This window comes from Nerophis ophidion, linkage group LG13, assembly GCF_033978795.1.
Source record: "Nerophis ophidion isolate RoL-2023_Sa linkage group LG13, RoL_Noph_v1.0, whole genome shotgun sequence".
Taxonomy (NCBI): domain Eukaryota; kingdom Metazoa; phylum Chordata; class Actinopteri; order Syngnathiformes; family Syngnathidae; genus Nerophis; species Nerophis ophidion.
Window position 1 is genome coordinate 29,665,975 of NC_084623.1, and position 282,902 is coordinate 29,948,876.

The window sequence follows — 282,902 nt, forward strand, 5'->3', positions numbered from 1 at the left end:
CGCCTTCAAAAATAAAGGTCCCTTCTAAATACCAAGTAATGTTACTTCACAATAATTCCTAATCCAAACGTGCAAAATGTCTAAACATGCCGGTGATATTGAATCCATGTGAGTTTTACTAGATACAGTTGTTTTTCTATGGTTTGCAAATACAAAAATTAGGTTTTACTCATTAAGACTGTATACTGTAACACCCAATATGACAGTTATTTAAACATAACTCCTAAACCACTGATGAAAAATGGCTAATAATGCCTGAAAAAACGCCTCTTTGGGAGTTTTACTCGAAACATCTTGGTTTTTTAAATCTTGCAATTGCAAAACGTAGTTGTTTTACTCAATATGACAATACTGTTGTTAGAATCCTGAGATAATGCGAAAAAAGCATTAACATGTATACAAACATAACTTCTAAACAACACATGCAAAATGGCTAATAATGCCTAAAGATATTTATCTTTGTTGGTTTTACTAGAAAAGTTATCTTTTGTAAGGTTTGCAAAGACACAAGTTAGTTTTTTTTTATTCAATATAACAGTATAACTGTCATACTGAATATGAAAGGTATATAAACATAACTATAAAACCAAACTTAAAATCTGTCTAAAAAAGCCTGTAATATTGAATTTATGTTATTTTTACCAGAATCAGGTATTTTGGAAAGGTTCACAAATACAAAAATTAGGTTTTACTCACTATGACAGTATACAGACAAACTCAAATTGACAGTTTTTTAAACATAACTCCAAAAATACACATGCAAAATGTCAAATAATGCCTGAAGAAATTTATCTTTGTGAGTTTTACTGGAAAAAAAAACATTTGGTAAGGTTTGCAAAAACAAAAAGTATTTTTTTACTCAATTTGACAGTAATGTAGAATCCTGAGACAATGCGAAAAAAGCAATAAGAATGTATTCAAACAACTTCTAAGCAACACATGCAAAATGGCTAATAATGCCTGGAGATATTTATTTTTGTTAGTTTATTACTAGAACAATGATCTTTTGTAAGGTTTGCAAAGACACAAGTTATTTTTTTTATTCAATATAACAGTATAACTGTCATACTAAATACGGAAGGTATATAAACATAACTCTGAAACCAAACATAAAATCTGTCTAAAAAAAGTCTGTAATATTGAATTTATGTAAGTTTTACCAGAATCAGGTATTTTGGAAAAGTTCACAAATACAAAAATGCGGTTTTACTCACTCTAACAGTTTACGGTCACACTCAATATGACAGTTTTTGAAACATTACTCCAAAAATACACATCCAAAATGTCTAATAATGCCTGAAGAAATGTATCCTTGTGAGTTTTACTGGAAAAAAAAACATTTGGTAAGGTTTGCAAAAACAAAAAGTAATTTTTCCTGAGATAATGCAAAAATATAAGAATGTATTCCAACATAATTCCTAATCCAAACATGCAAAATGTCAAAAAAATGCCTGCTATATTGAATCCATGTGAGTTTTTCTAGAAAATGTTGTTTTTCTATGGTTTGCAAATACAAAAATTAGGTTTTACTCAATATGACTGTATACTGTAACACCCAATATGGCAGTATTTAAACATAACCCCTAAACCACACATGAAAAATGGGTGATAATGCCTGAAATAATGCATCTTTTGGAGTTTTACTCGAAACATATGCTTTTTTAAATCTTGCAAATGCAAAAAGTGTTTTTTTACTCAATATGACAATAATGTTCTTAGAATCCTCAGACAATGCGAAAAAAGCAAAAAAAAAATGCATTCAAACATAACTTCTAAACAACACATGCAAAATGGCTATTAATGTCTAGCGATATTTATATTTGTTAATTTTACTAGAAAAATGATCTTTTGTAAGATTTGCAAAGACAAAAATGTGTTTGTTTTTTTCAATATAACAGTATATTCGTCATACTAAATATGAAAGGTATATAAACATAACTCAATATGACAGTTTTTGAAACATAAGGTTGGCGTTTTTGGCAGGATGGTCTAGAACGCTGCAGGTTGACATCCGCTCCCGGTCTCCCTCTCAGGCAGACAGAGGTTTGCACACGCGCATCTAAAGGTAAGTAATTTTGCTTACAGTGTAAAAGCTGTCTGTCCCGAGCTGATCGGGATTGGTAAGACTCACAACCTACTCAGTGGACTAGCACATCCTACTAAATGGCCAAGTGGTTAGAGTGTCCGCCCTGATATCGGAAGGTTGTGAATTTAAATCCCGACGGAGTCATACCAAAGACTATAAAAATGGGACCCATTACCTCCCATTTTGGCACTCAGCATTAAGGGTTGGAATTGGGGGTTAAATCACCATAAATGATTCCCGGGCATGGCACCGCTGCTGCCCACTACTGCCCACTGCTCCCCTCACCTCCCAGGGGGTGATCAAGGGTGATGGGTCAAATGCAGAGAATAATTTTGCCACATCTAGTGTGTGTGTGACAATCATTGGTACTTTAACTTTAAATTTAATTGCTGAACTTGTTTTTGATAAAAAAGCTAGGTCTAGCAGGTTCTCCAAATACAACCTGGAACGGGGTATATTTTGGTTGGATTGGGTTGTTTTTATATGTGTGTCTGAAAACTTGTGATTTGTTGTTTTAGCAATAAGGGGAATTGTTAATAGAAATGCATTGATTTGAGACCAATACATTTTTTAACCTCTCCCCCCCTCTGGCAAACGGCAAAGGGGGGTCTTCTTCTGCAAGTACGCCAGTTTAGCACCGTCTGGGTACAGCTAAAGTAAAGGCATTTGTCACTAGCTAGCAGTACATTTGACTATAAAAAAAAATGTTACGTTTGTGAATGTGCGACACATACGTCTTTGTGAAGCTGCAGCGGTAGAAAAGCCTCATTTTTAGTGACCTTTTCAGTGACTCCGATTAAGGAGATTGACTGAGCTGATGTTTGTCACGACGTTCTGATTAGTGGGCTGCAGTTAGACAGATGGAAATCGGGCTCCATACGGTAGAGCTTTGGTGAAACTTGGTGAAACTGTTTGGAACTGACCATATATGTGACTGTAGAGTCGGCGGGTGATGACCAGTGATTCTATGGAGCTTTAAGCTTTGTGCCATGTTGGTCAGGGAGGAAACGTAGTTTACTCTTCTAGGTGGGATCATCCCCGCATTATGAGCAAAATGTCTGCATTCAGAAGAGACGGCAGTTCCACAAAAAGCACGCGTGCATAATTGTTTATATTTGTCCGGAAATGGGGTCGGTTGCATTTTGTTAATGTGTGTATATATTGGTGAATGTTGAGAAGTGTGTTGGATGTGGAGTGATTCAGTTTTTGTTGGTACATTTATATATATATGTGTATTTAATCACAACTGTGCATGCACCTGCGGGTTTGATCCGTCTAATTTCCCTCGCTTGAAAGATAATCATTACTCCCACACTCCCGCATCCCCCCTTTTGGCGCTGCGAGCAGATCACGCTTTTCCTCACATCCCTGCTAATCTGTAAAAGTTTGGAAATTGTCCAAAATGTGTGTGTTTATGAGAAGATGGACAAAGTTTATGTTCATGAATCACATGAGTGAATGATCCATCCATCTGTTTATCTTCCTCCGCTAATCGGATGTCGGGTCGCGGGGGCAGCAGCCTAAGTCGGGAAGCCAGACTTCTCTCCTCCGAGCCATTTTGTTCAGATCAGAGTGAATGATAAATGTTGTTTATTATTATTAAGGTTTGATATAGTACAGCTGTGCTTCTGAGTAAGAAAAGTAGTTGACTGTTGAGGTTGTTTTTAACTGTGTTGGTGATTCCGCCCGGTTAACTGTGTGGGTGTGATTGTGACTGTGTGATATTATAGTTTTGTAAGAAGGGTCTGAGATTTTGACTACAGAAAAAGGCTCTCTCTCTTTATTAAAATTTTTTTGTTGTGCGCGTGTGACGCAGTAATAAAAAGAGGTGTTGTGAGAGGTAAGACACAGCTGTTTAACTATTACCCTCCATTCCTTCCCGAATATATTTTTGTTGTATGCAAGTTCAAAGTTTGAAATAGCACACGGTGTAACTAAAAATACGAGAGGAGACATTTGAGATAAGAGATATGTCTCCGAAATGAGGGCGTGTGACGAGGCTGTGTGACGTGCTGCACGTTAGACGTGGGCCGGAGAGGTGTGTCACTGTTAGCATAGCATAGCATAGCATAGTTTAAGCATAAATTAGATTAGCATAGGATTAGTTTAGCATTGAGCTAGGTTAGCAAAAATTAGCTTACTGAGGCCTAGTAAGGCCAGTTTAGCATTTAGCTTGGCATTACTAAGTGTGTTTGAATGGCTGTTCTCAGTCTTTAGAGTGTACTGGTAGTTTGTGCTTGCTAATTCCAGTAAAATAAAAGATATATGAATAAATAAACATTTAAATATCAATGAATAAATGTGGGTAGTTTCGAATAAATATTTATATAGCAAATATATTAAATAAAGTTAAATAAGTACATTCAATAAACTTGAATTTAATTTTGATAAAGGTAAATTGATTATTTAAATATGTTGACATTTTAATTACTTTAAAAATAATCACAATGAAATCAAATTTACATTTTGTGGAGAGGGGCGTGTCCTCCGCATCCCCTGCGGGGGGGGGCATGTGCAGGAACGGTCACGAAGCATCAAACAGGTGAGCGGATACCTCAGCTGGAACGAGTTATCTAATCACCTGTTTCTTTATCAGCAGCGTTGGAGATCATGACAGGGCTGGCAACAGGAATGGGACTGCCGGACGGCAAGCCAGCGGAAAAGACGCATGACACATGAGCTGAAAATCTAAAAGGACTGTGAATATTTTGAGTATTGTGAAAAACATTAAAAGATGGTAACCACTGCGCCAGGGTGTGGTATTTCCTGCCAAGCAACGAAGGATCTGGGTCGGAGACCTTCCACAGTGGCACCCAACAGAAAAGAATCCAGAGAAGATGTCGGTACCAACCCCCCTGGAGGCGTTTGGACAACTGCTGGCTCGGGTGTCACAGCTACTAAAAACGTTGATGGACAAAGCAGAAGCAACGGGAGGGATGTCGGCCATGAAGCGCGTGGTAGAGGGGGAAGATCCCCAAACATTCTTGGACGTTTTTGAAGCACCAGCAACGTCAAACAGATGGCCGGAAGAAGAGTGGGGCGCGAAAGTGCTGCCGCTCCTGGTGGGGGAGGCACAGCGGGCGGTGTTGAGTCTCCCGGCAGCCGCCCGCATGCAATATGCCAACCTCCGGCAAGCCATCCTGGACCGGGTTGGCAGCAGCCCCGAAGACCGGAATAGGAGGTTCAGAGCAATGAAACTGAAGCCAGACGGTCGGCCGTTCGTCTTTGCACACCGACTGACGCAGCGACCCTGTGGCTCCAGCCCAACGGAGGGAATCATCCTGGAGCAGTTCCTGTACGCCATCCCGACCAGGACCTCAGCGTCGAAGCAGCAGTGAGGCTGGCGGAGGAACACCTGGCGGTTCAAAGAGAGGCAACCCCGAGGATGGCCGCGGGATCCACCCCAGCGCCCCGCCGTCGACTCATCCCGCGATGGGGCTGGGTAGAGAGGACCATGTCGCCCGGGCATAAAGACCAGGTTTCCCAGGAGGGCACACAAACAATTACACACACACGCACACACACACACACGCACTTCTAAAGGGGGGCACGGGGATGTAACAACCCTGATGTGGACATGTTGCAGGTTGCCGGCGTTGCGGAGAGGGGGCTTCCCTCGCAGAAGGTACCTCAAATGCCAGGGCCGGTGTGTTGGGGGTGCGGACAACCCGGTCACGTGTGCCGCGAGTGCTCCATGAGGGAGGTGGGGCAAGTGATAAGGGTTGTCGGGCCTCCAGCACCTGCCCCCCGATCTGGGAGGGACGTACTATGTCCCGGTAAAGGTAAAAGGGGGTAAATACCGGGCAATGGTGGACTCGGGCTGTAAGCAGTCCCTGATCCACCAAAACCTGGTTCGACCCGGGGTTTTGAGGCAGGCAACATGGGTGGAAATCTGGTGTATTCATGGGGATGTGTACGAATACCCTATTGCACCAGTGGAAATTGCATATGGCAAACAAAAGCATAGGACTGAGGTAGCTGTAAGTACGCACCTCTCGCACCCGTAATTTTGGCCACGAATTGGCCAGGGTTTAATACTTTATTGACACAATGTGTGAGGGTGCGTTCACGGACAGTAGGCGAGGGGAGTATCCGCGCCGTTCTTAGCGGCGACGCGGCTTCATCCGGGAGTGATGAGCGGGAACCGGTGGGGGCTTTGCGGGAGAATCACCCAGCTCCTCAGTGGCCACCTACAGAGGACTTTCCCCTCGAGCAGTCCCGTGGTGAAACTTTGCGCGAGGCCTGGGATCAAGTCGATTTTATTGACGGTCAGCTGGTGCGCCCGGGGAAAGCGCGGGTTTTCCCACATTTTTCAATTATTAGGGATAAACTTTACCGAGTGGGCCGTGACACGCAAACCGGGGAGGAACACACCCAGTTGGTGGTGCCAAAACGCCACCGGGAAATGATTTTCAAGGCGGAGCACGTTAACCCAATGGCTGGACATTTAGGGTATGACAAAACACTTAATCGGGTCATGGTCCGATTCTATTGGCCAGGCCTCCAGGCGGATGTGCGCCGGTGGTGCGCAGCTTGCCTGGACTGCTAGCTGGTGAATCCAGCGGCCACCCCACGTGCACTGTTACGCCCATTGCCGCTCATGGAGGTTCCATTTGAGAGAATTGGCATGGATCTCATCGGACCATTTCACCCGTGTACACGGGGATATCGCTTTGTTTTAGTCCTGGTGGATTACGCAACGCGGTTTCCCGAAGCAGTGCCTTTGCGCTCTATCTTTGCCAAAAGTGTTGTGCAAGCACTGTTTCAGGTCATCTCCTGAGTTGGAATCCCGCAAGAGATTCTGACTGACCAGGGCACGTCCTTTATGTCGCGCACCATAAAAGAACTGTACGTATTATTGGGGATAAAAGCGATCCGCACCAGCGTGTACCATCCCCAAACAGATGGGCCCAAACGGATGGGCTTGTGGAAAGGCTGAATAAAACACTGAAAACAATGATCTGTAACTTTATGCACAAGGACAAACAGAATTGGAATAAATGGTCGGATTCCCTCATGTTTGCGATGCGGGAGGTACCCCAGGCCTCGCTTGGTTTTGCACTGTTCGAGTTATTGTACGGCCGGAGGCCTCGCGGAGTCTTGGACGTTATTAAAGAAAGCTGGGAGGAGGGTCCAAGCTCCAGCAAGAATGAAATACAGTACGGCCTTGACAAGCGAGCAAAACTCCACCGGGTGGGGCGCTTGTCACGCTAGAATTTTCTCCGTGCCCAAGAGCGTCAGCGGCGCACGTATAACCGGGGAACCCAACTGCGTAAATTCACACCGAGAGAAAAAAGTGCTTGTATTGCTTCCAACTTCAAGCTCTAAATTACTTGCAAAGTGGCAAGGACCCTTTGAGGTCACGAGGCAAGTGAGTGATGTGGATTACGAGGTTCGGCGCTCGGACCGACGGGGGGACACGCAGTTATATCATATTAACTTACTGAAGGCAGGGAGGCAGGCGGAGCGCCGGTTTCCATGACGACAGTAGTAAAGGAGGAAGAGGAGTTGGGACCAGAGGTCCCGCGCTCTGGACCAACCCCTCTGCTTATCTGTGACGACCAGCTCACATTGGCCCAACGAGGTAGCTGAGTTACAGCAGCGCTATGCTGACGTGTTCTCACTGCGGCCCGGCCGCACGAATCTCATCCGACCCCATATTAAGACTAGTCCGGGGGTTACGGTGCGGTCTCTGCCATATAAGCTTCCCCAACACAATCGCAAAATTGTGAGGGAGGAATTAAAAATTATGCTTGAAATGGGGGTGATAGAAGAATCACACAACACATGGTGTAGTCCCATTGTTTTGGGGGGGAGAAGGATGGGACCGTGCGATTTTGTGTAGATTACTGCAGGGTGAATGAACAGTCACGTTTTGAAGCATACACAATGCCCCGGGTCGACAAGCTTCTGGATCGGCTGGGCACTGCTAAATTTTTCACAACACTGGATTAAACCAAGGGCTACTGGCAGATTCCCTTGTCACCACAGTCCCGAGAAAAAACAGCCTTCTCCACTCCGGACAAGTTGTACCAATTGATGACACTTCCGTTTGGCTTGTTCGGTGCGCCTGCCACGTTCCAGCGTCTCATGGACCGGGTACTGCGGCCCCACGCTGCATACGCGGCTGCTTACCTGGATGATGTCATCATCCAGAGCAGCAGCTAGAAACAATACATGCGGCGGGTGAGGACGTTGCTCGAGTCCCTGAGGTGGGCGGGGCTCACTGCCAACCCGGAGAAGTGAGCGGTTGGCCGGAGGGAGGTACAGTATCTGGGGTACCACTTGGGGGGGACAGGTGGACAAAACAGCGGCGATCGCAGCCTGTCCACCTACCAAGACAAGAAAAGAGGTGAAGCAGTTTTTGGGGCTGGCAGGGTACTCCTTGGTTTGCGGACTTGACTGGCCCATTGACTGACCTCACCCGAGAGGGTGCCCCAGAACTGGTCCAGCGGACGGAGCAGTGGCAGCGGGGATTTGAGAAGGTAAAGAAAGCACTCTGTGAGGAGCCGGTGCTGCACATGCCTAACTTTGAGATCCCTTTCTGTCTGCAGGCGGACGCATCGGGTCAGGGACTGGGGGCGGTACTGTCCCAACGGGTGGAGGGCGTCGACCGCCACATATTGTACCTCAGCCGGAAGCTCTCGGACAGGGAGGCAAGGTACAGCACGGTGGAGAGGGAGTGCCTTGCCATCCGGTGGGCGGTCGGGGCCCTCCGCTACTACCTTTTGGGGCGCGCCTTCAGTCCCTACCCGGACCACAAACCAGTCCAGTGGCTCCACAGCATGAGGAATACCAATGCGAGGATCACCCCCTGGTACCTGGCACTCCAGCCCTACAACTTCCGGGTGATTCACAGGCCGGGTGCTCTCTCGGCCCTCTACGGAGGGGGAGGGAGAGTGGGCACGGCCGGACGGCTGGACGGCCTGAATCGGGTGGTGGAGGCATGTGGAGAGGAGTGTGTCCTACGCGTCCCCTGCGGGCGGGGCATGTGCGGGAGCCGATCACGAAGCAGCAAACAGGTGAGCGGATACCTCAGCTGGAACGAGTTATCTAATCACCTCTTCCTTTATCAGCAGCGTTGGAGATCATGACAGGGCTGGCAACAGGAGTGGGACTGCCGGGCGGCAAGCCAGCGTAAAAGAGGCACGACATCTGAGCTGAAAAGCTAAAAGGACTGTGAATATTTTGAGTATTGTGAAAAACATTAAAAGATTGTAACCACCGCGCCAGGGTGTGGTATTTCCTGCCAAACAACAAAGGATCTGGGTTGGAGACCTTCCACACATTTCTATTCTAAAACATTTTTAACTTTTATCTGTGTAACTGGTAGTAATCATAAATTGTCAACGTTTATATTCACACCTGTGTGAATCATGGAGTCTGAGTCACAGGTTTGGTCATGAACATACTTACAAAATAATACATCAGGAAATTTCATATCATTTCACATTACATCATGTCCGAAAAGGAGTAGGAAGAAGCAAAGCTTATTTAATCCTACCCCTTTCCCACGTCAGAGCATTTACAAATATATACATTCATTTACTGACCTTTTTTATAGTCTTATAGTAGAATGACATCCGTGAATGAGTAATACAGCAGTTTTGTAATATGTAATTAATTAATTCAGTTATTAACATACTGAGATGAAGAATATCTTATTTTCAATAGGGTTGAAAGTGTTTCTCATAGTCCTTCTTCTTTGCATTTTGTAAGCACTATTAATTTGAACAGCCTCTTAAACTGGATCATATCAGTACAATGTTTAACTTCTTTACTTAATCTATTCCATAATTTAATTCCACATAGTGATATTGTGTGTTGTACGTGCATTAGAGATGCGCGGTTTGCGGTCTCATCCGCGGAGTCCGCGGATAAACCGCGGGTCGGGCGGTTGACATGGCGAAAAAATAGATTTTAATTAGATTCAGGCGGGTGGCGGTTGAACCATCCGGAAATATTTGATATGCATGGTTCTGTGATCTGCATCCTTTGCCATTCAAAGTGGCATTTAAGACCCGTGTCATAAAGCGAAGAAGACAGTAAGAGACGCTATTATTCTCCTGAATGACTGCCGGTAGTCACCCAGTCAATAAGTATTAGGGCGTGCTATGAAGTAATTGGCTTTGTCACCTTCTTCAACATTTATGATCTACTTGTCAGTCCAGCATCATGTTGCGTGTGGCTTCCGCAGCAACACGCACACGACTGCAAGGCATACTGGGTGACACAGAGTACACTAATGGTTGTGATATAAACAATTTTAACACTCTTAGTAATGTGCGCCACACTGTGAAGTCACACCAATTACGAACGACAACAACATTTCGGGAGAACATTCACAGTAACACAACATAAACGCAACACAACAAATACCCATAATCCTTTGTATTCATGACACACCTGACTATTTTATACACCCCTAGCAGCAACCCCCCCCATGCGTCGGTAAGGTGGGCAGGGCTGGGGGCGCGGTTGTATTCAGGAAGTGTCATGAATACAAAGGATTATGGGTATGTGTTGTGTTTGTCAATCTTGTTGGGTGTGGCTTCGCAGCGTGGCGCATATTAGTAAGTGTTAAAGTTGTTTATATCACAACCATCAGTGTACTCTGTATCACCCAGTATGCCTTTCAATTTTGAATGTGTAATCGGGGAATCTGCACACATGTTGCCGGACCAACAATTAGTTTGTACATGTTGTTGAAGGTGTCTAAGGCAATGGCTTCATAGCACGCCCTTATTCTTGTAATCAGTATGAATGCTATTGGATAGCCGCGGGAACGTTAACGGTTCCAATTGTCATCGTTACTCTGTGAAACAGGTTTAAATAGCTCTGTGAGTTTTAAAAGCGGACAACCTCTGATGTATTACAGCGGGCAGTTGGCGGGCGGGTACGGTCCTGATAAAATGTTGGTGCGGGTGAATGACGACTTTGGAGATGCGGATGCGGATGATATAATTGCCTATCTGCGCATCTCTAACGTGCATACAAATTTTTTAAATTTGATTTTCCTCTAAGGTTATATTTCTCCTCTTTAGTTGAGAAAATGTATTGTACATTCTTTGGGAGCAGGTTATAATTTGCTTTGGATATCATTTTAGCTGTTTGCAGTTTTACCAAATCACCGAACATTAATATGTTTGACTCAGTAAATAAAGGGTTTGTATGCTCTCTATATCCAACATGATGTATTATTCTAATTGATCTTTTTTGTAACACAGTTAACGAATGTAGCACACATTTGTAGTTGTTTCCCCATATTTCTGCACAATAACTCAGATATGGTAACACTAGCGAGCAGTAGAGAATATAAAGTGATTTTTGGCCCAGGACATAGTCTGCTTTATTCATTATTGAAATGTTTTTTGCCACCTTTTGTTGTATGTTTTGTATATGAGATTTCCAGTTCATTTTGTAATCTATTAATACGCCCAACAGTCTGGTTTCTTTTACCCTTTTAATATCTACTCCATCTATTTGTGTTTGTGTCTGGTGCTCTTTTCCACTGTTACCAAATAGCATTATTTTAGTTTTACTGAGATTCAAAGATAGTCTGTTTTTGTCAAACAATTTTTTGGTTTGTTCCTTTCTTCCGTTATTGTTTGTAGTCTCTTCTGTGTGTTCCCTCATGAACAGAGAGCGGTTGTGTTGCCTGCAAATAAAACTAACTTCAGGTGCTTTGTAATTTTACAAATGTCGTTTGTATAAAGATTAAACAGTCTTGGTCCCAGTATTGATCCCTGGGGTCAAGGGAGTAGGTTTGATTTTGAGATTGGTGGGGACACAAAAGTGCTCCAAGGCAGCACTCTGAAAGTTTACTTCTTTTTTTTTTTTACATTAGCAATCATAATTTCACATCATGCAGATGTTATAGGGTAAAGCAACTAAAATGAAAGTAAAGGAGACAACTTGGAAGAGTTCTCATCTTTACTCTTTAGTGTAGGGCTGTAGTGCAACTGTGCATCATACTGTCAATTAACATAGCCTACTGTCCATCAACAACATCAGAAATACATTCTGCAATACAACATTGTAAATAAACATAAATTAACTGTAATAATCTTTTCCCCAACTTGTGTTTAAATCACTCACAAGTTTTCCCTTCAACTACTTCTTTCTATTGATGCTTTTGTACTGTAAATATGTTTGTCACTAATACTCAAATACAAGCAGATTATTTTCCACTGGTTGTTCCTATTTGAAAGAGCCAAACATATGCCTCTGCCGGTCTGTCACAGAAGTTAACTGCTGGCCAAAAATATGTTGATGCATGACAGATACATTAAGGACAATGACCATAGAGATTGATGGTACAGTTACTGCCTGAGCAAAAAGGCTTTTACTAAATATGAATATTACTTCATATTAATGAATTATATTTTAGCATTGTAAAATCACATGATCATCTAGTGAGGTCTTATAGTATTTCCACCACTTTGGTATTTTCAAACCGTTGCTCACTTCTACACAAATACATGAAACTAAAAAATAATTTCAAAAATAAAACGGAAAGGTGAAATCTGGCAATCTGATTGGTTGTTAACCGTGGTTTAAATATTCTAAAGCCTTATCACAGAGCAGGCTATCACTCCGCCTCAGGCACGCATGACTGGTATGAATGGAAGGTGTATCCATGACAACGGACCCTTGCAGTCCGTGGTAAAAGACAGCTGATCTTTTTAGGACGTTAAAAAACGGACTAAAGTAGTTGAATTCACATGTTTATGGTTAACTTTCACCTCCGGGGAGGGTTAACAATGGTAAAGGGGACTAAGCATTGACTTTCACCTGAAAAAAAGCGGAGGAAAAGACGATGGGATGACATTAGAGGAAACGTGACCCCGGAAGTAAATGCGTCATCCCATAGCTTGTGTTTGTAAATTGTTTTTTAATGTTTTTTATAATACAGCGTTAACAAAACGTCTGTATTTTTATAATACAGCGTTATATTTTTACAATATAGCGTTAACAAAACGTCTGTATTAATCATGACCCCAGAAGTAAATGGTAAGGTTTTTGTAGGGGGGAAGAAATTTGGCGTGACACTCTCGTCCGCTCGCTAGCAACTAGCATGTAGGCTAGCTTTTACAAGCAGAAGGAGTGACAGCCAATCACACGTAAGTTAGCATGAATCTGGCAACCAATCAAGAAGCGATATTTACGTTAGAGGCGGGTCTTCTAGCAGAGACGGACATTTAACTCTTTCTGTGCCATAATCATTGACTAAACCTTACGGGCAGCGCTTGTATTGATAGTGACTACACAGTAGCGGCTGGATATTGGTAAGGACGTGTCCCTAGCGTCCCTACCCAATTCTACGCCCTTGCCTGGGGTACACCACAAGATATATCTAGCCGTGTTGACATGTTTTCACCCATCTTCACATATTGCTTCCTGTTAGTTAAATAGCTTCTTACCCAGTTCAGGACCAAACCTCTGATGCCATATCGTTCTAGTTTTTGTATTAAAATATCATGATTAATTGTGTCAAAGCTTTTGTTAAATCCATGAATCAATCAATCAATCAATGTTTACTTATATAGCCCTAAATCACTAGTGTCTCAAAGGGCTGCACAAACCACCACGACATCCTCGGTAGGCCCACATAAGGGCAAGGAAAACTCACACCCAGTGGGACATCGGTGACAATAATGATCCAGTGGGACGTCTGTGACGATAATGATTATGAGAACCTTAGAGAGGAGGAAAGCAATGGATGTCGAGCGGGTCTAACATGATACTGTGAAAGTTCAATCCACAATGGATCCAACATAGTCGCAGAGTCCAGTCCAAAGCGGGTCCAACTCAGCAGCGAGAGTCCCGTTCACAGCGGAGCCAGCAGGAAACCATCCCAAGCGGAGGCGGATCAGCAGCGCAGAGATGTCGAGGCGGATCAGCAGCGCAGAGATGTCCCCAGCCGATACACAGGCAAGCAGTACATGGCCACCGGATCGGACCGGACCCCCTCCACAGGGGAGAGTGGGACATAGAAGAAAAAGAAAAGAAACAGCAGATCAACTGGTCTAAAAAGGGAGTCTATTTAAAGGCTACAGTATACAAATGAGTTTTAAGGTGAGACTTAAATGCTTCTACTGAGGTGGCATCTCGAACTGTTACCGGGAGGGCATTCCAGAGTACTGGAGCCCGAACGGAAAACGCTCTATAGCCCGCAGACTTTTTTTGGGCTTTGGGAATCACTAACAAGCCGGAGTCCTTTGAACGCAGATTTCTTGCCGGGACATATGGTACAATACAATCGGCAAGATAGGATGGAGCTAGACCGTGTAGTATTTTATACGTAAGTAGTAAAACCTTAAAGTCACATCTTAAGTGCACAGGAAGCCAGTGCAGGTGAGCCAGTACAGGCGTAATGTGATCAAACTTTCTTGTTCTTGTCAAAAGTCTAGCAGCCGCATTTTGTACCAACTGTAATCTTTTAATGCTAGACATGGGGAGACCCGAAAATAATACGTTACAGTAGTCGAGGCGAGACGTAACAAACGCATGGATAATGATCTCAGCGTCTTTAGTGGACAGAATGGAGCGAATTTTAGCGATATTACGGAGATGAAAGAAGGCCGTTTTAGTAACGCTTTTAATGTGTGCCTCAAAGGAGAGAGTTGGGTCGAAGATAATACCCAGATTCTTTACCGTGTCGCCTTGTTTAATTGTTTGGTTGTCAAATGTTAGAGTTGTATTATTAAATAGAGTTCGGTGTCTAGCAGGACCGATAATCAGCATTTCCGTTTTTTTGGCGTTGAGTTGCAAAAAGTTAGCGGACATCCATTGTTTAATTTCATTAAGACACGCCTCCAGCTGACTACAATCCGGCGTGTTGGTCAGCTTTAGGGGCATGTAGAGTTGGGTGTCATCAGCATAACAGTGAAAGCTAACACCGTATTTGCGTATGATGTCACCTAGCGGCAGCATGTAGATGCTGAAGAGTGCAGGGCCAAGGACCGAACCCTGGGGAACTCCACACGTTACCTTAACGTAGTCCGAGGTCACATTGTTATGGGAGACACACTGCATCCTATCAGTAAGATAAGAGTTAAACCAAGACAGGGCTAAGTCTGACATACCAATTCGTGTTTTGATACGTTCTAATAAAATATTATGATCGACGGTATCGAAAGCAGCGCTAAGATCGAGGAGCAGCAACATAGATGACGCATCAGAATCCATCGTTAGCAATAGATCATTAGTCATTTTTGCGAGGGCTGTCTCCGTCGAGTGATTTGCCCTGAAACCGGATTGAAAGGTTTCACATAGATTGTTAGACGCTAAGTGTTCATTTAACTGCTCCGCAACAATTTTTTCGAGGATTTTTGAAATAAAGGGAAGATGAGAGACCGGTCGGTAGTTTACCATGAGGTCAGGATCGAGGTTAGGTCTTTTAAGAAGAGGATGAATAACCGCTTTTTTGAATGCTAGGGGAACAGTGCCCGAGGAAAGTGATAAGTTTATAATATTTAGCACTGATGGACCTAATAATACAAAGAGCTCCTTGATCAGTTTCCCTGGAAGAGGGTCAAGTAAACATGTTGTTTGTTTTATTCCATTTACACGTTGTAACAATTCCTCTAATGTTATTTCCTCAAAACGAGAGAAACTATTTTGGAGGGCAGTATCCGCCGTATATACAATCGTGTCAGTGTTAATAGAACCCCGTTGTAGCTGGGACGCATTGTCTTTAATCTCCTTTCTAATGACTTCAATTTTCTTACTAAAGAATTGCATAAAGTCATCAGCTGAGTGGGTGGAGCTACTGGAAGGAGTCCCTTGTTGGGTTAGCGATGCTACCGTACTAAACAAAAATTTAGGATCGTTTTTATTGCGGTGGATGAGATTTGAGTAATAATTAGCTTTAGCTAAGGTAAGCATGCGTTTATAAGTTATTAAACCATCACTAAATGCTTGATGGTGCACCTCAAGTTTAGTCGTGCGCCATTTGCGTTCCAGCTTTCTGCATAATAATTTCTGAGCTCTAGTTTCTTCTGTAAACCACGGGGTGCGCTTTTTTGGAGCCTTTTTTAACTTTAGCGGTGCTATGTTATCAATGGTTTCGCGCAGGGCGTCGTTAAAGTTGTTAGTGAGGTTATCAATAGAGCCCACATACTTTGGGAATGGTGCCATTACCGAGGGCAGTAGGTCAGCAAGAGCTGTCGTTGTGGCCGTATTAATGTTGCGGCTGCTATAGCAGTTATTATTATTATTAGTTTGACGAACATGCGTCTGAACCTCGAATTTTATAAGGTAATGATCGGACAATACTTTAGTATACGGGAGTATCGTAACTTTGGAAGCGGTGATACCCTTGACAAGCACTAGGTCTATCGTATTACCGTTGCGATGCGTGGGTTCATTTATTATTTGTGTGAGACCACAGCTATCAATTATAGTCTGGAGCGCTACGCACGGTGGGTCCGATGGGGTATTCATATGGATATTAAAGTCCCCCATTATGATTATATTATCGGCGTGTGTCACTAGATCAGCAACGAACTCTGAGAATTCATTGATAAAGTCCGAACAGGGCCCTGGGGGGCGGTAGATAACAGCCAGGTGTAGAGGTAGCGGTGTGACAGACCTCATAGTAAGCACCTCAAACGATTTATATTTATTATTTATGTTAGGACTAAGGTTAAAGTTTTCGTTGTATATTAGTGCGACCCCCCCACCCCTTTTAAGCGGACGGGCAATATGCGCATGTGTAAAGTTAGGAGGACATGCCTCATTTAGCGCAAAAAAGTCGTTTGGTTTAAGCCAGGTTTCACTGAGACCGATGACGTTAAGATTGTTGTCTCTGATGATATCATTAACTAACAACGTTTTGGGAGACAATGATCTTATGTTTAAAAAACCTATATTATAGGTAGTGGGCTGTTTTAGGGAATTTTTGATCAAATTATCCGTAGTAGCAATATTAATAATGTTGTGTTTATTATGCCCAGTGCATTCAGTATAATTACGACCATATCTAGGAATTGATACGACGGGAATGTTCCGATTGTTTGATTGTTGCTTTGATAAACTGCACGCATCATGGTTAGCCACCTCAGTAACGGGGATTTTCCGATTGTTTGTTTGTTGCTTTGATAAACTGCACGCATCATAGTTAGCCACCTCAGTAAAACACATGTCCAACTCTGAAACACTCAAAGCAGAAAAAACTTGTTCTAATTTAACTGACTCCTTACCCAGACCAGTAGTCTCGCATCCCTTATTTAAATCCGTCTTCAGGGTGGAGGGAAGTGGTGTTCTGTGGGGATTAGCCTTCTGCTTTGTTTTTAGCCCCGCTCGACATCCGCGTTTCCGATCACACCGCTGGCGTCTGCTCCGTAGACGGCCCCCGCTGCCACTAGACTCCGCTGCTTCACAGGCCGCTGGATGTAGCCGCCGACGTATCCCCATGCTAGTTAGCATGTTTAGCACGCCCGCGTCTATCAGTCCAAAACGGCCCGATGTGACCATATCCAGAAGTGTCTGGCGGTCGTACGTGATCACGGAGTGACCACGATGCGAGCCAGCCATGAAGTCTGCAGAACTGTCCGGCATTTCCGCCAAATGTTCCATCTTTAGCAAGAGCACCGCAGTGTCGCAGCCCGTCCGGGCGCCGCCATCTTGCCAAAAAAAAAAAAAAATGTGGCCGCACATTCTTTACCGTCTATTACATTGGTAGTGTCCTCTATTATTTGTATTAACGCTATTAATGTTGAGATATTTGCTCTGAATCCAAATTGGTTCTACACGAGCGTCCCACTTTTGTTGATAAATTGATCTAATCGGCTATTGAATAGTTTTTCCATGATTTTGGAGAATTGTGGAAGTAATGAAACTGACCCATCACCTGCATTTAGAATTCTTTGCTCCAGATTTTTTCTGATATTAACAAAGTATTCATTGAAACGTTCAACTATTTGGTTCATATTGTAATTTTTTGCATTTCCATCTATAAACTACTGGGAGTAATCTTTCTTAGCACCATTTTTAATGATGCTGTTTAGGATGCCCCATGTTGCTCTCATGTTGTTTCTGTTCTTGTTTAATAATTGACTGTAGTATTCCCTCTTCGATGTTCGTAGTATTCCAATTAGCTTGTTTTTATATTTCTTATACTTATTTTCTGCCTCTATAGATGTCTGTTATAAATATTCGATATAACAAGTAATAATTGAAATAAATAACAAAGAAAGCAAATTTCTATGTGACGCTGAAGCACGTAGAATTACTTGTAGAGAATAAAACCAAATGGAAATAAATGCAAGATAAGCAGTCTGTCCAGTGTTTACAAGGACGAGACATCATGAACTGTACTTGGATTAGCAATAGCATCAGATTATGAAGGAGGAATAACTGTTAATAGATAAAGAAAGACGCATGACATTATTTGGTTTTGGATTGTTGATGACCCTGTTGTATTTTATAAGACTGAGTTATTTTGGATTGATGTGTTTTTAAAGAGATAAATAGAAAAAAATGGATGTATTACATGTAAGTTTTTATTGTGAGAGAGAAAGAGAGAGCATGAGCGATTTGAAGGCAAGGTGAAGAGAATGGACGGTTATAACCTTACGTGAATGTTTTTTAGGAGAGGAGAATAGAAATAGAAACATTGTGTGAAGTATAAGGAAAGGATGTATACAGGATGTGGTTTGTAAAGGAAAAAGCAAGTTGAAGAAAAGATAAGAAAGTGACAAATGAAAGTATTCGTAAATGGTATTCACGTGTCAGCATATGCAGTTGGTGGTGGTTTGCTGCAAGTTTGTTTGTTTGTTTGTTTGGTTGGTTGTTAACTCCTAAAGCTGAAATACATTTGTATTTTATAATTGTTCTTACTTTACCTATTTCAGAAATCCCCCGTAAATTATAGTTTTCTCCTCTTAATGTAAATAAGCTAAGAATACAAGCTGGAAGGGCTGTTGTTCTTTACTCGAAACATAATTTCTATTGTTTTTAAAAATAAAAAAATATATATGACCATTTTAGCATATTAGAACTGATAAATAATGGATTGGTATGTTCATAGTAGCACGCTTTGTGTATTATTGTAGTTATTTGTTTTTAAGTTTAAGTATTGAATCTATATTTGTTCCATAATCATTTTCCCCAAAACATTATGTTAAATATTGAAAAAATAATAATTAAACATATGCAGACATTTCTTATTCAGCATGTCTCTTACTTTATACAGAATAGTAATGGATTTGGATATTTTTCCCTTTATATATTCAATATGCGGTTTCAAGTCTTCTCCTGAACAATATACATTGGTATCATCTGCAAACGTAATACATTTTAATTTATTAAATACTGAACAAATATCATTTAAATGAAGTATAAATAACTTAGGTCCCAATAACGAGGCTTATGGAACCCCACAAGTTACTCTTCTTGGCTTTGATTTAGTCTTATTAATTTCCACAGATTGAGAACTATTACTTAAATAACTATTTAAACACTGTTGTGAAACACCTCTTATGCCATAGTTTTACAATTTATGGGGTATTGAGATACACTGAAAAAAATAACTCATAAGATTTACTTAAAAAATTATAAGCATTTGCACGGAAATGATTTAAGTAAAATGTAATGCTGCAATATCAAGTAACACTCACTTGCCAGTATAAAGTTAATTCTATATATAACTTCATATAACATAACAGTTGTGAAGATATAAAGTAACAGTTACTTAATTACATCCAAGTTTTAGGTTATATTTATTTAAACAAATAAAGTAAAGTCTGCTTGTTTTTCATCGGCAGGAACGTCATTCTACTAAAAACTTTAAGTACATTTTATATACCATATTTCCTTGTATAGCCGTCGGAATGTAATTATTTTAAAACCTCTTCTCACTCCAATGCCTATCAATGGCCAGAATTAAAAAATGAATGTGATCAAAAAGACTTTAATAAAAAATTATTCTGTGGCCGCGACAACGGTGGTTGGGGACCACCGCTATTCAGCATACCATCAAGCCCACTTTTACACAACATCTTCTAATACGAGATTGCAATCCATACTTGGTCAACAGCCATACCTTTTACACTGACAGTTGTGATATAAACAACTTTAACATTCTAACTAATATGCGCCACACTCTGTGAACCCACACCAAATACATTTCTGACAAACTTCGACTCTGTAACACATTATAAACGCAAGATAAGAATTACCCATAATGCCACCTTGCAGTGCTCTGTGAAGCAGAGGTGGGACCAAGTCATTGTTTTGCAAGTCACAAGTAAGACTCAAGTCTTTGCCCTCAAGTCCGAGTCAAGTCTCGAGTCAAGACAGGCAAGTCTCGAGTCAAGTCCAAGTCAAAACTGAAAAGTCTCAAGTTAAGTCCCAAGTCCTGCATTTTGATTTTCGAGTCATTTCAAGTCCTTTTAACCACAGACTAATATATTTACACAGATTGTGTATGCTTTTAAAACGCTGTATGTATTTACTATAAAAGAAAATAGTGCTGACATTGCACTTCATAATAGCACTATTAACCAGTTATTTTAAACATGTAACTCATTCCTTTACAGAATAAACAAATTTGAAAAAACAAGTGCAACTGTAATTATTTGCACAAAAGTGTTAACATTGTATTTCCATGGCATATTGCATTGGAACTAGTTCCACAGCAGTTTCCATCCTGTTTTTACCTTATCTCATTGATCTCATCTCAAACTGTATGTGTTTTAAAGTGTGCGTACACATGAAAACCATAAATACATGAACATAACAATGAACAGAGTTGTACTTTTTAGATGTCAGGGCCCTATTGAATTTGTACACATATTCTTAATATAGTATACATTTTAACTGACCATTATTTGACTATGTTTGTCTTTTTGTAGGTGGCTAAAATACGTGGTGCTCCTGACCGCCGTCCAACGTTACGTTACTGTGTGTGATACATTCACTAACGTAACATTATGTGTGGGTACCTCATGCAGCTCTGCTTAAAAAAATCACTTGACAAAAAGTATGAATAAGGTAGCAAACTGCAGTGGACGCAAGAGATTGTCGTGTTTGCAATGACGTTATAACCATAGACATATTATACTGTAAGTAAACCCAGCATTGGCTGCTGTGACGCGAGCAATTTGGCCACCATCTTGAAGTGGTAATGAGGAGCTGGAGAGCAGCCTAAACCGACAGTTGAGAGGTAGAAAACAAAGATGCTGGGCTGGAGTTCAGCATTTTCCTGCTTAAATGAGTGGACTGTTGAAAATAGGAACCGGGGGATTACTTTTCACAAGTAAGATTTAACATTAACATAATATTGGTAGTATTTTGTGAAAATAATATTATCACAGAGTTGTGAAGGAGCAAAGATCTTCAATATTTGTATATGAAAATCACAAAAAAATCTTCTGGAGGAGGATGACCCCCCTACTGGTATTTGGTTTACAAACTTTCAGCCCCACCTAAAACAAAATTCATCAGCCACCACTGATTATGATGCATTCATCATTTTAGGCAAAACACAAGACAATACTTTAATAGTATAACTGTAACCAGGAATAAGTCTTCAAGTAACAATATTCAAATACTAACTTTGTTGGGTAAGACAGAATTTAGTTTTATTCTGAATCCAGTGAAACATATTGATGGCTTTAGCTGATATGACTTTCAAGTGTTTATACTGTATATGTTTAAGTATTTGGCAGACACTTTTATCCAAAGCAACATAGATTAAAAATACATATAAAACAATCACTGTAAACATGATCGTTTACGGGAAGAATGTAATAGAAAATATCAACACAAAGTGTCAAGACAAAAAAAACTCTCTGCTGTTGCAGCAACAGAGATAACGTCTATTGGTCCTTAAGATATATAGATATCTACTATATTCATACATTGTTGATGTAGGATATACCCATGTATATATAACCTAATCATATTGTTTCTTCAATTTAAAAATAGCTGACCGTTTTTTCCCCTTCTCTGGGATTATTATTCCCAGTTTTGATCTTGGACGTCTGGTCACTTATAGCATATAAGAATATTCTATTATTTCTAAGCAAACCATGAACACGCCAAAACATGTGTCCTTTATCATAGTTACACGTATGACAAAAAAGCGTGTGAAAATCAGTGGTATTCAGTGAGATAAAATGCGCTGACTGTTCATTGCTCCTGCCAAAAGAATTGCAGAGTGGAATGGATCACCACTCCAAGATGGCGACCCCGCGTCTCGTCTCGTCAGCGCCAGTGGTGGTCGATGCTGCGTCTACTTATAATATGTCTATGGTTCTAACGTTAGCAGTGAGTTTACAGTCTCACTGATTTAACTACACAGCAAATAAAAGTTACGTTACTCAACCAATAAACGTTAGCTTAAATTCAAAACTTACCCGTCTTTGTGCATCTTCAAATGTCGAACGAAGTTGGAAGTTGTTGCGTGTCCGTCTGTAATATTCCAACCTCATGTTTGCATACGGTAATTCGTTATTTGTTGACCAACTCATAGTTTTAATCCCCGAACAAAACTATTTTTGGCATAACTTTTCCTCACTGGCGCTTTGTTTAAGAGCTCTTCTGTGTTGGTTTTCCTGCAATTTGATTGGATGAATGCTGTGTGACGAAACTAACGTGGATGTAATTTGATTGGCTGTTGTACTGACAGGTAGCGCACACACTGTCCTCGCACACATGTTGACAAACACGCGTACACAATGGAAGATACGGAGCGCTCCTGAATAACTTTTTAATTGTTGGGTTTTGGGGAAAGTAGCAAGTCATGTCAAGTCAAAAGGCTCAAGTCCAAGTCAATCAATCAATCAATCAATCAATGTTTATTTTTATAGCCCCAAATCACAAATGTCTCAAAGGACTGCACAAATCATTACGACTACAACATCCTCGGAAGAACCCACAAAAGGGCAAGGAAAACTCACACCCAGTGGGCAGGGAGAATTCACATCCAGTGGGACGCCAGTGACAATGCTGACTATGAGAAACCTTGGAGAGGACCTCAGATGTGGGCAACCCCCCCCTCTAGGGGACCGAAAGCAATGGATGTCGAGCGGGTCTAACATGATACTGTGAAAGTTCAATCCATAGTGGCTCCAACACAGCCGCGAGAGTTCAGTTCAAGCGGATCCAAGACAGCAGCGAGAGTCCCGTCCACAGGAAACCATCTCAAGCGTAGGCGGATCAGCAGCGTAGAGATGTCCCCAACCGATACAGGCGAGCGGTCCATCCTGGGTCCCGACGAGCGGTCCATCCTGGGTCTCGACTCTGGACAGCCAGTACTTCATCCATGGTCATCGGACCGGACCCCCTCCACAAGGGAGGATGGGACATAGGAGAAAGAAAAGAAGCGGCAGATCAACTAGTCTAAAAAGGAGGTCTATTTAAAGGCTAGAGTATACAGATGAGTTTTAAGGTGAGACTTAAATGCTTCTACTGAGGTAGCATCTCGAACTGTTACCGGGAGGGCATTCCAGAGTACTGGAGCCCGAACGGAAAACGCTCTATAGCCCGCAGACTTTTTTTGGGCTCTAGGAATCACTAATAAGCCGGAGTCTTTTGAACGCAGATTTCTTGCCGGGACATACGGTACAATACAATCGGCAAGATAGGCTGGAGCTAGACCGTGTAGTATTTTATACGTAAGTAGTAAAACCTTAAAGTCACATCTTAAGTGCACAGGAAGCCAGTGCAGGTGAGCCAGTATGGGCGTAATATGATCAAACTTTCTTGTTCTTGTCAAAAGTCTAGCAGCCGCATTTTGTACCAACTGTAATCTTTTAATGCTAGACATGGGGAGACCCGAAAATAATACGTTACAGTAATCGAGACGAGACGTAACAAACGCATGGATAATGATCTCGGCGTCTTTAGTGGACAAAATGGAGCGAATTTTAGCGATATTGCGGAGATGAAAGAAGGCCGTTTTAGTAACAAGTCATTGATGTTAAAGTCTAAGTCGAGTTGCAAGTCTTTGTACATTTTGTCAAGTCGAGTCTAAAGTCATCAAATTCATGACTCGAGTCCAAGTCATGTGACTCGAGTCCACACCTCTGCTGTGAAGTGATCCTAACGGCCGGAGCAGAGCCAGTCGGCCAGAGCCTGTTGTGCTGTGCGCATGCGTCGTCGTGCATGCATTTCAAAACACTAGATTTTTAGAGTAAAGTCTATGTAATATTTTTAGGTTTATGTACGTACAACTATTAAACATTTAAATAGTATGAGGAAACATAAGTAAAACTTACTCTTCCCCCATAATTGAAGTATTACGTTAATAAAATGTTTAATTTTACTTAAGAAACTCTAGTTCTTACTGTATGTTGCAAATATTAGGTATAAGTTATGACAGTTACTCTAATAGAGTTTACAGCTCCAAAAAGTCTCTTTTTTCAGTGTAAGATTGTGAGGAAAATGTATGCTGTGGTGGAGGTGAGTTTGAAAATGAATACAATAAAAGCAAGTTTAACTTTAACGTGTAGACTAACATTTTTAGGTTGCAATATTTTATTTTTATTTAGACATTGCATTACATTATGCATCCAGGTGGTGAGCTAAGATAGGATAATGGCATAATAAGGAGACACGCCAAGTCTCAAACGGCTTTCGGTTGGCTGTAGACTTTTGATAGTATAATGCGAATAACTATAACTTTTACAACCTTTTGCTTTGAATAGTGTTGAATAATAATTACAAATAAAAGTCTAGATTAATAACTATAATAATAGTCAAAATGTAAAGTGTTACAAAGGACACAAGTGTTGCTTGGCTTGTCACTTAGCACACGACGATATGTGTGTGTATGTGTGTGTGGACCGCGCTATCAAAATAGTAGAATGGAATATGGAGGGACGAGAATAAAATGCATGCTTTTGTTTCGTAGAATATCACGCACGACAGGAAGTCAGAGTGCACAACGAACTAACTTATAGACACAAATGATAGTCTCATTAATTTATAGATAATCTTTAGTTGATTTAACATTTATTTAACATTTAATGGGACAATTAGTGCTGTGATTTTAAATGTGATATGCAGAATTGGACTAAGCAAGAGGACAACGACAAGGCTGTGATAGAGTAACAAGAGAACAACTCCTTAATTTACAAATCACTGAAGCAAAAATGTCAAAAGAACCGAAAGGTCAAAAATCAACTTAAGTATATTCAGCAGTGGGTAACCTTCCTTTTTAGCTCCAGCGGGTGGAGAAGAGAATCCTCAACAGATGTGAGACCAGACAGATGGGCTCGGGTGGTGGACAACGCAGTGCTTCAAGGCCAGTCCGGGGTGGAAACTGTTTCGCCTGTGACCAACCTGGTCACTGGGTTCAGGACTGTCTCAACATTTCCGAGCGGGAAAGGTCCCATCATGCCGCCAGACAAACACAAATGCGTGGTAAAGGACGCCCACAGCTGGACGCCCAGCACGAGATACAAACAGACCACTGCTGGACATGAGTGTCAACGGACAATGTTATCAGGTTGTGATTGACACCGGTGCCACCCACTCATCTCTGAATCCAGAGGTACCAAAGAAATTCTGTGCTTCCCTTTTGAAGATCAAAGGCTTCACTGAGGTCACAAGAATGTTACCTATCACCAAACCACTTCTGGTTCAAATTGCTGGACACACACTCAAGCACCCCTTCATGGTCGACCTGCACACACCGTGCCTGCTTGGTAATAACCTGCTTTACAAACTTTAACCTGACATTCAATATCGCACAGAAGGGACCTTCCTGGTGTTACCTCACGGTACAACCACCAAGCTGCGACACCACTACCAAGGCTCCTCCACGAGCATGAGCTCATACCACAGAAATGGCTAACACCTGCTGAGTACCCCAACTCCTGCTGCAACTGTTCTATCAGTGTAAACCCTGGCTGACTGAGCTGTTTCTGTGTGTACCGCCACCCGACCCGCCATATGTTATGATCAACAGTTAGACGACTCATACCAGGAGGCCTTTGACTCCTTTATATATATATATATATATATACACACACACACACACACACACATATATATATGTAATGGACCAGAGTGGTAAAATTATTAAAATCTAATAGTTATTGCTTAAAACCAATAAAAAATGTTAATATAAATATTAAGAACCAAATGATGTGAGAGCAGCTGTCCAAAATAAGGAAAGATGATTAACTGGTTCACAATTTATTAAAATACAATAAAAAACAGTCACGTTGTCGATACTAAAATTCCAGATGGTACAAATGTGATGGGCGAGGGGCCAACAGGCATGTGGGTATATTGGCTCCGCCCCCTTCCACGGCATTCTCCTGCACAAAAATTAAAAAGGGAGGCAGGCCACGGAGATAAAATCTACCACAACGGAGACGCTATCCGGGCTGACGTCACACTTACACACAAGGCAGGGTTTCCCCTGCCTTTGCTGTAGTTCCACGTCCAAGTGTTGGGGCACGCCCACTCTCCTCGCCAGTCTCCAGTCACTAGCGGGACCCACCCACGTGGCCGTACCCGTCCCGCTCCGCCTCCTGGTCGCTCCGGGGGTCTCTGCAGGTCTTTGGGTGTAATATCGCCCCCTGTCCACAGAACCACACAGCCAGCGTACGACGCACGAGCCCGCAAGCCCACAGCCAAAGGCAGTTGGGTGTCCCCACACATCCACAACGCACGGCACTTACTTGGGCGGCAGAGTTTCCTCTGCCCCTGCCTGTTGTGGACGTCTTGGGGTTCGTTCCGGTAGCCTGCGGGGTCTTCTACTGCGTGGTCCGGGGGTTCCTTCCCAGCTTGCGTGCTTCTACCCGGTCGCTCTCGGCCAAGCCGCAGATTGTTCCCCGTTCCGGCCAGAACCTGCTGAATGCTGCCTTCCTCTCTCTCCTGTCGTCAAAGCCTGTCGTTTCCCTCTGTCGACCCTTCCCTCCGTCGATCCTTCCTCCGCTCTCGCCCCTGCCTCTTGCTGCTCCTTTTAAATGTGCAGTCCTAATGCTCCACAGGTGTGTCCAATTTCCTGTGCCGTTGGATTGGGCACTTTGGTTGTTAGGGGCAACCAGCTAAAAGGGCCATGTCTTAAATGACCAGCAAAGTCCACAAGGAGTAAAAACATGCAATAAAAAAAGACATTCAAATTCTATCATGTAAAAACGTGCAATTAAAAATACAATCAACTTCTAAAATGTAAAAACGTGCAATTCAAAATACAATCAAATTCTAATATATAAAAACATGCAAATTAAACTATAATCGAATCCTACAATATAAAAACATGCAATTTAAAATCCACAGCAATAAAACACTCTAAAACTTGCATGGCAATGAAACAAAAACAAAAAATAAAATCCCCTACTTGTGTTCCATCACATATATATATATATGGCGACAGCGCCCCCCGCGACCCCAAAAGGGAATAGGCGGTAGTAAATGGATGGATGGATATATATATATATATATATATATATATATATATATATATATATATATATATATATATATATATATATATATATGTATATATATATATGTTTGAACTCAAGGTGTGGCTGCTCATGTTGACATATCTTTGTAACTACTAACATGGTATAAGATGGACACAAATGCTGTCCCACATTGTTCCCTTGCCCTCTGTCCCGCCTACGAAACCAAAGATTCAAGTCGAATGATAAAACATCGCATGGCTGCCGCTGATTGAACCGACACCCAAATACCACATTTTCAATTGTTTCGGTTGTCTGTTAAACACATAGAAGCTATGGGCTGCAATTTGGACACTCCTGCTGTAGGCTATGAGGAGCTAGCAGCTACACAACAGTTGAGCTAAAATGAGCTAAAATAACACATTTAAGCATTTTAAATAATTATAGTTGCTTATTACATACACAAAGTCGCTTAGAGACAGAAGTCTGATAGAAAGTATTTAGTAACAAACGTGTCCGCATCATTCAACTTTCTACAACAGGAACCATACAGAACAAATCCAGCAGTTACTGTCAGACTCTAATCTGGGGTACCTTTGTTTATCGGAGACATGGGTAAAACCTGCAACACCTTTTGTTCTATTTAATGTCCCGGGGTACAAGATTACAGAAAAAACAGATCAAGTGACAAAGGGGGGAGGAGTTATGATTTGTGTAAGGGAAAACATTGAAAGTGAACAAACAACCCTCCCAGTAGATCATCTTGAGAGTGTTGAAATTAAAATCACATTTTCCTCAGAAATGTATTTCAAGGTAATTGTAGCATACTGACCACCCACAGCTAAAGACATTTTACTCAATTCATTTTCAGACATCCTCAAACAGCACAGTATGAAAGAATTGAACGTTATGGGGGACGTTAATCTGGACTGGTTAAATAAATCACGTAGAAAGAAACTTGAGGATATTATAAACGGCTTCTACATGACACAAATGATAAGCAGCCCTACTAGAATTACATTGGATACAAAAATCAAAGACATCATCTGTAAATACACTAAAACAAAACCCAGAAAAAAAAGTGCTAAAATAAAAATACCTTTGATTAATGAAACAATTTGGATTCTAATGAAAAATTGGGACTCAGTTCTCAAAAGAGCAATTAAATATCTATATACGGATCGTATGATTTTTTAAAGTTTGAGGAACGAAGCTACAATGCTTATGCGGAAGTCTAGGGCTGATTTTCACTTAGAATTAATCAAAGCTGCAAAAGGGAACATTAGACAGTTATGGAAAACCATTGACAAACTCACTGGAAGAGAGCAAACAAGAAACAACACTATAACATTAAATATCAATGGCGGTACTATCACAGACAGTTTGGACAAAAGTAGTCATTGTAATGAACATTTCATTCAGTTTGTACAAAATCCTGAATAAAAAGTCCCTCAAAATCAGTGCAAAGATTTGCCATTTATTCAGGATGGACTAAGTTTAGAATTAACAAATGAAACAAAGGTAAACAGAATCCTCCCTGCAATATCAAACTCACGATCTCGAGATATGTACAGTCGGGACACTTTCTTCCTAAAAACGTATGAAGATAGTCTCACTGCTCCTATAACAATATTGATAAATAAGTCAAAAACAGAAAACACTTTCCCTACCACGTTGAAAGCTGTTACTATCATCCCAATCCATAAAGCAGGAAATAAACAAGACATCAACAAGTACAGACCAATTAGCCTTCTCCCTGTTATATCAAAAGGAATAGAAAAAGTTAAGTTAAAAAGGGGCTTTGGAGTAATCAAAACTGCTCACACGGTCACTAAGGTGGGCATTATGTTTGACATATCAACTTAATGTGTATTATATTTATCCATTAGAGCATTTTTGTTGTAAATTGTGAGGTGTGTCTGTTAAAATCATGGTAGTTTTTACAAATGATGACAGATGTGAACAAGAGCATGTATTGTGTTTGTGTGATGATGTAAATAAGGTGCGGTTGTATTGGATATTAGATTAGATTAGATTAGATTAGATTAGATTAGATTAGATAGTACTTTATTTAGTCGTTCAGGAGAGTTTCTTCAGGAAAATTAAAATTTTCAGCACAATCCCATTCAAGATCAGACAAACATTCCAGGGAGACAGAACAGGATCGCTGACGGGTCTGCCGGCTTCCAGCACCCCTTACAAAAAAGATGAGATACAGGTAAACAAGTGGGGGAGAATGGGAGAAAAAAATAGAAGATTCAAATAAAATCAAAAAATCGGTCTAAGCCTGGGCCCCTGGAGAGGGGGTCCAGACTGAGGCCAAGGAGGAAAAAAAACAACAACTCATAGCCATAGTACACATCCCGCTCACATGTGTGTAAGAGGGAAACATCAAACATCAAAGAACACAAAGGACATGATAGACATTAAAGCAGCGGATACAACCAGCCACTTCTACATACAGCTATGAATAACAAGTAAAATAAATTATATTAAGTATGTGTCAATGACAGGGCACTTTATGACTTTTCTTAATTTTATTACATGCTATATTATGATTACTTATTGATTAATTATTAATTGTTATTAATATATATACATTATTTAATTATGATTAATTAGTGTCATAATTTTATTGCATGATTTATGTATTCATTTTATTTAGGTCACCAGGGACTGCAGATGGAAAGCAGCTATAATAAATACAATCTGGTACAGAACATATCTTTTTTTGAACAATGTTTCTGTGCATTGTCCTATCATATAAAAACTAAATTAAATAAACTACTTTGTGAATTATTGAGGCCACAATAATTCACAATGTGTTGTAAAATATCCAATTACTATTGTAAAAGCAAACATTGACCTCAAACATGACCTGTCCTCCGCCTGTACTCTTGCTGCGCCTGACTATCAGCTGCCTTTTCTTTTTCTTGGATGTTTCTGAAAGTGCTACTACCACTACCACTACTACTACTATCACTACTACGACTAACACTGTCCCTTTTTCAGGGACAGGGGGGGGAGGAGGTGAGTTTGGACTGTGTCAAGTTTGAGCGCGTCGAGGTTTTTATTTGATTGATAATTACATTGGTTGGTGGAAGCAACCCCAACCTCAAAGGAGGATGCCAATTCAGTAATTAAATGTTTTGTAAATGATATAATACCCCGACATGGTTTCCCCAAAAAGATTAGGTTAAACAACGGCAACCATTTAAAAATAAATACTCACTTTGCCTTGGTCGAAAAGGCTCTCGGACTAGAAAATAGGTTCATCCTCAGTCCCAAGGTAATGTTGAAAAGGATGAACCAGAACATCAAAACAAATTGGCTAAAATCTGTGCACAGACCAAATTGAATTTGATTGACAAGTTGCCATTAGTGTTAATGATAATTTGAATATTACTGATTACAAATGTTTTTGTGCTTTTGAATTGTTCACCCTGTAAGCTACTTACAGATTGGCCCTTTCCAGGACTAGCAGTCCCATCGGAAGGAGGAATCAGCGCGAGACCAAAAAGGTAATTATAAAATAAAAAAGATGTAGAATTTGTGTGTCAGTTCCCCTGTGCAGATTCGAGGATGACAGCCCGCCACTCCAGATTCCCTTTCACCCACCGAGAGGGTCAGGGTCAAAGTCGGATCCCAGACGTGTTCCTGAGACCTGACTGGGAGGAACCTCGGCGAAGAGAAAACACCTTGCAAGCGATGACGAGACCGACTAAGGTTGTCAGCCACGATGTGTCCGTCGGACCTCCAGCAGCTGTGGAAGGAGGTGTCGGGAGTACCAAACGACGAGGAGGCCTTGAAGCAAGCAGAGGACCTGGATTTGAGCACCAACAGCTCCAACTGCCACTCAGCCTTCCCCATAGCGGCCAGCGCGTACATGCCACTGCACAGTCTGCCTAATGGACAGAGCCACGCCCCAAAGAGAGACGGAGCCGGACTGTTTGAGTGGATCTCCTTCTCCACCGGGGCAGCCAAAAGCCCAACGAGGTGTTGGCAGGCCAACAGCCAGCGGCACCACCAAGGGATTTACATGAGCACTAATCGAACATGGACTCATACGAAATTAAGTTTTGTGTTCAAAATCAATTGGTAATCAATTTTACTGGTAACTACATTCATTGCAAATGCCGGAGAAAGAATTCTGCAACAGCTTACAGTCATAAGTCTATATTAATTTTCAAACAGATTTTGTTTGATTGATCATTAATGTGAAATACATCTGAATAAGCATATACATATATTCTGTTATTCCATTTTACTAAATCAAAGGGGAGGCCACTAATTGTGTTCTGTGAGATGGTTTTACTGCTCAGTGAGGGTCATAGAGGAATGTTCGCCCCGCATAACAACATTGGGGTGTTCGCCTCTATCTGTTGTAGAGATTTTAAGTAAGTGGGCTAGGTGAGAAATCAGTATTGTCTAGGGTTCTGGAAGGGGGGTTTGTAGTGGAATTTCTGACCTTTTGTACCATATTTTGTATCTGTCGAAGTCCGGAAAGAGAGCGAGGTCAAAAAGCATTGAGAAGGACACGAAAATAAAAGAATGTCCGCTCGTTTCTTTTTTTCCTATTCGGAACAATTGAAGGATCATATGTAGGTGAAAGTTGAATTTGTGGTCGGTCCGACCCTACAAAATGTTTTGATTGTTTATTATGACTAAGGGATTCAAGGATGTTGCAGAACAAACAGGTCCAAAACAACGGGACCTTGACACAAGAGGAAAACATATAAATGGGCAAGTAGACCAGGCCTATGTGTGATTTTGCTTGATTCACAATCATCCACACCTCTGTAGGACGTTGTCTGTTTGCATGGGCAATCCAATCCAACTTTGTACTTTTTGATTATGGGTAAATAAAACTTTTGTACTAAATCCACTTTGTTTGCTGTTTAAGCTTCGGACCCTCCACCACAAATTATATTTTGTATGGTTTGCAAAGACACAAGTTATTTTTATTTTTATTTTTTTCAAATATATTTAATAGTATAACGGTCATACAAAACATGAACGTTTTATAAACATAACTCCCAAACCAAACATGCATTATGTTTAAAATGCCTGTAATATTGTATTTATTTGAGTTCTACTCGAATCAGTTGTTTTTGTAAGGTTTGCGAATACAAAAACTAGGTGTTACTCACTATGACAGTATACTGTCACACTCAATAAGGCAGTTACTTAAACATAACTCTTAAAGAACACACGCAAAATAGCGTTGTGTCGTTCGTGAACGATTCGTTCTAACAAACAAATCTTTTGAGTGAACGTACAGAACTGAATCACTTCATGAACTGATTCGTTCCTTTCTCACGTGATTCAAGAGGCAGTGGAGTCTGCTTCTTCATCAACAACAAGTGGTGTACAGACGTGACAGTGATATCCCAACACTGTTCTCCTGCTCTGGAATATATTTTCATTCACTGTAAGCCCTTTTACTCACCGCGTGAGATTGTTTCATCCATTCTGGTGGCTGCCTACATACCGCCCAGCGCGGACGTGTGTGACGCTCAGCGCACGCTTGCAGGCCAGATCGTACATGTGGAACAGCCTTTTCCGGACTCTCTTGTTATCGTGCTTGGTGACTTTAACAAGGGAAATTTGAGCCAGGAATTACCCAAGTATATGCAGTTTATTAAATGCCCGACCAGAGAGGAGAACACTTTAGATCACTGTTACACTACAATAAATAAGGCATACCATGCAGTCCCGCGTGCTGCTCTTGGACTATCAGATCACATGATGGTGCACTTAATCCCTTCATACAGACAAAGACTGACACTGGCTAAACCTGTTATGAGGACCATTAAGTGTTTCACCGCTGAAGCTGTAGAGGAGCTGCGCGCATGTTTGGAGACGACAGACTGGGAGGCAATTGGAGCGGCCACGGACAATCTGGACGAATATACGGACACTGTGACCTCATACATTCAATTCAATGAGGAGCGCATCATTCCAACGCGCACCAGGGCTTGTTATAACAACGACAAGCCCTGGTTCACACCCAAGCTCCAATAGCTGCGCAAGAATCAATCAATCAATCAATCGATGTTTATTTATATAGCCCTTGTAGTGGAAAGGTTCGAAACTTAACTGCAAACAAAGTGGTTTTAGTACAAAAGTTTTATTTACCCTATGGGGATAGGTTGATTGGCAACACTAAATTGGCCCTAGTGTGTGAATGTGAGTGTGAATGTTGTCTGTCTATCTGTGTTGGCCCTGCAATGAGGTGGCGACTTGTCCAGGGTGTACTCTGCCTTCCGCCCGATTGTAGCTGAGATAGGCGCCAGCGCCCCCGCGACCCCGAAAGGGAATAAGCGGTAGAAAATGGATGGATGGATATCTCAAAAAGTACAGATTGGATTGAGTTGCAGATAGCATCTTTCGAAGGATCCAGAGTCAAACGAAAAAACATGCAAATCATTTTCCTTCTCGGTGCACCAACATAATTGAGCGTCTCCTAGTCATAACAAATAGTCATAACAATTCTTAGAATGGTCACAGTGCCTACAAACTGAACTTTGCCTTACATTCTGTTTCCCAGTGATTCAGAAATAGGCTTTTGGATAGACTTCTTATTCGGACTTTAACAAACACAAAATATAGTATAATTTAATCACAATAAAGTCAGAAACTCCACTACATACCCACCTTCCAGGGTTCTATAACCCTGGACCATACCGATATCTGACCTTAGCCCACTTACTTAAAATTTCTACCAAAGGTAGAGGCGAAAACCCCAATGTTGTTATGCGGGGCGAAAATGCCTCTATGACCCTCGCTGAGCTGTTATCAGCTTGCAGTAAAACCATCTCACAGAACACAATTAGTGGCCTCCCCTTTGATTTAGTAAAATGGAATAACAGGATACTCTGATCATGAACATCATTGAACATAATTAGATGAATATGTATATATGTGTATGCTTATTAAGATGTATTTCACATTAATATATCAATCAAACTAAATCTGTTTAAATGATTATAGATTTATGACTGTAAGCTGTTGCAGAATTCTTTCTCCGGCATTTGCAATGAATGTATTTACCAATCTCCTCTCTGAGCTGCCACCTTATCGTGGTAGAGGAGTTTGCGTGTCCCAATGATCCTAGGAGCTATGTTGTCCAGGGGCTTTATTCCCCCTGGTAGGGTGTCCCAAGGCAAAGAGGTTCTAGGTGAGGGATCAGTCAAAAAGAGCAGCTCGAAGACCTCTATGAAGAAGACAAAACATGGACCCAGATTTCCCTAGCCCGGACGCGGGTCACCGGGGCCCCCCTCTGGAGCCAGGCCCGGAGGTGGGGCACGATGGCGAGCGCCTGGTGTCCGGGCCTGTTCCCATGGGGCCCGGCCGGGCACAGCCCGAAGAGGCAACGTGGGTCACCCCTCCAATGGGCTCACCACCCATAGCAGGGGCCATAGAGGTCGGGTGCAATGTGAGCTGGGCGGAAGACGAAGGCAGGGCACTTGGCGGTCCGATCCTCGGCTACAGAAGCTAGCCCTTGGGACGTGGAACGTCACCTCACTGGGGGGGAAAGAGCCTGAGCTAGTGCGCGAAGTGGAGAAGTTCCGGCTGGATATAGTCGGACTCACTTCGACGCACAGCAAGGGCTCTGGAACCACTTCTCTCGAGAGGGGCTGGACCCTCTTCCACTCTGGCGTTGCTGACAGTGAGAGGCGACGGGCTGGGGTGGCAATTCTGGTTGCCCCCCGGCTTAAAGCCTGCACGTTGGAGTTGAACCCAGTGGACGAAAGGGTAGCCTCCCTCTGCCTTCGGGTGGGGGGACGGGTCCTGACTGTTGTTTGTGCTTACGCACCAAACAGCAGTTCGGAGTACCCACCCTTTTTGGGTACACTCGAGGGAGTACTGGAAAGTGCTCCCCCGGGTGATTCCCTTGTCCTACTGGGGGACTTCAACGCTCATGTTGGCAACGACAGTGAAACCTGGAGAGGCGTGATTGGGAAGAATGGCCGCCCGGACCTGAACCCAAGTGGTGTTTTGTTATTGGACTTTTGTGCTCGTCACAATTTGCCCATTAAAAACACCATGTTCAAACATAAGGGTGTCCATATGTGCACTTGGCACCAGGACACCCTAGGCCGCAGTTCCATGATCGACTTTGTAGTTGTGTCATCGGATTTGCGGCCTTATGTTTTGGACACCCGGGTGAAGATAGGGGCGGAGCTTTCTACCGATCACCACCTGGTGGTGAGTTGGCTGCGATGGTGGGGGAGGATGCCGGACCGACCTGGCAGGCCCAAACGCATTGTGAGGGTCTGCTGGGAACGTCTGGCAAAGTCTCCTGTCAGACAAAGTTTCAATTCCCACCTCCGGAAGAACTTCGAACATGTCACGAGGGAGGTGCTGGACATTGAGTCCGAGTGGACCATGTTCCGCACCTCTATTGTCGAGGCGGCTGATCGGAGCTGTGGCCGCAAGGTAGTTGGTGCCTGTCGGGGCGGCAATCCTAAAACCCCTTGGTGGAAACCATCGGTGAGGGATGCCGTCAAGCTGAAGAAGGAGTCCTATCGGGTCCTTTTGGCTCATAGGACTCCGGGGGCAGTGGACAGGTACCGACAGGCCAAGCGGTGTGCGGCTTCAGCGGTCGCTGAGGCAAAAACTCGGACATGGGAGGCGTTCGGGGAAGTAATGGAAAACGACTTCCGGACGGCTTCGAAGCGATTCTGGAGTACCGTCCGCCGCCTCAGGAAGGGGAAGCAGTGCACTATCAACACCATGTATGGTGCGGATGGTGTTCTGCTGACCTCAACTGCGGATGTTGTGGATAGGTGGAAGGAATACTTCGAAGACCTCCTCAATCCCACCAACACGTCTTCCTATGAGGAAGCAGTGCCTGGGGAATCTGTGGTGGACTCTCCTATTTCTGGGGCTGAGGTCGCTGAGGTAGTTAAAAAGCTCCTCGGTGGCAAGTCCCCGGGGTGGATGAGACCCGCCCGGAGTTCCTTAAGGCTCTGGATGCTGTGGGGCTGTGTTGGTTGACAAGACTCTGCAGCATCGCGTGGACATCGGGGGCGGTACCTCTGGATTGGCAGACCGGGGTGGTGGTTCCTCTCTTTAAGAAGGGGGACCGGAGGGTGTGTTCCAACTATCGTGGGATCACACTCCTCAGCCTTCCCGGTAAGGTTTATTCAGGTGTACTGGAGAGGAGGCTACGCCGGATAGTCGAACCTCGGATTCAGGAGGAACAGTGTGGTTTTTGTCCTGGTCGTGCAACTGTGGACCAGCTCTATACTCTCGCCAGGGTTCTTGAGGGTGCATGGGAGTTTGCCCAACCAGTCTACATGTGCTTTGTGGACTTGGAGAAGGCATTCGACCGTGTCCCTCGGGAAGTCCTGTGGGGAGTGCTCAGAGAGTATGGGGTATCGGACTGTCTTATTGTGGCGGTCCGCTCCCTGCACGATCAGTGCCAGAGCTTGGTCCGCATTGCCGGCAGTAAGTCGAACACATTTGCAGTGTGGGTTGGACTCCGCCAAGGCTGTCTTTTGTCACCGATTCTGTTCATAACTTTTATGGACAGAATTTCTAGGCGCAGTCAAGGCGTTGAGGGGTTCCGGTTTGGTGACCGCAGGATTGGGTCTCTGCTTTTTGCAGATGATGTGGTCCTGATGGCTTCATCTGACCGGGATCTTCAGCTCTCACTGGATCGGTTTGCAGCCGAGTGTGAAGCGACCGGAATGAAAATCAGCACCTCCAAGTCCGAGTCCTTGGTTCTCGCCCGGAAAAGGGTGGAGTGCCATCTCCGGGTTGGGGAGGAGACCCTACCCCAAGTGGAGGAGTTCAAGTACCTAGGAGTCTTGTTCATGAGTGAGGGAAGAGTGGACCGTGAGATCGACAGGCGGATCGGTGCGGCGTCTTCAGTAATGCGGACGTTGTACCGATCCGTTGTGGTGAAGAAGGAGCTGAGCCGGAAGGCAAAGCTCTCAATTTACTGGTCGATCTACGTTCCCATCCTCACCTATGGTCATGAGCTTTGGGTCATGACCGAAAGGATAAGATCACGGGTACAAGCGGCCGAAATGAGTTTCCTCCGCCGGGTGGCGGTGCTCTCTCTTAGAGATAGGGTGAGAAGCTCTGCCATCCGAGAGGAGCTCAAAGTAAAGCCGCTGCTCCTCCACATCGAGAGGAGCCAGATGAGGTGGTTCGGGCATCTGGTCAGGATGCCACCCGAACCCCTCCCTAGGGAGGTGTTTAGGGCACGTCCAACCAGTAGGAGGCCACGGGGAAGCTCCAGGACACGTTGGGAAGACTATGTCTTCCGGCTGGCCTGGGAACGCTTCGGGATCCCCCGGGAAGCTGTTGGTGCTCAATCCAGGTCCTCGGCTTGCTTCAAGCCCTCCTCTCCATTTGGTAATTCCGACACCTCCTTCTACAGCTGCTGGAGGTTCGACGGACACATCATGACTGGCAACCTTTGTCGTTCTCGTCATCATTGGCAAAGTGTTTTCTTTCCTCTGAGGTTCCTCCCAGTCAGGTCTCGGGAACAGGTCTAGCATTCGACTTTGACTCTGACCCTCTCGGTGGGTGGAAGGGAATCTGGAGTGGCCTGTCACAAATTCTGCATCTTTTTTATGTCATAATTACCTTTTTGGTCTCACGCTGATTCTTCCTTCCTTTGGCAGTTGTCCTGGGAAGGGCCGATCTTTATGTAGCTCACAGGGTGAAAAATTCAAAAGCGCAAAAACAATTGTACCTAGGGACATTCAAATGATCAATAACGCTAATGGCAACTTATCAATCAAATTCAATTTGATCTGTGCACAGATTTTAGCCAATTTGTTCTGATGTTCTTATTCATCCTTTTCAACATTACATTGGGACTGAGGATGAACCTATTTTCTAGTCCACAAGCCTTTTCGACCGAGGCTTACTAAGTTTTTATTTTTAAAATGGTTGCCGTTGTTTAACCTAATCTTTTTGGGGAAATTAATTTCTGAATTGGCATCCATCTTTGAGGTTGGGGTTGTTTCCGCCAACCACTGTAATTAATTAATTAAATAAACCTTGACGCGCTAAAACTTGACACAGTCCAATTTCACCTCCTCCCCCCTTTTGTCCCTGAAACAGGGGACAGTGTTAGTTGCAGTAGCAGTAGTAATAGTAGTAGTGGTAGTAGTAGTAGACGTAGTAGTAGTAGTACTTTCAGGAACATCCAAGAAAAAGAAAAGGCAGCTGATAGTCAAATGCAGCAAAAGCAGAGGCAGCGGACAGGTCATGTTTGAGGTCAATATTTGCTTTTGCAATAGTAATTTGATATTTTACAACACATAGTGAATTATTGTGGCCTCAATAATTCACAAAGTAATTTCTTTAATTTAGTCTGTATATGATAGGACAATGCACAGAAACATTGTTCAAAAACAGAAATGTTCTGTACCAGATTATATCTAACTAGCTACTTTCCATCTGCAGTCCATGGCTACCTAAATTAAAGGAATACAAAAATCATGCAATAAAATTATGACACTAATTAATCATTATAATGTATATATATATATATATATATATATATATATATATATATATATATATATATATATATATATATATATATATATATATATATATAAATAATAATTCATAACTAATCAATAAATAATCATATTATAGCATGTAAACAAATTAAGAAAAGTCATAAACTGCCCTTTCACTAGCACATACTAAATATTCAATACAACCACAACTTATTTACATCATCACACAAAGACAATACATGCTCTTGTTCACTTCTGTCATCACCTGTAGTTTTTACATGATTTTAATAGACACACCTCACAATTTACACAAAAATGCTCCAATGGATTAATATAATACACATTAAGTTGATATGTCAAACATAATGCCCACCTTCGTGACCGTGTGAGCAGTTTTGAATGCTCCAAAACCCCTTTTTATAACTTTAATTTTTCTATTCCTTCTGATCTAACAGTGAGAAGGCTAATTGGTCTGTACTTGTTGATGTCTTCTTTATTTCCTACTTTATGGATTGGGATAATAGTAACAGTGTTTCCTTATACCGATTACTTTATCAATGTTGTTATAGGAGCAGTAAGACTATCTTTATACGTTTTTAGGAAGAAAGTGTCCAGATTATATCTCGAGATCGTGAGTTTGATAATGCAGGGAGGATTTTGTTTACTTTTGTTTCATTTGTTAATTCTAAACTTAGTCCATCCTGAATAAATGGCAATTCTTTGCACTGATTTTGAGGGACTTTTTATTCAGGGTTTGTACAGGGTTTGTACTTATGTCCAGACTGTCTGTGATAGTAGTGTTGTTTCTTGTTTACTTTCTTCCAGTGAGTTTGTCAATGGTTTTCCATAAATGTCTAATGTTCCTTTTTGCAGCTTTGATTGATTCTAAGTGAAAGTTAGCCCTAGACTTTTGTATAAGCATTCTAACTTTGTTCCTCAACTATTAAATTCATACGACCCGTATTTAGACCTCTTTTTATTTCTATTTTGACAGCTGAGTCCTGATTTTTCATTAAAGTCCTAATTGTTTCATTAATGTGAAGTGAATTATAATCCAAGGTATTTTTATTTTAGCACTTTTCTTTCTGGGTTTTGTTTTGGTGTATTTACACATATGTTCTCTTTGATTTTTGTATCCCACGTGATTCTAGTAGGGCTGCTTATCATCTTTTATGTCATGTAGAAGCCGTTTATAATGTCCTTAAATTTTTTTCTACGCGACTTATTTATTCAGTCCAGATTAACGTGCCCCATTGCGTTCAATTCATTTATATTGTGCTGTTTGAGGATGTCTGAAATGAGTTGAGAAAAATGTCTTTAGCTGTGGGTGGTCGGTATGCTATAATTACCTTGAAATACATTTCTGAGGAAAATGTGATTTTAATTTCAACACCCTCAAGATGATCTACTGGTAGTGTTATTTGTTCACGTTTAATGTTTTCCCTTACACAAATCATAACTCCTCCCCCCGTTGTCACTTGATCCGTCATTTCTGTAATATTGTATCCCGGGACATTTAATTAGAACAAAAGGTGTTGCAGGTTTTAACCATGTCTCCGATTGACAAAGGTACCCCAAATTAGGGCCTGACACTAACAGCCGGATTTTTTTTGTATGGTTCCTGTTGTAGAAAGTTGAATAATGCGGACATGTTTGTTAATGAATACTTTCTATCAGACTTCTGTCCCTAGGCGACTTTTTGTATGTAATAGGTAACTAGAATTATCTGATATGCTTAAATGTGTTGTTTGAGCTAATTTTAGCTCAACTGTTGTGTAGCTGCTAACTCCTCGTAGCCTACAGCCCAAGTGTCCAAATTCCAGCCCATAGCTATGTGTTTAACAGACAACCATAACAATTGAAAATGTGGTATTTGGGTGTATGTTCAATCAGCGGCAGCTACGACTTGTTTTATCACCTAGGTCTTTGGTTTCGTAGGCGGGACAGAGAGCAAGGGAACAATGTGGGACAGCATTTGTGTCCATCTATACCATGTTAGTTATTGCAAAGATATGTCGACATTAGCAGCCACACCCTGAGTTCCAACATATACATATATATATATATATATATATATATATATATATATATATATATATATATATATGTATATATATATATATATATATATATATATGTATATATATATATATATATATATATATATATATATATATATATATATATTTATACATAAAAGGAGTCAAAGGCCTCCTGGTATGAGTCGTCTACTTGTGATCATATCATATGGCGGGTCAGGTGGTGGTGCACACGGAAACAGCTCAGCCATCCAGAATTTTCACTGATAGAACAGTTGCAGCAGGAGTTGGGGTGCTCAGCAGGTGTCAGCCATTTCAGTGGTAGTATGAGCTGATGCTCATGGAGGAGCTTTGGTGGCGGTGTCGCAGCTTGGTGGTTGTACCGTCAGGTTACACCAGGAAGGTCCGTTCTGTGTGATATTGAATGTCAGGGTACAGTTTGTAAAGTAGGGCATTACCAGGCAGGCAAGGTGTGCGCAGGTAGATGAGTGGGAGGCACCAGTGTCAATCACAAACAGATAACATTGTCCGTTGACATTTGTGTCCTGCAGGGGTCTGTTTGTATCCCCTTATGGGCGTCCAGTTGTGGGCGTCCTTTGCCATACCTTAGTGTTTGTCTGGTGGCATGACCGGATCTTTCCTGTTCGGAAATGTTGAGATAGTCCTGAACCCAGTGACCAAGTTGTTCACAGGCGAAACAGTTTCCACCCCGGAATGACCTTGAATCACCTCGTTGTGCACCACCCGAGTCCATCTGTCTGTTCTCACATCTGTTGCGGATTCTTTTCTTCACCTGCTGGAGCTCAAAAGGAAGGTCACCCACTGCTGAATATACTTTAGTTGATCTTTGACCTTTTGGTTCTTTTGACATTTTTGCTTCAGAATTTGTAAATTAATAGTTGTTTCCTTGTTACTCTATCTCAGCCTTTGTCGTTGTCTTACTTGCTTAGTCCAATTCTGCATGTCGCATTTAAATCACAGCATTCTATGTCCCATTAAATGTTACATCAACTAAAGATTATCCATGAGTTAATGAGACTGTCGTTTGTGTCTATCAGTTTATTAGTTGTGCACTCTGACCCTCCGTCGTGCGTGACACTCCACAAAACAAAAGCATGATTTCATTCCATCATTATTTTGATAGCGCAGCCCACACACATCTACAAGGTCGTCTTGCTAAGATAAGCTCACCAACACTTCTGTCCTTTGTAACACTTTTATATTTCAATTCTATATTATAGTTATCAATCCAGCTTTTATTTGTAATTATCATTCAAAACTATTCAAAGCAAACGGTTTTAAAGGTTATAATTATTCAATTTATACTATCAAAAGTCTAACAGAAAACTTTTGAGATTTTAGTGTGCCACCTTATTCGTCCTGTCTTAGCTCTCCACCCAGATGTTTGGTGTAATGCAATGTCTAAATAAAAATAAACTACTCCAATCTAAAAAATGTTAGTCTACACTATAAAGTTAAACGACTTAAAATTTACTTTTATTATATTCATTTTCAATACCACCTCCACCCCAGCAGACATTTTCCTCACAATCCTATCTCATTACCCCATAAATTGTAAAACTATGGCAAAAGAGGTGTTTCACAACAGTGGTTAAATAGTTATTTAAGTAATAGATCTCAATATGTGGAAATTAATAAGACTAAATCACAGCCTTAAAGAATAACTTGTGGGGTTCCATAAGCCTTTATTATTTGAACCTAAGTTATTTATACTTCATTTAAATGATATTTGTTTCGTATCTAATAAATCTAAATGTATTACGTTTGCAGATGATACAAATGTATATTTTTCAGGAGGAGACTTGAAACCGCATATTGAATATATAAAGGGAAAAATATCCAAACTCATTGCTATTCTGTATACAGTGAGACACATACTGAATAAGAAATGTCTGCATATGTTATTTTATTCTTTTATTTTTTCCTTATTTAACATATTGTTTTTTGGGGGAAATGTTTATGGAACAAATATAGACCCAATGCTTTACTTTAAAGCAATTTATTAGAATAATACACAAAGCGTGCTACTATGAACATACCAATCCATTATTTATAATTTCTAAAATGCTAAAATGGTCAGATATATATATATTTTTTTAAAACAATGGACATTACATTATATTGTAAAGACATTACATTATATTGTAAAGAACAACAGCCCTTCACGCTTGTATTCATAGCTTATTTACATTAAGTGAAGATATTGATTTCTGAAATAGGTAAAGTAAGAACAACCCCAAAATACAAATGCATTTCAGCTCCAGGAGCCAACAACCAACCAAACAAACAAACAAACAAACATCAGTCTTATAAAACACACCAGAGTCAATAACCATTCAAACACAGAAATCTATAGAGGCAGTAATAAGTATAAGAAATATAAAAACAAGCTAATTGGTATACCCCTCTAGGGGACCAAAAGCAATGGATGTCGAGCAGGTCTAACATGATACTGTGAAAGTTCATTCCATAGTGGATCCAACACAGCCACGAGAGTCCAGTCCAAAGCGGATCCAACACAACAGCGAGAGTGCCGTCCACAGTGGAGCCAGCAGGAAACCATCCCAAGCGGAGGCGGATCAGCAGCGCAGAGATGTCCCTAGCCGACACACAGGCGAGCGGTCCATCCTGGGTCCCGACTCTGGACCTGAGGTCCATCCTGGGTCCCGACTCTGGACAGTACTTCATCCATAGCCATGTGACCGGACCCCCTCCACAAGGGAGAGTGGGACAGAGGAGAAAAAGAAAAGAAACGGCAGATCAACTGGTCCAAAAAGAGGGTATATTAAAAGGCTAGACTATACAAATGAATCTTAAGGTGAGACTTAAATGCTTCTACTGAGGTAGCATCTTGAACTGTTACCGGTGGGGCATTCCAGAGTACTGGAGCCCGAATGGAAAATGCTCTATAGCCCGCAGACTTTTTGGGGGCTTTAGGAATCACTAATAGGCCGGAGTCCTTTGAACACAGATTTCTTGCCGGGACATATGGTACAATACAATCGGCAAGATAGGCTGGAGCTAGACCGTGTAGTATTTTATACGTAAGTAGTAAAACCTGAAAGTCACATCATAAGTGCACAGGAAGCCAGTGCAGGTGAGCCAGTATAGATTGTTAGACGCTAAGTGTTCATTTAGCTGCTCTGCAACAATGTTTTGGAGGATTTTTGAAATAAAAGGAAGGTGAGACACCGGTCGGTAGTTTACTATCAGGTCAGGATCGAGGTTAGGTCTTTTAAGGAGAGGATGAATGCTTTTTTGAATGCTAGGGGAACAGTGCTAGAGGAAAGTGATAAGTTCATAATATTTAGCATGATATACCTAATAATACAAAGAGCTCCCTGATAAGTTTCCCAGGAAGTGGGTCAAAGTTCTTTGTTTTATTCCATTTACACGTTGTAACAATTCTTCTAATGTTATTTCCTCAAAACGAGAGAAATTATTTTGGATGGCAGTACCCGCCGTTTATACAGTCGTATCTGTCTTAATAGAACCCAGTTGTAGCTGGGACGCATTGTCTTTAATCTCCTTTCTAATGACTTCAATTTTCTTATTAAATAATTTCATAAATTCATCTGCTGAGTGGCTGGAGCTACTGGAAAGAGTCCCTTGTTGGGTTAACGATGCTACCGTACTAAAGAAAACTTTAGGATCGTTTTTATTAAGGTGGATGACATTTGAGTAATATTTAGCTTTAGCTAAGGTAAGCATGCGTTTATAAGTTATTAAACACATGCTTGATGGTGCACCTCAAGTTTAGTTGTGCGCCATTTGCGTTCCAGCTTTCTACATAATAATTTCTGAGCTCTAGTTTCTTCTGTAAACCATGGGGTCTGCCTTTTTGGAGACTTTTTTAACTTTAGCTGAACCTCAAATTGTATAAGGTAATGATCGAACATTACTTTAGTATACGGGAGTATCATAACTTTGGAAACAGTGATACCCCTGACAAGCACTAGGTCTATCGTATTACCGTTGCGATGCGTGGGTTCATTTATTATTTGTGTAAGACCACAGCTATCAATTATAGTCTGGGGCGCCACGCACGGTGGGTCCGATGGGGTATTCATATGGATAATAAAGTCCCACATTATAATTATATTATCGGCGTGTGTCACTAGATCAGCAACAAACTCTGAGAACTCGTTGATAAAGTCTGAATATGGCCCTGGGGGGCGGTAGAAAAAAGCCAGGTATAGAGGCAGCGGTGTGATGGACCTCAGAGTAAGCACCTCAAACAATTTATATTTATTATCTATGTTTGGACTAAGGTTAAAGTTTTCGTTGTATATTAGTGCGACCCCCCCAACCCCTTTTAAGGGGACGGGCAATATGCGCATACGTATGGTTAGGAGGAGATGCCTCATTTAGCGCAAAAAAGTCGTCTGGTTTAAGCCAGGTTTCGCTGAGACCGATGACGTTAAGATTGTTGTCTCTGATGACCTCATTAACTAATAACGTTTTGGGAGACAATGATATGATGTTTAAAAAGCCTATATTATAGGTAGTGGGCTTTTTTAAGGAATTATCTGTAGTAGCAATATTACTAATGTTGCGTTTATTATGCGTAGTGCACTTAAGATAAATACGACCATATCTAGGAATTGATATGACGGGAAATTTCCGATTGTTTCCTTGGTGCTTTGATAAACTGAACTTATCATAGTTTGCCACCTCAGTAGAACGCATGTCCAACTCCGACACAATCATAGCAGAAAAAACTTGGTCTAACTTAACTGACTCCTTATCTAGACCAGTAAGCACGTGTCTTCCATTTAAATCTGGCTTCAGGATGGAGGGAAGCGGTGTTCTGTGGGGATTAGCCTTTTGCTTTGTTTTTAGCCCCGCTCGGCATCCGCGTTTCTGCTTCCGATCACACCGCTTGCGTCTGTTCCGTAGACGGCCTCCGCTGGTACTATACTCCGCTGCTTCACAGGCCGCTGGATGTAGCCAGCAAAGTATTCCCATGCTTGCTAATAGGTCCAACAAACATTCGTCTTTCAGTCCAAAACGGCCCGATCTATCCACATCCAGAATTGTCTGGCGGTCGTAAGTGATAAAGTAGTGTCCATGCTGTAAGCTAGCCATTGAAAATTGCATAATTGTCCAGTATTTTTGCCAAATGTTCCATCTTAACCAGGAGTTCCAGGATGTCGCAGCCCGTCCAGGCGCCACCATCTTGGATCTTAGGCTGTGTGGAAAAGCAAAGTACCACTTCAACAGGGAAGTGGAGAAAGCTAAATCTGTGTACTCTAACCGTCTACAGGAACAGTTCCGCTCCAGTGATTCTGCGGCTGTTTGGAGAGGCTGAGGGCCTTTACGAACTATAAGCCCAAAGCCTCCCAGACCCTGAATGACCGGACTCTCGCTCAGGGCCTTAACATTTTCTCTTTTCTCTCTGGCACTCATCGAGGGTGGACGCTCCGCGTTCCTCTCTCTTATTTCTCCTGCTTGCTTCTTTGTCTTAACGTTCTTGTTGCCTCTTTTTGCACTGCTTTCCAAATCTAATCATTGGAACTATTTAACTGGCCTCAACAAAATTGACAAGATCTTGGGTTTGGGGGAACCTGCTGTCGTGATGAAGCGGTTGTTGCTGGACACACAATGGACTCTTGGGAGAAGAAGGAGGGCCGCGTGCCTTGCAACCTTTTTCGGTCGAGAACCTGAAGGTATCCACCTATTTGGAATTATGACAACAGGACATCTGCTGATTGGAGTAAGCGTTGCTCTGGTTTGTCGACAAATTGGAACTTGCTGTCAGTCTTCAAAGTACCCCAGAGCTGCCACAAAAAGATGGAGGATGCGGGAAGAACTGTGGATTACATCGGACTGTCTACCCCGCAGTTTTGAGGACCAGTCATAGACAATTTAGAGTGAAAAGCACATTTTATTTTCACCCGTATACAAAACATTCTAACTTGGATTGTTTCCCGGGCTTCGAGACTCTCCTGAAGGACGGTACGGCGAAGACACAACAAACTCTCTTCTTGTCTCTCATGGACACACACTTGTTGTTATTGAATTTGGACTAGCAACTGTACAATACATCAAGGCCGCGGAATAGAGACACACTACGAGCTTACACACACACACATCCACAAAAATATACGCCAAACATACACACCCCATTCCCCCCAACCCAACGCACTCGACGCAAATCCCATAGGGGTGATGAATGGATGGTCAGCGCCTGAGAGCTGCGGCCTACCATTATGAGCCCGAACTCCCTTCCCTCTGTTGCTAAATATCTCGAGATGTATGTTGTAATATGTATATGTGCTTTGTTATGGAGGTTTTTTTCCCCCTCCAGACTGGGCCCCCTTAGGAGCCCAGTCTAGATTATATTTTTTTACTCATCCTTCCCCAGCGTTTACCTTTTTCCCATCTTTAACGGGGCGCCTTATGGCGACCCATCAGCTTTCTTGTTCTGTAACCCTGTACACTGTCTGCTTCATCTATATTGCTGCTCCTCGATCTTAGCGCTGCTTTTGATACCGTCGATCATAATATTTTATTACAGCGTATCAAAACATGAATATGTACGTCAGACTTAGCCCTGTCTTGGTTTAACTCTTATCTTACTGACAGGATGCAGTGCGTCTCCCATAACAATGTGACCTTGGACTACGTTACGGTAACGTGTGGAGTTCCCCAGGGTTCGGTCCTTGGCCCTGCACTCTTCAGCATATACATGCTGCCGCTAGGTGACATCATATGCAAATACGGTGTTAGATTTAACTGTTATGCTGATGACACCCAACTCTACATGCCCCTAAAGCTGACCAACACGCCGGATTGTAGTCAGCTGGAGGCGTGTTTTAATGAAATTAAACAATGGATGTCCGCTAACTTTTTGCAACTCAACGCCAAAAAAACGGAAATGCCAATTATCAGTCCTGCTGGACACCGACCTCTATTTAATAATACAACTTTAACATTTGACAACCAAACAATTAATCAAGACGACTCGGTAAAGAATCTGGGTATTATCTTCGACCCAACTTTCTCCTTTGAGCCACACATTAAAAGCGTTACTAAAACGGCCTTCTTTCATCTCCGTATTATCGCTAAAATTCGCTCCATTTTGTCCACTAAAGACGCTGAGATCATTATCCATGCGTCTGTTACGTCTCACCTCGATTACTGTAACGTATTATTTTCGGGTCTCCCCATGTCTAGCATTAAAAGATTACAGTTGGTACAAAATGCGGCTGCTAGACTTTTGACAAGAACAAGAAAGTTTGATCATATTACGCCTATACTGGCTCACCTGCACTGGCTTCCTGTGCACTTAAGATGTGACTTTAAGGTTTTACTACTTATGTATAAAATACTACACGATCAAGCTCCATCCCATCTTGCCGAATGTATTGTACCATATGTCCCGGCAAGAAATCTGCATTCAAAGGACTCCGGCTTATTAGTGATTCCCAAAGCCCCAAAAAAGTCTGCGGGCTCCAGTACTCTGGAATGCCCCCCCGGTAACAGTTCAAGATGCCACCTCAGTAGAAGCATTTAAGTCCCACCTTAAAACTCATTTGTATACTCTAGCCTTTAAATAAACTCCCTTTTTAGACCAGTTGATCTGCCGTTTCTTTTCTTTTTCTCCTATGTCCCACTCTCCCTTGTGGAGGGGGTCTGATCCAATGGCCATGGATGAAGTACTGGCTGTCCAGAGTCGGGACCCAGGATGGACCTGTGTATCGGCTGGGGACATCTCTGCGCTGCTGATCCGCCTTCCTTTGGGATGGTTTCCTACTGGCTCCTCTGTGGACGGGACTCTCGCTGCTGTTTTGGATCCGCTTTGGACTGGACTCCCATGGCTGTGTTGGATCCACTATGGATTGAACTTTCACAGTATAATGTTAGACCCGCTCGACATCCATTGCTTTTGGTCCCCTACAGGTGGGGGGTGTGGGGGGGGTTGCCCACATATGTGGTTCTCTCCAAGGTTCTCATAGTCATCATTGTCACCGACGTCCCACTGGGTCATCATTGTCACCGAAGTCCCACCGGGTGTGAGTTTTCCTTTGCCCTTATGCCGAGGATGTCGTAGTGGTTTGTGTTGTGGTTTGTGCAGCCCTTTGAGACACTAGTGATGTAGGGCTATATAAATAAACATTGATTGATAATCTTGAACAGGTTTGTGCTGAAAACAAAGTTTTGTTGTACTTGTGCAATGACAATAAAGACCTATCCTATCCTATCCTAACATACATTACTGTCGTCATGAACTGCCCTCAGGTCATCAAAGTGTAGTGGAATTTCTGACTTTATTGTGATTAATTTATACCATATTTTGTGTCTGTTTTAAGTCCGAAAAAGAAAGTCTATATAAAAGCCTATTTCTGAATCACTGGGATGCAAAATGTAAGGGAAAGTTGAATTTGGGGTCGTGCCAACTAGTATAAGAGATGTGATGAATGCTTGTTATGACTAGGAGATCCACGATCAACTCGACCTTGACACATAAGGAGTCATATAAAAAAGCAGTAGACCAACAGATGACAGAGGATTTGCATGTTTTTCGTTTGATTCTGCTTCCTCTGAAGGACGGTATCTGTCTGCATAGGCAATTTAATCCAACTTGTACTATTTTGATTAATGGGTAAATAAAACGTTTGTACTAAAACCACTTTGTCTGCAGTTGAGTTTCGGACCATTCCACTACAAAATGGCGCTGCGAGCAGGGTGGTCCAAGAACGCTGCAGGTCGAAGCCGCTCCTGGTCCTCTCTTAGGCAGACGGAGGGTTACACGCGCGCAATTAAAGGTAAGCAATTTTGCTTAAAGTGTAAAAGCTGTCTGTCTGGAGATGATCGGGATTGGTAAGACTAATTACTGAACCTGTTTTTTGATAAAAAAAAAAAAAAGATAGGTCTAGCAGGTTCTCCAAAAACAACCTGTGATTGGGTATATTATGGTTGGATTGGGTTGTTTTATATGTGATTATATTGTCTCTGTGTTCGTCTGAAAACTTGTGATGTCTGTTTTAATAATAAGGGGAATTGTTAATAGAATTGTGGTGGTTCAGGAGTGTGTTGCAAAAACGATTTGAGACAAATACATTTTTAACCTCTTCCCCTCTTCTGGCAAAGGGGGATCTTCTCCTGCAAGTACGCCAGTTAATTAGTTTGGGTGCAGCTAAAGTAAAGGCATTTTTAACTAGCTGGCGGTACATTTGACTATATAAAAATTGTTACATTTGTGAAAGTGCGAGAACATCTGTCTTTGTGGATCTGTAGCGGTATAAAAGCCTCATTTGTAGTGACCTTCTCAGTGGATCCGGTAAAGAAGTATGACTGAGATGATGTTTGTCACAAGTTCTGATTAGTTGGCTGCAGTTAGACAGATAGAGATCGGGCTCCATACAATAGAGCTTTGGTGAAACTTGGTGAAGCTGTATGGAACTGACCAAACATGATGCCTGTAGAATTATTGGGTGATTCCCAGTGACTCTACGGGGCCTTAAATTTGAGGTGTGGTGTTGTCCATGATTGGTCAGTTTGTTGTCACAGGGTCTGCTCCGCTGGACGGGTTAATCGCCGTTTTATGAGTAAGAAGGGACCTGTGTTGGTGTTTGAGACGGCCGGTCCCCAAAAAGTACGCATGCATAATTGTTTATAGTTGTCCGGACATTGGGTGGGTAGTTATTTGTCAATTTGTGTTAAAATTGGTGAATGTTGACAAGTGTGTTGGATGTGGAGTGATTCCATGTTTGTTGGTACATTTGTATAAATGCGTATTTATAAACAATCATGCATGTACCTATGGGTCTGATTTGTTTTATTTTCCAATGCTCCCACTCTCCCTCATCCTCCCTCTTTGGCGCAGCGAGCTTCACGTTTCTTTTTTTTTTCCCCACATCACTGCTGAACTGTAAAAGATGGGAAATTGTCCAAAATGTGTGTGTTTATGAAACGATAGACAATGTTTATGTTCAAAAAGCATATGAGTGAATGATCTATCCATCCATTTATTAATTTCCGCTTATCGGAGGTCGGGTCGCGGGGGCAGCAGCCTAAGCAGACATGCCCAGACTTCTCCCTCCCAAGCCATTTCGTCCAGCTAAAAGTGAATGATAAATGTTGTTTATTATTATTAAAGGCCTACTGAAACCCACTACTACCCACCACGCAGTCTGATAGTTTGTATATCAATGATGAAATATCAACATTGCAACACATGCCAATACGGCCTTTTTAGTTTACTAAATTACAATTTTAAATTTCCCGGGAGTTTCGTCTTGGAAACGTCGTGTAATGATGACGTGTACGCAAGACGTCACGGGTTTTTAGGAAGTATGAGCGCTGCACACACACAACTAAAAGTCGTCTGCTTTAACGGCATAATTACACAGTATTTTGGAGATCTGTGTTGCTGAATCTTTAGCAATTTGTTCAATTAATATTGGAGAAGTCACAGTAGAAAAATGGAGATGGGAAGCTTTAGCCTTTAGCCACACAAACACACAGTTATTCCTTGTTTAAAATTCCTGGGGGTGAAACTTTCCTATGGATCAGAGCGCGGTCAAGAGAACATGGATCCCTACCAAATGTCAAGCAGCAGGTTTCGGTGAGAAAATTGTGGTTAAAAAGTCACTTCTTACCGGAGAAAAGCTAAGCTTGTGCCGTCCATAGCTGCCGTCGACTCCCCTGAGACACTGCACGTCAAGACACCCGTGGAGACACCCTTCCGACTATCAGGTACTATTTAACTCACTAAAACACTAGCAACACAATAGAAAGATAAGGGATTTCCCAGAATTATCCTAAGAAATGACTCTACAAAACATCGGAATCCGTCCCAGTGCAATCGCGTTTTTTTTTCGTTTTTTTTCTATTCCGTCGCTATCAATATCCTCAAACACGAATCTTTCATCCTCGCTCAAATTAATGGGGAAATTGTCGTTTTCTCGGTCTGAATACCACTTTTTGTTGGAGGCTCCCATTAAAAACAATGTGAATATGTGAGGAGCCATCAACATGTAACATCTTCGCCTGTGACTTCCGGTAGAGGCAGGGCATTTCTCTTAGCACCGAAAGTTGTGAACTTTATCGTGGATGTTCTCTACTAAATCCTTTCAGCAAAAATATGGCAATATCGCGAAATTATCAAGTATGACACATAGAATGGACCTGCTATCACCGTTTAAATAAGAAAATCTCATTTCAGTAGGCCTTTAAGGTCTGATATAGCACAGTTGTGCTAGCGAGTGAGAAAAATAGTTGACTGTTGAGGATGTTTTTGTTGTGTTGGCAATTCCGCCCGGTTGACTGTATGGGTGTGATTGGGGCTATACGATGTGGTTTTTTGTAAGAGGGGTCTGAGATTTTGACTACAGAAAGAGGCTTTCTGTCTTTGTTAAAAAAATGTGTTTGCGTGTGAAGCAATAATAAGAAGAGGTGTTGTGAGAGATAAGACATAGCTGGTTAACGATTACCCTCCATTCCTTTCCGAATATATTTTTGTTGAAAGTGTGAGAAAGTACAAGGTGTGAATGAAAATACGAGAGGAGCCTCTGTTTGTTAACATTGTGTGTAACATTGTGTGTCTTGGAGATAAGGGTGTGTGACGTGGATGTGTGGCATGCTGCACATTAAACGTGGGCCGGAGTCACTGTTAGCATAGTTTAGCATAGATTAGCATAGGATTGGTTTAGCACTGAGCTAGGTTAGCATTTAGCTTGACATTACTAGGTGTGTTTGGACAGCTGTTCTCAGTCTAAAAGAGGGTACTGGTATTAATGCTTACTAATTCCAGTAAAATAAAAGGTATATGAATAAATAAACATTTAAATATCAATAAATACATTTGGATTGTGGGACATTGAAACATAGTTTGATACATCATTCATTTATTTATGTGTAAGTATTAAGTTTTGCACAGCCTTGAGGCTGTACTGATCCAGTTAAGACACACACGCACACACATCATAGATTAGAAAACATTGTAGCTTTGAATTAATAGTTATATAACAAATAAATTAAGAACATATTAATTTAAATATGATGAAGGTAAACTGATTATTTAGATATATTGACATTTTAATTATTTTAGGAATAATCACAATAGAAGAAAATGTAAATGTATATTCTAAAATATTTTTAACTTTTATCTGTGTAACCGGGTTTCATCAAAATAATGTTGACTTTTATAGTCACACCTGTGTGAATCATGGAGTCTGAGTTACAGGTTTGGTCATGAACATACTTACAACATAATACATCAGATAATTTCATATAATTTGACATTACATTATGCCCGAAAAGGAGTAGGAAGAAGCAAAGCTTATTTAATCCTACCCCTTTCCCAGGTCAGAGCGTTTACAAATATATACATTAATTTACTGACCTTTTTATAGTATTATAGTAGAATGACATCCGTGAATGTGTCATACAACAGTTTTGTAATAGGTAATTAATTAATTCAGTCATTATTAACATACTGAGATGTGAGCATTTTGAATATCTAATAATAGAAAAGTGCAATATAAATATAATCCATTATTATTATTATTAAGAATAGCTTATTTTCAATAGGGTTGAAAGTGTTTCTAATAATATTTCTTCTTTGTACTTTGGAAGCACTATTAATTTGAACGGCCTCTTAACGTGGATCATATCAGTACAATGTTTTACTTCTTTACTTGATCCATTCTATAATTTAATTCCACATACAGATATGCTTAAGGTTTTTTGGTGTTGTACGAGTATACAAATGTTTTGGATTAGATTTTCTTTTAAGGTTATATTTCTCCTCTTTAGTTGAGAAGAATTGTTGTACATTCTTTGGTAGCAGGTTATGATTTGCTTTGTACACCATTTTAGCTGTTTGCAATTTTACCAAATCAGTGAACTTTAACATTTTTGACTCAATAAATAAAGGGTTTGTATTCCCTCTATACCAAACATTATGTATTAGTCTAATTGATCTTTTTGTGGCAAAGTTAACGAATGTAGTGCACATTTGTAGTTGTTTTCCCATAGTTCTGCAGAGTAACTCAGATATGCCCATAGCAAAAATTTGCTTGCTCATCTGTTGCTTAATCTCGTATCTTGAGAATATTTTGAGCTTCTCATATCTGTCTAATTCTGTGATCAATTGTTTCTCTTTTATTGCTCCTAAGTGACCCTTAGGAGCAATAAATAAGCTAAAAAGAGACAAGACATCACTGAGACAAAGGAGGTTAAGTTGAGACAACTCTTTGAGCAATATTTGAGAAGTGGGATACACTGACGAGAGTTCATATGTGTATGCCATTGATCTCAATTATGTGTCATTTACCTGTATTTTGAAGGATAATAAAAAGAGAAAGAAATGAGATGTATGAGCAATAAAAGAGATCTTATGTATGTCTTTTTCATGTCTTGATTATTTCTCTTATATTTACCATCATATCTCAAATTTGAGAATCATGAGAACAAATTGAGAGTGCAATTTAAATATTCATCTGACTTAATTAGAAATAACACTAAACAAATGCTAAAATATTGAAAGGTGTGTCACTTTATTTGGCTACACAAAAATACAAAATATAATATAAAAATAGATTAAATACAAAAATGTAAATGTAGTTAATTAGTACATACATAATGTACATATTGACATTCACAATACTTAAAACAACATAGAAAACAATATACAAAAAATAAAACAAATACAAAAATAAATGAATTTGACCTTAAGTACTCACTTTGTTATTGTGAAAAAGTCAGGTGTAGTTTTTTAACTCCTTGTTGAGCAAACCATGTACCTTAGTTAAAAAAACACTTGACTTCATCTCAGTAAAAAAACACTTCCATTTTTTAAATATTCCAAGCAAAAACTGAAATACATTTATAAAATTGTAACCGCGCTGTCTGGAACTGGTCTACATACAAAAAATAATCAAACATTGAAAACCAGGGATACTTAACATTTTTACCTTGGGACACGACCAACTTTTCCACTACACAGGGGTCTGGAACCAACTGAAATATAAACACTGAATTAGTAATCTTACACTAAAGTGTAAGACAACCGAGTACCATTGCTGCCCATATGGACGGACCACAGCTAAGAAACAGACATTTATCGGCGGCTTCCAAGGGGTACTCGCAGCCAAACAGTGGGCCCCGGCCCTATGATTAAGAAACACTGTTGTAAACAATAGAACAGCCTCCTGCGATAACAATATAACATTTGGTACACAAATGTTCATTGAAATAATTTGAAATTGGTTACAAAAGCTACTAATATACCTGATTATGTAAGCAGTAACATACTGCGTCATTTCCGGTTGCATTATTTTTTTTTATTTGGAAAAAACTTTGCACTGTGAAGGGATATTAGCCGCTAGCTTGTTAGTGAGGTAGCATCAATGCCAAATTTGCTTGACACAGCACACCTCAATATGCATTATCACAGAATAACGTGGCACTAAAAGCTACATCATAGGGCATTTTTTTACAATATATACTACGCAAACCTAGACCAAAATATTTAAAATGTTTACCAAGGAAACATCCTACCATAGAATGAACTTGACCTACTTAAAACTGGCTCTGGCCCGACATTTGTTTACCAAAGCTTTCTTGAGCTTGGCCTCCTCAATATTGTCCCAATCAGGAAGGGTACCGCATCTGAGGACATACGCTGCAAGGCAAGAACATAATAATCATCCATCCATCCATCCATTTTCTACCGCTTATTCCCTTTTGGGGTCGCGGGGGGCGCTGGCGCCTATCTCAACTACAATCGGGCGGAAGGCGGGGTACACCCTGGACAAGTCGCCACCTCATCGCAGGGCCAACACAGATAGACAGCCATTCGTAATTTTGTCCCACATCAGTTTCTACAGGTATCAAATTTATGCAAGGCAATAACAATAATAATGCAAATTCAAATGTAATGCTTTTTAATGCCATTTTTTTGGTACTTAAAAAAATGTAATGCCCATGTGCGACTGCATATAGTTTTTTTTTATATATAGTCAAAAGCTTACAATTATCTGTACACACACAATTGCAAGCATTAGACAAGTTAATTAGTTGAAAAGTTTACATTATCTGTTACTATCTAGTGTATTAGAATTGGCTTACAAAGCTGTTTAATTGGAGAATGTATTTTTATTTATTTATTTTTGTGGAGTAGCATCTGGTGTTTTGACTGTGTGCATGGCCGTAGACAATCGCTAATTAAAAGGTTCCGACCATCAAAAATATTAGAGGAGAACTGCACTTAAACCCTCTAAACAAACATCCAATTCTGCATCAGATGATCAATATAATATACCCATTAGCCATTTATTTAGTTGTGTCTGTTTGAAACATGCTGTAAGTATATATATATTCACTGAAAATATGACTTATAATAGCCACAAACTGGAGGATACCATTTTTAATCAGGATACAATTTGTTTTAAAATAGTTAAAAGGTTTTATGGAATAATAAATGAACATCATACCAGGATTGCAAATTATGAATGTGTTTGGAAATGGATGATCGATTTAAACATTTTAGAAAAATACAGAACAATATTGGTAAAAATGCCAATAAGATGCATTTGAAAAAAAGCTATGGGAATTAAACATATTGAATTTACTGTATTTTACACCTTTTCTGTTGTTTAAAATGTTTACAGTAAATAGCAAGTATGTATCAAGTGTCCGGCAGCTGAAGGAACTTGTATTCATTTATTGTGGGAATGTCAGAGAATAAAAGAGTTGTGGTCTGCTGTGAAAATTGCCTTGTTTGTCCATTACTAGGATAGCGTAGATCACTTGAGGCACTTGCGTCACAACAGTTGCTAATGTTAGGCAAGTTAGCTCATATGTGTTGAAGTGGAGATGATTGAAATAAACGACTCGGTGTATGAAAAAAGCTCAGCTTTTCCATTATCCTGACATGGTGTCACAGTTAAGGACTACATGCCTACAGTGACCAAAGAATGGAAAAGTTTATGCCCCCAAAGCAGTTTCATTTTGCTTTATTGAAGCAGTGTTTTGGTCGTGTTCCCACCTTACAATACCTGTTGTATGCAGTTTGACAGCCGCAGTTAAAAAAAGAAACACACAGACAGACTAACAATTTCGATGACCGTAACCCTCTTAAGTTAATTTTTATTTACCGTTTGACATATTGACTGTCCGCCATGTCTTACAATCGTATTACATTTTTTAAATGCCTCTGGGCAATGCATTTAATGTTTTTTATTGCCGTTTAAAGCCTTCATTTACGCAAAATCATTAATACACACAACCACACTTCAAGTTGATGGACATAACACTATATTGCTCATCATAACGCTAGTTTTTAGTCAATCACAAATTGTAATTATGTAACATTGAGTTATACTTCCAGTGTGCTGTAATCGATAAGGGATCAACATTTCTCATATTGAACTTCTATTTAATTATTGTTACCCAATTTTGGCCTGAAAACCCCCTCAGTTTGGGAAAACTTACTTAGGATTCCTTCAACTTTTTTCCGGTCAAGGATGCGCTTTCGTGTTCCTGCAGGTTTGTTTTCAGGGCGACCAAAAGGGACACTCCTCTACTGTAAAAAAAGAGGTCAAAAAGTGCGCGGAATAAACGCATACATTTGGGCTTTGAAGCATGTCTCATCACAGCAAGGCGGAACGATGATATGAATATGCCGCTCTCAGGAAAGAGCTCTTGCTGGTCCGATTGTTGAGGAGGGCCGTCGCTGTATTTGTCTCCAACGAGGTCGCGGAGAGTTTGAAGTACTCTGACTTGGCCCGGATCTGTAAGGGAAAAAATAGCACAAATACCGGAATGAGAAAATAATGTGTTCAAGGCCAAATCACAAGTTTAAGTAAACAAAACAATTACATCATGAATGAATTAGCATTAGGTACTTACCTATTTTCAAGAGGACTTCTTTGGTTCGTTGCTTTTCTCGCCTGATTTTTTCCAACTCCTCCCTACATCCAACACATGGCGTCCATGATTTTTCTGCCTGTGGTTGATAACAGATAGTGTCCTGCATCTCTCAGATAGTTGCCTGCATCTCTCCTGTCTGGTGCCAGGAGAGCTGCGTTTTTATTCTCAGGTGGCAAGCTATTGTGTACGCCAGGTGAAGGACCAGAGGTGTTGTGGACATTTGGTGATGGGCCAGCGGTGTTGAAGTCGTGTGGGGATGGGCGGGGTATACAGCCTCCATAGAGTGATCAACCTTCGGTGGTGAGGCCATTGGTTGATGGGCAGGATGCATGGTCTTCGTAGGGAAATGGACCTTTGATGTTGAGACCATATGGCAGGGGTGTCCAAACTTTTTCCACTGAGGGCCGCACACTGAAAAATCATAGCAAGCGGGGGCCATTTTCATATTTTAAAAACCAATACAATATATGTATAAAAAAAATATACATTTAGGCCTCCACTTAGTTATGATCCAAGGGACCCCAAAGGGTTTTGGTCCAAAAAAATATAAAAAATGTGCCATTATTCAGTATTATTATTATTTTCATTATTCATGTTTTAAATCTCTAGATCAACATTAGGAAAAAAAAAATGGAAAAAACACAAAATATGCAATATTTTCATCCAATAACTTTTTTAGGTGAAATATTTGAAATAATTGGAGCCTTAATTTTGGATTTTGATTCATTACTATTTTTTGAGGAATGACACTTAAAAACAATTCACACTAAAATAATTGGGGATCCCAAAGTTTCTCACTCATTAAAGTGGTAAAAAATAAATAATACATTTTTTCACTGTTTACTTTTAGCACTATAATCTAGAGATCAACTTCAGATATATCCGTCAATTTTAGAAGTTTTATTGTTGTTTATTTTTTTTGTTTGTTTCTTTTAGGCCCTTCTTTAAAAAAAAAAAAAAACAGCTCATTTTTTTATATGGCAAAACACAAAATATGCAACATTTTCCCCCAAAAATATCTTAAAGTGGAATATTTAATGTGACGTAATTGAAGCTTTGAATAGGTCAATAATTCAAAATGACATTGATTTTGATTCATTATTTTTTAAAGAAAGAAACAGCCTGGATGGCAGCTTTGTGTTATTAAAGCATTGCAACATTTTCTTGTTACATTTCACCTGTTTGCGCTTTTTATCACTTTTTATTTTTTTTCAATTGTATTTTTAAAATGTGCCGTTAAAGAATGACCTGGGGGCCCCCAAATGGCCCCCGGGCCGCACTTTGGACACCCCTGCCATATGGTGATAGATATATGGCCTCCGTAAAGAAATTGACAATTGATGTGGAGGCCATACAGTGATGGGATGGCTGTATTGTCGCTGTAGGGTGATGGACCAATGGTTCCCTCTCTGGTAAACCTATCCTGAAATTTCATTGAACCATAAATTACAATTCTATAAACCCAATTTTTCCATATATGTATACACAACATCAAAAGAGATGAGAAATACTGAACTACAAAAAAATTACTGAAATGACCTACAGTATATTTTAACCTGCGGCGGCCAAAGTGGACCTTAGTCTATGTGGAGTGAGGAGAACAAGTATTTAATAGACTGGCGGCTCTGTAAAATCTAAAACAAAACACAAATTACACATTGTATTATTTTCAAGTAACTTGCTTTTTTTTATCTCCACGGAATTGATCACCTAGTAACTTCTACTTCTCTGAAGTATCAAATATGGATTTCATGCAATAATTTGCAAATTAATTACTTTTAAAAAATTCATACAATGTGATTTTACTGATTTTTGTTTTGGATTCTATCACTTACAATTGAAGTGTGCCTATAATGATATTAATAAAAATAATAATATAAGTAACAGACCTCGAACTACAAAATCAGCAGTGTATAAATGATTTGTTCTCCTCATTCTAAGATGGACGGTACCAATATTGAAAATAAATGTACCATGACCAAAATTGACTATATCTATAATCGTTCTGTACAGTACTCCTTAACAAAAACATTTCACATAAAAGACAAAGGAACTGGACCAGTACTGAAGATTAAATCATCTTGACTGCAAGGAAATAGACGACTCACTTAGTCAACAATAACAAATAACAGATTATGACAGATTTTTTAATATTAAGTTATACATAACATTGACGACTATCACAAAAAAGTTATTACTTTATATATCTCAGGATTATTTATGAAATGTACAATTAAGTATAAACTGTCAAACCAATACTTATATTTGGTTTAAATATATATTTTTTTTAAACTATTGCTTATTGAGATTTCCGCCCTACCTCCTTTCTCCACAAAGGAAGCACAGGCATGTGAGCACCCTTTGACAAAAGAGGAGGAAAATTCACAAAAAAGAGGAACATTTCCATCCGCATGTAGGGCTCCGACAAAAGCCCAGAAAATATTTTTTAAGAATCAATACTACATAGCACTGGGCCAATAAAACAATAACTATACATCGCGATAGACACATAATATTATCAATATTAAATGCTTTCGATAAAATATTCGAGCCAGCATGATTCGCTGCATGAGGTCACTCGCGGTTTGGGAACCCAGTAAACAGAAAACAGGAAGTGTCACTAAGCAATGGAAGTGACATACTACAACAGACAATCAGTTAACAGTATTTACTGAGCAATGGAAGGGACACGCCAACAGCCAATCATGTAACAGTATCAACAACAAGTAAGCTAGCTCAATAATGATAATTATGCTAACCAGCAAGCCAAGCTTGTTTTGGTGTCCCTGTCCTGAAATTCAGTGTGGTGTTTAGGCAGAGCAACAGCAAGTACCTGCGGCCAAGGAGAGCGTTCCACCAATTTTGTTTGGATCCTATTTTTTTGATATTGTTTACTTAATTCATCCATGGAATTTTTGTTATTGTTGAAAGCTCCGGTCGGACAGGTTTTTACTGGACACATTTCCGATGAGTGTTGCTCTGAGAACCTACAAGTGTTTAGTTAATACTTGATTGCTGATAAGAAGTTAGCTCCGTTTTTTGACACTCATCCTTGAACTCCCATCCTTACACTACTTTTATTTATATTTTTATATATTTTACATATTCTTATTTATATTTAACTGAAAAAAAAAACGGAATTTTCATTTTGACGTGAAACTGAATGTTTAAAAACTGTTAAGAAAGTATATATTGTGTTAATTTTTCACAAATAAAATTTGTTTATAAGATTTCAGTGTGTGTTCAAGTACTTCTTGAGCACATTCATCAATACTGTGATAACAATTGTAACCATGGCATGAAATGTTCATTTTGTTACTCCCTAGTTTTGACACATGAGATTGTAGAGTGGATATTTACACTCTATGAATGTTTTGATCAAAACTAAAAAGTAATAACATGATGGCAAAAACATTTTTTCAGGGTCCACAAGTTTAGAACTTTTAATCCTGAAATCAGAGTGGATACAGATGTTGGGTTTTGGGCAATTTAATACATCAAATATTTGTATTTGTCATTAACATACTATTTACTGAAACAAGGATTTGATGGCAAATAAAATAATGTTTAAATTAATGCTGGTTTTTTTTGGTTTCGAAATTCAGTAAATTTGCTAAAGATTAAAGTTTTTGAACTTGTAGACCCATAGGCATGAGGTGATAAATGTCAAGCTTACCCATAGGCAGTGTTGCTGCCTGTTACAAGTCCCCCGTCACTTGATAGATTCAGCGCTGTAATATTATCATGTTCAGACAGTGGGTTCTGATCTACTGTAATGGTGTCAGACCGTGATATTGAGTGTGATGGCTCACTGGCTTCCAACATATTTAAAAATGACTCCTGTGGAGTTTGGCAGCCTTTTGGTGACTGAGTCTGATCTTTTCCTAAAATATATTCAACAGTTTCCCTATAAAATTTACCATCTGACCACTTTGCTAAAACAGAATCTCCTGTTTTAAGATCCGAGATCTGCACAGGAGCTTCATCTCTTGACAAAATGTCTGCTCCTGTAAGGATTTTGCCGGTATAACCGTCCTCCCATCTGACGAATGCCAAACAATTTGAAAGAGAAAGTGCAAAAGAGAAAGTGTTTAAAATTGTTTATTTGAGTATAAAAATTGGACTGGTATTTGTCATCTCATTTGGACAACAATGTTAGGATTATTCCCTCTCCCCATCCCTATTTGCATTTTAAAGCAGATGCAGTAGGAAGAGCTTGCCCATTGCTGTCTTAGAGGTGTGTGGCCTCATTACAATTAGGGTACTGTTACCTGACTTCCTTGGGGCGACTTTCCCAAGGTGGCATTCTCAGCTGTTCTTTAAATACTACACAAACTGATAAAGTCCTTTTTCCAGTTTGTTAGCTACATGTACTGCAATTTGGCTTAACCGTAGTCCGCTTTGCCACACATACATAGAAACTTACCAGATTGCTCCATTGGGGGAGGAGAATTATGCAGGTCCTTCATTTTCTTTGTGGGAACTCTTAACCTCTTTCTTGTAGTCGTTTCCTTTTGGTCCATGCTATAAATGAAAAAATAAATTTGGATCACAAACTGAGGATTGGCAACACTAAATTGACGCGTGTGTGAATGTTGTCTGTCGATCTAAGTTGACTTGTCCATGGTGTACCCCGCCTTTCGCCCGAGCGGAACTGGGATAGGACATAGCACCCCCACGACATGAAAGGGAAAAGCAGTAGAAAATATATGGATGGAACTATAATATAAATGGAAATTATTTACATATATGGGGTCACTCGATATGGATGTTAACTTTTATGGTGAATCATATTTAACTTCTGTTAAAAACAAGTAAACAAAATGATTATTTATGATCGTTCTGGCTATAGTAAAAAAAATCCTAACCCAGACAGTTTAATTCTTATTTTAATTTGTATATATTTTGAGGTGCAGTGGGCTTGATGGCACCTTTTTATAATGGGGTACATATTAGGAAAGTTAAAGTATTTTTAACAAAAAGGTCATAAATATAATCTCGAGCACAAATTACTTTGTATTGAAGAGGTTGACCATTATTAGTGCATTTTGACCAGGTTAAAACATTCATAAGTTTTTAAACATGTATCACAGGAAAACTATTCTTATATCATGTTGCTAGTCTTAACAAGACCTGTCTGATAATACCGGATTCATTTAATGAATGTTTAACATTTTAGACACATACCTACTTTATATTCCTAAATATATGCAGTTTATACAATCGATAGCATGATACAAAACATACTCGGCCACTGCCACCTAGTAAGCAAATATACTGCTGCTTTCAAAATGGCCGGGCAAATTGGTTAATCATTGAATACTTTTGGATGTAATCTCTTATTTATTGCAAATAGCCAGCCTTACCAATAAAATGCAACCCGGGCCTCCTTTGTCGATTGTCACTTTACGTACAACAGTATTGTAAAACATTTTTAAGTTAAGCCCCCCAAATTAATATGCACTGTGGAATCCAACTGTGAAGGTCATTACGTATGCTAACATTACTTGTTGGGCAGACGCCATTAGCATTACCGCAGCCTGCTAAAGGACCACTCCGTTGTCACAACAGTTAAATATTTTCATTTCACAACATTACATGGTTGACCAACTAAAAAATATTAGCATACTTACCTATCCAAGTCTCATGTCGCAAGCGTTGCGACCGTCGTTTCCAAAAACTTTCCCGCTTCTTCTTCTCTTTTTCTTCGCTTTCTTCTTCTTCCTCGTTTTAGTTTAAGGTAGGCGCACAGACAACGTTCAAATGTTACGCCACCTACTGTTTCCCCGCCTCTTTTTCTTCTGACGTTAACTGATGTCCGCCGCCGTCTGATAGAAAGCGTACATTTTCTAAATTGCCTTCCTTTGAAAGTTACTCATAGCCAAAAATGGCTATTTTCAGATGGTCATATAAGGAGAAAATCAATTTTATCTAAAGTCAGAGATGTGGATCTCAACAACACTCTCGCGAGATTTGGCACGGCGCCCCATGAATCTGTCCAATCATATTTGCTCTACCTGGAAAACACGCATGCGCATTTAGTGGGCGGATGTGACTTGAAGAAACAATTCGGCACTGAAGGAATAACAACTGCAAGTAAGTAATACCATTTATTGTTTTTGTTTTGGTATTTAAATTACTTTAACATACACGAGTTAGTATTTATTAAACTACTATAACGTCACTGATTTACGGAAATATAGCTATAAATGCCGCATTCAACGGCAAAACCACCTTGCTAGAGGCTACGTTAGTTACCTCCACCGAGGCATCTCAAGTGATAAGCTACACTTCATACATCCCATAGTGAAACAGCAATGATAGAAGTAAACGTTCAGAGAACATTTGAAGTTTAACAATATAAATTACTGAACATACACTGCTTCAACATAATATAGAGTTTTACATTTACTAGAAGCTCCACTGTATATTCCAGCAACCTTTGTCTGTATTTACATAGTATTGGAGTGTCGAAATGACAAAATGAAAACCTGGAAAACGATGGAGAAGAACTGGTAAAGAAGTCGACTGAAATAAATGATCAAGAAGGACTGTAAAGTTGGTGAGTAGACTGGCATAGTTGTGGTGCATTAAACTGGCAGCAGATATAATATATGATATTTTATTTTTCTTCCTGCAGTCATCCTGTCCTGCAACCACCTATGTGAATGTGGAGACTGATGAGCAATGGCTAAGTAAGTTACATGTATATGTGTGTTCTTTGTTTAAGTGAATTAGTTCTGATTGAGATTTACAGACCAGATAGAAGGATACAAAGCTGTCCACAGTTTGTCAGGAACAAGCATGGAAATATTGCTTTCTTTTACCCTGATTACAGTAGCACGTATGAAGAATGAAACTTGAAATATAAGTAATCTCAGCATGTGTAATTAATGTTTTTTGAACCTTTCACCTTCAAGTTAAGGTTGGTAGGTAACATCAGGTCATGATTAGGGATGTAACAATATCAAAATTTCACGGTATGATATCGTCACAGTGTTAAAGCCACAGTAAGATATTGTTACAAAAATGTCAAAGTCCAAAGACATGCACCTGGGGATAGGTTGATTGGCAACACTAAATGATCCCTGGTGTGTGAATGTGAGTGTGAATGTTGTCTGTCTATCTGTGTTGGCCCTGTGATGAGGTGGCGACTTGTCCTGGGTGTACCCCGCCTTCCGCCCGATTGTAGCTGAGATAGGCACCAGCGCCACCCGCGACTCCAAAGGGAATAAGCGGTAGAAAATGGATGGTGTTAAATGAAGTGGCAAGAATGTTTAGGCTAAACGCACTTACTATAATTGAACACAAACATGATGTTCATATGTTGTAATCATATTTATTATTATAAACAGGTATTTTAGGTGCAAATGAATGGTGCAGAATTCCAGAATTTCAAGTAACACACAAAGACAAACAAACAACAAAAGTTTCAAATATGTGTCTTTAAACTGACATTAACAGTAAACTTGCAGTGTAACTAATGTAGAACAATAATGTTTCTTTAGCCAAAAAACTATACTGTGTTTGTCCTTTTTTTTTTTTTTTTTTAATACAACTTGGTATTATTGTGGGTGTGATTACATTTTTAGTACATTCAACAATACTGCGATTATAATGCAAACAGTGATCATTTTGGTCACAGTAACGGTGATATGACATTTTGTTTTTTTACTTTTAACTTCCTAAGAAACTGTCATTTGCAATGGAAATGTTAGTATTAGTTTGTAGAATACTGATTCTTAAGAATTAACTAATAATTTGACTTTTAATCATTTAAATACCTCACAAATGGATATTGTCCCTTGCTGACGTCTTGGTTTCACATCAATGATATTTTCCAAATAATGGTTCTAACATATAACTCAATCTAATATATTACTCATATTCCATAACTTATTGTAGACATTGTGGTGTGAAGTGTCGGCAAATTTCTTATTTTGTGCATGTCCATATTTCCTCTGGTGAACTGCAACAGCTCTGGGTCGACATGGAAATGGTCTGGATGAACGTGGCATGCTTTACCTTGCAGTATGCAGACTTTATTTAAGGTCAAACTAGCACGACAGTTATAGGCACAGAAATATTTCACAGCAACAATTCCTCGGATCACCGAAGCACAAACGTTCCCGTCACTCCTGCACACTTCCACTTCTTCGCCCCTATATAATGTCCCCTGTTTGAACTTTGTTGTCCCACACTGCTCGGGTTATCATGGGAGATCGAGTTTACTTCTCAGATAAGCCTACTTAATATTGTCAGAAAAAAACACACCCACTGGAGTTCTCGTTTGATACCGTCAAACATCACGGCATTATTGTGAGAATTTTGAAACCAAAATAACGTAATATTTACAATAATGTTGCATCCCTCGTCAAGATCCTTTCTCATAGGTTTGGTTTGATGCTGTGTATTTACTAATGATTGGCATTAGCATCCACAACTTTGTTTTAATAGTGTGTGTTGTATTGTGATGAGTTACATTTAATACTGTGGATTATGTGTTACCACAAACACAGAAGATATGTAAACATTAACTACAATGCGATCAAGATGTGGGAAAAAAGTAAATGCATTCCATTAGGTGGATTTGTATAATGTGTTCAATCTATGTCAACTTGCTTCTTGTTTTGCATGTTTTTGTCTTTTAAAAAAATATATATTTTAGTCTTTTGAGTTTTTTTGTTCCTCTTCTTTGTGTCAGGGGATAGCAGCAGAATAACACTGCAGGAGGCGGTGCCTCCTGAAGGAGCCCAAAACACTGCTCTTCAAATGGAAGACATCCAACCTTCAGGTGTCCATGCAGGATGTACCACTCTGGAACATCAAGCCTCTCCCTACCTGCCAGGTACACCCACCGTCTTCTGTGTCTGACTATTGTCCATCCATCCATCCATTTTCTACCGCTTATTCCCTTTCGGGGTCGCGGGGGGCGCTGGCGCCTATCTCAGCTACAATCGGGCGGAAGGCAGGGTACACCCTGGACAAGTTGCCACCTCATCGCAGGGCGTCTGACTATTGTTTTGTTGTGAATTTTGTCACGAAGCAAATCCTGCTAAAATATGACAAACTTTTGAGTGTAAGAATGTGAGCGATATGCTGAGATGTTATACGTTTTGCCTTGTGACAAAATGTTATAAAAAAAAACCTTTAATGATTTGTATTCTATTTTAATTTCAGCACATGAAAATATTTCTACTTCTGACTATCAAAGACAATGGAAAACAATTTTCCAGATCAGCCCTCACAGATCCTCCTGATGGCCTAACAACTGAACTACATGTCGATGCTAAGTATGATTTATCTCAATCATTTGAGGAAGCTCTCCCTGATATAGGGGATTGGCTGTACAATGACAGACATACGTTTAATGAAGGATTTGAAGATAGTTTGAGTGAGGAGTGTGCAGAAGAGTCAAATTTCAAGGACACAACAGACAAACCAATACATGACAAAGCATCAGAAACCATGGCAGAGTGCCTTCTGATCATCATGGGTTATGTAAACTGTCAAAAAGTCACTGATAAGGCCTTAAGCGATATGCTCAAAATGTTCAAGTTGCTTTGTCCTGATAGTCTGAACACAGACTTCTTCAACAGTGTGCAGAAGTTCAAAAACTTTTTTTTATCCCGCTCTGCATCATCGCTTATTATATTACATAAATCCTCCAGTAATTGTTTTGGGCCAATAGAAAGTAAACAAATAAAATGCCTGTTTTGTGGGACCAGTGTGTCAGAAGAAAGATTCTCATCCTTTTTTTTAAAGTATGTACAGATTGATTTCTTCTTTACCATAGCACATTCATGTGCCAAATGGGCCAGTTTGTGTTATCTTTTGTGTGTTCTCTCCTGAATAGAGAGTCATTGTGTCATCTGCGAATAGAACTGATTTTGGGCCCTTTGTAATTTTACAAATGTCGTTTGTATAAAGATCAGCAGTCTTTGATTATTGCTATTGATGTTGAGATATTTGCTCTAAATCCAAATTGGTTCTCTCCACGACCGTCTTACTTTTGTTGATACATTTATCTAATCATCTATTTAATAGTTTTTTCCATGATTTTGGAGAATTGTGGAAGTAATGAAATTGACCCATCATCTTGCCCCAGATATTGTCTGATATTAAAAAAGTAATCATTAAAATGTTAACTATTTGGTTAATATTGTCATTTTTTGCATTTCAATCTAGAAAGTACTGGGAGTAATCCTTCTGAGTACCATTTTTAATGATGCTGTTTAGGATGCCCCATGTTGTTCTCATGTTGTTTCTGTTCTTGTTTAATAATTGTCTGGAGTATTCCCTCTTAGATGTTCGCAGTATACCATTAGCTTGTTTTTATATTTCTTATACTTATTACTGCCTCTATAGATTTCTGTGTTTGAATTGTTATTGACTCTGGTGTGTTTTATAAGATTGAATTATTTTGGATTGATATGTTTTTAAAGCGATAAATTGAAAAATGGATGTATTACATGCAAGTTTTTATTGTGAGAAAGAGAGAAAAAGAGAGATAGAGCAGGAGAGGTGTGAAGGGAAGGTGAAGAGAATGGTTTGGAAAAAGGAAGAGAAAAAGGATGGTTATAACCTTACATGGATGGTGTCTAGTAGAGGATAATAGAAATAGAAACATTGTGGGAAAGTATAAGGAAAAGATGGATACATGATGTGGTTTGTAAAGAAAAAGTAAGATGAAGAAAAGATAAGAAAAGTGACGAATGAAGGTAGAATGCAGTTAATGGTGGTTCACTGCAAGTTTGTTTTTTTATCTTTTTTTGGTTGGTTGTTGGCTCCTGGAGCTGAAATGCATTTGTATTTTGTGGTTGTTTTTACTTGACCTATTTCAGAAATCAATATCCCCTCTTAATGTAAATAAGCTAAGAATACAAGCTAGAAGGGCTATTGTTCTTTACTGAAAATATAATGTCCGTTATTTTTAAAAAACAAAATATCTGACCATTTTAGCATATTACAACTTATAAATAATGGATTGATATGTCCATAGTAGCACGCAAGTATTGGGTCTATATTTGTTCCATAAACATTTCCCCAAAAACAATATGTTAAATATAGAAGAAAAAAAAGAATAATATAACATATGCAGACATTTATTATTCAGCATGTGTCTTACTATATACAGAATAGCAATGAATTTGGATATTTTTCCCTTTATATATTCAATATGCGGTTTCAAGTCTTCTCCTGAACAATATACATTTGTATCATCTGCAAACGTGATACATTTTAATTTATTAGATACTGAACAAATATCATTTAAATTAAGTATAAATAACTTAGGTCCAAATAACAAGGCTTGTGGAACCCCACAAGTTATTCTTTAAGGCTGTGATTTAGTCTTATTAATTTCCACATATTGAGATCTATTACTTAAATAAATATTTAACCACTGTTGTGAAACACCTCTTTTGCCATGGTTTTACAATTGATGGGGTAATGAGATAAGATTGTGAGGAAAAAGTCTGCTGTGGTAGAGGTGGTTTTGAAAATGAATATAATAAAAGTAAGTTTTAAGTCGTTTAACTTTATAGTGTAGACTAACATTTTTTAGATTGGAGTAGTTTATTTTTATTTAGACATTGCATTACACCATACATCTGGGTGGAGAGCTAAGACAGGACAAATAAGGTGGCACACTAAAATCTCAAAAGTTTTCTGTTAGACTTTTGATATTATAAATTGAATAATTATAACCTTTAAAACCGTTTGCTTTGAATAGTGTTGAATGATGATTACAAATAAAAGCTAGATTAATAATCATAATATAGAATCAAAATATAAAAGTGTTACAAAGGACAGAAGTGTTGGTGAGCTTATCTTAGCAGACGACCTTGTAGATGTGTGTGGGCTGCGCTATCAAAATAATGATGGAATGAAATGCATGCTTTTGTTGTGTGGAGTGTCACAACTGATAGACACAAATGACAGTCTCATTAACTTATAAGATAATCTTTAGTTGATTAAAAAAATATTTAACATTTAATGGGACAATTAATGCTGTAATTTTAAACGAGATATGCAGAATTGGATTAAGCAAGAGGACAACAATAAGGCTGAGATAGAGTAACAGGGAAACAACTGCTTAATTTACAAATTCTGAAGCAAAAATGTCAAAAGAACCGAAAGGTCAAAAATCAGCTAAAGTATATTCAGCAGTGGGCGACCTTCCTTTTGAGTTCCAGCAGGTGAAGAAAAGAATCCGCAACAGATGTGAGACCAGACAGATGGACTTGGGTGGTGCACAACGCGGTGCTTCAAGGTCAAACCGGGGTGGAAACTGTTTCGCCTATGACCAGCCTGGTCACTGGGTTCAGGACTGTTTCAACGTTTCCAAATGGGAAAGGGACCATCATGCCACCGGACAAACAAAGGTATGGCAAAGGACGCTCACAGCTGGATGCCCAGAAGGGGATACAAACAGACCCCTGCTGGACCTAAATGTCAACGAACAATGTTAGCAGTTTGTGATTGACACTAGTGCCACTCACTCATCTACCTGCGCACACCTTGCCTGCCTGGTAATGTCGTGCTTTACAAACTGTACCCTGACATTCATTATCACACAGAAGGGACCTTCCTGGTGTTACCTGACGGTACGGCCACCAAGCTGCGACACCCCCACCAAGGCTGACACCTGCTGAGCCCCGAACTCCTGCTGGAAATGTTCTATCAGTGAAAACCTTGGCTGGCTGAGCTGTTTCCGTGTGTACATACACCCGACCCGCGATATGTTATCATAATCAGTCAGACGACTCATACCAGGAGGCCTTTGACTCCTTTTTATATATATATATATGTTAGAACTCAGGGTGTGGCTGCTCATGTTGACATATTTTTGCAAATAACTGACATGGTATAGGATGGACACAAATGCTGTCCCACATTGTTCCCTTGCTCTCTGTCCAGCCTACGAAACCAAAGATAACCAATGATAAAACAAGGCGTAGCTGCCGCTGATTGAACAAACACCCAAATACCACATGTTCAATTGTTTCGGTTGTCTGTTAAATACATAGCTATGGGCTGCAATTTGGACACTCCTGCTGTAGGCGGCAGGAGGAGTAGCAGCTACACAACAGTTGAGCTAAAATGAGCTAAAACAACACATTTAAGCATATCATATAACTATAATTGCTTATTACATACAAAAAGTCGATTAGAGATAAAAGTCTGATTGAAAGTATTCAATAACAAACGTGTCCGCATCATTCAACTTTTTGCAACAGGAACCATACTGAACAAATCCGGCAGTTTGTGTCAGACTCTTATTTGGGGTACCTTTGTCTATTGGAGACATGGTTAAAACCTGCAACATCTTTTGTTCTAATTAATGTCCGGGGGTATAATATTACAGAAATAACAATATCAAGTAACAAAGGGGGGAGGAGTTTTGATTTATGTAAGGGAAAATATTAAAAGTGAACAATTATCCCTACCAATAGATCATATTGAGGGTGTTGAAATTAAAATCACATTTTTCTCAGAAATGTATTTTGAGGTAATTGTAGCATACCCACCAACCACAGCTAAAGACATTTTACTCAACTCATTTCAGACATCCTCGAACAACACAATAGGAAAGAATTGAACGTTATGAGGGACGTTAATCTGGATTGATTAAATAAGTCACGTAGAAAGAAATTTAAGGATATTATAAACGGGCTTCTACATGACACAAATGATAAGCAGCCCTACTAGAATTACATTAGATACAAAAATCAAAGAGATCATCTGTAAATACACTAAAACAAAACCCAGAAAGAAAAGTGGTAAAATAAAAATACCTTGGACTAATGAAACAATTTGGATTCTAATGAAATATAGGGACTCAGCTGTCAAAATAGAAATAAAAACAGGTCTAAATACGGGTCGTATAATTTTAAAAGTTGAGGAACAAAGTTACAATGCTTATACTAAAGTCTGGGGCTGACTTTCATGTACAACAAGTACAGACCAATTAGCCTTTTCACTGTTAGAACAAAAGGAATAGAAAAAATTAAGTTATAAAAATGGGCTTTGGAGCATTCAAAATTGCTCACACGGTCACTAAAGGTGGGCATAGTGTTTGACATATCAACTTAATGTGTATTATATTGATCCATTAGAGCATTTTTGTTGTAAATTGTGAGCTGTGTCTGTTAAAATCATGGTAGTTTTTACAAATGATGACGGAAGTGAACAAGAGCATGCATTGTCTTTGTGTGATGATGTAAATAAGTTGTGGTTGTATTAAATATTTAGTATGTGTTAGTGAAAGGGCAGTTTATGACTTTACTTAATTTGATTACATGCTATATTATGATGTTTTATTGATTAGTTATGGATTATTATTTATATATATATACATTATTAATTATGATTAATGAGTGTCATAATTTTATTGCATGATTTTTGTATTCCTTTAATTTAGGTGGCCGTGGACTGCAGATGGAAAGTAGCTATTTAGATATAATCTGGTACTGTGGCAAATGCAAGAAACAGAACGTTTTCTCTTCAAGGTCTTTATTGTAGACTGCCAACATGAGAAAATCTGACAAACACAACACAACATGCAGTTTTAAAGTGTCTCCCAGGAGAACAAAACACACCCCTTCTGCTGGGTGTGAGAATGGTCCTAGCCCCCCCCCCCCAGCACCCTAAATGGGCCATCGTAAGGGGGTTGGAATGGCGAACGGTGGCGTCGTGACGAACAAAAACAAAACGGGCATTTTTAAGCTCCAATGGCACAAAAGATTTAGTGAAACAGTGGTGGACCGGGCCAGGAGCCAAGGACTCCCTCGGCCAAAAGGGAAACGATCGCGGGGCACCACCCTCAGGTAAAAATTCACCCGGAACACGGAGTGGTTGACCAAACACCAATTCAGCGGGGGCCGCAGCGAGATCCTCTTTAGGGGCCGAGCGCAACCCGAGCATAATCCAAGGTAAACGGTCAACCCAATTGCTATCCACGAGCGCCGGCCGCACACAAAGCCGCCTTAAGTGATCGGTGAAAACGTTCACATAAACCGTTAGCTTGGGGATGGTAGGCTGTAGTATGGTGCACCTGTACACCCAATGACTGCGCCAACGCTGACCAAAGCTCCGACACGAATTGGGATCCCCTGTCCAAGGTGATATCGGATGGCATGCCAAAACGCGCAACCCATGCCGACAGAAACGCACGGGCAACGTCTACAGAGGCAGTGGAGGAAAGAGGAACAGCTTCAGGCCATCTGGTGGTACGATCTACCATGAATGAATGAATGGTTTATTTTGAGCCATGCAAACAAAACAAGAGAATGACATAAAATACAAAAGAAATATATAGATACATTATTTTTACACCTACATTGAAAACACTACATGTGACTAATCTTTTGTAGATGTCAAGATTGGCTCAAAAGGGAGTGGGAAGAAGTAAACTTATTAGGTCCCACCCCCATACATATACAATATATATATATATACAATATATAATACGATAATATATATAATATAATTCAATTCAGTGGTTGCTGCAATATATTGTCTATATAAAATACATTTAAATTCACACACACTTACATATATACATATGTACACACACATATGTACACAACACACACATATATACACACACATATATACAATTTATATATATATACATATATATGTCTTGATTGGATTATCCAGAGAATAGTGCTCGATACCGTGGTAGAGCGCAATACATATATATATATATATATATATATATATATATATATATATATATATATATATATATATATACACATACATACACATAATCACATACATACACACATGCATATACCCAAAATACACACACACACACACACACCTAATATAAATACTATAAATATAATAGTATATATAATATACACTTTTGTCTAAACATTATTAACAGTTTATGGTGCCTATGGGAACAAGCTTTCATTTTGACTGTGATATTAGTGGTTAATAGTGGATCTGTGGCTGTGGAGCTACTGCCCCTGATCAACAGGACCTGAGGACCACTCTTGCTATGTGTCCTATGCTGTGCATTAAAAGAGACGGGGGGAGCCCCCTGCCAGAGGAGTCATCCACGAACATACGATCCCCCACTCGCCTGCCCTGTACTCCAGATAGTGTACCCAAATCCCTTTTCTTAGTTTCCATCGGCACCAATTCTTTAGTCAGAATTCATATTTGTTTTTACATTGGCAGAAAATTAGTATTACTCAAATTGCATATAGGATTGTTTGTACACACACACACACACAATTCAATGTATTCCTCTTGTTGATACTAATTCATATAGTTTTACTAGTTGGGTGATGTCATAGACGTAATAATAATAATGATAATATCAACAATGACTAAACAATAATAATATCGATAATGATAACAATAATAATAACAATATGAACAATATCAATAGCAATGACAATAAATGATGACAATAATAAATATAAAATAATGAAGATGATGATGATGATGATAATAACAACAACAACAATAATAATAATAATCATTATTAGCCAGTGCTGGAGTTTAACACTTAGGCATCCATGTTCACATTCATATACATTGCCCATACCATTTTTTTGTATCTTGTTTTGAACTGATGGACATTTGGACATTGCTTGAGCCCCACATCCAATCCGTTCCAAAGTTTCGCTCCACGCACAGACACACAAACTTTTCCTCGTAGTTCTTACTGTTGGAATATTAAAGATACTACACCCCCTTAGATTATGAACTCCTTCTCTGTGTTTGAAATGTTTTTGAATATTGGCAGGTAGAACCTTTTTGTTTGCTTTAAATAGTAATTGAGCTGTATTAAAATCAACTAGATCAGGCAGTTTTAATAATTTATATTGTAAAAATAAAATATTTGTGTGGTCAAAATATCCCACCTTGTGTAGAATTCTTATCGCACGTTTTTGGAGTGTAACCAGGGGATGTAGTGAAGTTTTGTAGTTGTTGCCCCAAATTTCTATGCAGTAATTTAGATATGGCAAGACCAATGAACAATACAATAAATGCAGAGCTGTGTAATTTAAGAAGAATTTGGATTTATTGATAATAGAGATGGTTTTGGAGATTTTGCTTTGTATATGTCTTGTGTGTGGTTTCCAGCTTAATTTATTATCAATGGTGACTCCTAAGAATTTAATTTCTGACACCGTTTCTAGAATCAATAACCATCGTTAGCAAGTGTGTGTAACCCTGCGACGGACGGAGGGGCCCAACTAAGTCCGCATGCACGTGGTCAAACCGCCTGACCGGAATCGTAAATGGTTCGAGGGGCGCCTTAGTGTGCCGGTGGACCTTGGCATGCTGACATGCCACGCATGCGGCAGCCCACTGCCTAACATCCTTCCTAAGGCCAGCCCAAACAAACTTGGCACCAACTAACTTGACGGAAGCCCGAACGCCAGGGTGTGACAGGGAGTGTATTGCGTCAAAAACCCGGCGGCGCCAGTGTACCGGGACGACAGGCCGAGGGCGGCCAGTGGACACATCACAAAGGAGGGCGGGACCGCCATCCTGCACCACCACCTCCTTGAGCACAAGTGCCGTACCTTCAGCTTTGAGTGCGCGGATGCCGGGGTCGTCGGGCTGGTCAGCGGCCATTCCCGAAAAATCTAAACCGAGCTGCATGGGGCACACAAGTTTGCGTGAGAGACAGTCAGCCACAGGGTTGGCCTGACAGGCCACATGCTGAATGTCCGTAGTGAACTCCGAGATGGATGACAAGTGACGCTGCTGACGGGCTGACCAAGGCTCCGTGACCTTTGACATGGCAAATGTCAGGGGTTTGTGATCAACAAAAGCCTTAAAAGATCGACCCTCCAACAGAAAACGAAAATGGCGTGTCGCGAGATACAGTGCTAACAATTTTCGATCAAATACGCTGTACTTACGCTTGTTATCTCGCAGTTTGCGATTGAAGAACGCAAGAGGCTGCCACACATTCGCCACCCGCTGCTCAACCACAGCACCCACGGCGACATCAGACGCATCCGTCGTCAATGCCACGGGCGCCGTTGAAACAGGATGGGCGAGAAGAGTAGCCCCTGCGAGTGCGGATTTAGCCCTCTGAAAAGCTTGGACCCGCTGAGGAGTCCATTCGAGGGAATCGCTAGCCTTTTTGTTACGTAGGGCGCCATAAAGAGGCTGCAGGAGGTGGGCAGCGCGCGGAAGGAACCGATTATAAAAATTAATCATGCCCAAAAACTCCTGTAGAGCTTTGACAGTGGAGGGACGAGGAAAATCCGCCACTGCCTGCACCTTCGAAGGCAAAGGAATGGCACCCTGCGACGAAATACGGTGACCTAAAAAATCAATCTCCCGACAGCCCAAACTGACATTTAGAAGGATTCACCATCAGGCCGTGCTCGTCAAGACGTTTGAACACCTGTGTTGGATGTGACTGGTGCTCTTCAGTTGAAGGACTCGCCACCAAAATGTCGTCAAGAAAAACAAATACAAAATTGAGCCCGCGCAACACTGAGTCCATTAATCTTTGAAATGTTTGTGCTGCCCCCTTCAGGCCAAAAGGCATAAGCAGGAACTCAAAAAGCCCAAACGGGGTTATTACTGCAGTCTTGGGCACGTCCTCGGCGTGCACCGGAAACTGGTGATAACCGCGAACTAGGTCTACCTTTGAAAAAATGGCGGCACCAGCCAGGCGCGCCGAAAAGTCCTAGATGTGCGGAATAGGGTAGCGGTCGTACGTTGTGATTTTGTTAAGGCGGCGAAAATCCCCACAAGGACGCCAGGAACCATCTGACTTAGGCACCATGTGCAAGGGCGAAGCCCACGGGCTGTTAGAACGCCTAACGATGCCTAAACGCTCCATAGTAGCAAACTCCTCTTTAGCAATGGTCGGTTTAGCCGCGTCAAGACGGCGCACGCGCGCAAAAACTGGCGGGCCTACCGTGGGAATAAAATGTTCGACGCCGTGTTTAGTGTCCGCGGTGGAAAAAGCGGGAGTGGTTAATGACGGAAAATCCGCCAGCAAACGCTGAAAAACGTCACCAGATACCGAATAATTAGCGTGTGTAAACGGTCCAAGTGCCCCTGCCTTACATGTAAAAGATGAAAAAGACACAGCATCAATCAATCGGCAGTTAGCAATATCAACAAGCAGTCCATTAGGACAAAGAAAATCCGCGCCAATAATGGGGACCGTGATGGAGGCGATGATAAAATTCCACTGGAAATTGCGTCCATTGAAGCACAGAGTCACCAACCTGGAGCCGAAAGTGTCGATTGATGAGCCGTTGGCGGCACTCAGCAGCGGCCCGCAGCCACCTGTCGCCTTGTCCGCGTCTGTAGCAGGTAGCAGGCTGACTTGCGAACCGGAGTCCACCAGGAAACGTCTCCTTGACGACGAGTCAGCGATGAAAAGCCGCTCACATGCTTTGCCAGCGCCCAGAGCCGCCACTGAACGCTGGCGATGGAGTTTTCCCGGGGCCCTGAAGGAACAAGGAGGGACACACCGTCGGGCTTTGGCGCCAAAACGTTGATGGAAGAAGCACTGGCTTGCTCCGCGCCTTTCCCGGGTAGCGACTCCCGCCACTACCGCTGAGTCCGCGTTCTCCGTCGTCTGCAGCGGGGGCGCTTCCACGCTCTGCACGGCAAACCGTCTGGAAGCCACTAGCACCCGGTCAGCTTCTTCAGCCAAGCCCCGGTAATCGCGGGAGGCCAGGGAAGTGGAGTTAGCAAGCACCGCACGGGCCGCAGGTGGAAGCTGCCGCAAGAAAAGATGAGGGAAAATGAACCCGTCCTCCTCGGAGCCCAACAGCGACGGCATACTGTCCATTAAATCCACGGCGGTGTCATCGCCCAGACCCGGCAGGGAAAGAAGTCTATCCACCCTCTCAGCGTCAGACAGTGTGAACCTCCGAAGCAGGAAGTTCTTGAGGGCGGGGTACTTGCCGCTCCGTGGAGGGTTTCGCAAAAACTGCATCGCGCGGCAAGTGGTTGCCTGGTCGAGTGATGTCACAACCAAGTGATACCGGGAGTCGTCGCCGGTTATCCCTCGCAGGTTGAAGAGAGACTCGACGTGCTGAAACCATGAGGCCGGGTCGCTGTGCCAGAACTCCGGAAGCACGCAGGTAGATGGAGTCACAGGTTGCTGGAGATGGGGCGACATGGCTGATGAAGACACCTCTTCTGCGCGAAACATTGTTGGGGTCACCAATGTGGCAAATGCAAGAAACAGAACGTTGTCTCTTCAAGGTCTTTATTGTAGACTGCCAACATGAGAAAATCTGACAAACACAACACAACGCAGTTTTAAAGTGTCTCCCAGGAGAACAAACCACACCCCTTCTGCTGGGTGTGAGAATAGTATTAGTGCCCGCCACAGTACAGAACATATTTGTTTTTAACCAATGTTTCTGTGCATTGTCCTATCATATATTGACTAAATTAAAGGAACTACTTAGTGAATTTTTGAGGCCACAATAATTCACTATGTGTTGTAAAATATCAAATTACTATTGCAAAAGCCAACATTGACCTCAAACATGACTTGTCCTCCGCCTCTGCTTTTGCTGCATTTGACAATCAGCTGCCTTTTCTTTTTCTTGGATGTTTCTGAAAGTGCTACTACTACTACGTCTATTACTACTACTACTACCACTACTACTATTACTATTGCTACTACAACTAACACTGTCCCTGTTTCAGAGACAGAGGGGGGAGGAGGTGAAATTGGACTGTGTCAAGTTTGAGCGCGTCAAAGTTTCATGTAATTGATAATTACAGTGGTTGGCGGGGACAACCCCAACCTCAAAGATGGATGCCAATTCAGAAATTAATAGCCCGGCATTGTTTCCCCAAAAAGATTAGGTTAAACAACGGCAACCATTTTAAAAATAAAAACTTATTAAGCCTTGGTCGAAAAGGCTCTTGGACTAGAAAATAGGTTCATCCTCAGTCCCAAGGTAATGTTGAAAAGGATGAATAAGAATATCAAAACAAATTGGATAAAATCTGTGCACAAACCAAATTAAATTTGATTGACAAGTTGCCATTAGCGTTAATGATCAATTGAATGTCCCTGAATACAATTGTTTTTGCGCTTTTACATTTTTCACCCTGTGTTCTACGTACAAATCGGCCCTTCCCAGGACATAACTGCCAAAGGAAGGAAGACTCAGCGCAAGACCAAAAAGGTAATTATAATATAAAAAAGATGCAGAATTAGTGTGTCAGTTCCTCTGTGCAGATTCGAGGATGACAGGCCGCCACTCCAGATTCCCTTCCACCCACCGAGAGAGTCTGGGTCAAAGTCGGATGCTAGACCTGTTCCCGAGACCTGACTGGGAGGAACCTCAGAGGAACGAAAACACCTTGCCAGCGATGACGAGAACAACTAAGGTTGCCAGCCACGATGTGTCCGTCGGACCTCCAGCAGCTGTTGAAGGAGGTGTCGGGAGTACCAAACTGCGAGGAGGCCTTGAAGCAAGCCGAGGACCTGGATCGAGCACCAACAGCTCCAACCCCCCATTTTGCCTTCTCCATCTTGGCCAGAACGCACATGCCCCTGCACAGTTTACCCAATGTACAGAGACACACACACCCCAAAAAGAGACAAAGCCGTACTGTTTGAGTGGATCTCCTTCTCCACCCGGACGGCCAAAATCCCAACGAGGTGTCGGCAAGCCACCAGCCTGTGGCACCACCTGGAATCTACACGAGCACTACTCGAGCATGAACTCATACGAAATTCAGTTTTGTTCGAAATCAATTGGTAATCAATCATATTGGTAACTACATTCATTGCAAATGCCGGAGAAAGAATTCTGCAACAGCTTACAGTCATAAGTCTATTATCATTTAAACAGATTTTGTTTGATTGATCATTAATGTGAAATACATCTGAATAAGCAAGTACATATATATATATATTCATCTAATTAAGTTCAATGATGTTAATGATAAACGTATTCTGTTTTTCCATTTTACTAAAACAAAGGGAGATTATGTTCTGTGAGATGGTTTTTACTGCAGGCTGAAAACAGCGATCGCTCAGCGAGGGTCATAGAGGAAGTTTCGCCCCACATAACAACATTGGGGTTTTTGACTCTATCTGTGGTAAAAATTTTAAGTAAGTGGCCTTGGTCAGAAATCGGTATGGTCCAGGGTTCCAGAACCCTGGAAGGAGGGTTTGTAGTGGAATTTCTGACTTTATTGTGATTAATTTATACAATATTTTCAAAGGACTCCAGTTTATTAGTGATTCCCAAAGCCTTAAAAAGTCTGCGGGCTACAGATTGTTTTCAATTCGGGCTCCAGTACTCTGGAATGCCCTCCCGGTAACAGTTCGAGATGCCACCTCAGTAGAAGCATTTAAGTCTCACCTTAAAACTCATTTGTATTCTCTAGCCTTTAAATAGACTCCCTTTTTAGACTAGTTGATCTGCCGTTTCTTTTCTTTTTCTCCTATGTCCCACTCTCCCTTGTGGAGGGGGTCCGGTCCGATGGCCATGGATGACGTACTGGCTGTCCAGAGTCGGGACCCAGGATGGACCGCTCGTTCAGAGTCGGGACCAAGAATGGACCGCTTGCCTGTGTATCGGCTTGGGACATATCTGCGCTGCTGATCCGCCTCCGCTTGGGATGGTTTCCTGCTGGCTTCGCTGTGGACGGGACTCTCGCTGCTGTGTTGGATCCGCTTTGGACTGGACTCTCGCGGCTGTGTTGGATCCACTATGTATTGAACTTTCACAGTATCATGTTAGACCCGCTCGACATCTATTGCTTTCGTCCTCTCCAAGGTTCTCAGTCATCATTGTCACCGACGTCCCGATGGGTCATCATTGTCACCGACGTCCGAATGGGTGTGAGTGTTCCTTGGCCTTAGGTGGGGCTACCGAGGATGTCATAGTGGTTTGTGTTGTGGTTTGTGCAGCCCTTTGAGATACTAGTGATTTAAGGTTGTATAAGTAAACGTTGATTGATTGATTGATATTTTGTGTATGTTTAAGTCCGAAAAAGAAAGTCCATCCAAAAGCCTATTTTTGAATCACTGGGAAGCAAAATGTAAGGGAAAGTTGAATTTGGGGTCGCGCCAACCAGTATAAGAGATGTGATGTGATGATTCCAAGATGGCGTCGCCCGGATGGGCTGCGACATCGCGGAGCTCCTGGTAAAGAAGGAACATTTGGCAGAAATAACGGACAATTCTGCAAATTCCATGGCTGGCTTACAGCGTGGTCACTCCGTGATCACTTACGACTGCCAGACAATTCTGGATGTCGATAGATCGGGCCGTTTTGGACTGATAGACGCATGCTTGCTAGACCTGCTAGCTAGCACGGGAATACTTCGCCGGCTACATCCAACGGCCTGCGAAGCAGCGGAGTATATTACCGGCGGAGGCCGTCTATGGAACAGACGCCAGCGGTGTGATCGGAAACGCGGATGCCGAGCGGGGCTAAAAACAAAGCAAAAGGCTAATCCCCACAGAACACCACTTCCCTCCATCCTGGATCCGGATTTAAATGGAAGATACGAGACGGCTGATCTGGGTAAGGAGTCAGTTAAGTTAGAACAAGTTTTTTCTCCTTTGATTGTTTCGGAGTTGGAGATGCGTTCTACTGAAGTGGCAAACTATGATGCTTTCAGTTTATCAAAGCACCAAACAAACAATCGGAAAATTGCCGTCATATCAATTCCTAGATATGGTAGTAATTATTTTAAGGGCACTATGCATAATAAACACAACATTATTAATATTGCTACCACGGATAAATTGATCAAAAATTCTCTAAAACAGTCCACTACCTATAATGTAGGTTTTTTTAAACATAAGATCATTGTCTCCCAAAACTTTATTAGTTAATGAGGTTATCAGAGACAACCATCTTAACGTCATCGGTCTCAGCTAAACCTGGCTTAAACCGACGACTTTTTTGCGCTAAATGAGGCATCTCCTCCTAACTATACATATGCGCATATTGCCTCCGTGCCCTTAAAAGGGTTGGGGGGGGGGGGGGGGGGGGGTCGCACTAATATACAACAAAAACTTTAACCTTAGTCCTAACATAAATAATAAATCTAAATCGTTTGAGGTGCTTAATATAAGGTCTGTCACACCGCTGCCTCTATACCCGGCTGTTATCTACCGCCCTCCAGGGCCCTATTCATACTTTATCAATGAATTATCAGAGTTTGTTGCTGATCTAGTGACGCACACCAATAACATAATTATAATGAGGGACTTTAATATCCATATGAATACCCCATCGGACCTACCGTGCATAGTGCTCCAGACTATAATTGATAGCTGTGGTCTTACACAAATAATAAATGAACCCACGCATTGCAATTGTAATACGATAGACCTAGTGCTTGTCAGGGGTATCACCGTTTCCAAAGTTATGATACTCCCGTATACTAAAGTATTGTCCGATCATTACCTTATAAAATTCGAAGTTCAGATGCATGTTCGTCAAACTAATAATAATAACTGCTGTAACAGCCGCAACATTAATACGGCCACAACGACAACTCTTGCTGACCTACTGCCCTCGGTAATGGCACCATTCCCAAAGTATGTGGGCTCTATTGATAACCTCACTAACAACTATAACGTCGCCCTGCGCGAAACCATTGATAACATAGCACCTCTAAAGTTAAAAAAGGCTCCAAAAAAGCGTACCCCATGGTTTACAGAAGAAACTAGAGCTCAGAAATTATTATGTAGAAAGCTGGAACGCAAATGGCGCACGACTAAACTTGAGGTGCACCATCAAGCATGGAATGATGCTTTAATAACTTATAAACACATGCTTACCTTAGCTAAAGCTAAATATTACTCAAATCTCATCCACCTTAATAAAAACGATCTTAAATTTTTGTTTAGTACGGTAGCATCGCTAACCCAACAAGGGACTCTTTCCAGTAGCTCCACCCACTCAGCAGATGACTTTATGCAATTCTTTAATAAGAAAATTGAAGTCATTAGAAAGGAGATTAAAGACAATGCGTCCCAGCTACAACTGGGTCCTATTAACACAGATACAATTGTATATACGGCGGCTACTGCCCTCCAAAATAGTTTCTTTGTTTTGAGGAAATAACATTAGAAGAATTGTTACAACGTGGAATAAAACAAACAACCTGTTTACTTGACCCACTTCCTGGGAAACTTATCAAGGAGCTCTTTGTATTATTAGGTCCATCAGTGCTAAATATTATAAATGTATCACTTTCCTCTGGCATTGTTTCCATAGCATTCAAAAAAGCGGTTATTCATCCTCTCCTTAAAAGACCTAACCTCGATCCTGACCTCATGGTAAACTACCGACCGGTGTCTCACCTTCCCTTTATTTCAAAAGTCCTCGAAAAAATTGTTGCAGGGCAGCTAAATGAACACTTAGCGTCTAACAATCTATGTGAAACCTTTCAATCCGGTTTCAGGGTAAATCACCCTATGGAGACAGCCCTCGCAAAAATGACTAATGATCTATTGCTAACGATGTATTCTGATGCGTCATCTATATTGCTGCTCCTCGATCTTAGCGCTGCTTTCGATACCCTTGATCATAATATTTTATTAGAGCGTATCAAATCATGAATTGGTATGTCAGACTTAGCCCTTCCTTGGTTTAACTCTTATCTTACTGACAAGATGCAGTGCGTCTCCCATAACAATATGACCTCGGACTTTGTTAAGGTACCGTGTGGAGTTCCCCCTTGGCCCTGCACTCTTCAGCATATACATGCTGCCGCTAGGTGACATCATACGCAAACACGGTGTTAGGTTTCACCGGTATGCTGATGACACCCAACTCTACATGCCCTAAAGCTGACCAACATGCCATGTTGTAGTCAGCTGGAGGAGTGTCTTAATGAAATCAAACAATGGATGTCCACTAACTTTTTGCCACTCAAAGCCCAAAAATCGGAAATGCTGATTATCGGTCCTGCTAGACACCGACCTCTATTTATAATACAACTTTAACATTTGACAACCAAACAATTAAACAAGATGACTCGGTAAAGAATCTGGGTATTATCTTCGACCCAACTCTCTCCTTTGAGCCACACATTAAAAACGTTACTAAAACGGCCTTCTTTCATCTCCGTATTATCGCTAAAATTCGCTCCATTTTGTCCACTAAAGACGCTGAGATCATTGTCCATGCGTTTGTTACGTCTCACCTTGATTACTGTAACGTATTATTTTCGGGTCCCACCCAATCTAGCATTAAAAGATTACAGTTAGTACAAAATGCGGCTGCTAGACTTTTGACAAGAACAAGACATTTTGATCATATTACGCCTATACTGGCTCACCTGCACTGGCTTCCTGTGCACTTAAGATGTGACTTTAAGGTTTTTTTTACTTGCGTATAAAATACTACACGGTCTAGCCCCAGCCTATCTTGCCGATTGTATTGTACCATATGTCCCGGCAAGAAATCTGCGTTCAAAGGACTCCGGCTTATTAATGATTCCCAGAGCCCAAAAAAAGTCTGCGGCCTATAGAGCGTTTCCCGTTTGGGTTCCAGTACTTTGGAATGCCCTCCCGGTAACAGTTCAAGATGCCACCTCAGTAGAAGCATTTAAATCTCATCTTAAAACTCATTTGTATACTCTAGCCTTTAAATAGACTCCCTTTTTTAGACCAGTTGATCTGCCGTTTCTTTTCTTTTTCTCCTCTGTCCCACTCTCCCCTGTGGAGGGGGTCCGGTCCGATAGCCATGGATGAAGCACTGGCTGTCCAGAGTCGGGACCCAGGATGGACCGCTTGGCCAGAGTCGGGACCCAGGATGGATCGCTCGCCCGTGTGTCGGCTAGGGACATCTCTGCGCTGCTGTTTCGCCTCCGCTTGTGATGGTTTCCTGCTGGCTCCGCTGTGGACGGGACTCTCGCTGCTGTGTTGGATCCGCTTTGGACTGGACTCTCGCGGCTGTGTTGGATCCACTATGGATTGAACTTTCACAGTATCATGTTAGACCCGCTTGACATCCATTGCTTTCAGTCCCCTCCAAGTTTCTCATAGTCATGATTGTCATCGACGTGCCACTTGGTCATCATTGTCACCGACGTCCCACTGGGTGTGAGTTTTCCTTGCCCTTACTGTATGTGGGCCTACCGAGGATGCCGTAGTGGTTTGTGTTGTGGTTTGTGCAGTCTTTTGAGACGCTAGTGATTTAGGGCTATATAAATAACCATTGATTGATTGATTGATGAATGCTTGTTATGACTAGGAGATCCACGATGTGTTGGCCCCAGCAGTGGCAAAAACAACTCGACCATGACACATTAGGAGACATATAAAAAAAGCAGTGGACCAACAGATGACAGATAATTTGCATGTTTTTTGTTTGATTCTGCTTCCTCTGGAGGACGGTTTCTGTCTGCATGGGCAATTTAATCCAACTTGTACTATTTCGATTAATGGGTAAATAAAACTTTTGTACTAAAACCACATTGTCTGCAGTTGAGTTTCAGACATTCCACTACAAAAGCTCTGCTCCTCCCACCATCACCCTCCCCACCAACGCAAGCACTCCATTAAAGGATTTATAGGACGACAAGGACATCACAGGACTCCAAGAACATCACAGGACTTTAAAGGCCCTCTCCATCCATGTGGAGGGTGTACGCCGGCAGTTCTTGAAGCTGAACACACGGAAGGCCCCCGGGCCAGATGATGTCTCCCCCTCCACCCTCAGACACTGCGCTGATCAGCTGGCTCTTGTCTTCACTAACATTTTTAACACCTCTCAGGAGCTACGCCACGTGCCGTCCTGCTTTAAGACCTCCACCATTGTCCCTGTACGCAAGAAAGCACCGATCACAGGACTCAATGACTACAGGCCGGTTGCGCTGATGTCTGTGGTCATGAAGTCCTTTGAGCCCTTGTTCCTGCCCCACCTCAAGGACATCACCGCCCCCCTCCTGGACCCACTGCAGTTTGCCGAAAAGCCAACAGGTCTGTGGATGATGCAGTGAACCTGGCCCTTCACTTCATCCTGGAGCATATGGACTCCCCAGGAACCTACGCAAGGATCCTGTTTGTGGACTTCAGCTGTGCCTTCAACACCTTCCTCCCTGGACTGCTACGAGACAAGCTCTACCAGCTCAGCGTGCCCGACTCCCTCTGCAGTTGGATCTATGACTTCCTGACGGACCGAAGACAGCACATGCGGCTGGGGAAGATTGTCTCGGACAGTCGAACCACTAACACTGGTACTCACTAACACTGGTACTCCTCGGGGCTGTGTACTTTCCCCCTGGCTCTTCTCCCTTTATACAAAGTGCTGCACGTCCAGTCACCAGTCGGTAAAGCTGCTGAAGTTTGCGGATGACACTACCCTCATCAGGCTCATATCAGATGGCGATGAGTCCGCCTACAGAAGAGAGGTGAACCGGCTGGCGTCCTGGTTCAGCCTCAACAACCTGGAGCTGAACGCCCAGAAAACAGTGGAGATGATCCATCCGCTCCCTCATCAAGAAGGCCCAGCAGAGGATGTACTTCCTGTGGCAGCTGAAGAAACTTAAGGTGCCAACCAAGATACTGGTGCAGTTTTATTCAGCCATCATCGAGTCCATCCTCACCTCCTCCATCACCGTGTGGTTCCCCGGCGCCACAGTCCAGGATAAGCATCGACTGCAGCGCATCGTACGTGCTGCTGAGAAGGTAATTGGCTGCAAGCTTCCATCCCACCAGGACCTGTTTTCCTCCAGGACCAGTAGGCATGTGGGTCGGATCACAGCTGACTCTTCTCACCCTGGACACAAACTATTCTCCCCTCTCCCCTCAGGCAGGAGACTACGGTACATCCAGACCCACACCTCCCGCCACCTGAAAAAGTTTTTTCCCCTCGGCCATCAGAGACATGAACAACAACAAAATCTGATGACTTACAGCTCATCTTATTACCTATTCTGTCTTATATGTCTTCTATGTTGCACGATTGCACCAAGAAAAATTCCTAGTTTGTGAACCCGTTCTCAAACAATGGCAATAAAAACTATTCTGATTCTGATTCTGATTCTGACATATTCAAAATGGTTAGTAATGCCTGAAGAAATGTATCTATGTTAGGTTTACAATAAAAATTATATTTTGTATGGTTTGCAAAGACACAAGTTAGTTTTTTTTTTTTTTTACATAACTCCAAAACCAAATTATGTCTAAAAATGCCTGTAATATTGTTTTTATTTGAGTTTTACTAGATTCAGTTGTTTTTGTAAGGTTTGCGAATACAAAAAAATATGTTGTAGTCACTATGACAGTATATTGCAACACTCAATATTACAATTAGACTCACTTTTTATTGTCATTGTGATTTGAACTTTACAGTACAGACAACAACAACATTTTGTTGCTGTAGCTCATTCTAGTGCAGGATAAAAAAAGCAATAAGGTGCAGATATAAATAAATAGATTACTGTACAGATTAATATATATTGCACTTTTGCATATGCATCCAGGTTTATGGATGTATGTTGCATTGTCTTTATATTCCAGCGAGCTAATCCATCTTGGGGGGGAATTGAGGGGATTTTTATGATGCGTTCAAGAGTCTTACAGCCTGAGGGAAGAAGCTGTAACACAACCTGGAGGTTCTGCTACTGAGGCTGCGGACCTCTTTCTGAGGCACTGCAGGCTCCAGTCCAGACAGAGATGCAGGTGGTTTCTATAGTGCCTCTGTAGAATGTGGTGAGAAAGGGGGGAAGGAGCTGTGCTCTTTTCATCCCACGCAAAAAGTGCATGCGCTGCTGAGCTCTTTTTACAAGAGCTCTGGCGTGTAGGGACCAGGTCATATTGTCAGTTATCTGCACCCCCAGGAACTTGGTGCCGCTTACCATCTCCACCGCTGTGCCGTTGATGAAGTGTGCAGCGTGGCTGGACTGGTGCTTCCGGAAGTCGACAATGATAAATAAATAAATAAATGGGTTGTACTTGTATAGCGCTTTTCTACCTTCAAGGTACTCAAAGCGCTTTGACATTACTTCCACATTTACCCATTCACACACACATTCACACACTGATGGAGGGAGCTGCCATGCAAGGCGCCAACCAGCACCCATCAGGAGCAAGGGTGAAGTGTCTTGCTCAGGACACAACGGACGTGACGAGTTTGGTACTAGGTGGGGTTTGAACCAGCGACCCTCGGGTTGCGCACGGCCACTCTTCCACTGCGCCACGCCGTCCCTATATGATCTCCTCTGTCTTGTGGACGTTCAGGACAAGGTTGTTGGTTCTACACCAGACAACCAGATGTTTCACCTCCTCCCTGTAGTCCATGTCGTTGTTGTCATGGATGAGGCCCACTACTGTTGTATACTTCACAATGGGGTTAGTAATGGACCTGGCACAGTTGGGTCCTCAATGTGAACAGCAGCGGACTCAGGACGCAGCCCTGGGGGGAGCCGGTGCTCAGGGAGGTGGCACTGTAGGTGTTGTTGCCCAGTCAAGCAGCCAGTTGCATAGGGGGGTACTGAGTCCCAAGGGGGGCAGTTTGCTCACCAAGTGCTGCGGGATGATGGTGTTCAACGCCAAGCTTTAGTCCAGAAATAACATCCGCATGTGTGTGTCCTTTCCTTCTAGATGTTCTAAGCTCAGGTGTTTGCAGAGGAGATGGCGTCCTCTGTGGAGCGGTTATGGCGATAAGCAAACTGGTATAGGTCGAATGGGGGGGAGTCTGGAGACAATGTATTCCTTTACCAGGCTCTTGAAGCACTTCCTTACGTATGTTTTTTGGGATAAGGTAAACATCTGTTCAGTATTTTAACATAAAAGTGTTTGATTGTGAGGCATTAAAAGCCACAAAATTCAACGGGTCCATCAGACTCACAAACACTGGCTGAGTATCAATAATATGAACACCACACAAGGGTTAAGTTCTTTTTTAAGTTCTCTTCTTGCTTTTTCCAGAGCTACTTTATGTTCTAATCTTACTCTTTCCAGGTCTGCCTTTTGTTTTGTTCTTGCTCTTTCTATATCATGGACAATTTTTTAAGCATTATGTCTTGATTCCCATCATGTCCTAACCTGACGCTCGCCAGATCCTTGTAGTTTGCTGAGCTCCACACAAGGATCTGGGACTTCTCAATAGGGGATGTATTTCAGAAAGCGGGGCTTTGTAAAAAAATCTTTGTATGTGATTGGATAATCCACTTGTCCGTTACCTTGAATGACGTGCTACTTCAACCACTCACATCGAAATCAACCTGTGAAGCTGATGAGAGCGACGCTGGGAAATCCAAAACAGAACAGCCGGCATATTGGATAATGACAGAGCGAAAAGTTACAGAACTTTTATTGAAACAATGCAGCAATGTCAGCAGACGATCAATGTCACAAAACAGTTGCAACAGTAGAATCAATGTCAGCACATGACTCCTCGCTGCGTGCCACCATTGTTGTTTTAATCAAACAGTCGCTTCCGCACTACGTCACATCTATAAAATCCCGGCGGCTATCCTGATTGGTTCATTATTTTTTGCTATTTTGAAGGAGTTTGCAATGCCCTCAAGCCCAGATCCTTGTGTGGAGCTCAGCAAACTACAAGGATCTGGCAAAAGTCAGGTTAATCATGTCCTGTGTCCAACATCAAATCTTGCTCCCCCTTGTTACCTGCGTCCAGAGAATCATTTGATTCAGATGACACCGAAAGTTTTGGGATGTGAGTTTTTCTTTTAGGTCTTGACATCGCAGCAGGTTGCTGACGTCATTGCCTCTTGAGTCAGCTATCTGACGGTAGTTGCTTCTTCAGTGACTTGAGGCACTTTTAACTTGTTTATTTCAACAATTTTGTACCTTGCACCGTTCAGAGATCAATTTGAGGTGTCAGCCTGTCAACTTATATCACTCTGCGTCGTCAGAGGCACTTTAAAATAGCTACAAACCTGCCGAAGCTTATGGTTGCCAGGCAACCGCTTTAAATTAGGTAAGGAGCCGTTGGCTTGAGGCTAACGGCTCTTCCAACTCGCTTTATTTCAGCGTATCAGTGCCTCTCAATGGACAAAAAATAGTTTGAAGATGACAGGTAACTCTCCTGTGGCTGTGATCACAAATCAGTGGTCAAAAATCGTCAAACTCATCAAAATCCCTGGTAGCAAAAGCGTAGCCTTTTTCTTTGCTTTCACTCCCATTGACAGGAAGAAAAATAAAAGTTCCATATGACTTTGCACCATAGCTGTAAATTAGGTCTCCCACTCTCCAGAGCTTTCTGATTACAGTTCCATTCAGTTGTCCGAGGAGTTTGCTGATATCTGTGTCGATTGTCTCCCACTCTCTTTTCTCACAGAATTTTTGCCACCTAATTTGTGGCTTTCGTCCTTGCATCTTACTCTAAGTTGCAGGCTGTGACAGGTTGGGCACCACTTTGCTTGGTTACTCATCCCCAGCCTGAGCAGGGAGACTGATGTCCTGCAGACTTTGGTTTTGGTCCCGCTGCTGGACTTCATTTGATATACTCGACTTGCTTCATAAGAAGTAGCGGTCAATGCAAAGTTCCTGTTGCTCTCATCAAGCACTTGTTCAAGCCTTGGTGTCTTCTCAGGCCTTGGTGTCTTCTTAGGCACCATTGATAACACCAACATATAAGCGGTACCACCGGCTTTTACGTGGTGTTGGTGACAAACCCCAAGATGCAGAGACGGCAGGCTTGGTATAGGAATACATGGTTTAGTGTTCAAAATAAGAAAAAAACACAAACCAGGAACCAGGAACAGCCAAACTGGTAACAGGAACCAGCTAACAGGAAAACTGGAGACAGCTAACAGGACACAGCATACAGCTACAACGACAATGTCAATGTCAATGTCAATGACAATACTCCAGCACACACTGGAGGGCAAGGCAGGTTTAAATAGCAGTTGACTGATTGACACCAGATGTGGCCTGGTGCCAATCAGCCGCAACTGAGGGGAAACAGCGCTCAGGGATAAAAGCAGGAAACAACCAAAATAAGAGTGCTGACAGGAAATAAAGACAAACAGAGGAAAAACCAAAACATAACTAAACTGTCAGAGACAAACCTGAGGGTACAGTAGTCCCCCCTCCGATAACGGATACCAGACGTTCAATTATGCCGCCGTAAGAGGCGAGGCGGTCGGCCATGGAACAACCACATCCATGGCTGACGAGTGGTCCGCATGCTGGTGCCTACTGGCCGCCACCGCGTCAGGCCAGCTCCAGGTCGCATGGGCAACGATGCTGGAGACGACGTCGTCGGCGTGGGCGGAACCAGAGACGAGGAAGATGTCGTCGTCGGCAGCGTGGGCGAAACCAGAGACGGGGAAGACGACGTCATCGGCAGAGTCACAGGAGAAGGCGGCTCGTCGGGCGGAGTCACAGGAGCAGGCGGCTCGTCGGGCGGAGTCACAGGAGCAGGCAGCTCGTCGGGCGGAGTCACAGGAGCAGGTGGCTCATCTGCTGGAGAGGATGGTGGCGTCTGCAGGCCCACCAAAGAGGATGGTGGAATCTGCTGGCCCACCGGAGAGGATGGTGGCGTCTGCTGGCCCACCGGAGACGATGGTGCCATCTGCAGGCCCAGCGGAGAGGATGGTGGCGTCTGCTGGCCCACCAGGGAGGATGGCGCTGTCTGCTGACCCACCGGAGAGGATGGCGCCATCTGTTGCAGGGCAGACCCACTGGGGTGAGACGTAGCTGTGCCTCCCCACCTGCACAGCTACTCATAGCCCCCCTCCAAGGTACGAATCCCAGATGTCCCCAGATAGGCCCACAGACAAAAGGGATGGGTGGGAGAGGGCTTGAATTGAGGCCAAACTTTTCCTCCATTTAGCCATCATTGCTAGAATCTCGTCAAGTCTCTCGGCCATTGAAATCTCCGCTGGGTTCGTATTAGGCTGGAGTATTCTGTCAAGCTGTGTTGGTGACGAACCCCAAGATGCAGTCTTGGTGCAGGAAAACATGATTTAATGTTCAAAATTTAAAAACAAAAAACAAACCAGGAACAAGTAACAGTCAAACTGTTAACAGGAACCAGCAAGCAGGAAAACTGGAGACCGCTAACAGGACACAGCATACAGCTACAACGACAATGCCAATGACAATACTCCAGCACACATTGGAGGGCAAGGCAGGTTTAAATAGCATCTGGCTGATTTACACTAGGTGTGGCCAGGTGCCAATCAGCCCCAGCTGAGAGGAAAAAGCGCTCAGGGAGAAAAGCAGGAAACGCTGACAGGAAATAAAGACAAACAGAAGAAAAACGAAAATATAACTAAACTGTCACTGACAAACCTGACATGCATAGGATGTTACCTTGGACCAGTCACAGCTGTAATCCTGGAGTAAGCTCAGGTATCTTGTGGATCATCGTTCTCATTGTCTGTGTCGATCCAGGGTCGGTTGCCGTTGCAGTCTGTCAGTGAGTCGTCATCCTCCCCCGCTCTCGCTGACTCTAGGAGTGTTTTCTTCATTGAGCGTTTCGTGGCCAGAAAAGGGCAGGACTTGTACACTACTAGTGCCAAGTTGGGTTCTGTCACTCCTGTCACCTGTCTTTTCAGGCAGTCGCCAGGTCGGTTCCCAGCTGCAGTCACTGGGAAGATCCAGATGAAGAGTTCAGTTTTAGGACTAGATGGAACCACCCCATGAGACAAAACCTGAGTAGAGTGGTAACAACAGGCTACATCCAACGGCTACTCATAGCCCCCCTTCTTCTGGACTTGGTTGGGTTGGATTGCCTGAGGGTTCCTGCTTCGATCCCCACCTTTTACCAACCTAGTAACCGCCGTTGTGTCCTTGAGCAAGATACTTCACCCTTGCTCCTGATAAGTCGTGGTTAGGGCCTTGCATGGCAGCTCCCGCCATCAGTGTGTGAATGTGTGTGTGAATGGGTGAATGTGGAAATAGTGTCAGAGCGCTTTGAGTATCTTGAATACAGAAAAGTGCTATACAAGTATAACCCATTTACCATTTACAGTATCAGATGGGCACCCTCCTTCACAGGTGTTTCAATGATAGGCCCACAACACTGCCAGATGTCGGCGTACACCGTAAGCTATCCCGGCGTTGAAATGGTTTGCCCGCGACTTTCATACGAATCAACCGACTACGACCAACTACCAACTGCGAGCGGTAACACCGGCTTATATAGTGTCGAACAGGTGCTACAAATTGTGACTTTTAATATCTTGTTTCTTAATTTTTTAATCTTCATTTGTACCATTATTTTTATTCTGACGGTACCACGTAAGATATGTTATAATTGATGAAGCATGTTTACTGAATGTTAAATGACAAACATTCTCAATGTATTTCATCCATCCATTCATTCATTCTCAAAATAATCTTACTTATCTCATCATATGAAATATGACTTACTCCACCAATTATTATTATTAAATTATTATTATTATATATTTATTTTTATTGTGATTACTTATGGAGTATATTGTGAATACATTGAGAACAGGAAGTGAACAAAAGTTTTAGCAACTGTTACGTAAAAGAAAAGGGGTATAATTAAATAAGCTCTGCTTCTTCCTACTCCTTTTCGAACATGTTGAAAAGAAGAACTGGAAATTGTGATGTATCATGTTGTATGCTTGCATGTTCGAAGTAAACCCAAACTCAACTAAATGCGCCGTAAAATAGACCGTTTTGTACACTGTTGGGGGGGGGGGGGGGTCAATGCACAGTAGTGTGCCCGTGAGTTTCCGAATAGTATCTCCAGCCGTGTCCTGCGGAATTGAAGCAAGCTACACTACAAGCTACACAGCAATGCCATTTATATCTATGGACCGTATTGCAGTGGTTAACTAGAGGTGGGCACGAGCCCTTTTTTCTATTAGATCAGGCAACTTTTATAATGAATGTAGCCTTCGACCCCCCGTGCAATGAAATAATGCCTGGTCAGAAAATGGGTTTCCCTCCTGTAAGTGCATGCACAAATAATGCTACATACCCTGTTGCACATTTAAAGACGTACAATGAATTTGAAGACATACTGGCGTTGGCAATCAGAATGGGTAAAGATTTCAGTCGGTTTTAGAGGACATGTTTACCAACTATGGGATACCTAGTTCGGTGCTCCCAAGTTACTGTAATACAGTTTCAGGACATATTTCAATTTTCTCCTTTGTATCACATTCTGTTAAAGCAAATTCAACCCATAGTTTAAAACACAGTGTGATTGAAACATTCTGCTAGTATTACAGAGATCAGTATGCAAATATCCATCCATTTGCAATGTAATCCTATCCAAATGTTCTATTAAAAAGGCTTTGCATGTTATCCTGCAATGCTCAAGAATGGGATTTTCCATAGTCCAGTGCCAATTTATAAATGTCTCTGCCATTGTCCTGGGATGATGCCAAACAGATTAATAGCTGTCATCAGTCCCAACTTAGCCCCTGGACCAAAAGGTGGTAGAACTATTCCAGCACTGTTTTTTGCCCAACTGCCCTGGTGCCCATCTAAGAGATTTTGCAGACAGAATATTTGTCTTATATTTACTGCACTTTACAGAAAATTTGAAATTGAAACAAGATTTGTGATTAGTTTTATGATTGAAATTATACACAGAATTTAATGACAGTCCTTTCCGACATTTTTGCAATATGTATAAATGTCTTTCAATCATACCTTAAAAATCACTTAAATTTAATGTCTTTTTGCTTTACCTCAAAATTATTTGGGGCAGCTACAGTAGTTTAAAGAAGCCCCATGATCCAAAGTTGATTGGGAGTCAGGTTTTGTTCGGTTCGAAGAGGATGGTTGTATCAAGGTCCTTTTTGAGACGTGGTAAAAATATGTACTGAGCACAGAATATAATACTGTTGGAGGGATTTAGCAAGACTATGGAGCAACTCATAGTACATGCTTGAAAAGCAATAGTGATTTAGGTCAAACAACTTTTAATATTTACCTTTGATTATGCATACTTTTTTCCAGATATGTAGCTTGTTCTTCCACAGCCATGAACAGTGAACATGCAGTGATGCCAACAGCGTTGACCCCTTGGTCACCTCAAACTAAATAAAATAAGCAAAGTAAAATGTTTTTCCTCAATAAAATATAGTGAATGAAAGACTAAAATAAGGGGCCATCTTTTTTCTTACCTCAGTGGGAAGCTAAACTGTTCAACTGAGTTCATAAAGAAGCCAAGATTGGTTTCTGCTTTGTTATTAATAGTTGCATTCAGGCACATTATCGACATGGTCGTGACAAAATGATTTAGTGATGGTATCACACATTATGGAACATAGTAATACCTCAGGCACCATTTGTTTGTTTTCGACAATGACAACAAGTGTAAAAGTGTGTACCTTTCTTAAATAGCCATCAATCCCAGCAAAGATAACGATACCATATCTAACAAGAAAAAATAGATGAGTAACAGCCATTCAGATTCCCATCGGACAATTTTTAACACGAACATTTTTTTTTTACTGAATCCAATTTTATATGTCAAAATTACAATGACAGTGTACCTGATCAGTTTGTGATTTGTGTCAACATGCATTACTAAGTAGAGACCCTTGACAGAATATACCATTTTAGCAACGCACATGCCATTCTCTCCAAGATTCCTGCATAATTCACCCGATGAATGAATGCTCCAACTTGTGCCCATCTGACCGAGTGTCCGATCAGTTTACCTTTCATCATTCTAATGCTGATGTGTGGCATCCTTAGTTTAACTGAGCGCACAAGATTGTCTAGCTCCTCATCTGTGAGAGTGGAGTAAGTTATCTTTACTGATAAACCACATTCATGATTTCGTCCAAAAACTATCCTTTGAGAGACACAAAGGAGCTTAGCTATTCAAGGAATTGACCTGGGCACGTCAAATACATTTTGAAAATATTCTTTAGCTACAAGAAGTTTGGGCTGACCCTGACCACCATTCTGAAACTCTACATAAGTAGTCACTGGTGATAACTCAATGACGACAACCTTCTTCTTTGTATAAGTATATTTGACTCAGTGTAAATTCAGTGAACACAATAACAGTCAAAATCAGATTTACAACTATACAGTATGCGCTCTGCGCAGATTATTTGCCATTTGATTGGCAATAGTTTACGGGTTATGTTTATGTGGAGAGGGGCGTGGTCTGCGCGTTCCTTGCGAGCGGGGCGTCTGCAGGGGCTGGCCATGAAGCAGCAGACAGGTGAGTAGATACCTCAGCTGGAACGAGTTATCTAATCACCTGTTCCCTTTTTCAGCAGCGTTGGAAACCATGAGTGGGGCTGGCAAACGAGAGTGATGGCCAGACGAAGGAACACGCTGAAGAGAACCACTTGCATGAGCTGAAAAGCTAAAAAGACTTTGATCATTCTGAATATTGTGAACTTCATTAAAATATTGTAACCACTGCGCTAGGGTGTGGTGTTTCCTGCAACGCAACCGAGGATCTGGGTCAGAGACCCCCACAGTTTAATATCTGCATTCTTCACACGTATAAACTGTCGCCCACAAAATGTGCATTTCATTAAAAACAAAACAAAAATAATTGTATCGCCGTCTTACCTTTACTTATAAATGAAGTACATGCGCCGGTCCTTCTGGATAAAAATTGCCGTCACTTTCTGGTAAAATTCCTCCTTTATTTCCTTCAGTTTTAAAAGTCTTTTAAGAGTTCAACATAGTTGCCGCGATTAGCAGCGCTCATACTCTCATCATTTCCACAAAATGCTAGCTGCCGTTTGGCGAGGAAGCAGGTCACATTGATGACATCCCTTAAAATCTCTCGGTTTTCTTTTACCTTAGCATTTTGGACACTGATGTTGAGTCGCCGCTAATCATCCAAAGCCAAGTCTATCCTCGTCATCCCAAACGTTTTTAGCGCAATCTAGCTTTGAATATGAGCGGCCGACCACTCATGTTTGGTGAGGCTTCTTTGCAAATTCTTTAAGTCACAAAAGCCCATTTGAGTCCAAACAGTTCCAGAGGTTGAAAAAAGAAGGCAAGGAAAGCAGAAAAGGCGGTTTCTTGCAGAACATCCAGAAAGCCAGTCTTTTTACGTATTCCACTCCGTTTGGAAAGAGCGAGTAACTTTCCGTCCTGCTGATTGAAACAAATCATTCAGCTCCGGTGTTGGTCTTCCTTCAGTAATTATATCCTGCTTCGCTTGAAAGTCCACTTTAGAAAACTGTTTCAGTGCGGAAATGTAGTCATCCATGTTGAAAGTTGGGGTGTATGAGACGGAAAAAATAAGTCACTGCGGCACTTAGAATCAAAATCAGAATCAGAAAAGTTATTTTTGCCATTGTGTGAGATCGGGTTCACAAACTAGGAATTTTACCTGGCGCAATCGTGCAACATAAAATACATATAACAGAGATTAGAATAACATGAGCTGTAACTGAACTATCAGATCCTGTTATTGTTCAATTGTCTGATGGCTGAGGGGAAAACACTGTTTAGATGGCGGGAGGTGTGGGTCTGGATGGACCGTTGTCTCCTGCCTGAGGGAAGAGGGGAAAATATTTTGTGGCTGTGATCCGAGCCACACGCCTCCTGAACCTAGAGGACAACAGGTCCTGGAGGGGTGGGACTTTGCAGCCAATCACCCTCTCAGCAGCACGTACCATGCACTGCAGTCGATGCTTGTGGCGCCGGGGAACCACACGATGAAGGAGGAGGTAAGGATGGACTCGATGATGGCTGAGTAGAACTGCACCAGCATCTCAGTCGGCACTTTCAGTTTTTTCAGCTGCCGCAGGAAGTACATCCTCTGCTGGGCCTTCTTGATGAGGGAGCTGATGGTTGGCTCCCACTTGAGGTCCTGGGTGATGGTGGTGCTCAGGAAACGGATGGAGTCCACAATGGAGACGGGGGTGGGAGAGTCAATCAGGGTGAGGGGGGATGGTGGGGCTGTTACTTTCCTGAAGTCCATGATCATCTCCACTGTTTTCTGGGCGTTCAGCTCCAGGTTGTTGAGGCTGCACCAGGACGCCAGTCGGTCCACCTCTCTCGTCGCCATCCGAGATGAGCCTGATGAGAGTAGAGTCGTCCGCAAACTCAAGCAGCTTCACCGACTGGTGACTGGAGGTGCAGCAGTTTGTGTACAGGGAGAAGAGCCAGGGGGAAAGTACACAGCCCTGAGGAGTACCAGTGTTCGTGGTTTGACTGTCCGAGACAATCTTCCCCAGCCGCACGTGCTGTCTTCTATCCGTCAGGAAGTCATTGATCCACCTGCAGAGGGAGTGGGCACGCTGAGCTGGTAGAGCTTGTCTCGTAGCAGTCCAGGGAGGATGGTATTGATGGTATTGATACCCGCTGAGGCCACCGTATGTCTGGGATCATGAGCACCCCGCCCCTATCGTGAGGTACAAGAACTGTTTGCCTCACCCCAGACTTTTTTCTCCGCCTTTTTGATGGCTCAACCAACACACAAAACATGTTACTCGCTGCGGCACTTGACTCGCTTACGCCACCGTATGTCTCTGATCATGAGCGCCCCTATTGGGAGACACGAGAACTGTTTGCCTCACCTCAGACTTTTTTCTCTGCCGTTTTGAATGCTTAGCAACACACCAGAAAAGAACGCGCTCAGGTCATCAATTTCACTTTCAGTCAAAAGAGCATCCCGTCTCATGGCTCTGGAGATGTGAATTGGTTGGAAAATATGTATATAATTGTCTTGATGCATACACTCCATTTGCAGTGACATACTCCATGCCAACATAACAAAAGCTGTCATGTTCTTCTCTGCCCACTTGAAAGGCAGATTGCAGGTGAGGGATTACGGTTATTGTGAAAATCTGTGAACCACCCCAGATGAAATCACCAACATGACAAGCAAGGACCCCAGACACATTACAATCTTTAGCCAACCAATAAAATATAGCAGGGTCAACTTCTGACATCATTCCTCCAGTTTGTAACATTGTTTCTTTAAAGGCCTACTGAAATGAGATGTTCTTATTCAAACAGGGATAGCAGGTCCATTCTATGTGTCATACTTGATCATTTTGCGATATCGCCATATTTTTGCTGAAAGGATTTAGTAGAGAACATCGACAATAAAGTTCACAACTTTTGGTCACTAATAAAAAAGCCTTGCCTTTACCGTAAGTAGCAGACGATGTGCGCATGATGTCACAGGTTGTAGGGCTCCTCACATCCTCACATTGTTTACAATCATAGCCACCAGCAGCTAAAGCGATTCAGACCGAGAAAGCGACAATTTCCCCATTAATTAATTAATTTGAGCGAGGATGAAAGATTTGTGGATGAGGATAATGAGAGTGAAGGACTAAAAAAACAAAAAACAAAAAACAAAAAACAAAAAAGGCGAGGGCGGTGAAAGCGATTCAGATGTTATTAAACACATTTACTTGTAAAATTCTGGAAAATCCCTTATCTGCCTATTGTGTTACTAGTGTTTTAGTGAGATTATATAGTACCTGAAATTCGGAGGGGTGTGGCCACGGGTGTGGTGACCACCAGTGTGTCTGAGGGAAGTCACACAGCTGCAGCAGGACGCAAGCTCCACTGATGTCTCCGGTAAGAGCCAACTTATTTCCACAATTTTCTCACCGAAAACTGCCGGGTGACATGTGGTCGGGATCCATGTTCGATTGACCGCTCTTTTCCATAGTAAAGCTTCACCTTTGGGAATTTTAAACAAGGAAACACCAGCTGTGTTTGTGATGCTAAAGGCAGCTGCAGTGCACCGCTTCCCACCTCCATCTTCCTACTTTGAGTTCTTCATTATTAATTGAACAAATTACAAAAGATTCAGCAACACAGATGTCCAGAATACTGTGCAATTATGCGATTAAAGCAGACTACTTATAGTTTGGATCGGGCTGGAAAGAAATGTCCGCTACAACCCGAGACGTCACGCGCACACGTTATCATACGCGTCATCATTCCGCGACGTTTTCAACAGGATACTTCGCGGGAAATTTAAAATTGCAATTTAGTAAACTAAACCGGTCCTACTGGCATGTGTGTCAATGTTAACATTTCATCATTGATATATAAACTATCAGAATGTGTGGTCGGTAGTAGTGGGTTTCAGTAGGCCTTTAACCCTATTGTATGAGTACAGTGATACATCCTTTAGTCCATAAACATGTGTTTAGCTTCCATAGAGTTCCCTCAGTCTTAGCTTCAGGTGGCGGACGAACATAAATGTCTCGGGATAACTCATTTCCTTGGAGGAATGCTGACTTAACGTCCATAGAATGATGTGTCCATCGGTTTTGACATATCACAGACATGAGTAGTCTAAGGCAGTGGTCCCCAAGATTTTTTTATAAATTTTTATTTTAAAAAAAATATATATATATATATTATTTTTTTTTTATTAAATCAACATAAAAAACACAATATGCACTTACAATTAGTGCACCAACAACAAAAACCTCCCTTTTTCATGACAAAAACGTCCCTTTTTCATGACAAAGAAAAAAAAAAAGGTGTGAGCACCTTTTCATCCAAAACTTGAATCAAGTAAGCGAAGATTTCCTCGTTTTTCTCTATGTTGTCTTACTCATCTTTGTCTTGCGGCTCACTTAGCATAGTGGCTTTTACGCCGAGCAAATGTATGTTCTTCAGAAACTGTGTTTCCCACAACCGGTTTTCTTTTCATCTCATAATGTGTTCCATTGACTTCAGATTCCCCTCCTGAGTTCATAACCTGTTGGTTGTGTCATCTTAAAAAGATAGAATAACCATTTAACTTTTTTCTTCAGGACAATAACCGTTGCTTAACCCAAACTCAACTGTTTTTATTTCCACATGTGCGCAATAAAACAATCAATCAATCAATCAATGTTTACTTATATAGCCCTAAATCACTAGTGTCTCAAAGGGCTGCACAGACCACCACGACATCCTCGGTAGGCCCATATAAGGGCAAGGAAAACTCACACCCAGTGGGACGTCGGTGACAATGATGACTATGAGAACCTTAGAGAGGAGGAAAGCAATGGATGTCGAGCGGGTCTAACATGATACTGTGAAAGTTCAATCCACAATGGATCCAACACAGCAGCGAGAGTCCCGTTCACAGCGGAGCCAGCAGGAAACCATCCCAAGCGGAGGCGGATCAGCAGCGCAGAGATGTCCCCAGCCGATACACAGGCGAGCAGTACATGGCCACCGGATCGGACCGGACCCCCTCCACAAGGGAGAGTGGGACATAGAAGAAAAAGAAAAGAAAAGGCAGATCAACTGGTCTAAAAAGGGAGTCTATTTAAAGGCTAGAGTATACAAATGAGTTTTAAGGTGAGACTTAAATGCTTCTACTGAGGTGGCATCTCGAACTGTTACCGGGAGGGCATTCCAGAGTACTGGAGCCCGAACGGAAAACGCTCTATAGCCCGCAGACTTTTTTTGGGCTTTGGGAATCATTAATAAGCCGGAGTCCTTTGAACGCAGATTTCTTGCTGGGACATATGGTACAATACAATCGGCAAGATAGGATGGAGCTAGACCGTGTAGTATTTTATACGTAAGTAGTAAAACCTTAAAGTCACATCTTAAGTGCACAGGAAGCCAGTGCAGGTGAGCCAGTACAGGCGTAATGTGATCAAACTTTCTTGTTCTTGTCAAAAGTCTAGCAGCCGCATTTTGTACCAACTGTAATCTTTTAATGCTAGACATGGGGAGACCCGAAAATAATACGTTACAGTAGTCGAGGCGAGACGTAACAAACACATGGATAATGATCTCAGCGTCTTTAGTGGACAGAATGGAGCGAATTTTAGCGATATTACGGATATGAAAGAAGGCCGTTTTAGTAACGCTTTTAATGTGTGCCTCAAAGGAGAGAGTTGGGTCGAAGATAATACCCAGATTCTTTACCGAGTCGCCTTGTTTAATTGTTTGGTTGTCAAATGTTAGAGTTGTATTATTAAATAGAGTTCGGTGTCTAGCAGGACCGATAATCAGCATTTCGGTTTTTTTGGCGTTGAGTTGCAAAAAGTTAGCGGGCATCCATTGTTTAATTTCATGAAGACACGCCTCCAGCTGACTACAATCCGGCGTGTTGGTCAGCTTTAGGGGCATGTAGAGTTGGGTGTCATCAGCATAACAGTGAAAGCTAATACCGTATTTGCGTATGATGTCACCTAGCGGCAGCATGTAGATGCTGAAGAGTGCAGGGCCAAGGACCGAACCCTGGGGAACTCCACACGTTACCTTAACGTAGTCCGAGGTCACATTGTTATGGGAGACACACTGCATCCTATCAGTAAGATAAGAGTTAAACCAAGACAGGGCTAAGTCTGACATACAAATTTGTGTTTTGATACGTTCTAATAAAATATTATGATCGACGGTATCGAAAGCAGCGCTAAGATCGAGGAGCAGCAACATAGATGACGCATCAGAATCCATCGTTAGCAATAGATCATTAGTCATTTTTGCGAGGGCTGTCTCCGTGGAGTGATTTGCCCTGAAACCGGATTGAAAGGTTTCACATAGATTGTTAGACGGTAAGTGTTCATTTAACTGCTCCGCAACAATTTTTTCAAGGATTTTTGAAATAAAGGGAAGGTGAGACACCGGTCGGTAGTTTACCATGAGGTCAGGATCGAGGTTAGGTCTTTTAAGAAGAGGATGAATAACCGCTTTTTTGAATGCTAGGGGAACAGTGCCCGAGGAGAGTGATACGTTTATAATATTTAGCACTGATGGACCTAATAATACAAAGAGCTCTTTGATCACTTTCCCAGGAAGAGGGTCAAGTAAACATGTTGTCTGTTTTATTCCATTTACACGTTGTAACAATTCCTCTAATGTTATTTCCTCAAAACGAGAGAAACTATTTTGGAGGGCAGTATCCGCCGTATATACCATCGTATCAGTGTTAATAGAACCCCGTTGTAGCTGGGACGCATTGTCTTTAATCCCCTTTCTAATGACTTCAATTTTCTTACTAAAGAATTGCATAAAGTCATCAGCTGAGTGGGTTGAGCTACTGGAAGGGGTCCCTTGTTGGGTTAGCGATGCTACCGTACTAAACAAAAATTTAGGATCATTTTTATTACGGTGGATGAGATTTGAGTAATATTTAGCTTTAGCTAAGGTAAGCATGCGTTTATAAGTTATTAAACCATCACTCCATGCTTGATGGTGCACCTCAAGTTTAGTCGTGTGCCATTTGCGTTCCAGCTTTCTACATAATAATTTCTGAGCTCTAGTTTCTTCTGTAAACCACGGGGTGCGCTTTTTTGGAGCCTTTTTTAACTTTAGCGGTGCTATGTTATCAATGGTTTCGCGCATGGCGTCGTTAAAGTTGTTAGTGAGGTTATCAATAGAGCCCACATACTTTGGGAATGGTGCCATTACCGAGGGCAGTAGGTCAGCAAGAGTTGTCGTTGTGGCCGTATTAATGTTGCAGCTGCTATAGCAGTTATTATTATTATTAGTTTGACGAACATGCGTCTGAACCTCGAATTTTATAAGGTAATGATCGGACAATACTTTAGTATACGGGAGTATCGTAACTTTGGAAACGGTGATACCCCTGACAAGCACTAGGTCTATCGTATTACCGTTGCGATGCGTGGGTTCATTTATTATTTGTGTGAGACCACAGCTATCAATTACAGTCTGGAGCGCTACGCACGGTGGGTCCGATGGGGTATTCATATGGATATTAAAGTCCCCCATTATGATTATATTATCGGCGTGTGTCACTAGATCAGCAAAGAACTCTGAGAATTCATTGATAAAGTCCGAATAGGGCCCTGGGGGGCGGTAGATAACAGCCAGGTGTAGAGGCAGTGGTGTGACAGACCTCATAGTAAGCACCTCAAACAATTTATATTTATTATTTATGTTAGGACTAAGGTTAAAGTTTTCGTTGTATATCAGTGCGACCCCCCCACCCCTTTTAAGCGGACGGGCAATATGCGCATGTGTAAAGTTAGGAGGACATGCCTCATTTAGCGCAAAAAAGTCGTTTGGTTTAAGCCAGGTTTCGCTGAGACAGATGACGTTAAGATTGTTGTCTCTGATGATATCATTAACTAACAACGTTTTGGGAGACAATGATCTTATGTTTAAAAAACCTATATTATAGGTAGTGGGCTGTTTTAGGGAGTTTTTGATCAAATTATCCGTAGTAGCAATATTAATAATGTTGTGTTAATTATGCCCAGTGCATTTAGTATAGTTACGACCATATCTAGGAATTGATATGACAGGAATTTTCCGATTGTTTGTTTGTTGCTTTGATAAACTGCACGCATCATGGTTAGCCACCTCAGTAACGGGAATTTTCCGAGTGTTTGTTTGTTGCTTTGATAAACTGCACGCATCATAGTTAGCCACCTCGGTAAAACACATGTCCAACTCTGAAACACTCAAAGCAGAAAAAACTTGTTCTAATTTAACTGACTCCTCACCCAGACCAGTAGTCTCGCATTTTCCATTTATATCCGGCTCCAGGATGGAGGGAAGTGGTGTTCTGTGGGGATTAGCCTTCTGCTTTGTTTTTAGCCCCGCTCGGCATCCGCGTTTCCGATCACACCGCTGGCGTCTGCTCCGTAGACGGCCCCCGCTGCTACTATACTCCCCTGCTTCACAGGCCGCTGGATGTAGCCGCCGACGTATTCCCATGCTAGTTAGCAAGTTTAGCACGCACGCGTCTATCAGTCCAAAACGGCCCGATATGTCCACATCCAGAAGTGTCTGGCGGTCGTACGTGATCACGGAGTGACCACGATGTGAGCCAGCCATAAAGTTTGTGGAATTGTCCGGTGTTTCTGCCAAATGTTCCATCTTTAGCAAGAGCTCCTCGAGGACGCAGCCCGTCCGGGCGCCGCCATCTTGGACTTTTTCAATATACAGGTACTTGGGTTGTACGGTATACCAGTATTAGTAAAGTATCGCGGTACTAATGAATCAAAAACGGTACTATACTCTGTTTTAAAAGTACCGGTTCTGTCTGTCTGTGTGGCCCTGCGAAGAGTAGGCGACTTATCCAGGGTGTGCGCCTACCGCCCGAATCCAGCTGAGATAGGCTCCAGCACCCTCCACGACCCCAAAAGGGACAAGCAGTAGAAATGGATGGATGGATGGATGGATGGATGGGTTCCTAATTAGTTTTTTGGGGGCTTTTTAACAGGCATGACGGCGCACCGTCACGTCGTGACATTGCTGGTTTTACGAGCAGAGGAGCATGTTCCGCTGCGCACAATCACAGAGTACTTACAAGCAGACAAGGTGTGTAGACACAACAGAGAGAATGGATGCATTTTGGCCTGAAAACTGACGATAAAGGTGAAGCTATAACACTGAAACGCCCTCAGGAAGAGGTGCTTTAAGACATGGGTAGCTAGCTAGCAACAAACATCCATCCAGAGTCTGCAATGTTTTAGCTACTTCTAAATCACTAATTCCCGCCTCCATGGCGACGAATAAAATACGTTTCTTACAAGTGTCATTGCTGCAAGACGAGGAATAGCTAAACATACTTCACAACACACCGTAGAAGGATACTATAGCTCTCCGGCGTCACCGCTAACAGCAAGTTAGCACCCCTGAATGTAAACAAATGCCATGTCTACACCTGACATCCACTGTAATGATAGCAAGTACAATAGCGTATCTAGTTGATACTAGATTACATCTATATTTAAAATCTTTTTTTCTTTTTCTTAAATTCATATTATGTTTATGGACTCAGGAAATATGTCCCTGGACACATGATCACTTTGAATATGAAAGATGTCTGATCCTTTAACTCCTTGGTATTGGATCGATACCTAAATTTGTGGTATCATCCAAAACTAATGTAAAGTATCAAACAACAGAAGAATAAGTGATTTTTACATTTTAACAGAAGTGTACATAGAACATGTTAAAACACAAAATAACCAGATATTAACAGTAAATGAACAAGTGGAATAATAATGCATTTTTACAGTTTGTCCCTCATAATGTTGACAAAATAATAGAATGATAAATTACGCAATATGTTACTGCATACGTCAGCTGACTAATTAGGAGTCGTTTGTTTACTTACTACTAAAAGACAAGTTGTCAAGTATGTTCACTATTTTATTGAAGGACAAAGTTGTTCTTGGATTGCAATAAGAAACATATGTTTAATGTACCGTAAGATTTTTGGTTAAAATAAAGCCAATTATGCCATTTGTTGTGGGCCCCTTTTTTTTTTTAAATTATCAAAAAGTATCAAAATACATTTTGGTACTGGTACAAAAACATTGGTATCAGGGCAACCCTAACAGGTACATTCCTTTCAGAATTAGAGCATAATAATTATAACAAAGGGGCTTGAAAATTGTTCTGTAAAGTAAAATGTATGCTAGATTTTATCAAAGCACCACCTTTACAGGTTATGTAGACCATAAGGGACTATGTCAAATGTAAACTCAAATCATAATAAGACCCTTTTAAAGTTTAGTCTAAGAGTGCCTAAATGCACATTTTGTAGTTCAGTCACTGTTAGCAGTGCCATTTTTAGTGCCTTTTTTTTTTTAGAGTTGAGAGCCCTATATCTGTTGCAACACATGGGCCAATTTATTTGACTGCTGCCTCATTGTGATGCATATTCCATTTTGTTGCTCCTAGCAGAGCAGAGGAAGTACTGGATGAACGACCAATCCTCCAGTCAGACTGAATAGTTTACATTTTTTCGGTAAAGTTTGATGGGCCAAATGAAAAGGCAAATGCAGACTTAGCAGAAAAAAAATTGTGTATGCTGCCCTGGCTCAAAAGGCTCATGAACATTACAAAGTCCTAAAGCATGCATACACATATGGGAAATCTAAAAAGAGTAAGCAGCTCCTCACGCGATTTAAAATTCTTTATCGAGACTTTGCTCTTAAGTGGAATACAAGGATATCTAAAATCTAGAGGCAGACTGTACCAATGGGTCACTTTTCAGGTTCGACAACAGTGTGTTTTAAGGCAGAGAAAAGCAGGCAGGCAGGCCAAGCTGAGTTCAGGAATGTCACTGTGTTACAGGGTGGCGTAGAGGGACGGAACCAAACAGAGGAGGGACAAAGAGCAGGAGAGGGAGAGAGAGTCATAAATGCAATAATTAGAGCTTAGGTAGAAATAAGCAAAGCACTCTGGTCTCACTGACTGCCGGTGTATCTTAACAACAGGAAATAATTGAGAAGACTGAAGCACTGAGTATTTGTTACGCTCCAACTCTACTCTTTGCCGGGATTTGTTGAAATGTTGTATTTATTTAGAGGAAGCAACAATTTCTCACAATGGATCTGCTCCAAGATTTTGGCTGATTAGGCTGGATTATTTTTTCTTAATGAATTTTTCAACAATTGAAAAAAAAGATTGTGATACATTTACCATGTCTGTAGCTGCCCTGTTTAGGGGCAAGTGGGGGACAAAATCCCAGGAAAGCCCTGTCAAGCATCAAAACACTGTGGTTCTACCCATCCATGATGAGGACTATGATGATGATGAAGATGACTCCAAGGTAGGCCTGAGCAGAGAGCCTATTCGCAGGAACTCACGCTTTTACCGTTCAATGAGGAAGAAGAGGATGGCCTCATCTGAACACTCTGAAAGTAAGAAAACTACAGTATACATAATTATTCAAACACTATTAAATTAAAGTAAAGGTAAACAGACAATACCTGAGTTGCCAGTAGCCACAATCATATTAGCTCCTTTGCTTTACTTCTACTTAAGTTGTCGCATTGTGTTGCTCCATATTACTTTATGAGAAGTTACAGTAGATGCAAGCCCTACGAAAAGAGAAACAAAGGCTTGGCAGGTGTTTTTAGTGCAATTCTGCAAAACTGCAACCTGAGAAACCTGTTGTGTTGAAATAACACAATTGTCTGAGTAATGACTAAGTGATTTTCATCAAACTCTGATCTCATCATATGGAGCAAAATAATTAAGAGTGAGTTAGTAACCTGATTTGTATTAATAGACACATTGGACGTAAATGAATGACGTACTGTAAATGCTTATTTTATTGTTAAAAGAAACCATTGTTCACCATAGGAATTATCCATTTTTATTGGACCACACCAAAGTGTGGGGCTTGGACTTTGCACAGCATCTACAACAGGCCTTCAATGGGTTAGACAAGTATGATTACCTAATACATAACTAGACAGGCGTAAAATTAAAAAGGCAGTGCATGTCATAAAGCACTGAAGGCTGTCAGAAAGAGATCTATCCATATAAGGATAATTCTGCATCATATTCATAAAAATTAAAGGATTTCCAGTCCTTTCATTTGTATGTATATTGTCACAGGCCTTGTGACAGTAGACTAGATTTAAAATAATAAAATAAGTAACCTTTTTAATATTATTGTCAGTTATATGCATATTTTCTATGGTAATTTTTGGGGGGACCGTGGTGTCTTAACACTATTGTGTTTTGTTACTGTAATGTTGCTAAGTACATCACGAAGGAATATTTAGGCCAAATGTAAATACTGGAAGACATTCCATACAGAAAGAAAGCGGCTTCTGGTCTAAGGCTGTTGGGTTTATGTTTCTCTGTTTGTGAGAATTGTGATTTACAATGTATCAAGATGTTAGACTTCATTTATAACGTTGCAACTTTGTTGTCATACTTTTTTCACTCATCTATTCTCTCATAGTATGACTTAATTTTTTTAACTAACTTTGTTCTCAAGTTTTTCTGTGCCAACCCCCATTGTGACCAAGCAAAAATACTCAAAGGTGATTTAGGGCTCAACATGTTTAATGCCTTCAATTTCAACTTCAGATACACAGCAATTGAGGTAAATTTTAATGATGTTGCTTATACAAATAACAGTTCAAGTAACCGTAGCATGGTATTGTGATAGTCTACATGGTATTGTTCTTTATCATAGATAACAATAAAACATTTGAGATGTATTGTGCTCTATTAGTCATGATGATCAAATAATATACACCTTACACTGTTGTTGGTACTGATGGCCACATCTCAGGCATTTGAGTAGTATAGTGGAACCTTGCTTTATGAACCTGTTGTGTTCACAACTCCATTGAGTAAACCATACAGTTATTTCAGTTGAATTGTACAGCCTCTTGGTGGCCTAGAGAGTAAGACGGAAGAGATGGGGCGAGGTGAGGAGAGAAGAATAATGTAATGTAGGTAAATACAGATACGGGAACAAAGATGCTGACTTGAAAGTAACACGTTCGTATCGGTTATTGCTACACACCCAGCATAACAAGTGGCGACAAGGATAAAGAAATAAAAGAATGGCTTTACTCGGTTTACAACCGCGTTCCTGGAGGGCCCAGGACAGCAGAAGATTAAATTTGAGGATTGGAGGAAGCTATTCAACACCTACTTGCTAGCAATCAGAGGTCACAAATTTTCCGCAGGGAGGAAAAGAGCCCTGCTGATTCACTGTCTGGGAACAGAAGGACGAAGGTTGTACAATACCTTGCCGCTTACAGAGGATACCTACAGTGGTAGTAGCTTACTGTCTTTGCAAACATTCTTCACCCCGAAAGTCAACGTGGTCACGGAGAGATACTGTTTTCCGGCAGCGCGCTCAAATAATGGGTGAGTCAACGAATCACAATGTGGCAGCACTGCGTGAGCTAGTGAAAACGTGTGATTTCAGTGCAATGGAAAATTAAATGATACGTGATCAGATAGTGAAGAAAAAGTGTGTGCCTCGTATACGCGAAAGACTGTTAGAACCCGAGCTAACTCTTGACAAGGATCTTACACTAGCCAGACGAATTGAAATCGCCTTTGCTGATGCAAAAACGTTCACTGAGAGTGGAACAAAGCTAGTCTCTGCAGTCTACAGACAGGGAAATAAGGAAGCGGGAAACCCCAAAGACAAGTATAAGCACAAAGGAGGAGAACGGAATGATGTCATTCAACAATGTTACGGATGTGGGTCTGCTAATCACTTTGCTAATGACCAGTCATGCCCAGCTAAAGAAGGTAAATGCAAAACATGTGGGAAGATAGGCCACTAATCCAGAATGTGCAAATCCTCTGTTAAATCAGCCAATGAAGTGACCGTCCTCAATATTAGCAAGAAGACTGATGTGCAAGGAAAACTAATTGGAACTTTTACTCTGGCTACATCACCTAGGAGTACACATACATGCAAGTGAAATGTTAGTTGACACAGGATCTGCTGTTTCAATACTACCCAAAAAACTGTACAGAGACAACTTCAGCACAAGTAAACTAAGCCCACCTACAGTAAAACTGTTGACATACTCAAGACAGAACCTAAAAGTTTTTGGACATCTTAAAGCAACAGTAACATACCAACAGACGACTGCAAATGGATTTTTCCACATTGTAAAGTCCGGTACACCCCTCATTGGGCTGGATCTATGTGAAGACCTCAAAATAAAACATAAAGGAGGACAGTTGGTGAACCAACAGTGGACTGTGCCATGCTTTCACAGATACCTAAGCTCCCTGAAACTACAACCATTTTGGACATAGGACATGCCAAATGCTTTGTGCATAAGGTACAGATACGCAGGGATGTTAAACCAGTGCAACAAAATCTCAGACGCCTGCCGCTTTCAGTACATGATATCGGCACGGCAGAGGTGAATGAACTGGAAAAGCAGGGAATCAAAGAGGGAGTTGATTCATCCAAATTGGTTTCCCCTATTGTAGTCACTAGGAGGAAGAACGGGAATATCCGCATGTCTGTGGATATGAGAGAACCTAACAAGGCAGTGGTCCCTGACAGCCATCCATTACTACTGATCGAAGAAGTACTAGCTGAGCTGCGTGGGTCAAAGATGTACTCTATCTTGGATCTGAGAAGCGCCTACCATCAACTGGAACTGCATGGGTAGAGCAGAGTTCTCATTGCTTTCATTGCACATGAAGGATTGTACAAATACCACAGAGTTCCTTATGGACTAAGTTCAGCCCCTGCAGCATTCCAGAAAATAATGACAGAAATACTCAGTGGATTAAAGGGGGTGAAGTGTTACCAGTTTGATGTCTATGGGCCCTCACAGGAAGAACATGACACTAACCTGAAAGCTGTAATGAAGCGTATTCAGGAAGTGGGTCTGCAGCTCAACAAAGAAAAATGCCTCTTCAGTCAGACCACACTGACATTCCTGGGCCACAGACTCTCACCTGAAGGCTTACAGCCAAGTGATGGCCATATGACTACAATCCTCAATGCGCCCGCTCCTACCGATGCAGCCACCCTGCGCTCATTCCTGAGCTTAAGTGCATGGTATAGCAAATTTATACCTAACTGAGCCAGCCTGGTCGAGCCAATGAGAGCTTTGTTGCAGAAGAATACTATATTCAAGTGGAATGATGCAGCACAAAAGAGCTTTGATCAAGTCAAAAACATGGTTGTCAACATCCCAGCACTGACACTGTTTGACCCAAACAAACCAACAGTGGTCTCAACTGATGCTTCTGATTACAGACTTGGAGATGTTTTGACACAGGTGAATTAATAAGCAGGAGAGGAAGACACAATCGCTTTCGCCTCTCGCAGTTTATCAAATGCTGAAAGAAAGTACTTGACAGTTGAAAAAGAGGCTCTCGCATGCGTCTGGGCTGCTGAAAAGTGGCATGTGTGGCTCTGGGGAAGGAAGTTCCTGTTACGCACCAACCATGAAGCTCTAACTACACTCCTGACTACCAAGGGAAATAATCCAGCTGGACTTCGGGTTGCCCGGCGGTCTGCTCGCTTAATGGAGTTTGATTAAGTACAGAGCTGGAACACTGAACAGCATCGCTGTCTGCTTATTCAGACAACCACTTCCTGTGACAAACAAAGATTATACTGTGTCGAAGTCGCTATCTTGCGGTTCCACAATTGCACGTCAAAGTGACCAAGCATGTGGAGTTTACAACAGGTTTTAATGTTCTTCACCACAGTATCAGAAAATAAAGTTTGTTGTTTAGACTTTTCAGTTTCTCTCCCGACTTCCTTCTCCTCCAGCACCCGGCCGCTCACTGTTAAAGACACCAGATGATTAGTCCAACATGTACCACCTGTGCAATCTAATCATCTGTCAGCTGTGTCTCGCAGTCAGTACATGCCCCGCCCCTGTCTGATGGCGCTCTGTCTCAGCACCATGGACAGCGGTGTTGACTTTCACTCATGCAGTGCGCTAATCACAATCCCCTTCTACACACCTCCACCGCCAGACTTAGCCAGATAGTCGGAAATATATGCCGCGTGGGGCCGCAGTACCCGGTCCATGAGTCTCTGAAATGTAACAGGCGCACCGAACAAGTCGAACGGAAGGGCCACAAATTGGTACAAACCTTCCGGAGTGGAGAATGCCATTTTTTCCTTGGACTCTGGAGACAAGGGAATCTGCTAGTAGCCCTTAGTCAAATCCAATGTCGTAAAAAAACGAGCAGTGCCCAACCGGTCCAGGAGCTCTTCCACATGGGGCATCGGGTAGGCGTCAAAACGTGACACATCATTCACCTTGCGGTAGTCCACACAGAATTGCACAGACCCATCTTTCTTCCTTACCAGAACTATGGGGCTGCACCATGCACTGTGTGACTCTTCTATTACCCCCAATTCAAGGATGGCTTTTAAATCCTCCCGAACTACTTTGCTCTTGTGTTCGGGTAGCCTATAGGGCCGAGACGACACTGTTACACCTCGACTGGTCTCTATGTGATGCTGGGTGAGGGTCGTGCGGCCTGGCAAGGGGGAGAACACGTCAGCAAAATGTTGCTAAAGTTGGCCACATCTGCTTTCTGTGACGACCCCAGCTCCTCGTTCTCCGCTACCGCCGTCACCATAGAGACAGGCTCCGTTTCCCTCCAACCTTTTAGTAGGTTGAGGTGGTACTTTCTCTCCCGGTGAAAATTGTCTGAGTTGTGTCCCCCTTGTTATACAGGCGCTGTTGACGTTTTTGGGCTTGGAGCAAATTCTTAAGTGACCAATGCCCCAATGTGTGGAGTTTTGCTCTCAAGTCCAAGACGTACTGAATTTCATTTTTACTGGGCTTGGACCTTCCTCCCAGCTGTTTTTAACTAGGTCCAGTACCCCGCGCGGCTTCCTGCTGAACAACAGCTCAAATGGAGAAAATCCAGTTGAGGCCTGGGGCACCTCCCGCACTGCAAATAACAGGGGATTCAACCATTTATGCCAATTTGGTTTGTGCTCGTGTACAAACTTCCGGATCATGGATTTCAAGGTTCTATTCAACCGCTTTACCAACCCATCAGTCGGTGGGTGGTAAACGCTGGTCCGAATGGATTTGATCCCCAATAATCCGTACAGCTCCTTTGACGTGCGTGACGTAAAGGACATGCCTTGATCAGTCAGAATCTCTTTCGGGATTCCAACTCGGGAGATAACTTGAAACAGTGCCTGCGCGACACTCTTGAAGAGATGGAGCTCAGCGGCACTGCTTCGGGATAGCGCGTTGCATAATCCACAAGGACTAGCGCATAGTGATATCCCACGGGTGCTCGGGTGAAATGGCCCGACGAGGTTCACACCAATTCGCTCGGACTTCTATGAGGGGTAATGGCCACAAAGGGGCTCTAGGTGTAGCCACAGAGTTGAATAGTTGACAGTCCGCCGCACGCCTGCCCGAATGCCCGGCCAAATAGAACCTGGCCATTATCTGATTAAGTGTTTTATCATACCCAATGTGACCGGCCATCGGGTTAAAATGTGCCGCCTGGAAAATAATTTCCCGACGGCTTTTTGGCACCAACAATTGGGTGATTTCCTCCCCTGTCTGAGTGTCACGGCTCACTCTGTATAATCTGTCCCTAATCAATGCAAAGTGAGGGAAATCTCGCGTTATCCCCGGGGCAACCCGCTGCCCATCAATCGAAATCACTTGGTCCCTGGTCGTGCGCAGAGTGTCATCTCGAGACTGCTCAAGTGGAAAATCCTCCATGGGGCGCCATTGGGGAACCAGGGAAACCTCCTGGGAAGTCCCCGTCTGCCCCCCTTCCACCTCCCCCTCGGCAGCGTCGGATAAGCTCGCGTCGCCGATGAGAACAGCTCGGGTATCCCCTTTCCCAACCGTCCGTGAACGCACCCCTGCACACTGCTCTATTAACCCCTTAAATCCCGGCCAATTTGTGTAACATGTAACCTTTCTCAATGCCCCGGGTCGAACCAGATTCTTGTGGATCGTGGACTGCTTGCAGCCCGGATCCACCATCGCCCGGTGTATACTCCCTTGTATCCTTACCGGTACATAGTACGTCTCTCCTGGTCCTGGGGAGGGCAGCAAAGTGTTGGCAACCCGGAATACCTTCCCCACTTTCATCGATGGACATTCTCGCTGCAGGTGTCCGAGCCGCCCACACCTCCAGCACGCCTGCCCAGGCATTCGAGGCGCAATTTGCGGGGGGAATCAGCGTCGGCAGAGGCCGGGGCCTGAGGGAGAAAAAGCACAGGAGGGTTGTTTTGAAGCCTCGGCTGGTGGCGCACGCCACCTGCGCGGCGCCAGGATTGGACGCTGCACTGCTTCCGCGGCCTTTTCATCCTTCTTCCTCTCACGGTGAACTGCCAGGTGATCCTCCGCCAAAGCCACCGCTGCTGCCAAGTCCTGAGGACGGAGGTAGCGGACCTCGGCAGCAGCGGACCCGTCTGCGCCGGGATCGCCTCCAAGAATTGTTCCAAAATTATCGTCTTTATTACGTCACCAACCTGCCCGGGTTGCAGCCATCGTGTTGCCGCGTCCCTCAGCTGCTGTCCCAGGGCGTACGGCCGCTCCTCCTGTCCCAGCCGTAGTGCCCGGAAACGGCGCCTGTGATCCTCCTTCAAGCCGCCCGTTCTGTCCTGCACCGCTTGTCTCACGTATCGGCAAACTGAGCGCCGCCCGCTGCGCTTCTCCAGTCAGCAGCGGCAACAGCCTCACAGCCCACTCCTACTCCGGCCACGGCCACGCACATGCTCCCGCCGTGGCCTCAAACATGTCCATAAATGATTGTGGGTCCTCCGCTCCCGCCATCCGGTGCATCCCCACGGGCGCCAATGCTGGATTCGCTGCCACGGGTGCCACCGCTCCAGTCCTCTCGGTCATCGCTCGCAGTATTTGGCTCTGCTGCGCAATCTGCTCCTGCATCGCCTCCATTTGGCGATGGTTTGCTGTAAACACCTCTGCCAGAAGCTGCCCCAGCGCCGCTATTGGGCTCGGCGTTGACATTTTCTCTTTTTGCATTGGGCGCCAGATGTAGAAGTCGCTATCTTGCGGTTCCACAATTGCACGTCAAAGTGACCTAGCATGTCGAGTTTACAACAGGTTTTAATGTTCTTCACCCCAGTATCAGTAAATACAGTTTGTTGTTTAGACTTTTCAGTCTCTCTCACAACTTCCTTCTCCTCCAGCACCCGGACCCTCACTGTTAAAGACACCAGATGATTAGTCCAAAACGTACCAGATGTGCAATCTAATCATCTGTCAGCCGTGTCTCGCATCTGCCTGATGGTGCTCTGTCTCACCACCATGGACAGCGGTGTTGACTTTCACTCCTGCAGTGCGCTAATCACAATCCCCTCCTACATACTGAGACATCGTTCGTCCTTTTGAATCTGCACCAAGGGACTGCAGATATGATGTAACTCTTGTGGACAACATCAGCAAATGGAACTAGCTTTTGTGACACAGATTGATACTGCAACAATCATCCAGTTCCTTATAGCAACCTTTTCTTGGGAAGGCAATCCAAAAGAGTTAGTGAGTGACAATAGTACTCAGTTCACATAAGCTGAATTCGCAAATTTCCTAAAACAAATGGAGAAGTTGAGAGGTTCAACAGTACTCAAAGACTGCCTCCAGACTGCTTCAATCCAAAAGACACCCTGGAAGCCATTCACAAGGTCCTTTTTTATGGATTACAGAGCTACTCCACACTCAACCACTGAAGTGAGCCCCTCACAGCTGCTTCATGGCAGACAAATGAGAACAAAACTCCAAATAATGGATATGACTCCTGTCCACGTAATGAGGATGTGGTGTGTGAACGAGTTAAAAAAATACAGGAATACATAGAACAGTACACAGACAGGAAGAGGAGTGGAAAGAAGAGATCCTTCAACCCTGGTGATCAGGTCAGGATTCGGAAGCCATGGAAGGTAAAGAAAGGAGAACAAAAGTTCACAAAGCCAAGAACTGTCGTGCGATAGAAAAGCCCATACACCTACCTGTTGAATGATGGTGGAGTCTGGAATGCATCACAACTTTCTATACTACCACAAGTGACCACTATGGACAATGACACTGTACAGACCAAACCCAACTGGGAAACAAATGTGGACAGTAGACCTGAGAGGTGTAGGCAACCGCCTAACTGGACTAAGGACTATGTCATGTACTAAAGAAGTTTACACACAGTAAAAGCATTAAAAAACTCCTCCGCCATTTTGAAAATGACGGCAGTGGAAGCGTCACTCATGACGTCACGAATTTGACCCGGCGGTAAAAGTAAGCATGCGCTAATAAATTTGGGCAGTGAGTATTACCTGGCAGTAATTCAAGGCAGGCGCATATTACATGCCCGGCGGCTATTCGAGGATATACGGTAAATGTGCATTTCGTTAGTTATTAAGGAAAATAAATAATGCATGCATGAAAATGTTTTGTAGGCAATTTACATACAGATAAATGCTGCTGTAACAGTTGATTTGTTGTCATTTTATCCATCCATCCATCCATTTCTACCGCTTATTCCCTTTTGGGGTCGCAGGGGGCGCTAGTGCCTATCTCAGCTACAATCGTGAGGAAGGCCGAGTACACCCTGGACAGGTTGCAACCTCATCGCAGGGCTGTCATTTTATTACGTTTGTACTTTCAAAATATTATAGGCATGGTGTTATTTGAATTTAATTACAAAATCGATTGTAAGTTGTGTTACGAAGGAATTCACCTTTATTGAAAGGGGGCGATGTTGTGTTCACTACTGCATTGAGTTAACCATACAATTATTTGAGTTACATTGTACAGCCTCTAGGTGGCTTAGTGAGTGAGACGGAAGAGATGCGGCAAGGTGAGGAGAGAAGAAGAATGTAATGTAGGTAAATACAGATATGCAAATAAAGATGCTGACTGGAAAGTAACGTGTTCGTGTTGGTTATTACTATACAACCAGCATAACAGAACCCCTCTATTTGTGAACTTTTCGGTTTACAAAAGTTTAGATCAAGCTATACATGCCTCCGTGTGCAAACCATTTCTATGTGTACGAACGCTTCATTCGTTCTTTTATTTTGTATTCCAACTGCCGGCAAAAAGCAAGGCGCAGCATTTTTGGGGAAGCGGAGCGCTCCACGTCCCTTGCTGCGCAGTACACTACTAGTCATTTGTCAGTGCTTCAGCGTGTCTGCCTATTCTGTATTTTTTTCACCTGTTGACAATTTTTTTCCATTTTGAAAACTCAAAATGAGTCCTAAAAATAAAACATCAGTGTGAAAAGGAGAGAATCCTATACAATAATGGCGCGCACAAGTATGGAATGAAATTTAAAAAAGATGCCAAGGGAGACTTTTTTCACAGTGAAGGAAAATAGCTACCTCATGTTCAGCGGAGCCTTTTCCACACACATACACATACACACACATGCACACATTCGCAAACAACCGTACACACAAGCATGGCCCCTCCCCCAGATCACTCCGTTTCTTTCTCTGTATGGCTGATCCTTTCTCGTCAGCTCCTCCTTTGATGTAAGTGGATTTTACTTTTTTTATGTTTATTATTGTAACAAAATGGTTATTAAAGTTCAATATTATTCTGATTTGTGAGGGCAACAAAGGGATTGATGAGTTTTTGCACGTGTTGGCAGAGGAGCGCTGACAAGGTGCATCAGCTTCATGTTTTTGTAGTTTTGGCATTTAAGTTTCTGAATCAAGGTTCCATGTACAGTACTGTTAAAAATTACATCATGTGTTTTAAATTAGGCCTTGTGCTCACAAACAAGGAGAGTTTCAAAAACACGTATCTAGGGTTAAAACGATCTCTATCCACACAAATGTATTTTTAAAACTGTCAATGCACATTTTCTCAATAAAAAGCCAGTAAAAACAGCCACAGCTGACTAGGAGCCCTTAACCCTCTGTTATTATAATGTTTATTTTAATATACTAGGTGTACAAGATATGTACAATGTTTTTTTTAAACCAGCCTGCAACTACACAGAACCCCAGGAACATTGTTGCACGCCAAGAAAACTCTTTGAATAATAACATGTTCAATCAGCATAATAGTTAAATATCACATGTACAGTGAAATGTTCATTATTTCTAAAATCAGCACGCACTAACAAGCCATGGAAATCTTGTTGCATGTTGAAGTGCCTAAAGCACACGGACGTACGTGTACCATCCATTGCAAAACTCTCATGGAATTAGAACACATTTAATGATCATTATAGAGATACATGTGCAATGAAGTGTACAGTGTCTTTAATATCAACAAGGAGGAAGGATTCATCATGTTTTGTTTTAGTCACTTGGGCCTGTTATGTGCGTGCGCATGATCACGCCGGGCTCCATCTACACGAATGGAAGCAACACACGTAATTTAACTTCATGATATGTTGTTAAACAAGGATTATAAATATGAGATAATGTTGCATCTTTCTTATGACACAAAGCAAAAAGTATTGCTTGTCAGAATTGATTTATTAGCAATCGTATCCAAAACAGCTGACTGTTATAGTCGCCCATTTTGTGCGTCTTTTTTGTCAATGTTGAGTGAAAATAGTAGCATGTTTACGTACTATACAGTAAATCCTCTTTATAGAGTGTAAAGGCAGTAAGGCAGTGTTGTTCAGCTTGGAAATGACAGTGCACGTCGTCAGTGGAGTACGTCTCCGTTTGTGCTGTGCACACATATGCTGAGTGGAGAGTTTTGGAACATTACACTTTGGCCAGCGTTTGCAAAAGTCTGTGTTTCTAAGGACAAAAGTGCGTCTGCGTGTGGACAAGATCGAGGCCTTAACGGAGAGATAAGTATGTGATAATTAAGTTCAGTGTTTGTGTGGACATGGCCTTAGTTTTTTCTGCATTTTCTAGTACACACAACATTTTTTTACATGATATTACCCCTTTTGATTTCGCTCCCATCTCCCATGCGATTCCCAGTGGGCACAGAGACGTTTAATCAACGTTACTTTCCCGTGTTGAAATAACTTTGGATTTGGGTTCAAAATGAAAGTTGGATCAACGTTTAAATACCGACGTTGAATCAACATCAGTGGTTCAACGTTGATTCAACTTTCAGTTTCAACCTAACAGAGACGTTTAATCAACGTTTAATCAATGTTGAAACAACGTTACTTTCCCGTGTTGATATAACGTTGGATTTGGGTTGAAAATGAAAGTTGGATCAACGTTTAAATACCGACGTAGAATCAACGTCAATATTTCAACGTTGATTCAACTTTCAGTTTCAACCTAAGATCAACTCAATATCAACCAACCAATTATCAACGTAATATCAACCAATATATCAATATAATTGAAGACAACAAAACAGAGTGCACACTATATAGCTCCAGGCTGAATCCTGTTAATGCAAATTTAAAATTAAGTACAAAGAAAATCGAGAATGTCAATCAATATTATTATTTATTTAGCCTGTGATGCACATCCTATTCCTCCCTTCCGTCCTGGGGCATATTTGAGTTTATTTTTTATGGCATCATGGTCCATCCTGTCGGTCCCTTTCTGGGTATCCAAGACACTACCTGTAAACAGGCAAAAAGAATACAAATTAATCAAGGGTGCATGTGATTTACCCAAGTAATATTATCTTGTGCAATATTCAGAGTATACTTAATTGTTTACAAGTAACTGCAATACAGAGTGATCCCTATCTCTTTCAAGTTAATGTAATTATTAAACACACACACAAACTCACCTGTGACTACATCAAGCAGCTTCATCTCGGCAAAGGCAGTTTTTCCCCCTCTCCCCTTCATGTTCAGATTGGACATTAATTCATTTGTCATGAGCCTGATATTTGAACACGCAAGTCATACATGCAGGCCAAAAAGTACGGAATTGTGCATTATTATAATTCCCGATCTAGCACTCATAGATTAGAAATTGGGTCTTACATCGCCTATTCTTAATATATATGTAGAGAAAGAGGAAAGTACCTGTCCATGATGGTGCTTAATCAGCTCTTTAAGTCATATCCACCAATCTTTGAGAGGCTGGCTGTTTGCAAATATACAAGAGAATGTGTTTAGCATAAACTGGGGGAAGGGGCTGGCAAACACATACATACATTCAAGTATAGGGCCTGTTTTATTTACACGTGTTTTATCTACACGATTTCATAACCTGAAATTTCTACCTAAATACAGTAATATTTCCGATGTAAAAACAGCAACACAATTATAATGTTATAATTACTTACCAGCAAATCTTTCTTCCTTGGTTGAGTTTTTATCAACTCGTCAAGGTCGAGTAGTTCCTCCACTGTCTCCAATTTCTGCACATGGAAGGAAAAGTCCTCCGGCTCGTACCTTTGGCCCAGCTGCTTAATGTTGTTGCGGATGTCGGTCAGCAGGTAAAGGACTTTACGCTGAAATTCTGGAAGTGACCACAGTCAGTTAGTTTCAGTTAAAGTTGTACATACTGATAAATAAATAAATAAAATAAAGATGAAACAAAATCTGTCTGGATATTTTATTGTCATATATTTTAGTATACATGTTGGCCAACAGGTCAACATTTGGAAGTTTCAATACTTGACAAAAGCTCTTGTAATAGCAGTACTGGCGTTATCAGTGAAATAAAAAAATAAGTAAAGATAAAAGCATTTAATATTACATGGATCCTTTTATGGGCGACTCGTGGACTTGCCTTTTGTGACAACAAAAGCCTTGCAGTCAAACTAATTAAAAAGTACCTGTACATAAAATAAACTGGCAACATTTTAAATAAACATTAAACTGAGCCAGAAAAACCTAACTGCCATCCAGACGGGTGTTTTGAAGATCGAAATCAAAAGGAAGTAAATTACGCAGTGACTGGCGCGGCTGTAAAAGACAATGGGTACAGCAACCAAAAAAAAATTGTAGTTTTGTGTTAGCCTGGAAAACCAATTGTTTGCTTTTGGGAAGGTGGGGAAAAAAAATTGTTAGTTTTCTGCTTGGGGAGAAGAAAAAAGTTTGCTCAGGAAGAAAAACCATTTACCCTCCCTCCACGTTTCATCTCGTCCACCCCTTATACAGTCGAAAACACCGTTGAGAATAGGCGTGAGATAAATTTTCGTTTTCCTGCGTCCCTCTTGTGAAAGGGCCAAAATTATATCACTATAAATAACCAGTATTATCTCAAAGTACAAACCTGAATCTTTATGGACCTCGATGGTTTGCTTTTGCAGTGAAATAGTTCGATTTCAAATTCAAATCTTCGCTCTTCGTCTTGGTTGCTGGATTCAAAGGAAGTACTTCAGCACGCATGCGCACAAGCTTGGCTGTGATACGCTACGTGGTGTATGTGCTTCAGCACGCTGCCATCAAGCGGCGGTTTCGTTGAAAACTGTCGCAAATGGCCGATGCGCGGGCAGAATGTTTGGCAAGTTGAATTGTACACTTTGAAACGACGTTGAATCGACGATGTACCCCAATGATGAAAACAAACCAGATTTGCCACATATGGTGTGGTGGGGTCAGTTGGTTGTGATTTGGTCGGGATACGGTTGAGTGACGTCGCAACGTAATTTCAACGTCACCTCGACGTTGAACTAAGGACGGGTGCCCACTGGGTTAACTTAAAGATCTAAAACATTTTCTATGTACACAAAAGTTTTATGTCTCTCAAATATTGGTCACAAATCTGTCAATCGTTGTTAGTGTCATTTGTAAATCCCAGTTTTCACAGTTCAGGCAAGAGGGCAGGCAGCTGGCATGGCTTCGTGTTTGTGTGAGCGGTTTGCTTACAATGTGGATTGAGTGTCCCTTGGTAGCAGAAGGGTTATGGCAGTGCTGTGAATGAATCAAGTATTTTGTGACTTTTGTATATTTGTTTAAAGGCCTTCTGAAATGAGATTTTCTTATTCAAACAGGGATAGCAGGTCCATTCTATCTGTCATACTTGATCATTTCAAGATATTGCCATATTTTTGCTGAAAGGATTTAGTAGAGAACATCGACGATAAAGTTTGCAACTTTTGGTCGCTAATAAAAAAGCGTTGCCTGTACCGGGAGTAGGAGACGATATGCGCGTGACGTCACGGGTTGTAGGGCTCCTCACATCCTCAGGCCAACTTAGATGAGATTTTCTTATTCAAACGGGGATAGCAGGTCCATTCTATCTGTCATACTTGATCATTTTGCGATATTGCCATATTTTTGGTGAAAGGATTTAGTAGAGAACATCGACGATAAAGTTCACAACTTTTGGTCGCTAATAAAAAAGCCTTGCCTGTACTGGAAGTAGCAGATGATATGCGCGTGACGTCACGGGTTGTAGGGCTCCTCACATCTTCACATTGTTTATAATCATAGCCACCAGCAGCAAGTGCAATTCGGACCGAGAAAGCGACGAGTTCCCCATTAATTTGAGCGAGGATGAAAGATTCGTGAATGAGGAAAGTTAGAGTGAAGCACTAAAAAAAAAAAAAAGAAAAAAAAGAAAAGAAAAGGCGACGGCTCAGGCGACGGCAGTGTGAGCGATTCAGATGTTATTAGACACTTTTACTAAGATAATTCTGGAAAATCCCTTATCTGATTATTGTGTTAATAGTGTTTTAGTGAGATTATAAAGTCATACCTGAAAGTCGGAGGGCTGCGGTGAACACCAGTGTCTCTCAGAGAAGCCAATGGAGGAGCCAAGATCACAGCTGCCTTTTTTTTTTACAGCTACAGGAGGAGGTCGCATAATCCACTCAAGTCTCCAGTAAGAGCCGACTTAATATCACAATTTTCCCATCCAAAAACTTGCTGGTTGACGTAGAGAAACATTTTCGCTTGACCGCTCTGTGTTAAAGCTTCACAACAAACAAAGAAACACCGGCTGTGTTTCGGTGCTGAAGGCAGATGCAATCCATCGCTTTCCACCAACAGCATTTTTCTTTATAGTCTACATTATTAATTGAACAAATTGCAAAAGATTCAGTAACACAGATGTCCAAATTACTGTGTAATTGCGCGATGAAAAGAGACGACTTTTAGCCGTAAGTGGTGCTGGGCTAATATGTCCGCTACCACCCATCGTCACGCGAAGTCATCACTCCGCGACGTTTTCAACAAGAAACTCCGCGGGAAATTCCATCCATCCATCCATCATCTTCCGCTTATCCAAGGTCGGGTCGTGGGGGCAGGGAAACCCAGACTTCCCTCTCCCCAGCCACTTCGTCTAGCTCTTCCCGGGGGATCCCGAGGCGTTCCCAGGCCAGCCGGGAGACATAGTCTTCCCAACGTGTCCTGGGTCTTCCCCGTGGCCTCCTACCAGTTGGATGTGCCCTAAACACCTCCCTAGGGAGGCGTTCAGGTGGCATCCTGACCAGATGCCCGAACCACCTCATCTGGCTCCTCTCGATGTGAAGGAGCAGCGGCTTTACTTTGTGTTCCTCCCGGATGGCAGAGCTTCTCACCCTATCTCTAAGGGAGAGCCCCGCCACACGGCGGAGGAAACTCATTTCGGCCGCATGTACCCGTGATCTTATCCTTTCGGTCATGACCCAAAGCTCATGACCATAGGTGAGGATGGGAACGTAGATCGACCGGTAAATTGAGAGCTTTAACTTCCGGCTCAGCTCCTTCTTCACCACAACGGATCGGTACAACGTCCGCATTACTGAAGACGCCGCACCGATCCGCCTGTCGAGCTCACGATTCACTCTTCCCTCACTCGTGAACAAGACTCCTAGGTACTTGAACTCCTCCACTTGGGGCAGGGTCTCCTCCTCAGCCCGGAGATGGCATTCCACCCTATTCCGGGCGAGAACCATGGACTCGGACTTGGAGGTGCTGATTCTCATTCCGGTCGCTTCACACTCGGCTGCGAACCGATCCAGCGAGAGCTGAAGATCCCGGTCAGATGAAGCCATCAGGACCACATCATCTGCAAAAAGCAGAGACCTAATCCTGCGGTTACCAAACCGGAACCCCTCAACGCCCTGACTGCGCCTAGAAATTCTGTCCATAAAAGTTATGAACAGAATCGGTGACAAGGGACAGCCTTGGCGGAGTCCAACCCTCACCGGAAATGTGTTCGACTTACTGCCGGCAATGCGGACCAAGCTCTGGCACTGATCGTACAGGGAGCGGACCGCCACAATAAGACAGTCCGATACCCCATACTCTCTGAGCACCCCCCACAGGACTTCCCGAGGGACACGGTCGAATGCCTTCTCCAAGTCCACAAAGCACATGTAGACTGGCTGGGCAAACTCCCATGCACCTTCAAGAACCCTGCCGAGAGTATAGAGCTGGTCCACAGTTCCACGACCAGGACGAAAACCACAATGTTCCTCCTGAATCCGAGGTTCGACTATCCGGCGTAGCCTCCTCTCCAGTACACCTGAATAAACCTTACCGGGAAGGCTGAGGAGTGTGATCCCATGATAGTCGGAACACACCCTCCGGTCCCCCTTCTTAAAGAGAGGAACCACCACTTCGGTCTGCCAATCCAGAGGTACCGCCCCCGATGTCCACGCGATGCTGCAAAGTCTTGTCAACCATGACAGCCCCACAGCATCCAGAGCCTTAAGGAACTCCGGGTGGATCTCGTCCACCCCTGGGCCTTGCCACCAAGGAGCTTTTTAACTACCTCAGCGACCTCAGCCCCAGAAATAGGAGAGTCCACCACAGATTCCCCAGGCACTACTTCCTCATAGGAGACGCGGGAAATTTATAATTGTAATTTAGTTAACTAAAACGGCCGTATTGGCATGTGTTGCAATGTTAAGATTTCATCATTGATATATAAACTATCAGACTGCGTGGTCGGTAGTAGTGGGTTTCAGTAGGCTTTTAAGTATCTGTACTTTTCTTCATGTTTTATTTTTCCGACAGCTTTTACTGTTACTCCATTAAATGTCCTACATGAAATGGATACTTTTACTCTGATACATTTTCCTGAACCATCTTCGTTACTCATTGCAAAATAAAAGTTAAGTTGCTGACGCTGCGCATGTTTGTTATCATCGCAACGCTAAGCGCAAAGAAGAAGCCCAATTTTATTTGCAATAAACTGCTGCTTAAATAATTTCATACGGGGACTCCCTGATGTCTGCTCTGCTGGTTGACTGCAAAGTGTGGAGTAGATCTTTGGAACGGAGGTCTGCCTCAAAAAGACTTGTAGTAATGAGACACACTTCCATCCATTTTCTACCGCTTGTCCCTCTTGGGATGCTAGAGTTTTATCAAAGGCAACATTCAGGCAAAAGGGAGAGTGCACCCTGGACAAGTTGCCAACTCATCGCAGGGCCAACACAGATAGACAGACAACATTAAGGAAATCATTGCAGAGTTTACAGCCATCTAACAGTAAAACATTCAGCATCTCTACACCTAAAACACCTTTTTTCTTCAACATGTCTGCTGTTTGGAAATAGTTCACAAAATAAATTAAAACAGTAAAGTGTAATGCATGTTTGCAAAAACAAGGTGAAAGCTGAAATAAATCAAACTTATTTAAAGGTGCCATATGTAATAATGTCATGTCATGTCATCAGTAAATGGCCCTGATATGTCTAATGGCATTAATAAATCATGTTCTTTTCCAATACCTCTACAACTGATAACACTAGGTCAGCCGGGCTAATGTGATTACAAAGTTAGATTTGTAGCCCCGAAATATTGTTATTGTTGTCATTTCGATGTCCCGCCCTCCACCATTTGACCAATTAGAAAGTCTATGAGTGTGTCACATCTAGGTTGCCAGTTACGCACCGCCTTCTTAGTCTAGCTACTGCCACTGGTAAAGTTACTAAACATGTCATACCTTAATAAATCTAAAACGCCTCGTTACTATTCTCAACTTATTCATTTGTATCGGGGATGCCTTCGAAAGATGAAGACAGATGAAGATTTTTTTCATCTGACGCCAAACTTGCTAATTTCCTCCTTGATAGGTAAGTCAGGCATTTAGGTTTTTTGGTTACTTGTGATAAATGGAAATGGACATTTGGTATGTAAACTAGATTGTCCCAATACAGTCTATGAGCTTGTCTAACAAAGCTCGTATGTTCCTGCAACCAATGCTTAGCATGCTAGCCCAGTCAATGACACATCGACATATAGGCTAACGGGGGAAATATATGATCGTTAGCATGTATGTCGATGTGTATTCCAACTGACAGGGTAACATATATTTTTGACAAATAAAACCTATGTTGATATGAGTAGTGTCAATGCCTATTTCCATCTCAATATGCTCATACAGTGTATGAGCATATTGAGGAAATGAGTTCCAACATTAGCATGGCTATTTACGGTTTCTGGTACTGTATGTGCATCAAACACATAAGGGTTGGTATTTGCTTGGCACAATATAACGCATTACATGTAATGATATGCATAACGTGGTTTGGCTCATAGAATCGCACTCAGCACTGAGAGTGAATTATTTTTATTTTTTTTATGTATTTAAAAGATGGTGATTGATTGAGTTTAGTTTATTTCGAACATGAACACACTATATAATAAATCACACATAATTTCATATAATTTCTCTATACATAATGTCCAAAAAGGAGTAGGAAGAAGCAAAGCTTATTTAATCGGATCCCGTTCCCACTTCAGAGCGTTTACAAACACATATGTTCATTTAGTCTTTTTTTGTAACACAATTACATCAGTGAATGATTAATACAGCAGTTCTTGAAATATATAATTTGTCATTAAAACATACTAAGATGAAGAATATCCCGTTTTCAAAACAGTTGAAGGTATTTCTAATAATTGTTCTTCCTTGTACTTTGTAAGCACTATTGATTTAAACAATCTCTTAAACCGGATCATATCAGTTCCTTGTTTAACTTCTTTGCTTAATCCATTCCATAGTTCAATTCCACATACTGTCATGATCCATGGCCCGGATCATGTTTTTGTTATATTCTGTTAGTTTTGGACTCCCCTTACTTCCTGATTTCCAATCAATCATCAATCAATGTTTATTTATATAGCCCTAAATCACAAGTGTCTCAAAAGGCTGCACAAGCCACATCGACATCCACGGTTCAGAGCCCACATAAGGGCAAGGAAAAACTCACAACCCAGTGGGACGTTAATATGAATGACTATGAGAAACCTTGGAGAGGACCGCAGATGTGGGTGACACCCCCACCACCCACCCCTCAAACGGAGAACGAAAGCAATGGACGTCGAGTGGGTCTAACATAAAATGGCGAATGTCAAGTCGATAGTGGATTGAACATAACAGTGAGAGACCAGTCCATACCAGGGCCAGCAGGTAGACCTTCCTGGGCAGAGCCATTTTATCAGTGCAGCTATGTCCTCAACCAATGCACAGGCGAGCGGTCCACCCCGGGATGAAGATCCATGGTCATCGGACCTGTGCCCCCCCCTTCCCCCCTCCACAAGGGAGAGGGGGGCAGAGGAGAAAAGAAAAGTAACAGCAGATCAACTGGTCTAAAAAGGGGGTCTATTTAAAGGTTAGAGTATACAAGTGAGTTTTAAGATGGGACTTAAATGCTTCTACTAAGGTAGCATCTTTAACTGTTGCCGGGACGGCATTCCATTGTACTGGATCCCGGATAGAAAACGCTCTATAGCCCGCAGACTTTTTTTGGGCTCTGAGAATCAAGCAGGGGTTCTTTGAACGCAGATTTCTTGCCGGGACATATGGTACAATACGGTCGGCAAAATAGGATGGTACTAGACCGTGTAGTATTTTATACGTAAGTAGTAAAACTTTAAAGTCACATCTGAAGTGCAGAGGAAGCCAGTGCAGGTATAAGTATAATATGATCAAACTTTCTTGTTCTTGTCAAAAGTCAAGCAGCTGCATTTTGTACCAACTGTAATCTTTTAATGCTAGACATAAGGAGACCTGAAAATAATACGTTACTGTAATCGAGACGAGACATAACAAACGCATGAATAATGATCTCAGTGTCGCGAGTGGACAAAATGGAACGAATTTTAGCGATATTACGGAGATGAAAGAAGGCCGTTTGTTATGGTTTAAACGGGAGTGACGGCAAAAGGACACCAGGTGTCAGTAATGTCCAAAGATGTATTTTTTATATATATATATATATATATATATATATATATATATATATATATATATATATATATATATATAAATCAAACAATATAAAATAAACTAAGGAAATGGAGTGTGGACGAGATCCAAAAGTGTATGTGGTGTGAGGCTATGTGTGTGATTAGCTGAGGTGTGTGTTACCAAATGTTGTGGAGAGCGAAATATCACGCACGTCTGTAAGGCAGGAGCGAAGAGACAAGATCCGTGTCCAAGCGGGGAGAGTCAAAGATTGAGGGAGGCAGTCAGAGTCCAGAGGGAAATCCAGGGAAAAAGGTGAGACGCACAGCTCACTTTAAAGACGACGGAGGGGACTGCGAAGACGACACAAGAAAACATGGATGGGCAAACACAGCGAGAGCAGGATAACATGAAGAAGGACGTGGCTTACTGTCCTCGACAGAAGACTATACTCCGGCGCCGGCATGCCAGGTTGTTCAGGCTTATAAAGGCAGCTCCTTCATTACCGGCAGGTGTGATGATTGCCAGTGAATGATTGCAGCTGGCGTCTGCTGCAGGGCGGAGACGCGTGTGTCCCGAGGTGCACACAGACGGATGAGCTGCACTGGCAGGAGTCTGAGCCGTAACACCGTTTTAGTAACACTCTTAACGTGTGACTGAAACGAGAGAGTTGGGTCGAAGATAATATTCACATTCTTTACCGAGTCGCCTTCTGTAATTGTTTGGTTCTCAAATATTAAGGTAGTATTATTAAATAGACGTCGGTGTCTAGCAGGACCGATTATCAGCATTTCTGTTTTCTTGGCGTTGAGTTGCAAAAAGCTAGTGGACATTTATTGTGTTGCACCCTTCCTGCTCCTGGCTCCCAGACCGTAGTCAAGGAGCGCGAGGGAGACAATCCTCCAGGACCGATGGATTCTCGGGGGCAACACCCTTCACTCTACAGGGTTTCCACCGCTCTGGACTCCAGTGTAAATGATAAGTCCGGCGATTAGTTTTTAGTTGAATTTCCCCCAGGGATCAATAAAGTACTTTCTATTTTATCTATTCTCTTCTAGTTGCAAATGGTGGCTTTATTGACAGACGCACACCACTGCCAATCCAACAAAAAACTAGCCACTCCCTGCCCTCAAGCTACCGCTCCGTCTCCTCTCTCTGACATCACCCACCTGCTGTCACATATTAAAGGGCCACACACACATACCCTACTCTCATAACACTTGTTTAATTTCATTAAGACACACCTCCAGCTGACTACAATCCGGCGTGTTGGTCAGCTTTAGGGGCATGTAGAGTTGGGTGTCATCAGCATACCAGTGAAAGTTAACACCATATGTGCGTATGATGCCGCCTAGCAGCAGCATGTAGTTACTGCGGGGTGCAGGGCCAACAACTGAACCCTGGGGAACTCCACACGCTACCCAATGTCACATTGTTTGATGCACTGCATCCTGTCAGTAAGATAAGAGTTAAACCAAGACAAGGCTAAGTCTGACATAACAATACGTGTTTTGATACACTCTAATAAAATTTTATGATCGATGGTATCGAAAGCAGCGCTAAAATCAAGATGCAGCAACATAGATAACGCATCAACATCCATCGATAGCAATACATCATTAGTCATTTATGTGAGGGCTGTCTCTCTTGAGTGTTTTGCCCTAAAACCGGATTGAAAGGTTTCACAGAGATTGTTAGACAGTAAGCGTTCATTTAGCTGCTGTGCAACAATTTTTTCGAGGATTTCCGAAATAAACGGAAGGTGGGACACCGGCCGGTAGATTACCATGAGGTTACAACCGAGTATAGTTCTTTTGAGCAGAGGATGAATATCCGCTTTTTTTTTAATGCCAGGGGAACAGTGCCAGATGAAAGTGATAAGTTCATAATATTTAGCACTGATGGACCTAATAATACAAAAAGCTCCTTGATAAGTTTCCCAGGAAGTGGGTCAAGTAAGCATGTTGTTTATTTCATCCCATTTATACACCGTAACAATTCCTCTAATGCAGTGGTTCTTAACCTGGGTTCAATCGAACCCCTAGGTTCGATGAGTGTGCCTTACTTCACCGAGTATTATGTATTTATTTATTTATTTATATTGTGATTACTTATGGAGTATATTGTGAATAAATTGAAAACAGAAAGCGAACAAAAGTTTTAGCAACTGTTATGTAAAAGACAAGGGGTAGGATTAAATAAGCTCTGCTTCTTCCCACTCATTTTCGAACATGAAAAAGAAAATGGAAATTGGGATATGTCATGTTGTATGCTTGCATGTTCGAAATAAACTCAAACTGAACTCAACACCAGGGGTCCCCAAAGTTTTTAACTCGGGGGCCGCATTGGGTTAAAAAAATTGTGTGTGTGTGTGTGTGTGTGTGTGTGTGTGTGTGTGTGTGTGTGTGTGTGTGTGTGTGTGTGTGACTGCGTGCGTGTATATTTATATATATATATGTATATATATATATATATATATATATATATATATATATATATATATATATATATATATATATATATATATATATAATATGTATTGCCCTTACCCCTGGGCTGATACTGAGGGCGACTGTGTTGACCAGTTTGACGCGTGTAAATGATAATGTCCAGTACTGTAGTTTTGTGTTGGGATATCAAAATCTGTTTATTTTTTAACCTAACAAATTAAACCAAATGTATGCTATATAACAAAAGTATGCTGGCCTTGGCTGGCATATTGAAATAGCATTGTCACAAAAACTTCCGTCAGTCACGTCACGGCACGGCACGTCACTTTCGATGACACGTTCCGAAACACGCTCCTTGACACGTTCGATAACACGGTCGAAATCTGTTTGTCCTCCAATCGCCCTGCCCCTGCTCACACCTGAACCCAATTTAAGGAGGTTAACATGGTAACCACACCATAGCAACCGTCCCATCCCTGTCAACACTTCCTGATTGTGGGTGGAGCAATTTGCCAAAAGGGAAATTCAACATGATCTGAGGCAAGCATCAATTACAGAAAATAAAATAAAAACAATATATACAAATAAAGACATTTAGCTCCAACACTACGGCCCCCAATTGAAAAGGGCAGGATGCCATGAACAATTAAAAATAATAATAACAATGGAGCCACAAATATAAACAAATAATCATCTTTAAGTTTCCTCTTGACTCATCTTCAGTAGAGTCCTTATTTCAGGATCCAGGCAACTGACCTCTCAGGGTCTTCCACTGCGATCCCATACTCCAAGATGTCAGCTGGCCACTCTTCCTCTGTTTCTTCCAAAACTCTGTCCATCTTTTGTGAGTCAGTAACTCATCCAATTTACCTTCTGTTGAGGCTTTGTCTGCAGGATATTGAGTAGTTTTTATGTATCGCCATTGTGTGACATCAGATGTTTGAAATCTTTCCCTTTTTCCATGTATGTGTTGCCTAGCAACACACTGATTGTTGGGCAGAGACACATCATCCTTCTTTTTGAAGCTAAGTTCCAAAGTGTAGTGTCCATCTTGAAGTTTGCACCTATCAGTCATGACCTTCATGTACTTAAAGTCATTTCTAGAAATGTTTTCTTTGTTTTCTGATGACCTGTCGTTGAAATCATCGTGGTATTGATTGTGCGACTGCTCCTCCAGCTTTGCTATGGAGATCCTGTTGACAGTAGTCGTGGAGCAGTCAATCTTACTTAATGGTAGTTATTTTCCTGAATTCCTCCTTGATCTGAATGGACAAAAGATTCACAAGTTCATCAATATTATTTTTATATAGATGTACATGTTTGAAAAGAAAATTCAAACATTAATTATTGTTACAGCTCAATAAAGCAAATGAAACGTTTAAGGCTTTATAGAATCACCTACCTCAGCTTCACAAAACAAAGCAGGCCATCTCTCTTTGAAGTCAGCAGCAGCAGGACTATCACTCACAACCTACAGTCTTCGATAGGAAAATGTGTTGGCCATTTTTTTCTTTAATTATTTTAGCGTTGTCCTTCTTTTTAACCTCGTAAAGGAGCTCCTGTCTGTCCCTCTCCAGACTGTCGTTGCTTTCTCAACTTGGATCTGGGGGAAGGGAGTTCACCTCGGCTCTCTTCGGTTTCTTGCATTTTTTTGCAGGATATCTCTCGCCAGGGGCCTTCCTTTTCAAGGAGTTGATGTGGAGCTCGGGACAAGGAACATTGCGCCTTTTCAGTTTGCTTCGGAAATTGGCTATCTTCATTTTGAGACGATTCTGCCACCCATATGTGCCTGAGTATGAGGTTGCAGGCTCCCTCAAGCATGGGTGTTTGTTTAGTAGAGCTTCTACAACTTCGAATTGTTGAAGAGCACACGGATAGGCCTGGTAGTGGTAGATTGCTTCTGCAAGTTTCTCTAGAATGTCAGAGTAGATACTTGGATCCTGAAGGAGTGAGCCATCGCGTTCATAAGCTTGATTTCCAGCTTCAAGAATCTTTTCGACACCATATGAAAAGATGGGTATCACAAAATTGGTTGGCCATGGCTCTGAATAATACTCTGCTGAAGGTTGTAAAATAATGGTGTCAGATGAGCTGGCTGAGGAACTCTCATTTTGAGAAGACTGATCCAGCGGCACTGGAGTGGAGGAACCTGAAGGCTCACTGATAGAAGTCAATGTCAAAATTACAGATGGTTCTGTTTGAACTAGTTTGATTGTGTCCTTGTCATTAACCACATCGGTTGATGTTAGTGTGAAGAATTGATTCGAAATCTTTGTCCATGTGCATTACAGTGTAACTCCCTTCAAGTTTAAAATGATTCCGCGCAGCTGCCAAAAGTTCGTTTACAGTGCTAGGGATTCCATCTGGTAGGGTTAACTTGTAAACTTGTGTCTCTTCAATAACAACACGTAGTTGAGTTGGGGCAAACATGATCACAGTCTTGGGCAAGCAGAACTGCAAGAGAGAAAAAAAGAACAAATAGTAAAAAAAGTACTAAAAAACAAATAATATATTTTCACACCCTGAATAATACATGACCTTCACAAATCAGACAAAGTATAAAAAAATAATATTTTTACAAAACAGGAAATCATCAAAAAAAAAAAATCTAATTCTATTTTATGTTGATTATTGAAGCCGTAAAGAAAGAGTGGTGCTTGTGTGCACTATGACATCAATAATAAAGTTAAAGTAGAATTATCACTTTTGGGCAACATCAACAAAAACCGAAAATAATATTATTTGTGTTTGATGTTTTTTTTTCCCCACAAAAATTCCAGTTTCTGTTAAAAATCTTAAAATAACATCTGCTTCTCCACAGTGAAGCTCTACCCGTCAACTGAAGGAATAAATAGAAAAATATGTAGGAAGGACTTGGGTTACTTTACCTAGTTTGACAAGCAGATGTGGTGTTTCAAAGAAACCATGCGATCGGCTTCCACTGCATAAGTAGCCAATGGGTATGTGTCAGTGAGTTGTGACTGCTCAATTGCTTTGACAACTCTTGTAGACTCCAACTTGAAACATCTAAAATGCTCAGAGTACCATGCACTTTGCAGTTTCACTACAAACACTAAGGTGTCATGAACAATGATGATTTGTAGTATTTCAGCAAAGTCAGGCAACCCAGATGTGGAGCCATATACCAACATCATGCCAACACTGTAACTGGTGCCCTGAAATTCTGCCTGGTTGGTCAAATTAACACTTGTCTCCTCAGGAAATTTCTGTGATAGAAATTCCTGTACGTTATCATTTACAACTTCTAATGGAACTCTTGACATCTTTGATACAGACACAGCAGGTTATTTTACAACTGAAGCATGCGATCATGGACTGGCGTTTGCTTGCCATGGACTTTAAAATGTTCTGAAAGCAACTAGTCTGTCTTACAATCGTCTTAAAGAATCGGTGCTTTCCTTCAAACCTCATTGTCCATAAAGACACTAGTGGGCCAAATGATTTGATGAGCTGGGGATAGTGCTCTTCAAAGTGGTGTTTTGGTATCAGGTTCGCTTGTGGAAGAACACTGTTAAATCTCTGTCTGTGCTCAGAAATCAGGCTATCGAGAAAACCAATGCTTTCATCTGTGTGAGTAGGTGACATAATCAGCTCAACAAGATCTTTGAGTGTCATCAACAACTGCCATGTTTGTTCTTCTTCCTCTACTTTGGAGCCAATCATAAGTGGAAGTAGCCTCAATAAGCACCAATTTTCAGTTGCATTACCACGAATGGTTTTACGGGAGGCAAATGTTGGTGGTATAACTTGGGGACAATTTGTCCTGTCTTTCCACTTGTATGGAAACGGTTTGATTATTTTATTGAGCTCTTCAAGAGAGAAATATTTTTTCTTTTGCAAAATATCTAAACACAATGCCAGTTCTAAAGGTACAATACCCTCAAGTAAATCATGTAATACATCAGGTGGGTAACCTGTTGTCACATGAAAATGATTTCATCTTTCAGTAATAGTACACTGTCCTTTAACTCCACGACTATGAGTGTTACTAGTGAATGCTGCTTCAATGTCCAACTTGTGATGCTCTTTTGTTCTACCTGGGAATGCTCCTGTCCTGACCTCAAATTCCTGAAACTGGGCTCTCTCTCCTACACAAAATCTACAAAGGTGTGACCCACTGAAACTTTCAATAAACTCCCCAACCGAGTGGGCACCAAGGTTATCGGCAATCACAGAAAAAACAGTACGCTTTATAATTTTTCCTAAACAGGGCACAAAAAGACCATCTTCTTCAAGTCTTTTCAAATCACTTAACAATGGATCAAGCACTTGGGGATAACCAAATTTCTTACTGTCGTCTGCCTTGCACAAAACAGATAAGTAAATAGATGATAATGTAGACCTCAATACAGACGGAATATCAGTAAACACCCAGTAAACACCTGTTACCTTGTGCTTCTTACGAGATGTTCCTAATGGATTGCATATTTCAAAGTCATCACAGTAAAGTAGGGGTGAAAGCCTTAACTCTTCTCCACAAAGAAATGTGTTTTCCTTGAAGTGGGTACCATCATGAAAACTAGTGTACTGACATGAAGAACTACAATGTATTACACTTTTCAAAACCTTCTCCTGGATGTCACTATTTTTCAGAACTCGTGACAAGGATTGCAAAATAAGTATATACTGAAAGGTCTTTTCTTTTTTCGCATCTAGTATATACTCAACAGGTTCAACAATAGAAAAATGTTCTTTTAAATAACTATTTCTCTTGTATGCCGTGCCAAGAGGGCCTTCTCCACTAAAGGCTACACTAAGAGGATTTAACTGGCAAAGGCGTTTTACTAAATCTGTGATCACCACTTCTTCAACAGTGCAGTTATGGTTTTGTAATGAATTAGAGACAGTATTTTTAATAACACGTGCAGATGCTGAACAAGTAATAAATTGAAGCTCCTCTACAATCTCATCTATACATCTTCTAGGCACATTGAATATACAGTCTAGTTTAAGCAACAAGGAACCAAGCTCATCAACAATAGCCTGGACTAAATCTTCACCCTCTTGGACAAATGTTTCATCAGAAGTAACTTCACTTTCAATCAAACTACTATCCTCTGCCTGACTTGAATGTGTCTGGAATACAGTAATTTTAAAACCTTCAATGCAGTGAGGATTGTGCTTCCTACTTTTATGTGAAGCAAAAGTTGAATATATATTCGTACTATAGTCACAATCTTTAAAAACACAATTAACAGTTTCGTGCTTTTTCAGATGAGTCCTGAGGAGTTCAAAATATTGTTTCTCTGTGTTAAAACTACATGAATTACATACAAGACACGGAAATGAAACCATCTGCCCTAACTGTTGAGTCTGTGTATGATTTCTAGACAAATGTGCATGAAGTGCCCCCCAACTTTTAAATAAACAAGGACAATCTGAGTACAAGCAGGGTAGTGATCGGCCTTGACTAGTGTGTGGATACTTCAATCTATAATGTTTTATAAGCTCTAAACGTTTTGATGACCTAAAATTGCATCGTTTGCACGACCATCTCATACCACAAGAGGTCTACTCTTTCTCCCTGATGAATTTCTCCTCGACCTCCTCTCCCTAGCCCTCAACTCCAACTGTCCACAAAGTCCACTGGCTCCTCCAAAGGGCACCCTGAAAATGAAGAGACACACTTTGTGGTATTGAAACAATGGTCTAAAATATTCAGCCACAATTCTAATATTACATTATGATGGATAAATAAAGGAAAATAACTAAGCAATATCCATCCATCCATCCATTTTCTACCGCTTATTCCCTTTCGGGGTCGCGGGGGGCGCTGGCGCCTATCTCAGCTACATTCGGGCGGAAGGCAGGGTACACCCTGGACGAGTCGCCACCTCATCGCAGGGCCAACACAAATAGACAGACAACATTCACACTCACATTCACACACTAGGGCCAATTTAGTGTTGCCAATCAACCTATCCCCAGGTGCATGTCTTTGGAAGTGGGAGGAAGCCGGAGTACTCGGAGGGAACCCACGCATTCACGGGGAGAACATGCAAACTCCACACAGAAAGATCCCGAGCCTGGATTTGAACCCAGGACTGCAGGAACTTCGTAATGTGAGGCAGACGCACTAACCCCTCTGCCACCGTGAAGCCCCAAAGCAATATAATGCATACATTATTTTCTACTTGCCTGAATTATGAGAATAATGTTCTGTTCTGATTTGCTTCCTGTTGATGGAAACATATTTTAATAAGAAATATACTACATCATAAACATTTCTAGCTAAATAAAACAATTAACACATGACAGATTAATTTGCAAGTAGAAGTTGTAATGAACAATCCATTCTTTCAATGAATTACAAAAACATCTTGCTGTGGGGTTCACACCGATAACTAGCTTCTTGTCAAAAAAAAAGAAAAGAAAGAAAACTGCAAGCGAAGTGTCTTTGTAATCGCAAGCTGATGCTCTCAAAAGACATCTGGCGCTGCTGTCAGTAAATGTGTGTTTTAAAACCTATTCTGGGGCATTTCTCCCAAACATTCAGCAGTATCGCCCCCTCATTCCCAATGCACATTAATTAACATTAATTCACTAACGTTAACGTTACTTCAGTGTCGCCGCCAAAAGTTTTACAGAGAACAATACCCTGTTCTACTATGTTGACGTCAGTTGATAAAAGTTATACCGTTAGTGTGATGTTATGAGCCAGGGAATAATAGAACTACACTACCCAGCATGCAACGTGAGTGACGAGCATGCGCGGTGCGGGGAGTGGTATGTGGCCATGTTGACAGTTTGGATGTTGTGATATGCACGCTCTAAAAAAGTAAACGTTGAAAACTCAGACAACACGCCTCGTCTGTATTATTGATCTTGAGACAGACAACACACGGTGTCAGAAGTGGCCGTGAGCAGCGTCGGAAGAAATGTTTGCCACGAGGGAGCCACGAAAGACGAGCGGAAGGAAGATGTCTTCGGTTGCGTGAGTGACAACGTGCGAAGGACGCCACATTTCTGAGGAGTTTGCTACGGTGTGTGAAGACTATGAGCGGCGGTAAAGTGACACAGAGGACAAGAGACAGATTAAACAAATAGAAGAGGATCTTGTGCCCAAGTTGGAAGAAAGCCAACAACACAAAGAGCTGTGAAGTCCCGGTAACTTACCCAAAGTACAGTCATGGAAAAGCTAAGTCCACCTAGCCCAATGCTACTAACTGCTAATCTTGCTGATAACTGGAAGCGTTTTAAGCAAAGATTTAATATAAATTTAGCAGCAAGCGGAGCAGGAGGTGACAATGAAAAGCTGAAAGCTCACATTCTTTTGCATGTTATTGGAGAAGATGCTTTGGACATATATAATAGCTTTCAGCTGGATGAAGCTAATTTGACACTGGAACAGCTAATGACAAAGTTCGAAGAATACTTTGTGCCTCGTCAAAACATGACATTTGAGAGGTATACGTTTTTCACACATGACCAAAAGCAAGGAGTACCTTTTGATCAGTACATGGCGGAGCTTCATACACTAAGCAAAACATGTGAATTTGACACTCTGAGGGACTCATTAGTGAGAGATAGGATTGTTTGTGGTACAATGGACAATGCACTAAGAGAAAGACTGCTTCGAGAAACTGGGCTTACGTTAGATAAGTGTGTCAGTATGTGTAGAGCAGCTGAGACCACCAGAGCACAGGCAAAGGCAGCAAACTCACAGCTAGAAAACTGGGGACCATTGTCGAGCAAAGCAGTTGTCAGTTATTTAAAAACTGTTTTCGCCAGACATGGTGTTCCATGCCAACTGTTTTCCGACAATGGTCCCCAGTTTTCTAGCTGTGAGTTTGCTGCCTTTGCCAAGGAATGGGGGTTTCAACACTCTACGTCAAGTCCAACTTATCCAAAGTCCAACGGCTTGGCAGAATGCTCTGTTAAAACTGTAAAGAACTTGTTAAAGAAATCACAGGACAAAGATGACTTTCAGAAAAATTTACTGATCTACCGGAGTGCACCTCTACAAAATGGACTGTCACCAGCCCAAATGCTGATGGGTAGGCGAATTCGCTCCAACCTACCAGTCAACGAGGATTTGCTGACACCCAAAGGCGCACACAAGGTCAGACAAGCTAAGGAAGTACAAAAAGCAAAGCAAAAACATCTGCATGATAGAACTGCAAAACACCTGCCTATGCTGAGGCCAGGAGATGTTGTGCGTCTCAGAGACATTTCTACAGGCACCTGGAGACAAAAAGGACAGGTGGAAGAGGAAGTTGCTCCACGCTCATATAGGATCCAGATGGAAAATGGACCGTCTCTGAGAAGGAACCGTACGGATCTTCAACTACAGTTGACTCAAGGAAACATTGCAGCTCAGGAAAAGGCTCAACAAGACTCAGCTGGACCTGCAGAACTTGTTGACACGGAGCCTAACCTTGCTGACCAAGGACTGACAGCAGTGTCCGCGTCACCTACTGTTGAGAGACTGTCTAGACCTAAGAGACATGTTCAGCCACCTAAGAGGCTGATTGAGAGTTGTTAAGAACTCTTAGTTTTTGCAAGTTGTAAAAAAAAAAAAAAAAAAGTGTTGACATAAATGCTTTGACATTTTTGTGTGGTTACAATGCTAAAAAAAAATAACACTTTGAGTTAAACACTATTTCTTTATGGGGGGAAAGATGTGATGTTATGAGCCAAGGAATAATAGAACTACACTACCCAGCATGCAACGGGAGTGACGAGCATGCGCGGTGCGGGGAGTGGTATGTGGCCATGTTGACAGTTTGGATGTTGTGATATGCACGCTCTAAAAAAGTAAACGTTGAAAACTCAGACAACACGCCTCGTCTGTATTATTGATCTTGAGACAGACAACACAGTTAGGTTGGTGGTTTTTTAATATCTTAACTTTATATTAGTTAACTTTAGTTTTTATCAGGAAAAACTGCGGCCCTCCCACTACAGGCCAGCACGGACCAATGTAGCGTTATGCTAACTTTTTTACTTAACTTACTTACTTACTTACTTAACTCAACTTAAATAACTGATGAGCAGTTACATATCTTGCGTCAAACTAAATGCAGACGTATATTATCACAAATTTAAAATAGAACGTAATAACTTAACTGTGGAATGACTTGCGCGCGCTACACCTTGCAGTGCTCTGTGAAGTGATCCTAACAGCCGGAGCAGAGCCAGTCGGCCAGAGCCTGTTGTGCTGTGCGCATGCGTCATCGTGCAAGCTTTTCAAAACACTAGATTTTCAGAGTAAAGTTTATGTAATATTTTTATGTTTATTTACGTACAACTATTAAATAGTATGAAGAAACATAAGTAAAACTTACTTTTCCCCCATAATTCATGTATTACATTAATAAAATGTTTAATTTTACTTAAGAAACTCTAGATCTTACTGAATGTTAAAAATAGTAGGAATAAATTAATGATAGTTACTCTAATAGAGTTAACAGCACCAAAAAGTCCCTTTTTTCAGTGTACTGTGATCAGGAAGGCCGTTAATGACCCACCCCAATAGGGTCTTAACGGCATACAGTCCATTTCCATGGCTTTTGATCACTTCCCAGGGTTCAAGCAGTTTAGAGGCATTGGTTCCAATCAATAGCTCTACTTCGGCTTCAATACGAGGATGAATGACGCCATACAAGTATGGCCATTCAGTCAACTCGTCTTTATTGATGAGGTTGCTTGTCATTACGGGCATCCTTTTTTGGGTGTACACCTTGGGAAGGTCGTAGAACTGTTGTCCAGTGAGGCTTGAAATCTTTAGGTCCGTCAGCATGTAACTGAAAACTGATGTTTTGGGGCCCATGGTTAGGAGATTGATATTAGTTTTTCTTCCTTTTAAGTCATCTTTGTCATCAAACTTTTGGAAAAAAATGTATCTGTGCTGCCCGGATCCAGGAATGCATAGGTTTGTATGACTGTGTCCTTTGCTGGACTTTATTTGTACAGGTAAAATTGACAGAGTTCCATTTCTGTTACCAGCCCCCGTTTGTCCACATGTTTGCAGAGATATTTGTGCATTACTCACAGATTGTTCCCTTGTCTTATTTTGGGTTGGAATGATGTTGCTTGCTCTTTCCTTCTTACCAATATGAAGCTTGCATACCTTGCAGGTCAAGCGCTTGTCACAATGCCTGCTAAGATGTCCAACACGAAAACACCCAAAACAGATTCCTTTCTGTCTTATGAAAGTTATTTTCTCCCTGTGGGTCTTCTCCTCCAACTGAGGACACTGGTCAAGAGGGTGATTTTTAGAGCAGCAAATACAGGCGCCAGTGGTAGGAGCATGTGCACTTTGCTTTGGAACAGGTTTAAATCTGGTTTGGTCTTCCACATCAGGGGTTTCGATATTAATGGTCGTGGCAAAACTGTTACCTTTGAATTTGGGATTACCTTGTGATTTTATTCCTGTCACAGGTGTACTTCCTGTACTCTGTGGTGTATTCTGGATGTCTCCAAAGACTGGGTCAGAGACAATTTTCACCTGTCGCTCAATAAAAGCTACAATGTCTGAGAACTGAGGTCTGCAATGGTGGTTTTCCAATATGTTGCACGCAGAAACTCTCCAGCTTTCGCGCAGCTTGTATGGCAGCTTGAAGATCACAGTTTTCATGTTAGCTGGCATATTAAGTTCCTGCATGTACAGCACGTTTTACATGGCAGTGCAACGTTCTCGAAGGTAAAGAGAGTAGGCTTGCAGAGCTCGTACATCTTCAGATTTCACCAAGGCCAGTTAAACACTTTCTTCATGTAAGCTGCTGTTATCTGGTACTGGTCACCAAAGTGTTTTTCTAATAAACACTTTGCCATCTCATAGCCTCTATCTGGGGGCATGTGTTGACAGCTACACACCAGTTCTTTAGGTTGACCCCTGGTGTACATTTCCAAAGAGTACAAACAGTTTCCTTTGTTGGATGCGTTTTTCTCAATGCATTGCACAAATGCTCTGACAAAGGTTCTGTACAGTAATGGATCACCATCAAAATAGGGAATCTGCCTTGGTGGGAGTAGATGAGAAGTTTGCAACGACATTTGCAATGTTGCAATCTCATTTTGCCTGTGCAATAAATCAAGTACAGTAGGGGTGCCATTGATTGGAGGGGAAATGTTAGATTGCCTTGATTGTTGTACGTGGGGGTCCATGTGTGCTGTAGGGCTATGGTACTGCACTGCATTCCAAGACACCTGCTGCTGTTAAAGAAGGTGGTGGTTGTGTTTGTACCTGAATGGGAATAGGGTGTGAATGCATGAACTGTTGCTCCTGCCAAAATGTGGGTGGTTGAATGGGAGGTACTGTCCTATATTGTTGTTGCCATGCTGTTAATTGTTGTTGCTCAGATGGATGGTGTAAAAACTGTGGTGGAGATGGTGGTGAAGCTTGGCTTGGCTGCTGCTGTGTGAAGGGTTGATAGTCTTGAGCCTGGGGGTTGAGAGTGACTGGTGCTTTAACCTGGGGCTTGAGAGTGACTGGTGGTTCCTTGGTTCCTTTTAAGTAGGAGCTCATGCCATCAGATGTGTTTTGTGTGGAAGAATAAAGGCTGGAAGCTTTTAAAACTGCAAATTTTGCATCAGCAGCTGCCAATTGAGCATCCAGGTCCATCATTTCTTTTTTCTTTCTGATTCTTTCCCTCTCCTCTTCCAATTTCCTTTTGATCTGTAGTGACTCTTCTTCCTATTTATTTTTTATCTTTTCCTCCTCCTCTTCCAAGGCATGTTTTTCTTTTAGAGCTGCAGAACGGACAGTGAGGGCAGCCCTTTCGGCCTCTGCCAGTCTGCGAGCTGAGGAGGTGCTTGATCTACTAGAACCAGAGTGTGTGTGACTGCCATGCGATTTGTGACTTGTAACATTAGAATTACTGTCATTTGGATTGATTTCGTTTTCCAAATCCAGGTGTTAAAATCCACAATAAATTCATGTACATTAATTAATTTGGCTTTATGCCATATGTCGTGTTTGATTTGGTCCTCTGTAGGTAGAATTGGTAGGATGGATTTGTGTGCATTTTCAGTTTCCTTTGTAACATTGAGATATTTGGTGAAAGCATATTGTACTTCCATTTTGTCCTCTCCATTTTCCATCATTTCCATGATATATATATATATATATATATATATATATATATATATATATAACATAGATTTATATCGTGCTTTTCTAAACACTCAAAGCGCTCACAGAGAAGTGAGAACTCATCATTCATTCACACCTGGTGGTGGTAAGCTACATCAGTAGCCACAGCTGCCCTGGGGTAGACTGATGGAAGCGTGGCTGCCAGTTTGCGCGTACGGCCCCTCCGACCACCACCTATCATTCATTCACCAGTGTGAGCGGCAGGGGCGTCACTAGACCTAATACTGTACTGGGGCACACCTGGGGCACAAATAATTCATGTGAGCGTGCAAAGCGCGCAAGCAAAAACATTTTTAGCACTTATTTATCATAAAAAAATACATAAATAGTGCTTTAAACTATGAAATCATATCATATGATGTTGTATGGATCTTTGATTAACCGCCTGAAATTAACTAATGCATTTGACCTACTTGTGCACTTTTTTACTCCAGACTTCTAAACTGCTACTGCTAAAAGCAAAAAGGAAGAGCAATGAATCTTTTTGAAATATATATTGCAGTAGTCATCTGCAAATTTAACATATACAAAAGTAAAACTAACAATAAAGCACCCCTACATCTCTGGGTTCTTTTATATTATTTTATTTCCATTAATGGCAATGTGGCTAATCCTATTTCAGATACACAAAACTATAAAATATACACAAAACAATAAAGCCACAGTAGTAGAATAAATGAACAACTGTTGTGTGTCTGTTCAGGGAATCATTTTCTGAGAAGTAAACTGTAACGTCTCGTTTTCATTTTTGCAAAGTGGTCAATCACTCTGGACAGACATGGAAATATTACAGTAACTGTTATACAGTTGACCAGTGGTTCCCAACTGCTGGGTCGTGACATAAAAGTGGATTGTGTGTCATTTTCAGTGAGTCGCAGTCACATGTGTGCGTGAAAAAAAAAAAGTTTAGGGAGAAAAAAATCAAATTGTGGCAACAAAACCAGATATTTTTAGCCATTTTTCTAGAGACTATTTGTGAGTATTTTAGCAAAAGGCAAACCGACTAACAAGTTGGAGGAGGACTCAGGACAGACATGGAAATATATTTTTAAAAGATCAAAATGGGGCAACAAAACCCGATATTTTCAGTCATCTTTCTGAAAACAAATACAGAAATGTTAGCCATTTTTCTGGTGACAAAACAAGATTATTTTAGTCAAAGTCACACAGATTAACAAGACAAGTCTACTGTGCTATTTTTCTGTGAAATAAAATTGAATGATTTAAAAATTGGCTCACGACTTGATGATATGGAAAAATGTTTTCCTTCCTGAAGATAAAGCATTTGAGAAGCACTCAACTCATACATGCTTACTCCAAATCATCATTGATGCAGAACCAGCAGACAATAACCAACATTATGTTTCATGTTCATTGGAAATTCCCCCGACAGCTCGTACAGCAAATGAATATGTTTGTCTTGATACAAGGTATAACCTTAGCTAACTTAGCATCAACTTAAGACAATGATGCTGCCTAGGAGTTACAGTTTGAGTCAAATCAAAATCAAAATAATATAATTAACAAATTGTTGTTGGCTAACGTTATCTACCTCACGCATTGATTCGAATCCCCCCCCCCCTCTCTCTCTCTCTCTCTCTCTCAACCGAAGTCTCGATCCACACGTGAATAAATTACCATATTAATTAGCCATGTGTTCACTGTTTCGTGGAGTGAATACAGTAGCAATCAATTACCATACTAAGTAGTATGTGCGCTGTTGTCTATGTTATGTAGACTTAAAACTCTGAAGTGTTTTTTTTTTATTGGTGAAATTTTTACTGGGGCACTGCAGATCAACAGTGGGGCACGTGCCCCAGTGAAATATGTCTGACGACGCCCCTGGTGAGCGGCACCGGGGGAAAAGGGTGAAGTGTCCTGCCCAAGGACACAACGGCAGCAATTTTTTGGATGTCAATAGGTGGGAAGTGGACCTGAAACCCTCAGGTTTCTGGCTGGCCGCTCTACCCACTACGCCATGCCGCCCCATGTTTCTGAAGTGTTTCAATTCTGTGCATTTGGGCTTTCGTTATCATTTTCACTGTGCGTTTTTTATCATCAGATGTTTGATCTGTGTCCACCTGTTTTTCCATCTCTGCAGGCTGTGACTGATTTTCAATCATCTCTGAAAGTTCAGCCTGTGATGGTTCCACTTGTGGAATTGTGTCACCAATTGAATGCGTTACTTTTGACTCCTCCATCAACGCATGGTCATGCATTTCCAAAGCATCATATTTGCCTTTCCCAGGATCCATGATTATACACAACCCACAATTCAAAATCAGATCAAATGTATGGAAACCTTGTTAATGTCCCTCAAAACACCAAACATCAAAACCGCAATTGTTCATTAATTATTCGAACCAAAACCTCACCCACGAATGGGCTTGCACAAGGAATCATAAACCACCTTGTATTTTAAATGTACCCACGAACGGGTTGCAATCATGCACAAAACCTCATGGAAAATACCGACTAACGGGTTCAATAACAATAAATATTAACCACCACTGCATTGGATTTTTCGTTGCTGTCTATGTGTGCACACACTGCTATAATCCGTGTGCCGGATTTTGGACGCTGGCGGGCCATACTAGTCCCGCAGGCCGTAGTTTGAGGACCCCTGTTCTACAGCATTTCATCTATTTATTCTTATTCTTCTTCCTCTTCCACTCCATTCTTCAGTTGTCTGTTACTCCCACATTGTTTATCGGATTAATCCCGTTCGAACGTCAAAACGTTCAGCGCATTCAGGATATGTGTGTTCTTTCAACAAACATTTCCAAAAATTACCAGTTCCACTGTAATTTATAATTTTGCAGTATTTTCCCCCTTTTTTTCTGTATGCTTCTTTTCCCACATATTTCAACTGATTTCAACCCTTCCAATGTTAAAATGTTTGTCTTCGTCAGGCCAATAATGCTATCTGTCTATTAAGGCGGAAATATTCCCCGTTTTTACAGTATTCATCCTTTTCCATAATATTGGACAATACAATTGGTACTCAGCCCACCATTCTTACTTAAGGTTGCCTTTTTTTCCTCCCGAAAATAACCTTGAATGCAAGTAAATGTTCAAAACTATCGGAAATAGTATTTGTTGTGGTATAAAGACATTTATTTAGTCTGAAATAAGCAAAAAATAAATATTTTCGAATAAATGCATTTTGGGTAATGATGTATTTTGACCTGTTGCATTATGAGTACACAGTGGCATTGTTTGTTATATTTCAATGAATAATCACTATATGTTATATAATTATTGTCCAAAAGTCTTTTAAAACTATAAGTAATGATTGTGTAGTGTGCTTGTGTGAAATACTTAATGAGAAGCTTTACATAGCTGAACAAGTCCGTTGAACTTGGCTTTTAAAGGCAAATTGTAAGATGTAAGCATCAACATGTACAACATCCTATATTTGAGGACTTACTTACTATAGTCATATAGCTTTTAAATTCAACTTCAGAAATGATTGGGGCCTTCACACGCAATTCCTTCCAGAATTGCATAAACTCCAGTATGTGTATAGGACACCACACCTTTTTACAATATACAAAACTTTGGCATCTTCCAGTGCCCACAATTTTCATCGGATCAGAACCGAAACATTTGGCTCGGCTGGGAATTGTTGGCTTTCTAAAAAAATGTTTCCCGAATACCCCATATTACCCGGAATTCCAGGTTTTCAAGGATCCAGACACCTTTTATTCTCTTGACTACTCCTGCCACATTTTTCATCCAATTTAAATTGTTCCACCATCAGAGAGTTCATCTTAGTCAGGTCCTTCAAACTGTCCATTATTATATACAAGAAAAAATAAAATTGTTTTTAGTTTTCCCGTAACATTTTCAACCGCTGAATTGTTCTCCTTGGCAAAGAAAGTTGGACAACACTTTGACAGCTAGGAGATTTGGCTGGATGGATAACCTATCTCCCTCTCAACTAAGTGACTTGGGATGAAACCCTGAAGGGGTTGAAAGCCTCAATCAATTTTAGATTATTTTACAGCAGTACATTTACAAGTCATATACTTTAATTCCAACCCATCCATCCATTTTCTACTGCTTGTCCGTCTTGGGATCGCAGGGGATCTCAGCTGCATTCGGCCGGAAGGTGGGGTAAACCCTACATAAGTTGCCACTTCATCGCAGGGCCAACACAGATAGACAGACAACATTCACATGAAGTGTGAATGGGAATGTGTGTGAACAGAACTCACATTCACACACTAGGGCCCATTTAGTGTTGCCAAACAACCTTTCCCCAGGTCCTTGTATTTGGAGGTGGGAGGAAGCCGGAGTTCCCGGAGAGAACCCACACAGTCAAGGGGAGAACATGCAAACTCCACACAGAAGGACCCCGGGACTGAACCCAAGACCTTCTTATTGTGAGGCACACAAACTAACCCCTGTTCCACCCACCGTTCATTTCTATATTCATAGTATATTTTACCACATTTTAATCTCAGTCATGAATTTATGTATTTTTCCTTTAAATAAGCTGCTTTGTATTTTATTTTTTTCATAAAATCATGTGATATATTTTTGGTGAAGAAAAAACATTGACTTATACCCGAAATTAGCCAAAAATATTGTTCTGTTACAGCAGTGCATTTATGGGAGCACACGGGTAATTTTTAAACCTAGCTGAAACTATCATGAGTGCCTTGCTATCTAATTCAGTGGCTAGAATGCTTGATTGTCCCACAGAAGCTCTGGGGTTCAATCCTGCTGTGCCTGATAGTATTGATGTAACCACGAAGATCAAATTAGTATGTGAACTTTATCATGCTTGCTAATTTGACTGCGGGTTTTTCAGTTTAATATATTTAGTATATTTTAATACATTTATCAATTGTATATATTCATATTACATTTCAGGACAGTTTCTAATTTCCACAATCAACCATTGTTTGCAAGTAAATGTTTCATACAAATGTATTTGTAAAGAAAAAAAATGTTGCTTTATCCTCAAAATTAGCTGACAAAGTAATGTGGAAGCATTGACTTCTGGGTACACACAAATCATTTTAAATGGTTGAATCCCTCCCTTTAATGACCAACATTGGACAATTGAACTGTCAGGTTGTTTACCTCAGTAGATAGATACTGGGCTCCTGACCTGGTGAGTGGCTTTCAAATCCCAGAATATGCCACTAGATATTTATGCAGTCATTCATCTATGAGTCTTATACTTTAATTTCAACTATTACAATATACATTAAGCATTTTTAAATCCATATTCTTTTCAGTCCACCCACACTGCTTTTCCCATATATTGAACACAAAACATGCTTTCTCTTTCCCCAAATTCACGGTTTTCCCAGAATTTAAGGTAATTTTCAACTGCGTGGCGCAGTTGGGAGAGTGGTGGTTTAATCCCCACCTTCTACCAACCTCGTCATGTCTGTTGTTTCCTTGTGCAAGACACTCCTGATGGAGCATGGCAGTGAATGTGTAGGTGAATGGATGATTGTGGAAATAGTGTCAAAGCCCTTTGAGTGCCTTGAAGGTAGAAAAGTACTATACAAGTATAACCCATTTACCCATTTATTTTATCTCCTCTGACAAAGAATGGGAAATAACACTGACAATAACAATAACAATCTACTGCATATCCAACATTTCTCCTCCAATTTGAATCATTCCAATATCCACACATTACACTCACTCTGGACATTTAAACCTTGGTTCCAAAAATTCCCAGATTACCCTGAATTACCAAGATTTCCCTCTATTGAAAATGAATGGGCAGTATACAAATCTCTCCATATCCGAAATTTCTCAAGCGATTCAAACCTTCCAACTGTTTGCATACATGTGAGAATGTTAGCATGCTAACGTTCCTTGCTAGCTTTTTTTGCTAATTACGTATGTGTAAACCTAAAAATCGCTCCCCGTGACCCCAAAAGGGAATAAGCAGTAGAAAATGGATGGATGGATGGATGGATGGATGGATAAACCTAGCCGGAAGCGTATGTGGTACCCGACCAGAGCGCTGTGACAACGGCAGAGGGATTAATATCTGTGATGTTCTGCCAATTCGGAGCCCCAGAGGAGCTGCACAGCGACCAGAGACGGAACTTCGAGTCCAAGGTATTTCAGGAGGTGTGCCGTCGCCTGGGTGTGAAAAAGACTCGCACCACGCCACTGCATCCCCAGGCCGATGGGTTGGTGGAGCGTTTTAATAGAACCTTGGCCACACAACTTGCCATTCTCACCGACAAGCGGCAGAGAGACTGGCACTTACACCTCCCACTCATCCTTTGGACCTACAGGACAGCGGTGCAGGAGTCAACACGCTGCACTCCTGCATCATTGATGTTTGGCCACGAACTGTGCACGCCTATTGATTTGGTTTTTGGCCCAGCCCCAGAACCAGAAGTGAGAGAAGCCCCGGGCCTGGACTACAACTACAATCTTGTGGAGCAGCTGGGGGAGGCCCACGAGTTTGCTCGCACCAGCCTGACAGAGGCTGGGGTCCAATATAGCATACTGTAGCGTCCCGGAAGGGTTGGTGCTGCAGGGGATTCTGGGTATTTGTTCTGTTGCGTTCATGTTGTGTTTATGTTGTGTTGCGGTGTGGATGTTCTCCCGCAGTGTGTTTGTCATTCTTGTTTGGTGTGGGTTCACATTGTGGCGCATGTTTGTGACAGTGTTAAAGTTGTTTGTACGGCCACCCTCACTGTTACATGTGTGGCTATTGAGCAAGTATGCTTTGCTTTCAGTTGTGAGTGTGAGTGTGCATTAAAATGATCATTAAACTTGTTAATGATCATACAGCGTATCCGTGTTTGTTGATATCTTCAAGTAAAGACATTTGTTAACCCGTCCAACGCTACAATACTGTATGTTGCATAAAGAATTGCACACATTATTTTTTTTACAAAATAACAAGGTACATTTGAAACATCCCGTCATCAAAATAAAAAAAAGATTTTATCTTAAAAGTTCTCTAATCCAGTTAATGTTATATTTCTTAAAATAAATGTAAACAATTTATTGCCACTGTTTGTAAAAAAAACTAACAACAAAAACAAAAGAAAATGGATTGTATACAGTATCATTATATACCAAATTTCAGAAGTCATTACCAATTCTAATTTCTTTTTTGTCCCTTCTACCTTCTCAATAGGTTCTCCCAGTTCTGGTGTGGACAACAGCTCATTAACCACATCACCAAATTCGTTTTGTAAGACTCCATCGCCACATAAATCACCTGATTTGCATGGAGCTGGACGGTGAGTTGACTTGCTAAACCAGGGACAAATTGTATGTTTAAACATGGCTGACGACAACAACACTGAGAGTCATTACAAAAGACACAATAGCTGAAATGTTCAATTTTTACTCAATAGTGAGCACTGTAGGGCTTCAAATTGTAACTTGAATTAAATTTTTTAGTGTAAAAGAATAAAAACCTATTGCCTGTTGGTATGTGTCTCGTGAACAATAACAATATACGTAAATATACTGTATATACAATTCCTGCGATGAGGAGGCAACTTGTCCAGGGTGTACGCCGCCTTCCGCTCGATTGCAGCTGAAACCCCAAGGGGAATAATCGGTACAAAATGGATGGCTGTATACAGGGGCGGTTCTGGGCATGCTTATATGAGGGGGCGGTCAGAAATGTGAAGGGGGCATTATGTGTACACATCATGCTCCAGCACTTTTTTTTCTGTGCTTATAGTAACGATGCTTTCTTCATTGAAATGGGTCTTTAGCTATGTGTCCAACCCCAACCTGGAGTAGTGGATTGCACTTTGTCAGGCCGCTACCTTCAGACATGTCCAACTTGGGTTTCCCACCAGAAGACTAAGCTCCTGCTGGTATAGCTCTTACGGTCACTGAGGCACGCAAACCCCCTGACCACAATAAGGTGGCAATCCCTCAGGGGGGGAAACATTAACAGCGCTGCCATATTTCCGAAAGGGGAAACAGAAGCAGGCGTCTCGCACCACAGAAAACTCTAGTCATGGTCGTGTGCGGTACCAGGCAGGATTGAATGATCTTAATGTTGTACCAAATGCACGCTTTGGGTAGCCACCCAGTATTGGCTGAGATGGTGCGTTGCCATTTAAGTCACTGGGTAGCTGAGCAGGCTGCTTTGGGGGAGCGCTTGATGGGGGGACGGAGGGAGCTGGTGCAGGAGAAACAGTGCTTGCTGGTGCTAAAGGTGCAGTATTGCTGGCTGCTGTCCCTGATGTACTAACAGTAGCATCATTGCTACTACTACATCCAGGAGCAGGACTAGACGTTTTAAATGCTCTGAAAAATGGATGCATTAGAGCAGCTCACAAACTTTCTCTTTGTGAGCTGCTGGAAGCTGGAGCAGAAAATAAGTAAGCTTGAACAACAACAGAAAAAACACGCTGTGATTACATGAAGAAAAACAACAGTACAGGACTACAGCCTGGGGCTTTACGTAGGGGTCTGTCAGACACAGGTCACTTGTCTTCAGTTTGTCACATGCAGTGGACGTGGGCACTCATCTGGGCACAAAATTAATTCACTCCAATGTATGTGTGTTGCCCAGTTGCTTGTAAATTGATGAAACGGCTGTGTTTTTATGTTTAGGTGTCTTGGTCATATCAAATGAAACTTATAATTTGTTTATTACAAAATGTAGATTGAAACATTAAAGGTTGGCTATGTAGAATTACAAGAACAGAAAAAGAATTCCTGCAGTCGATTGCCAGACCGTTGCTAAGTAAAACGGGCCGTTGCTAGGGACTCCGCTCTGAACAGAGGACAGCAGAGGAGGACTGCTAAGCAGGATATATACCTTATGTTTCATTTTTACCGTCATTAACAGCATCATAAATGACTTGTAGCTTGTTACAGGGATAGTGGAGGCTCTCTGCCTTCCAAACCACTGCTGCTCAGAGCCTCCGCTGCCACTGGTCTCGTCAAGTTGTAAAAAAAAAAAAAAAAAAAAAAGGAACTTCGTAGCACCGAAAGTCTGCGACGATAAATGTGTTTATGACAGATAAGACTACACAAATACACCCATCCTAACAAGTATATGATAAATGTAGACAACTTTTCCTTTTCTTTTACTTTCATACTGCAACAGTGATTGGATGTGTACTGAGGGCTGAGGGGTGTGTAGGGGTGTGTGTCTGCTGCGCAGCCTGTGGAATGGTGAATACACGCACAGCGGAGGTAGGGATGAGAGGGAAGCCGACACTACTATATCGTATGTGTCCCTTTTTCGGCGGATTTTTCCGCTAGTGCAGATAATTTTGTCAACTTGTAATTTTGTGAGTTTATTAAAATTTGCTTTCTCAAATTTTGATTTGAGGGGGCAAGACATTTATTTAAGGGGGCTCTGCCCCCTCTTGCCCCTGCGTAGAGCCGGCCATGGCTGTATATACAATTCACAAAATATAGTATATACTGTACTTTTTGTAATTACTATAGTATGTACCTACCTTCACTGTTTTGTATTGAGCAAAAAACATCTGGGACTTATTTATTGATTGATATTATATTAATTTGATTGTTTTAACTTTCTGTTGTAAGAAGCTTCATTTAGCAACATGTCCCAAACATTGTTGACTGTGAGCTATTTCTCTTGACAAGAGGCATGTGTATATGATCATTTTAAAAATATATTAGGACAGTGCACACATTCCTTTCCATTAGTATTAGGGTTGCAAAGATGTTAAAAAAATTAAAATCTGTTAAATTTTGAGAATATTTCAAAGAATTTCCCATGGCATGTATTGCAATATTGAAATTGTTTAATTGCTGAAGTGGCTTGAATGTTGAAATAATAAGCTGACGCCAGACTGAAATAATAGTCAAATATAGAAGTTTGAAAGTAGAAATAGTTTAAAGATTAAAATGGTTTAAGAGTTGAAGAGCAGAAGCTGTACTGAAATGTAGTATGAATCTTGAAATATTAAATGTTGGTATAGTTAGGAGGGTTTCCAAACCACAAGCGCTTACAAAATAACAATGCATTCATTTTAGCTGTAAATGTACCACATTAGCTAAAATGCTAGCATAAAAGCTCAGCATGCTAACAGGGGAACAGCAAGCATACTTGTAACATGGGGCCAAGAAACTTAATCCATGATTATTAAAGTTAAAGTACCAATGATTGTCACACACACACTAGGTGTGGTGACATTTTTCCTCTGTATTTGACCCATCCCCTTGATCACCCCCTGTGAAGTGAGGGAACAGTGGGCAGCAGCGATGTCGTGCCCGGGAATCATTTTTGGTCTAACCCAGGGGTCTCAGACACGCGGCCCGCGGGTCAATTGCGGCCCTCGTGACGTTATTCTGCGGCCAGCACCTTGATATGTAAAATTTTGTGTTAGTGTGGCCCGCGAGTTTTATATGAATGGCGCTTGACAGTGTCATTTTTGCTATAATTACCAACCCTCCCGAATTTTCCGGGAGACTCCGGAATTTCAAGGCAATCATTCAAGGGTATTCATTCTCGTGAACATCTGTCAGTTTTCACCCAAACAACAATGTTCAATGGGTACCGTGTTGACACTGCCTTTGACGCCCTCTACATCTTGTACTAACAGCGTACCATTCCAGACATTTCTGTATTTGGCTTTTATGAACATAAGTTATAGCATCCACCTTTTCATCAAACATACAGCATTCAGTTTCAGCCACATGTTCTGTAAGGTTTCTGCAAACACGTGTCAGTGACTGCAAGGCATACTTACAGGTCTCACTGACGGTGGCTGTATAAACAAGTTAATCACTGTTACAAATATGCGCCACACTGTGAACCCACACCAAACAAGAATGACAAACACATTTCGGGAAAACATCCGCACTGCAACACAACATAAACACAACAAAACAAATACCCAGAATCCCATGCAGCTCTGACTCTTCCGAGCTGCATGGGACCACCTGCAGGGGTGCAACGGCCTGTGACCTGAGCCGTTTTCAGGAGGGCTGAGAGGGCTTGATGTTCGCAGCGTACACTGTCGCCCATAGAGGTTCATGTGCCACTTCTCACAGACCCAGATACATCCCAGTGCCTCCCTCTGCCTTGGCGAAATATTTTTATTCGTCAGAATGACTGCCCTAGACTCAAACGCCACTGGGCACTCGGTTCTCTGCTGCAGTTGAGACAGGACAACCCCGACCGCAGTCACAAACGTTGGACAGTGTAGATCAAAGTGGGCAAGCACAAGGTAAGAGGTGAGCTATGACTTTAGCTGGCGGACAGCAGCTGAGCAGGCGACCAGTTCCAAGGTGCATCCTGTTTGAGGAGAGTAACAGAGTGATGCAGTGGTATCGGAATAATGGGGAAGGAAGCGCAGGTAGAATGCGGGACAGGAATGATGTGAGTTGTGCGGGGGAGAACGACCATGTTGATGAGGCTTGTGCAGCCCTTTGAGATACTTATGATTTAGGGCTATATAAATAAACATTGATTGATTGATTGATTGATTGATTGATTGATTGATTGATTGATTGATTGATTGATTGATTGATAGATTGAAAAGCAATGATGTTGCCCAGCCCTGTTAAGAGTTACGGCAAGCGGTGCGGTCAAGGCGTGGACAGTAATGGAGAAGCACACAGCGCAAAAGAGGTGAAAGCCCAGCAGGTTAACACCATGTCAAGACACTTGGAAGGTGAATGCTGGGAAGGCTCTACAGCCATAGTGCAGAGAAGAAGTGGCAGTGCCCACCGTAACAATTTTAGTGTGTACAGCTCCTCCGCTCCTGCTTTAATTGATTAAAGTAATTAATTGATATGCCCCCACCTGCAGCTAATCATTGTTTCTCGGCGAGGAACAATGAACTGGAAAAAAAGACACAACAGAAAAAATGCAGGCACAAAATAAAAGGGAAGGCAGGAGAACAATTAAACACAACACTACACAAGTCTCATGTGTATCGATTCTCCCCAAGACAAAACTTGTACTACAAACAACTAGACACCATCTATAAGTTATGTGTTTTTGAGAAAACATATTGTACAGTCCTAAAGCAATTGAACATTAAACATTTAAAATGTTTCTCAAAAATCAGTAAGATATGTTTTCCCTAAAATAGGACTCTTTGTAGAAACAACTACACAGCATATGCAAGCCACATGTTTTTAAAAGCTATATTGTATAGTCTTTAAGCTATTAAAAATTTAAAATCCCAAATATTTTGCAAAAATCATTAGGTGAGTAGTCTTCTTCTACAGACTTCACTGCTGCTTTATTGTGACACTTATTCTTTGCTGTTGCCCCCTGTGGGTTGGCGGTAGTACTGCATGATGATGTTATGCAATAAAATGCTTACAATTTGTCACCTTGTAACCTGTGATTTGCTGTGCCTGATCTTTCTCATGTATACAGTAACTCGGGATCAATGAGTTTTGGCAATATTTAACATAAGTGAAACATTTAGTGGTGGACTGTGGCGGATTATGGTATCCTGGTAATCCTTAAAGGGGAACTGCAAATTTTGAAGAATTTTGCCGATCATTCACAATCATGACGACGGATGTATTTTATTTAAATGCATTCGAACTCATAAATAAACGTAAAAAAAGTAGGCTTACAGCGGAGCAAATGGAAGGTCCTCTATTCCGCCCAAAAAATATCCATCCAAAAACAGCCAACAATCCTCCAATCACATTTTGTGACTTGAATATTTACTAAGTTTTAGTGATGTTGTTATTATGAGCGCTAAAGCAGACAAACTAGTTCAGCGGCGCCGTGATCACAAGCTTATGTGCGTATTTTTTTTAATGTTCCCATTGTGGAATAAATAAAAGTCTATCTTATTGTATTTTGACATGATCGACTGGTGAGCTGCTTCCTTCCTTCCTTCCTTGCTCGTGGAAATGTATTCTAGATCATAAATCATACCTCTCACCTTGAGGGTAAAAGAATGAGGACGTATTCAAACGAGTTGGTGAATTTTGGTGTACACTTAAGATCTGAGAAAGAGAACGACGCAAAAAGACACTTTGTTCCACACCTTTCTTTTAATTATTTATCTAAACAAGACTATAACAAAATTATATAAGTCGGCATCCAGATGACAGCAGACATTGTACAGTAAGTTATGTTTTATAATGTCTGTTGGCTCTCATGAAGTCTAAAGTGAGTAATAATCAGTGACGCTGAGAAAAAAAAAGCAGAGGTTGTGATGCGTTTTTTAAATTAATGCGTTGTGTATGCTTAAAATGAGCAAAATACGTAAATGTTAAATAGTATTTTAAATATGCTTGTTACTAAATGTTATTACATATATACTTTCAGAATGTAAATAAAACCTTAATGGAGGTATTTGGATGTTTTTTAGGGGCTTTACAGCCAGACGAGAGCCACTCCAATAGGTTCCATTGTAAGCAGACTTTTGTTAGCATGTGTTTACTACTTAGAATGCATTAAAAAAAAGAAAAACAGATGTGCTCTTGTCTTACATAAGGATTGTGAATGATAAGCAAAATTTCGAAAAGGTGCAGTTCCCCTTCAACATCCATCCATCCATCCATCCATTTCTTACCGCTTATTCCCTCTGGGGTTGCGGGGGGCGCTGGTGCCTATCTCAGCTACAATCGGGCGGAAGGCCGTGTACACCCTGGACAAGTCACCATCTCATCGCAGTCCCCTTCAACATGTTATTACAATAAAGTTGCTTATCCAGCCAGACTTCTTGGAGTCAATGTAATGGGGGCCAGCCAGCGTGGCTGCACCAGATGTACGTTGGTAAACCTCACTCTCTGACATCTTCAAAGAGTATGCTAGCCGCTGGGTTAGCAGTTTGGAGCTGTTAGCCTAGTCACTAGTGGCTAACACACTTTCTTCTCAATCGGACGGATGTGGGTTCGCAGTAGCAGTATGAATAAGATCATAAACGTTACCATTAATTAATTAACATGGACCCCGACTTAAACAAGTTCAAAAACTTACTCAGGTGTTACCATTTAGTGGTCAATTGTACGGAATATGTACTGTACTGTGCAATCTACTAATAAAAGTTTCAATCAATCAAACAAAAACGCAGAGCCGCTACACTAACAAATGATTAAATATCTAATAAGTAACCTACTGATAATGCTGTACAATATTGTACTTTGCTTAGGAGTTTAAGTTTTATGGTTAGGATGGCACAGATAGTTTAAAGTGGTTCTCTGTTCTGAAATGCAAACCTCTGATTTTACCACATGTCCCTTTTTCCAGACCTGTGTTGCCCAGCAATGGGGAGAACAGCAGCAGATTGTATGGTCTGTACAACAAGCATGTTGTAAATAAGGGAAGAGGAGGTGTGGGAGGAGAGAGTGTGTACATATCTACAGCCTCTTACAACCACAACAGCACCTCAATAGACAACACGATCTTATACCGGACTCACAGCATTCAGAGTGGTGACATCAAACAGCTCTCTGAGCAAACCACCGTTGCCTGCACAGTAAGCGACATTGGAGGGACCAAGAGCTTGGGAAGGCCTAGCCCAGAGGGAACTGACCGGGATATCGTCAACCACAGGTTTGACCAAATTAAACTGAAAACATGTCCAAATAATTAAAGCTTGTCATTTACTGCTAAGTAAATGATTTGAAGACTAGCATACATGGACAAGATGGGCAAAAAGAATAATGGTTTTAGAATGTGGCATAAAATGTTTGCAAATTATAAATCAATTATGAGGATATGACGGTAACTCCTCAGCTATGTTTTATTATGCTGCCATAAAGTAAATGTTAATAAGAAGTATTTTCATGTTTACTTTTGTTCATAATACGAAATGTCTTACGGCATAATAGCAATAGCTCATTTCAAATTAAATTCCAATCAACACATTTTGCTCATGCTTGCCTGATTGTCCAAACTTATATAAATCCCCCCTTCTCTCTTTGTAGGTTGCTGAGCAATGACGGGAACTCCAAGACAATCAGCCACGGCCTTAAGATTATCAAAAATATCGGTGAGCAAACAGTCAACAAATTGTAAAGCATGGTTTTTGCCTGCTGTTATCACCTCCAGTACAGCTACAAACTCTGTTTAATTTTGTTTTATATTGTACAAAGTATAAGAGTTGGTTTGTGCATGTCTAAAATATTTAAAACACTTACATTTGGGATAAATAATCAATATTTACATGGTTTATATTGCATACGTTATCTCAAAATGATATAAAATGAAGCAGTGCCCTATTGGTGTTTTTATATAGAATATACAGTATCTCCATTGTGTGCTGCGTTTTTTTTTTTTTCATTCTTGTGTAGCTCACTATCCAGTTCTACACCTACCAAACCAATCTGCAGTATATGACTGAAACATATTACCTGTAATGTTTGTCTGATCTTGAATGGGATTGTGCTGAAAATTTTAATTTTCATGAAGGAACTCTCCTGACAGAATAAATAAAGTACTATCTAATCTAATCTAATCTAATCTAATCTATTATGCAATACACGCTTGTTGTTCAGTCATTGTAGCTTTTGCTATACATGTAATACCAACCCCTTAGTACAAAACATGTGTCATCCATTATGTTCAGATATAGTAAACCAAAATTCTGTTCAATTCATGAGTGACTATCAATGTCTTTCTTATTGTTTTGTTTGGTACAAAGTTTGTATTAAAAGCATGTTAGTACTTGCAAGATGTTTGCATCAATAAAGATTTACACTTAAGTTTTTGTGCAATTTTGGAATACTTTTATTAGAATGATGTTTGCCAACCGATAAATTGATTATTATTTATGTGACAAATGGCACCTGGGATTCAATTATTTGTGATTCCTACATGAGCTACATGTTTACATATAGGTTAAACGGAGTATAGCGGGGTTTGGGTGGGCTCAAGCACTGTAACCCTGAAAAAAAAGGATATTTTGTCAGGAAAAAGGGATGCATGCAAGTTCATTAACTCAACTTAATCAGACTTTTCTTGTATTTTGATTATCCAGCCTTCTTGTATCAGGAATACAGAGATACATCTAAGATGCAAGAGATTGAACAAAGACGTCAGCGTGAGCATCTCTCCCCTGGTGGCATGTTGGCAATGTCCAATGTCTCATCAACACCAGTGTTACAACTCCAGCTGAGGAACAGTGCTCGTTCACTCAGCTTATGGCAGAACCTTGAAGTAGTGCAGGCCAGTGGACTGCTTAGCCAGTTACCACCTAAAGAAATTATGATGCAAGAGGTAAGCAAGAAAACTTTGTAATTGTATTTTTTTTGTAACAATGATTCCAAAAATATTTATTACAAATTTTGAAGAAAAGTTTGGGTCCGGCTCAGACCAGACAGCTGCTATTCGGAGAGACAGTTGGACGTGGTCACGGCCAACAATAACCTTTAACTCTAAAGTATTACTCTGCTTATGTATTCCTCTGTGCACATGTGACTTTAGTTCTTGTTTTATTTTTGTACATCATTAATATTTTATTGGAGTGTGTTCATAACCTTGTATCACCGAAAAAATGAAGACCACCCTTTTAAAAATATTATAATGTCAAATAAAAATGTCCATTTTGAGGGGGCGGGGAGTTGGGGAGTTTGCCCGGTAAAAGGTTGACTGAACATGGATACAAACCTACTCGTAACACATTTTGTTGATCAGTTTTCCATACCATTTAAGTCAGTTTTTTTAATATTATTTTGTTATTGATTTGTATTTACCTTTGGCATTACAATAAATATCTAGTGTTACCAGGATAGGTATACAAGCCGCTTCAAACCCTGCGCTTTATACGATGTTGCAGACTAGTTTATAGATTTTACCGGCCACAAAAGAGCAGACCACCGCACACCAAAGAAGACGACTTCAGTGGTTGTAGTGCATAGGCAGAAGAGGAAGAGAAAAATGAACACTGCGCTGCCCCGTAGGCTAAAGCCATGGTGCCCCACCCACTTTAGGGTCCCCAATATTGACAGAGGAATGCAGGAGATATATTAATGAAATAAATTATAGAAATAATAGAAAATTAATTATAGAATTAAAATAGACAATATTGTTGCAGTGCTTCTGTTCCTGTGAGTAAAAATCATGATTGTCTTTCAAACTGTGTGTTTGTTACGTTGTCCTTTCACTGAATGCGCATGTCCGCCTTCTAGCTTGCATTAGCGCCGTGTGACTTATGTCCGACGAGGAATGGGGTGGCCAATTGCGTGTCGTTAAAACAATATTAAATGGAAACATATTTGTGTCGTAGTTTTGAGTTGGTGAGGGTACTAAAATCAGCTCACACTACACTACAACTTAACTTTAGTTTTCTACTCTTATTTTGACATAAAAACACAAGGCACGGATTGACTAAGATCCAAATAACACAGACTAAACAGCTTGTGCAAAAAACAAAATAGCTTGCACTGTTGTAGGTGTGATCTTCTGACACTGTGTGTGCAATTGAAAAGTGGTGCAGACCATCTTATTTAAATTTTGCGTGGGTACAGGGCTTTTACCACGTAGACAAGCAATAATTTTTTGCACATTCATGTTATCATGCTTGTAATGTGTTGAACCAGCTGCACACATTTATAATATGTGTCACCTTTTCTGAATTACATTCCAAACAACAAAATCATGCTCACTGACACTTAAATCTGTGCACGAGGCTATGGATCGCATCACCAGCGCATTCTTGTGTCTGGAATGACTCAAACACAAGAAAATGCATAATGAAAGTTGTCTTTTCATGTAGGACAGGGGTCTGCAACCCACGGCTCCGGAGCCGCATGCAACTCTGCACAATCGCCGACCCCCAGATTGTTGCGGGGAAATTCGGGAATTCAATGCCTCTCCCGGACATCACCCGGAGTCAACGTTCTCCAATTTTCACTCGGACTACAATGTTAAGGGCTTGCCGTGATGATATTACTCTTAACGTCCTCTTGAACGTCATCATGCCCGCCATTCACGGGATGCTATTTGCGTGCCGACCGCACACATGCATTTCGCTGCTTCTATCGGCACATGTATGAGATTGCAAGGCATACTGGGTGACACAGAGTACACTGACGGTTGTGATATAAACAACTTTAACACTCCTACTAATATGCGCCACATTCTGAACCCACACAAAAGAAGAATGACAAACACATTTCGGGAGAAAATCCTCACAGTAACACAACATAAATGCAACACAACAAATACCCAGAAACCTTTGCATCCATGAGACTTCCTGACTATGCTATACACCCCGCGAGCACCACCAGCCCCACCCCCCCACCCCCACTCCCTGCGTGGTTGAGGTGGGCGGGGTTTGGTGCTCGCGGGGTGTATAACATAGTCAGGAAGTGTCATGGATGCAAAGGTTTCTGGGTATTTGTTGTGTTGCATTTATGTTGTGTTACTGTGAGGATTTTCTCCCGAAATGTGTTTGTCATTCTTCTTTTGTGTGGGTTCACAATGTGGCGCATATTAGTAGTAGTAGAGTGTTAAAGTTGTTTATATCACAACCGTCAGCGTACGCTGTGTCACCCAGTATGCCTTCCAGTCGTGTGCGTGCATCTGCGGAAGCCTCTCACAACATGTTGCTGGACTGGCAAGCAGTTTGTACATGTTGTAGAAGGTGTTTAAGGCAATGGCTTCATAGCATGCCCTTATTCTTGTCATCTGGGTGACCACTAGCAGATACTGGCGAGAATAGTTGCGGCTCCCATTGTCTTCCTCATTTTGTGAAACGAGTCAAAATGGCTCTTTGAGTGGTAAAGGTTGCCGACCCCTGATGTAAGAGATGATTATAGTAATATATTCCCCAAATAAAAACTAACTACTTTTAAAAAACGCCAGCAGACATCAAAATGGATCAATTGAATTTGTTCAATCAACCCCTTAAGTCATCCAGCAGCAATACAATTATAAAAGGAAATTGCTGGATAGAAGATCTAATTATTTTTATTTTTGACTGTCCAAAATGTTGACACATAGGATGGAGGAGTCTCGTCTGTCTATCGTCTGTCCGTGCAGCGTAAACACTGATCCTGCAGTCGTTTCCATCTGTGCCAGTTTGCACGTCCTTCTGAAACATACTAAATAAAACGCAAATTAGTGTTTGCAAAACGGTGATGAGTGTTGATTACGTGTGCTAAATTATTATATTTGCATTGTGTCGTCCAAGTATTGTGGGCGTTTTGACGATCAGCATAAATGTTGCATATTAATGAATACACACAGATCTTTAGTAAATCAGGCCCCCGGTAATTAAAAGGCAAAAGTTAAACACCAATACTACTAAAAAATACTTAAATAGTGTAAAACCATAAACATTTGCACATTAAAAAAACACATTGCATCCTTAGGGGAATACACTGCTAAATAAAACCAAACCTTAAAATAACAGCAACGCACAATATTGCACAAACCCAGAAGTGGGTGCCAAGTGATAAGTGCCAAGTGACTGAATATTAAAGGGTTAGTAAAACTTTTACTTGTTTAATAAATATAACAATTTAAATAGTGGGATGAAAAACACTGACAAGTTAAAATGATGTACAGTAACCATACTGTAGATGTTCTAAATAGAAGTCATCCCAAATTTAGGTGGGTGTGGATAAAATAAACAGGTGCGTCCTATAGCCCAGAAATTACGGCACTATTTTGGTAATAATATAAGTGATTATTTGGAAAAAATATTCAAAAATATAAATCAGAGAAACAGATGCCAATTTTGACGTAAGCATATATTACCACATGTACAACTATTTATTCCAATGCAATATTTTTTTTGCCCTTAATCTCACAATTCGATCCATCCACATTTCTTTCTGAGGACACCATATAGTTGAAGTAGGAGAATTAAATAGTGCAAACACTCTAACCCCTTACAAAATATGACCAGTCCAGAATTGTTTTGGAATATTTGCCAGAGAGATACAATTTAAAAGAAAACATGATTAAATAAAGTTTATAAAATTAATTTGTATGTGATTGAGTGAGGGTATTTCATTACCTACCTTCGATCATATTTTTTATTAATTTATTAATTTATGGATAGTCTGTATCCCTCTTCTAAAATAAAGATACCAACAGAGATCAACTGTTCATGTATTTGTAAGGGGATACAAAGTAAGGGATTAAATACTTTTTTTTAAACGCACATAAGGCACAATTCGATGTATTATGTCTATTAGGCTCTAATATACTGAATAAAGCTATAAACGCAACTCTTGTCTTTGCTCCCATTTCTCATGAGTTGAACTCACATATGAAAAACATTAACTATACATACAAAACACCTATTCCTCTCAAATATTGTTCACAAATCTGCCTAAATCTGTGTTAATGAGCACTTCTTATTTGCCAAGTTAACCCCTTCCACCTCAAAGTTGTGGCATATTAAGGTACTGATTAAACAGCATGATTATTGCACAGGTAGGCTTTTGGCTGCCCGCAATAAAAGGCCATTCTGAAACATGCAGTTCGGATTTATTGGGGTCGGGGGGCAAAAAAACAGTCATTATTTGGTGTGACTACCATTTGCCTCGCGCAGTGCAACACATCTTCTTTGCATAGAGTTGATTAGGTTTGTTAATTGTGGCTGGTTGGTCCACTCAGGGGCGTCACTAGACCTAATAATGTACTGGAGCACACCTGGGGCACAAATAATTCATGTGAGCGTGCAAAGCGCGCAAGCAAAAACATTTTTAGCACTTATTTATCATAAAAAAATACATAAATAGTGCTTTAAACTATGAAATCATATCAGATTATGTTGTATGGATCTTTGAATAACCACCTGAAATTAACTAATGCATTTGACCTACTTGTGCACTTTTTTACTCCAGACTTCTAAACTGCTACTGGTAAAAGCAAAAAGGAAGAGCAATTAATCTTTTTGAAATATATATTTCAGTAGTCATCTGCAAATTTAACATCTACAAAAGTAAAACAAAAAATAAAGCACCCCTACATCTCTGGGTTCTTTTATATTATTTAATTTCCATTTATGGCAATGTGGTTAATCTTATTTCAGATACACAAAACTATAAAATATATAGAAAACAATAAAGCCACAGTAGTAGAATAAATGAACAACTGTTGTGTGTCTGTTCAGTGAATCATTTTCTGAGAAGTAAACTGTAACGTCTCGTTTTCATTTTTGCGAAGTGGTCAATCACTCTGGACAGACATGGAAATATTACAGTAACTGTTATACAGTTGACCAGTGGTTCCCAACTGCTGGGTTGTGACATAAAAGTGGATTGTGTGTCATTTTCAGTGAGTCGCAGTCAGATGTGTGCATGAAAAAAAAAAAAGTTTAGGGAGAAAAAAATCAAATTGTGGCAACAAAACCAAATATTTTTAGCCATTTTTCTAATGACTATTAGTGAGTATTTTAGCAAAAGGCAAACCGACTAACAAGTTGGAGGAGGACTCAGGACAGTCATGGAAATATATTTTTAAAAAATCTAAATGGGGCAACAAAACCCGATATTTTCAGCCATCTTTCTGAAAACAAATACAGAAATGTTACTATTTTTTCTAGAAACAAAACCAGATGCTTTAGCTGTAGCCATTTTTCTGGTGACAAAACAAGATTATTTTAGTCAAAGACAAACCAATTAAACAGACAAGTCTACTGTGCTATTTTTCTGTGAAATAAACTTGAATGATTTAAAAATTTGGCTCACGACTTGATGATGTGGAAAAATGTCTTTCTTCCTGAAGATAAACCATTTGAGAAGCACTCAACTCACACATGTTTACTCCAAATCATCATTGATGCAGAGGTCCTGAGCAGAACCAGCAGACAATAACCAACATTATGTTTCATGTTCATTGGAAATTCCCCCAACAGCTCGTACAGCAAATGAATATATTTGTCTTGATACAAGGAATAACGTTAGCTAACTTAGCATTGACTTAAGACAATGATGTTGCCTAGCTAGCTAGGACTTCACTTACATCTCTCATTCCTCACTGCTTCTTTCCTGCTGCGGGCAAATAACTTTCTGATATCCATCTAGGAGTTACAGTTTGAGTCAAATCAAAATCCAAATAATATAATTAACAAATTGTTGTTGGCTAACGTTACCTACCTCAGCCATGATTCGCATCCCCTCTCTCCCTCTCTCTCTCTCTCTCTCTCTCTCTCTCTCTCTCTCTCTCTCCCTCTCTTTCTCTCTCTCTCTCTCTCTCTCTCTTTCAACTGAAGTCTCGATCCACACGTGAATAAATTACCATATTAATTAGCCATGTGCTCATTGTTAAGTGGAGTGAATACAGTAGCAATCAATTACCCCCATACTAAGTAGTATGCGCGCTGTTGTCTATGTTATGTAGACTTAAAACTCTGAAGCGTTTTTTTTATTGGTGAAATTTTTACTGGGGCACTGCAGATCAACACTGGGGCACGTGCCCCAGTGAAATCTGTCTGGCGACGCCCCTGGGTCCACTTCTCTTCAATGGTTGTGGGAAGTTGCTGGATATTGGCAGGAACTGGAACACGCTGTTGTATACGTCAATCCACAGCATCCCAAACATGCTAAATGGGTGACATGTCTGGTGAGTAAGCTGGCCAGGCAAGAACTGGGATGATTCCATCTTCCAGAAATTGTGTACAGATCCTTGCAAAATGGGGTCATGAGACCATTACCTCATGTTGCAACGTGAGGTAATGGTCTCGGGTGAATGGCATAACAATGTGCCTCAGGATTTCATCACGATATCTCTGTGCTTTCAAAATGGCAACAATAAAATGCACTTGCGTTTGTCCATAACATACGTCTGCCCATACCATAATCCCCTGCCCACCATGGGCCACTTGATTCACAACATTGACATCAGCAAACTGCTCCCCCACACGGCGACACATATGCTGTCTGCCCTGAACAGTGAAAACTGTGATTTATTCATGAAGAGAATAGATCTTCAACGTGCTAGAAGCCATTAATTGTGAGCATTTGCCCACTCAAGTCAGTTACAACAATGAATTACAGTCAGGTTGAGACTGCAACGAGGACGGCAAGCATGCAGATGAGCTTCCCTAAGACAATTTTTCACAGTTTGTGCAGGAATTATTTGGTAATGCAAACCAATTGTTGCAGCAGCTGTCCATGTGGCTGGACTCAGATTATCATGGAGGTGCACCTGCTGATTGTGGAAGTCCTGGGCTGGTATGGTTAAACGTGGTTTGAGGTTTTGAGGCCAGTTGGATGTTCTGCCAAATTCTTTAAAACTCTTTCGGTCATAACCCAAAGCTCATGAGGATAGGGACGTAGATCGACTGGTAAATTGAAAGCTTACCCTTTTGGCTTAGCTCTTCACTATGACCGACTGATAGAGGGTGCGCATCACTGCAGAGGCTACACCGATCCGCCTGTCGATGTACCATGAGCCAAAAAGACCCGGCATGAGTCTTTCTTCAGCTTGACAGCATCCCTCACCAATGCTCCGGTAAAAAAATGCCACTGTGGTTCAGATCAGGGCGGCCGTTTTTCCCAATCACACCTCTTCTGGTTGCACTGCCGTTGCCAAAGTGAGCGTTGAAGGCCCCCAATAGAGCAAAGGAATCACCAGAGGGAACAATATCCAGTACTTCCTCTAGGGACTCCAAAAAAGGTGGATACTCTGATATGCTGTTTGGTGCACAAGCACAAATGACGGTCAGGAACTGTCCCCCCACCCAGAGGCGGAGGTAGGCTACCCTTTCATCCACCAAGTTAAAACATCCGTGGCACTGTGCTGTGTGATAAAAATGCACATTTCAGAGTTGCCTTTTATTGTGGGCAGCCTAAGGCACATATGTGCAAAAATCATGCTGTCTAATCAGCATCTTGTTATGCTACACCTGTGAGGTGGAATGTGGATGATTTTGGCAAAGAAAAAATGCTCAATATGACAGATTTAGACACATTTGTGAACAATATTTGAGAGGAATAGGTCTTCCATGTAAATAGTAAAAGTTTTAGATATTTGAGATCAACTCAGGAAAAAGTGGAGCAAAAGCAGTGATGTGTTTACAGTATATTTTTGTTCTACATAAGTCCTGGATATTTCATGTCTATTGTATCACAAGAAGGCCACTCAGAGAAAAAGAGAGAGAGAGAGAAAAAGAGAGAGAGAGAGAGAGAGAGACAGAGAGAGAGAGAGAGAGAGAGAGAGAGACAGAGAGACAGAGAGACAGAGAGAGAGAGAGACAGAGAGAGATCATGCTCTGTTTCATTCTACTATCAACTATTTATGCCTGTATAATTATCACTGGTCATTTTTATTATGTCTACTTTTAATTTCCTTTTTCTGTCCAGGCAATGTTTGAGCTTATTACTTCGGAGGCATCGTACTACAAGAGTTTGGAGATTCTAGAAACTCACTTCCTTCGTAACTCAGATTTGATAAACATTCTTAGTCAATCTGATATGCACTTTCTATTCTCCAACATTGAGGAAGTCATGAAAGCCAGTGAACGGTAGGACAACTTTTGTTCATCACTACACATACATCATTCCTTTACGGCCTGAACTACAAACCCCATTTCCATATGAGTTTGGAAATTGTGTAAGATGTAAATATAAACGGAATACAATGATTTACAAATCCTTTTCAACCCATATTCAATTGAATACGCTACAAATACAATATATTTGATGTTCAAATTCATAAACTTTCTTTTTTTTTAGCAAATAATAATTAACTTAGAATTTCATGGCTGCAATACGTGCCAAAGTAGTTGGGAAAGGGCATGTTCACCACTGTGTTACATCACCTTTTCTTTTAACAACACTCCATCAACAATTGGGAACTGAGGAAACTAATTTTTGAAGCTCTGAAAGTGGAATTCGTTCCCATTCTTGTTTTATGTAGAGCTTCAGTCGTTCAACAGTCCGGGGTCTCCACTGTTGTATTTTACGCTTCATAATTCGCCACACATTTTCTATGGGAGACAGGTCTACTACAAAGCCACGCTGTTGTAACATGTGGCTTGGCATTGTCTTGCTGAAATAAGCAGGGGCGTCCATGATAACAATGCTTGGATGACAACATATGTTGCTTCAAAACCTGTATGGCCCTTAAAGCATTAATAGTGCCTTCACAGATGTGTAAGTTACCCATGCCTTGGGCACAAATACACCCCCACACCATCACACATGCTGGCTTTTGAACTTTGCGCATATAACAATCCGAATAGTTATTTTCCTCTTTGTTCTGGAGGACACCACGTCCTCTGTTTCCAAATATAATTTTAAATGTGGACTCGTCAGACCACAGAACACCTTTTCCACTTTGCATAAGTCCATCTTAGGTGAGATCGGGCCCAGCCAAACCGGCGGCGTTCCAGGGTGTTGTTGATAAATGGGTTTGGCTTTGCATAGTACAGTTTTAACTTGCATTTACAGATGTAGCGACCAACTGTAGTTACTGACAGTGGTTTTATGAAGTGTTTCTGAGCCCGCTGATGTCGGTTTTTGATGCAGTACTGCCTGAGGGATCAAAGGTCCGTAATATCATCGCTTAAGTGCAGTGATTCTATGAACCTTTTGATGATTTTGCGGACCGTAGATAGTAAAATCCCTAAATTCCTTACAAAAGTTTGTTGAGAAATGTTGTTTTAAAACTGTTCGACAATTTGCTTACAAAGTGGTGACCCTCACCCCATCCTTATTTGTGAATTACTGAGCATTTCATGGAAGCTGCTTTTATACCCAATCATGGCACCCAACTGTTCCCAATTAGCCTGCACACCTGTGGGATGTTCCATATAAGTGTTTGATGAGCATTCCTCAACTTTATCAGTATTTATTGCCACTTTTCCCAACTTCTCTGTCACGTGTTGCTGGCATCAAATTCTAAAATTAATGATTATTTGCACAAAAAAAATCAAATATGTTGTCTTTGTAGCATATTCAACTGAATATGGGTTGAAAAGGATTTGCAAATCATTGTATTCCGTTTATATTTACATCTAACACAATTTCCCAACTCATATGGAAACGGGGTTTGTATTCCAGTAAAAATGATTTTGCTTTGTGATCCCTTAATAAGATTTCTTAATCTACCTAGGTTCCTGATGGATCTCGAACACAGAATTGAGGAGTCTATTTTGATTTCGGATGTATGTGACATTATTCATCACCATGCTGTTGAGCATTTCAACGTCTTCATCCAATACGTCATTAACCAAGTCTACCAGGAGAAAAACTACAGACGAATTCTGTGAGTACCGCCAGTGGTTTTATTATTCATCTGTTACATTGAACTTTTGAAACTGGGCCATATGGGACAGTTCATCTGCTACCACAGATGAATTCTCTGAGTACCGCCAGTGGTTTTATTATCTATCTGTTATATTGAACTTTTAGAACTGGGCCATATGGGACAGTTCATCTGCTACACACCTTTCAGATGAACAAACAACTAAATAATTCACAATTAAAAATAAAACACAAAAACTAAAGATAAGACACTTTTGAATTTCAGAAAACACAAAAACAACATACAAAACACTTTTCAATTTCAGAAAACACAAAATACAAAACACTTTACAATTTCAGAAAACACAAAAACAAAAGCCAAAACAACTTGTAATTTCATAAACCGGAAGGGGAATGTCCCAAAATTACAGATTGACAGCCAAGTCAGCCAATCATTTTGTTCATATCCGCACAGCCCAAATGAAAATGTCAAGACTCAGCCAATGGCTGATATAGCTGTCAATCTGTAATTTTGGAATGGTCCCTTATGTTTTTTTGTTTTCTGAAATTTTGAAGTGTTTTGTATTTTGACTTGAGTTAAGTTGAGTTGAGTTTGAGTTTATTTCGAACATGCAAGCATACAACATGATACATCACAATTTCCAGTTTCTCTTTTCAACATGTTCGAAAAGGAGTAGGAAGAAGCAGAGTTTATTTAATCCTACCCCTTTTCTTTTATATAAGAGTTGCTAAAACTTTTGTTCACTTCCTGTTCTCAATGTCTTCACAATATACTCCATAAGTAATCACAATAAAAATAAATAAGTAATTGTTGAAGTAAGTTTTGTTCCATACAATGAGATTAGTACGATTATTTTGAGAATGAAAGAATGAATGGGTGAATAAATTCAAAATGTTTATCGTGGTTTTGTTAATTAGTTTTCTGAAATTGTAAGTTTTTTTGGCTTTTGTTTTTATGTTTTCTGTGATTGTATTTTGTTACATGAAATGTTAAAGTGTATTAAAAAGGTACCTATTTTAGCACTTTACTTACTTCCGTTTCGCACATCTGGAAAAAAATGTTCATGAACAACTTTAACATATAAGGGATGCTTTTTGGTGATCACAAAATAAAACCAGTTTGTTTTGTCACATACAGATGACAATGTCAAACCCAATTGTGGAAATTGGTAGCCAAAACTTGCTAAAGTACTCTTTTTTTGGAGGCAAAATGGGCGCCAAACTCCTCTCCTGTTTGGGAAAAACACTAAATGTCCCTCTTGAGTGGAAAAAACACTCAACTTCCCTCTTGGAGAGAAAAAACAGAATCAAATGATGCCGTTAGATTGACAATAGCAGCATGCAAGCTTTTCCGGAGTCATATATGATGTCTAGAAAAAATCTTGTTTATGTTCAATTTGCTGTGTCATCATATTATCATTGTCTTTTACTACATTTTCAGCATCATGTCAGAAAGCTTGCAGGTTGCAAGCAATGGCCATACCTCAGAACTGTGACATGAAATGTGTTACATCCCGAGAATTGCGACTCTGCATTGTGACTCTTTTTGACACATAAATAGATTAGGAAACTTTGCTTGAGCTACATTGTTATTGTGGTTGTGACATATACATGACATACACATAGTGACACTTCTCCGAATATAGAGAGATATAAAAATAAAATCAAAACAACCGACAAGGAAGAAGGAGTGATATCAGACAATTAAGAGGGACAAAGACAAACAAGGGTTAGAGGGGAAGTAAAAGCAACTCAGACTCGCTTGTAGACACTTTTTAATGCTGTTGAATTAAACAATGTGTCCAGATTTACCATGGATGAATTGCCTAAATGATAGATTTTGATGAAACAGTTATTGAAATGACATGTGTATTGTATGGTATAGGGTTAAAGTATATGTTACGGTAGGTTTGGACACACGGTAGAAAATGGCTGGATATGATAGAATAGGATATAAAGTACTTTATTTATCCCACAACCGAGACAGTATGTAGTTGCAGAGAGAAATTTCAAAGAACACAGAGCACATGAAATAAATTAGAGGGAAAGGGTGAGAAAAAAAAAAAATGTCTAAACCTTGGCCCCTGTAAGGGGGGTCCAGACTGTGGCCAAGGAAGAAAAAAAACCCATAGCAATAGCACACATGAACATGTGTGTAAGGGGGAAAAATCAAATAAAACAAAGGACATTAAAGACATTAAAAGAGCAGAGCTGATGCAACCAGCCACTTCTACACACAGCCACAAAAGTGAATAAAAAACAAACAAACAAAAAATATATATATACACTGTGGTGGCCTCTGCGGTGTTCCACGCCATCGTCTGCTGCGGTGGGGGGAGCATGGCCAGAGACAGGAGCAGACCCAACAAAACAACCAAGAGAGCCGATTCCACCCTTGGCCACCCACCAACTTTTGGCCAGTGTCCAGTACGCATGGATGAGTGAGGATACGTCTCAGGAGATCGGGGTGTCCGATACCTGCTCATTCAGCCAAGACACTGTGAAGTTAGTCCGCCATGGCGCTCAGCACCAGCTCCGCAGCCCTGTCTCTTCATTTGCATTTCTTCTCCTCCAGTCTCTCCAAACGGACTCTGGTGTGACAGAAACCCAGCAGCTGGTCTCCATGGCCAAAAGGCTCCCGGGAGGCAGATACAGAAGTTCACAAAAAAGCACCGCAGAAGTCACGAAAGAGACACCTCTTGTCACACAGTCCCAAAAGGTCCCAAACCAGATGGCAAAAAAATCATGTGAAAACAAGAGGGAAACATCAGGAAAACAAAGCTCCTGCCCAACCGCAGACACTACAGTGGCGCCATCTTGGAAAAAATCTGCATACAGTTCAAAGTAAAACACAATGAAAAACAAAAAATAAGCAAAAATATAACATTTTGCGCACAACAAAAATATTGTATTGTCATTTCCTGCTGTATTATTTTATCAAAAAATGTGTATAATAATTTTGTGTTAATTGCTCAAATGTAACACACTTGTTCTTCTGTTTTTCAATACTTTACATTAGTTTTGGGTAATACTACACATTTGAGTATTGCTCCAATAGAGCAGTATTGGTCATATCAATACTGATACTTAAACTGTTCAAGATCGGTAAATATAGATTTTTTAAAATCAAAATTATATTTATCCGGCTGGAGGTTCTGAGATCCCATGGCGGAAAGTTTTGGTGAAGTTGAAATGTGTGAAGAATAATGCCCACCTGGCTTGACGTGAGTTGAGTATTTGAGCTGAATGGCGATAAGCCAGGTTCTTGTGATCTGTTTGAATCGTCACGTCCGTTGTGTCCTGAGCAAGACACTTCACCCTTGCTCCTGATGGGTGCTGGTTGGCGCCTTGCATGGCAGCTCCCTCCATCAGTGTGTGAATGTGTGTGTGAATGGGTAAATGTGGAAGTAGTGTCAAAGTGCTTTGAGTACCTTGAAGGTAGAAAAGCGCTATACAAGTACAACCCATTTATTTATTTATAATGATGAACAGTGGAGTTCAGCCCCTCCAGCCAGTGCCTCCACTCCTTAAGGTTCAGGACGACAGCCAGTAGTTCCTTTTTGCCAATTACCTAATTATGCTCTAAGATGGCCTTTTTCTACTACGAACCCTAGAAACAAAATTGACGTAGCATAGAATGAGTATTTCTCAGCTTTTACAGTTTATTTTCTAGTAGCCGCTGGAGAACCGCTGGATATGTTCCTCTCAGTTGGAAGAAAAATCTAAATGTCATCCAAATACACAAAAAGAAATCGATCCATGTCCCCAAAAATTGTATTACTGCGGGAGCATTTGTCAGTCCAAAGGGCATGACCAAATATTTGAAATGTCCCAATGGAGTGTTAAACACTGTCTTCCAATCATGACCCTCGCGGATCTGGACAAGATATACGCGTTCCGAAGGTTGGGTTTTGTGTAAAACCTAGCAGATTTGAATGGTGTAAATGCGTCGTCCACGAGGGGGGGCGAGGGTACATATTGTTGACTGTAGTTTGATTGAGGGCGTGATTGTCAATGCATAGGCGAGGTGATTTGTCCTTTCAATAAAGAAAAAAACGTCAGCTCCAGGTGCCGACAAGGGGCGAATAATACCAGCTGCTAAGGAAGATGAAATATTTTCCTCCACCGCCTTATGCTCATTCTTGGACACATTGTACAGACGGGAGGAAGATAATAGGGAACCTGACAAGAGGTTAATGCCCAATCATATGGTCGTTGAGGGGGGGTGACAATGCCTTTTCCTTGCTAAACTGTTATGGTTAGAGGAGGGAGTTGTGACAGCACAATACCTCTCGGGGGCAATATTGCTCTCTGATTTTATTATATATATATATATATATATATATATATATATATATATATATATATATATATATATATATATATATATATATATATATATATATGAGCAAGACACTTCACCCTTACTCCTGATGGGTGCTGGTTAGCGCCTTGCATGGCAGCTCCCTCCATCAGTGTGTGAATACGTGTGTGAATGGGTAAATGTGGAAGTAGTGTCAAAGCGCTTTAAGTACCTGTAGGTAGAAAAGCGCTATACAAGTACAACCCATTTATTTATATATATATATATATATATATATATATATATATATATATATATATATATATATATACATATATATATATATATGTATATATATATATATACATATATATATGTGTATATATATATATATATATATATATATATGTATATATATGTATATATATATATAAATTGAATATACTTTAACTAAGGAAATGGAGTGTGACAAAATCCAAGAGTGTGTATGGTGTAAAACTATGTGTAGGAATTAATTGCTGTGGGGTACCGTAATGATGAGTAAGGAAGCGGACAAATCCAAAAGGGCTAGGCAGAGATGTTTCATGTCCAAGCAGGAGGTCAAAATCCAAGAGGCAGTCGGGGATGCAATGGGAGAAATGAGGAGTGACGAGACGCACAGCTCGACACGTGGAACAAAGGCAGACTGCAGGAAGGACGACGAGGGAAAACGTGAGACCATACAAACACAACGGTGTAAAACACAGAGAGCGAAGCAAGGTTTGCATAGAGCTGTATGATCGCTTACGGCACATCAACAGAAGATTGTATTCTGGCCCGGGATGGCAGGTTGTGCAGTCTTTTGAAGGTGGCTCGTTCATCCCAGGCAGGTACGCTGATTGCAGATCTCCTGCAGCCGTGTGGAGGCACGCCCGCAGCGAAGAGGGAACGCCCGTTGGCGTGGCCCGCGGTGCTCTCCTTGGAGCGCACAGATGGATGAGCGATGGCGGGAGGAGTACACCCTTCCTCATGGACCGCTTCCAGATGTCCTACAAGTCGAACCACAAAAAGTACAGGAACAAAAGTAAAGGGAGGGTGGAGGGAAGAACCGGTGGTAGGTCGTCGGCCCAAGTGTCCCCGAAATCATCGGGGACGAGTCGGCTGGCGGCGGGGAGAAGATTGTCTCTGCGGCCGGCGAGGCAAACGACCAAGGAATGGCTACCTTCTTGGCCATCGGGAAGGCGGATGCGAGTGGCGCCAGAACCACAGCAGCCTAAGAGGATCATGTCAGAATGCCTCCATGCTCTGGCCACAGAGGGCACCTCGTGCAGGGGCCTCTTGGCCGCATGTGTGGCTGGCCAACCAGAGGTCACTGGTGCGACAATGCAGGAGACAATGAGGCTGGTGGCGTTGTGAAAAGGCCCGCCAAAGACGAGGAGGACGATGTCGTTGGAGCCAGAGTCATGGAGGACCGTGTCGTCAGAGCCAGAGTCGAGGAGGATGATGTCGTCGGAGCCACAGTCGAGGACGACACATGCTGAGAAGCTGGCTGAGGTGCTGATGCCAGTGTTGCTGGTCAAGGTGCAGATGCCGGCGCTGCTGGCCGAGGTTCTGATACCGGCGGCACTGCTGGCTGAGGTGCTGCGACTGGGGCTAGTCTTGGAGCCGCAGGTTCAGGTACTAGCCTTGGAGCAGCAGGTTTAGGTGCTAGCCTTGGAGCAGGTGTTGACACGAGGCCAGTCTGGGAGCTGGTGCAGACACGAGGGCCAGCCTGGGGACTGGTACTAGCTCGGGGGGAAGCCTGGGGACTGGTGCTAGCTGGGGGGGCGCCTGGGGACTGGTGCTAGCTTGAGGGAAGCCGGGAGACTGGCTCTTTGGCTGGGAGCTGCGCCTGGAAAAAACGAAAGACAGGTGGTATTAGTCTGGCAGGGGTAGTGTGGCTGGGTGCAGCTCCGCAAACCACACCAGGACAGCCGCCAGTACTACACCCCCCCCCCTCCAAAAACGGATGCCAAACGCTTCCTGCTGACAGAGGAACAGTCAGTAAAGATGAATTTACTCGGCAGGCGGCGAGTAAATTCCTCCATCCCTACCGCACTGCTCAACAGTCCATGATATTGCTGAGGAGGTGAGCTAGAAAAATTCTACATGGCGGATGTAAAAGAAAAACACATCCTGAAAGGGGCAGAAAGTCACTGGGGGGCGGGACAAAAGAGAAGAAAATTAAAAATTAAAAAAATGGTTCTTTCAGGTCCCAATAAATTGGCCAGAATATACTGTTTTAGTTAGATGAGGGAGTTGTGAAAGCACAATATACCACTAGGAAGCAATGTTGCTCTATGATTTTTATTTCATATGAGGTGGCGACTTGTCCAGGGTGTACCCCGCCTTCCGCCCGATTGTAGCTGAGATAGGCGCCAGCGCCCCCCGCGACCCCAAAAGGGAATAAGCGGTAGAAATGGATGGATGGATATATATATATATATATATATATATATATATATATATATATATATATATATATATATTTATATATATATATATATATATATATATATGTATACATACACACACACACATAATATATATATAATAAAACACAATATTAAATATACTTAAACTAAGGAAATGGAGTGTGAAAAAATCCAAGTGTGTACGTTTACTGTGTGGTACCGTAATGATGAATGAGGAAACGGACAAATAAATAAGGGTTAGGCAGACAAGGTCCGTGTCCAAGCGGGAGGTCGAGATACAAGAGGCAGTCCGGGAAGCAGGGGGAGAAACGAGGAGTGATGAGACACACAGCTCAACACTTGGAACAAAGGCAGACTGCAGGAAGGACGACGAGGGAAAACGCGAGACCATACAACACGACGGTGGAAAACACAGAGAGCGAAGCAAGGTTTGCATAGAGCTGGATGATCGCTTACGGGACAACACTAGAAGATTATATTTTGGTCTGGGGTGGCAGGATGTGCAGTCTTTTGAAGGCAGCTCGCTTATCACAGGCAGGTGCACTGATTGCAGAACGCTCTCACTGGAGTGCACAGATGGATGAGCGGCGGCAGCAGGAGTCTGAGCTGTAACATAAACACCATCTTTAAATCATGATATTGAACTGGATCTGTAGCGAGGTCAATGATTTCAGCCGGTGGCGTGCAGTTAACAGCGTGGGGATGAGCAGCCTTGAAAAGATGGTGAGTGTGACATGTAACACTCCAGTTATGAATAGCAGAATGCGACCAATCAATCTGAGGGTTATGTTTCAGCAGCCAAATTAACCCAAGTACGACAGGAGCAGTGCAAGTATGTGTTGGAACGGCTCTTCCAGGTTGTTGTTACGGCGCTCCCTCGTCGTGACTTGAACTCCTCCTCTACCAACTGCTTGTCAATGAGCTCGATTAGGTCTTCCAGAATGGTGCGGAAAGCCAGGGGGATCATTATTTTGTGGATATCCTCTGCCAGTCCGAAATAAAAAGCATCCAGGAGCGCAGAGTAGTTTCAAACGCTCTCGACTGCTGTCGTGCGAAACTTGAGAGCATAATCAGAGACTCTGAGCTGGGCGTGATGCATCCTGAAAAGAGATCGTGCTGCCTTCCAGGGTGTCGCTGGAAAATCTGGCACAGCGCTTTGGAGAACGCCAGAAAAGACAAGCTGATGACGGTATTATATTTCCACTCCGCCATAGCCCATGCTCCTGCTCGCGCCAAGAGGTGAGAGATGACAAATGCCACCTTCACCGCAGCTTGCAGCTTGAAGTGGTTCTCGTACTGGGTGAGGAATTGCTATACGTCATCGGTATCCCCCGAGAATCTCTCCGGTCGGGATAGTTGGGAGCAGATGACAGGCGCGGCTGAAGCCTGGACCGGCGCCTAGACAGCAGCACCATAATCCGCCCCAGGTTTGGGCTGGTAGCAAGCAAGCAGAGTGTTGAGGCGAGACGTCAGATTTTGCATCATGGTATCCTGGCCTAGTGGTTAGAGTGTCCGCGCTGAGATTGGTATGTCGTGAGTTCAAACCCCAGCCCAGTCATACCAAAGACTATAAAAATGGGACCCATTACCTCCCTGCTTGACACTCAGCATCAAGGGTTGGAATTGGGTGTTAAATCATCAAAAATGATTCTCGGGCGCGATCACCGCTGCTGCTCAGCTCCCCTCACCTCCCAAGGGGTGATCAAGGGTGATGGGTTAAATGCAAAGAATATTTTCGCCACACCTAGTGTGTGTGTGACAATCATGGGTACTTTAACTTTAACTGTAACTTTAAACCCATGCCCATGTTCCTTAGCTGTTCTTCCAGCCCAGCCAGTCATTGGGCTTGACTGCATAGAGTCATCTTGTTGGGGTCTTTTTCCGCAGGTTCCATTGCTCTGATCGGTTCCAGATGTTACTATCTAGTATGGTGCGGAACCCAAGATGCAGGAAAAGAGGCCAACGTGCAATTGAAAGTCTTTATTCCAGGGAAGAATTTAAAAAGGCGATGGTGGAGAGGGAGGAAGCACACTATGGAAAAACAGCACACAACAAAACAACTTAACTGGTGCTCACACACAGCTGTGCTAAACACAAAGGAGGGAGACGTTGGTTTCAAAGCGGGAAGGAGCCTCTGAGGGCGGTAGACAGGAGAAAGTCAGTGGCAAAGAAGTACGTGTATTCATGAATAGGAGCAATACGCATGTGGAACCGACGCTTCCCAGCTGCCACTACTCAGCTTAAATAACCTTGATGTAATTAGTGGTCGGTGTGCCCAAAATCAGTGCCACCTGTGGATTGTCCCACTGAAGACGAGAGAGAGAGGGAGAGACAAGGAGAGTGAGCACACAAAACAACAGGTAATCATCACAATTTTACTGTTAACGCCAGTAAGAATGGCTTGTTGTATCCTCTTAAATTGTGCTGTGTTAAAAATTAAATGTATAAATATTAAGTGTTTAAAAATTTAAATGTATACAACATTGTGTTTAAAAAAACAGAAAACTTTTTTTTGTAATTTGTGTAAAAAAAAATGAGTGATGAAAATACAGTGTGGAAAAATTTACTGCTTCAAACAGCAAAATTCAATTCCGGTAAATTAAGGCTGAAACAACCGAGCCTGTCTTAGCACGAACTAATGAGGTGATAAGTTTGAATTCATGTTACACAGGTCTTACAAAACAGAATTTTTTGTGTCGTTCTCACCACTCCTAAGTCTAAATTGGATGCCAAAGTTTACCAACATGTCAGATTATATCCTCTCCCTCTTCTCTCCAGGTGAGATGCATGGTTTATGATCTACAATAAACTTCCAAGGAGCAGGGAAACGAGGAAACAACAGACCAGTCAATGAAAACATAGTGATCACGTCGCTGCTATAAATAGTTTGTCTGCATTAGTGCTTATAAAAACAATATCACAATATGTAAATTAAGTATCATAAGCAGTTTTTAGATGGTTATTTATTGGGTTTTATGGGTGGAATAGAGGACCTCCCATTTGCTCCGCTGTAAGCAGACTATTCATTTACGAGTTAGAATGCATCGTAAAAAAATCTATCCGTCGCCATGGGTTTCATAATGATTGTGAATTATAGGCTAAATTCCCAAAAAAGTGCAGTTCCCTTGTCATACAAGTCTTAACTAAAGTTGGCAAAAAAAAAAAAAAATCGCAGTTGGCGTGCCTGAGAACGCCAGGTGCCATGCGCCGGAACAGGAACTCAAGGAGTTATCCACAAGGCTTTGGGGTGCCTTACAGCTCGAACAAGGACTGGATGAGTTATTAAGTACTGGTGAGAGAAGGAAAGTTCAGAAATAACTAACTCAGACTGACCAGTCGATGTAGATGCCAAGCATAGGTGGAGGCAAAGGTTCCTTTCACACTGGCCACCCAGACGGAACTGGCAGTGACTGGACCCAAAGTCCCGTGAAACCATGACAAATACTAAAGACATGAATCTGGGGGTCACAGGGGTTACAGGAGAATGGGTGCAAGGGGTGGAACAGTTTACAAAATCCACTGTTTGGATTTTCTTTCAGTTTTGTGACATCGTTTTCAGTCTGGTTGGTTCTTGTTGTTATTTTATACCCCACCCCGTACCCCGAATACCATATATGCCAATATTCCGCACTTACCATTTCTCAGTTGTAGCTCTTACAAAAATATCTAAATAAATAAAACATAAAAATTGCTCTTAAAGCTCTGATCCTTGAATTCAAATCAAACAATCCCTACATTTAATACATTATCAGACAATTTTGCCTGGGCTTTCATCTCAAACACAACTCTGCACCCACAAGTGCTTTATGCTTTCAAATAAGACAAAGCCCACACAAGGATGCATCAGTTATTTCGACACTGGTGGTCAAACTATAGCATTAGAAGCTGTCAATTCATCATTAACTCGGCAATGACATTGTTTGAGGTACTACAATCCCTGGTATCGGCGGTCGTGTCAACAACAACAGCTGGCTACCACTAGCAGCAGCACAGGGTTTTTATGTGCTTTTCTCACACGTCGTCATAACATTTTGTAAAATAAAAGCATATCACCTGACACAGAAGTCGTTTGCTAACTGTTCGGTTCTTTAGAATAAGAGATGAGTTTCATAGTCTTTCAGTGCTTTTGAGGTCTGAGTGAGGCAGGCAGGGCATTCATCCGAGAAGGGGGTAGAACGGCTGGCTAAAGTACTGGCACGGATCCATGGAGGTGAGTGAAAGGTTTAGTTTTGGTGAGATAGGTGGAGTGTTTGTGAGAACTTGCAAAAGTCCCCGTAAACATGATTGTAGAAACATGAAAAAACATTGAGTCAAATGTCGAAACAAAATATTGAGTCAAATGTCGAAACTTAACATAAAGGACATTTTGATGACTAAGTATTAAATACACAGACTAATTCCATCCATCCATCCATCTTCTTCCGTTTATCTGAGGTCGGGTCTTTGTCAAACTCTTCCCAGGGGATCCCGAGGCGTTCCCACGCCATTCGGGAGACATAGTCTTCCCAACGTGTCCTAGGTCGTCCCCGTGGCTTCCTACCGGTCAGACGTGCCCGAAACACCTCCTTAGGGAGGCGTTCGGGTGGCATCCTGACCAGATGCCCGAACCACCTCATCTGGCTCCTTTCGATGTGGAGGAGCAGCGGCTTTACTTTGAGCTCCTCTCGGATGGCAGAACTTCTCACCCTATCTCTAAGGGAGAGCCCCGCCACCCGGCGGAGGAAACTCATTTAGGTCGCTTGTACCCGTGATCTTGTCGTTTCGGTCATGTACCAAAGCTCATGTCCATAGGTGAGGATGGGAATGTAGATCGAGCGGTAAATTGAGACCTTTGCCTTCCGGCTCAGCTCCTTCTTCACCACAACCAATCGATACAGCGTCCGCATTACTGAAGATGCCGCACCAATCCGCCTGTCGGTCTCACGATCCACTCTTCCCTCACTCGTGAACAAGACTCCGAGGTACTTGAACTCCTCCACTTGGGGCAAGATCTCCTCCCCAACCCGCAGATGGCACAGATTAATTAGAGAACGCAATACAACTGGACTAGACACAAAAGGAAGGAGAGAGCTGATTGGATGAAAGGCGGGTCAGGGCATTACACAGGTGCAACTCAAGAAACTATTTGGGAACAAAACACAAGACAACCAGAAACAGATCATGGGTAGCCTGTCGCCCAGTGTTGCCTTTCACAAGTAAGTCGAAGTATTGGACTCTAATGGTGGGCTGATTTTTTTGTATGGTGTGAAGAACAACATGAGATCAGGATGAGATGAGCCCATTTTCATTGTCAAGTGTGGGGTGACTCCATCTGAGTGGATACCGGATTTTAGAGAACCTATGTTTTTTTTTTCTTGCTGTCTCTTGTTAATTGTAAGTGTCAGGATGAAAAAAACACAAAGAAAGTAAGTCCGAAATAGTAACAGAAAATACAGAAAGTGTTGTAACCTGTATGCCTCAACCAAGAGTGTTGGTCTTTCTTAGGCTTGTCTTGTAAGAGCAGGTTTGTTTTGTTCTTGACAACTATGCAGGGTGTGACTGCCTGTGAATATAAAATACATTTGGCTTTTCATGGAACACTCCTACCTGAATGAGTGTAATGTTCCCACGCACTGCAAGAATAAAGGAGCACATCGAATGGTCAGAGAAAATTCGAAATTAACTGTTATTGGGGAAATTCAGCATAAAAATTATCTCATATGTTCCTATTTGTAGATATGAATGTAACCAGGTGCCATTGGTATTGGAATGGTTCTCATAGCTGACCTTTATACAGATGCAGGCCTGATTATTGATCAAAATTATCTAAATTACCCTGTGATTAAGCTAACCTAAGCAAGGTGATAAGTCCATTGTGTACTCTGTTTCTCTCCCTCAATCAGATGCAATAGGCTCCACTATTTTAGTGACACTATACAGAATACATGGAATAAATGGACAGCTAAATGGATATGGCCCTCTGACCTGAGGAGTAAGTGAAGTCTCATTACACGAAATAAAGTGTTCCAAACATTCTTCCACAGTGTGTGCTAAAATGAGTTGGGTCAGAAAAGACATTATACAATTTTGAGGAACAAAAGAAGACAAATCAGTGCAAATTACCTCTCAACTCTGTCTCTATTGGACAAAAATATTTTATTGAGCCAGATAGACAGTTTTCTTTTGGATTGATTCCTAGACAGAAAATCATTGGAGCTAATGAGATGTGATTAAATATTTGTTTTTATTGAGCTAGGTGATGACGTATCTGTGGAACATTGTGGAGATTAAAACAAACCTGTAGTGCTTGTTACTTGGCATACCATACACTCTGTCTTTAACACTTCTTAAGTGCCTCGTCTTTTCTCTTTGTTCTTTTGGCAGGGTGTTCAACATGATCTGCCAGCATTTTCTACTAAAGACGTAATTGTCTAAATAGTGGGCAAAACCTTTTCACTCAGCCTAACCTTTAATGAGTAAATACATCAGTCTTTATTTTGGTGTCCTGTACATTTACGTCTACATTATATCTATCTACCTCTAATAGCTTGTTTTTGTTTAGTTTCTTAGTTTTTTTTGTTAATCAGTCCAACAAAATAATACACAATAATACCATCTATTTACCTCTATTAGCTGAGGATATATGTAGTCTAAGCAACAGCTGATCTGCTGTATTAAAATATCAGTATTTTTAAAGACAATAATCCTCACTTTAACAAACATTTTCAAAAATGGATAATTCAACATTGTTTTGTTTTTTTGTTTTTTTTATTTTGTTGTCTTCGTACTTTGCAGTGTTGGCAAACTTCACTGCAATATTAATTGTTGTTTCTAACATTTACTTCTGTAGCAACAATAATGTGTAACAATTTCATTTTGAACTGTAGCAATATTAAAACTTAAAAGTCAGATTTCTGAACCAGCTCTTTACTTGTTTATGATGTGTACAAATGTTGGTAGCCAGTAGCCATGTACTGTAAACAGACTCCTACACCATAAGAAAACTGATTTTAGTTGAATGTCGATATCAATGCAGCTACTTATTATTTAAATGGTAGAAGAAACATTGGTGTTACTATAGGATCAACGTGACAGGAACATTACCAAACTATGCAGACTGTAATAGCTGGTGCTAATAATGTCTTACACTCATTCAGGTTGACAAAATATTTTTAATGCAAAAATAAACAAACTCAAAAAATGTCAAATTCTAAACATATACTAATAATAATAATGAAGAATGCAGCTGCGATAGGCTCCAGCACCGCCCATAACCCCAAAAGGGACAAGCGGTAGAAAATGGATGGATGAATAATAATAATACTACTTCATAGGCTGCCCAGTGAGAGTGAGAAAAGCCAAGAATAAAGAGAGGGAACATGAGAGAGGGAGTGGTCTGGATGAGCTGGCTTTCAAAAATAGGCACAAGAACCTTACAGGTGTGTCTCAGCATACGCAGTGAAATTGGCCCGAGGAGAAAGAGAACATGTCTGGTCCATCTGCTTCCACACCTACGTAATAAATACTGCCTTACCATATTGTTGAGTAACAATACACAAGTATTTCATCTTAACGTTGCAAGTACTGTATGCTACACAATATATATTTTTTAAAATATTCTGAAAAAAAATACTCATAAATGTGTTGACAAGTTTCGGCTAGCTTGCTTCTGCAGCCTTCATCAGATGTGTCACGTGATGTTAACGTGACGTTGTCTGTGACGTGTTATATGGATTGTACCATCCCACCTGAAGTGGTAGGATGGTGGCCTCTCCTGGTGTGCGCCAGGGGTAGGGCGGGGCGGGGGTGCCCCCCTGCCCTCACAGACAACGTCACGCTAACATCTTGTGACACCTCTGATGAAGGCTGCAGAAGCAAGGTAGCGAAAACTAGTCAGGTACAACACTTGACCTTACTAGCCTGTATAAATCAACCATTTATAAATACACGTCAGTAGGCTAAATGAACCTCTTCAACATATTACGTATAAGTCATAGACAGTGTAGTGTCAAAGAATTCCGTTGTTTGGAACAACTGGAACACAAACTGGCCCGCTTCCGCAACCACCTGAGATTCACATTACGTTGCCGAGATGAAGGAGTTGTTCCAACAAGCTTGGGGATCAAAAACCCAATTCCGACGATGAACGCGGAACTAATTGTAAAAAAAGCAGGAAATGCCTTGGTGAGAGAAAGAATACGATGCACGGTGAACAAGATCAACATCATTGAAGAGCAGTTAACCGAGAAAAGGAGTGGATTTAAACAACATTTCCCCCTGGACACGGAAATCGAACGGATAATGAATGAACATCTACAATGTGAGCACGATAAGGAATTCCAGACAACAAAATACCGTCATGTCAGAAAACTTGAGAAGCTAACCTCAGTAAAAAAAGGAGGAGGAACACACAGAAAAAAGGGAAAAATGGGTATGTAACCTTTCACAACGCAAATTAACAATAACGGAAAACGAGGTGCTGTCCTGCGGTCTTAATTTTGACACAACCCCAATAAACATCCGATACGAAGAATTCATCGTAGCAACAGAGATAGCATGTCATAAACTAACAAATCAAGGCGACAAAGCGGCTTTGCACAATGAGGTAGCAGGGATACTGAATACTGCCAAAATAACACACAAAAACACCAGTAGGGAAGAATGGAAAGCTATCCAGTCAATACCCAAAGACAAAACAATCAAAGTACTACCTGCGGATAAAGGAAGGACAACAGTCATTATTGACACAAAACAAAATGAAAGGCAAATGATAGTTATGCTGGAGGATAAAGACACATATGAAATTCTGAAAAAGGACCCGACAGAAGACAAAAAAAAACAACTAAAGACTCTACTAAAACCATTAGTGGATTTGGGAAAAATAGACAAGGACAACTACAGTTTTTTAATACCGACAGCCAGTAACACCCTAGAATATACGGCACCCCTAAAATACATAAAAAAGATGTTCCACTCCGCCCAATTGTTGACAGCATGGGCTCAGTCACATACAATCTCTCGAAAGCCCTAGCCATGATAATAAAACCTCTCCTAGGCCAGACAAAGCAACACTGCAAAAACTCAAAGCAGCTGGCACAAGAATTAAACACTGTAAAAGTAGAATCAGACGAGATACTCATATCCCACGACGTAGTCGCCTTATTTACAAAAACAACAGTGGACGTCACAATAAACATACTACAGAACCGCCTGCAAGCAGACTCAACACTCCGGAAACAAACAAACCCAACAGTTGAAAACATAGTCCAGTTGTTATCATTTGTTGCCAAGTCTACATATTTCCTGTTTAGAGGGACCATATACAGGCAGAAGGAGGGTTTTGCCATGGGGGACCCCCTCTCAGCCATCATGAGTGGCTTCTTCATGGAGGACCCGGAAGCCAAAGCCATAGCCACCGCTTCCGAAGGATTTAGACCAGGGGTGCCCATTACGTCGATCGCGATCGACTGGTCGATCTCGGAGGGTGTGTCAGTCGATCTCAAGCCAGGCATTAAAAAATAGACATAAAAATGAGCAATCATCAATCATACCAAGACTTCACTTTCGTCAGTTGTTTGACATTCTCGGCACCCGAGGATCTTGTGAGATGACGCTTGTGCTGCGAGCTCATATTTAAGAAAAAAATCACTAACAGGGCGGACGCAGAGAAACACATTTTATTTCTAGAGAATCCGTACCTACTGTCAAAACTCTAGAGACCGACAGCACAGTTCCTGTCTTCACCATAAAAGACCTGTTTCATCCTGCCTGTGCTAACAAAATAAGAGTCTCAGAAAGCTAGCGTGCACAAGCTAGCAAGCTACGGAGTTTGATGCCAATGTATTTCTCCCCCGCCCTCAGCGACAGCTTTCTCACTTGCTTGCCCACCCGCACAGTCACTGACGTCACTCACCTGCTGCCAGACATTAAAGGGCCACACACATATGCTACTCTCATAACAAAGTGTTTAAAAACGAGTATGCAAGTTGGACAAATGAGATGCCAAATCCAACCATTTTCATGTGGTATTGGACAGAAAGGAGGACTTTTATTTTCCTCCATCTGAAAATGTGGACGTTATCAGCACCACTGTCTAATTCCAATGAATGCAAGTCATCAGAATCAAATACACCAACTTATATTCTTGTCTTCATGAAAGAAAGGAATCTATGTGTGTTAAACATGCTTGTATTATCATTAAACACCATTAACTTGTTAACAAAAATGTCTCTTTCATAAATAAATAAATATAAATTATAAATAGGAATGAGGTAGATCTCCTCGACTTGGTCAATTGAAAAGTAGCTCGCCTGCAGAAAAAGTGTGAGCGCCCCTGATGTAGACTGTCCCTCTGGAGGCGCTATGTGGACGACATCCTGGAAAAGATTAAGACCGGTTACACACAAAGACTCACAGACAACTTAAACACCATAGACGAGTCGGGAAACAAAGTTCACTCATGAAGAGGAAGAGCACAGATCCATCGCTTTCCTGGACATGAAAATCAACCACATTGAGGATGGAAGCATCAAGATAACAATATACAGAAAACCCACACATACGGATCAATACTTACTATGGACATCAGAGCACCCCACAGCACACAAACTGTCAGTAGTCCGCACCATGTACGATCGCAGTAAATTGATCACAGACAACCGTGACAGAGAAAAGGAGGAGAACCACATAAGACAGGCTCTCAAAGCTTGCAACTACACAAACTGGGCCATTAACAAAGGCAAACGAGAGGTCCAGAGGAACAACAGGGAGGAAAAAAAGAAGAAAGGTTCTAGGCCTGAGAACGCATACAGCGAGCAATGAGGAAACACCACATCAGCACACCAGTGAAGCCGCACATCAAGCTTCGCCAAATCCTAGTACACCCTAAGCCTAAGGATCAGATCCCCCCTGACAAAAAGTGTGATGTGATATATGAGATCCCTGGCCTAACATGCAATAAAATATACATATGGGAGACAGGTCGACAGTTCAGCACACGAAAAAAGGAACACCAGAAAGAATGTGAAAAGGAAACATCTGGTTTCCATCCATCCATCCATCATCTTCCGCTTATCCAAGGTCGGGTCGCGGGGGCAACAGCCTAAGAAGGGAAACCCAGACTTCCCTCTCCCCAGCCACTTCGTCTAGCTCTTCCCGGGGGATCCCGAGGCGTTCCCAGGCCAGCCGGGAGACATAGTCTTCCCAACGTGTCCTGGGTCTTCCCCGTGGCCTCCTACCGGTTGGACCTGCCCTAAACACCTCCCTAGGGAGGCGTTCGGGTGGCATCCTGACCAGATGCCCGAACCACCTCATCTGGCTCCTCTCGATGTGAAGGAGCAACGGCTTTACTTTGAGATCCTCCCGGATGGCAGAGCTTCTCACCCTATCTCTAAGGGAGAGCCCCGCCACACGGCGGAGGAAACTCATTTCGGCCGCTTGTACCCGTGATCTTATCCTTTCGGTCATGACCCAAAGCTCATGACCATAGGTGAGGATGGGAACGTAGATTGACCGGTAAATTGAGAGCTTTGCCTTCCGGCTCAGCTCCTTCTTCACCACAACGGATCGGTACAACGTCCGCATTACTGAAGACGCCGCACCGATCCGCCTGTCGATCTCACGATCCACTCTTCCCTCACTCGTGAACAAGACTCCAAGGTACTTGAACTCCTCCACTTGGGGCAGGGTCTCCTCCCCAACCCGGAGATGGCACTCCACCCTTTTCCGGGCGAGAACCATGGACTCGGACTTGGAGGTGCTGATTCTCATTCCGGTCGCTTCACACTCGGCTGCGAACCGATCCAGTGAGAGCTGAAGATCCCGGTCAGATGAAGCCATCAGGACCACATCATCTGCAAAAAGCAGAGACCTAATCCTGCGGTTACCAAACCGGAACCCCTCAACGCCTTGACTGCGCCTAGAAATTCTGTCCATAAAAGTTATGAACAGAATCGGTGACAAAGGACAGCCTTGGCGCAGTCCAACCCTCACTGGAAATGTGTTCGACTTACTGCCGGCAATGCGGACCAAGCTCTGGCACTGATCGTACAGGGAACGGACCGCCACAATAAGACAGTCCGATACCCCATATTCTCTGAGCACTCCCCACAGGACTTCCCGAGGGACACGGTCGAATGCCTTCTCCAAGTCCACAAAGCACATGTAGACTGGTTGGGCAAACTCCCATGCACCCTCAAGAACCCTGCCGAGCGTATAGAGCTGGTCCACAGTTCCACGACCAGGACGAAAACCACACTGTTCCTCCTGAATCCGAGGTTCGACTATCCGACGTAGCCTCCTCTCCAGTACACCTGAATAAACCTTACCGGGAAGGCTGAGGAGTGTGATCCCACGATAGTTGGAACACACCCTCCGGTCCCCCTTCTTAAAGAGAGGAACCACCACCCCGGTCTGCCAATCCAGAGGTACCGCCCCCGATGTCCACGCGATGCTGCAAAGTCTTGTCAACCAAGACAGCCCCACAGCATCCAGAGCCTTAAGGAACTCCGGGCGGATCCCGTCCACCCCTGGGGCCTTGCCACCGAGGAGCTTTTTAACTACCTCAGCGACCTCAGCCCCAGAAATAGGAGAGTCCACCACGGATTCCCCAGGCAATGCTTCCTCATAGGAAGACGTGTTGGTGGGATTGAGGAGGTCTTCGAAGTATTCCTTCCACCTATCCACAACATTTGCAGTCGAGGTCAGCAGAACACTAACCGCATTATACACGGTGTTGATAGTGCACTGCTTCCCCTTCCTGAGGCGGCGGACGGTACTCCAGAATCGCTTCGAAGCCGTCCGGAAGTCGTTTTCCATGGCTTCCCCGAACTCTTCCCATGTCCGAGTTTTTGCCTCCGCAACCGCTGAAGCTGCGCACCGCTTGGCCTGTCGGTACCTGTCCACTGCCTCCGGAGTCCTATGAGCCAAAAGGACCCGATAGGACTCCTTCTTCAGCTTGACGGCATCCCTCACCGCTGGTGTCCACCAAGGGGTTTTAGGATTTCCGCCCCGACAGGCACCAACTACCTTGCGGCCACAGCTCCGATCTGCCGCCTCGACAATAGAGGTGCGGAACATGGTCCACTCGGACTCAATGTCCAGCACCTCCCTCGTGACATGTTCAAAGTTCTTCCGGAGGTGGGAATTGAAACTTTGTCTGACAGGAGACTCTGCCAGACGTTCCCAGCAGACCCTCACAATGCGTTTGGGCCTCCCAGGTCTGTCCGGCATCCTTCCCCACCATCGCAGCCAACTCACCACCAGGTGGTGATCGGTAGAAAGCTCCGCCCCTCTCTTCACCCGAGTGTCCAAAACATGAGGCCGCAAATCCGATTACACAACTACAAAGTCGATCATGGAACTGCGGCCTAGGGTGTCCTGGTGCCAAGTGCACATATGGACACCCTTATTTTTGAACATGGTGTTTGTTATGGACAAACTGTGACAAGCACAAAAGTCCAATAACAAAACACCACTCGGGTTCAGATCCGGGTGGCCATTCTTCCCAATCACGCCTCTGCAGGTTTCTCTGTCGCTGCCAACGTGAGCGTTGAAGTCTCCCAGTAGGACAAGGGAATCACCCGGGGGAGCACTTTCCAGTACTCCCTCGAGTGTTCCCAAAAAGGGTGGGTATTCTGAACTGCTGTTTGGTGCATAAGCACAAACAACAGTCAGGACCCGTCCCCCCACCCGAAGGCGGAGGGAGGCTACCCTTTCGTCCAACGGGTTGAACTCCAACGTACAGGCTTTGAGCCGGGGGGAAACAAGAATTGCCACCCCAGCCCGTCGCCTCTCACTGCCGGCAACGCCAGAGTGGAAGAGGGTCCAATCCCTCTCGAGAGAAGTGGTTCCAGAGCCCTTGCTGTCCAGTTGTCCAGAATTTCTCGACTTCGCGCACTAGCTCAGGCTCTTTCCCCCCCACGTCCCAAGAGCTAGCTTCTGTAGCCGAGGATCGGACCGCCAAGTGCCCTGCCTTGGGCTGTCGCCCAGCTTACAATGCACCCGACCTCTATGGCCCCTGCTATGGGTGGTGAGCCCATTGGAGGGGTGACCCATGTTGCCTCAGGCCCGGCCACCAGGCGCTCGCCATCGTGCCCCACCTCCGGGCCTGGCTCCAGAGGGGGGCCCCGGTGACCCGCGTCCAGGCGAGGGAAATCTGGGTCCATGATTTTTCTTCTTCATAAAGGTCTTCGAGCTGCTCTTTGTCTGATCCCTCACCTAGAACCTGTTTGCCTTGGGAGACCCTACCAGGGGGCTTTATGCCCCTGGACAACATAGCTCCTAGGATCATTGGGACACGCAAACTCCTCTACCACGATAAGGTTGCAGCTCAGAGAGGGTTTGTATGTTTTCAAAAGACCACTTGTAGTCTTATCGAAATCATTAGTTAAAATATTATCAATGAGGGCATAGCACAATGGCTTGTCATTCACATTGGCCTTGTGATTTTTAGATAAAAACTTATTTTTGAAAAAAAAATAATAATAATTTATGGGACATCATAAGTAATTTTTCCTGATTAAGATTAATTTTAGAATTTTGATGACATGTTTTAAATACGTTAAAAACCAATGTGCATTTTGTTAGAATATATAACAAATTGAACCAAGTTATATTTCTAACAAAGACAATCATTGTTTCTTCTAGATGTTCCAGAACAAAGATTTTTTAAAGAAATTCAAAAGACTTTGAAATAAGATTTAAAGTTGATCCTTGAGATTTTTTAGATTTGCCATAATATTTTTCTTTAACTTTAATCATAATAAGTTTGAAGAAATATTTCACAAATATTCTTTGTCGAAAAAACAGAAGCTAAAATGAAGAATTAACTTAAAATGTATTTATTATTCTTTACAATAAAAAAAATAAATTTACTTGAAAATTGATTTAAATTGCCAGTAAATAAGAGGAAAGAATTTAAAAGGTAAAAAGGTATATGTAATTAAAAATCCTAAAATCATTTTTAAGGTTGTTTTTTTTCTCTCTAAACTTGTCTTTCTGAAAGTTATAAGAAGCCAAGTAAAAAAAATAAATGGATTTATTTAAACAATGTTCTTGGATTTTCAAATTCTATTTGAATTTTGTCACTCTTAGATTTAAAAATGTTGAGCAAAGCGAGACCAGCTTGCTAGTAAATAAATAAAATGTAAAAAATAGAGGCAGCTCACTGGTAAGTGCTGCTATTTGAGCTATTTTTAGAACAGGCCAGCGGGCTACTCATCTGGTCCTTACGGGCTACCTGGTGCCCGCGGGCAGCGCGTTGGTGACCCCTGGTATAGACTGTTATTCTTTATGTGAGAGAAAAAGATTGAGTCAGGATCTCTTTCGACTTTCATGATTTAGGCAGCAAAGACTTTCAGTTTTTTAACTTTCTACCTTGCCTTTAATAAAGCTGTTTTTTGATGAGTATTAATCGAGATTGAATGACATAAAAAATAATGGTGACCCTTTTTTTTGCCATATCGCCAAGCCCTATGATCTGATCATCAGCTTGGAATAATCACAAATAAGAAGGCAGTGCCACACAAAAGTTTAACATTTCCTTCTCAAATGTACCTCATAGTCACACATTCCAATAAGATTTTTATTTTTACATTGTGTTCGAGCCAAATTTCCTTACGTGTTTATATTGTTTTTATTTAGTTTTCTCTAATTAATTGCTGACCTCTGTTCATGCTGAATTTCCTTTTCGTCAGATTGTTCCGCCCACTTCCTCTTAAGAGCCAGGAAGTGTTGACAGGGATGGGACCTTTGCCATGGTGCGGTTGCCATGGTTACCTCATTTAATTAGGTTCAGGTCGGAGCACTCGGGGCGATTGCATGAAGGACACAAACAGTTTTCAACGGTGCCATGCTGCTGTGACAATGTTCCACTCAAGGTCAGCATACATAATGTTCTATAGCCTACATTTGATTTCATTTTAATTGCTTAAAATAAACTGATTGTCACATATCCAAACATATTTCCACAGTACTGGACATTGAATCATTTGCACGCGTCAAACTAGTTAACACAATCGCCCTCAGTAACAGCTTGACACCTATTCAGTGGCCTTGTAGTTTGAGTGTCTGCCCTGAGATCGGTAGGTTGTGAGCTCAAACCCCGGCCGAGTCATACCGAAGATTATAAAAATGGGACTCATTACTTCCCTGCTTACTTTTTTAGGACTTAAAAAATAGGGGTACAAAATTTCCCTCCTGTGAGATGTTACATCATTTTGGTAACGTACTACCTCTTGTGCTATTAAAAACGCTAAAAAAAAGCATTTTTTCACATCTTGCTTTACACCAAGTACATATTGTACCGATAAATTTCAGTATCAATAAGGACTATCAATATCTGCAACGCTATTGATAAAATCCTAACGATATACATCCCTACACAGAACACAAACTAAACTGTTGATCCAAAAAAACGACAACACAACACACAGTTACACACCAGAGGTGTCTTAGAATCATCGCCAATTTGGAGGAGCCTTATTGGCAGTCTCCACAGCAACCAGCTGTGTTATCGCAGTCACTGCACGCGCAAAATAAGTAAACCTAAAGCCAATGGCCACATAACAGCTCAATCCAGATCCCTTAAAAAATACAACAGTGATAATTTCAACCTCAAATTAGGTGAGTGGGACTGGTCCCCTGTGCTCACGAGAAACCTGGTTGAAGATGTTTGGGATCGCTTCAAAACAGCGTTCCTAGCTATACTAAATGATATGGCTCCCATGAGAACAGTGAGGATCAAAGCCCGCTCTGAACCATGGATCAATCCAGACCTATTAGCTGCCATAAAAGACAGGGACAGAAAATATTAACAAAACCAAAGTAAATAAACAACCCAATAATAATAACCTCAAATCACTCCTTTCAACGCTGAAAAAGCAATGCAATAAATTAAGAAATAAGACAAACAACCTGACTAAATCCTTAAAAAAAAAATTATATCAATGACAAAATAGAGGAAAACACAAATAAGCCATGTGAGCTCTGGAAAATTCTCAACAACCAGCTTCCTGGATGCAGCCAGAAACTTAAAACCAGACTCACCAACATCAACATCAAGGAGGGTGACGCCCTCATTACAGACAAAATAGAAGTAGCAAGCAGACTTAAAACCTTTTTCACCAACATAGCCACAACTCTCGTAAACAAGCTATCCCAACATTTTGGTCGCTTTAGTGTAGAACACATTAAAGCCTTCTACAAATTCCAATCCGGCTTCAGAACTAACCACTCCACTGACACATGCCTTCTCTATCTGACCGACCACATCAAACATGAGGTGGACGCGGGCAAATACTGCGGCATGGTCATGCTGGACATTCAGAAGGCCTTTGACACCGTTAACCACGCTATACTGTTGGATAAGCTCCGAGCAATCGGATTTGACGAAACCTCATCGAGCTGGATGCAATCTTACTTGGAGGTGAGGAAAGAGTTGGTAGAGGTGAACGGCACCATGTCCCCTCCCCTCTCAGTAAGCTGTGGAGTCCCCCAAGGCAGTATACTAGGACCTTTACTGTTCCTAATATACATAAATGACATGCCATCAGCATGCCACTGTGAATTGTTCCTGTTTGCGGATGACTCGGCCCTGCTGGTATCCGGCAAGGACAAGTCACAGGTGGAACAAATCCTCAGTGCTGAACTCCTTAATATTAGCACCTGGCTCGCTGACAACAAGCTATCCATACACTTAGGTAAAACGGAATCCATCCTATTTGGGTCCCATATCAAACTTAAGAAGGTCAGTGACTTCACTATAAAAGTGGGTGACATTGTTATGACCAGGAAGGATGAGATCACCTACCTAAGTTCCATTCTAGAGGCTAATCTTTCCTGTGATAAAATGGCAACCAAGGTAATCAAAAAGGTCAAACAACGAACGAGATTCCTCTACAGAATCTCCGCTCTGGTCAATAAAAGCACCTTGAGGATTCTAGCGGGAACTCTCATTCAACACTTCTTCGATTACGCTTGCACCTCCTGGTACCCCAGCACCTCCAAAACCCTCAGATCTAGACTCCAAACATCCCAGATTAAGCTAGTCCGGTTACTTTTAGACCTCCACCCCAGATCACACCTCAATCCAACCCACTTCTCCAAAGTGGGCTGGCTCAGGGTCGAGGACAGAGTAAAACAACTTGCACTGAGACTAGTCTATAAAATCCGCTACACCTCCTTGATACCGAAGTACATGTCAAACTACTTCCTTAACGTAAATGACCGCCATAACCACAACACCGGGGGGAGCTCCACAAATCACGTTAAACCCAGATTCGGATCTAACAAAGGTCTGAACTCATTCTCTTTCTATGCCACATCAATGTGGAATGCACTCCCAACAGGTATAAAAGTAAGTGCATCTCTATCCTCCTTCAAAACCGCTCTAAAACAACACTTCCAGGCAACTTCAACACTTTACTAATACCCTCCTCTATTCACATCCCATCTTCCCGGATTATAAACAACTCAAATGTACTTCAAGTATATAACAAGTATATACTTGTTCTTATGCTATGTGAACTCACTATGTTCTCTGCTGGCTGTACATATACTACTAAATAAGACCTACACTGTTTCAATGTCCACATTTCTCTGTTGATGCAATTGTTGATGACTGAAGTACTGATATCAACCAAAGCTCCTCATCCCACCCCCGGATTGTAAATAATGTAAATAATTCAATGTACATACTATGATGATTAACTTGTGTGATGACTGTATTATGTTGATAGTATATATTTGTACCATGAATTGATTAACGTGGACCCTGACTTAAACAAGTTGAAAAACTTATTCGGGTGTTACCATTTAGTGGTCAATTGTACGGAATATGTACTGAACTGTGCAATTTACTAATAAAAGTATCAATATATGAATCAAAACTTTGCGGAGTGAGGCACAAGGCCGTGACGCCAAACGGAGCAACTCTCCAGGCTTACCCCAGCCCACCCCCATCTCACACCTTTGACGCTTTATCCCACAGTACAAAGCTGACCACAAAACTGCACTGCTTGAGTTTGTATGTTGTAATGCAGGGGTCACCAACCTTTTTAAAACCAAGAGCTACTTCTTGGGTACTGATTAATGTGAAGGGCTACCAGTTTGATACACACTTAAATACATTACAAGAAATAGCCAATTTGCTCAATTTACCTTTAAAAAATACATCTTTATATATAAAAATAAATGGGTATTTCTGTATGTCATTCCGTAGTACATTTTTTCTCCTTTTGCGGAAGTTTTTTTGTAGATAAATTATGAAAAAAAACACTTAATTAAACGATTTAAAAGAGGAGAAAACACTAAAAAAAAAGAAAATTAAATTTTGAAACATAATTTATCTTAAAATTCGACTTTTTAAATTTCAAAATTCAACAGAAAAAAATGAAGAGAAAAAATAGCTAATTCGAATCTTTTTGAAAAACTTAAAAAAAAGTAATTTTTCCTGATTAAGATTAAATAGGTTGAAATCCAATCTGCACTTTGTTAGAATATATAACAAATTGGACCAAGCTATATGTCTAACAACGACAAATCATTATTTATTCTCGATTTTCCAAAACAAAAATTTTAAAAGAAATTCAAAAGACTGTGAAATAAGATTTAAATTTGATTCTACAGATTTCCTAGATTTGCCAGAATATTTTTTTCGAATTTTAATCATAATAAGTTTGAAGAAATATTTCACAAATATTCTTCGTCAAAAAAACAGAAGCTGAAATGAAGAATTAAATTAAAATGTATTTATTATTCTTTACAATAAAAAATAATAATAATTGAACATTGATTTAAATTGTCAGGAAAGAAGAGGAAGGAATTTAAAAGGTAAAAAGGTATAAGTGTTTAAAAATCCTAAAATCATTTTTAAGGTTTTATTTTTTCTCTAAAATTGTCTTTCTGAAAGTTATAAGAAGCAAAGTAAAAAAATAAATTAATATATTTAAACAAGTGAGGACCAAGTCTTTAAAATATTTTCTTGGATTTTCAAATTCTATTTGAGTTTTGTCTCTCTTAGAATTAAAAATGTCGAGCAAAGCTTATTTACCAGCTTGCTAGTAAATAAATAAAATTTTAAAAAATATAAAGGCAGCTCACTGGTAAGTGCTGCTATTTGAGCTATTTTTAGAACAGGCCAGCGGGCTACTCATCTAGTCCTTACGGGCTACCTGGTGCCTGCGGACACCGCGTTGGTGACCCCTGTTGTAATGAGTGCTTATGTTTGATGAGATTTATTTCTCGACCCACACTACGCCTCTTTCCTGGAGCAAAGTTTGCGAGATGGCTTTTTTTCCTTTTTCCTACCTTTTACGGGACAGCAACCATGTGGCTACCAATAAGTCCTCCTGTCATGGCTACTCATGTCATTTTTGCTTTCCTGTTTGCAAAATACACCTATAAGAATAAGACTAAGATGTTTACCCTGCCGTCATAATAAATAAATAAAAAAATAAAAAAATGTTCATAGTTAAAAATCATTAATCAATTAATCCAAGTTTACTTATATAGCCCTTAATCACACATCTCAAAGGGCTGCACCAGTCACAACGACTAAAATCCTACATCAGGGCAAGAAAAAAACTTAACCCAATGGGACCGTAAATGTGGGAATCCACCCTGGGGGACCGGTGCAATGGATGCAAAGTGGATACGGTTAATGTGAAAGATTTATATTGAAGATGACCACAAAACAAAAATAAATGACTAGACATTTCATTTGTTTTAATGAAATATGTTTTGAACATTTTACTTTTTTAAACAGCACAGCACAAGAAAGATAAACAAGCTTTTAATGGGAAAAAAATTATCTGCAGTGCATTGGTGTCTTGACCGATTTTGTATGTTGGTATTCATATATCTGTTATGGTTTGCAAGAGGAGATGGCGGCAGACTGACACCAGGGAGCATTAAGTTCAATAATTTATTATATATATATATATATATATATATATATATAAATATATATAAATATATATGTGTGTGTATGTATGTGACAAAACTCAAGAGTATGTATGGTGTAAGACTATCTGTAGAATTTAACTGAAGTGTGTGTTACCAAAGTGTTGACGAGAGCAAGGAACGAGGCAGTCCATGGGGCAGGCAGGATCAGGGGCGAGACCGATGCGTCAGAGCTTAGGGGCAAGCGAGGAGTCGAGGAACGAGGGAGGCAGTCAAGAGGACAGAAGGAAATCCGGGGAAAAGTGAGACGCACAGCTCACTTTACGGGCGACGGAGGGTACCACGGGGACACGGGAGAAGACAAGGGACAAGTCAAGCCAAGGAGAGGAAACAAGAATAGCGCATCAAGCAGTCGCATCATGAAAAACTAAGTTCCCGCGCGGATCCTTGGGTCTACTGGTCCCTTTATTCAGCTCGCCCTCATCAGTCACAGGTGGGCAAATTGATTGATCGTCAGCAGGCTTGTAGCTGCATGGGCGTGCTGTGCTCAGCGTGAGCGGGGGCATGTCCGAGCGCGCTGTCTGCGGATCCTCCGGGTGGCCCCTCAGAGGAGGGAGACGCAGACTGCGCGTCTGCCGTAACAATGTCTGCATCACAATGTCTAACCTTCTCTATTGATTAATAACATATTCAGCCTGCTAAACATTCGGTAATTGAGGCCTCAACCAGAACATAATCCCTAACTGATATTCTCACTTCTTTTTTTTTAGATTCCAATAACAGAATAACATTATGAAGCATGATCGTGAAGTAGGACATTTGTATTGTAGTTAAAGCGGATTTATAGAGTAGCGCTTTTATTTTGAAGCTGGAAAAGTGTCTTCACATGTTTTGGTGTCGGACTTTTAGCAATAATTTAAAAAAAGGCTTCTTTTGACTTCCTGCCTACTGTCTTCCATTTCTCTTGAGCTTTAATGCCATCATACTAAGGCAGACACAGTAACAATCTACATCACATACAGTATTATGAATGCCCCTCAACTGTAATCTAAGCACAAAAATGAAGCACCACCAACCTCCAAATCGACCCGTGCAGCAGGCATTTGCTGCAGTGATGCCGTCTTTATCCATAACGTGGCCTTTTCTTTGTCCGTTCCTGCTCGCTATTTTCCCGCTTGCGGCTCTTCAGTACGGAACGGCCCAAAGGTCCAAAAAGTCGTGTGCTTTAATCGAGCATAAGAAAAATGTGTGCCATTATTACTCAATTACAGTTAACGTGTTATATTTGACAGAAATATACGTGTGTGTGTGTGTGTGTGTGTGTGTGTGTGTGTGTGTGTGTGTGTGTGTGTGTGTGTGTGTGTGTGTGTGTGTGTGTGTGTGTGTGTGTGTGTGTGTGTGTGTGTGTGTGTGTGTCTGTGTGTATATATATGTGTGTATATATACATATATATGTATGAATATATGTATATATAAATATATATGGATACATATATATGGATACATATATATTTATATATATATATATGTATATATATATATATATATATATATATATATACATGTATGAATATATGTATATATAAATATATATGTATCCATATATGTATGAATATATGTATGTATAAATATATATGTATCCATATATATATATGTATGAATATATGTATGTATAAATATATATGTATCCATATATATATGTATGAATATATGTATATATAAATATATATGGATACATATATATTTATATATATATATGTATATATATATATATATATATATGTATGAATATATGTATATATACATATATATGTATCCATATATGTATGAATATATGTATATATAAATATATATGTATCCATATATATATGTATATATATGTATATATATATATATATATATATATATATATATATATATATATATATGTATGAATATATGTATATATAAATATATATGTGTTGGATCCGCTTTGGACTGGACTCTCGCGACTGTGTTGGATCCATTATGGATTGATCTTTCACAGTATCATGTTCTCATATGTTCTCATAGTCATCAGTATCATCAGTATCACAGTATCATGTTCTCATAGTCATTATTGTCACCGACGTCCCACTGGGTCATTATTGTCACCGATGTCCCACTGGGTGTGAGTTTTCCTTGCCCTTATGTGGGCCTACCGAGGATGTCGTAGTGGTTTGTGCAGCCCTTTGAGACACTAGTGATTTAGGGCTATATAAGTAAACATTGATTGATTGATATATATATATATATGTATCCATATATATTTGTATATACATATATTCATACATATATATATATATATATATATATATATATATATATATATATATATATATATATATATATATATATATATATATATAAATATATATATATTGGTTTATAAGTATGCAATGAGGTGGCGACTTGACCAGGGTGTACACTGCGTTCCGCCGGAATGCAGCCGGGATAGGCTCCAGCCACCCGCGTGACCCAGAGAGGGACAAGCTATGGAAAATGGATGTATGTGTGTGTGTTTATGTATGTATGTCCGTATGTGTATGTGTATGTATGTGTGTCTATTTTTCACTTGAAACATCAAGTTTTTGTACATTTAGATTCTTAGAGCTGGCTACCACTAGCAGCAGCACAGGGTTTTTATGTGCTTTTCTCACACGTCGTCATAACATTTTGTAAAATAAAAGCATATCACCTGACACAGAAGTCGTTTGCTAACTGTTCGGTTCTTTAGAATAAGAGATGAGTTTCATAGTCTTTCAGTGCTTTTGAGGTCTGAGTGAGGCAGGCAGGGCATTCATCCGAGAAGGGGGTAGAACGGCTGGCTAAAGTACTGGCACGGATCCATGGAGGTGAGTGAAAGGTTTAGTTTTGGTGAGATAGGTGGAGTGTTTGTGAGAACTTGCAAAAGTCCCCGTAAACATGATTGTAGAAACATGAAAAAACATTGAGTCAAATGTCGAAACAAAATATTGAGTCAAATGTCGAAACTTAACATAAAGGACATTTTGATGACTAAGTATTAAATACACAGACTAATTCCATCCATCCATCCATCTTCTTCCGTTTATCTGAGGTCGGGTCTTTGTCAAACTCTTCCCAGGGGATCCCGAGGCGTTCCCACGCCATTCGGGAGACATAGTCTTCCCAACGTGTCCTAGGTCGTCCCCGTGGCTTCCTACCGGTCAGACGTGCCCGAAACACCTCCTTAGGGAGGCGTTCGGGTGGCATCCTGACCAGATGCCCGAACCACCTCATCTGGCTCCTTTCGATGTGGAGGAGCAGCGGCTTTACTTTGAGCTCCTCTCGGATGGCAGAACTTCTCACCCTATCTCTAAGGGAGAGCCCCGCCACCCGGCGGAGGAAACTCATTTAGGTCGCTTGTACCCGTGATCTTGTCGTTTCGGTCATGTACCAAAGCTCATGTCCATAGGTGAGGATGGGAATGTAGATCGAGCGGTAAATTGAGACCTTTGCCTTCCGGCTCAGCTCCTTCTTCACCACAACCAATCGATACAGCGTCCGCATTACTGAAGATGCCGCACCAATCCGCCTGTCGGTCTCACGATCCACTCTTCCCTCACTCGTGAACAAGACTCCGAGGTACTTGAACTCCTCCACTTGGGGCAAGATCTCCTCCCCAACCCGCAGATGGCACAGATTAATTAGAGAACGCAATACAACTGGACTAGACACAAAAGGAAGGAGAGAGCTGATTGGATGAAAGGCGGGTCAGGGCATTACACAGGTGCAACTCAAGAAACTATTTGGGAACAAAACACAAGACAACCAGAAACAGATCATGGGTAGCCTGTCGCCCAGTGTTGCCTTTCACAAGTAAGTCGAAGTATTGGACTCTAATGGTGGGCTGATTTTTTTGTATGGTGTGAAGAACAACATGAGATCAGGATGAGATGAGCCCATTTTCATTGTCAAGTGTGGGGTGACTCCATCTGAGTGGATACCGGATTTTAGAGAACCTATGTTTTTTTTTTCTTGCTGTCTCTTGTTAATTGTAAGTGTCAGGATGAAAAAAACACAAAGAAAGTAAGTCCGAAATAGTAACAGAAAATACAGAAAGTGTTGTAACCTGTATGCCTCAACCAAGAGTGTTGGTCTTTCTTAGGCTTGTCTTGTAAGAGCAGGTTTGTTTTGTTCTTGACAACTATGCAGGGTGTGACTGCCTGTGAATATAAAATACATTTGGCTTTTCATGGAACACTCCTACCTGAATGAGTGTAATGTTCCCACGCACTGCAAGAATAAAGGAGCACATCGAATGGTCAGAGAAAATTCGAAATTAACTGTTATTGGGGAAATTCAGCATAAAAATTATCTCATATGTTCCTATTTGTAGATATGAATGTAACCAGGTGCCATTGGTATTGGAATGGTTCTCATAGCTGACCTTTATACAGATGCAGGCCTGATTATTGATCAAAATTATCTAAATTACCCTGTGATTAAGCTAACCTAAGCAAGGTGATAAGTCCATTGTGTACTCTGTTTCTCTCCCTCAATCAGATGCAATAGGCTCCACTATTTTAGTGACACTATACAGAATACATGGAATAAATGGACAGCTAAATGGATATGGCCCTCTGACCTGAGGAGTAAGTGAAGTCTCATTACACGAAATAAAGTGTTCCAAACATTCTTCCACAGTGTGTGCTAAAATGAGTTGGGTCAGAAAAGACATTATACAATTTTGAGGAACAAAAGAAGACAAATCAGTGCAAATTACCTCTCAACTCTGTCTCTATTGGACAAAAATATTTTATTGAGCCAGATAGACAGTTTTCTTTTGGATTGATTCCTAGACAGAAAATCATTGGAGCTAATGAGATGTGATTAAATATTTGTTTTTATTGAGCTAGGTGATGACGTATCTGTGGAACATTGTGGAGATTAAAACAAACCTGTAGTGCTTGTTACTTGGCATACCATACACTCTGTCTTTAACACTTCTTAAGTGCCTCGTCTTTTCTCTTTGTTCTTTTGGCAGGGTGTTCAACATGATCTGCCAGCATTTTCTACTAAAGACGTAATTGTCTAAATAGTGGGCAAAACCTTTTCACTCAGCCTAACCTTTAATGAGTAAATACATCAGTCTTTATTTTGGTGTCCTGTACATTTACGTCTACATTATATCTATCTACCTCTAATAGCTTGTTTTTGTTTAGTTTCTTAGTTTTTTTTGTTAATCAGTCCAACAAAATAATACACAATAATACCATCTATTTACCTCTATTAGCTGAGGATATATGTAGTCTAAGCAACAGCTGATCTGCTGTATTAAAATATCAGTATTTTTAAAGACAATAATCCTCACTTTAACAAACATTTTCAAAAATGGATAATTCAACATTGTTTTGTTTTTTTGTTTTTTTTATTTTGTTGTCTTCGTACTTTGCAGTGTTGGCAAACTTCACTGCAATATTAATTGTTGTTTCTAACATTTACTTCTGTAGCAACAATAATGTGTAACAATTTCATTTTGAACTGTAGCAATATTAAAACTTAAAAGTCAGATTTCTGAACCAGCTCTTTACTTGTTTATGATGTGTACAAATGTTGGTAGCCAGTAGCCATGTACTGTAAACAGACTCCTACACCATAAGAAAACTGATTTTAGTTGAATGTCGATATCAATGCAGCTACTTATTATTTAAATGGTAGAAGAAACATTGGTGTTACTATAGGATCAACGTGACAGGAACATTACCAAACTATGCAGACTGTAATAGCTGGTGCTAATAATGTCTTACACTCATTCAGGTTGACAAAATATTTTTAATGCAAAAATAAACAAACTCAAAAAATGTCAAATTCTAAACATATACTAATAATAATAATGAAGAATGCAGCTGCGATAGGCTCCAGCACCGCCCATAACCCCAAAAGGGACAAGCGGTAGAAAATGGATGGATGAATAATAATAATACTACTTCATAGGCTGCCCAGTGAGAGTGAGAAAAGCCAAGAATAAAGAGAGGGAACATGAGAGAGGGAGTGGTCTGGATGAGCTGGCTTTCAAAAATAGGCACAAGAACCTTACAGGTGTGTCTCAGCATACGCAGTGAAATTGGCCCGAGGAGAAAGAGAACATGTCTGGTCCATCTGCTTCCACACCTACGTAATAAATACTGCCTTACCATATTGTTGAGTAACAATACACAAGTATTTCATCTTAACGTTGCAAGTACTGTATGCTACACAATATATATTTTTTAAAATATTCTGAAAAAAAATACTCATAAATGTGTTGACAAGTTTCGGCTAGCTTGCTTCTGCAGCCTTCATCAGATGTGTCACGTGATGTTAACGTGACGTTGTCTGTGACGTGTTATATGGATTGTACCATCCCACCTGAAGTGGTAGGATGGTGGCCTCTCCTGGTGTGCGCCAGGGGTAGGGCGGGGCGGGGGTGCCCCCCTGCCCTCACAGACAACGTCACGCTAACATCTTGTGACACCTCTGATGAAGGCTGCAGAAGCAAGGTAGCGAAAACTAGTCAGGTACAACACTTGACCTTACTAGCCTGTATAAATCAACCATTTATAAATACACGTCAGTAGGCTAAATGAACCTCTTCAACATATTACGTATAAGTCATAGACAGTGTAGTGTCAAAGAATTCCGTTGTTTGGAACAACTGGAACACAAACTGGCCCGCTTCCGCAACCACCTGAGATTCACATTACGTTGCCGAGATGAAGGAGTTGTTCCAACAAGCTTGGGGATCAAAAACCCAATTCCGACGATGAACGCGGAACTAATTGTAAAAAAAGCAGGAAATGCCTTGGTGAGAGAAAGAATACGATGCACGGTGAACAAGATCAACATCATTGAAGAGCAGTTAACCGAGAAAAGGAGTGGATTTAAACAACATTTCCCCCTGGACACGGAAATCGAACGGATAATGAATGAACATCTACAATGTGAGCACGATAAGGAATTCCAGACAACAAAATACCGTCATGTCAGAAAACTTGAGAAGCTAACCTCAGTAAAAAAAGGAGGAGGAACACACAGAAAAAAGGGAAAAATGGGTATGTAACCTTTCACAACGCAAATTAACAATAACGGAAAACGAGGTGCTGTCCTGCGGTCTTAATTTTGACACAACCCCAATAAACATCCGATACGAAGAATTCATCGTAGCAACAGAGATAGCATGTCATAAACTAACAAATCAAGGCGACAAAGCGGCTTTGCACAATGAGGTAGCAGGGATACTGAATACTGCCAAAATAACACACAAAAACACCAGTAGGGAAGAATGGAAAGCTATCCAGTCAATACCCAAAGACAAAACAATCAAAGTACTACCTGCGGATAAAGGAAGGACAACAGTCATTATTGACACAAAACAAAATGAAAGGCAAATGATAGTTATGCTGGAGGATAAAGACACATATGAAATTCTGAAAAAGGACCCGACAGAAGACAAAAAAAAACAACTAAAGACTCTACTAAAACCATTAGTGGATTTGGGAAAAATAGACAAGGACAACTACAGTTTTTTAATACCGACAGCCAGTAACACCCTAGAATATACGGCACCCCTAAAATACATAAAAAAGATGTTCCACTCCGCCCAATTGTTGACAGCATGGGCTCAGTCACATACAATCTCTCGAAAGCCCTAGCCATGATAATAAAACCTCTCCTAGGCCAGACAAAGCAACACTGCAAAAACTCAAAGCAGCTGGCACAAGAATTAAACACTGTAAAAGTAGAATCAGACGAGATACTCATATCCCACGACGTAGTCGCCTTATTTACAAAAACAACAGTGGACGTCACAATAAACATACTACAGAACCGCCTGCAAGCAGACTCAACACTCCGGAAACAAACAAACCCAACAGTTGAAAACATAGTCCAGTTGTTATCATTTGTTGCCAAGTCTACATATTTCCTGTTTAGAGGGACCATATACAGGCAGAAGGAGGGTTTTGCCATGGGGGACCCCCTCTCAGCCATCATGAGTGGCTTCTTCATGGAGGACCCGGAAGCCAAAGCCATAGCCACCGCTTCCGAAGGATTTAGACCAGGGGTGCCCATTACGTCGATCGCGATCGACTGGTCGATCTCGGAGGGTGTGTCAGTCGATCTCAAGCCAGGCATTAAAAAATAGACATAAAAATGAGCAATCATCAATCATACCAAGACTTCACTTTCGTCAGTTGTTTGACATTCTCGGCACCCGAGGATCTTGTGAGATGACGCTTGTGCTGCGAGCTCATATTTAAGAAAAAAATCACTAACAGGGCGGACGCAGAGAAACACATTTTATTTCTAGAGAATCCGTACCTACTGTCAAAACTCTAGAGACCGACAGCACAGTTCCTGTCTTCACCATAAAAGACCTGTTTCATCCTGCCTGTGCTAACAAAATAAGAGTCTCAGAAAGCTAGCGTGCACAAGCTAGCAAGCTACGGAGTTTGATGCCAATGTATTTCTCCCCCGCCCTCAGCGACAGCTTTCTCACTTGCTTGCCCACCCGCACAGTCACTGACGTCACTCACCTGCTGCCAGACATTAAAGGGCCACACACATATGCTACTCTCATAACAAAGTGTTTAAAAACGAGTATGCAAGTTGGACAAATGAGATGCCAAATCCAACCATTTTCATGTGGTATTGGACAGAAAGGAGGACTTTTATTTTCCTCCATCTGAAAATGTGGACGTTATCAGCACCACTGTCTAATTCCAATGAATGCAAGTCATCAGAATCAAATACACCAACTTATATTCTTGTCTTCATGAAAGAAAGGAATCTATGTGTGTTAAACATGCTTGTATTATCATTAAACACCATTAACTTGTTAACAAAAATGTCTCTTTCATAAATAAATAAATATAAATTATAAATAGGAATGAGGTAGATCTCCTCGACTTGGTCAATTGAAAAGTAGCTCGCCTGCAGAAAAAGTGTGAGCGCCCCTGATGTAGACTGTCCCTCTGGAGGCGCTATGTGGACGACATCCTGGAAAAGATTAAGACCGGTTACACACAAAGACTCACAGACAACTTAAACACCATAGACGAGTCGGGAAACAAAGTTCACTCATGAAGAGGAAGAGCACAGATCCATCGCTTTCCTGGACATGAAAATCAACCACATTGAGGATGGAAGCATCAAGATAACAATATACAGAAAACCCACACATACGGATCAATACTTACTATGGACATCAGAGCACCCCACAGCACACAAACTGTCAGTAGTCCGCACCATGTACGATCGCAGTAAATTGATCACAGACAACCGTGACAGAGAAAAGGAGGAGAACCACATAAGACAGGCTCTCAAAGCTTGCAACTACACAAACTGGGCCATTAACAAAGGCAAACGAGAGGTCCAGAGGAACAACAGGGAGGAAAAAAAGAAGAAAGGTTCTAGGCCTGAGAACGCATACAGCGAGCAATGAGGAAACACCACATCAGCACACCAGTGAAGCCGCACATCAAGCTTCGCCAAATCCTAGTACACCCTAAGCCTAAGGATCAGATCCCCCCTGACAAAAAGTGTGATGTGATATATGAGATCCCTGGCCTAACATGCAATAAAATATACATATGGGAGACAGGTCGACAGTTCAGCACACGAAAAAAGGAACACCAGAAAGAATGTGAAAAGGAAACATCTGGTTTCCATCCATCCATCCATCATCTTCCGCTTATCCAAGGTCGGGTCGCGGGGGCAACAGCCTAAGAAGGGAAACCCAGACTTCCCTCTCCCCAGCCACTTCGTCTAGCTCTTCCCGGGGGATCCCGAGGCGTTCCCAGGCCAGCCGGGAGACATAGTCTTCCCAACGTGTCCTGGGTCTTCCCCGTGGCCTCCTACCGGTTGGACCTGCCCTAAACACCTCCCTAGGGAGGCGTTCGGGTGGCATCCTGACCAGATGCCCGAACCACCTCATCTGGCTCCTCTCGATGTGAAGGAGCAACGGCTTTACTTTGAGATCCTCCCGGATGGCAGAGCTTCTCACCCTATCTCTAAGGGAGAGCCCCGCCACACGGCGGAGGAAACTCATTTCGGCCGCTTGTACCCGTGATCTTATCCTTTCGGTCATGACCCAAAGCTCATGACCATAGGTGAGGATGGGAACGTAGATTGACCGGTAAATTGAGAGCTTTGCCTTCCGGCTCAGCTCCTTCTTCACCACAACGGATCGGTACAACGTCCGCATTACTGAAGACGCCGCACCGATCCGCCTGTCGATCTCACGATCCACTCTTCCCTCACTCGTGAACAAGACTCCAAGGTACTTGAACTCCTCCACTTGGGGCAGGGTCTCCTCCCCAACCCGGAGATGGCACTCCACCCTTTTCCGGGCGAGAACCATGGACTCGGACTTGGAGGTGCTGATTCTCATTCCGGTCGCTTCACACTCGGCTGCGAACCGATCCAGTGAGAGCTGAAGATCCCGGTCAGATGAAGCCATCAGGACCACATCATCTGCAAAAAGCAGAGACCTAATCCTGCGGTTACCAAACCGGAACCCCTCAACGCCTTGACTGCGCCTAGAAATTCTGTCCATAAAAGTTATGAACAGAATCGGTGACAAAGGACAGCCTTGGCGCAGTCCAACCCTCACTGGAAATGTGTTCGACTTACTGCCGGCAATGCGGACCAAGCTCTGGCACTGATCGTACAGGGAACGGACCGCCACAATAAGACAGTCCGATACCCCATATTCTCTGAGCACTCCCCACAGGACTTCCCGAGGGACACGGTCGAATGCCTTCTCCAAGTCCACAAAGCACATGTAGACTGGTTGGGCAAACTCCCATGCACCCTCAAGAACCCTGCCGAGCGTATAGAGCTGGTCCACAGTTCCACGACCAGGACGAAAACCACACTGTTCCTCCTGAATCCGAGGTTCGACTATCCGACGTAGCCTCCTCTCCAGTACACCTGAATAAACCTTACCGGGAAGGCTGAGGAGTGTGATCCCACGATAGTTGGAACACACCCTCCGGTCCCCCTTCTTAAAGAGAGGAACCACCACCCCGGTCTGCCAATCCAGAGGTACCGCCCCCGATGTCCACGCGATGCTGCAAAGTCTTGTCAACCAAGACAGCCCCACAGCATCCAGAGCCTTAAGGAACTCCGGGCGGATCCCGTCCACCCCTGGGGCCTTGCCACCGAGGAGCTTTTTAACTACCTCAGCGACCTCAGCCCCAGAAATAGGAGAGTCCACCACGGATTCCCCAGGCAATGCTTCCTCATAGGAAGACGTGTTGGTGGGATTGAGGAGGTCTTCGAAGTATTCCTTCCACCTATCCACAACATTTGCAGTCGAGGTCAGCAGAACACTAACCGCATTATACACGGTGTTGATAGTGCACTGCTTCCCCTTCCTGAGGCGGCGGACGGTACTCCAGAATCGCTTCGAAGCCGTCCGGAAGTCGTTTTCCATGGCTTCCCCGAACTCTTCCCATGTCCGAGTTTTTGCCTCCGCAACCGCTGAAGCTGCGCACCGCTTGGCCTGTCGGTACCTGTCCACTGCCTCCGGAGTCCTATGAGCCAAAAGGACCCGATAGGACTCCTTCTTCAGCTTGACGGCATCCCTCACCGCTGGTGTCCACCAAGGGGTTTTAGGATTTCCGCCCCGACAGGCACCAACTACCTTGCGGCCACAGCTCCGATCTGCCGCCTCGACAATAGAGGTGCGGAACATGGTCCACTCGGACTCAATGTCCAGCACCTCCCTCGTGACATGTTCAAAGTTCTTCCGGAGGTGGGAATTGAAACTTTGTCTGACAGGAGACTCTGCCAGACGTTCCCAGCAGACCCTCACAATGCGTTTGGGCCTCCCAGGTCTGTCCGGCATCCTTCCCCACCATCGCAGCCAACTCACCACCAGGTGGTGATCGGTAGAAAGCTCCGCCCCTCTCTTCACCCGAGTGTCCAAAACATGAGGCCGCAAATCCGATTACACAACTACAAAGTCGATCATGGAACTGCGGCCTAGGGTGTCCTGGTGCCAAGTGCACATATGGACACCCTTATTTTTGAACATGGTGTTTGTTATGGACAAACTGTGACAAGCACAAAAGTCCAATAACAAAACACCACTCGGGTTCAGATCCGGGTGGCCATTCTTCCCAATCACGCCTCTGCAGGTTTCTCTGTCGCTGCCAACGTGAGCGTTGAAGTCTCCCAGTAGGACAAGGGAATCACCCGGGGGAGCACTTTCCAGTACTCCCTCGAGTGTTCCCAAAAAGGGTGGGTATTCTGAACTGCTGTTTGGTGCATAAGCACAAACAACAGTCAGGACCCGTCCCCCCACCCGAAGGCGGAGGGAGGCTACCCTTTCGTCCAACGGGTTGAACTCCAACGTACAGGCTTTGAGCCGGGGGGAAACAAGAATTGCCACCCCAGCCCGTCGCCTCTCACTGCCGGCAACGCCAGAGTGGAAGAGGGTCCAATCCCTCTCGAGAGAAGTGGTTCCAGAGCCCTTGCTGTCCAGTTGTCCAGAATTTCTCGACTTCGCGCACTAGCTCAGGCTCTTTCCCCCCCACGTCCCAAGAGCTAGCTTCTGTAGCCGAGGATCGGACCGCCAAGTGCCCTGCCTTGGGCTGTCGCCCAGCTTACAATGCACCCGACCTCTATGGCCCCTGCTATGGGTGGTGAGCCCATTGGAGGGGTGACCCATGTTGCCTCAGGCCCGGCCACCAGGCGCTCGCCATCGTGCCCCACCTCCGGGCCTGGCTCCAGAGGGGGGCCCCGGTGACCCGCGTCCAGGCGAGGGAAATCTGGGTCCATGATTTTTCTTCTTCATAAAGGTCTTCGAGCTGCTCTTTGTCTGATCCCTCACCTAGAACCTGTTTGCCTTGGGAGACCCTACCAGGGGGCTTTATGCCCCTGGACAACATAGCTCCTAGGATCATTGGGACACGCAAACTCCTCTACCACGATAAGGTTGCAGCTCAGAGAGGGTTTGTATGTTTTCAAAAGACCACTTGTAGTCTTATCGAAATCATTAGTTAAAATATTATCAATGAGGGCATAGCACAATGGCTTGTCATTCACATTGGCCTTGTGATTTTTAGATAAAAACTTATTTTTGAAAAAAAAATAATAATAATTTATGGGACATCATAAGTAATTTTTCCTGATTAAGATTAATTTTAGAATTTTGATGACATGTTTTAAATACGTTAAAAACCAATGTGCATTTTGTTAGAATATATAACAAATTGAACCAAGTTATATTTCTAACAAAGACAATCATTGTTTCTTCTAGATGTTCCAGAACAAAGATTTTTTAAAGAAATTCAAAAGACTTTGAAATAAGATTTAAAGTTGATCCTTGAGATTTTTTAGATTTGCCATAATATTTTTCTTTAACTTTAATCATAATAAGTTTGAAGAAATATTTCACAAATATTCTTTGTCGAAAAAACAGAAGCTAAAATGAAGAATTAACTTAAAATGTATTTATTATTCTTTACAATAAAAAAAATAAATTTACTTGAAAATTGATTTAAATTGCCAGTAAATAAGAGGAAAGAATTTAAAAGGTAAAAAGGTATATGTAATTAAAAATCCTAAAATCATTTTTAAGGTTGTTTTTTTTCTCTCTAAACTTGTCTTTCTGAAAGTTATAAGAAGCCAAGTAAAAAAAATAAATGGATTTATTTAAACAATGTTCTTGGATTTTCAAATTCTATTTGAATTTTGTCACTCTTAGATTTAAAAATGTTGAGCAAAGCGAGACCAGCTTGCTAGTAAATAAATAAAATGTAAAAAATAGAGGCAGCTCACTGGTAAGTGCTGCTATTTGAGCTATTTTTAGAACAGGCCAGCGGGCTACTCATCTGGTCCTTACGGGCTACCTGGTGCCCGCGGGCAGCGCGTTGGTGACCCCTGGTATAGACTGTTATTCTTTATGTGAGAGAAAAAGATTGAGTCAGGATCTCTTTCGACTTTCATGATTTAGGCAGCAAAGACTTTCAGTTTTTTAACTTTCTACCTTGCCTTTAATAAAGCTGTTTTTTGATGAGTATTAATCGAGATTGAATGACATAAAAAATAATGGTGACCCTTTTTTTTGCCATATCGCCAAGCCCTATGATCTGATCATCAGCTTGGAATAATCACAAATAAGAAGGCAGTGCCACACAAAAGTTTAACATTTCCTTCTCAAATGTACCTCATAGTCACACATTCCAATAAGATTTTTATTTTTACATTGTGTTCGAGCCAAATTTCCTTACGTGTTTATATTGTTTTTATTTAGTTTTCTCTAATTAATTGCTGACCTCTGTTCATGCTGAATTTCCTTTTCGTCAGATTGTTCCGCCCACTTCCTCTTAAGAGCCAGGAAGTGTTGACAGGGATGGGACCTTTGCCATGGTGCGGTTGCCATGGTTACCTCATTTAATTAGGTTCAGGTCGGAGCACTCGGGGCGATTGCATGAAGGACACAAACAGTTTTCAACGGTGCCATGCTGCTGTGACAATGTTCCACTCAAGGTCAGCATACATAATGTTCTATAGCCTACATTTGATTTCATTTTAATTGCTTAAAATAAACTGATTGTCACATATCCAAACATATTTCCACAGTACTGGACATTGAATCATTTGCACGCGTCAAACTAGTTAACACAATCGCCCTCAGTAACAGCTTGACACCTATTCAGTGGCCTTGTAGTTTGAGTGTCTGCCCTGAGATCGGTAGGTTGTGAGCTCAAACCCCGGCCGAGTCATACCGAAGATTATAAAAATGGGACTCATTACTTCCCTGCTTACTTTTTTAGGACTTAAAAAATAGGGGTACAAAATTTCCCTCCTGTGAGATGTTACATCATTTTGGTAACGTACTACCTCTTGTGCTATTAAAAACGCTAAAAAAAAGCATTTTTTCACATCTTGCTTTACACCAAGTACATATTGTACCGATAAATTTCAGTATCAATAAGGACTATCAATATCTGCAACGCTATTGATAAAATCCTAACGATATACATCCCTACACAGAACACAAACTAAACTGTTGATCCAAAAAAACGACAACACAACACACAGTTACACACCAGAGGTGTCTTAGAATCATCGCCAATTTGGAGGAGCCTTATTGGCAGTCTCCACAGCAACCAGCTGTGTTATCGCAGTCACTGCACGCGCAAAATAAGTAAACCTAAAGCCAATGGCCACATAACAGCTCAATCCAGATCCCTTAAAAAATACAACAGTGATAATTTCAACCTCAAATTAGGTGAGTGGGACTGGTCCCCTGTGCTCACGAGAAACCTGGTTGAAGATGTTTGGGATCGCTTCAAAACAGCGTTCCTAGCTATACTAAATGATATGGCTCCCATGAGAACAGTGAGGATCAAAGCCCGCTCTGAACCATGGATCAATCCAGACCTATTAGCTGCCATAAAAGACAGGGACAGAAAATATTAACAAAACCAAAGTAAATAAACAACCCAATAATAATAACCTCAAATCACTCCTTTCAACGCTGAAAAAGCAATGCAATAAATTAAGAAATAAGACAAACAACCTGACTAAATCCTTAAAAAAAAAATTATATCAATGACAAAATAGAGGAAAACACAAATAAGCCATGTGAGCTCTGGAAAATTCTCAACAACCAGCTTCCTGGATGCAGCCAGAAACTTAAAACCAGACTCACCAACATCAACATCAAGGAGGGTGACGCCCTCATTACAGACAAAATAGAAGTAGCAAGCAGACTTAAAACCTTTTTCACCAACATAGCCACAACTCTCGTAAACAAGCTATCCCAACATTTTGGTCGCTTTAGTGTAGAACACATTAAAGCCTTCTACAAATTCCAATCCGGCTTCAGAACTAACCACTCCACTGACACATGCCTTCTCTATCTGACCGACCACATCAAACATGAGGTGGACGCGGGCAAATACTGCGGCATGGTCATGCTGGACATTCAGAAGGCCTTTGACACCGTTAACCACGCTATACTGTTGGATAAGCTCCGAGCAATCGGATTTGACGAAACCTCATCGAGCTGGATGCAATCTTACTTGGAGGTGAGGAAAGAGTTGGTAGAGGTGAACGGCACCATGTCCCCTCCCCTCTCAGTAAGCTGTGGAGTCCCCCAAGGCAGTATACTAGGACCTTTACTGTTCCTAATATACATAAATGACATGCCATCAGCATGCCACTGTGAATTGTTCCTGTTTGCGGATGACTCGGCCCTGCTGGTATCCGGCAAGGACAAGTCACAGGTGGAACAAATCCTCAGTGCTGAACTCCTTAATATTAGCACCTGGCTCGCTGACAACAAGCTATCCATACACTTAGGTAAAACGGAATCCATCCTATTTGGGTCCCATATCAAACTTAAGAAGGTCAGTGACTTCACTATAAAAGTGGGTGACATTGTTATGACCAGGAAGGATGAGATCACCTACCTAAGTTCCATTCTAGAGGCTAATCTTTCCTGTGATAAAATGGCAACCAAGGTAATCAAAAAGGTCAAACAACGAACGAGATTCCTCTACAGAATCTCCGCTCTGGTCAATAAAAGCACCTTGAGGATTCTAGCGGGAACTCTCATTCAACACTTCTTCGATTACGCTTGCACCTCCTGGTACCCCAGCACCTCCAAAACCCTCAGATCTAGACTCCAAACATCCCAGATTAAGCTAGTCCGGTTACTTTTAGACCTCCACCCCAGATCACACCTCAATCCAACCCACTTCTCCAAAGTGGGCTGGCTCAGGGTCGAGGACAGAGTAAAACAACTTGCACTGAGACTAGTCTATAAAATCCGCTACACCTCCTTGATACCGAAGTACATGTCAAACTACTTCCTTAACGTAAATGACCGCCATAACCACAACACCGGGGGGAGCTCCACAAATCACGTTAAACCCAGATTCGGATCTAACAAAGGTCTGAACTCATTCTCTTTCTATGCCACATCAATGTGGAATGCACTCCCAACAGGTATAAAAGTAAGTGCATCTCTATCCTCCTTCAAAACCGCTCTAAAACAACACTTCCAGGCAACTTCAACACTTTACTAATACCCTCCTCTATTCACATCCCATCTTCCCGGATTATAAACAACTCAAATGTACTTCAAGTATATAACAAGTATATACTTGTTCTTATGCTATGTGAACTCACTATGTTCTCTGCTGGCTGTACATATACTACTAAATAAGACCTACACTGTTTCAATGTCCACATTTCTCTGTTGATGCAATTGTTGATGACTGAAGTACTGATATCAACCAAAGCTCCTCATCCCACCCCCGGATTGTAAATAATGTAAATAATTCAATGTACATACTATGATGATTAACTTGTGTGATGACTGTATTATGTTGATAGTATATATTTGTACCATGAATTGATTAACGTGGACCCTGACTTAAACAAGTTGAAAAACTTATTCGGGTGTTACCATTTAGTGGTCAATTGTACGGAATATGTACTGAACTGTGCAATTTACTAATAAAAGTATCAATATATGAATCAAAACTTTGCGGAGTGAGGCACAAGGCCGTGACGCCAAACGGAGCAACTCTCCAGGCTTACCCCAGCCCACCCCCATCTCACACCTTTGACGCTTTATCCCACAGTACAAAGCTGACCACAAAACTGCACTGCTTGAGTTTGTATGTTGTAATGCAGGGGTCACCAACCTTTTTAAAACCAAGAGCTACTTCTTGGGTACTGATTAATGTGAAGGGCTACCAGTTTGATACACACTTAAATACATTACAAGAAATAGCCAATTTGCTCAATTTACCTTTAAAAAATACATCTTTATATATAAAAATAAATGGGTATTTCTGTATGTCATTCCGTAGTACATTTTTTCTCCTTTTGCGGAAGTTTTTTTGTAGATAAATTATGAAAAAAAACACTTAATTAAACGATTTAAAAGAGGAGAAAACACTAAAAAAAAAGAAAATTAAATTTTGAAACATAATTTATCTTAAAATTCGACTTTTTAAATTTCAAAATTCAACAGAAAAAAATGAAGAGAAAAAATAGCTAATTCGAATCTTTTTGAAAAACTTAAAAAAAAGTAATTTTTCCTGATTAAGATTAAATAGGTTGAAATCCAATCTGCACTTTGTTAGAATATATAACAAATTGGACCAAGCTATATGTCTAACAACGACAAATCATTATTTATTCTCGATTTTCCAAAACAAAAATTTTAAAAGAAATTCAAAAGACTGTGAAATAAGATTTAAATTTGATTCTACAGATTTCCTAGATTTGCCAGAATATTTTTTTCGAATTTTAATCATAATAAGTTTGAAGAAATATTTCACAAATATTCTTCGTCAAAAAAACAGAAGCTGAAATGAAGAATTAAATTAAAATGTATTTATTATTCTTTACAATAAAAAATAATAATAATTGAACATTGATTTAAATTGTCAGGAAAGAAGAGGAAGGAATTTAAAAGGTAAAAAGGTATAAGTGTTTAAAAATCCTAAAATCATTTTTAAGGTTTTATTTTTTCTCTAAAATTGTCTTTCTGAAAGTTATAAGAAGCAAAGTAAAAAAATAAATTAATATATTTAAACAAGTGAGGACCAAGTCTTTAAAATATTTTCTTGGATTTTCAAATTCTATTTGAGTTTTGTCTCTCTTAGAATTAAAAATGTCGAGCAAAGCTTATTTACCAGCTTGCTAGTAAATAAATAAAATTTTAAAAAATATAAAGGCAGCTCACTGGTAAGTGCTGCTATTTGAGCTATTTTTAGAACAGGCCAGCGGGCTACTCATCTAGTCCTTACGGGCTACCTGGTGCCTGCGGACACCGCGTTGGTGACCCCTGTTGTAATGAGTGCTTATGTTTGATGAGATTTATTTCTCGACCCACACTACGCCTCTTTCCTGGAGCAAAGTTTGCGAGATGGCTTTTTTTCCTTTTTCCTACCTTTTACGGGACAGCAACCATGTGGCTACCAATAAGTCCTCCTGTCATGGCTACTCATGTCATTTTTGCTTTCCTGTTTGCAAAATACACCTATAAGAATAAGACTAAGATGTTTACCCTGCCGTCATAATAAATAAATAAAAAAATAAAAAAATGTTCATAGTTAAAAATCATTAATCAATTAATCCAAGTTTACTTATATAGCCCTTAATCACACATCTCAAAGGGCTGCACCAGTCACAACGACTAAAATCCTACATCAGGGCAAGAAAAAAACTTAACCCAATGGGACCGTAAATGTGGGAATCCACCCTGGGGGACCGGTGCAATGGATGCAAAGTGGATACGGTTAATGTGAAAGATTTATATTGAAGATGACCACAAAACAAAAATAAATGACTAGACATTTCATTTGTTTTAATGAAATATGTTTTGAACATTTTACTTTTTTAAACAGCACAGCACAAGAAAGATAAACAAGCTTTTAATGGGAAAAAAATTATCTGCAGTGCATTGGTGTCTTGACCGATTTTGTATGTTGGTATTCATATATCTGTTATGGTTTGCAAGAGGAGATGGCGGCAGACTGACACCAGGGAGCATTAAGTTCAATAATTTATTATATATATATATATATATATATATATATATAAATATATATAAATATATATGTGTGTGTATGTATGTGACAAAACTCAAGAGTATGTATGGTGTAAGACTATCTGTAGAATTTAACTGAAGTGTGTGTTACCAAAGTGTTGACGAGAGCAAGGAACGAGGCAGTCCATGGGGCAGGCAGGATCAGGGGCGAGACCGATGCGTCAGAGCTTAGGGGCAAGCGAGGAGTCGAGGAACGAGGGAGGCAGTCAAGAGGACAGAAGGAAATCCGGGGAAAAGTGAGACGCACAGCTCACTTTACGGGCGACGGAGGGTACCACGGGGACACGGGAGAAGACAAGGGACAAGTCAAGCCAAGGAGAGGAAACAAGAATAGCGCATCAAGCAGTCGCATCATGAAAAACTAAGTTCCCGCGCGGATCCTTGGGTCTACTGGTCCCTTTATTCAGCTCGCCCTCATCAGTCACAGGTGGGCAAATTGATTGATCGTCAGCAGGCTTGTAGCTGCATGGGCGTGCTGTGCTCAGCGTGAGCGGGGGCATGTCCGAGCGCGCTGTCTGCGGATCCTCCGGGTGGCCCCTCAGAGGAGGGAGACGCAGACTGCGCGTCTGCCGTAACAATGTCTGCATCACAATGTCTAACCTTCTCTATTGATTAATAACATATTCAGCCTGCTAAACATTCGGTAATTGAGGCCTCAACCAGAACATAATCCCTAACTGATATTCTCACTTCTTTTTTTTTAGATTCCAATAACAGAATAACATTATGAAGCATGATCGTGAAGTAGGACATTTGTATTGTAGTTAAAGCGGATTTATAGAGTAGCGCTTTTATTTTGAAGCTGGAAAAGTGTCTTCACATGTTTTGGTGTCGGACTTTTAGCAATAATTTAAAAAAAGGCTTCTTTTGACTTCCTGCCTACTGTCTTCCATTTCTCTTGAGCTTTAATGCCATCATACTAAGGCAGACACAGTAACAATCTACATCACATACAGTATTATGAATGCCCCTCAACTGTAATCTAAGCACAAAAATGAAGCACCACCAACCTCCAAATCGACCCGTGCAGCAGGCATTTGCTGCAGTGATGCCGTCTTTATCCATAACGTGGCCTTTTCTTTGTCCGTTCCTGCTCGCTATTTTCCCGCTTGCGGCTCTTCAGTACGGAACGGCCCAAAGGTCCAAAAAGTCGTGTGCTTTAATCGAGCATAAGAAAAATGTGTGCCATTATTACTCAATTACAGTTAACGTGTTATATTTGACAGAAATATACGTGTGTGTGTGTGTGTGTGTGTGTGTGTGTGTGTGTGTGTGTGTGTGTGTGTGTGTGTGTGTGTGTGTGTGTGTGTGTGTGTGTGTGTGTGTGTGTGTGTGTGTGTGTGTGTGTGTCTGTGTGTATATATATGTGTGTATATATACATATATATGTATGAATATATGTATATATAAATATATATGGATACATATATATGGATACATATATATTTATATATATATATATGTATATATATATATATATATATATATATATATACATGTATGAATATATGTATATATAAATATATATGTATCCATATATGTATGAATATATGTATGTATAAATATATATGTATCCATATATATATATGTATGAATATATGTATGTATAAATATATATGTATCCATATATATATGTATGAATATATGTATATATAAATATATATGGATACATATATATTTATATATATATATGTATATATATATATATATATATATGTATGAATATATGTATATATACATATATATGTATCCATATATGTATGAATATATGTATATATAAATATATATGTATCCATATATATATGTATATATATGTATATATATATATATATATATATATATATATATATATATATATATATGTATGAATATATGTATATATAAATATATATGTGTTGGATCCGCTTTGGACTGGACTCTCGCGACTGTGTTGGATCCATTATGGATTGATCTTTCACAGTATCATGTTCTCATATGTTCTCATAGTCATCAGTATCATCAGTATCACAGTATCATGTTCTCATAGTCATTATTGTCACCGACGTCCCACTGGGTCATTATTGTCACCGATGTCCCACTGGGTGTGAGTTTTCCTTGCCCTTATGTGGGCCTACCGAGGATGTCGTAGTGGTTTGTGCAGCCCTTTGAGACACTAGTGATTTAGGGCTATATAAGTAAACATTGATTGATTGATATATATATATATATGTATCCATATATATTTGTATATACATATATTCATACATATATATATATATATATATATATATATATATATATATATATATATATATATATATATATATATATATATAAATATATATATATTGGTTTATAAGTATGCAATGAGGTGGCGACTTGACCAGGGTGTACACTGCGTTCCGCCGGAATGCAGCCGGGATAGGCTCCAGCCACCCGCGTGACCCAGAGAGGGACAAGCTATGGAAAATGGATGTATGTGTGTGTGTTTATGTATGTATGTCCGTATGTGTATGTGTATGTATGTGTGTCTATTTTTCACTTGAAACATCAAGTTTTTGTACATTTAGATTCTTAGAGACTGTGGGGCAATAAACCTGTCTGTTTCTCTAGTGAGGGAAACCAGACATTCCGGGAGGTCATGGCAACATTGGAGAACCATCCATGTGTGAGAGGACTGTCTTTTACATCATTCCTCATCCTTCCTTTCCAGAGAATCACAAGGCTCAAGTTGCTTGTACAAGTGAGTATGCCAACATGAGTTAAAGCGATAGACTATGTTCTGGTGAAAATGTTTGTGTCTAAAGTCTCGCATCACACAGAATATCCTGAAAAAAACGGAAGAAAACTCTGAGAGGGAAGCCAATGCAATTAATGCCCACCAGCGACTTGAGCAGGTGAGCATCAATAAATAGTGCAAACATGGAAATGTCATCATTGTGAGATAGTGGTTTATTGCAATTGCTACTACCGGATGTTTGTGTCTTCTGCAGATTGTCAAGGAGTGTAACGAGGGTGTTCGAAAAATGAGTCGCACTGAGGAGCTTATCAGCATTGAGAAGACATTAGAGTTTAAATCTAAGGTAAACAAAATACTTGGGCTCATCCTTTTTTATTCTGGGCCCTTTTTTCACTTTAACGGAAGGAGCGGAATATATTACCAGCAATTAGCCAAAACAAGAAAAATTAAGTGCCTTTTTTTCTGTATTTGTATCGGTCATAATTTAAGTAATTTTCTTATTATGGGTTTCAAGTTTAGTCATTCAAAAGTGTATACTCTATTTGTGTATGTAGTTTTGCCACTGGTATTCATGTAGAAAACATTTCGCTCTGTATTCTTAGGAAACTGTTGCAGTACAATTGTATGTAAACAAGAAGGGCCTGATCTACTAAAGGGTTGCGTGTACCAAAACACTTGATAGCGCAAGCGCAGCTGATTGTTCCACTAAACTTGTGCAATGAGAATTGTGTCTCCTACATGAGCAAACTAGTGAACACAATCCACTTAGTGTACGTGTCTTCATGTATGTGCAGGATTTACTGTATGGTGATTATCAAAACGACCACAGTACTGGGAGAAGGGGATGGAAATGTAATCATTTAGTGGCTGCATTGGGATTAATCCAATCTGAAACTATTTTGCAGCCATTGTTTTGCATCTACATGTATATCAGCACATTCCATCCATCCATTTACTACCGCTTATTACCTTTGAGGTCGCGGGGGGCACTGGTGCCTATCTCATCTCCAATCGGGCAGAAGGTGGGGTACACCCTGTAGTAATCGCCACCTAATCGCAGATTATGATTCTTTTTTTTTAATGCCCACAAATAGTGGGCATAAAAATTCACAAGAACAATAATTTCCATACATTTTCGCGTGCCAACAGTCAGTTTCGCACAAATGGATGTGCAGCTGTCATTATAAGAAGGCCATCATTACCATGATGAATTACGGAGAAAGAATCATCTGTTCGTGTGCATGTTAATAGGCCTGGGCCGATTGTCATTAGGTCAATTAATCAAATGATAAATTATCTTTGCTCTGTAACTTTAAAGAGTTTTTCCCTCTGTGCATCATGCTCAGCACCTGAATGTGTTTGTTCAATAGCAGAATTAAATGAAGGGAGTGAATCTTCTTGTCAGTCATATGCAATCTGTGTCACTAGCTATGTGCACATGGACACAATTAATCGGATTAAAAGCCTAAATTGCTTCATGTTAACATGCAATTTGGAATATTCTGTCCTGAGGACACACGTTCGGTTAAAAATTTAATTCCGATCAAGACGGGTGGTTTATGCCGATAGTCAATTCACATTGTCGCGGATGAAAACACATTTTCCGAAATTCTTCTCAGAATCTAATGTTCATGTTTTCGATGTCAGCAATTCTTTGGTGGCGGAGGGAGACTAAATTGAATAGTTTTGGAATGAAGCGATTGTCTTCTTTCTGACTCCCCCATTCAACATCTACAGACATAGCGTTATATACTGTTGAGTTTGTTGCTTTAAAAGGAGACTAGCAAAAAAGTAGCAAAAGTATGGTCTGGAGCAGGGGCGTCGCCAGACAGATTTCACTGGGGCATGTGCCCCACTGTTGATTTGCAGTGCCCCAGTAAAAATTTCACCAATAAAAAAAAACGCTTCAGAGTTTTAAGTCTACATAACATAGACAACAGCGCACATACTACTTAGTATGGTAATTGATTGCTACTGTATTCACTGCACGAAACAATGAGCACAAGGCTAATTAATATGGTAATTTATTCACGTGTGGATCGAGACTTCGGTTGAGAGAGAGAGAGAGAGAGAAAGAAAGAGAGAGAGAGAGAGAGAGAGAGAGAGAGAGGGAGAAAGAGAGGGGGGGGTGCAAATCACTGCGTGAGGTAGGTAACGTTAGCCAACAACAATTTGTTGATTACATTATTTTGATTTTGATTAGACTCAAACTGTAACTCCTAGATGGATTTAAGAAAGTTGTTCGCCCGCAGCAGGGAAGAAGCAGCGGAATGAGAGATATAAGTGAAGTCCTAGCTAGCTAGGCAACATCATTGTCTTAAGTTGATGCTAAGTTAGCTAACGTTATTCCTTGTATCAAGACAAACATAATCATTTGCTGTACGAGCTGTCGGGGGAATTTCCAATGAACATGAAACATAATGTTGGTTATTGTCTGCTGGTTCTGCATCAATGATGATTTGGAGTAAGCATGTGTGAGTTGAGTGCTTCTCAAACGGTTTATCTTCAGGAAGAAATTTTTTTTTCCATATCATCAAGTCGTGAGCCAAATTTTTAAATCATTCAAGTTTATTTCACAGAAAAATAGCACAGTAGACTTGTCTTGTTAATCGGTGTGACTTTGACTAAAATAATCTTGTTTTGTCACCAGAAAAATGGCTACAGCTAAAGCATCTGGTTTTGTTTCCAGAAAAAATAGTAACATTTCTGTATTTGTTTTCAGAAAGATGGCTGAAAATATCGGGTTTTGTTGCCCCATTTAGATTTTTTAAAAATATATTTCCATGTTTGTCCTGAGTCCTCCTCCAACTTGTTAGTCGGTTTGCCTTTTGCTAAAATACTCACTAATAGTCACTAGAAAAATGGCTAAAAATATCTGGTTTTGTTGCCACAATTTGATTTTTTTCTCCCTAAACTTTTTTTTTCCATGCACACATCTGACTGCGACTCACTGAAAATGACACACAATCCACTTTTATGTCACGACCCAGCAGTTGGGAACCACTGGTCAACTGTATAACAGTTACTGTAATATTTCCATGTCTGTCCAGAGTGATTGACCACTTTGCAAAAATGAAAACGTTACAGTTTACTTCTCAGAAAATTATTCCCTGAACAGACACACAACAGTTGTTCATTTATTCGACTACTGTGGCTTTATCGTTTTGTGTATATTTTACAGTTTTGTGTATCTGAAATAGGATTAGCCACATTGCCATAAATGGAAATTAAATAATATAAAATAACCCAGAGATGTAGATGTGCTTTATTGTTAGTTTTACTTTTGTAGATGTTAAATTTGCAGATGATTACTGCAATATATATTTCAAAAAGATTAATTGCTCTTCCTTTTTGCTTTTACCAGTGGCAGTTTAGAAGTCTCGAGTTAGTAGGTCAAATGCATTAGTTAATTTCAGGTGGTTAATCAAAGATCCATACAACATAATCGGATATGATTTCATAGTTTAAAGCACTATTTATGTATTTTTTATGGGTTTGGTGGTAGCGGGAGGGGGGGTTATTTTGTAGCGTCCCGGAAGAGTTAGTGCTGCAAGGGGTTCTGGGTATTTCTTCTGTTGCGTTATGGTGCGGGTGTTCTCCCGAAATGTGTTTTTCATTATTATTTGGTGTGGGTTCACAGTGTGGCGCATATTTGTAACAGTGTTGGCATTGTTAATACAGCCACCCTCAGTGTGCCCTGTATGGCTGTTGATCAAGTATGCCTTGCATTCACTTGTGTGTGTGCTAAAGCCGCATATATTATGTGACTGGGTTTGAATGGAGGAAAAGCAGACGTGACCACAGGTTGCAGAGAATGCTAAAGGCAGTGCCTTTAAGGCACGCCCCCAATATTGTTGTCCGGGTGGAAATTGGGAGAAATCCGGGAGAATGGTTGCCCCGGGAGATTTTCGGGAGGGGCACTGAACTTCGGGAGTCTCCTGGGAAAATTGGGAGGGTTGACAAGTATGAGTATTAGCGGTGAATGCGGTGTTACAGCGAAACCGCCACTGTATAACACCGGCGAGCCAGCTCTAATGTTAATTTGACATTGCCTCAAGGGCCAAATGAAATTACAGGGAGGGCCAAATTTGGCCCACGGGCCAGAGTTTGACACCCGTGATGTGATACAATGGGTGTGCAGTTTGAGTCTCTCAATGTAATCACGGTCCTTAATACAGGCTTAGCAGTTTTTAAGTAATCACAAAAATGCTCACTTAAATAGTGCAGTCTGCACCACTTTTGCACTTCTCAATCGCGCGCACAATTTTATAATTTTACCCATGTGTTATTCGGAATCTTAGTAGATGAGGCCCTGCAGTTACAAATACAAAAAATAAGATTCTTCAATGCAAATCAAACTCCTACTGTGTATAAGTGGGGCTCTGATGGTAGAGTGGTCATTCAGAAATTGTACGAGTTGTAGTATGAATCCAGCTTCTACCATCCAAATTATTGACATTGTGATGCACGTATAAAAATGCCTATTTTTGACAGTCAAAACTCTATAATATGCATCACGCACAAGACATTTTAAATTTTAAAGTTTATAAGTACTTGCCACTAATGAATGATAATGAAAGATGAGCGATATACACTAACAGATGGAATAGGAGTTGAGGTCTAAACCTGGTCATAAAGCTACCGTGAAAACTGGGCTTCCATTTCATATGATGTCTCTATTTCCCTCTAAAGCGGCTAACAACGGTCCGCAGCTCTGCTGCTCTGCAGGCCGGTCGGTCGTTCTTGCAAAAAATCCGAGATGACCAGTCTTTACTGGCCAGGTTTATCTAACACACAACACATTTGGCTTGGTAGACTGTGCTCTTTTGTTCAGTGTAAACAATAAATAATAACGATTAACTTAAAGTTCAAACAAATACTTAACTAATGTGTATAACGCTAATAAATAATAGCGCAGTAGTGAAAAGAGCAAAAAGATGGTGTGAACATGAGTTAGTACATTCACAGTGACTGATTAATTTCAGTTATTTCACAGCATTCATCAAAGTCACAGCCTGGGAGTTATGACGGGTTGTTTTGGCGTACAGTGATTAACGTCTGCCAGAGGAGAGGAATTTGAACACTTTGTGACCAGGGTGTGAATAGTCTGCAGTGATGTCTATTGTTACCTGCAGGGTGGGTTTTGTGTTTCCTGTAGTTGGTGAGCTCACTGGTCTTTCCAATTTGCCGAGGAGTCTTTAGCTGTGAAGCGTTGTTTCAACTTCTCAGTGTAGCCTATTTTTAGGATCTCCTTTGCCAGTTTGTTCATGGCCTGCTTGAACCGGACCCAGTCCCCAGTCCTCCTTGGCCTGACAAAACTTCCTAAACTTTCTATTGTGCCTGTAACTGCTGCTTTGATTTATTTGACCATTTTCCACAGTCCTTAATACAGGCTTAGCAATTTTTAAACTTTTGCTTCTAGGTCCTCTCTGAGCAGCCACCTTATCAAGGTAGATGAGTTAATGTGTCCCAATGATCCTGGGAGCTATGTCGTCCGGGGAATTTTATGCGTCCTGGTAGGGTCTGCCAAGACCCTAAATTTTAAAGTGAGGGATCAGACAAAGAGCTGTTCGAAGACCTTTATGACGAAGAAAAAATTACAAATCAGATTTTTCTCATCCTGGCGCGGGTCACCGGGGCCCCCCTTTGGAGCCAGGCCCTGAGTCCCCATGCCTTAAGAGGCAACGTGGGTTCCCGCTCCAATCGGCTCACCACTCATTGGAGGGGGCATAGAGGTTGGGTGCAGTGTGAGCTGGGCGACAGCCAAAAGCAGGGTCCTTAGCTGTCCGATCTTTGGCTACATAAGTTAGCTCTTGGGACATGAAATCTCACTTTGCTCAAAAGGAGCCTAAGCTGGTGCGCGAGGTGGGGAAGTTCCGGCTAGATATGGTCGGACTCACGTGGACGCACAGCAAGGGCTCTGGAACCAGTTCACTTGATAGGGGTTGGACTCTCTTACACTTTGGCGTTGCACGCAGTGAGAGGCAACAGGCTAGGGTGGCAATTCTTGTTGCTCCTCGGCTCAAAGCCTGTACGTTGGAGTTTAACCTAGTAGACGAAAGGATAGCTTCCCTCCGCCTTCGAGTGGGGAGATGGGTCCTGACTGTTGTTTGTGCTTACGCACCAAACAGCAGTTCAGAGTACCCACCATATTTGGATTCCCTTGTTCTGCTGACTCACTCATATTGAAAACAGCAGTGAAACCTATAGAGGCGTATTTGGGAAGAACGGCCACTCTGATCTAAACCGAAGGGGTGTTTTGTTGTTGGACAGATTGTTCATAGCAAACACCATGTTGAAACATAAGGGTGTCAATACGTGCACTTGGCACTAAGACACCGTAAGCCGCAGTTCTATGATCAACTTTGTAGTTTTGTCTTCAGCTTTACGGTCTCATGTTTTGGACACTCAACTGAAGAAAGGGGCAGAACTTTCAACCGATCACCACTTGGTGGTGAGTTGGCTCCAATCGTGGGGTAGGATGCCGGACAGACCTGGCAGACACAAACGCATTGTGAGTGTCTGCACGGAACTTCTGGCAGAGTCTCCCATCAGACAGATTTTCAATTCCCACCTCTGGAAGAACTTTGAACATGTCACAAGGGGAGGTGCTGGATATTGAGTCCGAGTGGACTAAGTTCTGTACCTTTATTGTCGAGGCAGCTGATCAAAGCTGTGGCCGCAAGGTGGTTGGTGCCTGTTGTGACGGTAATCCCAGAGTTTGCCGGTGGACATCAACAGTAAGGAATGTCATCAAGCTGTAGAAAGAGTGCCATGGCTCATGGGACTCCGAAAGCAGCAGAAAGGTACTGACAGGCCAAGCTGTGTGCGGCTTCAGCGGTCGCAGAGGAAAAAACTTGGACATATGAGGAGTTTGGGTAAGCCAAGGAAAACGACTCCGGACTACCATCCGCTGCCTCAGGAGGGGGAAGCTTTGCACTGTCAACACTGTGCATGGTGAGGATGGTGTGCTGCTGACCTCAATTGCGGATGTTTTAGATTGGTAGAAGGAATTATTTGAAGTCCTCCTCAATCCCACCAACATGTTTTCCGATGAGGAAGCAGTGCCTGGGGAATCTGTGGTGGACTCTCCTATTTCTGGGGCTGAGGTCGCTGAGGTAGTTAAAAAGCTCCTCGGTGGCAAGGCCCCAGGGGTGGACGAGATCCGCCCGGAGTTCCTTAAGGCTCTGGATGCTGTGGGGCTGTCTTGGTTGACAAGACTTTGCAGCATCGCGTGGACATCGGGGGCGGTACCTCTGGATTGGCAGACCGGGGTGGTGGTTCCTCTCTTTAGGAACGGGTACCGGAGGGTGTGTTCCAACTATCGTGGGATCACTCTCCTCAGCCTTCCTGTTAAGATCTCTTCGATTGTACTGGAGAGGAGGCTAGACCAGCTAGTCTAACCTCCGATTCAGGAGGAGCAGTGTGGTTTTCGTCGTGGTCGTGGAACTCTGGACCAGCTCTATACTTTTGGGGGAGTCCATGAGGGTGCATGTGAGTTTGCCCAACTACATGTGCTTTGTGGACTTGGAGAAGGCATTCGACCTTGTCCCTCGGGAAGTTCTATTGGGAATGCTCAGAGAGTATGGAGTATCGGACTGTCCGACAGTCTGCTCCCTGTATGATCAGCGTCAGAGCTTGGTTCCCATTTCCAAGTCTGGCCTGTTTTCAGTGAAGGCTGGACTCTGCCAGGGCTGCCCTTTGACACTGATTCTGTTCATAACTTTTTATGGACAGGATGAGGTGACTCAGACAGTGATCATAGAGTCCTAAAGCTGCACGGATAACAGAGTGATAAGAGTATTTCATTACTGTGTCTACTAGTGGTGTTTAGGAGCGGACATTCGCCATGTGAATTAAATGGAGAAGCAGTGCTAAATCCGTGCTGCCTCAGTTTACTGTGATGAGTGTGCATAATCATTGTCCTTGTCTTCAGCATCTCCATCATAGTACATAGAGCTACTGCTCGTCCAATGAGAATCTTTGCTTAACCCTCTGTTTCAAAAGGAACTGGTGAAAAGAGTTCAGCAGAAGACTGTACAATCTTTAATAGTTATACCATGGTGGAAGAGACAAAAGAAGGGCAGCAAACTACAAGAGAGCGCTGTGGCAGCCATCCGCAGCACAAGTCGAATGATGCAGTTGTTCTTCCAATACGGCATCTGCATAAACCGCACCTCCTTGCCTATTGTAATCTTAATAATAATTTACGGTCGTACATTAACTTGTGTTTACCTTGCTGCAAGTTTTGAGGCTGGATTGTACAAAGCTGACATCCAAATTATTGCTGCCGCAGCCCCACAGGGCTCCATTATCTTACATTTATGTCATGCCGTTAAGTCGCTATGTACATGCTTGCTTAGCATCACTAGAGATGTTTAATCCTGATAATTTATGGGGCCTATATTTGCATTTTTTCACTGATCAGTTATCGTATAATGATAAATGATAATGATAAATAATGTTGTGACAGTCTCTTGTCGTCGTGCGGGTTCCCAGGACCATCAAGGAAAGACATTGCTGCTTTAACAGGTTTGACTCTTGTTTATTTTTCAATAACAGGAAGTCTTTTGCGCTCTCTCCTCCGTCTTGCTCTTTAGTCGGCCGCATCTTCGTCTGCGTCTTGCTCTCTCTCGCTCTTGCTCATCATCCACTGCTGCAGGCTCTCCAACTCCTTCTGCACCGATCTTTCCTCCTTCAACCCTTTTATACACTGAGAGGTGATACACTGATTGTGTCAAGGTGCGCGATGCACGCACCTGAACTTGATTGCGGCGTCACTCCCGGCATGCCCCACCTCGCCGCTCGCCGTAAACGCCTCCATCCTGAGCCGGGCTCGCGTGCCCTGCCTCGTCATCGGACTGCCAGCTCCGCCTGTCCACAAATGTATATTGATTGATTAAATTGGAAAAATTGGAAAATAGCATTTTTTTGTACTTTGTTGATGCGTTTAATGAGTAAAATGAGTGTAAGCCTGCTCTATTAGAGCGCACAAGAGCAGTCCACCTGTTATTTTGTTGCCTGTACTGCCCGTGATGTGGCCTCTGTGCATGTGGGGGTGCAGGGACAACGTGTGCGGATAAAGACAGATAACTCAAAGGAAAAAGAGAAAGTAAATGATCGAGAAGAGCAAAGAAGCAGTCAAAGGTTTTGCGATCATGTTATTTTCTTGTTCTTAAATTTACAAAATTATTTGTTGGGTCATTTTTGTTGTTTACAAACTCATGGACTAAGTCTCTGGATACATTTAGGTTTTAATGGCAAAACCCAAATTATTTTAAAGGGCGCCTTTAATATTTTGCTTTTGTTTAGTTCATGTGCGTTACCCACTTTATTTTGTTGAAAAAAATATGTGGAGCATTGAAGGCCACAAATGTGATGTACGTATCATCTGCTCTTAAGCAATACTAGTAAATTCTAAATGTATGAAGATATGTTTTTGAAAAAATGTGCTATGTTACCCCCTGAAAATTATTTTCAGTTCTATAAACTGTTGACAAAGTATTGGATCAGAACTTGGAATTGGCTCGGATACCAAAAAATCGGATCCAGATCGGAGGCAAAAAATGTTGACTGGGACATCCTTCAATTTATCATTTTTATTATAACAACCATAAATAATCACCAACTTCCTGTTTTGAGATCAGCTTACAATGGAAAAAATGGCCTTGTTTGGAGAGAAAGGGCAACAATGGTTAGTTTTCATCACAATTAAGGAAAATATTATTTGGATAAGAAATGCGGAATCATGAAAAGGTGGGAATCCACTGTATATCCAATTTTTGAAGTTTATCTACCTTTTCCAGTCTGTACCCATCATCTCCCACTCCCGTTGGTTGCTAAAGAAGGGTGAGGTGCAGCTCATGGCAGGACCCAAGACCACCAGGACATTGCGAAGCCGCAAGCTCTATCAACCCATTGTCTTGTTCCTTTTCAACAACCTGCTGCTGGTCACCAAGCGCAGCTCCAGGTAAATATCCATGACCTTTTCTCACCTAATACCATTGCTCGGTTCATATCCTGAAAATTACAAAACCCGTTTCCATATGAGTTGGGAAATTGTGTTAGATGTAAATATAAACGAAATACAATGATTTGCAAATCCTTTTCAACCCATATTCAGTTGAATATGCTACTAAGACAACATATTTGATGTTAAAAATGATTAAAAAATTATAATTTGCAAATAATCATTAACTTTAGAATTTAATGCCATCAACATTTGACAAAGAAGTTGGGAAAGGTGGCAATAAATACTGATAAAGTTGAGGAAAGCTCATCATGCACTTATTTGGAACATCCCACAGGTGTGCAGGCTAATTGGGAACAGGTGGGTGCCATGATTGGGTATAAAATCGGCTTCCATGAAATGCTAAGTAATTCACAAACAAGGATGGGGCGAGGGTCACCAATTTGTAAGCAAATTGTCGAACAGTTTTAGAACATATCTCAACGAGTTCTTGCAAAGAATTTAGGAATTTTACCGTCTAAGGTCCGTAAAATCATCAAAAGGTTCAGAGAATCTGGAGAAATCACTGCACGTAAGCAATGATATTACGGACATTTGATCCCTCAGGCGTTACTGCATCAAAAACCGACATCAGTGTGTAAAGGATATCACCACATGGGCTCAGGAACACTTCATAAAACCACTGTCAGTAACTACAGTTGGTCGCTACATCTGTAAGTGCAAGTTAAAATCTACTATGCAAAGGGAAAGCCATTTATCAACAACACTCAGAAACGCCGCTGGCTTAGCTGGGCCGAGCTCAACTAAGTTGGACTGATGCAAAGTGGAAAAGTGTTCTGTGGTCTGATGAGTCCACATTTCAAATTATATATGGAAACTGTGGACGTGGTGTCCTCCGGAACAAAGAGGAAAAAAAACATTCGGATTGTTATAGGCGCAAAGTTGAAAAGCCAGCATCTGTGATGGTATGGAGGTGTATTAGTGCCCAAGGCATGGGTAACTTACACATCTGTGAAGGCACCATTAATGCTCAATGGTCCATACAGGTTTTGGAGCAACATTTATTGTCATCCAAGCAACGTTATCATAGACGCCCCTGCTTATTTCCGCAAAACAATGCCAAGCCACGTGTTACAACAGCGTGGCTTGGTAAAAAAAAGAGTGTGTGTACTTTCCTGGTCTGTCTGCAGTCCAGACCTGTCTCCCATCGAAAATGTGTGGCGCATTATGAACCGTAAAATACAACAACAAGACTGTTGAACAACTTAATTTGTACATAAAACAAAAATTGGAAATAATTCCACTTTCAGAGCTTCAACAATTAGTTTCCTCAGTTACCAAAAGTTTATTGAGTGTTGTTAAAAGAAAATGTGATGTAACACAGTGGTGAACATGCCCTTTCCCAATTACTTTGGCACGTGTTGCAGCCATTCAATTCTAAGTTGATTATTATTTGCAAAATAAAAAAAAGTTTGAGTTTGAACATCAAATATTTGTAATGCATATGCAATATGGGTTGAAAAGGATTTGCCAATCATTGTATTTCTTTTATATTTACATCTAACACAATTTCCCAACTCATATGGAAACAGGGTTTGTAGTTTAATGCTGTTGCATTGTTCAGCGGAGACAGGTTCCAAGTTCTTGACTCATGTAAGCGGGCAATGTTGAGAACTGAAGACCTGGAGGACCAAGGCCAGCTGCTCGCTAATGTTTTTAATCTCAAATTGCTGGACAACCAAGAAGAACATCAAGTGAACTACATGCTCAAGACCTCAAGCATGTGAGTTTGTGAATCCAATAGCCTACTGTAGAGACTTCTGTAACATCACATGTATGGACAACGACAGTAGTTTAGGGTTACATAGTTTAAATATTTTTTTTTACTGTATATTGACATTTACTGCGACACAGCTGCTGGTCCCAGTCCATGTTTACATTAATTCAAATATAAAAGTAAAAATTATGGCTCTTCTCGTAGGAAGAAAAATACAGTCATGTTTTCATTGTCATCCTCTTGTGGGTGAAACCAAAGTGGTCTGCTTTTCATGTCATGATACAAGTTGGACTTTGTTGTTCATGTCTTTTGTGGTTAGTTCCTGTCCAGCACTCTTTTTTTCATTGCACTTCCTGTCGGCCTTCACTGTCAGCCACTTTACCTCTGGCTTAAGCACTGAGCTACACACCTACCCTTGTAGGATTTTAGAGATGTTAATCAGGAGGTTTTATTTGCCAGCCTAACAGTACATTGCTGGTTCATTAATTCCTGTTGCATTCTGCATTGTGTATGTTTGTTGCTTCAGGGGCACTGCGTTCTGCATGCTTAGTGGTTAAGGGTTCACAAAATTCAAAGTTTTGATCTTATCATGGTTTTGTGATCACAGTTTTTGGTTTTGTGCAGTTTAAATTGTCCTTTTTTTTAATATCCCAATAATCCATTACCTTTTTGTCTGTTGTTTTTTTTACAAAAATATCTTATAAAATACATCCTCAAAATGACTCTTCAATATTGAAGATACCATAAAATCCAGAGGTGTGCTCCCAACAATTTTTTTGACAAATTATGCTATTTATAGTAGTAGTGGTGGGTTTGAGGAGGCGCAAAATGTTCTCTTCTTACTCGTGAGGGCGTAACAGAAAATAATTGAGAGAAATAACTGTACTATCCTTATTTTCACATTGTAAATCATCAACATATGGAGTGAAGCACATACTTTATCTGCACTACAGTTAAAACAAAAACAATGTAAACATGGATATATCATGAGTTCTTTCCTTCTTGCACTATCAATTGACACACTGGATTAAGGTCTCCGCTGATTACCTGACATGTTGGAAGTGTTACCGACAGCCACATCAGGAGCGACGGGGCCTAACCATGCGCCTATTTTTGGCCCGAGACTTTCAGAGCAACCCTGAGCTGTTCCCAGTACAGCGCTTTAGAGGGAATGCGACTAACGGTGGCTGGCTACTTCTACTTGTTGCACACAGTTGCTGTTAATCCACCAATTTCTTACTCTCATGATCATTGCTCAAACTACTGTAAATCTCATTACCGTTCGCCATATTGAAGTATAGACGCCTCCACAACTCTCCTGTTTGATGGACTGCAGGAATGGACAACACTACACAGACACGCTTGAAACTGATTAGTAACACAAAGACAAAATAAAATACATTTGATCCAGACAACACATGCTATGAAGACAGATCAAACAAATGGTTTGGATTTTTTAAATAAAAATTTCCAGCCCTATTTGTGTGTTTCTGTATAGTGTTAGTACTTTTGTATCTTATCTGACCTGTCTCCACTCAAGATGATCTCCTGCTGGCCCCACTATGGACTGGACTCTCACACTATTATGTCAGATCCACTATGGACTGGACTCTCACAATGTTATGTTAGATCCACTTGACGTACATTGCACCGGTCGCCCAGGGGGGTCCCCACATCTGTGGTACCCTCCAAGGTTTCTCATTGTCATCCCATTGGGTTGAGTTTGTTCTTGCCCTGATGGGGATCTGAGCCAAGGATGTCGTTGTGGTGTGTGCAGCGCTTTGAGACACTCGTGATTTAGGGCTACATAAGTAAACATTGATTGATTGATTGATTGATTATCGTGGACTGTGGCTTCAGCCACATCTGTGCGCCCTCGTTTTAGCCACTGCTTAGTACCTAATAGGAGGACACCTTTATCTGCACATCGCTTGTCTTCTCTGCGTACTGGGGTCACACCAACTGCAACACTTTAGGAAATATGTGACAAATGTAGTACAATTGTTGTTGTCCAGGTTGAAGTAGTGATAAATATTACATAAACTTTTTCTGATCAAAAAAGGTACGTTTCCAAAACTCAGACAATATAAACAAGAAATGTGACCTTAATGTTTGAATTTGTGGGAAATCACTGTGCGTGCATTCACCTTATTATACTTACTAGACTGTAATGGGACAAATACAAACACATAATTTATTATTAATCTCAGTCACAACCTATAATGACAAGGTTTCTTTCATTATGTGTTTTTGTCTTTGTGTCTGGACCCATTTTTTGTTTCAATCAAGGGTTTTCAAAGTATGAGGCACAAAATCCTCAACTAGCAGAAGTCAGTGTGCTGTCACCCGAGTCGCTGAGGATGATCCTCAGAAGTGCTAGACTTGCATTTAAGAGGCTTTAAAGTTCACTATTGGAGTTGCCAGGTTGACGAGAGCTTCAGAGAGCAGTGTAGTGACTGGATCGGAAACGGCTGGGGTCGGTGAGGTCTTTGAATTGACATTATGGAGGGGTCTGTGGTGTTGGGGTTGCTAACAGCTTGGACCAGGGACTTGCAGTCGCTGATGATGGAAACCGAGGACCTGTCCTCATACTTATGCATCCAAGAGATGGCGGCAATCGTGGCAGATTTTTTAGATTGAAATGAGCTGCTAAAGGTCCCGGTGGCAGCATGCCAAGAGTGGAGAATGTCATCTTCACTACGAACTATCACACCTGCTCCTCCATTTTGGGTGCCAATCAGTGTAGAGCCATCAGTGAAGATTTGAAGGTTGGTAGGACCGGCTGAAGCTATGGTCCTCTCTGCTGTAGTAAGTTGTTGAGATTGATTGATTTTTTGATTGAAACGTTTTTCAGTAGATTGCACAGTACAGTACATATTCTGTACAATTGACCACCAAATGGTAACACCCAAATAAGTTTTTCAACTTGTTTAAGTCGGGGTCCTCAATTCATCGTACAATTATATACAATTAGCATAATACAGTCATCACACAAGTTAATCATCAGAGTATATACATAGATTTATTCACGTTATTTACAATCCGGGGGGTGAGATGCGGAGGGGGTTGGGACAGGGAGGTGAGGGGATTTGGTTGGGTTTGGTGTATAGCGAGCGGTGACCATAGTGAGCTCAGAAAGCATAATAACAAAAAGTATATACATTTGATTATTTACATTTGATGATTTACAATCCGGGGAGGTTGAATGTGGTGGGGGGAGGGGGTTTGGCTATGGTTGTAGCTGACTGGAGGTGTTCTTTTAGTGAGGTTTTGAAGGAGGATAGAGATGCACTTTCTTTTACACCTGTTGGAAGTGCATTCCATATTGATGTGGCATTAAAGGAGATAGATAGATAGATAGATAGATAGATAGATAGATAGATAGATAGATAGATAGATAGATAGATGGATAGATGGATAGATGGATAGATGGATAGATAGATAGATGGATAGATGGATAGATGGATAGATAGATAGATAGATTGATAGATTGATTGATAGAAAGTACTTTATTAATTCCTTCAGGAGAGTTCCCTCAGGAAAATTGAAATGAGTTAAGACCTTTGTTAGATCGGAATCTGGGTTTGATGTGGTTTGTGGAGGTCCTCCTGGTGTTGTGGTTATGGCGGTCATTTACATTCTGGAAGTAGTTTGACATGTACTTCAGTATCAGGGAGGTATAGCGAATTTTATAGACAAGGCTCAGTGCCAGTTATTTCACTCTGTCCTCCACCCTGAGCCAGCCCACTTTGGAGAAGTGTGCAGGAGTGAGTTGTGATCTGGGGTGGAGGTCTAGAAGTAACCTGACTAGTTTGTTTTGGGATGTTTGGAGTTTATTTGAGGGTTTTGGAGGTGCTGGGGTACCAGAAGGTGCATGCATAGTCAAAAAAGGGTTCAATGAGAGTTCCCGCTAGAATCTTTATGGTGCTTTTGTTGACCAGAGAGGAGATTCTGCAAAGAAATCTTGTTCGTTGGTTGACCTTTTTGATTAACTTGGTTGCCATTTTATCACAGGAAAGATTAGCCTCTAGAATAGAACCTAGGTAGGAGATCTCATCTTTCCTGGTGATAACAATGTCACCCACTTTAATAGTGAAGTAACTTACTTTCTTAAGGTTGATATGGGACCCAAATAGGATGGATTCCGTTTCACGCAACTGTATGGATAGCTTATTGTCAGTGAGCCAGGTGCAAATTCTACAGAGTTCGGCACTGAGGTTTTTTCCACATGTGATTTGTCCTTGCCGGATACCAGCAGGGCCGAGTCATCCGCAAACAGGAACAATTGACAGTCGCATGCTGGTGACATGTCATTTATGTATATTAGGAACAGTAAAGGCCCTAATACACTGCCTTGGGGCACTCCACAGCTTACTGGGGGGGAACAAGATGCCGTTCACCTTTACTACCTGTTTCCTCCCCTCCAAGTAAGATTGCATCCAGCTCGATGAGGTTTTATCAAAACTGATTGATCTGAGCTTATCCAACAATGGTTTACGGTGTCAAAGGCCTTCTGAAGGTCCAGCATGACCATGCCGCAGTATTTGCCCGCGTCCACCTTATGTTTGATGTGGTCGGTCGGATAGAGAAGGCATGTGTCAGTGGAGTGGTTAGTTCTGAAGCCCGATGGGAATTTGTACATGAGTTTCTTTGTGGCAAGGTATCCTTCGACCTGTTCATAAACTATTTTTTCCATTACTTTCGAAATGGAACTGAGAATAGAAACAGGTTGGTAGTTACCAGGTTCTAATTTGCTTCATTTTTTAAAAAAGGGAGTTACTCTTGCCATCTTGAAATATTTTTATATTTGGCCTTGTTTAATTGAGAAGTTTATTATGTCTATGATGATTGGGGCAATGGTGGTGGCAGAGTCCCTGAGGAATCTGGAGGGGATATTGTCAAGGCCAGTGGCCTTGTTTTAGTGGAGCGTGCTCAATTTGTTGAGCACTTTGTCAGCTGAGACCATTTCTAATTTGAAATTGTTGTTGAATTCTCCTAGCCTTCGGTAGTAGGCTTTAATGTGTTGTACACAAAAGCGACCAGAGTGGTGGGATGGCTTGTAAACTAGTGTTGTGGCTATGCTGGTGAAAAAGTTGTTTAGTCTGCTTGCTACCTCCAGTTTTTCTGTAGTGAGGGGGGAGTCCTCCTGGATGTTGATATTGGTGGGTCTGGTTTTAAGTTTCTGGCTGAAGCCAGGAAGCTGGGTATTGAGGATTTTCCAGAGTTCACGTGGTTTATTTGTGTTTTCCTCTATTTAGTCGTCAATTAAATTTTTTTAAGGATTTAGTCACATTGTTTGCCTTATTTAGTAATTTATTCCATTGCTTTTTGAGCAAGTCTCCTCTCTGAGCTGCCACCTTACCGTGGTAGAGGAGTTTGCATAACCCAATGATCCTCGGAGCTATGTTGTCCAGGGGCTTTCGTGCCCCCTTGTAAGGTCACCCAAGACAAACATGTTCGAGGTGAGAGATCAGACAAAGAGCAGCTCGAAGACCTCCTATGAAGAATAACAATGAAGGACCCAGATTTCCCTTGCCTGGACGCGGGTCACCGGGGCCCCCATCTGGAGCCAGGCCCGGAAGTGGGGCACAATAGCGAGCACCTGGTGGCCGGACCTGTTCCCATGGGGCCCGGCCCCTCACAGCCCGAAGAGGCAACGTGGGTCCCCCTTCCAATGGGCTCACATCCTATAGCAGGGGCCATAGAGGTCGGGTGCAATGTGAGCTGGGCGGCAGCCGGAGGCAGGGCACTTGGCTATAAGGTAGCTCTTGGGACGTGGAACGTCACCTCGCTGGGGGGGAAGGAGCTTGAACTACTGCCCGTTGTGGCGGTAATCCGAGAACCTGTTGGTGGACACCGGCGGTGAGGGATGCCGTCAAGCTGAAGAAGGAATACTATCGGGTTCTTTTGGCTCATAGGACTCCGGAGGCAGCGGACAGGTACAGACAGGCCAAGCGGTAAGCGACTTCAGCGGTCGCGGAGGCAAAAACTCGGACATGGGAGGAGTTTGGGGAAGCCATTGGAAATGACTTCCGGACGGCTTTGAAGCGATTCTGGACCACCATCCGCCTCCTCAGGGAGGGGAGGCAGTGCAGTGTCACCACCGTATATGGTGTTCAGCTGACCTCGACTACGGATGTTTTGGATCGGTGGAGGGAATACTTCGAAGACCTCCTCAATGCTACCAACACATCTTCCTATGAGGAAGCAGTGCCTGGGTGGGCTCTCCTATTTCTGGGGATGAGGTTGCTGAGGTAGTTAAAAAGCTCCTCGGTGGCAAGGCCCTGGGTGTGGATGAGACCCGCCCGAAGTTCCTTAAGGCTCTGGATGCTGTGGGGCTGTCTTGGTTGGCAAGACAGCCTCCTCAAGACATCGCGTGGACATTGGGGGCGGTACATCTGGATTGGCAGACCGGGGTGGTGGTTACTCTCTTTAATAAGGGGAAAGTGAGGGTGTGTTCCAACTATCGTGGGATCACACTCCTCAGCCTTCCCGGTAAGGTCTATTTAGGTGTACTGGAGAGGAGGCTACGCCGGATAGTCGAACCACGGATTCAGGAGGAACAGTGTCCCTCTGGGTCATCATTGTCACTCACGTCCCACTGGGTGTGAGTTTTCCTTGCCCTTATGTGGGCCTACCGAGGAAGTTGTAGTGGTTTGTGTTGTGGTTTGTGCAGCCCTTTGAGACACTAGTGATTTAGGGCTATATAAGTAAACATTGATTGATTGATTGATTGATTGAGTGTGGTTTTAGCCCTGGTCGTGAAACTGTGGACCAGCTCTATACTCTTGGCAGGGTCCTTGAGGGTGCATGGGAGTTTGCCCAACCAGTCTACATGTGCTTTTTGGAGAAGGCATTCGACTTTGTACCCCGGGAAGTCCTGTGGAGAGTGCTCAGAGAGTATGGGGTGACAGACTGTTTGATTGTGGTGGTCCACTCCCTGTATTATCAGTGTCAAATTTTGGTCCGCATTGCAGACCAAACCCGTTTCCAGTGAGCGTTGGACTCCGCCAAGGCTGCCCTTTGTCACCGATTCTGTTCATAACTTTTATGGACAGAATTTTTAGGCGTTTTCAGGGCACTGAGGGTATCTGGTTTGGTGGCTGCAGGATCAGGTCTCTGCTTTTTGCAGATGATGTGGTCCTGATGGTTTCATCTGGCCAAGATCTTCAGCTCTCACTGGATCGGTTCGCAGCCGAGTGTGAAGTGACTGGGATGAGAATCAGCACCTCCAAGTCTGAGTCCATGGTTCTCGCCCGGAAAAGGGTGGATTACCATCTCGGGGTTGGGGAGGAGATCTTGCCCCAAGTGGAGGAGCTCAAGTACCATGGAGTCTTTTTCACGAATGAGGGAAACTTGGATCGTGAGGTCGACAGGCAAATCGGTGCGGCGTCTTCAGTAATGCGGACACTGTATCGATCCGTTGTGGTGAAGAAGGAGCAGAGCCGAAAGGCAAAGCTCTCAATTTACCGGTCGATCTACGACACACCAGGGAGGTGTTTCGGGCACGTCCGACCGGGAGGAAGCTACGGGCAAGACCCAGGTCACGTTGGGAAGACTATGTCTCCCGGCTGGCCTGAGAACACCTCGGGATCCTCCGGGAGGAGCTGGAGGAAGTTGCTGGGGAGAGCGAAGTCTGGGCTTCCCTGCTTAAGAACCTTTTCATTTGGGAATTTGGCTGAGTGTACGCCCACAATAACAAGTCCATCTTTGACCGAATGCTTCTGCTCAAGCTGGTGAAGGTCCGGCAAGATGTGCATGCTGTTGATGCAGCAGTAGGTGAAAAAGTCCAACAGCACCACCTTTCCTGACAGCTTATTTTTGTGTTGAGATTTTTCTTGCCCGGATAAGCGGAAGAAGTTGGATTGATGGATGCTTTTTTAGTGTTGTAAGGAGTGATCTGTGGTTATTATTGGTTTGTTTATCTACTTCGGTTTTTGCACTTTCAGTATTCGGAGTATTTTCTGTCTCTGTCTTTTATGGCAGCTAATAGATACGGATTCATCCATGGTTCAGAGCAGGGCTTTGAGCCTGACTGTTCTCTCGGGAGCCAGGTAATTTAGTATCGCTAGGAACGCTGTTTTAAAGTGATCCCAAGCATCATCGACCAGGTTGCTCGTGAGCACAGGAGAACACTCCCACTCACCCAGTTTGAGGTTGAAATTATCACTGGAGTATGTTTTAAGGGGACGGCGTGGCGAAGTTGGTAGAGTGGCTGTGTCAGCAATCTGAGGGTTGCTGGTTCAATCCCCACCTTCCACCATCCTGGTTACGTCCGTTGTGTCCTTGGGCAAGACACTTCACCCTTGCTCCTGATGGGACCTGGTGAGCGCCTTGCATGGGAGCTCCCGCCATCAGTGTGTGAATGTGTGTGAATGGGCGAATGTGGAAATACTGTCAGAGCGCTTTGGGATCCTTAAAAAGGGGTAGAAAACACTATACAAGTACAACCCATTTACCATTTACCATTCAAGGGATCTGGATTGAGCTGTTATGTGGCTGTTGGCTTTGGGTTTCGCTATTTTGCAGGGCCAGAAGTTTAGATAGTGGTCGATAAGACCACAGATCATGACCCCACTATTTTCTATGTTAGGCCGGTCTGATGTGAGAATGAGATCTATGGTTGATTGGATGGAATCGTACACCTTTGTGGGTAGTGTTATTAGCTGGGTGAGATTGTGCAGATTACAAAACTTGCTGTAAAATTTGAAGACAAATCTCTGCATTGAATATATGTGTTCACATTTTACACCCCCACACCCCTAAACCCCCCCACCTCAAACGACACACAGAGGCGGGGGGGTTGGTGCTAGCGGGGTGTATAATATAGTCAGGAATAGTCATGGATGCAAAGGATTCTGAGTATTTGTGTTTATGTGTATTATGTGTTGCGTTTATGTTGTGTTACTGTGACGATGTTTTCTCGAAATGTGTTTGTCATTCTTGTTTGGTGTGGGTTCACAGTGTGGCGCATATTAGTAAGAGTGTTAAAGTTGTTTAAATCACAACCGTCAGTGTAAACTGTATCACCCAGTGTGCCTTGCAGTCGTGTACGTGTATCTGCGGAAGCCACATACAACATTTCGCTGGACTGGCAAGCATCCGTCCTGGTCGGCACGCAGATAGCATTGCGTGAAAGGCAGGCGCGATGACATGTTGTTGAGGACGTTAATAGTAAAACTATCACTGCATGCCCTCAATGTGGTAGTCCGAGAGAAAATCGGAAAACGTTGACCCCAAAATCCGGAATCCCCCCGTAACAGTCTGGGGGGTCTGCGATTATTCAGCTGAGCCGCATCAGAGATGCCAAAGAGCCGCATGCGGCGTTGCCGACCCCTGGTCTAAAGCATGCTCTCTGCCCTTGTTTATCAGCGTCTTTTTGGTCTCTCAGTTCGTTGCCATCGATGGATTTGACTATGGACCAGGCTTTCTTACTATCTTTAGTTTTGACAATTTTTTCAAGTTGATTATGCAATGCTGCCCTCTTCGCTTCGGTTATCTTGTCTTGGACCTCTCTGGATTTAGCCAGCCACTTCTTTCGGCTGTCGGCATTCAAGTCGATGAATTTCTTCATTCATGCCATTGGGTGGCATTTGTGAGTAGAAGACAACCACAAAAGGCATGGAAAACCGTGTTTAAATTTTGTGACCCCTGCCCCTATGGAAACCCAGTCTGAGATTTACCTTTTTTTTTTTAACTCATTGTCCTCCAGCCTCTACCTTTTTTCCGCATTTTACGGGGCACCGTAAGTGGTGACCCTTCACCGTTCCTGTTTGTTGTGTGCAATATTTGTTCAATCTTGAACAGGTATGTGGTGAAAATTACATTTTGTTGTACTTGTCCAATGACATTAAAGAACCTACTGCCATACCATAAAGAGCTTACCATTTTTTACTGATACCTGTACTGCTTTGGAAAGCCTGCTTCACCAGTTAGTAAAGCTAGCGGAAATCACCACACGCCGCTGTCCTCTCTGTCTGCTCTACGAATGCACACCAATGTGCATTCCAATCTACCCAAATTTCCCTAGAGATGCGATGCCGAAAATTTCAAAATTTGGGTGCACCCTCCATGCGGGTAATGTCAACAAGAGTATACGGGCAGTATCGGCTTCCGATGTGCACGCGAGTGCCAATCGAGACCTGACCAGAATGTAGTTGATATAATTGGCAGTTCGCCGATAATTGAAGCGCCGCATGACGAGGTGATGATGGGAATGTTGAAATCGTAGCTTGGTGGTTTGCGTAAAACTGTGTCTTGTCTGCATCAACTGCAGCTATACCGCTACGACAGTGACATTAATGATTTGACCCTTCAGTCAAGCCAGTGCCAGTCCGTGTGAGATCTGCTGCCACAATAGGTTAAAGATGTCCTTCGCTGGAAACTTAATTGACTCTCTTTCACACCAGCCCCATTCTGTATAAATATTGTCGCGATGAGAATGCATAGGATGGGAGTTTGGCTGGCAGAAGTGATTATGGTTACACATGCATATGCTGGACCATTTTATTGACCAGCATTTTCTTCTGCTCAGCTCAGACATACCAGCCCTTTGGATTGTTGTTGGCAAGTAGTTCTCCTTCTTTGAGCAAGGATGATAACAGGGTTGACCATGCAAAGGTTGCCAACACCCACCCAAGTCTTACATGATGTAATCTTTACTTGAAAAGTACAAATTGTAATAACTATGTGTTCATAATTAATTTACTAGAAGCAACCTGTGCTTCTCAAAGTAACTCTTAAGACACTTTGTAACCTATACAAATTGCATTTACCTATACTATATTATACTATACTATACTATACTATACTATACTATACTATACTATACTATACCATACCTATACTATACTATACTATACAAAAAGCATTTACCATTTAAATAAAATTATTTCGAGTTACCATGGCAAAACAACAAGCACACGGGTAGTATGATCCCTGAATTCTTTATTCCTGAGTAAGACCTGAATTTGTGTTAACATGAGCTGAAAAAAGGTTAAAACACAGTAACATGTTAAGTGACAGTGTATATATTTTACAAAAAGCAAAACATATATAATATTTTTGGCTGAAACACTCAATGGAATCCTGTGTACAGGAGTGATAAGCTTCGATGGATGTGTGCTCTGACTCCCAACCGTCGCACACGGTTTATGTCTACCTGTGCACACGACTCAGGTGAGACAATACACCTAAATATAAAGCAATCTGCATGCAAATATTACACAGAACTCATTGGGTTGGGTTTTCTAGATTGTTTGCAGGTGCAGTGTATTCAGTCTTATACCACTCAGGAGCCGGATGAACTTTCCATTGAGATGGCTGATGTTTTGAATCTCTTGGAAAAGACAGATGATGGTGCATGCATGCACAAATCTTCCATTTAGTGTAACTTTTAAAGATTTTTCCGACATTCAGTTTTGTCAACATATTTTTTTTGTTTCTCTGATCTAGGCTGGATGATGGGTGAAAGGCTTCACGATGGCGAAAAAGGTTGGTTCCCAAGTCGACTTGTAGAGGAGATCCAGAGTAAGGAGGTCCGAGCTCAAAACTTGAGAGAGAGATTCAAAGTTCATCTAGCTCAAGAGGGAGGACCAGGCTTCAAAAGAGAAGGAAGGGTTGGCCTAAGAGTGGGGAGGTCCAACCCAAAATTCTCCAACTTCTTCAGTTCATGTAATGATCAGATGGAAAACAAGTAAAGCATTTGGCTTCCAAATAATGCATATGATTTATCTACTGTACAAAACAATCTTGTTCATTAAATATTAAACCATGGACCAATGAAATGTCACGGTTTGGCTATTACCATACAGTGGGAAAAATTAATATTTAAATTCTAATTTCATAAATTTACCCCCTTACAAAATATGTCCAGAACATTAATAACATAATGACAACAGACGGGCTTATGAGTTATCTCAAGCAAGTTGAGGCAACAGTCAACTAATTCATTCATCTCACATTTGAGACACATGAAGCCTTGGGGCTGTTTGTTCCTCCGACACCATTCTGTGCTTTCTCAATCAATCCAATATAAATTCATCTATAAAATGTATTTATTCATAAGGTGTTTTTTTTTACATTGTCTATCTTTGTTACAATAAACTTCCATCAAAATTATGAACTGTTCATATTTTTGTCAGGGGGTAAACTGAACAAAATAAGCAGGGCTTCTAAGACTTACTTTCCCCACTGTATGCTACCGATCAATCAAAGCAACTGGAGGCATGTTGCATGTCTCATAAATGTGCAATAAAGGGTTTTTGTTTCCCTTTTACCATGGTGCGTGATAAACGAAGAATAAAAATTATCTCGAGAGCTTTTTTGGAGATTAAGATGGCCGATACCCCAAATTGTGTTCCAGCTAACTTATTGTGAAAATTATGTAAAGGTCCCTCAGATGTATGGACGGAGTTTAAAATTTTGATCCAGTTCTTTCATTTCAATGTAAAATACATAAAAACAAAAACCGCCAATGATGTGTTAATAGTAAAAAAGAATAAGTGAAATGTTACTTGACCCAAAATGTAATTTTGATGTATGACTCACTGATGAGAGCTTGGATTATTGTTTGATTGTCAATTATTTAAAACAAAACAAAACAAAACAACAAAAAAACAATAGCTCCAATAATTGGTTTTGACACAATATATTTCTTATAATTAATCATAGCATATTGACTGTTTGACTTTGGGTGTAAAATAAACAACATCCTAGAGCTGAAAATTGTTTTGCATTATATACATTTGTTGGAAGGAGCACGGTGTAGCAGTGGTTAGTGATCGTGCCTTACAATAACAATATCTCGGGTTCCATTTCCGAGTTCAAAGTCTTTCTGTGTGGAGTTTGCATGTTATCCCCGTGACTGCGTAGGTTCCCTGTGGGTATTCTGGCTTCCCACCACCTACAAATACATGCACCTGAGTATAAGTTGATTAGCAACACAAAATTTAATGCGAGTGTGAATGTTGTCTGTCTGTGTTGGCCTTGCGATGAGGTGTTGACTTGTCCAGGATGTACTCCACCTTCTGCCCAAAAGCTCAGCCTCCCCCACAACCTTGAAAGGGACAAGCAGTAGAAAATGGATGGATTGATAAATTTGTTGTGGTACGAAATGTGCAGTTTATGCAGTATTTCAGTTAGGCCTAAGTGATTAATTTTCGTTTTGGTGCATTGAGTGAAACATATTATTTTGATTACAATGTACTATGAAGTGTGAACCAGCATGATTGTAAAGGCCTGTATTTTTTTGTATGTGTACAAAAATGAAAATATTCAATGTTTGAAGTCAAAATAACAAAATGAATATATATATATATATATATATATATATATATATATATTTTTTTTTTTTTTTTATTTTTTTTTTTTTTTTTTTTTTTTAATATGTAAATAAATGTTCACAAAGTAAAAGTAAAATGGTCTGATTTTGGTCCATTGTAATTTCTTATGTTTCTTTCTCAAGCGTGAAGGGGAGTTACTACAGAACAATAAATTTTGTCACTGCAAATTTACCCCAGTTTTTGGCTAAGTTGCTATTTTGTTTTGATTAGGAAATGTGTAAATTTGAAAATGTTCACCGAAAAAAAAAAAACGGTAAATATGTTCAGAATTAGGGTCAAGTGTAGCACACATAAAGAATGAGAACTTTCGGGGTTAGAAAAGCAACAAAGAAGGAAAAGAAAAGAAAGACACATATGCAAGAGGAGAGGAGTGACAGTGAGATGGGGTAAATGTTCACAATATTAGAGACAGTCACAGGACAATGTAAATGAAGAGAAAGGCCATACAAAAGAGCTAAAAATAAATTGAGCTAATAATAAATCGGGGAAAAAAGTAAACTATGAAGTAGACACAGGCTGTGGGGACACTAATGTCTGATTAAGTATTTTTAAAAGCGATTCAGTAAGACTGATGAATCCAAACTATAAGTGCAGTAAAAATCTGAGAAATCTGGGGGAAATTCAGCACCACAGTTCGCTCACAACAGACAATGACCTACTCAGTGGACTAGTGGTTAGAGTGTCCGCCCTGAGATCGGTAGGGTGTGAGTTCAAACCCCGGCCGAGTCATACCACAGACTATAAAAATGGGAACCATTACCTCCCTGCTTGGCACTCAGCATCAAGGGTTGGAATTGGGGTTAAATCACCAAAAATTATTCCCGGGCGCGGCACCGCTGCTGCCCACTGCTCCCCTCACTTCCCAGGGGGTGATCAAGGGGATGGGTCAAATGCAGAGGACAATTTCACCACACCTAGTGTGTGCGACATAATCATTGGTACTTTAATAATAATAAATTATATATATATATATATATATATATATATATATATGAATAATATACATATATTTGTTGGCAGCAGTAGTAGTCAAAGGTTTAGGGATAAGTCTAAGAGAGTGTAAGAAATGGAAAAAGTGGGAATTTGAAAGGTTTCACAGCAAAAATAAGTGTATAGCTGGAGAAACACAAGCTTTTGAAAGAAATAATTATAGAACTAGTGACATTTTCCGAATGAGCAGAACCAATTGTTTTAAAACTAGGCACACGTTAGGATTTGTGGAGACTACAAGCTCACAGTAAACAAAATCTCCTATTGAGCAATACACCATTCCAAGAATGGAAGCCTGACTAATGGGAGGACAGAAATAAACCAAGTTAGACATGACACATGCTTTTCAAGAAGGAGGAGGAATCAAGAGAAAATATATCAGTAACCAGGCAGAAGGGACTGTTCATATACACAAAATTATCTTTTGGTGGGAGTTCCAGTTCAGTGTACATAGCAGGGTGTACTGCAGGGACAGGAAAAAGATGCAGTGTATCTGGATGACATTGATTGATTGATTGATTGATTGATTGATACTTTTATTAGTAGATTGCACAGTACAGTACATATTCCGTACAATTGACCACTAAATGGTAACACCCGAATAAGTTTTTCAACTTGTTTAAGTCGGGGTCCATGTTAATCAATTCATGGTAATGGTCATTCTCACAAGAAAAGATGATAAATATCACTCGTCAAAAACATTGGATAAAGTACTGCAGCGACTAAGGATGCAGGACTTTGCCTAAAAAGGAAAAAATAAGGGTCAATTTATGGCAGAAGAAGTGACACTCTCAGGACATAAAGTAGACAAAACAGGATTGCATCTGTGTTCAGCAAAGGTGAAAGGACCATGGGAGACACCCACGTCCACGTGCATGACAGAGCTAAAAATGATTTTTAGGACAGTTGACCCTTTACAATAAGTCCCTTACAATCTTGACAAAATTATTGTCACCTGTACATAAATAGTTTTTGAAGGAGGAACAATGGGGACAAGAGTTAGAAAAAGCTTTAAAACTCTTACAATCCAGTAATGTGTTAGTGTACTGTGATGAAACCAAATAAATGGCATTGCCTTGCAATTGACAGCACGGTGGTATAGGGGTTAGTGCGTCTGCCTCACAATACAAAGGTCCTGAGTCGTCTTGGGTTCAATCCCAGGCTCGGGATCTTTCTATGTGGAGTTTGCATGTCCTCCCCGTGACTGCGTGGGTTCCCTCCAGGTACTCCGGCTTCCTCCCATTTCCAAAAACATGCACCTGTGGATAGATTGATTGGCAATACGTGCGTGCGTGCGAGCGTGCCTGCGTGCGTGCGTGTCAGGGCATTGTTAAAGTGAGGTTGTTGATAGAGCTCACATAATTTGGGAATGGCGCCATTACCGGAAGGTGTCCGACACCCATACTTGCGAACCCTCCCGATTTTCCCGGGCGACTCCCGAATTTCAGTGCCCCTTCCGAAAATCTCCCGGGGCAACTATTCTCCCGAAATTTCTCCCATTTTCCACCCGGACAAAAATATTGGGAATTGGAACACTGTAAAGCACGTGTTCAGGTATCTTAAAAGGTACAACAGACCGCGGGTTATGTTTTAAAAAGGATGACACAGGTGAACTAGGTCTAATATTCCACAGTGATGCTGACTGGGCATCTGAGGTCACAGACAGAGGTAGCACCAGAGGCCTACTTGCCAACCCTTCCAGATTTTCCGGGAGACTCCCGAAATTCAGTGCCTCTCCCGAAAACCTCCCGGAAGAAATTTTCTACCGAAAATCTCCCGGAATTTAGCCGGAGCTGGAGGCCATGCCCCCTCCAGCTCCATGCGGACCTGAGTGGGTACAGCCTGTTTTCACATCCGCTTTCCCACTATATAAACAGCTTGCCGGTTTATTGCAGTTCTGAGTGTTGCTGAGTCAGGTTTGGTTTTGGAATTGGATTGCATTGTTATGGTGTTGCTGTGTATTGTTTTTTTGGATTGATTAAAAAAAATTAAAAATAAAGATTAAAAATGAGAATCGATTCTGAATCGTGAGAATCGCGATTCAAATTCGAATCGATTTTTTCCCACACCCCTAGTAGTATTGCTAACCCAACAAGGGACTCCTCCCAGTAGCTCTACCCAATATTTTTTTTAAATGAGAATCGATTCTGAATCGCACTACATGAGAATCGCGATTCGAATTCGAATCAATTTTTTCCCACACTCCTGGTAGTATTGCTAACCCAACAAGGAACTCCTTCCAGTAGCGCCACCTGTTATTCTTTAATAAGAAAATTGAACTCATTAGAATGGAGATTAAAGATAACGCATCCCAGCTAGAATTGAGTTCTATGAACACAGATACAAATGTATATACGACGGATATTGTCCTCCAAAATAGTGTTTCTCTTTTTGATTAAATAACATTAGAGGAACTCCCGCGACGTGTTAATGTGACAAAACAAACAAAATGCACTTTTGACTTACTTTCTGGGAAACTTACCACAGAGCTGTTTGTAATATTAGGACAATCTGTGCTAAATATTGTAAACGTATCACTTTCCCCTTGCAATGTTCCCCAAGCATTCAAAAAAGTGGTTAGTCATCCTCTACTGAAAAGACCTAACCTCTATTCTGACCTCATGGTAAAACTACCCTTTTTTCTCAAAAATCCTCGAAAAAATTGTGGCACAACAGCTAAATGAACACTTAGAGTCTAAAAATATCTGTGAACCCTTTCAGTCCGGTTCCAGGGCAAATCACTCAACGGAAACTTCCCTAGCAAAAATGCATAATGATCTATTGCTAACTATGGATGCTGGTGCCTCATCCATGTTGTGGTTAATTGATCTTAGCGCTGCTGTCAATACTGTGGATCATAACATTTTATTAAAACCAATCAATCAATAAATGTTTGTTTATATAGCCCTATATCACAAGTGTCTCAAAGGGCTGCACAAGCCACAACGACATCCGCGGTACAGAGCCCACATAAGGGCAAGGAAAAACTCACTCTAGTGGGACGTCGATGTAAATGACTATGAAAAACCTTGGAGAGGACCGCATATGTGTTGGATGTAAATATAAACGGAATACAATGATTTGCAAATCCTTTTCAACCCATATTCAATTGAATGCACTACTAAGACAAGATAGTTGATGTTCAAACTCATAAACTTTATTTTTTTTTGCAAATAATAATTAATTTTGAATTTTATGGTTGCAACATGTGCTAAAGTAGTTGGGAAAGGACATGTTCACCACTGTGTTGCATCACCTTTTCTTTTAACAACACTCAATAAAAGTTTGGGAACTGAGGAAACTAAGTGTTGAAGCTTTGAAAGTGGAATTCTTTCCCATTCTTGTTTTATGTAGAGCTTCGGTCGTTAAACAGTCTCTTTGTCGTATTTTACGCTTCATAATGTGCCACACATTTTCGATGGGGGACAGGTATGGACTGCAGGCGGGCCATGAAAGTACCCGCACTCTTTTTTTTTACAAAGTCACGCTGTTGTAACACTTGTTTTGCTGAAATAAATAGGGGCGTCCATTATAACGTTGCTTGGATGACAACATATGTTACTCCAAAACCTGTATGGACCTTTCAGCATAAATGGTGCCTTCACAGATGTGCAAGTTACCCATGACTTGGGCACTAATACACCCCCATACCATCACAGATGCTGGCTTTTGAACTTTGCGCCTATAACAATCCGAATGGTTATTTTCCGCTTTGTTCTGGAGGACACCATGTCCTCTGTTTCCAAATATAATTTGAAATGTGGATTCGTCAGACCACAGAACACCTTTCCACTTTGAATCAGTCCATCTTAGGTGAGCTTGGGCCCAGCCAAGCCGGCGGCGTTTCAGGATATTGTTGATAAATGGGTTTGACTATGCATAGTAGAGTTCTAACTTGCACTTACAGATGTAGCGACCAACTGTTGTTACTGACCGTGGTTTTATGAAGTGTTCCTGAGCCCATGTGGTGATATTCTTTACACACTAATGTCGGTTTTTGATGCAGCACTGCCTGAGGGATCAAAGGTCCGTAATATCATCGCTTACGTGCAGTGAGTTCTCAAGATTCTCTAAACTTTTTGACGATTTTACGGACCGTATATGACAAAATCCCTAAATTCCTTGCAATAGCTCATTGAGAAATGTTGTTCCAAAACTGTTCGACAATTGCTTACAAATTGGTGACCCTCACCCCATCCTTGTTTATGAATTACTTAGCATTTCATGGAAGCTGCTTTTATACCCAATCATGGCACCAATTGTTCCCAATTAGCCTGCACACCAGTGGGATGTTCCATATAAGTGTTTGATGAGCATTCCTCAACTTTATCAGTATTTATTGCCACCTTTCCCAACTTATTTGTCACGTGTTGCTGGCATCAAATTCTAAAGTTAATGATTATTTCCCCAAAAAATAAAATGTTTATCAGTTTGAACATCAAATATGTTGTCTTTGTAGCATATTCAACTGAATATGGTTTGAAAATGATTTGCAAATCTTTGTATTCCATTTAGATTTACATCTAACACAACTTCCCAACTCATATGGAAACGGGGTTTGTAGTAAAATCTTAAAGTCACATCTTAAGTGCACAGGAAGCCAGTGCAGGTGAGCCAGTGTAGGAGTAATATGATCAAACTTTCTTGTTCTTGTCAAAAGTCTAGCAGCCGCATGTTGTACCAACTGTAATCTTTTAATGCTAGACATAGGGAGACCAGAAAATAATGCATTATAGTAATCGAGACGAGACGTAAAGAACGTCGCTAGTAGACAAAATGGAACGAATTTTAGCGATATTATGGAGATGAAAGAAGGCCGTTTTAGTAACACTCTTAATGTGTGATTCAAACGAGAGAGTTGGGTCGAAGATATTACCGAGATTCTTTATCGAGTCGCCTTGTGTAATTGTTTGGTTGTCAAATGTTAAGGTGGTATTATTTAATAGATGTCGGTGTCTAGCAAGACCGATAATAAGCATTTCCGTTTTCTTGGCGTTGAGTTGCAAAAAGTTAGCGGACGTCCATTGTTTAATTTCATTAAGACACGCCTCCAGCTGACTACAATCCGGTGTGTTGGTCAGTTTTAAGGGCATGTAGACTTGGGTGTCATCAGCATAACAGTGAAAGCTAACACCGTATTTGCGTAAGATGTCGCCTCGCGGTAGCATGTAATCCTTAAAAATTGCAGGGCCAAGAACAGAACCCTGGGGAACTCCAGACGTTACCTTAACATAGTCCGATGTCACATTGTTATGGGAGACGCACTGCATCCTGTCAGTAAGATAAGAGTTAAACCAAGACAAGGCTAAGTCGGACATACCAATACGTGTTTTGATACACTCTAATAAAATATTATGATCGACGGTATCGAAAACAGCGCTAAGATCAGGAAGCAGCAACATAGATGACGCAACAAAATCCTTCGTCATTTTTACGAGGGCTGTCTCCCTAGAGTGATTTGCCCTGAAACCGGATTCAAAGGGTTCAAAGAGATTGTTAAGAGGCTAAGTGCTCATTTAGTTGCTGTGCAACAATTTTTTCGAGGATTTTCTAAATAAAGGGAAGGTGAGACACCCGTCAGCAGTTTACCATTAGTTCAGGATCAAGGGTAGGTTTTTTGAGCAGCGGATGAATAACCGCTTTTTTGAATGCTAGGGGAACAGTGCCAGAGGATAGGGATAAGTTTATAATATTTAGCACTGAGGGACCTAATAATACAAAACAAACCTTGATAAGTTTCCCAGGAATCGATTCAAGTAAACATGTTGTTTGTTTTATCCCATTTACATGTTGTAACAATTCCTCTTTTAATTTTCCTGAAGGAACTCTCCTGAAGGAATCAATAAAGTACTCTCTATCTATCTATCTATCTGTCTGTCTGTCCGTCCGTCCGTCCGTCCGTCCGTCCGTCCGTCCGCCCGCCCGCCCGCCCGTCCGTCCGTCCGTCCGTCCGTCCGTCCGTCCGTCCGTCCATCCATCCATCCATCCATCCATCTTCCATCCATCCATCCATCCATCCATCCATCCATCCATCCATCCATCCATCTATCCATCTATCTATCCATCTATCTATCTATCTATCTATCTATCTATCTATCTATTTATCTATCTTATTATCTATCTATCTTAGATCATCAAAAAGAGAGAGACTATTTTGGAGGACAGTAGCCGTCATTTGTACAGTTGTATCTGTGTTAAAAGAACCCAATTGTAGATGGGATGCGTTGTCTTTAATCTCCTTTCTAATGAGTTTAATTTTCTTATTAAAGAAATTCATGAAGTCATCTGCCGAGTGGGTGGAGCTACTGGGAGGAGTCCCTGGTTGGGTTAGCGATGCTACTGTACTAAACAAAAATTTAGGATCGTTTTTGTTGAGGCGGATGAGATTTGAGTAATATTTAGCTATAGCTAAGGAAAGCATGTGTTTATAAGTTATTAAACTATCACTCCATGCTTGATGGAAAACCTCAAGTTTAGTCACTTACATGAAAATTTATGAGCTTTAGTTTCTTCTGTAAACCATGGATGTATCATAACACGTATTGGAATGTCAGACTTAGCCTTTTGTTGGTTTAACTCCTATCTGACTAACAGAATGCAGAGTGTTTCCCATAGCAATGTGACCTTGGAGTAAATGGTAAAATGGTAAATGGTTGTACTTGTATAATAATGATTGAATAAAACTTTCAAGCCTTGAAGTAGCAAGAGAAAGAGCATGAATAAAACGTTAATTATTGCTCTATTTGCTACACTGATTTGCTTTAACACTGAATATGGAACAAGCAATGAATGAATGAATGAATGAATGAATGAAATAAGTTTATTTCGGTCATATAATCAACCATCAACCATTTTGTGTGACCAGTTTAACAGTACAGATACACATTTACACACAAAACATATACTGTTGTGAAAGCAAATCTCTTTTCATCTCCTCTATTTTCTGGCTCCTTTGAGTCGTGTCCAGGTCCTTGTACTTGTCCTTGTGTTTTGTTTCATAGTGTCGCCTAATGTTGTATTCCTTAGTTACCGACACGTTGGGTCCACAAACGAGACAGACAGGTCTGTCTTTTACATATATAAACATATATTCTGTCTCCCACCTGCCCAGAAAAGTTCTGTTTTCGCTCTTCCTTTTTGCCATTTTTGGTAGGGGTAACACAGTGACAATGACAGTTGTAGAATGAGGCCACAGCACGTCTGGGAGAGAGGCACAGGGAGGCGGGGTGAGCCGGCTAGCTTTCAGCCAAAGCGTGGCGCAAGAACGCGGATCGCTACTGACCCAGAGGAGAGAGCATGGCTGGCGCGCCAAAACTACCGCAGAGCATTATGGGATTTGTAGTATTAGCACACTTGCCAACCTTGAGACCTCCGAATTCGGGAGATGTGGGCGTGCGCTGGGCGATTGAGGTGGTGGGGGGGTGGGGTGGGTGAGGTGTGGTGGGGTGGGGGGGGGGGGGTTGAGGTGGGTGGCGGTAGTAGCGGGGGTGTATATTGTAGCGTCCCAGAAGAGTTAGTACTGCAAAGGGTTCTGGGTATTTTTTATGTTGTGTTTTAGTTGTGTTAAGGTGTGGATGTTTTCCCAAAATGTGTTTGCCATTTTTGTTTGGTGTGGGTTCACAGTGTGGCGCATATTTGTGACAGTATGAACATTTTTTATATGGCCACCGTCAGTATGATCTGTATGGCTGTTGACAAAGTATGTCTTGCCGCCGTATTTGTGTGTGTTTAAAAGCCGCATATATTATGTGGCTGGGTTAGTAGGGGACACTAAAGACAATGTGTATAAGGCACATCATCAATATAGATGAGTTTCAAGGGAAATTGGTAAGGTTGACAAGTATGTTAGTGGTGAATGCGGTGTTACAGCGGCACCGTCACTGTATAATACCGGCGGGCCAGCTCTATTGTTAATTTGATATTGCCTGAAGGGCCAAATGAAATTACTCGGCGGGCCACATTTGGCCCGCGGGCCAGAGTTTGACACCCATGCTGTAGACGGTTAGAGTACACAGATTTAGCTTTCTCCACTTCCCTGATGAAGTGGTACTTCGCTTCTCTGTAGGTACTCCGGTCCCCGCTCCTCTACGCAGTGTCCTTTTTCTTGCGCAGCTGTCAGAGCTTGGGTGTTTATCATTGTTATAACATTGTTCTCCTCTCTGGTCGGGCATTTAATAAACTGCCTATACTTGGGTAATTCCTGGCTCAGATTTCCCTTGTTAAAGTCACCTAGCACGATGACAAGAAAGTCCAGAAAAGACTGTTCCACAAGTAAGATCTGGTCTGCAAGTGTGCGCTGAGCATCACAAACGTCCGCGCTGGGCGGTATGTAGGCAGCCACCAGAATTAATTAAACAATCTCACGCTGTGAGTAAAAGGGCTTACAGTGAATGAAAATATATTCCAGAGCAGGAGAGCAGTGTTGGGATATCACCGTCACGTCTGTACACCAGTTGTTGTTGATAAAGAAGCAGACTCCACCGCCTCTTGTTTTGCCGGAGAGCTCCGCGTCTCGGTCCGCGCGGAGAAGATGAAAGCCCTCCAGTTGAACCGCGCTGTCCGGGACACTCGCGGTCAGCCACGTTTCCGTGAAGCATAAAACACAAGATGAGGAAAAGTCCTTGTTTTTCTCATCAGCAACGCTAGCTCGTCCATCTTGTTGGCAAGTGAGCGGACGTTGGAGAGAAAAATGGGGCGTGCGTAATCCTTGTCTGCGTAGACGGACAAGGGCGCCCGCTTTCTTTCCTTTTCGGTGTGGTTTCCCTCTTTTGATCAAATAATGGACCAAATCCGAGGATGGTAGAATGTGGGGATTGAACCAGTAACCCTGAGATTGCTGGCACGGCCACTCTCCCAACATCGCCACACCGTCCCCCAAGTATGACAAGGTAACATGCGGCGTTCCACAGGGTTTGGTTTTTGGACCTGCACTCTTCAGCAATTACATGCTGCCGCTAGGTGACATCATTGGCAAATACGCTGTTAACTTTCACTGTCATGCTGATGACACTCAACGCTACATGCCCATAAAGCTGACCAACACGCCAGATTGTAGTCACCAGGCGTGTCTAAATGAAATTAAACAATGGATGTCCACTAACTTTTTGCAACTCAATGCTAAGAAAACAGAAATGCTGATTATCGGTTCTGCTAAACACTGTCACCTATTTAACAAAACCACCTTGGTAAAGAATCTCGGTATTATTTTTGACCTAACTCTCATTTGAACAGAGGTGGGTAGAGTAGCCAGAAATTGTACTCAAGTAAGAGTACTGTTACTTTAGAGATTTATTACTCAAGTAAAAGTAAGGAGTAGTCACCCAAATATTTACTTGAGTAAAAGTAAAAAGTATGTTGTGAAAAAACTACTCAAGTACTGAGTAACTGATGAGTAACCTGTTTGTTTAATGATTACGGCAACAAATAATGCACAAAAACATAAAAATAGCAACAAGCAAATTCAGAGGCAGGAATATCTCTTAAGCAACTAAAACAATAATATATATTAAATAATACTACATTAAAATAAAAAAAATAAGGCACATTGAGCCACAATAACTTAACAGCACCATAGGGTCAGTAGGCATTGATTGATTGATTGATTGATTGATTGATTGATTTATTGATTGATTGATTGATTGATTGATTGATTGATTGATTGATTGATTGATTAATTTGGTTGGTTGGTTGATTGATTGATTGATTGATTGATTGATTGATTGATTGATTGATTGAAACTTGTATTAGTAGATTGCACTGTACAGTACATATTCCGTACAATTGATCATTAAATGGTAACAACCCCATAAGATTTTTAAAGTTAATCAATTACTTAATAAATGACCAATTCGAGGTGATCTACCTCATATGTATATATACATACACACACATATCATATGTATATATATGTATATATATATATATATATATATATATATATATATATATATATTCATGTGTATATATATACATACATACATACATTTATATATACAGTATATAATTTATATTTTTTGCCGTTTTTGTTCACATGTTAAAGGTGTTTTAATGAATATATATGCATGTTTAGATTCCTATCTTTCAGGAAGACAAGACTATAAGTTGGTGTATTACCTGATTCTGATGACTTGCATTGCTTGGAATCAGACAGTATAGTGCTGTAACGTCCACCTTTTCAAATGGGGGAGAAAAAAAAGTTCCTCCTTTCTGTCCAATACCACATGAAACTCGTTGGTTTTTGGCATCTTATTAGTCCAGCTTCCATATTCGTTTTTATACACTTTACAATAAATACATTGGCGGCAAACTCCGAAGTTTGCTAGCTTGTATGCTCTGGCTTTCGGAGACTCTTATTTTGTTAGCACAGGCGCGATGGAGCGGCACTTTTATTGTGAAGACAGGAACTGTGCGATCAGTCTTAAGGCTTTTGACGGGAAGTACGGTTGAAAATAAAAAGTGTCTTTTTTCCTTTACACTTTTGATTGATTGATTGAAACTTCCATTAGTAGATTGCACAGTACAGTACATATTCCGTAAAATTGACCACTAAATGGTAACACCCCAAAAAGTTTTTCAACTTGCTTAAATCGGGTTTTACGTGTGACGGTCATTTGACTGCCTGGCTCTGTTTGATTGCTCCAACGTCTCCAGTGACTACATGTGATTGGTGAAATGCAGGCATGCGTAAATCCTACATTGAAAAACCAAAACAAACATTAATAGATCGATAAAAAAAGTAGCGAGTAGCGAGCTGATTGTAGATAAATGCAGCGGAGTAAAAGTAGCATTTCTTCTCTATAAATATACTCAAGTAAAAGTGAAAGTATGTTGCATAAAAACTACTATCTAATCTGTAGATAGTCTCCCTGTAATGTTTGTCTGATCTTGAATAGGATTGTGCTGAAAACTCTCCTGAAGGAATAAATAAAGTACTATCTAATCTGTAGATAGTACTTTTCTACAGATTAGATAGTACTTTAATCTGTAATCTAATCTTTAATCTAATCTAATATATATATATATATATATATATCCATCCATCCGTTTTCTACCGCTTATTCCCTGTTGGGGTCGCGGGGGGCGCTGGCGCCTATCTCAGCTACAATCGGGCGGAAGGCGCCGTATACCCTGGACAAGTCGCCACCTCATCGCAGGGCCAACACAGATAGACAACATTCACACTCACACACTAGGCACCATTTAGTGTTACCAATCAACCTATCCCCACGTGCACGTCTTTGGAAGTGGGAGGAATATATATATGTATATATATATATATATATATATATATATATATATATATATATATATATATATATATATATATATATATATATACTGTCTCACCTGCACTGGCTTCCTGTGCACTTAAGGTTTTACTACTTACCTATAAAATACTAAATGGTCTAGCTCCATCCTATCTTGGTGATTATATTATACCATTTGTCCTGGCCAGAAATCTGGGTTCTAAGAACTCCGGCTTGTTAGTGATCCCCAGAGCCCAAAGAAAGTCTGCGGGCTATAGACTGTTTTGTATTTCCGGCTCCAGTACTCTGTAATGCCCTCCCGGTAACGCTCCTGATTTGTCTCCATTGTTTCTCATTAAGCCCATTGGGTTGAGATTTTTCTTGCCCTGATGTGATATCTGAGCCAGGGATGTTGTTCTGGCTTTTGCAGCCCTTGTGATTAAGGCCTATATAAATAAACTTTGATTGATTGATTGACTAATTGATTGCTTCACCCACATTGCACAAAATTAATGAATATTTGGTGGTGGTTGTCGATGTCGTCAGCACAAATTGGCAACCACTTTACCATCAGTCTACCATAGAAGTCTCAGACACACGGCCCGCACGCAAATTGCGGCCCGCAGGACGTTATTTTAATGTCCAAAAATAATGTAACTGTTAAATAAGTCGATTGTGCCAACTAGAAACCACCGCTCGGACTGAAACCTGTTCCTTTAAACAGCCCACAAGTTCATTGATTGGTTTTCTGGGGCTGCGTTGTTGACGCCTCTGACGGGAGACACATAGCTTGTAAAATGTCAATCAATAAACTACAAGGTATCCAATATGAAATTTAACAACAAACCTTGTCACCTAACCAGACACACCTGTGTCAGATATAATATATTGAAGTGGATGTTATTCCATACTGTGGTGGTCTAGAGGTTAGTGTGCAATTATGATACACAAAGTGAATGATCGAGGTTTCAATTCCTGTCAAAGTCAGTTAAATTATTCATTTGTGGATAGCACACAATTATTTTCCTTTTTTGTAATTTTGTTTTCTTGCACTCAAAATAAGTGAATAATGTGTTTGTAATGTATTTCTAATGATCTAAAATAAGGGACAATCAATAGAAATCGGATAGCTGGATGGATGCATCAAAATGAATGTAGGTTTGATTAAAATATAATTAAAGTTGTTTTACACAGATAAACAAAGGGATAAAAAGAAAAAATCATGGAATCCTTCAAACCACGCTCCTTCAAGCCACCCACAAATTCTTGTATTCAAACCAATTGTATCATCCCCCACTTCCATCCATCCATTTTCTACCGCTTATTCCCTTTTGTGGTCGTGGGGGGCGCTGGCGCCTATCTCAGCTACAATCGGGCGGAAGGCAGGGTACACCCTGGACAAGTCGCCACCTCATCGCAGTCTCCCCCCACTTTTGAATTTCAAATTACGTCCCTGTTGTGATGGTATGAGGTTTGCAGTCAACAGCCATACTGTCTGAAATTAGTATTTCCCCCCATAATAAATATTGACTGAGTTAATGCGACTCTGTTAATATAATTTGGTGATATTTGCATCTCCTCTGCTCAGGTAGGAGGCTGGACAAAATCAGATAGTGAGCCATGTTCTCTGACAGCACAGCATTGCAGTCAGCACAGATCCACAATGAAAAGCCTGTCAGGAATAGCTTTTTGAAGACAACTACACATGTGTCAAACAAGTACTTGAAATGCTTTGACTTTAGAATTGTCAAGCATGCACAAGAACTGTGAAAATAATTGATTATTCAAACTTTTGAATACAGTGTCCAAACATAATCACACTTTTAAAATTTGACTTATAAGTTGTTCATCAGGCTAAATAAGGTTTTTCAAGTACTGTCCTCTTCTTGGACACAATTATTGTTTTGCTTATTAAAAATAACTTACAAATTATGAAGAAATGGTTATTGTCAATATACAGTGCAGAGTTTCATGGAACCAACCAACGTATTGTGTTAGTTTGCAGTATTGTTATCAAATGCCATTGTTTTTGTGTTCATTTTTTCTGTCATTCCTACCAGTGAAACACAATTTTTTTATGTATAGTACCACTTTACCTGGTATTTTCTGTGACTTGGAAATGATTACATATTTTTTTCGCCAACCATCTTGTTGATATAGGTAGGCGAAAAGTAATCATATCACATGTTTGCCCTGGTTTACTTTGATAAATGTTCATTAAATATCGACATATAAATTGTTACTATCCCCCCCAAAAACTTTTATTTTGTTAACCGCGTAACGGAAGTACTTAGACGTTGTCATGACTCAGTAGTAAAAAAGAAGTACGTTGGAGCGATAGCTGCTGATATTTATTCAACCACAGAGAAACATCCTTAGGAGACACAAAAGATTCCCTGATGATTTGTATATTGCTGGTGGCTGGTCACGGCACCATTTTGGAGACTCAAATAAAGGTAAGCATTGCGTATGCGACAATATTATTTAGCTACCTCAGGCAAAGTTGGCGGGTTTGCAGTTACTGTTATGTTAACAAAAAGGTTTAATCAAACTGATGTTTTTAGATCCAAACTAGTATCTAACCCCGATGCAATAGTGGAATTGGTTGACAAAACGCATGTGAGTTACGTTTTTTTTATTAAGTTTGGAGTTTATTACTGACGGAAAGTATACGTCATTTGTCGTGGATACACACATCTATATATATATTTCGATTGGAACATATTTGTTTCCATCGCAAATTAAATACTCCACTCCAGCTGTGTCTCAATTCGGAGGCTGCATCCTTCCAAGGACTCAGCCCATGCGGTCGACAAAGGTGGGTCCGAGAGTCCACTTCAAACTCTACCTGGCCACGTATGTTGTGCCTTCCATACATTTACGTCACTTATATGCTGCTCAATCGCGCGAAGTTGAATACTGAAAAACTTAAGAGAAGAACGTCGAATTGTTTTTTTTTTGTTGTTGTGTTTTTTGTATTCTCTTGGTTTACCTTTAGGGCAGGGGTCACCAACCTTTTTGAAACAAAGAGCTACTTCTCGGGTACTGATTAATGCGAAGGGCCAGCAGTTTGATACACACTTAAATAAATTGCCAGAAATAGCCAATTTGCTCAATTTACCTTTAATACATAAATCTATCTATATATATAAAAATGGGTATTTCTGTCTGTCATTCGGTCGTACATTTTTTTTCCTTTTACGGAAGGTTTTTTGTATGGAATATATGATGAAAAAAACACTTAATTGAACTTTTTAAAAGAGTAGTAAACATAAAAAAATGAAAATTAAATTTTGAAACATAGTTTATCTTCAATTTCGACTCTTTAAAATTCAAAATTCAACCGAAAAAATGAAGAGAAAAACTAGCTAATTTGAATCTTTTTGAAAAAATAAAGAAAATAATTCATGGAAAATCATTAGTAATATTTCCTGATTAAGATTAATTTTAGAATTTTGACGACATGTTTTAAATCGGTTAAAATCCAATCTGCACTTTGTTATAATATATAACACATTGGACCAAGCTATATTTCTAACAACGACAAATCATTATTTCTTCTAGATTTTCCAGAACAAACATTTTAAATGAAATTCAAAAGACTTTGAAATAAGATTTAAATTTGATTCTGCAGATTTTCTAAATTTGCCAGAATATTTTTTTGAATTTTAATCATAATACGTTTGAAGAAATATTTCACAAATATTCTTCATCGAAAAAACAGAAGCTAAAATGAAGAATTAAATTACCGTATTTCCTTGAATACGGCATATAATATGTGCCTGCCTTGAATTACTGCCGGGTGATACTCGCTTCGCAAAATAATTAGCGCATGCTTAGTATTACCGCCTGGTCAAACTCGTAACGTCTCGAGTGACACTTCCCCTGTCATCATTTTCAAAATGGAGGAGGCTGATTTCAATACCGGTAATTTGTAAGATTTAAGGTCCAAGCTTACATCACACTCACATTTTTACTGCATGCCTTTGGTAAGTGCCGGAGTGAGAAGAGGTTATAAAATAATTAGTGCATGCTTACTTTTACCACATGCCTTTGGTAAGCGCAGAAGTGAAAAGAGGTTTTAAATTAATTAGCGCCCCGGCGGCAATTCAAGGAAATACAGTAAAATGTATTTATTATTATTTACAATAAAAAAAAAAGTACTTGAACATTGATTTAAATTGTCAGGAAATAAGAGGAAGGAATTTAAAAGGTTTAAAGGTATATGTGTTTAAAAATCCTAAAATCATTTTTAAAGGGGAACATTATCACCAGACCTATGTAAGCATCTATATATACCTTGATGGTGCAGAAAAAAGACCATATATTTTTTTAACCGATTTCCGAACTCTAAATGGGTGAATTTTGGCGAATTAAAAGCCTTTCTGTTTATCGCTCTGGAGGGGATGATGTCAGAATGTGACGTCGCCGAGGTAATACAGTCGCCATTTTAATTTTCAACCCATTGTAAACATTGGCTCTCAGCTCTGTTATTTTCCGTTTTTTCGAGACATCATGCCTCGTCGGTGTGTTGTCAGAGGGTGTAACAACACTAACAGGGAGGGATTCAAGTTGCACCACTGGCCCGAAGATGCGAAAGTGTCTGCCGCCAGACCCCCATTGAATGTACCAAAGTGTCTCCACATTTGACCGGCAATGACAGACGTGGCACAGAGATGCATGGATAACCTGCAGATGCATTTGCAATGATAAAGTCAACAAAATCACAAAGGTGAGTTTTGTTGATGTTGACTTATGTGCTAATCAGACATATTTGGTCGCGGCATGACTGTCAGCTAATCGATGCTAACATGCTACGCTAATCGACGCTAACATTATTTACCTGCGGTGCTAAAGCAGACATGGCACAGAGATGTATGGATAACCTGCAGATGCATTTGCAATGATAAAGTCAACAAAATCACAAAGGTGAGTTTTGTTGATGTTGACTGCCAGCTAATCGATGCTAACATGCTACGCTAATCGATGCTAACATGCTATTTACCGGCGGTGCTAAAGCAGACATGGCACAGAGATGTATGGATAACCTGCAGATGCATTTGCAACTACATTACATTTCCTTCCACCCACATTTAATGCGAAAAAAACACTTACCATTTGACGGATTTAAGTTGCTCCAGTGTCACAAGATGCGAAAGTCCTGATCGTTTGGTCCGCACATTTTACCGGCGATGCTAACGCAGCTATTCGGCCATGCTATGGCTATGAATAGCATCAATAGCTATTCGCTCAATAGCTTCAGTTTCTTCTTCAATACTTTCATACTCCAACCATCCGTTTCAATACATGCGTAATCTGTTGAATCGCTTAAACCGCTGAAATCCGAGTCTGAATCCGAGCTAATGTCGCTATATCTTGCTGTGCTATTCGCCATTGTTTGTTTACATTGGCAGCACTGTATGACGTCACAGGGAAATGGATAGTGGCATCGCAAATAGCTAAAATCAAGCACTTTAAAGCTTTTTTTAGGGCTATTCGGAGATCGGTAAAATTTTGAAAAAAACTTCCAAAAATACAACATGCCACTGGGAACTGATTTTTATTGTTTTTTAACCCTTTTGAAATTGTGATAATGTTCCCCTTTAAGGTTGTATTTTTTTTCTAAAATTGTCTTTCTGAAAGTTATAAGAAGCAAAGTAAAAAAATTAATGAATTTATTTAAACAAGTGAAGACCAAGTCTTTAAAATATTTTCTTGGATTTTCAAATTCTTTTAAAGTTTTGTCTCTCTTAGAATTAAAAATGTCAAGCAAAGCGAGACCAGCTTGCTAGTAAATAAATAAAATGCAAAAAATAGAGGCAGCTCACTGGTAAGTGCTGCTATTTGAGCTATTTTTAGAACAGGCCAGCGGGCAACTCATCTGGTCCTTACGGACTACCCGGTGCCCGCGGGCACCGCGTTGGTGACCCCTGCTTTAGAGGAAGCGGCTAAGATCTTACAGCACAGCCACTGTCGAATTTTCCTACGGTCCGAGCCTATTGATTATGGGAGATGGTTGTAATGAAAATGTGTCACATGTTGACAAGCATTTTAAAGCCGTTATTCCTAATTATTAGTTAATGGTGGATTTGTTTTCATATCTGTTAGAGTGGGACCTTTTTAAAAACATGCAGAAGATCCTGAAAGAGTCCTCGTGGTTTATCCGTACAGTAATACCACACACAGTTACTTTATTAATAAGTGATTCACAATTAATGTACTCAATTATAATATTATTATTATATTATAATAGATAATATTAATGTAATTAATCATCCAAACTGGTGTATACGTATTTTGTGTCATTTAATTTTGCTCTGTTATTGTCCAAGTCGTTTTGTAATTATCCTGCGCAGCGAAAAAGAACAGACAAGTTAAACACAATATCACAATAATCATTAATACAAGTAAACATTTTATAATAACATTCAAATGTGCACAAAAAAACAGTAATAACTAATATCGGTTCATTGATGCACACATTTACAATACTTCATTATTCCGGCCACAAATTAATAGAACACAATTAAGTAAACTCCGTGCAGCCTAAAAAATGTAATTAAAAGATAAGGTTTTACTGTTAAAAATAGCTCTGGGCACGAAGCTGTCTGCAATGGCCAGGTATATGGCTCTCCCTTGGGGTAAAAAGAAAGGCAGATCACAGAGGTCGTTCAGCATTACGATGGTCAGGGTCTTGTATTTTAACACAAATGTATACCTCTACTGAGATCCCAACTTGACATGTCGGCTTTAAGCTGTTTTAAATGAATAAATAAAGCTATTTTTTGTATGCTATGTACAAACCCTGTTTCCATATGAGTTGGGAATTTGTGTTAGATGTAAATATAAACGGAATACAATGATTTGCAAATCATTTTCAACCCATATTCAGTTGAATATGCTACAAAGACAACATATTTGATGTTCAAACTGATAAATATTATTTTTTTTGCAAATAATCATTAAATTTTGAATTTGTTGCCAGCAACACGTGACAATTAATTTGGGAAAGGTGGCAATAAATACTGAAAAAGTTTAGGAATGTTCATCAAACACTTATTTGGAACATCCCACAGGTGTGCAGGCTATTTGGGGAACAGGTGGGTGCCATGATTGGGTATAAAAACAGCTTCCCACAAAATGTTCAGTCTTTCACAAGAAAGGATGAGGTGAGGTAAACCCATTTGTCCACAACTGCGTGAGCAAATAGTCAAACAGTTTAAGAACAATGTTTTTCAAAGTGCAATTGCAAGAAATTTATGGATTTCAACATCTACGGTCCATAATCAATCAATCAATGTTTATTTATATAGCCCTAAATCACTAGTGTCTCAAAGGGCTGCACAAACCACATCGCAAACCACAACGACATCCTTGGTAGAGCTCACATAAGGGCAAGGAAAACTCACCCCAGTGGGACGTCGGTGACAGTGACAATGATGACTATGAGAAACCATGGAGAGGACCGCATATGAGGGCAAAAAAAAAAAAAGGTACGGTGTGGCGCGATGGAAGAGTGGGCGTGCGCAACCCGAGGGTCCCTGGTTCAATCCCCACCTAGTGTAAACCTCGTCACGTCCGTTGTGTCCTGAGCAAGACACTTCACCCTTGCTCCTGATGGGTGCTGGTTAGCGCCTTGCATGGCAGCTCCCTCCGTCAGTGTGTGAATGTGTGTGTAAATGAGTAAATGTGGAAGTAGTGTCAAAGCGCTTTGAGTTCCTTGAAGGTAGAAAAGCGCTATACAAGTACTAATACTAATACAAGTACTATACTAATAAGCCGGAGTCCTTTGAACGCAGTTTCCTTGCCGGGACATATGGTACAATACAACCGGCAAGATAGGCTGGAGATAGACCGTGTAGTATTTTATACGTAAGTAGTAAAACCTTAAAGTCACATCTTAAGTGCACAGGAATATCATCATCAAAAGGTTCAGAGAATCTGGAGAAATCACTCCACATAAGCGGCATGGCCGGAAACAAACATTGAATGACCGTGACCTCCGATCCCTCAGACGGCACTGTATCAAAAACCGACATCAGTCTCTAAAGGATATCACCACATGGGCTCAGGAACACTTGAGAAAACCACTGTCGCTAAATACAGTTCATTGCTACATCTGTAAGTGCAAGTTAAAGCTCTACTATGCAAAGCAAAAGCCATTTATCAACAACATCCTGAAACGCCGCCGGCCCGAGATCATCTAGGATGGTCTGATGCCAAGTGGAAAAGTGTTCTGTGGTTTAACGAGTCCACATTTCTAATTGTTTTTGGGAATATTCCAAAGGGGAAGCAAACCATCTAGACTGTTATCGACGCAAAGTTCAAAAACCAGCATCTCTGATGGTATGGGGTTGCATTAATGCCCAAGGCATGGGTAACTTACACATCTGTGAAGGCACCATTAATGCTGAAAGGTTCATACAGGTTTTGTAAGAACATATGCTGCCATCTAAGCGCCGTATTTTTCATGGATGCCCCTGCTTATTTCAGCAAAACAATGCAAAGCCACATTCAGCGCGTGTTACAACAGCGTGGCTTTGTAAAAAAAGAGTGCGGGTACTTTCCTGGCCCGTCTGCAGTCCAGACTTGTCTTCCATTGAAAATGTGTGGCGCATTATTAAGCGTAAAATACGACAGTGGAGACCCCGGACTGATGAACGACTGAAGCTCTACATAAAACAATAATGGGAAGGAATTCCACTTTCAAAGCTTCAACAATTAGTTTCCTCAGTTCCCAAACGTTTATTGAGTGTTGTTAAAATAAAAGGTGATGTAACACAGTGGTGAACATGCCCTTTCCCAACTACTTTGGCACGTATTGCAGCCATGAAATTCTAAGTTAACTATTATTTGCAAAAAATAATATGGGGCGCGCACGCACACACACACGGCACAGTGAGCGAACGTTACGCTAAAAGCTAATTAGCCTTCACCTCAAGGACTGCAAGTGAGCTGAGCTGCCGCTTATGTTTCTAGATTGTCAACGGTCTCATAGTGATGTGCTAGTAGTTGACTGGAAGGTGTTTTTTATCATTTGGAGAGAGTCCGCTGCTTTATGTTTACCTGCAAAACACCTATCTGTTCACCCGCACCGTCTCTTCTCTCTGCCTGCCTCTGTCTAAATCGCTGACTCCATGCGCTCTGAATATGCACTGCTAATTGGCTGTTACATGCGCTCTGAATACGCACTGCTGATTGGCTGTTACATGTGTTCTGAATACACACTGCTGATTGGCTGTTACCGCTCCGTGCGTAACCAATCAGATGGTTCAGTGTGTGGGACAATGCTGGGTGCTGCGGAGAGTACTGACTGAGGCAGAACAAAGCGAACAGCTTGTTAAGACGTTAGTTTAGGTCAGTCGTTCTCAAACTTTTTTGGTCATCCCCCACTTTGGACAAGGGGGAGTTTTCAAACCCCACCTGTATGGCGTCACATTAGTGCCAAAAATCCAAGCGCATAAAAACTGTTATCGCGCGCTGATTCTCCACTTCGTGCGCGCGCGTGTGACACCCTTGGACCCTTGGGTGCGCGCGTGTTGCCTTTCTGCGTGCGCACGCGCCGTCTTCGTTTTGGCACTTTGGGGGCGTGTATGCTTAGACGGCCCCTCCTTTCTGATTGGTCAGGCGAAAAAAACTCAGAGCCAATCAGAAGTATAGCAGGGCGGGTCATCGTCAATATGTATCAAGATGATACAGCTCCTGTCGACAAACAAATTGTAAAAAGTCCAAATTTAGTGGAGTTGTGGAAAATGCCAATCGAATTTTATCTGAAAGTCTTTGAAGAAGGTAATGTCTCATCTGTTAAGAGAACGTCACATAGTTAATGAAGTTTTAAGATCAATATCTCTCTCTTCATACACATACAACTAGTCGACAGATGTCAGTCAATGATGGAAATTATATTTTCAAATATGTTTTCTTTCCTCACTTGTCTGTTTTAAAAAATATTTTTATTTATTTAATATTTGTGTATATAAATATTGAATGTATGCCACAATGTTGGACTATTAATTTTCTTTCCTCTATCTACTTTAAGTTTACACCAGAGTCTACCCAAACCCACTTATCTATGCGTATTTCATATTAGGACCACATGATTAGCATATGGGCCTAATTATTGATGTTATGATTGCAATTACTATTTTAGTAGAATAATGAATGACAGGTTATCACTACAATTAATGAAAACGGTTTTAATATTACTATAAAAAGTATTTACGTTTCTGCAAACAGCTCAAACTATGGAAAATTAAATATCAGCCCAGATCAGTATATATGGCAGAGTTAAAAATATCTATTTAAAAAACAACAAAAAAAGCCAGCTCCATACATTAGGCATATTAAATCTGAGAGCTAATAGTGTAAGGTTTAATTGTTCAGCCATGATAGCGCCATGAAAACGTGATTTCCTTTCTTTTTAATCCCAGGGAACTGCCATGCACCGCGCTCACATCTGTTAAAATCTCATTGAGTTTGGGGCTTAGCTGCCTTGACGCGAGTGCTTCCCGATGAATGACACAGTGCGTCCAATGCGCATTTGGCGCAACCCTCTTTATTAGAGCCTGCAGCCCGTTTCTTGACCCTGCCGTGGTCTGTGCGCCATCAGAGCAAAAGCCCACACAGTTTTCCCATTTAAGGTTGTGTTCTTTGAGGAAACTGTCCAATATCATCAGCAGTGGCTCTATTTTTTATGTATTTGCAAAACAGCAAATCCTCGCACAGTGACACGCCATTCACAAAGCGGACGTATGCGATGAACAGGCAGTCTTTATTGCTGTCAGTAGCTTCGTCCACTTGTAAAGCAAAACTACTTTATTTTCATTTGTCTACGAGTTGTTCCTCAAGCTCACTTGCAATGTCGCATATACGTCTCGCAACTGTGTCGTTTGAGAGCGGGACACCTTTTCATTTTGCTGCGTTTGTCTCTGACTGACGCCATGTCTATTGCAGCGGGGAGAATGAGCTGCTCAGCAATTGTGTGTGGTTTTTTGCATTGTGCAATTCTGTATGCAACTCTATATGAAGCCATTTGAGCGTTACTGTTTACTGATGCAGCGTTTACCATGCGCTTCTCCTGTTGACGGTGCTCTGCCAGTTTTTTTTTAAAGAAATCAAGTGGCTTATTGACGTGATTGGGGTGTGTGGTCTCAAGGTGTCTCTTTAATTTGTTGGGTCTCATGCTGTCTGCTGCTAGCGGTTTTAGACACAGAACACACAGGGGTCTCACCTCTGCCCCCACCACCGCTGCTGTGAATCCAAGAGCAACATACCCTTAATCATATTTTGTTTTCGGTTGGATTTTTGGTTGATTAGGCCCGTCAGATTTTTGTTTCTCTGCAGGCGCTGGCTCTGGGTCGATGACCTTTAAGGTGCGAGTCACAAATTTATCCATTTTGTGTAATTGTGGTCCACATATTAGCCTGCTCCCCATCCGCGCGAAAGTTTGTTCCGCTTAGCCCCGCCCCCATTAGTTACTGTTGCTATGTCTGTAAAACTTTCTCTCCTACCTAGAAATTTAAAGCCTACAGGAAAAATAAGAAATGTACATTTATTTATATAGCGGATTTCACAGACAGAATCACAAACGTGATTTACAGTGTGTATAGAAAATAAAAGCATAGTAAAAAAAAAAAAAATCTAAGAATATAATTAAAAAAAAAAAAAATTTTTAAGTGAAATTTCTTTCCGTTCCTCACGCCCCACCTGTCATGTCTCTGTTCCCCACCAGTGGGGCGCGCCCCACACTTTGAGAAACGCTGGTTTAGGCCGCCTTAACAACAAAGTGCTTTGGGAAATCCTGTTATGTATGTGTGTGTGTGTGTGTGTGTGTATATATGTATATATATATATATATTAATCGATTAGCAAATTAATCGTTAGTTGCAGCCCTAATATATATATCACTGGTGAATGTATGATGAATTAATTGGTGGTGGTCGGAGGGGCCGTAGGCGCAAACTGGCAGCCACGCTTCCGTCAGTCTACCCCAGGGCAGCTGTGGCTACAGATGTAGCTTACCACCACCAAGTGTGAATGAATGATGGGTTCCCACTTCTCTGTGAGCGCTTTGAGTATATAACAATAGAAAAGCGCGATATAAATCTAATCCATCATCATAATCATATATATATATATATTAGGGCTTCAACTAATGATTAATTTGATAATTGATTAATCTATCGATTATTACTTCGATTAATCAATTAATAATCGGATAAAAGAGACAAACTACATTTCTATACTTTTCAATACCTTATTGTAAAAAAACAGCATACTGGCACCATGTCATTTCGACTTGCCAAATAAAACAAGGCAAGTGTTACAAAAATGTTACTTTTTTTTTTATAAGTGCACCATTGTCCTGCACAATAGGAATAATTTTGCTTAGGGGGATTTCAAACCTGACTATTACCTATTCCAACCATTCTGCAATGTTGGATGCTGAATGTCTTTCCTCTAGTGGCATGGTCTTAAGGCAGATTGACTTCATGTTATATTTGTCTCCAATGTAGTGGCATGTATTGCCAAGGTAGGCTACACTTGTCCACACATCAGTAGTGAGAGCAATTTTGCTCTGGGTGGCTTTTATGTCAGTCTACACTGCATAGAATGTCCGCTCGTACTTCCTCTCCATCAGTTTGGTAAAATGGTTCCTCGAAGGAAGAGTGTAATGACGTTGAGGACGTGAATCATTTTTCTAAAACCTTCATCCTCCACCATTGATGGTGGCCTCATGTCAGTTACCAACATATTCAGGATAGCATCAGTCAGTGCAGCCGCTTGCCGTGGTGTGCACAACTTCCTTTGTACCAAGTCTGTAATGCTGGCTTGTTTTGTTCTGAAATGAGAGAAACTAGGGATGCACTGAAATGAAAATTCGTGGCCGAAGCCGAATAAAATTTAAATGCATTTTTTCACTTTTTTTTTTTCATACTGCATAAGTAGCCTAGAATACATTTTTAGACATGTTTTTCAAATGCAGTAAATTTTCATTGAATATTGACATTTGTTTAATATTCCAGTAGCCTTTGCTTTAAAAAAAAAAAAAAAGCACAAAGTTTTTCATTTATATAAGGCCTTCAAACAAAACATGCACTCCAAAAAAAAAAAAATGTATTAAAGTGGATAAACCCACAACAAATGAATTATTGTCCTTTTGGCAAAAGTCTGATTAGCCACAGTAGATAGGCTAATAATGTAAACAGAAGGCTCAAGTAAATCTCAATTAAGTGTGTGCTTGTAACCTCATACACTTATACAGGTAGCTTACACAACAGGCTAATAATGTAAACAGAGGCCCCACTAAATCTCAATAAGTGTGTGCTTGTAACCTCATACACTTATACAGGTAGCCTACACAACAGGCTAATAATGTAAAAAGAGGCCCCACTAAATCTCAATAAGTGTGTGCTTGTAACCTCATACACTTATACAGGTACACAACATATCCTAGGCCAGAACTGATTTGTCAATAACAGTACTTCAGCTTCAGAATAAAAAGAAGGAAACTAACTATGTATAAAACAAATTTAATTTGTCTTAGATGTCAGACAAAAACATCAACAACTGTGCCTGTATGTCAAGCCCCCCAAAAAAGGTTAAGAAATCTGGCCCATGATTGAACCTATGCTGACCCCTGCTGTAGACATTCCAACAAAAACATGCATTAAAATGCATTGAAAAAACCTAAGTGCAAATAACAAATGAACTATTGTCCTTTTGGCATAAGTCTACTTAGCCTAATCCTTCAGGAACAGTGGCAGGTTCTTCTTTATGAACAGTAGCTTCTCTGCTTTGTCACATGTCAGATGTTCCTCCTCTCATCGAGGACATTGGATGCAGCACTAAACAGCCTCTCACTGTCTGTGCTGGTGCATGGAGCAGACAAGTACCTTGGAATGGAAACAACATTGTAGGTTCAGTTCATTATTATCAAGCAATAAAAATGAATAATACAGAAAATAAACCAATCCCTTTCCCATCAGCTTATTGTTATGCACTTTATTGTAGTATTCCTATGTTGTTTTATATTTCATTAATTAAATATATATTTTGTTTTTAAAAGTGTAAACCACTTCAAAAGACAAACACAATTTAAAAAACACTATAAACCACTTTGGAGTTATGTTTTGAAAAGTGCTGTAAAACTGTTATTACCTGCGTGCCATCTGTGCTAAGTCAGGAAAGCGGTCTCGATTGGTCCTCCAATATGTTAGAGGATTGTCACTCCTGGGGATGAGGACTTCTGACAGGTAACAGTCCAGCTGTTGAGCAGTGGCACTTGTAGTAGTCTGCCTGGAATCTGAGTCGTTTTCCTGAAGGATTTCTTCAAACATGTCAGAGAGTGAGGGTTCACGCGCTGCCTCTGTGGTGCGCATTCTTTTTCTCTCTGCGCCCTCTCTGTGCGTCACTTCACTGTCTCCAAGTGGTTTTAATAAGTCCAATTCAGCCTGGACCATTTCCTTTACCCTCTGCTTTTTCTCCACACCAATGTAGTGATCCTTGTATCGTGGCTCAAGCACAATCGCGATGCAGAATAAGGGTTTAGAGTCTGCCTGACTAAAACGTCTGTTGACAGCTGCACTTTTAGTAGTTTTGACTCCGTGGTCCGTTTCAGCTTCATTCTTGAGAAGACACATGAGTGCTGCAAGTAATGGGATAACATCTGCTGCAGATGCATTAGATGAACTTATCTCCTTTTGTTACCTACTCAAATGGGGCGAGAAGGGAGAGTGTGTTCTCGATTAACACCCACTGGTATGAGGCGTATGTATCGGGCAGATCATAATCTGCTACGTAGGCAGCCAGGACTCGTTTTTGTGCCAAAAGGCTCTCCAGCATATAAAAAGTACTGTTCCACCTAGTGCTTAGATCTCGCTGGAACCGTTTTGGTGGCATTCCGAACTGTTCTTGAATAGACTGGAGGCGAGAATAAGCAAGAGGGGAATGCTTAAAGTGACCTACAATTTTCCTCCCTGTCGCTATGATATCCGCAATACTGCGCTGGCTTAACACACCTTTGTGGACCGCTATCTGTAAAGTGTGGGCCATGCATCGTAAGCCTCTCAGGTCACTGTCTTCCATCGCCTTCACCATGTTGCGAGCATTGTCACTGACAACTGCGTGCACTTTAGCCCGGTATATGTGCCACATTTCAAACATCCTGGTGAACGCGTCGGATATGGCTGCTGCCGTATGGGACCCTCTGACTCCTGTGAGTGAGGTACAATCTTTTGTAACTTGAAATCCTCGTCTACCCATTGTGCAGTTAAACTCAGCATGCTGGTGGGGCTGACATCCGCGCTCCATGTCTGTCGTGAAGCTGAAGTGAACATCATTATCTTTAACCAAGAGCTCGTGGACGCGGGCTGTAACACTGTCATACATCCCCGGTAAGCACACATCAGAGAAATACCGTCTGCTCGGTATCGTGTAACAGGGCTCAATGTGCTCCATGAGTCTCCAAAAGCCAATGTCCTCCACAACACTAAACCGTTGATCATCCAAAGCCCTAAACTCCATTACCTTCTTTGTAATTCCGTTTGGTTTGACACTGTCAGTCGCAAACTTTTTCGTCCTCTCAAAGACGTCGGCCACGGACGGGGTGGGCGTTGTCGTGCTGTGACCAGCTCTCCTTTCAGCTGCTGCAGCTGCAGCCGCAGCCGTCTCTCTCTCGTACTCGGAATGCTTTTCTGGGTGTTTGGCTTTTGAATGATAAATTAAAGCAGTAGCGCTGAAGGTCTTTGCTGAGGCACCTCCTCGAGACAGTTTGGCTGAACTTTCGTTGCAAACTGCAATTCTTTTGTCACTTTCCGACTCTTTAAAATATCTCCACACTGCTGACATTTTTCCGAAGGCGCCGGGTTACAAAGTCACCGCGTCACTGCACGTTGGTTGATTGCGTCACCGCGTCAAAAAATTGCGTCATTGCGTCACACGCCACTATTCGGCCTTGCTTTTAACTCGTTCCACCGAAGGCCGAATGTGGCTTTTTTTGCCATATTCGGCCTAATATATTCGGTTACCGATTATTCGGTGCATCCTTTGGAGAAACCATATTAAGAACGTTCATAGTAGCATCATTTACAAACCCTGTTTCCATATGAGTTGGGAAATTGTGTTAGATGTAAATATAAACAAAATACAATGATTTGCAAATCATTTTCTACCCATATTCAGTTCAATATGCTACAAAGACAACATATTTGATGTTCAAACTGATACAATTTTTTTTTTTGCTAATCATTAACTTTAGAATTCGATGCCAGCAACATGTGACAAAGAAGTTGGGAAATGTGGCAATAAATACTGATAAAGTTGAGGAATGCTCATCAAACACTTATTTGGACATCCTACAGGTGTGTAGGCTAATTGGGAACAGGTGGGTGCCATGATTGGGTATAAAAACAGCTTCCCAAAAACTGCTCAATCTTTCACAAGAAAGGACGGGGCGATGTACACCCCTTTGTCCACAACTGCGTGAGCAAATAGTCAAACAGTTTAAGAACAACGTTTCTCAAAGTGCAATTGCAAGACATTTAGGGATTTCAACATCCACGGTCCATAATATCATCAAAAGGTTCAGGGAATCTGGAGAAATCACTCCACGTAAGCGGCATGGCCGGAAACCAACATTGAATGACCGTGACCTTCGATCCCTTGGATGGCACTGTATCAAAAACCGACGTCAATCTCTAAAGGATATCACTACATGGGCTCAGGAACACTTCAGAAAACCACTGACACTAAATATAGTATTAGTGCCCAAGGCACGGGTAGCTTACACATCTGAAGGAACCAATAATGCTGAATGGTCCATACAGGTTTTGTGGCAACGTATGTTGTCATCCAAGCAACGTTATCATGGATGCCCTGGCTTATTTCAGCAAGACATTGCCACACCACATGTTACAACAGCGTGGCTTCATAGTAAAAGAGTGCGGGTACTATACTGGCCTGCCTGTAGTCCAGACCTGTCTCCCTTTGAAAATTCTGAAGCCTAAAATACGACAACAGAGACCCCGGACTGTTGAACACCTCAAGCTGTACATCAAGCAAGAATGGGAAAGAATTCCACCTGAAAGGTTTCAAAAATGTGTCTCCTCAGTTCCCAAACGTTTATTGAGTGTTGTTAAAAGAAAAGGTAATGTAACACATTGGTGAACATACCCTTTCCCAACTACTTTGGCATGTGTTGCAGCCATGAAATTCTAAGCGATTTATTATTTGCAAAAAAAATAAAGTTTATGAGTGTCTTTTTTGTGCATTCAATTGAATATGGGTTGAAAAGGATTTGCAAATCATTGTATTCCGTTTATATTTACATCTAACACAATTTCCCAACTCATATGGAAATAGGGTTTGTACATGTAACTCAATACATACCCAGTTGATTTAATTAATAATTTCTGACGTAAAAGACAAATACGCCACCATATTAAAAAACAGCTAAATTATTAAATAAATGGACATTGGAGTTACAGAATACACCAATAACACAGAAATGTAAATCATCAGATCAAAACTGGATCAGATATAGTACACGTTTCTATTCTGAATAATAAAGGATTCACTTTAGGCTAACTCTGAATCATAGCATGAAATATTCCAGCACCTTCATAACGTTTAGTTATACTAAAGCGCCACTCAAGTCTAAATAGATCTATATAGCTTTATTGGGCCCGGCTACATTGATCCATTATGAAACCAACCTGAGATATTTCTGTCCCGTTACGTTTATTTCCAAATTGGTAAACGTGGGTTTTCTCTCTCAAAACGCCGTCAAATGTGCCGGAGACACATTATCATTCCCGCGTTGCAACAAAGACATAACGTTAACGTTACTCATAAAAAAGCTGAATTTATGAATGCCAGTTGCGACTCATAATAACACAGGAAAGGAAGTCGCCGCACTCTGCAAAAAGTTCCTAACACTCTGAAAGTTATACACAACAGTTGCTGCAGCGCTTCCATAAAAAAAATCTCCTGGTCGACAAAAGATTAAAAACACACAAAGACGGACACAATGGATCAATATACTCAGACTATGGACTTAAAAAAGTTACGTACCGTGAGTTCTTCCCTTCATCCATGGCTCCCTTCAGGTGCTGCCGAAGCAATGTTGTCCTTCCGTGCCACGCGATGTCCATGCTGCACATTTTGCAGGAAATGTCTTCTTTGAATTCTTTAGAGTAAAGTGTTCTGACACTTTTGACGACTTAGGTCGTACACTTTTCTCCATTGAAGCAATAACCTCAATGTTTCTCCGCAGAACAATCCGTACTGTTTTCCTCCGCCATTTTTCGAATGTTTCCAGGCAAAGGTGACGGCGTGGTCGCGTGAGCTGCCCATGACACATCATATGCCGGCTCACTGCCACCACATGAGACGTAGCGTCAGCGTCGCAATTGCGCTGTTTTGTACTGTTATTGTACCTATTTTGATTATTGTTTTTCAGCTGTTTGTAAATGTTGCAGTTTATAAATAAAGGTTTAGGGGAAAAAAAAAAAAAAAAAGCCTCCGCGCATGCGCATTGCATACATCCAACGAATTGATGACTAAATTAATCGCCAACTATTTTTATAATCTAATTTATTTGATTAGTTGTTGCAGCCCTAATATACATATATATATATATATATATATATATGTATATATATATATATATATATATATATATATATATATATATATATCAGGGGTCGGCCACCCGCGGCTCCGGAGCCGCATGCGGCTCTTGGATCACTCTGATGTGGCTCAGCTGCATTCTTGCCGACCCCCACATTCTTCCGGGAGGTTTTCCGGATTTCAATGCCTCTCCCAGAAATCTCCCCAGGATAACATTCTCAGATTTTCACCCGGATAACAATATTGAGGGCGTGCCGTGATGGCAATGCCTTAAACGTCCTCTCGACCATGTCATCGCGTCTGCTTTGATGCTATGCTATCTGAGTGCCGGCCCGGTTGTAGAGGGCACTAAACGCATTGTCATCATAGCATGCCCTTATAATTGTTGTTTGGGTGAAAACCAGCAGACACTCAAGAGAATGGTTGCTCTGAAACTCGGTAGTCTCCCGGAAAAATTGAGATGGTTGGCAAATGTGATGTTGCCAAGCGGCATTCAAATAAAACTTGCGGGCCGCAGTAATATTACATTTTCATATAAAGGTGTGAGGGCCGTGTGTCTGAGACCCCTGGCAAAATACAACTTTGTACGCTGTGTTATTTCATTTTAAATTTCAAAAGAGTCTTGTGGCTCCCATAGTTTTCTTTATTTTGTGAAACGGGTCAAAATGGCTCTTTGAGTGGTCAAGGTTGCCGACCCCTGATATATATATATAAACCCCGTTTTTGTATGAGTTGAGAAATTATAAACGGAATACAATGATTTAAAAATCATTTTCAACCCATATTCAATTGAATGCACAACAAAGACAAACTCATAAACTTTTTTTTTTTTTGCAAATAATAATTAACTTAGAATTTCATGGCTGCAACATGTGCCAAAGTAGTTGGGAAAGGGCATGTTCACCACTGTGTTACATCACCTTTTCTTTTAACAACACTCAAAAAAGGGTTATGAACTGAGGCAACTAATTGTTGAAGCTATGAAAGTGGAATTCTTTCTCATTCTTGTTTTATGTAGAGCCTTAGTCGTTCAACTTTCTGGGGTCTCCGCTGTCGTATTTTACGCTTCATAATGCGCCACACATTTTTGATGGGAGACAGGTCTGGACTGCAGGCGGGCCAGGAAAGTACCCGCACTCTTTTACTACGAAACCACTCTGTTGTAACATGTGGCTTGGCATTGTCTTGCTGAAATAAGCAGGGGCGTCCATGATAACGTTGCCTGGATGACAACATACAGTACTTTGCTACAAAACCTGTATGGACCATTCAGCATTATGGTGCCATCACAGATGTGTAAGTTACCCATGCCTTGGGCACTAATACACCCCATACCATCACAAATGCTGGCTTTTGAACTTTGCGCCTATAACCACCCGGATGGTTATTTTCCTCTTCTTTCCGTAGAACACCACGTCCACAGTTTCCAAATATAATTTGAAATGTGGACTCGTCAGACCACAGAACACTTTTCTACTTTGCATCAGTCCATCTAAGATGAGCTCAGGCCCAACGAAGCCAGCGGCGTTCCTTGGTGTTGTTGATAAAGGGGTTTTGCTTTGCATAGCAGAGTTTTAACTTGCACTTACAGATGTAGCAACCAACTGTAGTTACTGACAGTGGTTTTATGAAGTGTTCCTGAGCCCATGTAGCGATATCCTTTACACACTGAGGTCGGTTTTTGATGCAGTACCGCCTGAGGGATCAAACGTCCGTATATCATCGCTTACATGCAGTGATTTCTCAAGATTCTCTGAACCTTTTGATGATTTTAGGGACCGTAGATGGTAAAATCCCTAAATTCCTTGCAATAGCTCGTTGAGAAATGTTGTTCTTAAACTGTTCGACCATTTGCGCGAGAGTATGTAAGAAGGCGGGCTTGTTTTCCGTCTCTGTGAGAATAAGAGACGAGGAGGAGTGAGAAACGCCTGTTGTGTAATACCCGTAGCTAAAAGCAACTTGACCTGAATCAGCTAACGTTAGCCATGTTAATGTTAGCTCTCGGCGAAAGCGTATGACGCTAGACGCGCAACAGTATGTGACGTATGTAACAAGCCGGGCTTGTGAGAAGGAGACGAGAAGGAGTAAGAAACACCAATAATGTAATGCACTCAGCTAAAAGCAACTGTGTGAGAACATATAATTGAATATTACGATATAGTCATTTTCTATATCGCACAGAGACAAACCTGCGATATATCGTTTGTATCGATATATCGCCCAGCCGTAATATGTGTGTGTGTGTATATACATATATATATATATATATATATATATATATATATATATATATATATATATATATATACATATATATATGTATGTATATGTATATATATATATATATGTATATATATATATATATATATATATATATATGTATATATATATATATATATATGTATATATATATATATATATGTATATATATATATATATGTATATATATATATATATATATGTATATATGTGTATGTCTTGATTGGATTATCCAGAGAATAGTGCTCGATAACGTGGTAGAGTGCAATATGTAGGTGTGGGAAAAAAATCACAAGACTACTTCATCTCAACAGATCTGTTTCATGAGGGGTTCCCTCAATCATCAGGAGATTTTAATGGAAGCATTCACATACAATGGTTTATATAGAGCACAGAGTGGGTAGGTACAAGCAGGCGTAGGGTGTGGTGATTGGCTCATGTGTTACCTAGGAGGTGTTTCCGTTTGTGGCGGCATGTTGAAATGATTTCACTGCGCTTGTTGAGGGATGATAAATCTGGATGATATATAATAAACAGTTTCTCTTTTAAGCATAGGTTGCATCTTTTATTACCACTGTTGTAAGGTGAGCTGGATGCAAGAATTTGCCATGTTATTGAATATTCAACATTATTGTCTTTGAGGTTCCAAATGTGTTTGCTGAGTTCTGTAGAATTCTGCAAAGTCTGGTTTCTAAAGGAGGCGTTGTGATTATTCCATCTTGTTTTGAACGCTCCTTCGGTTAATCCTACGTACGTGTCGGATGTGTTAATGTCCTTGCGTATTACCTTTGCTTGGTAAACGACTGATGTCTGTAAGCACCTTCCGTTGAGAGGGCAATCAGGTTTCTTGCGACAGTTACATTCATTATTGGTTTCAGAGTCGTTTAGTCTGGGGGTAGGCAGTCCTTTTGCAATTGCTTTGTTGTGGTTTGAAATGATTTGTTGCATGTTATTCATACAGCTGTAGCTCAATTTAATGTTGTTCTTGTTGAATATTTTTCTTAGGGTGTTGCCTTTGGGGAAGTGTTTGTCGATCAGAGTGAGGAACTTGCGGCCGATGTTGGTTGAGACGTCTTTGCTGAATGGCGGATTGTACCAGATGATGTTGTTTCGTTTTCTGCTCTTTTTTGGTTGGTTTCCTGGAGTGGGTTCATAGGTGAGGGTGAAGTTGTATCCGCTTTCATCAAGTGCTTTCTGGTACGGGGGGGTTGCTTGGTCGAATTCAGCTTTGCTGGATGACAGCATCGATAGCCTTTTATTAATTCCGGTAGGTATTCTTTTCGTGGTGGTGGGTGGGTGGTTGCTGTCATGGTGCACGTATTGGAGTGTTGTGTTGGGTTTCGTGAATGGTTGGTAGCTGTTATTTCTCAGGTTGAAAGTGACGTCGAGGAAGTTGACGGTTTGCTTGTTGGCTTCAATCGTGATCCGTAGGCCGTTTTCTTTGAAGATATGGCATATGCGCTTCTTGGTGTTCTCGCTGCTCCTTGGCGAGGCGCGGCACACTGCCAGTCCGTCATCACGGTAAATACCAAGGTTCAGGTTGAGGCTAGCAAGCTGGGAGAGGAGGAAACTCCCAACGAGTTCGCACGTTTCTGCTCCGTCAAAACTCCCCATAGTAACGTCAAATGTTGAATTGTTCTTTTTTTGCCATGGTGTACTGTTGTGGATGAGTATTGAGTTCTTTGCGTGGATGATGATGTTTCTTTCGTTGCCCGTGATTGAGTCGTAGTCCGAGGCGAAGTTTAGTACTTGGGTCAGTAGGTCTTGCGTGATGGAAGGGTAAAATTCTTCGATGTCGAAGGAGATAAAGTTGTGTTGTTGTTTGTCTTGGATGTTGTTAAACCATTTGATTACTGCTGCTGTATTTCTCCATTGGTTGAGTGGTGTTTTGTCCTTGATTTTTGCGTTGATTCTGTCCAGGATTATTTTGCTGATTTTTCTTATTTCGGATTTAGTTGGGTTTATTAGTCGGCATGTTGGGTTATTTGCGAAGTTGGGTTTGTGGTCCTTCAATGTGATGAAGGCTTCTTTGTTGGCTGTGGCGTCCACCCTGTCCTCAATATTCAGTTCGGTTGCGATCCGTTTGTTTTCCAAGTGGATGTTCCAAGTGGATGTTCTGTAAAGTGTTCTGTAAACACTTTACAGAACATCCACTTGGAAAACAAGCGGATCGCAACCGAACTGAATATTGAGGACAGGGTGGACGCCACAGCCAACAAAGAAGCCTTCATCACATTGAAGGACCACAAACCCAACTTCGCAAATAACCCAACATGCCGACTAATAAACCCAACTAAATCCGAAATAGGAAAAATCAGCATATCTATGGGTATGTATATGTATGTATATATGTATGTATATATATATATATATATATATATATATATATATATATATATATATATATATATATGTATGTATATATATATATGTTTATGTATGTGTATATATATGTTTATATATGTGTATATATATGTATATATATGTGTATATATATGTGTATATATATGTATATATATATATATATGTATATGTATATATACATATATATACATTCTTGTAAGATGGCGGCGCCCGGACGGGCTGCGCTCTCGAGGAACTCCTGCTAAAGATGGAACATTTGGCAGAAATACCGGACAATTCCACAAACTTTATGGCTGGCTCACATCGTGGTCACTCCGTGATCACGTACGACCGCCAGACACTTCTGGATGTGGACACATCGGGCCGTTTTGGACCGATAGACACTTGCGTGCTAGACTTGCTAACTAGCATGGGAATACATCGGCGGCTACATCCAGCGGCCTGTGAAGCAGGGGAGTCTAGTAGCAGCGGGGGCCGTCTACGGAGCAGACGCCAGCGGTGTGATCGGAAACGCGGATGCCGAGCGGGGCTAAAAACAAAGCAGAAGGCTAATCCCCACAGAACACCACTTTCCTCCATCCCGAAGACGGATTTAGATGGAAAATGCGAGACTACTGGTCTGGGTAAGGAGTCAGTTAAATTAGAACAAGTTTTTTCTGCTTTGAGTGTTTCAGAGTTGGACATGTGTTTTACTGAGGTGGCTAACTATGATGCGTGCAGTTTATCAAAGCAACAAACAAACAATCGGAAAATCCCGTTACTGAGGTGGCTAACCATGATGCGTGCAGTTTATCAAAGCAACAAACAAACAATCGGAAAATCCCCGTTACTGAGGTGGCTAACCATGATGCGTGCAGTTTATCAAAGCAACAATCAAACAATCGGAAAATTCCTGTCGTATCAATTCCTAGATATGGTCGTAACTATACTAAATGCACTGGGCATAATAAACACAACATTATTAATATTGCTACTACGGATAATTTGATCAAAAACTCCCTAAAACAGCCCACTACCTATAATATAGGTTTTTTAAACATAAGATCATTGTCTCCTAAAACGTTGTTAGTTAATGATATTATCAGAGACAACAATCTTAACGTCATCGGTCTCAGCGAAACCTGGCTTAAACCAAACGACTTTTTTGCGCTAAATGAGGCATGTCCTCCTAACTTTACACATGCGCATATTGCCCGTCCGCTCAAAAGGGGTGGGGGGGTTGCACTAATATACAACGAAAACTTTAACCTTAGTCCTAACATAAATAATAAATATAAATCGTTTGAGGTGCTTACTATGAGGTCTGTCACACCGCTGCCTCTACACCTGGCTGTTATCTACCGCCCCCCAGGGCCCTATTCGGACTTTATTAATGAATTCTCAGAGTTCGTTGCTGATCTAGTGACACACGCCGATAATATAATCATAATGGGGGACTTTAATATCCATATGAATACCCCATCGGACCCACCGTGCGTAGCGCTCCAGACTGTAATTGATAGCTGTGGTCTCACACAAATAATAAATGAACCCACGCATCGCAACGGTAATACGATAGACCTAGTGCTTGTCAGGGGCATCACCGTTTCCAAAGTTACGATACTCCCGTATACTAAAGTATTGTCTGATCATTACCTTATAAAATTCGAGGTTCAGACGCATGTTCGTCAAACTTATAATAATAATAACTGCTATAGCAGCCGCAACATTAATACAGCCACAACGACAACTCTTGCTGACCTACTGCCCTCGGTAATGGCACCATTCCCAAAGTATGTGGGCTCTATTGATAACCTCACTAACAACTTTAACGACGCCCTGCGCGAAACCATTGATAACATAGCACCGCTAAAGTTAAAAAAGGCTCCAAAAAAGCGTACCCCATGGTTTACAGAAGAAACTAGAGCTCAGAAATTATTATGTAGAAAGCTGGAACGCAAATGGCGCACGACTAAACTTGAGGTGCACCATCAAGCATGGAGTGATGGTTTAATAACTTATAAGCGCATGCTTACCTTAGCTAAAGCTAAATATTACTCAAATCTCATCCACCGTAATAAAAACGATCCTAAATTTTTGTTTAGTACGGTAGCATCGCTAACCCAACAAGGGACTCCTTCCAGTAGCTCAACCCACTCAGTTGATGACTTTATGCAATTCTTTAGTAAGAAAATTGAAGTCATTAGAAAGGAGATTAAAGACAATGCGTCCCAGCTACAACGGGGTTCTATTAACACTGACACGATTGTATATACGGCGGATACTGCCCTCCAAAATACTTTCTCTCGTTTTGAGGAAATAACATTTGAGGAATTGTTACAACGTGTAAATGGAATAAAACAGACAACATGTTTACTTGACCCTCTTCCTGGGAAACTGATCAAGGAGCTCTTTGTATTATTAGGTCCATCAGTGCTAAATATTATAAACTTATCACTCTCCTCGGGCACTGTTCCCCTAGCATTCAAAAAAGCGGTTATTCATCCTCTTCTTAAAAGACCTAACCTCGATCCTGACCTCATGGTAAATTACCGACCGGTGTCTCACCTTCCCTTTATTTCAAAAATCCTTGAAAAAATTGTTGCGGAGCAGGTAAATGAACACTTAGCGTCTAACAATCTATGTGAAACCTTTCAATCCGGTTTCAGGGCAAATCACTCCACGGAGACAGCCCTCGCAAAAATGACTAATGATCTATTGCTAACGATGGATTCTGATGCGTCATCTATGTTGCTGCTCCTCGATCTTAGCGCTGCTTTCGATACCGTCGATCATAATATTTTATTAGAACGTATCAAAACACGAATTGGTATGTCAGACTTAGCCCTGTCTTGGTTTAACTCTTATCTTACTGATAGGATGCAGTGTGTCTCCCATAACAATGTGACCTCGGACTACGTTAAGGTAACGTGTGGAGTTCCCCAGGGTTCGGTCCTTGGCCCTGCACTCTTCAGCATCTACATGCTGCCGCTAGGTGACATCATACGCAAATACGGTATTAGCTTTCACTGTTATGCTGATGACACCCAACTCTACATGCCCCTAAAGCTGACCAACACGCCGGATTGTAGTCAGCTGGAGGCGTGTCTTAATGAAATTAAACAATGGATGTCCGCTAACTTTTTGCAACTCAACGCCAAAAAAACGGAAATGCTGATTATCGGTCCTGCTAGACACCGAACTCTATTTAATAATACAACTCTAACATTTGACAACCAAACAATTAAACAAGGCGACACGGTAAAGAATCTGGGTGTTATCTTCGACCCAACTCTCTCCTTTGAGGCACACATTAAAAGCGTTACTAAAACGGCCTTCTTTCATCTCCGTAATATCGCTAAAATTCGCTCCATTCTGTCCACTAAAGACGCTGAGATCATTATCCATGCGTTTGTTACGTCTCGCCTCGACTACTGTAACGTATTATTTTCGGGTCTCCCCATGTCTAGCATTAAAAGATTACAGTTGGTACAAAATGCGGCTGCTAGACTTTTGACAAGAACAAGAAAGTTTGATCACATTACGCCTGTACTGGCTCACCTGTACTGGCTTCCTGTGCACTTAAGATGTGACTTTAAGGTTTTACTACTTACGTATAAAATACTAGACGGTCTAGCTCCATCTTATCTTGCTGATTGTATTGTACCATATGTCCCGGCAAGAAATCTGCGTTCAAAGGACTCCGGCTTATTAGTGATTCCCAAAGCCCCAAAAAAGTCTGCGGGCTATAGAGCATTTTCCGTTCGGGCTCCAGTACTC

At 41.4% G+C, this 282,902-nt stretch overlaps 3 protein-coding genes and 1 long non-coding RNA gene across 4 annotated transcripts in view; 3 read left to right on the forward strand and 1 right to left on the reverse strand.

The window, feature by feature from the left end:
- The first annotated feature begins 63,985 nt into the window (after window positions 1-63,985).
- On the forward strand, window positions 63,986-67,735 carry LOC133564936 (uncharacterized). Its single transcript, XR_009809376.1, has 4 exons — window positions 63,986-64,460; window positions 64,539-64,593; window positions 66,603-66,746; window positions 67,079-67,735. It is a non-coding gene; the product is annotated as an uncharacterized LOC133564936 (long non-coding RNA).
- A 39,094-nt stretch (window positions 67,736-106,829) lies between these two features.
- On the forward strand, window positions 106,830-242,629 carry ngef (neuronal guanine nucleotide exchange factor). Its single transcript, XM_061918740.1, has 15 exons — window positions 106,830-107,359; window positions 149,639-149,744; window positions 156,680-156,985; window positions 157,360-157,424; window positions 158,412-158,650; window positions 166,696-166,856; window positions 168,449-168,601; window positions 218,438-218,567; window positions 218,647-218,721; window positions 218,818-218,907; window positions 228,371-228,534; window positions 230,159-230,317; window positions 241,410-241,489; window positions 241,565-241,669; window positions 241,766-242,629. Exons 1-15 carry the CDS (start codon window positions 107,095-107,097, stop codon window positions 242,008-242,010), a joined length of 2,343 nt encoding a protein of 780 aa, XP_061774724.1. The 5' UTR covers window positions 106,830-107,094; the 3' UTR covers window positions 242,011-242,629.
- Window positions 242,630-258,167: 15,538 nt separating this feature from the next.
- Window positions 258,168-282,902, forward strand: part of gkup (glucuronokinase with putative uridyl pyrophosphorylase) — a 123,524-nt gene continuing 98,789 nt past the window's right edge. The window contains exon 1 of the mRNA XM_061918741.1: window positions 258,168-258,346. Within this exon, the coding sequence (XP_061774725.1) occupies window positions 258,290-258,346 (57 nt within the window). The 5' untranslated portion in view covers window positions 258,168-258,289. The remainder of the gene's footprint in view (window positions 258,347-282,902) is intronic.
- Window positions 269,198-270,551, reverse strand: LOC133564937 (zinc finger BED domain-containing protein 4-like). The gene is made up of 2 exons (XM_061919460.1): window positions 270,051-270,551; window positions 269,198-269,785 (listed from the first exon to the last, which is right to left on the reverse strand). Exons 1-2 carry the CDS (start codon window positions 270,530-270,532, stop codon window positions 269,698-269,700), a joined length of 570 nt encoding a protein of 189 aa, XP_061775444.1. The 5' UTR covers window positions 270,533-270,551; the 3' UTR covers window positions 269,198-269,697.

What these genes read in the sequence shown, in the direction of transcription:
- LOC133564937 (XM_061919460.1), bottom strand. Translation starts at nt 270,532, where the DNA reads ATGTGTCTTCTCAAGAATGAAGCTGAAACGGACCACGGAGTCAAAACT. An exon ending in TTAGCACAGATGGCACGCAG is followed by an intron (nt 269,786 to 270,050) that starts GTAATAACAGTT and finishes TTCCATTCCAAG; the next exon opens with GTACTTGTCTGCTCCATGCA.
- ngef (XM_061918740.1), top strand. Translation starts at nt 107,095, where the DNA reads ATGAATTTTTCAACAATTGAAAAAAAAGATTGTGATACATTTACCATG. An exon ending in CGGGATATCGTCAACCACAG is followed by an intron (nt 156,986 to 157,359) that starts GTTTGACCAAAT and finishes CTCTCTTTGTAG; the next exon opens with GTTGCTGAGCAATGACGGGA. An exon ending in ATGCTCAAGACCTCAAGCAT is followed by an intron (nt 230,318 to 241,409) that starts GTGAGTTTGTGA and finishes TCCTGTGTACAG; the next exon opens with GAGTGATAAGCTTCGATGGA.